This window comes from Hirundo rustica, chromosome 1, assembly GCF_015227805.2.
Source record: "Hirundo rustica isolate bHirRus1 chromosome 1, bHirRus1.pri.v3, whole genome shotgun sequence".
Classification (NCBI taxonomy): domain Eukaryota; kingdom Metazoa; phylum Chordata; class Aves; order Passeriformes; family Hirundinidae; genus Hirundo; species Hirundo rustica.
Genome location: NC_053450.1, coordinates 147820700 through 148109057, shown reverse-complemented (window position 1 = coordinate 148109057; position 288358 = coordinate 147820700). Strand labels below are relative to the sequence as shown.

Below are 288358 nucleotides of genomic sequence, written 5' to 3'. Positions count from 1 at the left end.
ATTAAAAAAATAAAAAAAATAAAAAATATATCTTTTTCTGGTTGCTGGGAACATTCAAGAACAGAAGATATGGGTAGTGCTGTGAAGGAAAGCATCAATGCTGAGCAGGGAACACATCTGGAGCCCACTGTGTACAGACTCTTCCTAGAGCTGTCCCTGGACCGCACCTCAGATAAGCCATTGATGGTATACATCAAAATCCACTTATGCTCTTGCAGGGAAGCTTCAGAGGGAGATAAAGCCAAAGACCAGTCCCCTCCTGACAAAGGGAAATAAGGGGTGAGAAGTAAAATTATAAGAGCTCCACATTTTATAAACTGATTAATAGCTTAAGTCTCAAAGTCCAGCTGAAGGGAAGGAGGGCAGGAGACACAGGTTCTCCTGGACATTGCATGAGGCTGCTGTATTCCCATCAGAGATGTCCTGAGCAAGTCCTGCACCTGGATAGACATCCCATGTAGTCCATTCCCAGTGCCACTATGTGAAAAATCCTTCCATGACCCTTTTCATAACCATTTCAAGGCCAAAAGAGGGAAAGTTTCTGAAGAAATCCTGATTATAGTGATCCCTACATGTAGGGATTTATGTTGTTGCGGTTTTTTGGGGTTTTTTTCCCTAATCAGTGTAAGTGAAATTTTCTGCCTTTGTCATAGAAAACAGAGTGGTCCCTCTGGGGCAGTTGATTTCTCTCCATCCTCATTGCCCCAGGCACTGATTAAGTGAAGTGCTTAAGCACCTGTCTGACTGTAAGCACATGAACCATTGCACTGAGTCTGTGAAACACAGCCAAGCCCAGAAAAAGATTTTGCTTCTGGAAGGTTGCTGTGCAGAGCTATCTATTAGCAGGAACACAAGCCAGAAATTGCAGTAGGTCACTTCTACACATTTTTTCACTATTTATGGGTATTTAAAAAGCTCTGTGAAACAGAGCCTGATCACAAATTTTAAACTATTAGGTGAGTTTTACAGAATCATTCTCTTTTGAGAGATCATGATTCAACCTCTGCCACATAAAGTTCCATCTTTTAATTTGAAAAGTGAGACATCATTCTTATGCACAAGGGGGAACACAAAGATCATTGCTAAATATTGTAAAAAGTCAGCTGAAAGAAACCTGGGTGAAGAGTTTTGAAAATTTGCATACAATTTAATGTCTCTCTGTACCATATATCTTATTTGGAACAGAGAGTGGGGAAAGTATCACAACAAAATGTCACAGAAGTTCCATCTTGCAGCAGCCATGCTTACCTGCAAATGAAATGATTATTCCATTAAAAAAAAAAAAAAACACTATTTCTTTAAAAAGATCTCATTAGACCATTATATTACCTGAATCTTCAGAAGTTACTTAGGAGGCTGCCTGTGCTGGAGGGAAAACTCTGTTTTTCCTCCCCCTGGCCCCTTATGCTTGTGAATGAATGGCAAAAGCCTCTTTTGTTGCTGCCAGAGGATTTGGCACTGAAGTTGTTATCCTAAATGATTTGTGCAGGGACAGACTGGGTCAGCGTTGTGCCTCTGTAACACAGACTCCTGTCCCACACACTTCTGCCTGCAGAGCAGACCTGGGCACTGTTGGGAACTGTGACCACATCCAGGCAAAGAACAGGTTTTCCATGATTTTGGAAGGTGTTTGTCAAATCAGAAGGATTGGTCTAGACCAAATCTGTGTTTACAGTGAAAGAAATGGAAGAAAGTGAGCAGTTTCCACTGAAGTGCCACCTCTGTTCCTCCATGCCCTGCTCATCACCTCTGGGTCCTGCAAGTCTCTGCAGTTGCATTTAGTGCAGTGGGACTCTACTGCTTCAGGAGGGTTATGCAGCAGAAACTCTGGGATTACCTGCTGTCCTAAGGCATCCTGATCCTAGAGGGAAGCAGGTCTCTTCCAGCTTGACTGAAATGGATGACAGGCAGCTTTATGGTGATACGACTTCAAGGAATTCACTCAAGAACACATAAAATAAAGGTATAAGTTTATGAAAGCATTTATATCCCCTGTGTTGCATGTACTAGTTCATCTTCCTTTTGCCTCCTATCCCACACTGAACAGACAATTCAGAATGTCTTTGGGTGGCTTCTGGAATAGACAAGGAAGATACAACAGCTGTCTACTAGAGCAGCAGACAGAGTGGCCTGAGGGACATACAAATCATGCATCCCTCTGAGGGCACACCAAAAGAGTACAGAAAAGCCTTCAAGCAACCTGTCCCTGGGAGTAGTAGCCAGAATGAATTTTAAGAAAAGTGTTAGGGAAACGAGATCTTTCCCCACCACATCTTGCAGCAGCTCTGTCTAACTCCCTTTCCCAAAGGTCTTTCTTTTCTCCACTATAGTTTGAGGTCACTGCTTGAGTCAGGTCTCCTATTTACCACTTCTTTTAAGAATTAGCTGGTCCATCTTTGTCCCAGCTTTGTATAGCTTTGGATCAATAGGTAAGATCTCAAACATTTTGTTAGCCACCATAGATTCCTCCAAATGTTACAAGACTGTGTCACCTAAGTACAAGATTGTGCATTATTTTACACCATGCAGAGATCTAAAAGTTCAGCTGTACTTTAACTTGATCTTCCTCTGCTTCTGTGGACTCCCAGAATTCCAGCCATACTTTTCTTCCAGCATCTGCATGTCCATCGTTTTCTGTTGATAGCTTGTTAGTATTCATACTCTTCTATCGTCTTGAAAATGAGACTTACCTTTTCCACTAGTTCCACTCTTCCAGGAAAGGTCCTAAGACCTTTCTTGGAATACGTAATATTCCAAGACAGCAATTCCTTCCTGTCAGTCCTTCAACAGGTGACCCAGAAAAGTTGTGGATGCCCCATTCCTGGAAGTGTTCAAGAACAGGCTGTGTGGGGCCCTGAGCAACCTGGTCTAGGGAGTGGCATCCCTGTCCATGGCAGAGGGATTGGAACCCGGTGATCTTTAGGGACCCTTCCAACTCAAACCATCCCATGATTCTATGATTCAAGCCTGTATAAAATGACACAGTTCTTGAGACATCAGTAGAGCTACCCTGAGAGATATGTGCTAGAGATTTGGTTCTAATATCCTTATAGGGAATGTTGATACTTTTGCCAAAAAATCCAGGCCATTTTTACTGTTTGTGTCTTTCTTGGGATGATCTGCATTAAAAAGTAAAGTGCATTTTCTGTTTATCAAACAGTGTAATGATACTAATTTTAAATTTTTAAATATTGAGTCTCCAACAACTGCACTTTGCATGCTCTGCCCTCAACAACATATGCCCTTTTGAAGGTTGTAGATGAGCAGATATCTCTTTTAAGTAAAAATCTATTAAGGATAAAATGAGTAAAAGTCCAGTTATAAGTTATCATTAAGGTCTATTGTATCTTCAGATCCATTACGCATTAGCAATCCCTCCAAACAGAACTGAAAGAGGGTGAATTTACATGTACATTGTATATCAATAACACTCACAGTAGATACTGAAATTATGACATGTCCTTCACAGTATCCTGTTGAATATTATAGCTTCTATGGGAATATAAAACAGATAATTTGTGTTCCCTAAGCAATTTAAACAGTATAATTTTTTTATGTCCCTGCTACTTTAAATGGAATTAGTGAAGGCAGTATGTTATCCTCAGTCACTATCCATCAGAAGTTATGTTAAAATTGATTAAAGTACTACTTATCCTAAGTACTGTTGACCTATTTTCTTTCAAACCTGTCACATACACATATAAGATTAAATGTACAGTATGAATGCAAGGATACAGGATGAAAAGTTTGGAATTCAGAAAAAAACATAGCAGTTGGTTGTTTCCAGAAGAGTAACTTTTTGAATGTTCAGGAGATATTAATAAGATGGAATTTTAACGCGAGCCCAGACAGTGAAGGTTTTCTTAGGGATTCACATATCTAAGTCCATCTTCCTTTTTTTCTCCCCCCCACATTCTTCTGTTTTCTATGATTTTCTGTTTTCTGCAATCTTTCTTTGTAGCTACAAGCCATATCTCTCCCTTCACTTTTTCCATGGATGCATGAAGAAACCCTGCTTCTCACACCCCTTTCACCAAGAGCCATGCTGTGGAGCAGGGTTCACAACCATAGTGGGCTGCCAAAACCAAGGAACAGCACAGCCAGACTTGACCATAAATATTTTTTTTATTTGTCTATTGATCCACTCATTGACCATTCACAGCCACTATCAAACACCAGGTAATTTCTGAATGGGGACACAGCATAAAATGCCATTCTCTTTTTTTTTTTTTTTTTTTCAAAACAGGGTCCTGAAAATGATCCAGAAGCACATTTACTGAAATCTTGCTGTGGGTAACAGGCATTTTGGAAGGAGACACTCACAAAACCTATTTTTTTTTTTTTTTTTTTTTAAATAAAAAGACCACCAAAGGTGAGCAGTATGACTGCTCTTACACATTTTGGATGAAACACTCTGCAAAAATATATTGATCTGTATCTTGGAATGTTATGTTTATGGAGCAGACATCTTGGTGAAACATGGTGTCCTGTTCTCTCAATATCTCAACTGCAAAAAGACAATCCTAAAAATGTGGATGTAGATATCAACAGTGTCTTCTAAATTGGGCTGAAAATTTTTAATATTGCCTACAAAATTCTTCCATATACATGTACTTTGATGTCTATATTTTCTTGTCACTGCCAAGTTTTGATGGCCTGCAGATCCCACAATGTCTGTTTTACCTAGACAGTCCATTACAAAGAATCCAGATGACTAGAATGAAATATTTTCTAGTGAGACAGTAATGTAAAATCAAATACCATTTCTCTTGTAAAGACATATATACATATTAAAAAAAAAAAATATTTTCCATACTGTCTTCAACTGTCAATTCAGTGAGACTTTGTTGATTTGACAGGCTACCCAAGCATTGCCAAACAGGCAAGAAAGTCTGCCTGGGTACCTGGCAGACATGACCATGTACAGGCTTTTTAGAGTAGGTTGGACAAACATCTGTCAGGAATGACGCAGGTAGACATGATCCTGCCTTAGGGCAGGGAGCTGGACGAAATTACTTCTTGTGGTCCTTCTCAGCCTTTTATTTAATGATTGTAATGCCTTGTGCCAAGGTGACACATTAGATCTGATCTTGAGCCTGGAATGTCCAAAAAATTTACATCAGTTACATGTGAGTACATAACATCATATTTTCTGTCCACCACTGCTTTATTCCTCTCTCTTTCTTTAATATAAGCACTATACACAGGTTCACACACTTCCTCAGACTTCTTATTAAAGTCTTTTTAATCTTCTCAAACTAAAAACATAATGAAAGCGTATGAATATCAGGGTCTGGAAATAACCTTTGCCATGCCACCTATTTCACAGTCTGTGCTTTCTCTACTGGGGTTTCCTGTCAGGGAGAGAGCATTTAGGATTTTGATATATTCCAAAATCTGCAGTGCTTTGTAAGGGTTGTGATGTTTGTGAGCATTCCTGGATGGTTCTTACCGTTTGTTTTGCAGAGCCAGAGGTTTATATTCTGAGACACAGGGAGGCAGAGGACTGCAGTTGGGTGAAAGGAACAGATTATTCAAGGGGACTCAGTAAATGCTGCTTCTGCCCTCTTTTGGAAGAATTCATGCATCTCTAATATCTGAGGTTTTTAGGTGCTCAGCATGGGAGTCGAACCCCAGGTTTGGTGCTGTGGGAGCACCACTCCTATCTCCTTATGTTCCCCGGGGATATAATCACTGACTTCAGGGACTGCACCAGGTTTCACTTACACTGATTTGTTAGGGACTTCAGCTACTGCCAACACAGAGATGTCATGAAATGTCACAACTTCACACGGAGCCACACTGCAAGCAAACAAAAGAATAAGATAAAATAATGAAATGAAATGAAATGAAATGAAATGAAATGAAATGAAATGAAATGAAATGAAATGAAATGAAATAAAATCAAGTAAAATAAAATATGATATTTCTTTTTACATAAGGCAAAATATATCCCATTTGTATCGTTATGAATTACCTGTTCATGAGTCTATCAGCAAGAAGGAAGCTGCATCACAAATGTTTCTGATCGGTGTTTTCTCTAACTGGTCTGCAGTCTGTTCACCTTCAAGCATGTGGTTATGAATATCCAGGTCTCAAATATATGGGCTTTCATTCTGGGACTGGATTACTCTGTTATCTCCTTTTCTTTAACCTTACTGTTAAAGGAGAAAACATATTTACCAGTCAAACTCAAAGACATTGCTCTACAATCAACTGCTTCAGATTAAGGTCATAAAAAGTCACCTTTACATCCTATTCTGAAAGGTAATACAGATTTCCTTTTTGAGGAAAAAATAAACTTAGATCATTTGCACAAGAAAGTGTTCTTTTGTTTTGATCCAAAAGTATGTAATTGTCATAGAGTTCAGCTATCCTTTACTTCAGTATAGACATTTTTTAATGTGTGTATGTAATCCTGTTCTTGAATCTTGAAATATGCACAGTTCATATCTGGTAAGTGTTAAAACAGAACTATGGCAGGACAAGAGGTCTTTAAGTGTAACTTAGCTGCCAATAGCAATAGTTTGATTCCTGTCTGTGTGAAACAATTACTGTATGTTATCCCTCTCCATTTTCCCTTTAGTTTGTTTTCTGATCACTAGAGAACTCACTTCTATTTTCTGGAATGATACTTGTAAGTGTTTGCAAAGTACTTTTTAAGAATAAATTAAAAGCTACAAGTTCTCCCTGATTTGCTCTCTGTGAGTATTCACCAGACATTCTCCAGGCTGAACTGGATCTAAATCTAAAATATATGGATTTATTTCTGCTCCCCAGCAAAACAATTTCCACTCTTTAAAATGTGGTAACAAAAAATTATTATCAAGTGATATGCTTTGCCACCACCTTTAAGTATTCATTCCTGGGTCATATCCACAAATTCTATAGAATACACAGTGATTTCATGATCATGTGAGCAACCATCTGAAGATTCTCTACAACCCTGGATCGCAAGGAGCAGAGGAGTGAAGTGATTACTTTTATGTGCTCCCCCCCCCCCCCCCCATTTATCAAAAAGGCCCTGCTTTTTAAAGTGTGATAAAAAGACACACAGATGCTTACTTTTTGTATTCCCTTACACTCTAAAGAGCACACTGGAAAGGCACCTGCATAAAACAATATCACAAAGAATGGTCAATAACGACTGAATATAGTGTTAGTACAGGTGTTGTATTAACATCTTTGATCTTGAAAGCTCTGCTTCTTTTAAAAGCTTTAGGAAGAATGAATGTGTTTAAGTCAAAGAAAGAGCCTACGAGTATTGTTTTCTAAAGCAGACAGGAAGAAAAATCACTGACTTTACTCAAATACCTGCTACACTGCAGTAAGAATAAAGGCTGAAAAGAAGCTAAGGCTTTTTATGTATATATAGAAATATGAGTGGATTAATTCAGCTATCACTGGCTCTCCAACAGTAAAAAGTGTCATACATTATTCATAAGCCTCTGATGAGCTACTTCTAGGCAGTCTCAGATATGTAATTTCTAATATAAACCTGATCTAGATACCCTTCTCTAAGTTCATATGTGTTAATTTTCTACTAGTTTGAATAGCAGGATAGCAAATAGGATTGAAATGGTGACTGTGTTCCTGAGGTTGTAGTGAGATTTGCAGAGGATCTGTACATTTGTGAAAATATTTAAGTTCACTAGGAGTGTTCATGGAGGCTCTGCCATAGCCAAGAACTGCATGTCTCCATTTCCTGGAAGCAGCAAGACAATACAGGCATGAAAATACCTGCCTGAGCTGCACCAAAAAGTCATATGATGATTTAAGAGCACAAAGCCTCAAAGGTTAGAAAGCTACTGGATGATCCAACCTGTGGACATCCATCCAGGAGGAGCCAAATTTTCCATAAGCTGAGACCTTGGTAAATGCCTAAGTCAGGCAGCCAAACACTCAGAGAAATCCAGCTGCCTTTTTCCCAATTTTGAGGTAATAACCTGGTGTTTAATGCATTATTTTTGCTGGTAACTCACCCATAAGGCCACTCAGGGCACACATAGGGCACAGCACAGTACAGTGGGCTTATGTATTTGTATCCTACTCCTGTGCAAACCCATACTGTTGCCTTATTTAAGACAGTTCACCCCTATGAGCAGAATAAAATATCAGGAGTTAAAAGAGAGAAATAGTGCAGCCAGTTCAGGGTTACACCTGAGGGGCTCAACAATAACCTGCAGCTCATTGTATCTGAAGGTTCATTTGCAGACGGAAGTTACAGTCTGCCTTGAAGAAAGAACCCGGTGTAACTCTTACATCTCTTGACAGCAGCCTTGGCCAGAGAATAAAGGCAGAGGCCTTCTCGTGAGATATTTGATCCTTGATTTCCGTAGCTGAGATCAGGACCAAACCCAAACCCCAGACCAGGGAGCTCAGAAGGTTTTTTTATTCTCTTCAGTCAGACAATACCACGATCTAACTCCCAAAATTCCAAGAAGTTGAAAATTAAGGACAGATATAATGGCCAGCTTTCTTGAGAATCTCCTGTAGTCCAACACTAGATAAGGACCTCATACATTAAGTTGCTGCTAAAAATGTGGGTATTTATGTTTTCTTCGGAAAGCAAAAAATGAACAACGTAATGACAACAGTTAAAGTCTAGCCCAAGTCCAGAATGATTGTAGTGGTGCAAGAGTTGTTTTATTAAGTTATTAAGTTATTTTTGTAAGATTTATAAGTTATTATTGTAATGGTTCAGTCCACTGTATCCCCCTGCGTTCTGTAATGGTTTTCCCCCCTATGAGTTAGTTATATAACCAGACATTTTATGTCAATCATTCCTCCCCTGCACCTGTCCCTGTCAATCCCCCCTCTCTCCTCTTGGTCACCCTTCAGTCACTTCGAGACCCTTCCCTGGATTCTGGAAAAATCCAGGAGAGGCATCGAGTGATAGGCTGGTGCCTGGGGAATCCCCTCCTCCCCTCTTGTGATTTGTTCATTGTTCAGAAATTGACACCCTCTGTTACACCCCCGTGTTCCCTGGTTGGCTGACCCGTTGTCACCACCCCTGGATCCTCCCCCGGTTATAAGTGGCCGCCAGGCTTTGATCTCTGCTCTCTCTGGGCAGCAGTGGTCTGAGGCGGAGCTCCTTGCCGGGCTCCCCTTAATAAACTACCTTCTACCCTGCTCAAAGAGAGTCGACCCTTTTTCCGTCACTGCAGTCGCAACTCCATCGGGTCCACTCGCTGGTGTGGGGAACCAAGAGCCCACCGGGAGGAGGTTACTCACCCTGCCTATAACCCCGACCGATCCTCGCTGCCGCAGTGCAGAACTGAGCTAGCTTGTGGTCAACGCCTGCTGGGCGTGAGGGACACTGCGACAAATGATGATCAGAGTTTCAGAAGAGAGGCGATGTTATCAACCAGGAATAAAGTTTACTAGAAAAAAAAGAACAAACTGGTTTGATGCAATGCTGTAATGGAGCACTGCAGTGTGCAGAATGCTCTGTGCTGAGATCTGCAGCAAAATACTCACTGATGTTAATGTAAAATGCAACCAAGCTGATAACCAGCTTTTCAGCTGAATTCAGACACTACTGAAGAAATTTTGGTCCACAGATAGAGGGAGAACCTAAGTGTTGAGGTGGCTACTAAAGATCCGCTTTCAACAAGCCAACCGTATGCTGACAATGGCATTTAAGTGAATGTATTTTTATGATTTTGTCAGCATTTCTTCTAAAGGGTGAAGGTCCAGTTTCAGTAAAGCTTAGAACAAACTTGTACATTTCTAACAGAGACAATAAACCAAAAGAAAAGAAGGAAGGACTCTATGACTGGCATTTGTTTGAGAAAGAAAGGCATGTTGGAAAGCAAGAAACCAATTAGTAAAAATTTAACATTAACTAGAACTTTCATCTAATTGTTTTTGTTGCTTTCAAAGCCAATATTTTGAACCTGCATCCTTCTCTGTAGTTCAAGGAACTCTGCTGTGAGTTTCCCTTAGAACTGATACTGCTTTTTAGGATCTTGAGAGTAACCCTGCTCCATTTTCACACTAATTCCCAGCAATGAGTTCCTCACCCTCAATAGCAAAAGGGTTTTACAATACCAGATTTTCACAAAACGAGGTGGCTAAAAGCTACTGTAACTCCACATTCCCTGAGGTGCCTTGTGAAAACATTCAGAAGCTTAGCACCATGCTTAGCTGGGAGTTTTATAAGTTTTGTCTACTCAGCCCTTGTCTGCATTAAAAAAAACATTCAGCATCTCAGGATTACAAGAGCAACAATTAAAGTAAAGCCTAAAAGCTGACCTCTCTTCAAAACCTTGAGCTATTGCTGTGCAGAAAACTATTTTATACTTAGGTGCCAATCTTTGCATAAGCCTTAAGCTTCCCATAAGCAAACAAAGGCTAAAGAAACATTCATCTCCACCAAACAGCAGTGGCAAACATAAACATAGGGGGGTTTTGTGTATCTGGTGAAAAGACGGTTTGGGAACAGAACCATAATTCATTCTAATTGCCAGATCTGACTTCTGCTCTTTCAGAACAAAAAGATAAATTTGAAGCCTCACAATCTCTTTGGTCAACTCACCTACAACAGACATCAGACACTCTCATTTTCACATAGTCTCGTGATGAGTTTAACTTGAAAGTGCCCTTTAATGTCCTGGAAGAGAAAAGCAAAGTGAAGAAATATCTCTGACACCTCAGTGCTAGGCCTCTTAAAGCAGATGGTGTAACAACTAAAGTTGAAAATAAAACCCGGGGATCAGCATTTCAAATCACATATTCATTCATGAAAGATTGATCAATTTCTATTTGAAAAGCCACTATAAAGCAATCTCCAAATGCTCTACTGAAATCACCTTCTACTAACAAGATGGACAGCTCACAGAAAAATATTTTCACTGAAGTATAATGATTAGGGATAGAATCTGCTGAGTAGTATATGTCAGAGTGGAGAGAAACTGGTCTGGTGACTGGGGTACCTCTGTCCCTCACTGGAGGAGGATATTGGGAAGGGAGGGGTAAACAAGAACGTGGTTTTAAGGTTAAAACGACTGTGGTCATCCACAGAATTTAGAGATCTGGAACCAATGGTAAAGTTAGGTTGAATTTGACAAGAAGAATGTAAGACCAAAGTTTTTCAACATCTTTAAATAAGACATTTCGCTCATTCATTTTGCAACATGTTCTGGTTTTGATAACTGAAGAGATAGACATTAACAAATATTGAATTGGGCAGTGTTAACTCAGAGAAGGAAGATCCCTTCATGGGATACAGAGACTGCTGCATGTCGAGAGGCTGTACAACGGCATACTGCAAAACAAAAGAGTTATGGAAACCACAGGTTACAAAAATCAAAGTAAAATTCACTGCATTCCAGCACAGTTCTAACTTAACCTGACTAGAGAAGGAAGAGGCATAGATCAGATAAGACAGGTGGCCCAGCTATAATATTTATCCTTCACCTACTTCACAGGGGGAAAAAAAAGGAAATTGAGAAGAATGAATTGGACTTATACCTGATTTCATTTTTCTGCTGTGAGTGGTCCAGGATTATAAGGCACATTCGCAGGCAATAAACTCTCTCTGATGGACTGCTTGAGGAAAGTCTGCTTTCCAAAGTCAGGGAACGAGAATAATTAACATTTAGAATCACTTCCAGTTAGAAAAGCATTTATAAGAGCAGTAAATCGATATTAAGTGAAAGAGGCAAAATGTTTTGAAAGATTATTTAAAAAGTGTAGTGGTATCATGTAATATTCCTATTCTTGTGACCCAGGTCCTGATCTGGGGGCGGTTGTTCCTGCCATGGGCAAGAGGATTGAAAGTAGATTATTTTTAAGTTCCTTCTCACCCCAAGCCATTCTATGATTCTTTGGTCACTTCATTCAAGGTAGTACTATACAAGAAGACTGTCAAAAGTCCTTTTATACAGAAAAATTAACATTTAGGATATCTGGCAAAATGTCCCATCTTGTTTCAGTTTTCTGACACTTGTCCCCTGAAGTTTTGTTGCAGGAGGTTTCCAGTCATATCAATAAAACTGCAAGCAAAGGAAGAAAATATTTTAAGTAACAACTTTCAGGTATGAAGTCACAGTGGCCAGTGAAGAAACAGCCCTCTAGCATGCAGTTTATGTCACATGTACATAGTACATTTAGTCTGGACACATGGTAGAGATTCTTCTGTGTATCACTTGTGTGAAATACCTGAGCTGGGAGATAAAGTGAACAAAGGCCACCCGCAGGAATTTCCCTCAAGGCTGTAAGTTATTGTATAAAACAACTGTTTAGCTGTCTTTCATAGCTAAGGGAAAGGAAACATCCCTAAAGGGCAGTTAAGCCCTTACTTGAAGTGGCCAAGGATCCTGAAAGTAAATGTCACCTGTCCCTCCCCTTTAGCCAAAGAGGGAACCAAATAATCCAGCTCACATACCTAATCTGTGGGCAGATAAAGTAACACTACTGAAATCTAGGGTTTTATTCTGAGCAATGCTCACATGCTGTCTCCAGGCAGCATGGAGGTCCTAGAAAAAGTATCACAAAAATACTTTTTCTTTTCTTCTTTCTTTAAAGTCTTATACCCAATTAGGGAAGACAGACTTTTTTGATGATGACAAGCTCTCACAGTTCTCATGAAAAAAAAAAAAAATTGAGGCTCTTTCTTCCCATAATCTCTTCTCTCCATCTCATTCATGATAAATACTTTTAGACCACCTTTGACACTAACTAAATGAGTTCATATCTTTCCTGATACTTTTAGTTTAAACCATCTCATACTGCTGTTCCAGCATGGCTTGATGTGACCATCTGCTGCACTCAAATTGATGAAGGACGAAAGAAGGGGGAAAGATGCTCCTAGTGCCTATGCTCACTCTAGAAAAATCATCACTAAGAGATTTCTTCTTTCTCTCCAAGGATTTTGCCCTGCTTCCTCTGTTCTTCTATAAATAAAAGAAGATAGAGCAGAAAGTAAAGCAGAAATGTTCATCAGCTTCCTAAAGTTCAGGAAAAAAGGTAAAATCTTCTATTTAGGCATTGAATTTCTTGCAGTGTTTGTGGCGTAAAAGCTTCAGTATGAAAAACGTTATGGAAACATCTTTAATTTTTTTTTTTTTTTTTTTTTTTTTTTTTTTTTTTTTTTTTTTTTTTTTTTTTTTTTTTTTTTTTTTTTTAAAGGCTGTCTTTCCCAGTCTTGCTGAAGCATATTGAAGTAGTCTGGCAAATCAAGCAAAAAGATAGCTAATGGGCCAACAGGATATCAACATCTTTGACAAGTGAACAAGTGTAAAGGTAGGCAGTAAATGTGAGAAAAGCTAGAGGAAGGAGGAGAAAACACTCAAATGAAAGAAACAACAAAGGATGCAAATAAGGACATTTCCTCCCACTCTCCCTTTCAGCAAAGCAGCCTCTCATTTTCAGTAGGAAATTACAAGAACTAGAAGCAATCCTTTGAAAACATAACAGGATGTTCTGTTGGTCTACTGCCCTCCAAACCTGACAATGGTTTTAGCACCAAAAAAATGTGGATATTTACATTTTATAGACAGTTGGCTGCAGCATTGTAGTGAACACATATGTAAGTAGATTCCAGACACACTGAATTTAATCCTGGGGGTGGCATCCCCAGACGAATTTGAAATCCATTAAAAAAAAAAATTGGCTAATGGCAAACAGTGCATTTGATACCTTCACAAAACCTGCAAAACAACATGAAATATCCAGACAAGGCAGGATCCACTCACATATTAACTCTGTGAGTTACCACCCGAGCACATTCCCATGCTGCTCCTAATGATGGAGCGTCCCAAGGTGGCACCAGCAAAGTGGTTGTTTTGGGGTTGCACAACACCTCAGCTCTAAAGTTCTGCTCTGAGTGGTGGTCTGTGAGCCTGAGCAGGAGACTGAGCTCATACAGTTTTGCTACACCTGGATACCACTCCTCAGCTACCTACCATGACCCAAATGTGCTTGTCATCACACCTGCTCACATGTACAGAAGCAGACACCCCATGCTCCGAGATCTGCCAGGTGAAAACACATCCTCCCATAACAAAGAAGAAAGGCAAGGCCTCCCACCCTGCATTACCAGCTTAAAGCCACCAGACCTGAAGTTGTGAAAACACCACTGTGACACTCAAAGAGCAACCAGCTCAGGAGAGATGCTCAGCTATACAACAGTACAAGGTCTGGGCCATTGACCTCCTCTGACCAAAGGACATATCAGTAGAACATCTACAGATGAACATGTCAGGATTTTAGAGGAACTAAGGTGTTTCTGAAATTGCCAAACTTCAGTCCTTAAGGATTTACTCCAATGCTTTTGAAGTACCCAGAAATCCAACAGTGAGTATACTCTTATTGAAAGACACATTTAACAGATCACCTGTAACACTTTTGTCTCAAATCCATACACCTTCTTCATTTGCACCCAAGTTTTAGAAGCTAGAGGATTTATGTAATCAATCACCTTTGCTATTTCTCTACTGTTGTACTCAGGATACATTCTGAACTATGAAACAACAAATAGGATGTAATTTGGAAACCAAATGCCTATCTGTATGTTTATATACAACTGTTTACAAACATCCCTTTTTTTAGGACAGCCACAGTTTCTGACTGTCTGATATTAGTATCTTCATTAAAAATGTCAGAAAGTTTCCTATTCTCTGCTTCACCCTTCTGTTGCTGGATTGCAAAATATATTGGCTCCAAATGTGCCCCTATATTGTATGGATTGCAGAGCTGGTTCAATACTGGTCAGCATGGAGTGGAGACGTAAAAACTGGTACCTGTCTACAGCCATCTTTGCCACTGTACCTTTGGAATGACCTTCAAGCCACATAATTATAGGTATCTAAAAATTAGGCATCTGGTTTAAGCCAGGCTGCTTCTATAGCAGAGAATGAACTTCTTGAGGTGTGAAGTTCCAACTGTGACTCATTCACTGACCACCAACTTAAAATGAAGGAATATTTTCATCCTGACATGGTTTTTATTTGGATGTCATTGTTAAGGGAGTCCATCAGAAAAAGATGATAATGCAACTTACTGTTGGCTCTTAGCTCAAATTTTGATGAGTTTGTTTGATTCTCTTCAATATTTATTTTACCAAATGGGTTTAGAAGTTAGAAACAAAACAAACAAACAAAAACAGGACCATCAGCTCCAGCTGTGTTTTCCTAACCATAAGACATACATTGCTTGTGCCATTCATTTGGGTGTGCAGATGACAGAACCTCAGACATCTCTGTAAAATTAACAGCAAAGACATTCAAAGGAAATTACTTAGTTACATGAGCATCAGAGGTCTGTGGGAATTCCAGAGACTGGACATTGGGAGTAGGAGACAAGGAGAATGCGGGCATACATTCAGAAAATAGGGTCCCACTCTTGACAATAGTGCAGCTGCACAGTGTGTGGAAGATTTCTTGCACAATGGTTCAGTTTTATTTTTTAATAATCAGTTAAAAGAGAACGAGTGTCTGTATGGAACAGGTAAGTAATTAAAATTCTTAACTGTGCAGTCAAACACATACAGCAGCACATTGCCAACTACAGACAAAAGTAGGGCTGTTACAAGTCTGAACATGCACCTATTTATTAAATCTTATTTAAAACACTGAACTAAGTGCAGTGTCTGATGAAATATTTAGGGTGTTTAAACGTGCCACAGCTGACAGAAAGCTTCTTTTTTTTTTTTTTTTCCCTTACTGGTGCAAGATTATTTTGTTTTGCTTTTTCTCTCTTTTTTTTCAAAAAAAAAAAAAAAAAAAAAGACAAAGTAAAAGATTTCAACAGCATCTAAGCACCAGGTAGGATTTACATGCCTCTAGTTTCATCATGGGGCTTTCTAGAAGTGCTTCTAATTGAATAACTTTTTAGTTTGCTGGATTTTAATCCATAGAATTTCCTTTGTATTTCTAAAGGCACAAACATTTGCATATAATATAAGATTGTGCTACTTAATATCACTGCATAGCTATGCAAGTGGCCCCATGTATAATTTAAACCCAGACAAAATATTCTTTTGAAGTGGGTGTCCTGATAGTGATTCTGGCAAAGTGCAAAAAAAGGACATTGTATTACAAATTCTTTGAAATACAGAGGTCTTACCATTCCCCCACGCCTCCGTCAAGCAATAATAATTGTTAGCACTACTGCTAACAGTCCTGAACCTGCACTCAGCCTGGCCCTGGCATAACAGGCTCACCAATTCCATTTTGGTAAGATTTCCACAACCTCCTTTGCAAAGCACATTATTCTCTTTGCATGGCGCAGCCTCCCAGCAGAGGCACACACCTCCACAAAGCTGTCCATTCATCACTGACCGATTGTGCACACCAAGAAGTGAACAGGCCACCAGAGAAATTGCTTTTTATTACCTTCACCTCTCAACAGCCTTCTGTCCCTTGGCCAGCCTGGACTTGGTGAGCTCCACCAGAATATCACTCCCTTTTTGACTTTGTGTGAAGCTCCAAGAACCCAAAGGTCAATATCACACAACAGATAACACCCTTTTTTCTGCTTTGGTACACACTGTTTCTTTCACCTTGCACACCAGGGCCTCCTGTCAATGGTAACGGTTGTCTTGGTGTCTATTGGTGCAAAATTAATAACCCTGAAAGCAATGAGAACTATTTGCATTCATGCACACAACCTTATATGTGCTCTTCCTTGCTGGCTTACAAATCTACTGCAAATTCTATTTGGTAAGGCTCTTAACACGTTGCATTTGAATTTAATAGTTCCAGTGACTCCATAATAATCACCCAAGTTCCCCCTTCAGCAGGTAAGACCTACTCTGCCTGTTTTGCAGGCCATTAAGCATGTGCGTAGTGCAAATTATCCAAGAAGTCACAGAGCGTTTCTAGGTCACTTTGAGTCCCTTTCCTTTTACTGAGATGTGAGTGGCCAGCTTTCTCACCCAAGCACATCTGAGCAGCACCTCCCAGCAACAGGAAAGGGCAGGGAAGGGGAAAAACCTCAGTGGGCTCCCTTAGGTCATGCCACAGCCACTGCTGTTGGGAGGTGGTCTTATTTTGAGAACTCAAAAACAAAGATGGGGAGAGGGCAAATCAAGGAGGAGAAGTAGGATGGGGGTCAGGAAAGAGACAGGAATTTAAGGAATAGTGGAAAGTAAGCCACAGTAGAGAAAACTGGGAGAAATAAAAAATGGGAAAAGAAAGTGGTAATGCCCGTTCAAACAGCACTGCCAGGCACTGATCCATAGCTTCTTCCCCCATGTCTGTCTTGGTTGGTTGCAGAGAAAAGCATCCACAGAGAACACACTGGGAAACCCTTAGAAGATAGGGCTGAGCTGAAGGATTCATTTCTACTTTGAGTGGCATCCATGGGAGCTGCAGACTCCAACACAAACCACCTGAAAGATGCTGAGGGCCCTGGGAGGCACCTTGGCACATCAGCAACTGAAGTGACATCCCAAGAAGGTGATCCTGCTTCACTCCTGGTACACAGAACCACCAGCAGACATTGCAAGTGCAGGAAGTCCTATCCATTGAATTTGCCTCCATTTTCCTTGTTAAATCTGTGTTTTTAAAGTCTCAGTGAGCTTCATAACAGCTTCGCTCCAATGCCTTCTGGATTAAACGGGAGCACCTACATTGACTGCAGCATGTGTTGAGGCAGATCTTAACAGAGCACTCCAAAGGCTTTCTCAATTACTTAGGAACAGCCTAAAAGGCTGCAAAAACTGAGCTTTTCTTTTTCTCTTTGGACACTTTGTAAATGTATTATCAATCTTATAGATGTCATCCTATGATGAGTAAGTGATTTATAAGTTATCCAGTTAATGTTTCCGGCCTCCAGTTGCTGTTTTCTCATGACTGTTCATCCTTCCAATTAAAAAATATCTATTTATTCTTGGATTGTTTGAATGGTTTTGTTGGGTTATTTTGTTCCTTTGTGGCTAGTCATAAAAGTCATACGATCTGTGCAGTTTCAAATTCCAGATTGGATAAGTGCGAAAGCACCCACATCTTTAATTTTAAAACAGCTTTTATAGTTGGCTCTCCACAAAAATTTCTACAAGACAATGATCCACTTTTGACAGCAAATAAACTTATTTCCAAATTGCTTAATTATAACTAGTTGCTGTAACAGCTGTTACCCAAAAAGTGCTAGATATATACTGGTTTTTGCTTCAGTAGCCTAATGAAAATTTCAGATTTTACAAATAAATTGCAGAAATGAGAAAATAAAAATGATATATCACTCTTCCGGTTTTCCAAGAAAAAGAGTACAATTAGATTGTCATATGAAATATGAAATGGGACAAAGATAACTCCGTTTTAACAAATATAGTAATAGCATGCTGTTTCTTCTATTTGCTGCCCTCTCTCAGAAGTGGAAGCTTCAAACCCTCCTCTGCAAAGAGGTGGACTAGGAAGTGCTTTTATGAACAACTGAGCGCTGAGAAGCCTCACATTATATTCGAATACCACTATGTAGAAATTTCAAAAACAAGTCAACATTGAAATGGTCCCTAAAATAAATATCTAATCTGCAGGAGGGTAGAAATTATTATTTAATGGGGGTTGACAAGACTTGAAGAGGAATCAGGTCTGTGTACAGGTTAGACCTTGGCAGCAGAGGGACTACCCAACCACGTCTCCTCCAGGCCACAAGGTGCCAACCGCAAATAAAACATTGCACACAACATGTGCCTCGATGCTGCTTCAAACTAAATCTGCTGTGGACCTTTTGGCAAAGACACCAGGCTTTGTGCTGGAGGAGCTGCTTTTGTGCCACTCATCCAAGTGCTGGGGAAGGGAGAGCCTTTGCCTCGGAGGGCACTTGCAGCTCCTGCCTTGCATCCAGGGAGGAAATGCATGGAGAGATGGGGGCAGAGGCAGGGAGTGAGGCTGGAGCCAAGGAAAAGAGAGAAGGGATCATGAAGGTGCCACTGATCCCAATTTTACAGCAATTGTCACTCTACCTCACCATAGACAAAGACAATATCCTGCTTTCCATCCAAAGACTCATATTTTCTGCCTTCTTGGCAGCTCTGCAATGATGCAAACGTAGCAGGAAGGAAAATGTATTGCAAACTTATTTGGAAGGAATAAGGGATGTCTTATTTGTGAAAGATTATAAAATTGCTTAGACAATATGTCTGTAATTTTTCATATTGTGGTAGTGAGGGGAGACACTACTCTGAGAACCCTGCCATGGTAGATGACACGTGTGTATTTATTAAAAAAGCTAACAATCTTTCCTCTAAAAATCTCACAGTTTTAGCATGGGATGAAAACAACAGGTGGATATAACGAAGAGGGAAATAAAGCAGTCGGGATAACAGCGTATTTATCTTCTTCAGTAGAATAAGTAGCAGCACACCAGCTGCTGGGCTATTGTCAGATGTTTTCCAGCCACCACAGAAAAAGTGAGTTTTGAGGAGGGGTTTGAAGGAGAATAGATTAGCAGCCTTTTGGCATTATTATGAGGATTTATGCATATGCATAAGGAGTAGCTCTGAGAAAGTAAGGAGGCTCTTGGACTAACAAGGGATGAAGAGAGGCATCATGGGGCTGCCACAATGTGGTGCATATTGAACCTGCTTTCATATGTAAACAGACAGCATGCTGCAGTCTCACAGGATCACTGCTGCCTTTTATTCAGCATCCCAGCGCTGCACATACTGGTGGCTGCTTTGCCAGTGATACATTAAATACAATCAGTTAGATAAATAAATATAATTTAAAAGGTCTCAGCATCTGAATACTGAACACAGCTATAATGTGAGGAAGAAAAAGGTAGGAAAGGGTAATTATGGTATTCTAGGACTACTGGAAATAATGACCATTTTGCCACTAACATCGCTGGAAGATAGATTTCACTTTAAGCATTTTAGAAGGGATAGAACCTTTAAGCTTCAGGGCTTTAACACTGAAGTGTGACTTAGGAAAGGGTTTCTTTATTGATAGGTTATCTTACAGATACATATTGCAGCATTTCCGCTTTTCTCTTGCACAGGAACATTCCAACCACAATGTTGATTCCTTGCAGGGAGGCTCATGCTTCTAAGTAATTTATTGACATAGCTGCCTCTTAGCATAGAAACATTTTGGAAAACATTTTGGAAAAACCTCCACAAGAATTAGGTGAAAATTTTTTCATTTTCCAGATAAATCTAAAATTTTTTTTTTCAGTTCTTCCCATTAATAATATTAGGAAAATGAGGTGCTTTTTTGATGACAACGTTTACTTTAGGACAGTGAATGTGCTTCCACACGAAGCACACAGGCCATGTCAGTACACGTCCATGTACTGCACATAACCTTTTCATTTCAATTGTACATGTGTTAGGAACACATTCACTGGGGCTACACTAGATGCTGAACACCAATATTTGCACAGGAGGTTCTGTCCCTGCATTTATTCCTTGGTGGGCAGGCTCCTGCCCTCCTTTGAAGGCATTTATAGGTGTGTGGCTCAAACAGAATGTGCTGCAGACTGAAATCACCTAGTGCAGAGTAATACATGGAGGTTATTTGCTTGGCTGCATGAGCCTGAGACTGGAGCGTATCACTGCAGGACGCCGTGGGGACTGAGGTGTATTTTCATTAGGTACTTAGGATTTAAATGATTTGAAAACTGCATTTCAAGTAGAGGGAAAATTTGCTGAATGGCCTCTTCACCTACCTTGGGAAATCTGTGAGCTTTCCAGTATTTCAGATATTTCCACAAGCAAATAGGCACTTCTAAAATATCTCTTACGATTTATCATCAGCAGGGCCCTGTATGGAAGGCCACTGGAGTGCCTCGGCATTCTGCAAACACCCTGAACAATTTAGAAATGTTATTTTGCCTCCTTATCAATAGATGGAATACATTACACAGCCCAGCCCTGATAGAGAGCTCCTGCTCACACAAATAGTGAACCTAGCATTAAAATGAGAAAGGTTTTTAACTCTTTCCACTCCCTCATCATGCAGCATACCAAGTTACCTCAGGGCTGCTATAGGCATGAAAAAACCATAACAAGAGACATCCAACATGGTGCAGGCATCCACTGACCCCATAAAAGATGTGGTGCTGAGCAGCCCACTCAAAGGCTGCAGTAGCACCCCAGAGGGGGCTGCACGGCAGGGAGGGTGGGCAGGAGCCTGACCCTGGCACCAACAGCACATGGACGTGAAACCAGAACTGCAAACCCATCAGGGATCTGCCTGCATCATTTTCTGGGAACAGTCTATGGGCTTCAGTATCATTGCAGCTGATTTGAGCCTTGCTGTGTTCCCTATCACTCAAAACACTTTTTCAAGCAGCCTGATTTAGTTTTGTGGACATCTTCCACTTTATTTTTACATCCAAAACAGCATAGGCTGCATTATGTCTCTGATACAACTTCCAGAGTGGTTATGTATTGAACAACAGGATAAGCTATGAAAGGCCAGGGGATTAGGCATTTTGCTTTATGTTTAGGAATGCTATTTAATTTCCCTTCAATACACTTGCAGGCAAAGTCCTATAAAAGGCTTGAGAAGGAAAACTGAATTTCAGTGTGGAGAAAAATGCTTCATTTTAATGTCTTTCACTGATTTGTGGTTTGGGTTTTCTTCCCTTTTTAAGCACTGATAGTGCCATGGGCAGTGTCATTGTGGTGGCATCATCAGTTTTTTGCATGTTAAAACAGAGGGTGCATTTTCAAAGGGTGGGTAGGAATCCAGAGACTGTTGACTTTCTGTGGACACATTACGTCTCCAAATAGCCTTCTAAAATATCCCCCTACAAGTGGAAAACCTGTTGGGCAGGCATGCACGTTTCGCAGTCTCCCACACACAGTTTTATGCCCCTTTTTTAAAGAGTTCCAGCCTGGCTGGGGACAGTGGCAGCCCTGTGTGAATGCTGCAGCCCAGTTGTGTGTCTGTGGTTGCAGGCATGGGCACCACTTCCAGGCAATTGAAGAGCAAAGTAGAATAAGGGAAAACAACATCCTTGAACCCCTTTATGAAATCCATACCAGCTACAGAAGGTGTCAGTTTGGACAGAAAAGTCCTTTTGTTTCTTCTCTGCCATGACCTCTCTCTGTTTGTCTGCCTGTCCCTCCAGAGGCTGAAAGCACCAGCTCTTCCTGAAAGCCTAGAAAGTGCCTGTAACATTGTGGGCACTGCCACAAACAAACATGAGGAAAGTCCTATAAGATGTTAATAGGAATGCAGAGTCAAATAGTCTTGCAAAAAGCAGGAGATCAAATTCAGTTATTCAAAGAGTATTTCCTGGACCTCATTGTTTATCATTCCATGATAAGGGATATATTTATCTTTTAAATTCCTCCTAGTCAAACAGAAGAGCTTTGCTTTCCCAGAGGAACGATTTCCCTCCATCCCACATAGAACACCTCCCTCCTGCCCTCCCCTCTTCCCGATACACACAGCTCCTGGTGCGTGGAAACAGCAGTGGGACATGTCAAGTACATTTTTTCTCCTTAAAGCACGTGTACCTGGGAGGTCACAATCTTTACAAAGTCAAAGTTTTGTGTATTTGAGAGCTTTGCCCTACTACCATGTAATTGAAATCAAGCTTTTAAAAGCTCACGACAATGTGTTTGTTCTTTAACCTCACCCAGCAAAAAGAGAGGGCTTTGCTGAGAGAACCCATTGTTAAGCTCCTGCACTTAACTGATAAGGCACTGATACAACTAGTAGCAAAGAAAGAAACTAATAATAATAATAAAAAAAAAGATTCACATGCCTTCCTTCCCCACTACATTCATGCCCTGCCCAGATTAATTTCCTGAGTTCCTAAGAAATGAGGTGCAACCTCTTTAATCATATTAAAATATTGTTATGGAACTTATTTAATAGCAGGGAGATATAATGAACTTTCATCAAAAAAATGGAGGGTTTCATGCATTTGAAGGTCTCCTCATTATCCATTCTTACATTTTAATGATAGATGTGTCTATTACTCAAAAAAGTAGAAGATCTATTCAGAAATGTTTGATACTAAAGGACTGGAACAATTCTTAAACCATCTTAAGTCATCTGCCACACATATGGGATACTTATGTGAAAACCTCCGAGCACAAGGGGATGTAACACAAAGATTGAAATGGGATAGAGTTGAGGTGCTGTTTCTCTGACCCCAAGGAGGTGAATGCAGGTTGTGTGAGTGTATCCAGCAATCAAAGCAATCACATCCTTTCCCGTCCAGGAACTAGGAGCTCGTGAGTGAACTTTGCAAGTGTTTGGATTCCGATTTTTTTTTATTCATGCCAAACATTATTCACAAAAGCATTTGTTTTCTCAGTAGGAGGTTTGCAGAGGCATAATCCAGCTTTACCAAGTTACACCTCTGTCGTGCCATGCAGATTAGAAATCCAGAGCTTTCCTTTGGCATGAAAATACCTTTCAAGGATTCAGTCATTTCCACTCTGACTGGCTTGTTGATCTGCAAGTTTTTTCTTTCCTCATCCCACAGTGCCTCTGTGAAAAAGGAACAGGATTTCAATAAATGGTTTCTACTGGCCTCAGCCTTCAATAACACAGAATTATGCCTGAGATCGAGCCGTGAAAACCCTGGAATGATGATATCTGTAAAGACAAGAAGTTTCCAAGGACACTAATTGAATTCAACCAGCAAACATTTCTAAATGGAAGGTTGTTAGTGGCCAAAAGGTTTTTCCTGGGAAACCACCCAGAGACAGAACTTTGAGCTGATTTCATCAAAGGAGATTCTCAACTGTGAAAAATGATAACACCCCCATGGCAAGTAGTGCATCAAAATCAAATAAGGCTTGGAACGGTAGTAACTAGAAGGGGAGTTGTTGTGATATAGCAAATATCCATGTGCTGCATCTGAAAAGAAACACTGTGAGATAGTCCTTAATGAGGCAAATTTCAACCACAGTGTAAAGTCCTTCCAAAGTAGAGAGCAGTACAAATCAGTAGGTTTTTACTGAATGGTAAGCCAAGCCATTTGGAATACGACAAAAATCTATTAAAGTATATGTTCCTCTTAGCAGAGATAATTAATGAAAAGGAAAGAGAAAACCTAAAAAACAAAGCTACTCCCAGGAGCTCTGCCCATTTTTAAAACTGAAAGCTGCCCATGTTCCTGTGTCATGGTTCATTATGATTTGCAGTGTTATGCTTTTACCTTCTCACCCAATGGGGAGGCATCCTCAGAGCTAGACCTCTTGCTCTAAGGAATCCAGGTTTGCCTGGTTCTTACAGGTAAAGAAGGATGCAAAGATGTCTTTTCAATTCATTGCTCTTTCTGCTGCTTTATCACAGCGGTCTTATAAAGGCAACACCAAATTATCTGGTTCCCACGAGGCTGCGATTGAATTCCCTAGCACAGAAAACAGGTGGGCATGGTGAGCATTGATGCAGTTTTGAGCTGTAATCTCTTTTAGGCAGCAATCACTTCACACCACCTGTCTCAGTGTTGTCAGGGAATTTTAGTTGCATCGTGGCCTAATGGTAAATAATTCAGCAGAAACTGAGAATCACATACAAACACAGACAAAGCCAGAAAAGTAAAATAAAAAAAAAATATCAGAGGGAAGATCCACCACTAGATTTAAAAGGTCATTACTAAAACCCTATTTATAGGCTTTTCTGACCAGCTGAAGTTCTGTCCCTGGAGGTAAAAGCTGTCTGAAATGTCCCAGTGTGGGCAGAGCAAACAGAGCCATTCTAAAGAGTGAGGAAAGGTTAGGCTCAGGGATGAGTATGAGTGAAAAATATTTGGCTAGACTCCTGGTACAAACTCCCACGCAACGCTTTGAAAATCTACCCCTCTCTGTCCTTAGCATTGGTTTTCAAAGTACAGCAGCCTAGAGACAGATGTGCCATTATTGTTTATGGTTCAAAGGCAGAGAACTCGTTTGGTGGGGAAATAAAATCCATACTAATAGAGCAAGGTACCAAAAAATGTTCTAAGAGGGAATAAGCATGTTCTAAGGTGTTTTAACAAACTTCTGGCTCCTAGCCCAGAACTCAGTTGGAACAGTTGTATTCGTCTCCAGGCCACCACTCTTTGAACTTATGGAAACCTATGGTTATATTTAGCGAGTTAAAAGATATATGGCCAGCACATTGTAACCCTTTTGTCAATGTCTCCCCATTACAACTTTTAATTTTATTGCTTTTTAACCACAGTTGCTTAATTCATGGGTTCAGCTAAGAGGGATGGAAGGCAGTTGATGGATGGTGTGACAATGGCACTCCTGGCTGCTGGTAAGGAGCTCATCACCTTAGGAGGAAAAGCCAGTTTGCACCACTCGATGGCTGATCCCAAAGTGACATGTGCTCTGAACCAGCCCTCTCTGTGCTTATTAGATCTACTGTTAATAGATCTGCTGTTAACAAGACAGTTTGCAGACAAAATATCCCTTTCGATAGGCGGTGTACACACTAAAGAAACAACAACAAAAAAGGAACGTTTTCAGAAGCTCACATCTAAAACTTTTTAGTTATAATAAGTTTCATATTCTTTTGGTTATATGGGGATCAATCAGGAGTAAGTCAAATCTTAATGGAGAGAGAATAAAGCAGAGTATTCAGAATATTCATGGGGCTGAAATTGCCTTCCTGTGTGATTGTAAAGATCACATCTACAGATAATGTGCCAAAAGGTCAAGCAATTAAAACCACTGAAGTTCCAGCCTACTAATAGGTCTGGTAAAAAGAAAAGTTTCAGTAAGTGAGAAGCTGTAAAATATCATAGCTGCCCTGGGGGTAGCCCAGGTTTCCAGCAGCCCCAAAATAGCACTCCAGATAATGAGTAAATGTGAGGGCTTAGAGGGTAAGTGGCAACTTTTCTCAGTTTAGCCTCCAGTTTCCAAGGCCAGTCATGAACAGGTGATTCCAGCCAGACCACTTGTGTTCTGTAGCCACCAACGTGGACTGGAATGGCATCAGAAAGGATGAAATGAAGATGTGAGGTTGAACACACCACAGAATTGAGTGGCCTGATTATTTCCACCCTCCCTATTTTGAGAGCAAACTGTTGGCAGTGCTGTACCAGACACAGGGTCGGCAAGTGCACAGGATCAGTGTGTCATGGTCCTTCCTTCCTTCCTTCCTTCCTTCCTTCCTTCCTTCCTTCCTTCCTTCCTTCCTTCCTTCCTTCCTTCCTTCCTTCCTTCCTTCCTTCCTTCCTTCCTTCCTTCCTTCCTTCCTTCCTTCCTTCCTTCCTTCCTTCCTTCCTTCCTTCCTTCCTTCCCCTCTCATCTCCCTCCTGCTGATTGCTGCCATAGCACCAGGACCATCATCCATGCATGGAAGTGATGAGATGGATGAGTTCCCTAAAATAAATTGGGGAAGTAGGGCAATTTTCAACCCTCATTAGGGTTTGAATGTGTATGGGTATAAAGGAGGCAGCAGAAATTCATATTTGGAGAAAGGAAAAGACAAAACGGCAGCTTTCAGCTGCTGCCTGCGCAGAGTTTTACTTAAAGGAGTCATGAAACTGCAGCTTCTCTTCATTAGACCTGCAGAGCCCAGAGGAGGAGATTGGTCTAGAGGGAACTTGTGCTGCAATTCTCTCTGTAATACTGCTCAGTGAGGGCAAACAACCACACACTGCCTGCCTTGAGAGCTGGCCCCTCAAAGCACTCATAGAAATGGTGATAAATAGGAGTTGGAAGCAGTCCTTCAGTTCAGTGCCTGGGTATCAAAGCAGTTGGGTGTGTGAGGGCTGTGTCTGAGTGCCAGCTTCGTGTTAAACTTCATATTCTCCATTTCACTCAAAACCAGGGGGATCATCAGCTGTGGGTTCAGCAGCTGCAACTGCAGCTGGATACAAGGGCTCCTGAACTATGACTTCCTTGAGGAAGCTTGGAGCATCTAGATTTTGTTTTCCTTAGGTTTTGGAGAAAGCTAGTGAGATGTGTGAACAAGCTCAACTCAGGTGGGGATATATACTAAAGAATATAGCAACATTAAATCACTTTGAAAGGATGTCAACACATTTACCACTTTCTATCATCATATGTTCATTAAGTTAACAAAAATTTTCCAATAACTGCTTGGAAATACTTTTGAGAATGTATTAAATGCTTGCTCACTGTCAGTTGTCTGCTGCACTCTCTAAAGCCTCTCAGCAGCAGGTGTTAGCAGCTATAACAGGGATTTCACATGCAACAACCTTGAGATTTAACCCCATGCATGACCCACAGTTCAGACTGTGCTCATCAGAAAGACAGTGTGGGGAAAAGTGGACAAGGAGGGCGCTGTAAATATTTTGTGTCTCTCCTACCCTCTGTTATTCATACTTACTGAAAATTAGATTCTGAAACTCATGACTGTTAATTAGTCTTTTCCTGCAATACAACACAGCCTATGCCCAGTGTATCCATCTCTCCACATCTGTGACAGGCAGGCAGCTGATACCTGTCCTTTGAAACTCAAATGTTTTTCTCTAATTCTTCTCCCATCCCTGTTCCCTTCTTCTTTCTCCCGTCTCAGCTTGTCTTCCTGACCTACCCTCTAAATGCTGAGACAAGGGTAAAGCCTGGTATAACAGCCAACACCACGTTACATGTTATCCCCATTCAGATTTTCTTTAGGTTATCATTAGAGAAAGTGAGCAGCAAGAGTTAAAAAAAGTTAATAGCATCACTTCCTAACTGTCTACTTATATGTTAATGCATCAGACTAGGAAATACGTAAATATTTTAGTCCCTGTCTCACCCTGAAAACCTGTATTATTTTCAGGAGCTGTCAGCACTGCACAATCACATTGGAAGACAGCCAGAACCTCCACATTCAGAGGTATGCAGTGAAAATATGCCCTACCTGGAAAACTTCCCTTTTCCAGTGTATTCTTTAAAATATTTCCACAGAAAGGCACAACATAATCCAAACGGGAGCAACATTTCCCTCCTCACACATCAGGCTGACACATACAAATAGTTCAGTTCCTCCTCTTCTTTACACTCAACATGATGTAAGCAGTTGCCAAATCTCTTCCTCACCAAATATCCCGGAAAAATGTAAAGGGATATTAAGATCTGTGCAGTTCAATTTAAAACCAGAATATTCCTACCAGCTCTAAGCTTCTTTTTAACTATCTGACACAACAACTGCAGCAGGGTTATCTTCTCTGTTATCATTCAGGATAAATCTGGCTATTTGACAACAGGCCCCTAATGGGGAGCTGTGATAGAATAGGTATTCAAAGGAGATGGGATATGGAGTAATCACATCAACAGCTTGTGGTGAGGAAAAACCTTTGGTCTCATCTGAACTACGCGCAGAGCCTATGAAAGCAGAAACCGCTCCATGATTTTGTAGCCTAAAAGCAATTTTAAAAATACATAACAAAGGGCTTTAACAACTCTGTCCAAGTTAAACCAATGAAATTCGCTGCTACCACACACGAGCCCTGGGGAAAGCACCTCAAGAACCTGGGATTTGAGTCCGAGACAATGAAAAAGAGGTTTATACATCAGAAGTCTGGAAGCACAGGGTGGGATTCAGCTGCCTAAACATATGTGTCTAGTGCCATTTTTGATGCCTTAGGGAGTCGCATCTGGCCCCCAGCTGCTGCTCCAGAAGGGAGCAGGTCTTTCATAGATCGTGTGTCAGATCTGCCACTCCTGTGTGGATGTCTCAGGTGGCCTCAGGCACAGAAAATGATGCTCTGTGCTTATATTTTGGCTCCTGAATTGCTCCCGTGCTGCCTATAAGCAATTTCCGGTTCTCTGTTTTAAGTGTTTTCCCTTTTTTGTTGTTGTTTTCCCCAGTTTGCATTAAATCATGGAGATTAATTGTCTCACTCTGAGCACCCTTTATTTCATGTGGGCCTGCACAGTCTGTCTCAGTGCACAGGGCTGGCAGGAGAGATGCTTTGCCCCTTTCTGAGCCCGGGAGGAGCTGAGCTCAGCCGCAGCTCCCACGGCTTTGGTGGGAGCTGGGGCAGTTCAGTGCATCCCTGCAGCCCTCTGCCTGCTCCAGAGAGATGCAGAGGAATAATTCCCACGTGAATAACACACAGGAACCATAGCACAACTCAGCATACAGTGCCATGGGGCTTTGGCAAGGGACAAAATTTTCTTTCCGTCTGTGCCAGCTGCAGTTGGGGGACGTGCTGAAGACAAAACTGGCTTTTCATTTGTAAAGGATGTTCATTTCTTACCTTTGTTATCAGACCCTCAGGCCTTTGAAAGAAGAATGATGATTACTAACCATATGAAGCCATTTCAGCCATCATCTCCATCTCCTAAAAATCTTACTTTTAGCTGCAGATACACACTGTGGTGACATGGCCACTATGGCAACATGGGTGCACGGGTGTCCTTTGTGCTCTCAGAAAGGTGAGCTACACCTTTTGCAATGGAAAATTGAGTAGGCTGGGAATACACAGGACAGTAAAAGGTATGGGGAGGACCTTCACTACTTCATTTAGCCTATTTATACAGCAGGAGTTGTTCTTCATCAGGGACTTTATTCCATTAGAGTACAATAAGTTATTGTGTCTGTGAAGCAGATGTAAGAATGGTGAAGGTGTTTGTTGTATGTAACAAGTCTTAAGAGCAGCTGAGGGAGCTGGGAGTGTTTAACCTGGAGAAGGGGAGGCTTCGGGGGACCTTATCATTCTCTACAACCACCTGAAAGGAGGCTGTAGCAAGATGGGGATTGGTTTCTTCTTCAAAGTAACAAGGATAAGAGGAAATTACTTCCAATTGCACCAGGGGAGATTTAGACTGGATATTAGGAAGTATTTCCCCACTGAAAGGGTGATCAGGCATTGGAACAAGTTGTCCAGGGCAGTAGTGGAGTCACCACCCCTGGAGGTATTTAAAAGATGTGTAGATGTGGCACCTAGGGACATGGTTTAGAGGTGGAGTTGGCAATCCTGGGTAAGTGGCTGGACTCAATGATCTTAGAGGATATTTCCATCTTAAAAAATTCTACTATTCTATGATTCTATGACTCCGAGTAGCTTTTCATAGACTATTGTCACTACAAATAGCTACAGGATAGTGTGTGCCTACTGTGATCTGTTAATCACAGAAACACATCAGTTTCTGCTGCAAATAGCACATCTTCAAAAGCCAACCCTAGCACATCAGTGAGTAAGTCTTCGTAACCTGTTTCAGTACAATGACATGAGAACAGCTTTGTAACACCTCCTACAAGTACCAGTGAAGGATCCTGATGCATTAATATGCCAAGAGTGAAACAGAGAAGTGTCCACAGGTGCTTATTTTGCCTTTTCATACTTCATCAGTGTCGCACAACTGTTGGCTCAGTCAGCAAATATGTCAGGTCTTGGAATAACATCTACTTGTGTAGCTTAGGTACCCTGCCAAAAGGTAAGTGTTTTAAAGAGTAAAATCATAAAGTATTATGAACATAAAGCCTGTGAAAGCAAAGGTGACTCCTCAGCATTATGCACCACAGCGACATATTTTACCAAGGGCAGGAAAAGTCAGCTTTATCATCACCAGTCATCACTCTTAAATATTGCATCCTAGGCAGTTTCATTTTTGATTTAGACAGATGCTTTCCCATGCTCGAATTTTTGCTCTTTTAATCTCTGGTAAAAACAAGGTTCTCACTTAACACTCATGAGTTGCCCTTACATGGCACACACCTGTGCAAAAAGCACACAATATCCCACAGCCATGTCCTGGGCAGCACTGTGTGCACTTTGCTATGGAAGCATGAGCACAGGGACAGCTCACAAGACAGCTGGAAAACCTGGAGAAAGCCAAGCAGAAGGCTGACAACATGGTCAAGGGCCAAGAGAGTATGACTCAGAGGGAGAGGCTAAAGGAGTTGGGTTTATTTAGTCTGGCAAAGAAGATAAGGGCCAGTATAATAGCAGTTGACATCTACTTGACAGGGAGTTACAAAAATGACTGAGCCAAACTCCACTCAGTGGTGCTAGACAACATGACAAGGAACAATGGACTTGGGCTGGAGCTTGGCGTGTTCCAGTCAGAAGTTATGGAAATTGTGCACTTGAAGGGAAGTGCAGCACGTGAACAGGTGTTTGGAGAGGTTATGAAAACTCTGTCCTTGGCAGCTTTAAGACTCTGTTAAGGCCATGGCTGAACTCATTCCCAGCTGGCAACAGTCCCACTTCTCGTGGGAGGCTGGATGAGAGACCCCCAGAGTTTCCGCCCAACTACCATTTCTGTTTCCTGTTTCAACTCATCACCTTTACGACTCTGCAGGGAGTCATGCTTTAAAAGTGCAATTTGCACTCCGTATTTTCTGGCACTCCAAGTGAGCCTCTGAGCCCCTGAGGTTTACAATAAGGTCAGTGCTACTTCTTCCTTTAGGTGGGCTGTGTCTTGCATGACTCTCTGTGAACTGAGCATGTTCAGAGCATGTTTTCCAGAGGTGAGCTTTGCTGTGAGGCTGGGCTTGTGATCATATATAAATAAGGTGTCCTGCTGGATGTCATTATTAACTCCAGAGTGCTTCTAATATTCCCAGGTGTGGAACTTTCGGTGGCTGCTGCTTTCAATCAGTTGCATCTTAGGCAGTAGCAGTGCAACGTTCTTGGGCTTCGGTTCTTGGATTTAAGCAACTGCTTTGTGTGAGTCAGAGCAAAGGAGCACAAGAACAGTGTTTGCCTAAAGTATTTATTTTATTTAATGTTATGTAACATGCAAAGCATTTTAGGGTGATGTGGTATTTTTTAGTAACAGTAGCACAGGAAGACACACTTCATTATTCATAATAACAAATCATTATGAGTTTTCTTTAGGTCACATGGGACATAAGAATAACTGCAGTATTAAATCAGTCTAGCCCAGTATCCTGTCTCTGATGGTGGTCAGTTGGTAAATATTGTATGGATAGATCAAATACAGAGTTCTTCCTTGGCATAATTCATCCTCCTAGTCATTCTGAGTTACGGGCTCCTTGAAATGATTTAATAATCACCAGTGCAACTGTTCCTCACAAACATATTAAATTCCCTTACAATTTATAATTTTGGCTTCCACAGATTTCACTGTCAAGGTGGACCAAAATTTAATCATGCTTCCTAAAATAAACACCTTTACATTTGTATATTTTAAGCTTGCTTCTTATACTTTCACTGCATTTCCCCTAATTCTTGCATTATGAGAAATTGTGAAGTAGTCACAGAGGAGTGCTGTGATGACTACACTGAAGCACTCAAGATGAGTAATTTTGAGTAATCTGTCCTTTGATTACATGATATTAAAGCAGAAGGAAAACCAGACCCTACAAATAATTTATATCATCTTGCTGGAAGCTTTGATTTTCTGAAGAAGATATTCTACAGCTGGACACAGGCTAACAGTGAAATTTCTTTCTGTGTGGAGCAGCACAAGCTAACAAAGCATGTCTGTGTAACACATACACAGGAATTTCTTAACCATTTCAGAGGGTTGCCTCAGCGCTGTAAGACAAAAAAGAGAGCAGAGTGTAGAGGAATGATGGGGAGGTTGGTACATTACAAACAAATCTCCAGAATGCTTCATTTCATTTCAGAGCTGACCCTTAAATCATGCTGTAAAGTCTCCTGGTGTCATTTAATGTGAGTAACACCAATCTTACTGACTATTATCCTGTACTTGTAACATGTGGAGGGGGGTGTATATACATATATATATAAATATATATGTGAGCTCAAGTTTTTTCAAGCATCCCTTTCAATTCCATACCAGAACCTGACCCAAGAGAAGACATGGCACTCTTGGAGAAATATTAATAAGTACCAAGTGTCATGGTGAAACCTCTCTTCTGAGGTATCACTCTATTTTCACGATTTGTTTCCTGCACTAGCTGAAAGCAAAGTGCGTCCACATGACAATTAAAGGCTAGAATGATTCATGGCTGCTCTTTAACAATAAATTACTGATGGATTTCTGAAGACCCCAATTCAATTCACATTATAATCTCACAATATGCACTGCCATTTATGCCCTTCAATGTTTGACATAAATTATTTGAGACAGTATGTATTTCATCTTCGTTGATACAAGAAATTGCAAAGTGGCCTAATGGTTAGTGACAGAAGCTGACATATCAAAGGATTCCAAGAAATATAAACAAAAAAATAAATCACCATCCCCCTGCCCCTCCCCAGTATTAAATTCCTCATTTTACAAAGACCATATAATCCTTTCTTTTTCAAACAAATACCACCATATCACTGTTATTCTAGCATAAGCTAGCATGAAGCTTACAATAAGGACCTGTTTAATGTGCTTTTTAATAGCCCTGTTTGAAGGACTTCTTACTGACATCACATCGCTGGGCAATCCAGAGGGGATTACACGTGTCAGCCCAATCAATTGCTGGTAATTGTATCATAAAAGACCTATCTGAGAGCTCACACAGGCACAGTAAACTGTGCTTCTATATTCTCCTACCTTGTTAAAAAAATAAAAAATGAAAAAGCCCAGCTATTAAATTAATTGGCACTAAAAGCATGTAATAGTTATCTAATCTATTAATTTTTAGTTTAATATTAACTAGGGTGTCTCCTATGACTAGTATTTGACCTGTAGAGAAAGAATGGAGTAAGATCGCCCATGCAGTCTTTCAAGTTAACAAAACAGTCGCTTGAAGGAAAGAGGTGAAGGCATTCTTTAGCCTCTGCCTTGTACTCTGATTTTATTTGTTTTCATCCAAGTATTGACTTTCTGTGGGGCCAGCCCGGTTGTGCCTGACGCAGCATGTTTCTCTGCAAACTTCAGACCTTTCAGCCCAGCCTGGAGGACAGCAGAGGCCACACTGCCACTCTGCTGAGCACGGAGGGAGCATTCAGAGCTCCCATCTGCTGCTGTTCAGTCGCAGAGGGGCACAAGGAGGTGACCATCCTGCTGGTCAAGATGCGTTGGGTGTCATCAGCTCTAGGAGCGGGCTCAGGAGCCCTTGTCCCCTCCAGTGCATTTGTCCATACACAGGGGCCAAGAGAACAGCCTGGGTGTCAGCATCCTCTTCTGTCTCTGTCACTTGGATTTGCTTGTCTAACCCAGGGCTCAGGGTAGAAAATCACAACCCTGCCACAGCGCCTGGCTGCTCCAAGGTGCTGAGAGCTCACACTCTGCTGCAGTCATGAGTTGGGTTTAACTCCTTCCAGTCTGCAGCACACCCATGGCACAGGTCAGAGCTGTTACCCTGGTTTTTCTGAGTTTTTTATAGCCTTTTGAATTTTCATAAAATGGAGTCAGATCTTTAGTTACTGTACAATATTATGAGCAGTTTCTACCTTTTCCCCACATATGTAACATAAACAAATCCTTTGTTTTTCATTCTCTGTCCTTTGTTTGCATATTTCTAACCTGAAAACTGACAGTTGGTCTAGCCAGTGAGGCTGAGGGGTGTTTAACCCCAGAAGCCAATCTTTAGCCAGACCCACAAATGTATAAGAAGTAAGAAATAAACAAGGAGGTCTCTCTCCGCCCTGACTCAGCCTTGAGCTGGCACAGAGGAACCTCTCTGCCCTGCGAAATTTCTTGTCTACGTGTGATTGCTTTGCATGTCTCGGTGACACAGAGCCAGCTCTCAAAACCAGCACACCTTCTCTAATTTATATTCATGTCACTGAGGTCAGGCTCAGTCTCACTAATTCTGAGTAATGCAGGATTAGACCTGACACAAGTCCAAAACCCCTTTAACAGTCTAATTAGCTCCAATTATGGCAAAAAAATCTTTTGCCACCTTCTACTCCCCTTCAAGGAATGGCTTTGGGAAAGTATCAGGAAGAGCTAGATAAGTATCCAGAACACAAATTGTGACTTCACCCTCTTGAAAACTGCATGATTTATTGATCTCAGTAAAAGCCATGTTTCTGGCTGGTGCTCTGCAGCTCCAGGGGAGTGGCTGCCACAAGCTGCAAGTGCACCTGAGGCATTATCCAGCACGACCCCAAAACCACAGGGATAACACACCCTGGGCAGTTCCTCTGGTGCCATAAAGCTGGCAGAGAGTTGCAGGTGAAATGCAGTAACACATAAGTGAAAAGTTTCAAAGAGTTTTAAATTCATTCCCTAAGAATACTCAGTCACCAACTAATTGCTCCTACTCCAAATAGTTATAAAAGGCCATGTTTTATTTATATGCAGCCTACCTGCCAAGGCTTTCTAAATACCTAATACAAGACAAATAAGTAGCATTAAAGGGAACCAAAGTGATCTCACAGAGCAGAACTTTCCAAAGAGCCAACATTGCCCTAGCAGTGAACATAACACCCATTTTTCCTTTGACATTCTAGGGGAGAAAAAGTCAACAAAGAAGGTTAGGAGCTATATCCTCTTTATAGGCCGTATTAAATTACCTTCTCAAAAATGATGCATTCTACACGTGCAAAAATAGATCCTCCTCTGCATTGGCATCAGCCTGGACTGAGCAGTCACTTGTGCTGAGTGTGACAACCAAGGATCTTCCCCTAGTGATGCCCAATCACAGTTACCATAAACTTATCTCCAGTGTTGAAAAACGGGAACAGAAAGGAGGTGTACACATATGTCTTCTGAAAACACATCTTCCACTGCTATCCTGGTAAGGTGGGCAGTAAAAACAATACCTTAATTTTCAAAAGAGCTACTTTGTGTCTCTGAGAGTCCTCAAACTGTCCAATGCCAAGGCAACCCTAGATCAGTAACCTAACACAAAAATAAATGGGTTTTTTGGTGACCCAATCATCTGCAAATTAACAAAGATACAAGAACTATGCTCACACTCTTGTCTGTGCACACCCAATGTAAAAGCCTTACCCTTTTTCTCCATCAGCTCACAAGGAAATGGGTTCACAACCACAGAGAGCAGCTGATCTGAATTGTACATTTTTTCCCTGAGGTTTGGTGTGGTGTTAAGCATCAAGCCACTCTCAGCCACCACAAGAAGCAATTTAATGTGGACCATGAACTAACCATTTCAGCATTGTGTTTGCAAGTCAGGCATCCTTTTATTCACACCTTGTGGACGAGGCTTCAATTTCTCTTCCCCATGTTCTTTTTGTGCCCATAATTCAGGCACCAGCTGCAGACCAGTGTCATTTATATATACTGGATATACTAGAGACAGTCAAGATATAGATTTAATAGTGCAAAATTCCTGCCATTTTCCAGCACCCAATGGTCACAACAATGAGGTGCAAAGGCAGAGATTAGTGTTATGTCTCAAAAATCAAACAGAGCTGGTTTTTTTTATCTAAATGACAAATAAAATATATTTTCTTTACACGAGGACTGTTAAGCATCTCTGCACTGCTTAGAATAATTTCATGTTAACTTCCTATGAACAAGGCCAAGATCTCAGCAGCAGAACTTTCTTACATTCTTCTCTATTGATTTGTTAGTGCTCTTGAGTGATAAAAATCATGATTTTCATAATAAGTGGAGCTAGCAAAGTATGTTTGGAATTTGAAAGAAGTGTTGAGCTCATGGTGTGCATCTCATTCCAGTTAAGCAGCCTTTTGCAAGCCAAAGAAAGGCTCAGATGCAAAGTACAAATTATTCCTTGTCCTTCACAAGTGCCTGACAGCACTGATCCCTTTGAGGCTGGGGCACATTAATTCCCTTGCAGTGCCAGTCCTGAGGAAGCTGCACAGTGGGCACTGAGGCACCAAGGCACATTGACATCAGCAGTGACATTAGCTGAGTTCACTAGAATTGCCAAAATGCAGAAAAGAAGTTACTGTTTTAACCCTGGCAGGATAAAAGGGCATGAAGGATTTGGTTTTGCCTCTTCTTTCGGTGTCTGAGCATTTCTGTGTGGCAGTGTTTCACCACATGACAGGTCAGTGTGCTGTGTGTTTGGGCAGAAATGGAGCATTATTTTACACAGTAAATGAGAGCAGGGTAGCACAGGGAATACTGTGGATGGTTCATCACAGGCTCAGGAGGTGTGTGTACAATCCTTGTTCTTCTGTGGATCAGCTTCTGGGTTCCTGTGCAGTTCCTTTATCTTTTCAAAGCCTGGCCTCACACTTGTGCTGGTGCTTTCTGCTCCTCTCTCCTAGTCTTTGCATGTCTGGCTGAGCCAATTTGTAGCTAAATGTGAAAGCGAGCTTCAGATATATATGGTTTTTTTCATGTACCTCATGCAAGGCATCCCTTCCTCTAGGCACTGCTGTAGTACAAATTATCACTAATAATAATATGTTCTTTGCAAAGAGACTTAATTCCATAATTATATGGTAATTATATAAGGAAAATTGAGTAGTCTGAATAGGTGTCGTTGTGTCCTGGCTAGAAAAGAATTTCTGAGACTGCAGAGCTTTCCTTTTCTGGCACAGGAGATGCTCAGGTAGGAATGATCCATAACCCACACCATACTGAAGTGGGAGAACTCATGTGGATATGCTCTGAATTAGGCGTATTTGCATTGCATCTCTCCCTCTTAGGAATAAATGCAAGGACCAGGAGCATCAAGAGCCATGGAGAGGTTCAGCAAATTGAGCAGGGAAGAGATTTTCACCCGCCAGTCAAGAAGAAAAAAATCCAGACCAGAAAAGATCACCAGCATCTCTCTGGGTTTGTGTCCCCTGCAGAGAAGTCACCAGGCATCAGTAGATCATAATTCAGAGGCTGAAACAGTTTCCAGTGTGAAGAGAGGGAACATTAACCCATAATACTGAATTGAAACATAATACTGTAAACGAGTAGCCTTGTGGTAGAATAAAACAATAAAATACAATAAAATAGACTTCTACCAGGCTTTTACTATTTCAAATAAACTTTGACTATCCACTGTGATACCTATTGTCACAAAACAGATGGTGTTTACACAGTATGAAATTACTGAGACGGGTTTTCTTGGCCAAGACAAATATTTTAGTTGAAGAGGAAATAAATGCAATTTTCATTTCTTTTTGAGATGCAGTTGTTCGAAATCCTGTGGGGAAAAATACTTATCTCATTAATGTGATTGCCTGTTTCTTTTCCAAAGTTGCAAAAAGGCATTCAAAAACCTGAAAAATCCAAGCAGAGCTAATATTCCCTCATGTTTCCTGTAATCCTGGATTGGAGAAGTGATGACAATCAGATATGGCATGAGAAGGGTGTGGAAAATGGAAACAGATCATACCCAGCCCTGCCTTCAAACACAAGGAGCTTCACCTGAGCTCAAAGGGAAGATCTAGGAAACCTGGCAGAGGAAGTTAACACATCTGGAGGGTTTTGGTTGTCATGCAAAATTTGAGAAATTAATAACCCTGTTGCAAAACTTGTGCATTGTAATGACAAACTTTCTAAAAATTCTACTTTCTTACATTCTATTATTTTCTGAAATTGTCTATAGACTTCTGCTAAATATTACTCTTGATACCTTTTTGTATTGAATCCTCCAGGGTTCTCTAGTCAAAGGAACATACACTCCTCAAAAAAAAAAAAAAAAAAAAAAAAAAGATGTGGGCCTGCAGCTCGTAATCCCCTTGGGTGTTCTGCTCTGATCCCAGAAAAAGCCTTTCAGAGTGTACCAAAAAAGGAATTTAGGGATGGTTTCCTCGTACTCAAACACAGGCTCACAGAGATGTCCTTGGTGAAGCCACGTAATCACGTGCATCAATTTATAGGTTTATAGTGCTATTATGAGGCTGTTATGCTCTTGCTGCCCTCTGAGGCTGTGCTGGGGAGAGGCACACTGAGTTGTCCCTGCTGCAGGGATTCCTGGAGCAGCAGCATCCCGCCACGTCCCGTCTAGCAGCACCTGACAGGATTCCAGTTGGAGCTTGCACTTGCAGTCAAAGGCTTTCAAGTTTGATCCCTTCAAATCTCTGAAGTTCACCCGTACAATTACCTCTGCTGTTCAAAGCAACCCAGGGCTTAGATCGAAATAAAGAGCACGAAAGGATTTCCCAGGGTGCTCTTGGAAACGTGGAGTAGGAAAAAAAATATATATTAAAAAAAAAAAAAAAGCAACACTAAACCTTGAAGTTCTTGCAGTGGTGGCAGTACATTTGACATTGAGAGGCCAAATTCTGCTCTCAGAGAGCGCAGACAGCTGGAGCTGTGCAGAGCCATGAGTCCTGATTGATCCATGCACCAGGCAAGGTCATCCTTCAGGTTCCCTGGTTACCTGGAGCGTGGCTTTGCCCTAAAGAGCCCTGAGGACCTTTGCTGTGGCCAGCAGACACCCCTCTCCCAAAGTGTCTGTCACATTTTCATCTGGAGACAGCACCCCCATGGAATGCAAGCTCTGACAGACTGGGGCTTCAAGCCAGGGTGTTATTAGAGACAGATCGGTACAAAAAAAGCTATTTATAGGACAAACATTATATTAAGCAATATACTCTGTAATAAGAAGCACCTTTTCCTTTAAAATTGCTAACAGTGTACTAGAGATTTTAAATATTGCCTACACCCTATGTCCTTCCTAGCTTTATCTGTCCTGCTTCCAGTTTTGACCTTACTTCCTGCATTTCTCTTTTTTTTTTTTTTTTTTTCCCTTGCTAATTAGAGATATTTGTATTTCTTAGGAGGTCATCTGATCTTGCTACTTATTTCCCACTTGGATCAAAACTCTTATAAAAAAAGTTTAAGCTTTTAAAACACATTTTACAAGATACCTATATATATAACTAACCTCTCAGGATCAGTCTTGACCTACATCTTTTTATTCTATCATAATAGGCTTATCTTTACCTGATGCTTAAAATATTCTTTTCACCTGAGTTATTCTGTCATTTACAATTTCTTTCTCTTTCTGCCTCTTAAAAAAACATTACAAGGAAAAGAAAAATCCTCTATTGGATACAGCCTGTTTGCACTGGGCACACATGTTTATGAAACAGATAAGACCTTTGTGTGTCAGGTAGGTGGTGGCACTAAAAGCTTTATATATCACGACATCAAAGCGGCGAGGAGATGAAAGAGCATATTTTTGCATCATAAACAATATTTACATATTGTGATATTCCAAGAATCTTTCATTTAAACAGGTGGAAAAACAGGGAAGCAAGCACACATGTAAAGCAAATTCTTACTTGTGGTTGATGATTAAATTTTATATGGCTTTGATATAACCACTGCAATTAAGTGCAGTGATGAGCAAGGACTTGTTTTGCTCTTTATAGGGTACACATTGTTTACTAATCCCTGGTTCATACAATAAATCCATCATCATCTGGGCACAGCTGCAGGTAAAATTTTAACATGACAATTTTTATCCTATGGAACAAATTTCAGAGTTTTTAACCCTCCTGTGCACCCTTTAACTCTTCTTCCCCTCCCTCCTTGAAATGTGCTATTCTTAATAAAAGGCAGCTTTTATACATTCAGACTTTCTGGAGGGTGGTGGCTATTTTATATGAGAAATACTACCGTTAGCTGAGCACCAGATTGCACATATGCAACATAAACAGAGGCTGGAGGTTCATTTACCATTTCAGTCAAAGGTGGCTGTTAAAAACTGGAACATTCTCAATCACTGCAAATCAACACACTGCAATTTTCACTTTTCCTGATTTTGAGCATTCATCACCACTTGCTCTTCACCCTTGAAAAGAAGGGCAAAAAGACAAATTACTTTAATTAGGAATTAGTTATGAGAGAATGAGGTGTTCTAATTATATCTAGAACCTCTTAAATAGTTTCACTCAGGCTTATTTGATTTCTTAATTACTGAAAAAGCTGCACACGAATTGCACCAGTTTTTGAAAACAGAAATGCTGTCTTTCATCTGATACTATGGATTAGTCTACAGTGAACAGTAGTAAGGCAATAACACCTCCAAGACAGCACATGCTTTAGCACAGGATAATTTTTTTTTGTTGAAACATTCTTCCATATCTCAAAATACATAATTTTATACACTATGGTGTGAAACCATAGATGTGACAGGCTGTAATGATTTATTTATGAGACATTATTCTTTGATGCAAGAATACATTAGGTTATGGATCCTATTTCCACAAATATAATGTGTCATGCACTACATCTGAGCTCCAGTAAGATATTGTAGGCTGTGAGGTTCACTTTGTATATATAAAACTGTATATAAATATATATTTTATGACTATATCAACAGCCAGAGTTGTGCAACAGTCTCCCTTTCATCAGATCCTTCAAAACATATTTTTCTCAGATCCATGTGAAAATATATATCAAACTGGAGAGAGGGTCTAGGACAGTGTGACAAGGACAGTGTTTGATTATGAATGGTTTGAGTACTGTTCTTTGTTGTGGGTGTTGAATGTATCTATTTTATCTACTTCAGGACTCCTTGGATTATTTTAAAAATAACTATTGTGATTGTTAGCATCATTTTTTTTAACTATACCTGCTCTTGTCTTAATAACATTACTACAACTGGACCAGAGAGCGCAGATGAAATTTTAAACTCCTCTGAAGGGGGCTTTCATTATTCTATTTTTTTCCTTCCTAAGTTCTCTTACTGATGGAAGAGTCCCCAAAAGTCCTGGTGTTTGTTGGACTCCTCATCCAGCAAAAGCACTGGGCAGCTTTTACCACATCTGCTCAGGACAGGTTAGGACTTGATGGCCAGTGCCTCTGAGATGGAGTGCGAGGAGAGGCTGCAAGGTCCTTGCATCTCCTCTCTCAAGGAATATTCCTGTTTGAGCAGCGTCTGCCTCTGGCAGATGTAAAATCTCATAGCAAAATGATTTGTGTGTGAGGAAGAAAAAAGGCGCTGGGAAAAGGTCAGGCACACCATGCATCTTGCAGAAATTCTTTAAAATCTTTTGAAAAGTTTTTTGGAAGGTGTGATGAATTCAGGATTCAGGGTCCAGCCCACACTTACTGAAAAAAATCTCTTAGCAATTAATTTTCTTTTTATATGTTTACAATGCTTCAGGGTCTTCCTGTGAAAGAGCAGCAGGATTCAAGGGGTGTCAAGATCAGCTGCTTATTTTCCTTACCACCAGTTGTGATGAGCAATTTGTGCAAAAAAAGGTATGTTTATTATCAACCTTAACACAAAATACTATTTACTCTTTTGACATATCAAAGATTGAATAATTACAGCCACCGAACCCAGTGGACTAAATGTGTGCAGAAAATGTCTAGCCTTTAGAAAAACAGGTATTCATATTAATAGAAGGGGAAGGCTTCAGGTTTCCCTGTTCTTTGAAGAAGCTCATGCAGTATAAAAAAGCTGATGAAACCAAAGTCTACAGCTGCACAGGAGAAAATGCTGCAAGGAAACACAGTCAGGAGAGGATGAGGAATTTGTAGCAGCCCTGAGAGGGAGACTGTCCCATAGGTAAAAACCTGGAACTGATTATAAAAAAGGACCAGAGTAGCAGAAAAAGGCAGATGAGTGTCAGGTATTTGGCACATGTGTGTGTGCTGGGTTTGCAGGTGGGTATAAGAAATGAAAATATGTTGCTTTATTTCATTCTTTGAAAAAAGGTATTCTTAAAACTGATTTTTTTCAGGAGAAATCGGTTTGGTTTTGTTTTGGGTTGTTTTTTTTTTGGGGGGGGTTGTTGTTTTGTTTTGGGGTTTTTTTGCTTTAATGATTCACTAATATCATTTTTTCATTTGCCTTCAAAATGCCTTGATTTTTAAACATTAGTGTATACGTAGGAAAATATCAGTAATAAAAAGAGCACTGAAATGTGCCGTAGATTTAAAAAAAATATTGCATTTATTCATTATTGACTCATAAATTTATTGCAACTTCTGGTTTTATTGCAGTTCATACAGGAACACTTTCAAAATGTAAAATATTTTCCAGATACAGGAAAATTAATTCACCTCACAGCTTTAAAAGCCAAAAAGTGATCCAACACCAATTTGTTGTCCCTGTTAAACTTCCTGTGACAAACATCCATTCAAATACCTCCTAGAAATGTGTATTGTCTCCAGTCCCTGTGGAGTTTATGCTATCCATTAACTTACTTTTGAGGTCAGAGTCTCCCTGTTACTGTTTACCTAAAGACCTCGTGCCTAAAGCTTGTCTACTTTCCCAACACATCAATCAGGATAGTAAAATCTATATCTTCCTCCTATATATATCTTGCCCTACTCATATCTTTAAACTTTTATGACTTCCTTAACACCACCATATTAAAAATTATGAACCTTTGTGGCACAGTTTTAATTTAAAAAAAAAAAAAAAAAAAAATAGTAATAATTCATTGCAAACTTTTTCCGGTCAACATTTTTGGCTCCTGAGGAAATTTCTGTGTTTCGTTGTTCATTTGATGGTCATCCAAACTTTCATGCTCATGACCCCTTCTCTTCCCACTCCGTGGAGGAGAGAGATGGGGAACAGGAAGATGCGGCTGTTGTAACTGATCCTTGTACATTTTGTGAAAAATGATCCTTCTGTGAACAAAGCTGTTTCTCCTACCTCATGTAACTAAGGGGTGACCCACTGCTTGCTCCAATCTACTTCTGCAGAAACTGCCTACATCGCTTGTGTTCAAAGCTGGGACTGTAACACTCAGTTACAGGGAGTTTCTCATTTAGTTAAACAGAGGGACACAAATGTGTATATTACATATCCTGTAAATACAATGTGCATTTGAGTCACCCCAGGCTGAAGGTATAGTCAGTGAGAACCTCACATGTAGGAACCTTGGGTGTGATTCATGTCATCCCAAGGTAAATGTCTATAACGAGCTGGGCAAATTGCACCTTAAAAGCACTGATTGCTCTTCCCTGACTATAAAGGGAACCCAGAGTGATTAGCACAGAGGTAGACATCTACTTTGTAGATGTTGAAAGATAAATGACACAAATCCCACCCTCTGCTGTACAAACATCTGAAGAATTTGCCGGGATGACGGTGGTTTAGCTGTAGCCTGCAAAGCACGCGACAGCGCTGTGTGAGGATGTTCCTGGCTGCTCTTTGCTCAGCAGCAGCAGTTTGCAGAGGTGTCTCAAGGAAACTGTGGCGATGCAGTCACAAGCAGCCTTCTGGTGGGAAGGGGCCCAAATCTCAGATCTTTAGAGATTCGTGGAAGGGATTCAATTCTTGGAACTACACAGGACCAAGATAGGACATTTCCAGGCAGACATCAGAAAACAAGCACTTTTCTTCTTGAGAAATCCAGGGCAATTTGTCAGGTAGAGGAACAAATTACTAATATCTTCAGGTACTCCAGAGGCTGACGAGAACAGTCTCAATCTTATCCTAAGAAATTACCTGAAGGTTCTGACCAGGAAGGCATCCTGTAGTTATAGTTGAGGAGGTGGGGTCTGTGTGGATACAGTGTGTCAATCTCACCAAATAAACAGCAGAAAAGAGAAACCTTCTCCTTGAGTTCCTAGCTTCTGGCTTTCAGGCATCTTTAGGTATTTTTCAATGACATTTTCCTTTTTCCTTTTTAGCCTACAGTCGCAAGAGGCTCTGGGACCTATTTATCTACACCTATCAATTTATTTCTAATTTTTCCAAGAGTTTGTACCTTGACAATCTTCCACCTAAACTAGAGCCCTGCCTGTGACTCCCTGTGGAGGCCCTGCAATGATGTCTCTTCATTTAGACGGGGCACTGGACAAAAAGAGACATAAGGCCCTCTCTCTGGGAATGGCAGGCATTCCTCTGGAGCACATCCCAGCTCTTGCCAGCACAATAAGTGAGAGATTTCCTCATAATAATTTTAATATCTTTCAAATGGCTGCGTGGATGGATAGCAGTCCTGGAAGAACATACACTAGAGGGTAGTCAGGGAGCATGATTAGTATTGGGAACAAGTATTTTTCTTGGCAGATTATGAGCATGCCATTTGATAGATAGTGAAACACAGCAAGAATGCTGCTCAGTAGCAGATACCAAACATTCTCTTGTGTGCACTGAAGAAAATTTGTTTGGTTTGGTTTGTTTGGTTTTGTTTTGTTTTGTTTTAAAGCAGAGAGGAGGGGAGGGGAGGGGTGGGAGCTTCCCACTGTCTGCAAGAGCACACATGGCAGTATCTGCCTCTGCTGTGACCACAGCACCTGGGACCGTTTTCCATCTGTGATGCTGCTTCTCCCAGCCCTGTTTATCAAGGTTAATAAACCATTTGAAAACAGTGACCTGGCTCAGATTTTGTTCTGCATCTCCTTCAGAGGTACAAACCTCCTTCATCCTCATCTTCCACATGTAAATATGCACAGCATCTTGTTTCCAGATTGGCATCTTTCAGATGGAAGCATTTGCACAGAAAAAAGGGAGGGTATTTCTGAGCAATTTGTGTTCTTTAAATTAAAACAAACCTCTATGTTGACAATGTTTTGATTTGTTACGTTTTAATCCATCACCATATACTTTGGAATAAAATATTCGGGTATTTAAAGCGGAGGAAAAAAATATTTATGTAATTTAAAAATAGTGTCTAGTGGACATCCAGAGCAATGAGTTTTTGAGAAATATTACATGAGGATTTTTAGTGGATGTGTATCATCCACATCACACTACAGACCCAGACAACTTCTTGTTCAAGGTGTTGATAACTTTACACCTAAGACATCTCAGAGCACACTTTGACATGATGCTTGCAAATGCTCCTTTGGAGTAATAGCAGCTTATGCCAAGAAGTTAATGGATTGGGTTAGCATTATAAAAGATACTAGATATGCAATAATGTATTATTGCTATATATTTACCAGCAGTATCCAATACACTTCTATTAAACTAGCCCAGGCTGTGGAGGATGGCTCCTTGAAATCACTGTGGAAAAAATATTAAGGAACCACATTACTTCCAAAACCATCACTGGGACTTTGCTATTGTATTAGCTTGCTGACAGTATTATACTTCTTCAAAAAGGATGAAAAAAAAGCAGCTCTTGGCCCAGAAGAGGGATTGACTGACTGCCTACGCTAGTGCAATGCAGCTGCTCTGAATCATCCAGGTGAAGCACTTCACTCTGTCCTGAGTTGGCTTTCTCAGATGTGGCCTTCTCCTTGTGCGGAGATGGATAGCTTTCCTCTGAAACAGAGATTAGTGGACAAATCTGGAAAGCTAAACAAATCCTTCCTTTTGAACTAAGCCCAAGAGAAACATCTGTGTGAAAGAAGAGCCATCACAAAGCTTTTCCCCCAATTTATACTCTTCTAAAGTTTGGAAACAACACTTAAATCTTCATTCTTTTCTTCAGGCTTGTGAAAGTAGAAGTGTTTTCTCCTCCTCACGATTTTACACGTTCAATCATGCTACCTGCTACACTTGCAACACTCTTCCACATCCTTTCATGAAATCTCCTCCCTGCTCTCCGCAAAAAGCCCTCTCAGCAGTGCTTCCCCTTCTCTTTCTCCAAGGTCACTGCTCTCCCGAGAATTTGCATCACCTGTGACCTGCTGTGGCATTCTTCATTTTCTCCATGTGAGCCTGTGTGTTCCTCAAGGATACCTCCCTTGCCACACATTTCATCACTGGAGAAGGAAGCCAAAGCCCAACTGAAATTAATGGCAAAATTCCCATCAACTTCAACAGAGCCAGGATTTTGCTCAAAGTATTCAAATGAGGCCTCAGTTGGATGTCTGTGATGCAGATATTTCTGTGTGCAAGGGCAAATCACATCTGCTGTCTGCATTTAAAGCACATTGAACAGCTAATATTTTCAGAGCTGTATTTCTTTCTAAAAGAAACCATTTCATCTGTAGAATTTTTTATATCGTGAAAAAAAAATTAAGAATCAAGCTAATTTATGTAAGGGGTTTGGGATTTTTCTCTTCAGTTGGCATATATATATATATTTGCAGATATCTTATCTACGTGATGCAGTTTCCTTGAGCGCCTCAAACAATAAATTGAAACATGCCTCATGATAACATGGTTGGGTATTTTTCTCTCACCCACGTACATATCTACAAAGGTTTAAAATACAGCTCTTGAAAAGATTCAAGATTGAAGGGGGAAAATAATCTTATTATGCAACAATTTATTGTCCTGCCAAATGTGGGTGCCTTGGAAGCTTGAACAACCCGCCAACACACCTGTGTACATTGGCATTAAGCTAAATCAATAACAAAAAACAGGCCTGAAGCCAATTACCTGTCACATGGAGATTCATTTTAAGTGGAGATTTTACAAGCATAACTTGAATCATATCTAAGTTATAAGATAGTTCACATAAGAGATTTACAAAGATGTTTGAATTTAGAGTAACGCTTACCAAAGAGCCATGTATAAAAGCACGTGATTAAAAAGCACTCAATAGCCATAACAACAATTGATTTTCAGTCACAGCATAGCAATTTGCAGTAATACAGATATGAGGGAAAAAATGAATTTTCTTTACATTACTGTTTCTTGTCATCAACTTCTTTTATCAGATACATCAGAAAAATGTCATTCTCTGCTTCCAAGGTTTCCTTGACTTGATGCACATCTATCGCACACTAAACATTTACTGCTTCATCATGATTTTTCAATTAGTTCTTTCAGCTCAGTTACTGTATGTTTTAAGCTGTTCTCTGTCGTCTTGTATGCTAAATATTAACGGCTTAAGGTATATTCATTTACTAGTATGAATCACGGTGGATTTAAAAAGCAATGGTTTTCACATTAAAGATGTTACTCATAAAAGCTATAACTGATATTTCACCATGCACCCATTTTCCTGGAATCCTGAAGGCTGGTATTAAACATGATGAATCAACAGCTCCTTTTGACAAACTGCTGTTTCTCCACAAGGTCACTGCCTGTGAGCAGAACTGGTTTGTGAATTTCAGGACATGCTGGGACTTGAAGCATAGAAAAGAGGACACCATATTCTCTCCCCTGAAACACTTTCCCAGCTATCCTCCCACTCTTCCAAAGTTAGTTAATTTGATAAAACTCCTATCTATGTCTTTTGGAAATTTATCTTGTAATGAAAACACTTTTCCACTAAAATTGTAGGAGTTTGGGGTTGACACAGTACCCATTAGATGTTGGCACTACTGCTTGCAAAGATGGGAAATCTTATTTTGCAGCTGTTTTAGGTGACATTTTACTTCAGTGAACTGGTAAAATTTTACTTTGCTTCATTAGGAATTTAGTCAAGTTAAATTGAGATTAGATATGAGGAAGAAGTTCTTCACTGTGAGGGTGGTGAGGCACTGGAACAGGTTACTTGGGGAAGTTGTGGATGCCCCATTCCTTGGAAGTGCTCATATTGGCTGGGGCTTGGAGCAACCTGGTCAAGTGGAAGCTGTCCCTGACCATGGCAGGGGAATTGGAAAAAGATGATCTTTAAGGCCTCTTCCAATCCTAACCATTCTATGATTTTGCAATTCACTAAGAAAAATAATGACAAGGCAATGTTGGAGATACATTAAACAGGTTCCCACTGCAGCAGGTGCTGTTTCTACTGAACTAAAAGATTGATTTACCTTCTTCTATGCATCATTTATCATTTGCATACAAGTAAGAATAAAAGCACCCAGAGAAAATGGAAATGTCAATCAGAAAGTCTCTGTACACCTTTGTCCTAACTTCCATTTTTACAAGCATCAGGCAAAAAGACATCCTGATTCTAAAGATGTTAAAAAATAAAAAATCTTTTCTGTAGGAAGTCATAAGATTTACTTCCAAGAATCAAAATTATCATAGGAAAATGGATCTTATTCAGAAAAGACAGGGAGTAGGAATATGCAAAAGAGAAGTTACATTGTCATTGTTTAAAGCTGAGTTTAGGAAAATTTTACCACAATATTTCTGATTAATATAAAAATAAGAGCTTGCATTTGTGGATGGGGGTGTGGAGAAGGAAAGAGGAAAAAAAGAAAATATATGAGGAAGAAATGGCCAGCCAGGACATGCATGGTCAGGGAACATGGGACAACAAGAGGATGTGCTGAGAAAGAGAAGTGCTGGAAAGGCCTCTGGGATATACAGGAACTGGAAAGAGAGCGTATGAACAAATTCCATACAACTTCACCGTTTTAACACTGGAAATACTGTTCCAGAGTTAAACTGGCCATGCGCAAAAGGCAATTCGTGGCTGAGGTGAGCAAGAGCAGTTCCAAGACATCACGGAGGAGTGAGGAGAGTGAAGTTTTAGACGAATATAAGGGGAAAAGAACAAGAAGAAATGGTAGAAATTGCAGAGGAATGAAAGTAGGAAAAGTAGGGAAAGACAGCAAAAGAAATCATTAAGAGCCAGAACAGTAGAGAAGAGGAGGATGAAGAATGCTCTATTATAAAATTTCACTTTTGTTCCAATGAGCAATTATTAAAAGTCTTGTTTTTACTTTATTATGTATTTTATCTTATTTTCTTGTAGGTGTAGAAATCCTCGGGAACTGTAGATTATCATAAAAAGTGACACTCAAGACAATACTTCTGACTGTTTGCAAACAACTGCCAAACCCAACTTTGTACACTCTGCTTTTTTTTACTAGAAAGGCCAGGTTTTTTACGACTGTCTGCATCTTTGGGGATCTGCCCCTGAATATTTTGTTGTACTTTAATCTTTAATCCCAATTTGGTGATAAAGGAAAACAAAAATATCTAGATCCTTCCTCTCATACTGGCTGATTCTTCAATAAACATTTAGAATAGCGTGAGCATTTTATAAATACATATATAATTTGCTGCTTGAAGTCACTGCCGATGAATAAATACATAGTTTAATTTTCTTGTGCTAATATACCTCAACTCCAATAGAGCACTTACCTGAATTTCTTTTCCTTTTATTACTATTTCAGATCTTAAGAGAACTAAGAGGTGGCTCTGCTTTGTTACCAGCCAAAGCATAAACCTAGAACACACAATAAAACTTTTTTTCCAAAGTTAAAGTTAAAGATTAAATAAAGATAAATATTTTAAAACGGATTATTACCCAAGGGAAGGAAAAAAATATAAGAAAACCCTTACAGCTTCCTTTCACAGCTTTAACACTGGAAATAATTAAAGAGCCCACACCTCACTACCACGTACATTCTTTGAAGCCTATATTTATTGAATGCAATAAATACTTAGGAGTTATCAGTATCTGTTGTAGCCTGGCAGTATTCTCAAAGAGAGGATTACTAATTAATTAATGGAGAACTACTGAGTCAGGACTACTTCAGAGAGTGTCCCAGTTACAGCATTAGTAATGGTCCAAGCCAAGCTGAGGGCAGGAATTTATCCTTGAGATCCAGCTCAAAGATGGCACCGAAATGCCAACGGCTCCTTCTGCCCTGCTCCGAGTTGAAAGGGCTGAGAGCTTCCGCCTTTGAAAAAAACGCCAACAGATAAAGATGCTTTCGTTCAAATATGCCAAGTGCATATGTAACCTCCCCCAAGCTAGAAAGTTTTCCTCATTGTTAAACCAGACCTTGACCTCAGATATACCATAACACACACCAGCCAGGCACAAAATGGGTTTTAACTCTTAACCGAGAGATGGCTGCTGGGCAAATGCACCCAAAATTATGGCCATCATAATGATTATGGACCATTCCACAATGCTATTTGAAATCCAAATATTCTAGTTGCTTTCTGGAAAACTTATCAAAATCATCTTCTTAGCCTTTTGTTTGATGTTCAAAAAGCATGTAGGACTTGAAGTGTGATATCAGCTGCAATTAAAGACATTTGTAAACAGCAAATGCTCTGTGTCTGATTCCTTCTCTGAGAAGCAGGTGGTGTGGCAAAATTTTTGAGGGCAAAAAACTGCATGTTGACAAACACAACTCTGCACCATAAGAGAGACTAAAAGAGGCAGAATATTTACAATGCTGTGTTTAAAAACTTGGAGCTGTTTTCCAAGTTCTTCATCTATCAAAGCATTCTATATTTTATTAATATGTATTTATGTGTTTGTATTTATATTCATGTGTGTGTATTGCACTGCACTATAAAAATACCTGTTTTTTCAAAGTGAAACTGGTATTTCATTATTTTTAGGCAGCTATGCTGGAGCATGGTTTCCAGTGTGAAATAGGTATCACTAAGGCATGTGGCACCCAGCAGTCAATGGTGAAAAAACAGGTATTTTCATATAAAATGCCATGGAGCAAAGTTATTTCATGCTTCAATATTCTTGTTTGAGGCCACTTCTGACTTTTATGATCACCCTAATTCTAACTTAAGTAATAGAGAATGTGTCAATACAACTTTCCCTTGAAGTATTGCTGCGGAGCATGCAGGAGCCCACATGTTTGCTTAACTGGCCTTGCAACCAACACTGCTAACAATAAAACCAGAAGTTCAAACTCAGTTCCTTGCTTTCAAGTGTGCCCTTCAAACAGCAAATACCAGTTTATCATGCCCCTAAAACAGGGTGCATGTTAACCAGGAGTAAATCCAACGTATCTACACCAAGGTGCTTAGCACACTAGATACCGATCATTTCACGGAACTTTTTAACACATAATTTCTTCCAACAGTAACAGCTACTCATGGCATATCCCTGTGAGCATGTGTGAATGTGTCTCAGAGACACACAACCTCCCCCACTCTGTGCTTTCAAGGACCATAATATACTGCCTGCTTCCTAGTCCTGCAAATACCCTTGAAGTGGAATAATGTTTAACAAAGGGCAATGCTGCGGGAAAACTGCCAAGGAAAGGGTGGGGGAAGTCAGTCAAAGCATTCTGATGAATATTTTTGTACCTCCAAAGACACAACTATTATACCAACATTGACCTATTTGTCAAGCAATCACAGTTTACTATTGCTTAAAGGTCACAGAAGTTTCCAAGATTATTAAATAATGCATGGAGCCAAGACCAAGGATATTATTTAAACACTGGAGGTAACTTTTATTAGTGAAGGACAAGATGATGACAGTGTCCCTTTATTTTCCCTTGAAATTTTGTAGAGTTTGCAGTGTGTTATAGTTATGGTCCATTTCAGCTGAAAGAGGGAACTCTGCTGCGGAAATGGGGCTCAACACTAGAATAAAACATTAACTTGATTTTTTTATGTCCTTTTGTCAGTAGATGATTTTTATTTTTACAGGCATTTCTGTCATATTAGGGGGTAGTAGTTTGTCCCATAAAAAAATTAATGCAATAATCTGTCTGTCTTTACGTTGAGGATTATGAGTTTGTGCAAAAAGTGCTTTGCCGGAATTTAGCATATGTATTGTGCACACACTGACAGGAATCAGTAGAAGTTTGTAAAACTCAGTATCTACTTAGGCTTCTGTTAGGAGATTCTGCAATAAATACTGCACCTACTGCTTCCCAGTGGCTGCAGTTCCTTTAGCTCTCAGTAGGTCTTCCAGATCACCTCTTCACTGACCTCCAGAGGTGTCCAGCTCTAGCTATTCCCTAGACCTAGGGATTCAAGGAGAATTACAGCTGCCCACATACAGTCAGTCCAGCATGGCTTTACTCCTCTGACTTACAATAAGTTTCTGCTAAGTGACAGCCATTATCCTGTTATCATTATCCTGGAGCAGAGCCACAGCTCAGGGATGAATATCTTCAGCAAAATCATATCCCAAATAGTTCATTATCAAATTATTGTTGTTCCCAGCCCAGAAACACCTCCCAGTGTATTGCCCCCATAGATGTGCCTTGTTGAAGGGCTGTGATACTCCACAACAGCCGTCGAAGGAGGTAATCACCCAACCTCCACCAGTACCTCCCAGCACTGTAAAACAAAACCTAGAAAGGCTCCCAGACCCTCGGTTCTTCACCAGTTACAAAACAGAATCAATGTGGTCTCCTAGAGGTGGATATTTGGAAAACTGTGCCTTTCCTAAATAATCCTGTCTTTCCTAAATAATCCTCTGCCTCCACACTGGAGAAAATGGATCAGAGCCATCTTCAAGAATAATACTGAGCAGTAGCAGAGTTAGTCTCTCTCACAAGAGCTGCCCCTCCTGAGGCAGAGGATTTCGCCCCATAAGCATCAAGCTCCAGGCAGCTGCCTTTTTTACTGAGATCAAGAAGGATGTGTTTCCCCACCTCACTAAGCAGCCACAAGATTGTTCTGAGATTTTCAGTGGGCTGGACCTGGGAAATTCACCAGAAACCACAAGCAAGATAACTTAAAAGGGGTTTTTATCCATTACTGAAATAATCAATATTTCTCTTTACATCTAAAATATGCAACAATGCAAAATTGGAATATTGTGGAAGTGAGTAAGTACTGACAGAATTTCTGATTTAAGCTGAATACCAAGAAGAGCAGAGTCATGAATTGGGATGGATTCTAGAATGCACTGCAATATTTCTGCTTGATGTTGCTTGGCTCCTGTTAGTTCATTTTTATGAATATTTGTTTTTGGAAGAGTCACCACTAATGTTCTGCCCAATTACAAAAGTGTTAGGGGTTTCAGTGATAGATTCAGTGACAAGAAGGGAAAGTAAAACAAGAAACTTCAGAGGACTAGTGAGAATTAGAAAAATTCTAGTGTTATTCTTCTGCAAATCATGACTGTGAGTCTGTTCTGTTATGAAAATGTCTATAGGTCACTTAAAATAAGATGAATGAAAATATGATCTCTTTTACATGAAAGACACCTTCCAAGTGTTTGGTCACATGACAGGGCAATTGTATTTATCATCAAAACCAAAAAATTATGTTACAAAAAACACCAATAGAAAGGCAGTGTCTTTGGACAATAATTTCACATTACACAGGTAACTAGATCATAGGATGACTCCCTCATTCCAAGAGACACAGTTTCAGTCATTATCTCAAGTGATCTGTGGAGCATGGAGGTACCTAATGAGATTGGTGAAAGTTTAGCTAGAACCAGAACCTCATGTCTGACCTTCAGGCTGAAGCAAGATGCTTCAGGGGCTGGAGAGGAAAGAATTCATTATCAATGGGGCTGACAGATAGAGAATTATGCCCAGTAAATCCTAAATACAGTACTGAGAGTCACTTTGCTGCTGAAAACTTAGTGGCATTTGAAAGAGTGTGCAGTAGCTTTACTATTCCTTATGCCAGTGTAACACAAGAGGCGTATTCATTTGTATACCCTGCAGACTCCTCAAGTAAGCCATTGCCCAGGGCACTGTCTGCCAGACCCACCCTTGCCTTCCCTATGATCTAGGGGAGAAAAGCATGAATGAAAGCCAAGACGTTCATCTCTCTGCATGCACCCTGATGGCACTGCAGTGGGCATGTCTATTCTGGCAGCACCATCCCTGCACCCACTCCCGTGCAGGGCAATGCCAGGAGGAGATTCCATATCAGGTCATGAAGGCAGGAGATCCAAATTCACAGGCTCTAGCACCCAAATCCTCTGTCAGTATCCAGCAGCAGCATATGACACTGGCCCCATGCAGAACTAAACTCCAGTGGGCCCTACAGCTGTGCATGGTACCTAACCCTAAACACCAGCTTCCCTCTCTGACTCATCTCAGCACCGACAGGAACATCTACGAATGTAAACTGATGCAGGGGAATTTAATAAACCTTGAACCTTCATGAAAATAAGACTAGGCTTCCCTCATTCTTTCTTATCCTAGGTGCTCAATAAAAAAATATTTTAAAAAAAATTAAAAACCCAAGCAATCTGTAGAGTATAAATCATGACTTGATAAATGTAGGTCCTTAGAAGCCAGTTGTGTAAATACAGATACACCTGCAGGCCCTGATAACCAGATTAGCAGCAACAGCTGCCAGACCACGCATCAACAACCAAGAGATATTGTTGTGTCCTGGCCAAAGAAGTTTCCAGATTGACTCTCAGGTGCTTCCCGTACATCACTGTTAGTGAGAACAATGCATCATGAAAGTAGATGATCTTCATTGATCTTGTAAACTTAACATTTTTCTCCTTGGATGTAGACAATGAGACTTGACACTAACATTAGTTCACAGCACCTCACGCTGTACAAAGGGATTGGACTTTGTCTGCTGGCAGCTGGGAAGGATTTCTGTGAAAACAAAAAGAAAGGGTGTCTGGATTCGGTATGACATCATATTAAAAAGCACATCCTTACTGGGTAAAAACCCAGATCAATTGATTCTTAGGTGTCCTGCCACACCTGTTCTTATTGATGATTAAAAACTAAAATTAACGTTTCTTCTTGGCAAAGCTCCACTTGAATCACACAACAAAATCTGATGAGCCTTAGAGCTCCTAGTAATACAAGCCAGACTCAAAAGTACACAAAGAAGGCACAGACCTGGGAGGGGCTGTGGGAAACATTGCTCTTTGTGTTTAGGAAAGAAGCTCTGTGTCCCTAAAAAGCTTGGAAAACTAATCTAATGTTACTTCAGCACTTCAGCAGTATTCTTGCTGTTCTTTCTAGAAAATACCACAAAACCTGGATTCTTCTGCACAGTTGGGGCTCTGGAGATAAGCAGGTCCTAACACAGTCCCATTCCTCCTCAGTGGTACCAGTCCCAGCAAGGTCCATTGGCATCCCCCAACACACCAAGGCACGGAACAGGGCCAGGGATCATCCAAAGGATCCATCCAGGAAGAGAAGGACACGGGGTCAGAGAAACAGTGGGAGATTTCATTCCTATGGCATTATTGGGAATAGGTCTGACAACCCCACGCTGAGCTGAAGTGGAGCTCCTGGGCCATGGGCAGGGGTGTGTGGAGGCTAGGCTGGACCAGTAAGTGCCCTCAGGCTCCTAACAGCTCCCTTTATTGGAAAATACTTCAAAAACTTTATAACCTGATACACCTGATACGTGTGATAGTTCTCCCCCAAAAGACCCAGGCATGAACTAATGATCTTTGAACTAGTCTTCCATAATGAATGTGAGGATATAGACAAAAAAAATGTGTTTCAGATCAGCTCTAGTGAGCCAGGTGACTGCTTTCTTGGCAAGAACATCTATTTCAACCTAAAACGACAAAAATAATGCAAGTTAAAATGATGATGGGGTAGAGAAAACAGAGTGGACATCTGTTCAAAACAAAATAAATGAAATAAGCCAGGATTGCTGGATGCCGAATGTCTGCTGTCTTTAACTACAAGTTCTGGAATGGTGATGCAAAAATATGGGCTCTCCTCTTTGGGTGAACTGTGAGGCAAATCCTGCTTCACTCACGTTCCCAGCCAAGTGTCACTGCATTGTAGATACAGTTGGAAAATACTAATTAATATTAATCAGAGAAATTGTTTTGTTATAAGATGCATTATGACATGCTTTAAAGACATGTAAAAAATAACTTTAAAATACTTAAAAGCTGGTGCTAGCTTGTTGCGGCCTGTTGTGAAGCATTTATAAATTGGAGCACTTACAATAGTTCATGCATGTCTCTGCATGTTGGAGCAACACATCAGAGAATTTATTTATCAGGGGAAAAAAAATAAAAAAAAATAAACTCTGCTAAGTCATTTTACTGCTTCTAAAGGTTACTGTCACTTACAATTTTGCCAGATTTCATAAGGCACAATACCAGATTGTCACATGGGAAAGGCTTGCAGATTCAAGTCCTTATTCTTCCCTCTAGCGAGTGCTGGAACCGGCACATTTGGGACACAGAGGTTACGTCAAAGCCTTCCAACTCTTTGAAGGATAATTACCATACCTGCATAATCACATGGTCTACCTTCTATGCATTCATATTAAGGAGAGGACATTAATCCAACAAACACCCAGCGGCTGACAATTTATATATATAAATATATCTCTAACAGTTCTATATAAGATGCAGTACTCCACCTAATAGCTGCAGAAAACACCTTGCCACACTCACAATCCTTCCATGGAGAGGGCTGTACAACCTGCCATACTGGGAAGGAATATTGTTGCAGGATATGATGCTGTTGATTGTCACTTTCTGCTGTTTCAGTAGACAATCTAGACCACTAGTTTAAGTTATATAAGAATTACAAAAGATAGCCAATAAATAATACCCTAATCTCATGACTTATACTCCAGAATGTTTGAAAGGACTTGTAAATATGCCTAGAGGTCATCTAAAACAGATGTCTGGTTCAGGAGGAGGGTGTGCAAGGACGTTTATGATCCCTACAAGACTCTCCTCAGCAAACAAGCCACAAAGACAACAGTGGATTGTAAGATTACCTGTATGTCTTAGTCTAGTAGACTTAGCAGAGCTGTCTCTCTCTTCACTGTCTGGTTCAGTATCCAGAGACTGTTGTGCCATATATCAGCAAGGTTCCCCTCTCTGGTAGCTGTAAAAAAGCAGGAAAATTATCGAACCCAATGGCACGTACCAGCTGGCCTTTTCCTGATAGTTGTCCCTCCTTTGTCAGTCCACGTTTTCAAAACTGGAAACATAACCAAATATCAGCAATACCAAAAAATTATGGATTTCCCAACAAACATGGTGGGCTCTGTGCTCTCTTTCTGTCCAGTACAGAGTGGACATGATGTTGGGGGTTAAGTTTTCCTATAGAATTCTTCCCTCCTCATAAGTTGCTAAGAAACTAAATACTGACGCTTAAAGGGTGCTTGACCCACACCAAAGTAGATCACTTAGTTTGTGGGGGAGGGAAAGGCTCTGGGGGTCCAAGAGCTGAGGGTTTTTGCTTCTGCTCTCAGTTTCGGAGAGGACAGTCTGGCGACTGCTGGCTGCATGAGGAGTCTACTGTTAACGGGGGGTCCAGTCCTGGGAACTCTACCACCATCCATCATCAGCCAGAGTACCCGGGAATTTGGAGCTCCTCACCTGCCCTGCTGGAGCTGGGTCAGCCCCCGCCCAGCTGTTGTGACTTCTTCAGCACTGCTCACTTTGCCGGGACACCCCCCCTTGCCTGCTGGGGACCCTCACCGTTCCAGCCACCAGCCCGGGAGTTTCCATCATTCCAGCTTGGTGCTCTCAGGGTCCCAAGGGATCAGATTTCCCCGGGCTTTGTGAAACAAAGCCCCTCAAGGTTCCTGGTTCTGTTTATCATTAATGCTGTAGTTGTTGTTGTTGTTCGTTTGCCTTGCCATACTTACTAGTAAAGAACTCTTATTCCTTTCCCCATAGCTCTGACTGAAAAGCCTTTTTATTCTTCTAAATTATAATAACTTGGAGGGAAGGGATTGGAATTCCCCATTCCTAGAGAGGCCCCACCTATCCCTAGCAGATAGCTGTCTTTTCAAACCAAGACACATGATTACAAGGCCTTTCACATGTGGCCTCTGCTGTCGGTGCCCTTGGCTCCCTCCATCTGAGTTACCAAGATCTGCTCTGATGCAGCCCTCAGGAGACTGCACCTGCTTTCAGTCTCTTTCTGCATGCAATTCCAAATATAAGCTTTTATCTCTAAACTCCTCACCTGCCATGTGTATGAGAGCCCTCACAGTGCTGTGCCGCCAGGCTCTGAGTCGTGGACACTGGAAGGAGGAGTCCAAAGGAACTGAGCGTTCCTGGGTACAACTCCAAGCATGTCCACATTCCCCAGATAATGGAGGGACAAGAGAAGAGTTTTGATGGAGGAATTAGGGAAGTTAGAGTGTAGTAGCACATAAATACAAGACACGATTCTTGGTCTGCAACTAAAATCAATAGCCATATATCCTGGATTGAGATCAACGTATGTTCCCATGTTTCAGAGACCTATTGACAAAGCCGGTGTTATTGTAGTACTGTGTTTTCTTAACCTGTGTCCAGAAGAGCTAAGACTTCATTAAAAAGCCATTGTCAAACAGATTCTATAGATGCATAATAGCCCTAATAATTTTAATTACTTATTGTAAAAACAGTAACATAAACAAAGCACACTAAGGAAGTCCTTTTACCTACAGAAAACGTATCAGAACGATTTTCCTCCAAGAGCTAGTGAGATTAAGATTTCATTTTCAAAACAGAAGAAAATAAGTATTTTACCTGGGGGAGATCTGACTGTAAGTCAGCAACATGTTTGTTGTGGGTTTTGTTTGCAAATTTTATTTATTTGTTTCTTGTTTTATCAAGTGGCAAATTTGCCCCAGTAATAAATAAATGGAGCACAGTATTTTTAGTATCTACTTAAAAGTAAAGTTCAACTACACACTAAAACATCAAAAGATCAATTGTTGCATTTTTAAAGCAATTAAACTATTTTCTTTAATCTTTCATACAGTAACATGCATATATTCATGCAAAATTTAAGAAGCCATAGATCCTAATGTCAGTATATTTCATATACTTATAAATATGACACCTAAATAAGTTCTAAACTCAGAACCATCCTATGCAATCCTTGAAAGAGCATTTTCATGTGAGGAAAGTGAGTTTTGGACTAGTGTTGCAACAGAGACCTGAAGTTACATAAGTTCTTTGAGATTCAGTTTGATATCTGTAAAATGGGAGGTTAATCCCCTCCAGCTGCTGAGCATATTACTGATGTAAGAGACCCTTGAAACCAAGGAAAGTTCCCACTGTGCTTGGCAGTGAGCCCCCAATGTTTAAGCAGGACAAGAAGTAGAATTTCCCTGGCCATAATTGTGCTGCCACTGCAGTAACAGACTGAGGTGGCGAGGTAAAGGATTTCACTGTGAGTCTGATCCAAAGGTGAACCTGCGTCCACTCTCTGGGTTCATGGTGATAGCACACACTGACTGTGTCACACCTGGGAGCCTGCCATGCCTGACCCCAGGCACTGAACTCTCAGGAGCCCGTGCTCCGCCTGTCCCTGCATTTCACCCTGGAAGGGTCTGTGAGGCTAAACTCGCCTCTTGCACATTTTTATGGATGGATCAATTGCAACATGCAACATTGCACCTTTGTGCATCTGAGTGGCTGCTTTAACCTTCCCTGTGAAGAGTAGAACACCCAAGCACCCTTGCCATGAGATGGCAGCAATAAGGGACTGTACTGGTTTTCTGGTGGAACCCATCTTTTTTGTCCACATATCCAGGCTTCAGCATACCTAGGAGTGCTGTAACTCATCACTGAGACTGCACTTACACGACTTGTGGAGACTCTTTATTAGTCAGAGTGCAGCTACTCCCTGCAGCTCCAGTCTCAAGCTACCCTGAATCCCAATAACCTGAATCATAGGAAGAGCCATGGTGAAGTACAACCTATAACAAATTCCTATCCAGTGTGCCCAGTTTATTTTTGTTGAGGTCTCCTCTAAGCTGTTTCACCAGCTTCTTTTATCACTATAGAGATAAAATCTGCTTAAAAGAAAGCAGTTCTTCAGCTCTGGGAGAAGAGTCTTGTCTTCCTAGCTGGGAATTGCTGTCTACCTAATCTCCTACAGACCCAGAAGTAGGGTGGTAAATGCACAATCCTCTCCAACAGCACAGGAGGGATTCATGCTTGGGACAGCAGTGAAGTACAGGCTGAGTTTACTCAGAGTCCAGACTTCCCCATAATTCCTGTGTTATTGTTAATATTCCAGATCTCCTCCAAGTCAAAACATCAGAACGTCTTTGTTCTAGTGACAAAACCCAATAGCCCAGTGAGGGGAATTCAGCATTTGGGAAGAAATCCAGACCTGAGGTCTTTAGCTGACAGTATGTTCCCCTTTCATTTTAATTTACACATCTTGTAATTGGAAGAAAATTATTGGTAAAGACAAAAGGACAAAGGGCAAATTCTGTATTCTGCTGACTGAAGGAAAGAATGGCATGAAGGGAGCAGAATTTCCCTGAACTACACCTGGTAAGGGAAAAAGAAGTGTTTCTTCCTAGATAATATTTAGAGAAGAAAAATTATTTTTTGACTTTCAGAAGTCAAAAGTATTTTGAAGTACAGATAAACAAAACTATTTGATTTTTGAACTCCAGATTTTAGACAAAGGCTGATAAGAGGAGGAAGTGAGGGAGTGAGGGAGATGGGAGAAATGCATGTTAATGTTCCAGACCTCATAAGAGTGAAAGAAGAACCTTGTTCTTATGAAAAGCCTAATGGGTGACAGTAGAGAACATTTCAGCACAAAACAAAACAGCCAACTGTAAGATCATATTGTTTGGGTATTAATTTTCCCCTCAGAATACTACACAGCCAAGAACTTAACTCTTACTTTTTTTTCTTGCTGGAGATGTGTTAAAGCAGAGGTCCAAACCTTAGCAAATAAAAGAAGAATTCTTTTAGACATCTCTGCTACTTCAGTTTCTGTCTTTATCTGATCCAATCTAGAATCCAAGCTTTGCAAAATCAGTGTCTTTATTCAGCTTTGATTTCAGAGTTCCAGAACAACTCCTCCATCCATTCCTGTGTCCACCAGACAGGCATTTCTCTAAAATGTACTACACAGCCACACTGCAATCTCGTCTTTCCCCCAGGACTGTACTTCAGGCTGTAAATCACATCCGCTATCAAACTCTCCATTAAAAGGGTTTTCAACCCAGAATGTGAACTGGTCTGTTGCTTTACTGAAACACAAGGAAAAAATTAACATTTGGAAATTGTCCACAACGTGCTTGCAGTATTGCAAGAGGTCTGCTCCTGCCTTTGCCCTTGCTTTGCATGAGCCCCCTCCAGACCCACACCCCTTATGGCCTCCCTTGAAGTTCCCTCTCTGAAGGAGAGGAGCCGGCATCACACAGTGGGGCTGGAAGGAGCCCTGCGACACCACCTGCCCTATCTCCCTTCCCCAAGGTATCACAAGAAGTAATTTAAGGGCACTCTGATAGATCAGAGATAGCCACCCAATTTGTTTGGAGAAAGTTATATGAAAGCTTTCCTACTTCAGAAGACCAAAGAGCCAGGCTAAACCTTTCAGGGTGATACTCCTCTTATTTCCTGGCACTTCATTTTTTGATTCAAACTTGAAAATACAAGACCCCCTTTTTACATAACTTTTTTGTCTCATGTTTATTGGGGAATTGTGTAAGAAGAGAGAGGCATTGAAATATTTCAAACTTACAGAAACCATCTGTGTGAGACTGAACTTCAGTGAACATGAAAAATCAAAAGCGGGCAGTTGTGTTCTTGTTTATCCCAATCTCACCCACCCACATGGTAGCAAAATAGGCACTATGCCGAAACTTTGTGGCAAGAGGCTACTGTGTGGGCTTAGAATAATTTAAGAATTTATTGTCAGCCTGTTTCTTGGCTTCCAGCTATGAAATAATGCTCTAACTAGAGTGCGGTACACTGAAGGACTCATTACAGACTTTAAAGCTCTCTCATTTTCAATTATGAATATTAAAAAGAAATGCTTTGAGTCACTCCTGTGTTATAATTAATACTCTAGGTTTGGGGTTGGTTTGTTGGTTTTTTGAGGTCTGTTTTAAAGACACTTTCATAGCTTATTCCTTAGTTAGTTCCCAAAAACCAAACACTGTTCCTGTTTATATCAGTGGGGAAATTCCCAGTGAAAAAACTAATCAGACCCAAGTTAATGAAAACAACACCCCCATGTAAAACAAAGCTCTAGCCTTAATCTTCCAGCATTGCCTACTTGTGTACATCCAAGACAAAATTTTATAGCCTGCATGTTCCAACCTTAAAAAAAAAAAAAACCCTCCTGATTATTTATTTATGCCCTTTTTGTTTAAGAAGTTAAATCCCCAGAGCATCTCAATTTAGATCAAAAGCAAGCTACCAAACTTCACCTGGCACACCTGTGCTGTGTGATTTCTTAATTACCTGCCGAACATTCCCAGAGCTCTGAGGCAGGGATGCAGGACTCGTTTAGCACACAGTCAGATCTCTGAATTGCACCTCGCGTAGCAGAGCCTTTCCAGAACGCCCGGGGTGGTAACCAGCGCGAAATGATCCCGCATCCCCACAGACACTTGCCTTTCAGCAAATTGCTTTCTCACAGGTTTCAGAAGTCAGGGACATACGGTGGGGTAAGGAACATGGGGGAAAATGAGGGGTTTATGAGCTTTTTGGGGAAGGTTTTCCCCTATCTAGCAAAAGACACGGAGTGGTTTTATGTCACTAGATTTGAGCTGTGTCCCATGAAGACGAGAGACCAGGACAAGGCCTGTTACAGGTTTTTATTACTGATGGGGAGTGTGGCCACCTATGTCAGATGCCAGGAAGCCTCTAGATGGAAGCCCTGGGTGTGGAAAGCATTAAATCTAAAGAGACAAAGCCAAAGCAGGAGAATGTAGCAGGACAAGGCTGATTTGAGGAAACACACACCAAGCTCTTGCTGAGACAACTCTATTTGGCCACAGGATGCTTCTGCATAAAGAAACCCTCTCTCATGTCAGCTGTGACTGTCACTTTGCTCTAATGCTGACTGGTTGTTGGCATATCCCTTGTCTAGAGAAGGAACATGCATACTTTGTCGCAGATGGGCTCAAATCACCCATAGTGTTGATTTTGCACAGGCACTGATGATTAGGTACATGCAAGAGAAGTTCAGTCATGCCTTCAGCCTCTCTAACACCATTGTACTGGTATGTCCTCAGAGTGTATGCCCTGTGTTAATATTTTTGTACTGTAATAGGGGATTCACGATAATTTCTCATTTACAGTGGCTTGGACAGTAATTAGGTATCAAACATTACAGTTTCTTTGGGCATTTCAATAGTGTAATTTTATTAATTAGCCAAAGCACTGACCCTGTTACCCTGAAGGTAATTTAAACTGCCAAGAGCTGATCGCATTTCTGTTGGTACAGTGAAAATATACAGCTCTGAAAGGAAGTTAAAGGTATTAGCATTTATAGTTTATACATCTCCATAACACAGAGAAGACCCAAAACCACCAGGATTCTTTACATGTAGGAGATGAGGCAGATGAGCAACACCCAAGTTAAATAAATGCAGTAACTGTGACAGCAGCCTTTCATCTATAAGCAGGACATTCATTGTGGCTCAACATTAATGGAGACAGAAAGAAAACATTAAATTTTATTACAAAAATGTTTGTCTTCTTATGGAAGATTTCAGGGGGAAACATTTTTAGTTCTCTTATTCAAAATTAAATTTTTGGTTAAGAAGCATTTTCATTACCAAGAAAATTGCCAAGAAAGCAAACACACTGAGAAGATTCTGTGCAGGACTTGTTTCAAGTAAAAAAAATCTCTAGTGGCAACACCCTCCTTCTATGATGCAGGAACACATGAGCCAGTAAATTTTATTTTGAAAAATCCTCCAGCATTAACATTTCAAATAATTTTAATCAAATTATAATTGATAATAAAATCAAGGAGGGGTTCAGACACATGAAGTTTTAGTTAATCAGAAAACTACTTAATATTCTACATTTAATTTTAGAACTTCCATATACTCTTGAAGACCCAACCAACAAGACTTATCATTGTGCTTTGAAATGACAATATTTTTCAAAAATTCTGTGAGAAATTCTAGGGCATGGAGATGTGTTTTAAAAGCAAAGCACTTCCCATCTTCCTACGTGCAATAAAAAAATAACCAGAGTTATCAACAAGAAATCTATCTGCTGAAAGTTAATGAGGAACATCTGTTGGTCTACTGGGAGAAACAGTGGAAAAATGGGTGGGAAATTCCAACTTTAACTATGCTGCCACTCCCACAATATTCAAGTCAACAGAAAAAAACTGTCAGCAAAAGGTCAAAGTCATTAGTAGACATTTTTTCATCTACAGAGAGATAGATAAGACACACATAATTTCAGAGAAATTATTTAGGATTTTCCAAAGTTCTCACGTTAATTTATTATATAAAGCAGCCTATCTTTTGGAGCAATGTTTTAAAGACTTGTGAGACTACCATGTACCCAGGGAGCAAAGGGCTCAGATTCACAAAGTGCTTTAAGCTTTAAGCTTCCAGTTTAAAAAGCCTCTTAACATCAGCCAAGTCAAAATAATTGGCAGTGCCCCATAGGTTCATGATCCCAAGCCAGTTGCAAGGCACATTATCTCAGGTAACAATCTTTCAGAGTGGGAAAAATCCTTATATTTGCCACTGGCTAAGGCCATTCACATGAGCCACTGTTGCTGCTCAACTGATGCACAGAAGTTTGTAAGATTATCGTAATTTGACTGTGACTATGAATCTCCAGATCATTCATGATCTAAGGTAAATAGATGAATGGTAATGCAAAATGCTCCCAGAATGCAGAGAATCAAGAGGTGGGTTTATGTGAAGCTCTTCAAATGCATTCAGCATGTTTGTCCTGAAGACACTGACACTGAGTGTGTTTTAATGAGTGAGGATGAGAAATGTTGATACGCTGTGCTCCATGATCTCAATAACTTTGATCAATTTAAAAGCTTTTTTTATCCACACCTTATACAAAATTTAGCTCTTCCAACCCGTAAATGAGGTTTCCATCTCAGTTTTAAGTAATATTGACTATAGTGTGATTGAGACTAAAAATGGAGAAAAATCCATTCCTTGGCTTATTGTTTTCTTTCTTACCAAGCTACTTATTCGGGAAACAAATAGCATCAGCAGATACTATTTGCAGGCATGACAAGAGATTTTCCTAGCTCTGGGACGACTGTTAAGTTTGTATCTGTAAAGGTTAATCTAAGTTTAAAACTCTTTTTAAAATTTTTTGTGGTATTCAAATAAATAACTTCAGGGATTTTTTTTAAGCAGTCAAACCATTCTTAATCATGAATATTTTTGCATAAATATCATCTGTCATCCTGGGCTGATATCCCTACCTATCAGATATAGTGGCTATTCCACAGTTCCCATCATCCCATTTTTCTGTTGATTTAGATTATTATAAATCTGGATAAATGTGAAACTGAATTATTGTGGAATCAATAGGATACGTTGAGTTGGAGTGTATTCATCAAGATCACTGAGCCCAACTCCTGGCCCTGAGCAGGACACCCCAAGAATGACCAATATGCCTGAACTCAGGCTTCTTGGGCTGAGAGAGGTTTGATGCTGTGACCACTTCCCTGAGGAATGCAGTTAGGCCCAATGCTTAGGAGCTCCACAGGCACTGCTGGAAACACCAACTATTACTGAGATTATTCAATTATTCCCATTTTAGGGTCCCAGTGTTGATGACTAGGCTGAACACTGGCACGTCAGATGCTTGTCTAAACTTGAAAAATCTTCCGAAAACTTCAGCCAAAAGACTTCACCTACTGCCAATAACAAGACCATGGAAAACTACCTGCTTTGTCCATGTTAAAGCCGTGTGGTAACCCCATTTTTTCATAACTTTAATGCTTTGGAAAATGTACTTGGATTTTGGCATTCAGATGTGGGTTATCCCTGAAACCCACCCTTTACTACCTCTGTACATATCTACAAAATCTACACAGAGGAATTATTGGAACCTTTAGAAAACAGTAGATCACACAAGAACTATGGACTTCTGGGACCCCAGTCATTCCCTGAAGGTCCATTCACAACATCAGCACTTTGGGTTGGAGATAAAGAGATCTGAAACTGTCTCACTGCTCCAAGTAACTACAAGCTATTTCCATCCATTTTGGGGTACTCTAAAGGACAGGGTTACCCATGCTTTCAACCTCCTCGGTGAAGAATATGGAAATAGTTCTCTGAGTTGGAAGTGGGGTGGAGGAATGGGGATAGGGAGAAGACAGAGGCAAATGAAGAAACTAAATTGAGGAACTGGCTGGAAATCTAAGGGCAGCCTGGTACGTGTTTCAGAAGACAGACCAGGGGATGCCAGATCTTAGTGCCAGTAGCGTGTGAGGAAGAATGCTGTGGGAGCCAGTGAGGAAGGGAACCTTGAATTGTGGCTGAGAGAGGCCATTAAAACTAGGAGATCTGAGGGACTAAAGATGACAGAGCAAGAAGGCTGGGACATCCCCAGCAACAGGGAAATCTGAAGGAAACTCTGTGGCAGGGCAAAGTTAGGAGTAGTTAAATGCTTCTGACCCAGTCTCATTTGGCACAGTAAAAGTGGAAAATCTAGAAAAATAGTACATCGAGTTTCCCTCCTGAACTTGGAGGGGAAAATGCAGTTTAGGAGCTTTGCACATCCACTGCTGCCCTGAAATACATGCAAGATCCATCAAAAATTGTCTAGCCTTCCTTATAGGAGACAAATTTCCCAGTGTTTTCAACAGGACACTGGTATCTGGTGATTATTAATGTTGCTCCTCTATTAACTGAAATACCAGAGCTTTCAGTGGCCAACACAGACTCCAGCCCTGCTGCCTCTCCTGGGACTCACTGCCACCCTGTATAATGAAATGCCTATTTTGGCAGTCTACTTTTTTTCCTACCCCCCCCCCTCTTCAAGTGCGTGAAATTACACACCTCAAACTGTGTGAAAAGGATCTTGCAGTTGCAATCAGATGTGAGGAAGTGCCAGAATCAAATTGCCTCTCCAGCCCTGATTCAATCCCTTTTTTGCATAGGCATTATCTTTAATAGCATGATCATATACTTCTCCCTCCTGCTGGGCACCAAATGGACGGCCCTGATGATGGATGGGAGGATGTAAAAAAGGGAGGCTGCTGCCCATGGGGTATGGATGTCTCATAATAACACAAAAAGAAAAGAGGATTCAGGCACAGTGATGATGCGCTGCAGCACGGCCGTTCCCCAGGAATGACCTGAACTGCAGGTATCCCATCAGGAAAGGTGATAGGAGATGGTCACAGCTCACAGCTTCTCCCACTAAATCTGCTCCTAGGCTTTACCAGAAGAGGGAGGATGGTTTCACCGCTGTCTGTGAGAGCTGGCTGTATTTCTGCTGCTCATCTCCTATGCAAAGCAAGGCAAGCAATTTCAACCAGCTCCTTCTCTCACTGTTATAAATTGTACATCTTCACTTGCTGGGTCCCTGGCTAGATTCTGTGGGGTCTCTGAGCTGCAGAAGTGCTGACCACTCACGGTCAACTACCACATAAAATATGGCTCCATACTGGGCAAAGTCAAACTCTAACTAGCAGAAACTCGTGCTCAAATGCAACAAATATTTCTGGCCTGCTATGTGCCTCACCAGTGGAGTCAGGTTAAGGCCGTATCTCATCTCTTGGACTGTTGTAGAAAAAAATCCACTCTTTTTTTGGGAAACTCACAGACAGCAGAGAACTGAAAGCTACAGGAAAGCCTCAAGAAAAATAATTCTGCTCAATTCAGTACAGGAACTGGTAGGAGGGAGCAAGAGAACACTTGAGATAGCATGATGAATGCCAAAAAGGAAATTAAATACCACTTGCTTTTTAACAGAACATGGCCCAGTCTGTAAGAGGAAGAGAAGAAGCAATGGGAGCAACACATTGATCTATGATTAAGAATTGTGATTCTTTGAATCCCGCCCTCAGGTGCAATTTTAGCTAAATTTTTTGTTAATTTATTTGTCCTATTAGCAGAGCTTGCATTGTCACATGGGACACCCAAGGAACAAGATTTAAGTGAAACAGAAATCAAGCTTTGATAAAATAACATTTGTACTTAGGAAGAATGTGTAAAACTCAAAAAAACATTTTATATGATTAAGAAAATCATTAGCAGTTAGAGAGAATTAGAACTACATGTCCTAAGTTAGTTTATAAAAGTTGAGTAGATTAACAGATTTATTGATTTTCCTGTTTTCTATTTCTACAGCAAAAAATGTGTATTATTATGTTCCTTGCAGCTACTTTTGGTATCTAGCTTGTTAGTACACGACTTTAACTGTTGATCCTTCTGAAAGAAATACTTTTTCAGCATTTTTTTGTCACATCATTAATATCTTCATTCAAAGATCATACATCTTTACTTCAAATAAACCATTCAACCATACAGTAAACATCTTGTTGACCTCACTTATAAACAGGCACTGCCAGCCAGTAAAAGACTGAAGGGTTGCACAGCACCTGCCCTAACCTTCAAGAACATTTAGTTATGTTTCATGTGCTATCAGTTATGGTGATCAGGAGAGGTGCCCCAGGACTGCCAGAAACCAGAAGTCACTCCAGTCTTCAAAAAGGGCAAGAAGGACCCAAGGAAGACTGGTCAGTCAGCCTCATCTCAATCCCTGATAAGGTGGTGGAGCACCTTTTTCTGGAGGCCATCTCTGTCCACACAGATGACAAGAAGGTGATCACAAGCACTCAGCATGGATTCACTAAAGGTAAATTATCCTGACCAACTTGATTGCTTTCTATGATGAAATGACCACCTGAGTGGATGAGGGAAGAGCAGGGGGTGTTGTCTGTTTCAGCTTCAGCCAGGTTTTGACACTGTCTCTCACAACATCCTCCTTCACAAACTCAGGAAACGTGGACAGGATGAGTGGACAGTGGGGTGGATTGAGAACTGGCTGAGGGTCATGATCAGTGACCCCAGAGGGTCATGACCAGTGGCACAGGGTCCAGTTGGAGGCCTCTCACTGGTGGAATCCCCAAAACTGGGTCCAGTGCTAACTTGTTCATCAATAACTGGGGTGAAGGGGCAGGTGCCTCCTCAGCTTGTTCGCTGTCGACACAAACCTGGGACACGACACCTGTGTGAGCCAGGCACTCTGCCACCTCTCTTCTTCCTCACCAGTCCATTGTGCCATCCTGGGGGGAGCCACCTGCGTGCTCAGGCCATGGCCTGGGGACATTGGTGCTGGCTGGGAGGAGCAGGTCAGCCATAGGCACCCTCTGCCTCGCCATCCCTGGCACAGTAGCTGGTGGTGGTGTGGCTGTTGTAGGTCAGGTAGCCTGAGGCCACTGTGCCCAGCAGCTTCAGCCGGTCTAGCATGTCCTCTGGTGCCACATCTGTCCGTGGGGTGGGGATGACAGAGACAAAAAAAACCTTTTATTTTAACTCCTCTCCTCCTTTCCTGTACATGGAGTGTTAATGCCCAAGCTTAGCAGAAGGGGTTTTCTCTCGACCTGTCAGATGTTATCACCCTTCACTACGCAGATTTGTTTTGGCTTTTAAGCATTTCTCTAATTCTTTTTACAAGGAAACAAAATCTGATCCTTCATAAAATGTCAGCTGTTAAGATGAAGCTGCATCTGCACAAAGAGGAAATTAATAGCAAATGTTTATCCAGGCCACTGGTGAGTGTGTGGTGGTTTGCCTGCTTGCAGCCAGCCCAGGATTTCAGTTTTTATGGCCTGTGGCTGTTAAAATTGGCTCTTCAGATGACATATACATTAGTATATATATTCTTTTAGCCCATTCCAGTTATTAGGATAAAAATGTACTTTAATCCTCTTTGACTGTGGCCAGGCCTTCTCTGAAGAAATGGTGCTGACAGCTGTTGCCAGCTCTGCAGCTCCTTGTGCCTACTTTGCTCACCCTTATCACCTCCTGAACAGGTCTGCAAGGCACAGTGAGGAAAGGCATCTTTCATAATTTTAGACAGATGTAAACTGCACATCAGGAGCACTTCAGGCTTCTCCAAGACTCCTCAGAGCAAGAGTTTGGTTAGATAAAGTCCATTCCTGACATCTCATAACAGACTATCACAACAAAAGCAAGTCACACAAACCCACTACTTCTTTAAACTGTAGATGTGGGTTTGTCAACCTGAATTAGGGTTTTATTCTTCTCAATGAAGTCAATACTGGTTTGGGGTTAAAATTGAAATGGTTTGCTAAAAAGGAGATACCCATTGGAGAGAGGGATTAGGTAATTCTGTATATTTTAAAAGCACAAGGATTAATTCAGGACCTTATTTTGGACACACGTAATGGCAATGAAAGGTAGCAAACCTAACAGAGAAATTACGTTTTATTCAGTTTTGTGTATGGTATAAAAGACTGTTGTCTCCATTTTCTTCTTCCCATCAAGCTGCTTCTCTGTAAACTGAGATACTTGAATCATTAGCTAGCACTCCTTTCTGCCACAATTTTTCACATCCATGAATATGTCTAGCATCAAAGCACCTTAAAAGCATCCACAGCAGAGAACAGACAGCCACCAGCAGGGTATCCTTTGAATAAGGCAATCAAACTGTATCCTCTCTTACCCCTGCTCAGCTGGCATGGTTGAAATATTAGAGCCAATCTCATCAAAACAATCTGAAAGGAAAGTCAGGATCCTTTCAAAGCCCAGAAATATTACTGGAAGCACAGAAAGCTCATCTTTACAAAAATTATTGGATCTCAAGTTTGCTTCCTGCAGAAAGGTTAAAGGGCCTACATCCAATTAATACTATGTATCTACTTCAGTCCAAGACATAATTTAGTTGTGACTATACTTTATTGTACCCCGGCCACTTCTAGACTATAACTACTGTGGCTATGTTTTTATTTTATCCTAAGTATGTCTTTGGTCAAAGTGTGATTATCTTTGGGTTTATTTTGGAGCTTTTAAAATAAACTCTGCAAAAGCAGTGTTTGTGTTGCCACCTATATGAACGTTTGTGGATTTTATTTTTATGTGATGTGGGTATTTAGAAACAGGAACAAAGTCAAACTTTTTAAAATTGATTTAAGAATAAATTTGAAAGGAGAAATGCTTTGAATAAGAGTTTCTCTCCCCTTTTAAAAATTAATTTTCTCTTTTATTGCAAACAATATAGTGATTGTAGCTACAGCTTCCACAAGTCCTTGGCTGCTTCGAAACAGAGGGCAGGCTTCTCTTGGTGGGAGTTTTACCATTAGCTTCATTAGGAGTAAGTACATATATATATGTATAATGAGCTGGAGTATAACACCTCACTTAAAAAAAAAAAGAGGATTAGATGCAGAGAAAATACAAGGCAGTTTGATCTTTGGCACTGGCAATCAACCTCTAGGACTGTAAAACACCCTCAGAGTCACAATTTCCCATTTCCATGCCTCTTCATTCCTGGGGGCTGAGCAGTGCCGTGGCCCATGCCAGCAGCAGTGAATCGTCTAAACCCTTTCTGAGGGATCAAATATTGACCAAATATTGACCAGGATGCTGGAGCTCAGCTGCTCCCAGCCTTCACTCATCCCTTAACCCAGTGGGAAGGAGTGAGTGGTGCTAACCTGGACCCTGAGTCAAGAAAGCATCAGTGAAGAGGAGTGAGTGTCTTGGCTTCGACTCCTCATCCAAAGGGACTCACACTAAGGAGCTTTGTGTCCCCAGGCCTCAGCTTCCACCCTATTCAAGTCTTACAGCTTTATCCTGAATCCTTTTCTTTCCAGAGGAACATTAACAGGCTGCAAACCATGGGACTGACTCTTGGAACATCTCGACAACCATTCAATTCCAGCAGTGAACCTGGTGACATTTGGCAAATCTTCAGAAAACAACTGAAAGTCTAAGCATCTCTATCTGTAGCCACTGGCAGCTCCATTTCCAGACCATAGGGTTATTGCTTATTCTGTGTCACCCTGGGCAGAGGGGAGGCCTGGCACAGCCTGTAACCCTCAGGGCCATCTTTCCAAGGCCATGAGGAGGGAGGCCAAGTTACTGCATTTGGGTGAATGTAGGAAGCTGGGGTGCTTTTCCTTTCCTAAAGGAGAATGATTGTTTGTATCTATCTATATACTGCTTGTATCTATCTATAAATTCCTATGCCCTTCTCCAGGCAAACTAGGGGAGAGGAAAAACCACAATTCCAAAAGCAAACCCTTGATACATTTCACTCTTCCCATCCAGCTCCACAAGCCACGCTGGATTTCAATGCAATGGCACAGCCCCATGGCTTGTGCATACCAATATTCTGAATCTATTTATGTATTCTCTGTGATGTCTCAATAACATAACGGGGTTTGTAAAACCTACACACACTGAAAAAAATACAGTATATACAGTTCATTCCTTTGACAGTTCCCCAGCTCCAACACTACAAGGAGAAATATAAAAAGCAGGTGTTCATGAGCCATGGCATTGAAAATGTTGTGTGGAAAAGGATATGCGTTAATCTCTAAATAAGGTGCCATAGGGATGAATATTTTTATAACCCAAGAAAATGTTAAAGTAAGTTTAAACTTTACCACAAAGTTCACCTTGCCTATTTACTGTGCAAGGTGATATATCACTTCTATGTGAGCCATAAAGATAAATTGTCTTTTAAGCAGGACTGTGAAAATTACAATGTGGATAGAACTGTTCCCTCCCCTTGAAGCATTCCCTTTTTTCTTATCATTACACATATAATCTAGAAATGGGAGTATTGAAAGCAATACAGACATCTAAGAGGTTGAGGCTGAAGAAAATAGAGCTCTTTTACTCTCCCATATTATACGTGTCTTGCTTGTATTTGAGCAAATTGTTTAACAGATCCCATTGTTCCCTGGAGACAGTACATAAATAATTATAAATCTTATTAGTACCTCCACAAAAGTGCACTTTGATCACCCCAAATTAACCGTGTCATTCCTGGGATTTATTAATATGTTCAGGTATTATATGTACTGTGTAGTTATGGTCAAGGAAAGGAAAAAAAAAAAAATCAAACTGGAATTTTTAGCATCGGTCTCCACGGCCAGAAATGGTGGTTGATTTAAAAAAAAAAAAAAAAAAGTAAATCTAGTATAATATAACAGAGTTTTCTATTTTCCAGATTGTTTTTTAATGCAGTCCTGGTGGGAAGGGAGCAGGGTCGGCAGCGGCGGCTGTCGCAGGAGTTAAAGGCGCAGCGCCATCTGCTGCGCGCTCCGGGACGCCGCTCCCGCCGGGAAAATAAAACTCCTCCATCTCCACAGCCATTTCCAGCGCTCGCTCTTCACCCCTCGGGAGATAAATCATCCCACGATACCCCTGTCTGACAGACAAGAATCAGCATCTCCCTTGGCGGAGGCGAGCCCAGGTAATCGGAGTTCCTGGGATGAGGGCAGGGATCAGAGGCGAAGCCAGGATCGCATCCAGGATCCTCGATTTGTAACGCTGCCCGAAAAGAGGCAGAAGCTCTGCTCCCGCTTGTTGGACAGAGATGCAGGAGCGGGACAAATTTATTATTGCTGCCAGAAACCCTAAGGAAGAGGGAGTGTCCAGTGAAATTAAGGCATGGCAAAATCAAAACTGGTAAGAGGGAAAGAATTTCTTACCTATGCTGCCTGCAGAACTGCCTGTGAAAGGACATCCCCAATGCTGACAACTTAGCAAAATTCATTAACTTTTCCGACAGTTCTGGGGTCAGAACTTTTCAGAGCAACCATTTTTTCTGATAAATTTGGAAAGGTCTAATAATCCCATGCTTTCAAGTTTAAAACATTCTCTGATGTGTAGAAAGTAAGATGTGCTGAAATGCTGTATGAAGTAGATTATCCTACATCCGTGAGGAACCATCCCTTTCCTTTATACCACCTAATCCTACCTGAGCAGCAGCAAGATCCTGCAATTTTGGGGTACGGCAATTTTCTTGCTGTTACAAGAGAGAGGGCCAGCTTTCCATTCTGCCACAGATTTCCCCTGTGATCTTGGGCAAGACCCTTGGGGTGCAGTTAGATGTTCTTGCTGATCTGGTGTTACACACTGCGACAAAGGACACCTCCTTCTCCCCCCTTCCCCCCTCCAACATGTTGTGTCAGAAGTTCTCACTTTCTGATGAGCAGTTACATTACTCCAAAATAGAAGAAATCTGCCCAGAATCCAGAGTGCAGAAGAAATCAGAAATGTCCTTTCCAGAAGAAATTAACTTGCACATTGGAGCTACAATTTAGTGGCACAGGATGAACCACTCTGACAGCTCATTGCCACCAAAATAGAGACGTTCCTTCTCTTTCTCAGCCAGTCCCTCATTTCCCTCAGTGCTGTTATTAATTTGGCTCCACTTCTGGTGTCACTGACCCCCTCGAGCCAGCTCAACTCACGGCAGAAAATAGACTCTACAAGAAAATCAAAAAAAAACTTCTGGTTAGTGGGTTAGTAAGTTTTAACTGGTATATAGCAAAATCCAACTGTCCCAATGCTGGAGTCAAAGCAGTGGGACTTTGCAGCTGGGAATGGGAAGGAAAGACAAGAAAGGGCAGTAGGGAAAAAAATAGTAAAGAAAGACAGTGTTAGGAAATTGTCTATCCTTTTGGTCAGTTCATCAGCTCTGCTCAGTTGCTCACAAATCCCAGCCCAAGATGTCATCTCACAGTTAACCATCATCAGATGGCCATGCACCATGAGAATAGGAGCATAAAAATCACTCATATTGGTTTCCTGATTTCTTCTCTCCTCTACTTTTGACTTGTCTCATTTGCTTTCTAATTATACCCTATTAGTTTTAAATATATCAGAAAAGTGTTCTGGAAGATGCAATTATTTTCCTCTCAGTAGGGTTTTTATGAGTATTAATAAGGTAAATGTAACCAAATTCACTTATAACTGAAGGATTAAGCCTTGTCACTGTGTTTACACATAACCAAATTCAGATTTATTCTAATGATCTGCTGATGGATCCTACATCTTCATCTTGATCAGACAGACAGGCAGCTGAGGTGAGTGTGGAACATATTGTAATGAACTTTTAAAAATGAGCAGAAGCGAATAGAGGTTACTCACCTTTATCTCTAGCAATATTAAATAGATATTTGGTAGGAGAAAGAGACATGAACAAAGGTGTAAGAAGTTGTAAGGAAAAAACCTCTCTGGCAACTTTCCTGTGTTATGGAAGCTACCTAATATATATCCATCTGTGCTTCTAAACCCCAGATATAATTTATATCTCTGTTTATACTGTGGCTGTCTTTGTCCTACAGTTTCATCAGGATTATTGCCCACTCTGACAAGGGTGTGGGGCAAACTCTAAGGAGAAGACATCAGTGGCAAAACTCCTGCTGACTTCAGTGAAATCAAGATGTCAGCCTGGACACTTGGATGCCCAAGCTCCTGTAGCTCCTCTGGGGGTAAGGTTCGACTGAATTAATGATTGGTCATGAACTGGGGAGAAAGATAATCATGTTTTACATGAACACAAATTCTCAGGTCTCAAAACTGAGCTTCCCCTACTCTAGAGCTTAATCTTTAACATCTCATGTAGTGGATCTCAACATTTTTCATGAAGAATGTTGTATTCCTGCCCATCATAATAAAAAATTTAAAAAAAAAAAAAAAAAAATGAAAGTCCAAAATAAAGAGTGTAACATTATGAGTTACATGCTGTTTTAGCCAGGATGTCCTACACATGGGCTGCCCCACTGAAATGTAAATTACAGCCATGGGCAAAGTCTTCACATGCTGCGACAGCTCTCGTGATGGACAAAAAAGACTGACCGGAGAAGACTGGCAGGTTGCAGGGTGTTAACATGTAGCTCTCTGGAGGTTATGTGGACATTGGGGTCTTTGAAATAACATGAGAAATCTCAAAGAAAATTTCCTTGGTGTTTTATATCTACTTCTTCTCCCAGTTTGTACCAGCATCAGCAGCTGAAGACCAAATCCTGGAGTTTTGGGGAAAAACGTTAGGTTGGTTTTTATTATGAGTAATAATATTTACAGTACAATAGAGCCTGGAGGCCAACAAGATTGAGATCCATTGTAGTAAATGGAAACCACTTGTCTCCAAGTAATTAAATAATTAAATTATTAAATCACGTTTAGATCTTCTGAAAAAGTCCTTATTTTTATCTACACATGACACAACCAAAACTCCTCCAGTATTGGGGCAAGTGAGAGGGAAACATTTTCTGCAGACAGCTCCATGGTTGCCCCCAGGGCCTTCACCACCATCACGTGGCTCCCTCGTGGCAACCTACTCATCCTCCCAGTCCCTTAGAAAAACACTTTCCTGGCCAAGCCAGTCATACTGATACAAACCCGGGGTGTAGACCAGACCAGAGATAGGGAAACTTTGCTAAGCAGGTGTGGCTCATTATTAGGCACTTCATGCTTTCTATTTTTACCTTAATCTCTTTGCTCTTCCCTCAGGGCTTGTGTAGTCTAGAAAAGATTTATTTTGAAACTTATTAGCTCAAGCATTTGAGCTAATATAATTTAAATCCCTGGTTTCTGATCCTGCCTCAAAGGGTGGCTACTTTAATCTTCCCAGGAAGGATGCAGGACTGTCCTTTTCACCACTTGGTCCTTTCAGAGGACCAGGGTGTCCTAACTCTTCCCTGGACTCCTCCACCTAATTAAGTGACTTTTCCATCAGCTGGTATAACAGAAAATACCTGGCGCTGCTTATTCCAGGGCTTAAACAGGTGTTAATTAAAACATTTTCGCTAGCACACTTTAAAAATACACCTTTTATCCTAGGCCTCAGATATGGGAGCAAGTTCCTGCAAGGCAGCTGAGCCTCACTGCAGCACAGGCATCTTCAGCTGTCTCTAACCTCTGCTTTCCTCTCTGGCCCTCATCTCTGCAATCTCCACACACACACCCTCCACAAACCAACAGCCAGACTCTATTTGCTAGGGAAAGCAATTATTTCAATGTCCCCCAATAAATTCTCAATCCCATTTCAATTAACATATGTAAAACTCGCTGTAATGCTCCCTGCGTAGCCCCTGTACTGCTCCAGCCCTGCGTAGCCCCAGTTTGAAGAATTAGTTATTTGCCACTGAGAGAATAACGGCACATCTGCCACCTTGATCACTGTGTTTGTATTATTATCAACTTCTGTCTGAGTGCCAAGTAATTTAATCAAACTTGAGAGAAGAAATAATAGTGTTTCAGTTGAACAATGGCGTGGTCCTTTGAAAAGGCAGAGATTTGCTCTAGGGTACACTAAGAGGAGAGAAGGTCTATAAACAAAGGGTAACACTGTGAAAAATTTATCTGTCAAATCTAGCTACTTTTTTTTTTCCCCTGCTTGCAAAAAAATTCTCCAGCAGATTGCAACTACTGTAAATGTATCAGCCTTCAGCAGATTTGCTGTGTAACACATTGCTTATTTAGAAATTGCTGGCAGTTTGTTCACTTAAGCATTCACAGTTTCCTTTTCATGCTCTGTGATAGGTTCACAGCATATTACTTTGTTTCTCTGCTCTAACTGGGCAGTCCAAAGGAAAATGCAGAGCTGTCTGGGATAAAGAAAAATAATAATCATAAGAAAAAAGAAATAGAAGGAAAGAAAAGCAAGCAAGGAAGCTGAGGACACATAATGTCTGAAATCTTTCCTTGTCATTCAGAGTGTCAGGAAAATCATTGTATCTCATTTTGCTCCCAGATTGTTTAAACTATTGATGGAGGAAGAGAAGGCATAAGTCATATTTACTGACTGCCTGGAAAACTGTTCAGCCGGTGTAAATTCTTTGCATGTGAGTGCATGTCCGTGTGCCGCGTTGTTTGCAAAGGGTGCAGTCCCTTATCCTTGGCCCTTTTGTTTGAGCAAATGCTTAAGTGCCAAGCCTTTGGCCAGAGACATCTGGAAACTGCTGCCTGTCCTCCTTGCAGCACACTTCTGTAGCTAAAGCCAGTTGTCTTTCCTTTGTCTGCCGCTATCAGTGGACAAGCATGGCTAAACCAGAGTGGTTTCTTCTTTTTTTTTTGGCTCCTTAGCCTCCTCTCTTTCTGCAATTTTCCGCTGCCAGCTGTGTGATACAGAACTCGAGCTCCCAGAAAATATTACCACAGGTTGTTGTTCCATGCAAGCGGAAGATGACAGTGTATTGATAATAATGGAGAGAGCACAGGCTGATAATCAATAAAGAGTAGTTACTAACATCCAGGCAGGATGTTATCTGTTCACAGCAGTTTCCTCTGAAAGAGAATGGAAACCCCAATAGCTCTAAACAATGAATTTATAGAAGCAATATTTGCAAAAACATTTCAGCCTTCACAGGATGTCATGGCTGCCTTGAGCAAGTGACCCAGCAATAATCAACTTGTGCATCCCTACTTTTTCCCTCTGCTCCTTTGATGGTGTGGGATATGATTTATGGGGGTAAGAAAGCCAAATCCTGATGTGAAAATGCTTTCATATCATCTGACGAGAGCAATATGAAGGTTAGAGTTTATATGACTGTTTACAAGAATGTTGTTATTACCATGCTATAAAACAGAAAGGAATGTGACCAGACTAGTACAGAACATCAAAAGAATTGTAGAGTCATTTTAATGAGTTACTAGAAACCAAGTCAGGTTCTGCTGTTTTTGAGGCTACGTGGTTCTCTTCTGTGCAGTGGATTTAAGTCACTTAGCAACCTTAGCACAACTTGCAGCGTGTTGGGGCATGCTCCCAGCTGGGGTTTAATGCTCCCAGAATCCCCAGGTGGACAACTTGTCCTGTCCCTTTTTACACTGTAGGAAAAAAATCAGAGCCAAGAGCTCTGCTGCCTCTGACCTTGTGTGGGCAGTGACAGTTGAGCAAGAAGGGTGAAAAGTGGCATTTATGGATGCTTGTTCAGATCAACAATTTTTAAAATTCACTGTTTACATGTGAAAATAGCAGCACAATCAAGGCAGGAAAATCAAGCCTATGTGGATTTCATATGGGTCACATATGAAGCTACAAGGAAAGGGAGGCTTAAGGAGGCCATGCATAACCCATATTTAGGGAGAAATTTAAAGACATTTTCAAAGTTAATACCAGATCATCTAACAGCTCTTTTTGCCTTAGAAAAAGCTCTGTCATATTTGAAGCATGTTATGTGCCAGTATTTTCTGATTCATTTTGTTCCTAAGGGTAATTATTTTTTATACCAAAATGTCACCTACATGCCTAGCACACAGTGCACCTCAGAAGCTCCAGAGTTTTTTTTTTATTTAATGTAAAATATCCACAATGGTATTTAATGCAAAATGCACAAGTTCAGAGAAGTCTTGGACTGGACCATCATACAGGCTGTTGAGCCCTTTAAACTACAAATACTGCTTTATAAGAGTCGACAGGGGAGCTGGAACTAGATGATCTTCAAGGTTCCTTCAACCCAAACTACTCTATGTTTGTAGGGTTCTCTGAAATGTGATATCAGTGAGATATTTATTGGCACTTGCTATAAAATAGAACATTCTGTTTCACTGAATATAAGGTTCTGCTACTTCAATGTACATTGTATAAATCTTAGATTGCAAAATTACTCTTTGGAAATTTAGGACTACTCTATTTGTACATAGCTATTGTACCCTTTTTAACCTCCAGGCAGCATCCACACTTACATCCATTATGTGCTGTTAAATTATCTGGAGAGATTTTAGTGCCTGTGGGGTTGAAGCTGATGGGCTTCTGAAGGAGATTACCTTCCCTGGGATGCAGAGCTTTACCAGCCCATGAGGGATCCCTCCTGGAGAAGGATTTGTGTGATTTGTAGAGAATTTGCATGAGCCAGCAAACTCACCTCCTGGGTCTTCTACAGGGGACATGAAAATCTCCTAGTCCAAGGGAAACAGAGAACTTGCAAACACAAGCCACCAACTCCTTCCACTTAGGCTGTCATGCCCTGAAGAAAATTTGTGGCAATTCAACTTGTTCAAGTTGCTTCACAGTAAGTAAAAAACAGTAAGGAAGTGAAGTCAGCTAGTGAAAGAAGAGGTGATCACATTACCATTGCTGCCTTTTGTCACCTACTTATACCAACATTTTAATTCCCCAGTAAAATTGCAAGAGAATCACATACCCATCTTCTGGCCTTTTTAAAAGGAAAAAATGAAGATGTTAGTCATTAAAAAAAAAAAAAAAAAAAAAAAAAAAAAAAAAAAAAAAAAAGGCCATATTTGTGAATGTGCAGTTTCTCCACCCCGTGGTTCCTGCAGATATAGGAACTTACCCACCCTTCCCTTTGAAGGCAGCTGGCTGGGTTATTGCTCAGATAAGCACACAGCTGCCCTCCTGAGGTGCTGCAACAAGAGAAAATACCAGTTAAGGTGTCTCTGAAAAAAAAAAAATAATTAAATATTCCCTGGTGCTACTTTAAGCTTTCTATTCTGCATTTTGTCACCAGCTATTTTCTAGCTGCTAATGTAGGGTGGGATGGGCTGTGATGGGGAGCAGGGGTACCCAAACAAGTCACCTGAGTGGAGATTGCTGGTACTGAAACATCTCAGTCTGCCTCTTGTTTATGAATCTGTTGCATTTGTTCTGAGATTTCAAGTTATAAACAACATCTTGTGGCAATTGTCACTATTTTTTCCATTTAAAAGTGTCTGAAACAATTCAAAAGTCTCCTGTCAGCTCTCTGGGATAGACCATCTGTGAACACCTCAAAAATACATAACAAATGCAGCACATCAGCTCCTTAAGCAGTTTATCAAATGGATACAGCTTTGTGTTTGCTGTGCTGTGGAATATATGTGCCACGTCATGACACACCTGGGTTACACAGCTTACAGAAAATTAAATTTAATATTGTGATAGATAAAGACTCATGTTATTAATAGTCATATTTAGGACATGACATTATCACAAATGTCAGACAGACATTTCAAATTTCCAGTCTTCTTCTTTTAAATAAGTATGTGTTTGGTCAGTGCCTGCTTTGGGTGTTCTTTTCATTAACACACCAAATATAACTGAAATGAAAAGATTCTTTGCACTCCCTTGCTCATATACTCTGAATTCATCCCCAAAATCAACTCAAACTCAAAATGATATCCAGGTTTCTCTTATTATGGTTTTCTAACAGTACACAAGAAATTAATGGTTCTGACTGTGAAAATCTGTCCTGGGAAGCTGCTGGAAAAGCAATTCTCCCTGACATTTGCAGCTGCCACCACTGGGAAAAGTTCCCACATTGATTTTGACCTTCTGAAGTCCAGAAGCAAAAATCTCATCTCCCTCTCAGCTTGATGTTACATCATGCTAGTGTTCACAGTCCTCCCCTTGCCTTGTTGCTTGAGAAATATCAGCTGAGTGGTTTAAAAAATCATGATTTAAATACATAAATTCTGTGCACATCAAGTGTATAATTTAAAATATTATATAAAGATTCATTTATACATTCATAAAGGCAAGGATTTAAGTAGTTCTAGCAAATGTTGCATGACTTAGTGCATATATGACTTTGTGCAGGAGGGTCTTCACAAAAATTGTCACCATATTGAAAATCCAAGATGCAGAGCAAAGTGACAGAATCCATGATTTCAGGTGTCCAGGAATCCTTGCTGTAATGGCAACAGATGAGACAGCACAGCAGCAAGTTATTTGGGTGGGATGTAGGATCTCACAGTAATCCCAGAAGGTGGTAACATGAAGCTCAGGAGACACCATTAAGTCCATTAAGAGTGAATTTCAAAGCCTGCAGGTTCTTCGACATGAACATCCAAACGGCAGAGTCCATTAGCAACAAGTAACAAGCACATGAAATCTCTCCTGAGAAGTCTACTATGGTAAATTTGGGTTAAATTCCTAGTGTCCTTAGGAGGCAACATCAAATCCTAGACATTATCTAACTTGAAGATATTATACCTGGTCTGTTCCCCCCAGAGAGCTGTGAGCACTACCCAGAGGAATACCTGGACAGATTTACTTTTTTTCCAGCTGACAGATGTCCAGGATCCACCTCTGTGCCTGGAAGCAGAGCTCAGGATGCTCAGTATGCAAGGAGCCACACAACTGAGGCTCCTGGAGAGTTTATCAGGTCACACAGACCTACACCACATCTCATGTTTGAACATCAGTCCCAAAGATCTTCATCTCAACCCATTCCATGCTTGAGTCTTGGGAACAGTGTAACAAAATGATGCCTAGAGTCCAAAATGAGAGAGAAGAAATGGGACCCCTGGGCAATGCAGGAGGCAGCTGGACTTCCAGGACAGGCTGGCCTGCAACAAACAACAAAAGACCAAACCAGCTCCAGGTTTCTGGAAGCTGCAAAGTTTGGCAAAAGGCTTCTCCATGCCTGAAACCAGCTCTTCTGCTGGTTCCCTGGGGTTTGCAGCAAAGGTTCCAGGTGAATAAAGAAGTCTCAGGCAAAGAAACTCATACATCTTTTCTTATTTACTACAGATATTTTTCTCAGCTCTGCGTGAAACCACCTGCCCCACACAACCACAAATATTGAAGCAGGAGGGCAATTTTTCTACCACCCACATAAGATAAGGAATCAGGAGACACAAAGCCTCATTATATCCAAACAAAAAACTTACAAGTAAAAACAAAAGTGTTAAGAGGAAGCTGAAAAAGTAGCTGAAGATATTAACCTATTGTGCAATCAAATACAAATTGAATTCCAGGGTGTATTTTGTTATTTAACACATCTGCTAAGTGAAATCCACGTTCAAGTTACATTTTGAAGCTCATAAAATCACCATCACCATCATAGCTATCATCTCAGTTCAATTCTACTATAGTTATCTTAAAGCAGCTTTCCAGCAGAGACTTGTGAGGTGAGAGGTGGAGGAGCAGATGCACACGGCTCTACATACATGCTTTTCAGGTATAATTCAGTGTGCCTCAAAAGCAAATCTCAGGGATGGATGTCCCGGGAGACAGCAGAGGTTTGCACAATCTGCAGGGCTGTGGGCCATAGTGCCTTCTTGCGGGGTTTTAACAAATTAATTTGGTACCAAATGTCCTTGGTTGGTCCTTGGCACCAACCAAGGATAACATCCTCTGCTTGCACTTTTGAGGATGGCTGATTCTGTCAGACTGGCACTGAGGTGAGATGCTATTGGACTGCACTTCTGTGCTTCCCAGCGAAGCAGATTTCAGGGGGAAAAAAGAGTTGACACCAAGGAAAAGTTGAGTGCAGGATTCTTTTGACATCTCACCCTTTTCCTACACTTGTCCTGTCACCATCAAAACCTCTGAGACAGAACTGAAATACTTTTTGACTTGAGGAAGACCAAACAACTGTTTTCCTAGCTCAAAACACTTCCAAAATATTCCAATGCCTCCTTCTTGAGGAGAAAAATGAGTCCTTGGATGCCTATTCATTGCTTAGACCCCAGTGTCATCGAGTATGCTGACAATCATGTCTCTTGCTCAGTAGTTCTTGCTCAAAAACAAAACTTGATCCATGTTTCAAATCCATCCATTTTTTTCTCAAATCAAAAAAACCCACTTCTATTTTTCACTTATTTTTATGCAGAATCATAGAAAACAAGTCTAGCCATGACTTTTAAAACCAACTAATGCACATAGCTCACCTGCTTTCCCAAGAAAAGCCAGAATCAAACACACTGAGCTGCTACCTGAAAACAGCAGCAGCCAGTAGAGCCAGTGGTGTGCTTAGAAAAGTCTGCCCCAGAAGAACATGGGTTTCTTCCTCTTGCCCTTTCTAATTTGTAGTTCACTCCCTTTTTGCTGTAAATTATGACCTTAAATTGCTGAATCATGCAAAATGTCACCTGAAGGCGCCATTTATTATGAGCTCCATAGGGTCTGACAGGGAAGCACCGCAGTGCCATTCCCAGGATTGTCAATGTGAGATGCTGAAATACAGGGGCGGTCAAAGGGGGACCTCAGCTCAGCATCTCTGCCTCTGGAGAATCCTCTCCACGGAGCCTTGAAAGGCAGCAGAGAGCTCTGTATCATGAGCTTGGGCCCATGATGAAAGGTGCTCTAAAAAAGTCAACTGCAAGGTCAATGTGCTTTACACCCACGTGTTGAAAAATAAGTAAGCATCAGTGTCCAATTTAGTTGTCATCACAGAGTGGGACTCCAAGGCAAAGGAATGCTGTAGGCTTGTAGGGACCACACTTCTCTCACTGGCTCTTTGATGTGAGCCAAGGTAATGGAGATTCTGCCAAGGTGTGACTAATTCCTTGTAACTATATTGCATAATTTTCAGATACTTTGGGGGAGAAAAAAAAAAAAAAAAAAAAAAAAAAAAAAAAAAAAAAAAAAAAAAAAAAGCCTTTAAGAATAGGAGGGAAAGAGAAACTCACCCCTGACACATTCCACAGAACACAACCAGCAGTACAAAGCAGGTTTTATTAACAGATGGTGAAAGCTCAATTTAAAAAGTACTGTGGGCATTAAAGGAGATTGTTTTATGTCTTTGACATGAATACTCAGGCTAGATGAACTATCAGGGGTTTGGCTTAAGTGAGATTAATGCTTAGTATTTGGAATCCATCCAAACTGATTAGATCTGATTGAGTAAGAGAGCACAACTTTCTATATCACTTTCAAAGTGATATGATTAGACTGTATATGTACATCTGAAAAATGTAAATATAAACAAAAGGGAAGGGAAAAATACCCTTCCCAAGTTTTAAATGCAAAAAAATAATTATGATCTAACTGTATATAAACACTTCAAATTTAGTTGACTATTAGAAGAGTTAGATAAGAAAAAGTGTGTTAATGACATATAGAAAGTGTTGCAGGAATAACAAGCCTGTATTCTGCCCCACTGAGAGACTCATTTATCTCCTTTGAAGTCAGTTGAAGGGTATAAATTTGGGTGAGGAGAACTTGACTCCAAATAATTTCGTCTAGGAAGGTCAGGGAGACATGGTATTTTTCATCTTGTTCATTGATTTGCAGCCACTAGTCCTAAACAGGAACAGTTTGTAACTATTTCAAAGTACACTTTTTATATCATAAAGAATTTACTGATTTATATATGTATTTGACATATTTGCCAAGCATGCATTTAAATATGAACCAGAGGGAGACTCAGCTCCAAGTTCAGGTACCTGTATGTTGGTCCCTAGCTGTAAACTTTGTGCCCCAGCTCCTGACCCCCATCAGCTGAGCTCTTCTGGGTGCTAGTTGGTCAAATTCAGTTTACTGACAGGTCCATCCACTTTCTTATATGCAGACCAAAAGTACCCTACCCTAGAAAATGCTAACTCTGACACAAAATTTAGGCAGACAATCTCTTGACTTTCCTCTTTCACTTGGTAGGTAAGGGGGTACTGAGAAAGACCACTGCTGAAACGGTGAAACAGCTTCTACAGTCCACACACAGACAGCTGGAGAAGGTTCAAAGCAGGCCTACAAAAATAATTTAAGCCATCAATTAGGAAGCCCAGAGGGCTTCATTTTGCAGAGAAGAAGTTAAGAAATGAATCAGGGTCTACAATTCTATAGCCTTTGAAGGAGGAAATTGTTTCAGAAAATAATAACATAATACAAATACACATCAATGCTTAATATAAAAAGCAATGTAATATCTGCCCTTACTATCTGGGTCTTAAGTTTAGGTAGCTGATAAGAAATAGTTTGGAAATTGGTGGAGACTGGAGCTCTACCCTAGTGGCCATGCCTAGAGGTAACCAGTGTCACCAGGTAGAAATCAGGTGGCCAGAATCTCTGTGGTAGCTCAGAGAAGAGGGACTTTTTCCTTCCTCCTGGAATGTTACACCTGTCCCAAACTGATGGCTGCATGGTGACACGAGGGGAGACAATGCCCCTGCTCTTGTCACCAGCAGAGATAACAAATTGTCTCTTCTTGCACCTACATCTTCCCTGATTTCCAGTTTGCTCCCTATTGAAAATACTGGTTTTCCTTTCATGTGTATATATGGATGAATCTCACCATCCTGCCCTTACTGCTGGAATGAAGAGAAAGTCGCTACTGGGTTACTGAAGTTTCACAAGTTTTCACCAATCAGCTAAAACACAAAAACTCTGTATGTATATACAAATATATGTGTATGAATGTATGTTTTTAACCACTAATGCATTAGCAGTATTAAATGACACATATTCTTTAAGCCTCTGCAAAACTAAACACACGTGGTAGCTCATTCTCTGAGTTTGTTTCACATTTGCTGTGGGTGAACAACTGGAATGCATTAAACTGCAATAACTTGTCCAACCATGTTTCACAAAAGCTTTCCTGGGCCTCGATATCAGAGAACTGCATGTGAAGATGTGGCAAAGGTTTGGAATGGGCACGTCACCCACAGCACACTGTGCAAGGCATCCAAAACCTTTGGGAATTCCCAGAGGAAATTTTATCTCAAATCTCATCTAAGACTATAAGTAAATTCTCCTCTGTAACATATACAAATGGCTGAGGAAAGAAGAAAAAAACCCAAAAAACTGAGAAAACCGTTTTACCAAGTTTTTCATCTTAGTTATAACTTTGCAAATTGTGCTGAATGTTTTTTCCTCTAAAGCCACTGCTCATTCCCTCTATCCAGGGGACAGCAATTTCCTTCCCAAGGCCAGTCCTTCCACCAGGGCTTGTTGGGTTGGGGTGAATCATTTTACAGCAGAAGCAGCCGAGTGCTGGGATCCCAGCCAGAATCCCAGGCACAACATTTTTCAAGAAGCAACAGCTTTCATCTTTAGCAGCAGTGGGCAGCTCTCAGTAAAGCTCCTCAGCAATAGTCAAGGTCGGGGCATTGCCTTCCACTCAGTCTTTGGTCAATTAATTCCTTAGACTAAAATAAGAGAACAAACAAACAAACAAAAAAGGGTATTTGTGCACTGCTTGTCCTGTGCTTTGGATTATTCATGGGACAGCTTTGAATTCCCAAATGCTGAGATCCATAAGCAAAAATACAGAACAGGAGTCAAAGTCCAGGCTCTGTGGTCAGAAGCTGAGGTATCTCCCAGCTCCACAGTGTACCAACACTTATTATCCAGAAGGAACAGCACAAATTAAATGGGGAGAGAAACAGATACCCTGATCTGGTGCAGAGGCATTCCTGGATATCTCAGATAAGTTGGAGACCTGGAGAGGATTGAAGGCAGTACAATGAATCACAAGTTTCATGCAAGTCAAAGAGGTCTCAATTTGACAGCGTTCTTTAATAGGCAAGAGGCAGTTGAGGAATGCAGTGTAGTCCCATGGTTTCTTAATGACAAAAAGAATAACAAATGCTGAAAAACGCTGCCGAACAACAAAGCTTACATTTTATACACGCTCATCAATTTAACCCTAAAACCTTAAAAGCCTCAGGGTGATCCCAACGCCTTTAATACCAAAGGCCCTAACTACGCCACAGATCAAGCACCAAGCCCAAGCCTGCTTTGTCTAGAAAGATGAAAGCACAGTCAAACAGGTGAAGGCTTCTTTGGAATCATCACCTGCAATTAAGCAAAGGAAAACTAAGAGGAGAAGAGGTAAGCTGAACTTGCTTTAAAAAGACACCACGGGAGCAGGTGGATGCTTGCTAAGGATAGCTGTGGTGTCTGCTGTCATTCTTTCACCAAATGATGTGCATTCATTGGGATTTCCTGCACATTAACAACAGATCACTTGGTGGGAAAGTTGGGTAGGTGCTGCAAAAGCAAAAAAAAAATCCTTTTTCTTTTTTTTCCCCCTTGTATATCATTCTGGGAAGATTGCTGTTGCCAAGCTGCTTCTGATAACAATACCAGATTTGTCTGAAAACAGCAGTGCCACAGAACATTTCACTTTGGGATGTGGATAATAATTCATCATTCTTTTTTACCTTAAATAATTTGTGAATAACTACACATTTAGTTTAGAACAGAGTGTGTAAAAATGTAATGTTCTTCTTCAAAACCCAGCTCCTAAAATAATACTCTCAATTATTATTTTTGGAAGACAGGAAGCTTTTAGCTATTGCTGCCAAGAAAAAAAATCTTGCAAATGTAAGTAAAGGAGTAAACACCAGAATGTAAATTTGAACAAGACTCTAGTTTTTTTTTACTACTCTTGCGTAAATATTCCAAGTCACAGTAAAATAAGAATTACATGTAACAAGGGAGAAAGAAAAGAGGAAGACTGACACACCAGCATGCAGATCTTTATGGCTGTAATATTCTTCATGTTCTGCATTTGGAAAGCACTTTACACAGTCCCTGAGGACAAATAAGGGTAAACTGATAATACTATTAATGCTGTTAATAATAGTATTAATTAGGTCCATAATGAGCATCGTAAAATCCATGATAACATTTTTGGTGTCGTTAATCGTTTTAAAGCTTTGCAGAATGACATTATCCATGTGACTTAATTAATTCCATGTATTTATGTAGAGTCTATCTAAAATTCCGAGAATCACTGGTTCCTCTTCTAAAAAACACCAAAAACTGCTATTCCTATCAACATCTTCTTCATACACACCTAGCTCAAAATCCATAAAATTAGCATATAAGACCGAACAGTGAGAAAGTTCTTCTTTTCAACTCATCATTTCACCAGCCTTAACATCTTCTCTCAGCCCTATTTGCCTCCATGTCTGTGCCCAAGGGGAGCTAGGGAAAAGTTTGGGAACAGTGAAAATCTAAGCAGCATCCCATGAAATTCACCATCTCCTCCCTTCCAGGAGAAAGTCTAACTGTAGCCAAGGTCCCCCCACTGAACACCAGCCCACCTGGGTTATTGAATTAGGTTGCTACGCTAATTCAGGCAGCCCATGATTATTCACAGCCCAAGACCTCTGCTCACTGTCAGGCCCTGGTAGAGGAGAAGGTACAGATAAAAAGTCCCATACCCAGGGTTCAGCCTGAAATGGAAATGTTCCCAAAAAATGATGATCAGCAGAAAGGAGAGAGTAATGGTAACAACTGGCCTAAAACTTTTATGTGCAGCTCTTTCTTCCTCTTGTGGGTTTGAGGAGAGTGGAAAAGAGACAAGAGGAAGAGAGGTTTTTAAATTACTTGTCATAAAGAACAAGGCTGATCTGCACAGTGACAGCACAAAACAAACAACCTGAATAAAACTTTCAGATAAGGATTATACAAGAAGAAAATCAATATGGTCAAAAAACATAAATAGACAATTATTGGAGAGGGATTTTATGGAGTCCTCAGCTGCAAACTCACAGCAGTAGGCAAAATATGAGAGGGCTTTATAATCTCTTTTTCTACTTCGGATTTTTCAGGTCACCCTGGCTTACAAAAATCAAGTTGCATTTCTTCTGCTTTGCTTCCTGTAAAATCAATAACAACAATCAATTAAAACTTGCTTTGTGCCAGCAGGCTATTGTTTGTGATAATAATGCAGGGAGCTGAAAGAAAATTGCTTTATTTCCTTGACCTCCTTGGTCCACAGATAAATACGGTGTCTGTTCCATCTACAGCTTGAAACCACAACCCTGTCCCTGGCTTGGTTTTTAAATTATATGAAAGAAGATTAGATACTCTCACACAAATAGTTTGAAGTATCTGTTTTTGGTATCACTGTAACTAGCTGGGAGATAACATCTAATTTATGCTTAATTCAGCAAAAATTCCCAGTATCAGGCTCAGCCCAGGTTTTATTTTGATTTGAAACCTCTGTGATCCCACTGACTTTGGTCAGTTTTCATCAAATGAAAGATGTGAAGAGCCAAGGAAAAGACCTGGCAATGAGAAATCTTTCACAATTCATATCAACATCAATCTGTGTTCGTGTCACAGCACCCAGGATCTCTATGGGTACCATATACTGCTATGCAGAACTACACACACATAAACAAATGTATATAGACAGATATAAGTGTGCTACAAATAAGATGTACTAGGAGGCAGAGAATGATCTGGCAGTGAAATTCTCTCACATCTCAAGTCAGCACAAACCCCAGTCCTGATTTTTTCATTTGCTTTCCCAAAAGCCCTGAACACCAGTCCAGCCACCCAAAGCCCAGGCCCAGGGCAAATGCTGAAGCAGCCCTTTTCTCAACAGCTGATATTTTAAAAATACATGGAAAGCAGGCAAAAAACTGGAGGAAAAACAAAAAAAAAAAGAGGATGAGGTTAACAACAAGATCGACTCCAGGCCAGCTAAGCACACAACTTGTCCGGGGGTGGGGTTGTATCAGATCTGAAAACAAAGTTAGAAGGGTTTGTCAACTGGAGATGGGCAAGTTGTGCAACTATTTGAACATGAGCATGCCTGCCTGCTCAGAAAGGAGATTAGGGACTTGAATACGCTTTTATACCTGCTAAATAATTAGTATCAAGTAACCACGTCCACTCTGCACTTTTCCTCTAAACAGCAAAATGTGAATTAACTGTTTGTTAATTTAGACACAAAGGCTGGGGTTTTTAAAGGGCCCTGAGCAATGTTAGACATGCAGCACCCAAAAACCTTACCCTGAGATTTAACTGTGTGTTACCAAAGTGGAGCCTCACAGGCTTATGTTACTTCTACACACTCTCCAGAGGCCTTGCACCTATCTTGCCTCAGAGACTTCTCCAACACTGGCCCTTGCAGCCTGGTGAAAAACATATAGCCCAGCCCTTGCCAGCTCCTGATACTTCTTGTATAATGCCTTGTTGTTTTTCTTTTCAGTCTTGAGTGTTTTTTTCAAATAAAGTCCCATCAGACCTTACTGATTATAATAGGGCAAGGAACAACCACTGTGCTCTACCAAGTCCTGATGCACAAAGGGTTAAACTTAGGACTGGAAAAACTGGGAGAAGATACATGTACCCTCAAAATGCCTTCTCCATATTTTTTTACTCTTTTAATAACTCCTATTATTTCTTGTTTCACTGCCATGGCCTCCCTGAGCTATTCAGTACTGCGGGTAGATTCTAGGACACATCACAGTGTCCAAACACAGATGTGATCCAAAACAATCGCATTGTCCTTTACCTGCATCACTCCATCCCTCCTCCCACCAGCACAAGTGAATTTCCAGGTGCTGGTTTCCATTTTCCAATTGTCCCAAAATTTTTTACCAAGTGTTGCTTTATTTCACGTCCTGAGCAGAGCAAAACTGTTCAGATCACAGATTTACCCTCTTTGCTTTCCCACTTCAGACTCCCTGAAGCTGATGCTAGGAGAAACACCAATCCCTTCTGTCATGTGACTGCAATTTTCTATTTATTGATTTTACATTGCACAATCCCTTTGATTTTACAAACTTACCAAATGTCACAAGAAAAATAATGAATAATCAACACCTCCATAAGCCCACTGCAATCAGCTGGCCTCTAACAGAGGCTGAGGACTCACCATGATCCATAGATGTAACAAACTGCAGAAAATGGACTGTTTATCACCATTTCCAGACACACTCTTAAACAGCCTGATTTTATTATACTTCCAGTGTTCATATGGTGAATCAAAGTGCTTTCAAAGAAACGAGAGTTACCCAATTAACCAGAATGAGACAGCAGGAAAAAAAACACTGTAGATAGGAAACCAGCCTTGCTTCCTGCTCCAGATCTATTGAAAAAGCCTGGGTGAACACATATTTTTCCCTGCTTTTAATGTCCAAACTGAGGAACCTAGGGTTAGTATAAATTCTTGGAGTCAAAACTATCCTTCTTTTATAAATCCTTGACATTATAGTCAAGCACCACCCTTGCCTTTCCACAAGGTTATTTTTATAGGTGTGAAATTTCCAGAGTCTCCCTGTGTGAGGTTCCCCCAAGCAGAGCAGAGACAAGGATAACCCAGAACGAAAGTTTATGAAACTTGGAAGTGGTGAACTTCAGCAGAAAGTGGTGGGCAAAAACTCAGGTGGCTCCTGGACACTGTGTTCCAAGGCTGGAATTTACCCAGCTGAGATTAGCAGAGCACAGGCCAGGATGCCTGCCACCCTTAGGGGAGTGTTTTTTACAAAGACCAAAAAATGCACATTTTTCCCGATCTTTTCAGACATCACAGACCTTGAAGAACTGGAAATCCAAAATTGCTATACTCAACATAATCATTCCTAAAATCCCCTTGACTATTTCATCTACCCTTTTTATCTCCCTAATTCCTCCTTTTCTTTCAATTTTGCTTTCAGTTTGTAAAGTTCTGATGGAAACACTTTCTGCACAGATGAATAACAAATATCCTCATCCCCACTTCACTCATATGTTCTCCTGGCAGAAGTCCCAGGCTTGGGAATATTAAGCCGTCAAGCAGGTAACAGTATTTGGCTTAGGACTCAGGGTCCTTGCAAGAACTTGTGCCGGTTGTATTTGAAATATTAACAGAAGAATCAGTGGGATAAAACTTCCTGTAACTGAAACCCCAGATGACTCTCAAAAATCCGTCAGAGCCAGGGACAAGACAGTGAGATTGGATGACAAGGGATTTTTTCACAATGTTTTTCTGTCTTCCTTTCCATGTCTTTAACTGGAATATGCAAATATCTTGCTAAACTCTTTCTTTTCTCACATTTTCTAACCTTGTACATAGCCTGGGCATACTTCAGGCTTTGGTTGTGTTAGGGTTATTGTATAACTCTATTTCACTGAATTTTATTAATGATAATCACATTTCTAAATCATCCCTTTTACATTTTTAAGAGTAAAGCTGCTCTGCAGGGATGTACAATTATAGTTCTGAGAGCTTGAGTGTGTTTATGTCTGTCAATATTTATTCCAGAAACATTTTCAAACATATGTCTCTTCCATGGAGTGAAAAATTCAGACCCACCACCCATAGCGTCTTCAATCACAGCTCCATATCATCTAAAAAGAGGCAAGGGGTGCTCTCAGTCTGACTGTGTTTGATAATAGCAGAGTTGCTAAAATAATACCCAATGACTTGGGATGCTTTGTATTTGTTTGCACAGCTCATCTCCTGAAAACTCTGATGTATAGACTCCAGCATGTATAACATTCACCTGCTATTTTAGGGCATTCATTGGTATTATTTCTCAGCACTTTGGAGGATATGCTTGTTTCCTGTGAAGAAGCCCAGCATGTGATGCATTCTTCCTTCCTCTGCCATTTCATAAATATGCTCCACTTGCACTTTTTTTCAGCTCAGAAATTTGTGTTCCTGTGTCTTGGGGTTTTCTTCTTCTTTTACTGTACTCCAGGGTACGAAGGAAACAACGTTTATCCAGTTCTTCATGACCACTAAAACTACTGGAAAATTTCAATCTTACCTGAAAGAGCAGCAGAACTTCAGCAAGGCCAGGTTCATAAATGCCTTCATGAAAGTGAGCAATTACCCTGAGGACAGGTTCTTGAATGAATCTTCAGCTCTCACTGTGAGAAAGGATTCAGCAGAATTACACTGGTGAAAAACCCAAAAAAGGACGTACTTTAAATGCCCACGTGAAGAAAAAGCCCCAGTTTTGATTGAGTGAGCTGAGAGATGGGACTGTTCATTGTACAAGATAAAAAAATAATATAAATTAGACCTTATAAATTCTGCTGTTGATGGAAGGACTTCTTTCCCATCACTGGCTCCTCATTAGACCAATTATATGTGATTGGCAGAGTCTTTTCTGGAATATTTTGGAGCTATATTCTCCAAGCATACTCAGACAATGAGAAATGAAATGCCCCTTTCTTGATCCACCTCAGAGGTTTTATACACTGTCTTGTTGCAGTAGAGCAGGATTTATAACTTTACTGAGAGAAACAGTATTTCTAACAAGTTGGGGTAATAGGCATGATGTATATATAAATTATAAAAGTCTAAAATAATACATGCATGTGTCTTTTTGGAGTTGAGATTTCTCTTGCTCTCACCCTCTCCTTTTCTTTTTGTTCTATAGATAGATCATACAGACCTGACACTCAGTATACAGAAAGCCATTAATTTATTTTAATTCCTGAGGAAATACCCAACCTACACTTGGCACATTGTAGTGGTGCAAGAATTATTTTATTGAGTTAAATTATTTTTGTAAGATTTATAAGTTATTTTTGTAATGGTTCAGTCCACTGTACCCCCCTATGTTCTGTAATAGTTTCCCCCTTATGAGTTAGTTATATAACCAGACATTTTATGCCAATCATTCCTTCCCTGCACCTGTCCCTGTCAATCCCCCCTCTCTCCTCTTGGTCGCCCTGTCAGTCACTTCGAGACCCTTCCCTGGATTCTGGAAAGATCCAGGAGAGGCATCGAGTGATGGGCTGGTGCCCGGGGAATCCCCTCCTCCCCTTCTGTGATTTGTTAATGGTTCAGAAGTTGACACCCCTGTTACACCCCTGTGTTCCCTGGTTGGCTGACCCGTTGTCAGCCCTCCCCCGGTTATAAGTGGCTGTCAAACTTTGATCTGGGCTCTCTCTGGGCAGCAGTGGTCTGAGGCGGAGCTCCTTGCCGGAGTCCTCTTAATAAACTACCTTCTACCCTGCTCAAAGAGAGTCGACCCTTTTTCCGTCACCGCAGTCGCAACTCCATCGGGTCCACTCGCTGGTGTGGGGAACCAAGAGCCCACCGGGAGGAGGTTACTCGCCCTGCCTATAACCCCGACCGATCCTCGCTGCCACAGTGCAGAACTGAGCTAGCCTGTGGTCAACGCCTGCTGGGCGTGAGGGACACAGCGACAGCACATTCAAACTGACAGTGGCATTAAACCCAGATCTCATTCATACAAAAGTCTTGAACTCTGAATTTAAGAATTCCCACTATGAGTTCCCTTTTAGGGAAGAGATAATTTGTTATTTACTCATGTCAGAATCTGCTCCAAATATAAGCATAGGAAAGTCTGCATTATCTCAAGCTTTCTCCGTGATATCAACATATATGAGTGTCCATATTTTTCAGACCTTTTGCCTATGAATTGAACATTTCAGTGCTGTCCAGAAATCTGGGACATTAATCCTGGATCAGAAGCGCCAACCCTCTGCTCTCTGAGAAAGACTTATTTATTTTTATCCCACAAGGCATCCCATGAAATAAAAGCATTAAAGGAAGGATGCAACATCACAGGACCAGTGGCTGGGCTCCACACCCAGTTTTCACCTACATCACACTTTCAACACAGGTATGGTGTCCCAAATACTCCTCTGTTTAGGTTTTGTGAAAGAAAATGGAATCACACCTCTAAGTTTACTGTTGCTTCTTTATATACATTTCTTTTTTATAATGTTTATAATTTTGTGGTATTTTTCCCTTGTCTTAACGTCCATAATTTTGATATATTACCTTTAGAATTTATTTTATTTGTTACCATGTTAATCCCGTTTCATCATTTCTTTGCCACCGTTTTCCTCTTTGGAAAAGGTTTGAAATTTCCAAACACACACACACACACATTTTAGTGCAGCGAAAGCAGTGGCAGACTTCTCCTTGATTACTTGCCTGAATGGTGTCAGCAAAGAAAAAACAGATGTCAGAGGCACAGCTTTTAAAGGCCAAACAGGCCAAATTAAAGGAAAATGAAAAGATGTTAGGTAAATTCACTCATTCTTCAAACAAACTCATATTCCCTACCTAGGTTTTTTTTAAAAATTGCCATTCCTCTAACTAAAATATTCCAGAGTGTTTATGGTCTGCCAGATGATTGGAGTGTAATAAATGTAATTTTGCAAGCTTGTAAAATATCCTGACATTGCCTTAAAGAAACCACAATAAACTCTCTGGTTGGGTTGCTTTATTTACATTTCTATGCCTTATTAAACCAGTATGCAGAAGATGTAACAGCAAAACAAGAAAAGATAATCTGTTGAAACACTAGAAATAACTGAAAATAACTTAAAAATCAATTTTGTTGTGGGCAACAGTCCATTAAAACCCAGTATATACCCCTTTAAGCCTTGCTACAAGCCAGATCCTTATCTCAGATGCAGGCAGAGCGCCCATTTACTTCAATGGGAGCCGCACATGCATATTCTGAAGCAGAATTTGGTCTGGTGTGTTCATTAAGGGCTTCTGAACTCAAGATGTTACTTTGGCGTTCCAGAAGAGGCCTGCAGTGCAGATAAGCTTCTGTCGATTCTCAGGGAAGCTCCCTCTGTAGCTGTTTTAGGGCAAGTCCCAACACTGAGCCTGCTGGTGTTCCCCTCCAGCGTGACATGCACCTACAGAATAATGAAGACATTGAACTCCTTGATTGACAGAGCTTTGCAGAAACGGTGCATGGTAAAGAACAATTATTGCAACATCGTGGCAAACCCCATCCTGGGCTGAAATTCCCTTTTCATCTGCAGGCTGAGGAGCACACCATGATTATAACTGAATTATGAATGGCTGTTGCAGGTACACAAGCACGCACGATGTTCTACGAAGTTGAGTGTTGCAGCTTCAGACTCAAGTGGCCCAGCGGTGCACACATGCTCCTGGCAGCTGCCCAGATGTTCAGGCAGTGGTTGGAACTGTGGCAAGAGCTGCCTGCACCCCTCACCCACCTCCACCCAGCCAGGGACAGGCTCTGTCATCCAGCAGATCACAGAAATTACTGCCAGGTCCTCTCCAGCTTGGGGCCAACCCACGGCCTTTTGGTGGCTCATAGAACTATTTGGCCTGAGGGACCTCATGAGCCACCTCTCCTCTTCTCCTGCCAAGCCTGCCTTAGATGACCCTCCTGAGATGAGAAGGGTTTAATCCCTAAGAGAGCACTTCCATAGAAACTGAGATACTGTCAAGGTTCAGGAGCAAATGAAAGGATGATGCAATTTTCCACGTTTGTCAGCTTTGGCACAATTTGTACTATTCTGATCAGCGCTGCTCTTACTCTCTAAAAAGAAGTGGGTTTTTGTCTCAGCAGAAGTACTAAACTTGTTCTCATGAGCTAATTAATGAAGGCTTTGCATTATCTATCTTACACCTTTATCTGGGTTATCACCTCTCTTCCTCTCTTCACCCTATTGCCCTGGATAAGGCAGAATTTTTGTACTTGGGAATTCTGCGCAGGTTACAAACCTCGGACCCCAGCACCAGCACAGCCCAAGCTGCCCACAGGGCTCCTCTGGCACTGACAGACTGCAGTGCTGCAGACAAAGGAGTGCCACTGTTCCACCCCAGAACATCCACTTCAGCTGAAATCCTGGGAGCACAACACCTGAGCTCCTGAGGAGCTGGCACACAGGCATCTTCCCCAGCCTCCATCCAAGGAGAGGGATCTTCAAAAGAAGGATGGCAGCAGGAACTGGGAACTTTCTAGTTTTGGAGCATTTCTAGGAACTTTCTGATTTAAATCACCTGTTTTTGGGGGGAGAGTTGAAGGTCTGGATCTCTCCTCCCATCCCCCTGTCCCTCAGGGAGGAGCAGAGCCAGTGGACATGTCCTTGCACTCTGGGCCGGCAGAGTCACTGCTCCCATCTAACACATCGCCTCCAACGCACCCTAGACCAAAAAGCACATATTTAGGAGGGAGAGCAAACACACCATTACAAGTGCTCAGAATCAGAGCAAGCAGATCACGTCTCCCTATCCATCCTCTTCTGCTCACCACCTCAGAAGGCACTGCAATGCAGATGACCCTGCTCATGCAGCACAAGATCCTACTCCAGTCCTCAACTGTGTGAGTGGACCAGCACAGCTCTCCAGGTTAAAAGAACAAACATTCATTCTAGCTCCAGTGAGTCCCATCTCTGTGAGATTATGTATCTATCTAGGAATTTACTTCATCCTTGTGCCAGAGATTCAACCTCTGCAGAATGCAAAACAGCAGCAGTAGGACTTTTCCAATGCTAAGTGCTGTATGACACAATAAAATAAAAACAATCTCTTTCATTTCCCATAGCACATTCTCTTGGGGGGCCGGACACAAGGAGAATATGCCTTATTGCTCCTCCATGGTTTGGAATCCTGGAGGCCAACTGTGCAGGGCCCAAATGATCTCACTAAGACTAAAAAGAAGCTTCTGATGGAGGCAAGAGGGAGACACGGCCCCTGTCTTCTAGACCTGAGCTTGCTCTTGTTCTACAATCCTGTGCTCCACAGATCCTGCTGCTCCTTGGCTGGAGAAAGGAAATAGCTGTTTACATTTTTACACCATTACCCAGGAAGAGGCAATGAAATCTGACACCAGACTAATATTTTAGCTGCTGTTCAACAATAGATTCATTAAAACAAAACGACCCTGCAGATTTAGATTATAAACAAAGCAATTAACAATGACAAAAAATTGCAACCTATTAAAACTATTTTGGGAGCCAGGCCCTCAGTGGTATCTCAGAAGGTCATACCAGCTGCTATCAGCCCAGCCGATGGCTCCTTGGCTCTGGTCAGCGTCAAATCCATCCCTCAGCGCTCACCCCAAAGCAGCCCTTGAGTCAATCCATGTATTTCCAGCTTCCAATTAATTAATTGGGCAGCTGGCTGACACCACACCCTCCTTCCCCGGCCACACTCATTATACTGGGCTCGGGGGAAAGAGGGGCTGCAGATGCTGTTGCGCTCTTATTTCTGGCACACGCCGGGAGTGCCGCGCTGGCTGATTTGTGCAGGGAATTGCTCCCATCCCGGGGCTGAGGATGGTTCATCCAGCCCTGGGAAAGGTCAGGAGATGAAGCCCTGACACATTCTGACCTGGCAGTCATCTCTGTCCCACCCTCCAAAACCAAAGTACAGGGGAATTCATTGGTTTTCCGCAGTTCTGTTGACTCTTTGTACCTCAGTCTTGGGTTTCGTGGGCTGACAGCATTTCCCCAGGACCCTTTGGAGTGGGGTGGGAGCAGCTCCTGCAGGTGACTCAGAAAGTCTACGATCACCCAGGTGCACCCAAACAAGAAGTTTCTCTTAGGCAGTGATAGCAATCAGAGCCAGCCCTGGGATTTTGTCCCCAATTGTTTCTAAGTGATTTAAAGCCAGGACTTTACAAAGTGATGCATGAACTGGGGCTCTGGCCAGTCCTCACCCGTCACCTGCAGTTCTGTTGCTGGGGGTCACAGGTTCATTGTAGTTTATTTATATTTTCCCTACAACATTTTGTCAAAATCTCACTCTTCCCAAGAGCTTTGGATACTCTGGATGTTCCACATATCACTTGGACTATGAAGTTATAGCTTATGATTCTTGCAAAACTCTGCAATAAATTCCTAAGTGCATATAATATACTTAAAAATATAACTTGTATCTTTTGCTCCACCTCTAATCCACTATTAAGGATTCTCTTGAAGAACACATTAACATGCCAGTGACTTTTGTTTCAATGTGTTTTCAAAGGATGACAGTAGTTCTTTGAGGCTGGAAGTAATGATGGAATGGCAGTATACTCCTTCCACAGAGGAGAGGCAAGTCAGCCCGTAATAAAATGTAGTGTAATAGTTAGATAATAGAGATAATACAGTACATGCTTTTGTTTTAAGAAGTTTTGAATTTCTAGATAGCTCTGTGTTGCCCAAAAGTTCCTTATGTTTTAATCACAGTACAAAAGTCTCTCTATTTACCTTAATTATTCATGTTGAGGTTTTCAAGGTTCTTTGTGTTCCCATCCTATGAACTCATCCAGCATCAAAGTTTGGAGGGGTTTTTTTTAGCTTGTGTTCTGAATATATTACAGTTGGCACCACACCATAAAACACTTTGGCAGACAAGCAAATAGCTTTACACGAAACCCAGCATAATCGTGGGTTACTGAAATATGTTTCCTGTACACGTCTGGAATTCCCCTAATTAGCAGAGTGTTTTCTAATCGGCCCAAAATGTGCCATGCCAAAACCATGAGGCATTTTCTTAGCTGTCCACCCAGGACAGACAACCATTTCACCTCATCGGTTTTTGAAAATCACGTGTAAGATGAAGGGAAATTAATCACTCATTGTCTCTGAATTAACACTTTTTTTGTCCCATTGACTTCATGTAGAGATTGGTTGGTTAAAGACATTCACAAGATAACCGAAAGCAATCACAATTGATAAATCAATCTGTAAAGGCACCCTTAGGTTGATGCAGAGCTGCTTTGACAGCCAATACTACAAATCCCAGTACGCACCTTCACAGCTCATGACAGGAGAAGGGGTTTGGGGGTTTTTTTTGTTGTTTTGGGGTGTGGGGTTTTTTGGTTTATTAATTGTATTTTTGGAAATGCAGTTCTGACCACTACATTCTTCCCATTGACAAGACCCTAGATGTGGGACAATTTGCCTATGCAGTCCTCTGCTGGCAAATGTGTGATAAATTCCTTTGTAATTTTTTTATTAAAAAAAAAAATACACTTTTCCTTTCTGGGTATCACTGAATATGCCTACTTTGGACACACCTCCATTATTGATACCAGAGAAGACTTCAGCTTTAATATTAGATTATTTATATATTATTGTTCAACTTAATAACGATTATTCCGTACTTCATTATCCACTGTGGACCTAAGTTCTCAGACAGAAGTGCTGCAGCTTAAAAGCTTTCTGTGGTTTTCAGCACAGAAACTGGAAGAAAAAAACCCAAACCACATGCCTTTGGTGGCCAATCATGCAGAATAAACAGCAGCAATGATAAACTCTGATTTCAAGGTAAGTGCAGTCCATAGGCTGGAATGTATTCAAATAAACCTTGCCATAAAATGAACAAATTTTGAAGGTCAAAAACTATGTGCAGATAACTCACAAACAGCAAAAGAGACTGAAGAGTACAATAAGGTGTTCATTAAAAATAAACCACCTCCTTTATTGATTTGATACAAATTTTTTAATAAAAACTTCTTAAGTCTTTAAAAAGAGAAACTGAAAATGAAGAGTTGAAAAAATTTTTGTTGTTGTGGTGAATGCTAGCAGGGTTCAAGACTGTAATCTGTTGTGCAAAAACAGATTTACCTTCCTACAGTAATTTCCAGATTTTATATCAGTGGACTGGTTTTTGAATGTGTTGACCTAGAGCATTAACTGAGATGATGCATAATCCAGTTGATTTTAGCACTGATTTATGATCTCAATTATGAAGTTCTACATCAATCTAGAAATTAATATTTCAGCCTAAACACCATTTCACATTCTCCACAATATAACTTGTCACCATTAATCTCCAGCCTTGATGTTAAACATTTCCTTGCTACTAAACTGTGAGTACAACATGGACTTTCTCTTCTGTGCTGCTCAAAAAAAAAAAAAAAAAAAAAAAAAAAAAAAAAAAAAAAAGATTGAAGACTAAATTGATCGAAAATCTTGATTTATTTATCTTGTCTACAGTTTTCAGCAGTGTGCAGTGATTTATATACCAGAGAAATTTCTTTGATTACCTCACTATAATCTAGAAAGGCTAAACATAATGGGCATTAAAATTTCAACAAAAATATTATCTCTGCAGCAAACACAATACTGACATCTCATGCCTATCAATTTGTGTATTAACTGAAGTTCTGACACTTCTCAGTAGAGATTTACCTCCAGAGCTTTGAGGTTTGAGCAATCAATATATAACCTACTTTGATGCATTCCACACACCAAACTACATTAAAAAACATTAGGGCTTGCTTTAAGCTGACAACAGCCAGGAAATGCACAGTTAAAAGGCAAAAACTCAACTTTTAACCCATCCTTGCGTAATTTCAGATTCTGTCAGCAACACGTGATTTTGTGCCACAGTAACCAGCTAGAGCCTGATTAGAATGCTCCAGTTTTCTAGGCTGTGTTTAACTGCGTTAAACTATCTTCAGCAACCCTTTTATAAAGCAGAAAGGAACATTATCCAGTGTCCTCCTGAACCGCAGAGACCTTCAACGGTTCTGTGTTTGCCTCCTTCCCTGGCACAAGGTTCTGGGACCCCTGGCCCTCCTCCTGCTGCAGGTTCCTGAGCTAAGGAATGACTCTGGATACTTTTCCTTACAGCCACCGAAGAAAGACTGAGAGTCAGGCATTTAAGGGTCCTAATAAACAGAGATGCAACCCTTGAAATTATCACAATGCATTGGAATGTCAGCATTAAAGAACATTTGATTAGAATATGCCAGTTTTAGCAAATACAGTCCAATTCTATTTGAAATATGAAGGGATTTTCTTTGTACAAAACTCTTCCAGTGTAAGTTCCACCAGTTCCACAGAATGGCATGAAAACCTCCACTTTGTCCTGAGAAACAATTACATGTGTAGGCTATTCATCCACAGTTCATCACACAGACATCACTCAGAGCTTTGCCATTTAATTCCTTCACATCAGGTGAACAAATTATCTGCTCTGTCATGGCTTTAGGATTGTTCATAACCTTGGAATTTCAGATCTGCAACCCGCTTAAACAAGAAAGGCAAAACTTACTGTGAGGGATGAAACCCTCCAATAGAACATTACCGACAGAGGTAGCACCTCTCCTGAACACCAAGTTGCTCTCCAAGCGGGATTCGTTACTCAGCCCAAAAGAACCTTTTGGACAACACTGAGAAAGGGTTCAGCAGAACAGTTATAGTTATTTCACCTAAACAGAGGGAAAGGAAGACAAATGTAGAAAATAAGACCGCAGGAGACTGTAATATCTGGCACGTTTGAAGTCAGTGATATTTTCCAACCTAAATGATTGTATGTTTCTAGTCAGTGAAAATGAATGCACTCAGAAAAGCTGGGTTTGTCTGTTGTGAAAATGTCTGGGGTGTCACATGTGTTTTCAACAGGTTGTTGAAAACTCTCAACTGGGCTCTGCTAGAAGGCACCCAATGCCAGCCTGAGACTACTTAAGAGCACTGGCTAGAAGTAAGATTAACTCAGGAGGCAAAAAGCAATAATGAACATATCCTCAGGCCTCAAAACCAACAGGGAAACAGTACTGTGGAAACAAAGAAGAAATCAAATTTGTAAGGCCAGTATACTCCATAAATGTTTTTACATTGCCCCCTAAATGTTAGATAGATAAAGTATTCTTTTTTATTCTACTACATTTTTGCTTCTTCTACTTAGATATTAATGAGGCCAGATGAATTCTATGTAATTTGGTGAGATTGCAGCCCATGCTCTTAAGGCTGAAAACCAGTCATTACAGTGCATGTTCACACAGCAGATGTTTTCACTGCTGTATGGAGTAAGTGCATGCATGATCACCTAATAAAACCTTGAATTTCTACAACAGGAAAAGAAAACTTAGATAATGGATAAGATTGGCATACAACAGTTAGATAAACAGAAATAGTAATAGAAACTTTTTTGAAGGCTACAAATTCAGGTTTATGTTCTTCTTACAATAACATACTTTCTGCTTTCATACTCCACCTGTGCTATCATTTGGGGAAGATAAATGAGATGATGGGTGCCTTTGGCCTGGGATTCTTTTGCTTGTGTAACTCAGACCTAATTGCAGGTCTACACTGCAGTCCTGAAACTCTTTTGTACAGAGCATGCATAATCAGCGGATTTGGATGATTCTGCTAATACCACAGCTAACTGCCTTGAGCAAACACACTATTATAATTTTGCACCAATTTGAAAATATCCATTTAAATGTTAAATGAAGAGGAACTAATCAATAAAAACATGCATAGAGTCTCTCGGGAAGTACACTGGAAAAGACAACAATAATCTGCCATTAACATGCAAATAAAGACACAGCAGGAAACAATAAGAGTATTGACTACCCTGAAATACTTTTGGAAGAATGTTTTACTAAAATTTGGGCTGAATTTAACTTTGATTTAAATCATTGTAAACACAGACCAGCTGAATTTAACATAGTGGAGAAAGGAAAAGAAGTTCCAAATTCTGGAGTTATGAGATAGCTACTGGTACTGCTGACTGTCCACGCTGACCTTGTGTGGCATTTGGGGTAAGGTGCTGTACAAATATTTTTAATTAGATTGCCTAAAGTGCTTAACATCTGAGGCAGCATGCAAACCAAGTATGGAGTGAAAGGAAGTAATATAATGCACAATCAAAGGCTTGAACTGGCAAGACTGGCCAGTCTACCTAATTATTTTTTATGCTAACATAAACACTGCTATGCATCTATAACCTTCTACTTAAAGCTTGTGAGCTAGCTCCCTGAAAGGTGTACATCAGAAATAGATATATAAAAAAGAGATTAAGTCACAAAGAACAGAGAGATATAGTCCAGAATTCTTTGTATCAGAGAAGAGAAAATAAAAATATGGACACATAGGGAAATGGACTTGACTGGCTTCAAAAGAAACTGAAGAAATCATAGGCAAGAATAGGCAGACTGGTACTGACAGAGGTGTGAAAAGGTTGAATGAAAAGCCTGATTTTGGTGGGGGGGTGGGGGGTTTTTTGTTTTTTTTGTTGTTTTTTTTTTGTTGTTGTTGTTGTTGTTGTTGTTGTTTGTTTGTTTGGGGTTTTTTTGTGGTTTTTTTTTTTTTTGGGTTTTTTTTGGTTTTTTTTTTTTTTGGTTTATTGGTTTTTTTGAAGCAGGAAAGAATGAGCTTTTTGAAGAATAAAAAAGCTGGAAAGATAAGCAAGGAAGGTTTTTGCAACGGCTACAACAAAGAAACAGGATGCACAAGAATAAAGCAAAACCTCATAATAAGTAGAAAAGCAAACAGAAAAGCTCACAGTAATGAATATGCAGGAATAAAAGGGGTTTATTTTGAGAACTAGGTTGCTAGATGATTTTATAACAGTTTATCCTCAAATGCACAATTCATGAACCCTCTGTGCCACTGGATAACACTTGGATTCCCTCTTACATAACTCCTCTGCAACTCAGCTACTGCCATCAAGGTGAAAACAAAAACTTCATGCAGGAGTCACTCACTATTAATCAATAGTCTCTTGCTCTGTGAAAATACTAGCCTGGACCAGCCAGATATTCCTGAAGAGCAAACATTTTTAATTTAAAACTATGAGCACTTTTTCTGTACTTTGTAGGGCATCATCTTAACTCTTGCTGGCAGTGACACAGTATTCCCACTGTAAATCATGCTGTCATTTGAAAAGTGAAAAAAAACCCTTCAGTGCTCTTCTCTGTGCTATCTCAAACATTGCTGCTTGCAGGTTGTCATCTGTAGGCTGTCAAGATCTTACTCCTTTGCTCCTCTTGCTGTGTTCCTTTGCTCTGCAAAGGAGGCAGCTGCAGTTCAGCCCTTAGCCACTGACTGTCCTTTCCTACAGTTCAGGACTTGCTCAGAGGAAGGTAAAATTTGACTGAATGCCTGGAAAACAGAAGGAATGTCCTAGCACTGCTGTCATGTTGGAGCAGACCAATCACCCCTGAAAGAGGCTGGATGCTCATTTAGCCAAGATGCTCCATCTGAAATGAGATGAACAACCTTTTGGAAAAAGGACATGAATTCAGCCACCTGCCTGGCTTCTTCTCCCCCCCTTGCAAGGGCACACAAAGATGGCAAGTTAGCACTTCTTTTCCAGAACCAGCAGCCTTTCTTTTCCAGAACTTCTTTGCCATCCTTTAGTGACAACTTCTTTTCTTAAAACACCAACAGTTACCCTTAGGATTATGCTCTCAAATATAGTAAATAGTAACGTGAGTAGTGTTAAAGAAAAAACACAGAGGGTCCTGAATAATCCATCCAGGGTAGTCCTTGCCTGACTTTGGATATTTGGCTTTTCTCTCTGCAGTCAGGTAACCCTGCCAGCAGATCTGGACGTTGGTTAGTGACCTGCCTGCTGTAGTTCACTAACAAAAAAACAGAGAAAATAGGTTGGCCCCTGCGTGAGAATGTAAAGCAAGGGAAGACTCCTTATTTCTTTACACATTTCTTTATAAAAGCTAGCACAGACTCCCTTATCATGCTCTTAAACAAAGCCTCTCTAGCCAAACAGTATTTTAGCACTGTCACCTCATTTATCTGCTTGACGAACCTTGCTTTAGGTACTCAGCCCATCTTATACACCTGGTCTCAGTGAAACCTTTAAATTTAGTTTGAGGATAAAATATTGAATACTGCTCCTATTTATACACTTCTGTGTCCAAACTAAGAAAAGGAGGAAAAAAAAAAAAAAGAAAAGAAAATCACCTGATGAATCAGAGGAAAGGAGCACTGGCATTGGCCCATGCTCTGATCTCACTCACAGCCAACCTGCTGCCTGATTGATGAGATGTGATATCATAGTCTGTGAGCAGGCATACATAAGTGGCAAGGAGAAGAATAGCACCAGACACCATCAGGCTGTTTCTGTCTAAATCTAGGAGGAGAAAAAAGTAAAAACAGAGGTTATAGTACTAGTTTCTTTAAAGGAAAAAGGATATCCCTCATATATCAAGGGATTTGGGGAGATTTGTTGTTGGGGTTTTTTCCCAATAAAGATATATAAAATTAGCCCTTTCCCTGAAGTGCGTCAGATTTTTATGAAAGTGCTTTGAAATATTAGTGGTTACTGAAAAACAAAGGGTATTTTTTAACCTGAAGAAGTCATTAAAAGCTGACAGCTTTTAAAATTGCTTTGTGTCTTGCTTACAAACTGGCAAAAAGAATAGCCACACTTCCTCGGAGAAAGATGCTTCACTGCTATTGAAAGCAAAAACTGATGCGTCAGGGGAGAAGGATATTTCAAGGTCAGAGCTGGTCAGAGGAGATTCATTTCTGTCTTTTATGATTAATTTCTTAATAATTTTCAAATATGGCAACCAGTACATATTGCTAAATTTTCACCTGGCCCTACTGGCCCTTGCAGTTTGCAAGAGACTAGAAAGACATTATATAGATATTTTCCAGTTAAGTTATGGGACAGGGATTCAGTACTGCATTTACCCCTGGGTCTTCCCACAGATTTCCTAGGGCTGCTCTCAGCCACTTGGGAAACAAAGCTTTTGGACATTGATGATAACTGGAAGGAACACACCAAATATCTGGAAAAGGAGAGTTTGGAGGCAGAATTTGGGGAAGCAATGCCCTGGGTGTATGCATCTCCCTTTTGTCTCCCATTAAACTAGAAGTGAGCAATAGGCAGGTTGGCAGGGTGACATCCATATATCCTCGGTATCAGGATGTGAGTGTAGGAATTGAGAGGAGGACAGGGCTGGTACAAAATGATCTCTTTCCAAAAACATACTCTCAAACATCTGACAACTCATGAGTTAGGAGCTTCCTCCAGGCATCCTGCAGGTTTTTCCACAGTCATTTTGGTGATGTCTCACTAGAAAAGGACCAAACCCTGCTAAAACAGACAAATTCAAGCTGGAGAGGATCCCCTTGTGCAGCAGGGAAGAGCAATAGTGCTCTTATCTCAGGATTTACTTCCTAGGATTTTCATTTTAGTAAATGCAATCACCTAGAATACATTACAGTCTCAATGTGAATAAGAAAGATCCCTTCTTGAAATCCAGAAAGCAGGAAAAAGTGCAAGTAATGTTGTGAGGATGTCCTTAAAATCTTGCAAACTATATCCAGTTATGCCGGTAAAGAAGACACAGATTTTCATGGAAGCATGTGGAAACAAAAGAAAAAATTTAGCATGAAGGCCATCACTGTAATTCAGATTAGAAAAAACAATGGACTTACACTCCATATGCAAATTTAATATAAACATAATAAAACTACATGTAAGTCTAACAGACAGGTAATATCTTTCCTTAAAACTAACCAGCTTCCAGGGATTGATTTTTACCATAGAGATTCCAGTTTATAGCACCATTTTTCTAAGTGATTCTCTGCACTGGAGTATAATTTAGATGATGGATCCCTCTCAATTACTGTCCATTAGAAGACAGGAAAACATTAAGTTCAAGTGAGTATTATGAGAATTATGGGTTACCCTTTAAGTGAAGAGATTGTAAGTGAAAATTAATTTTTAACATGTTCATTTCTGATGTTGTGTAGCATGTTTTGAGAAAAAAAAAAAAGCTTCTCAAGAAAATAATTGTTTTTCAAGTAAAAGCAGCTTTCATTAGAGAAGATAACACAGTGCAGCATAGAAAACCATGTAACTCAAACAGCAAATATTGCAAAGTGTTTCACATGACTTCCCTAACTGATTTTAAAGGGACCCTATGCAGTAAGGTAGAGGATATAAACTGGCACATGCTGCAGTTGTTCTGAGCATGCAGACAGCAAAGGGCTGTGAGAAAGCACGAGTGATGTCCACCACAAGAAACAAACTGGTGTTGCACATGCACTTTTTTGTTTAAGCCAAAGTAGGAGCTGAAAGCTCTTACCTCAAAGTATCATAAAGAGTAAAACTGTAAACCAACTCACCAAACTAGAAATTACACTCTTCCCTGGGCAAATTCCACGCTTTTCACATGGACATGCCATGTATTTGCAGCAGTTCACTTTAGTTACCCATTTATCAAATTTGCTTACTAATAGAATTCAGAAAATAGAATTCTTTTCATATAACCTTAATACTGAAACTAATTTAGAGACATAACATGACCACCCTGATTTTAGAAGGCATTTCTCTGATCTACTATTTCAAAATAAAGTTAAACCAACTTGAGCACTCTTTCAGACAGCTTTCTTTTTTCTTTTTTTTTTTTTTTTCCCTTTGACTATATCTGTAGAGACCCATGTGGAAACAAGACAAGATGAACACTTTGCATGACACAAAGAACAATTGCTCTGCAGCTGCTGCCACCACCCTCAGGCTACACTAGAGTCATGGCCCACTTCCTTTCCCTATAGAGATCTTGTGGTTAATGTATCCATTTAGTTTACAGCCCAAGTATAAATCCTATTTTATGCCAGCTTACTGATAATTTCATAGCAGGTTGATTTCTATCTGTGCATCCTGCACATTCCCATACAATAAAATGTCTGCATTTAAGTCCTTTCAGATCCTACATCCAAGGGATTTGTGTGGTGAAATCTTTGTCCTCATGGTGTGATTGACAAAACTGGTAGGGACAGAAAGACACCATAAGTACATTTCTTCACTCAGTGCCTCTGGAGAAGTGACCTGGTTTGCCCTTGGAGCAACCCTGTAAATTTAATATTCAATAGCTAACACTCAATAGCTTCCAGAACTAACAAAATACAAAGTGTTCCTAGGAATGCAATGAATGTCTAAATTCCTTCACAGATGTCCATGCATACTCGGTCAACAATATTGTCTATGATTTGCATTCTTATGGCACCTGCCATGTGAAGACCTTGACCAGGGTGAGTTAAGCCTCTCCAACAACACATCTGTGAGGATGGCAGAGCTCTCAGGGTCTAGCACTGCATATAAAAGCATGTTACAGAGAAGGGAGAAGTCCTCATGCAGCGTGGAATATTGGCCTTTTCAAGGTCAAAATATGTCTTTATTTCAACTTAAATAGAAACAGGAATTGAGCTCATCTGCTTTCTTATTTTTTTTCTTTTAACCTATGAAACTAAGGGACCGTTCTACTCCCCCTCTTCTTTTGGCTGTACTCCAGCTCCTACGCTTGCAACAGGGCTTGATAACAATAAAATAAGCTGGTATTGAAAATCTGCCTATTATTAATAAGGCAGATGACTCATTACTCCTCCAATATGATGTTAACTCAGAATAAAGCCAGCCTTTTATTGCTATGGGGGTTTTGTTTGTTTACTTCAGAGCTCTGTTGCTTTTGCCAATGGTTTAGATTCGTAGGAAAGTGAGATCATTACTAGTGCTGCCGCAGTGACACTTGTTTGACCCCTGTCCATTCCAGACAGTGACAGCTTTTCCATTCTTCTGAATTGGAGTAGGATCAACACCACTGTAAATCACTGGAAACTTCCACACCCTCCTGTTGCTGTTTTACAGCATCGGATTAGGACTCCTCTATAACTGTGTAACTCCTTAAGGTTTTAATACACACATATGATGGATGTAAATTTCCTTCGTGTCTTCAAGCAAATGCAAAGTCCAAAACGCTGCCACACAGCAGTGCAGGCTGAACACTTAGCAGTTACAAAGGCTTGTATTCCCCTCCTCCAGGAATCCCAATGTTCATTTGGGGTGAACAAAAAACTGGAGTATGAGGAGGGCAGAAAGTGAGACCCAGAATTCACTGGGATGGTGATGGCAAAGCCACAGGGCCCAAGTATTCATCAGTTGTTGACCATGAAATGATGACATTCTATCAAATTAGAACAGAAATACTAAGTTCTCAGATCTTGAGGTTGAAGCAGTTTCTTAGGATGTTTTCTGTTAGACTGACCTCTGTTTGCCAAGTCCTTTTACCTACCAGGGAATTTTGTATAACGTTATGCTCTTTGATTTTAGGATTGTCCAAGACCAAAGACATAAAGAAATTTTGAATCCCAGAATGCATTTTCACTCTTCAACAGAAAGAAGATGCAAACATACCAAGATTTCCATTTAATAGCTGAGCAGAGCAGGTGCTTCTCTGGGACATAGGAAATGTGCCTTCCCAAAGATAAACTGGTGAGCAAAAGGCAGTCTGTCTCTGCTTTATAATAAAGCTGATACTGCTTGTTATAGAAAAGCTTTGTCATTAAGTTAAAAATGAGAGAAAACTTCCCAGACTGTATCTGAAACGAAGCAGCTGAATATCTGGCAAGACCCATGCATCATAAACTGTGCTTCTAAAACAGATATTCACTTCTCTTCCTCATATGTCAGAAACCTAAAAATTCCTTCTTTTTACCAAATTGCAGGAAACACCTCACCTCATTAATGCCAATCTTTCTTAGAATCTTTTAAATATGTATTTTTCATTAAAATTCTAATTCTTGATAAACTGAAATCGAGATCTGGTGACAAAGAGGTTGTAATTAATCTAGCAAGAGCAGTCAAAGAAATCCATGTAATTGAAAGTGAATGTATGAATGAGGAGACTAATGCTACAGAACTTCCAAAGCCTTTTCTGTGGAATTAATACTACAGAGACCCATAAAAGATTAATCAAGATAAGCAATCGATAACTTCTCAAGTGCTAATAAGCACTGCCATGTTCCATGATATGTTGAGCAGTTTATCATGTTTAACCATATGAAGATTTATAGAAAATCCATTGTTAAAACCAAAGGATGAGGTAATGCACCACTTAGTAAATGAAGTGCAATTAAAATTTATGCTTGATATTACACATTCAAAAGATCTGTAAAAATCATTTTGATTTCCTCTTTTTAAAGGAACAAAATTAAGGTACTAGTTGTACCTTTCAGTCAGTAGTCCTGGGAGAACAGTGAAGACAGCAATGGCATTCTTCAAGTTAATATCTGCTTTCAAGTGAAAGGTGATGAAATAGCCTTTAAAAATTGTTAAGCTCTCGTCTCACTTCATTTTACTCGGGCATCAAATTTTGCTGGAAAATTTTGAAAGTTAAATAGAATACCTATTAGGAACATAAAGGTCTCTGCTATCCATCAATCTGATAGATTTGCAGGTCAGATGAGTGAATTACTTAATGGCTAATTAATAGTCCATAAACTACAGGTCTTGACCTTGGGGTCACCGTGACAGAACTCCACACTACAGCATATTATTAATTAAAACCATCAAATTATGTATTTAGTAATCAATTATTTAACATTATTAAGATCTCTCAAATGTATTGGCATGATTTGTTATTTATTTATATGTCATTGGGCAGCAATATATTCTGACAAGCACACCACAAGCATTCCTAGTGAGCTTTGAACAGAGTTATAGAACAGGATATATACTTGTCCTTTATAAATACCTATTGTTTGCCCACTTTTAGTTTTGTTTGGGGCAATACTTTGTAAGTGAGAATCTCCTCCAAAGCTTAGCAAAAAATTTAATTTAAAAATCTTTATTAAGTCATAGACATGTCATAGGAAAAAAAGATCCTGCCTGCTTCCTTCATAAATTGCTAACTCTTAAAGGCCTCATATTAAAACCAGTGACACTATGCATATCACTTTGTCTTTGCAGTGTCCTGGACCATATATTTAAACTTATACCTAGATGATCAGCTATATACGTAGAGATATTAACACACATATCAAACCATTGCTATGTTCCAGTTAAAGTCATTCCTAAAGCACAAATGATTCCTGTTCTCCTGTGGCATGTAGATAATGACACAGGAGAGAAAAATAAATAAATTAACCACTATCCCAAGAAGTACAAAATAGCAATCAAGTTTCAGCAAACAAGAATCAGATTTTCAAGATATGGATGACTGTCACCCTGTAGGGCAGAAGACAGTCACTTCACTACTACAAGCTGGAAGCACAAAGAAAGAATGAATTGAGGTTTTCCATGGACACATAAAAACCTAGGATGAGGACGAATTGTATCCAAGGCCCTGGAAACTCATGAGACAACTTAGTGATTAGTGCTCATCCTGTCTCATAACATAAAGTCTTTCATTTCATTGCTGCTGCTCACCAGAAGCACATTCATGTGTCCAGATGTGCTTGATTTGAATTGCCCTCAAAGGTACCTGCTCCTCTTCCCTAACATGGAAACTAAATTTCTTATCTTTTGGTGTGCAAAATCACATCCAGATTAGATGCCTTAAATAACCAGCATGGGTTACCTCCCTCCATGGACAATAAATTATCCAGACAAATGTATCACTATAAATTATATCATTATGATAGATACATACAATTGAGGGTGTATAGTTCCTAATTAATTAACTGGCATATTCATCTGCAATTTGCAAATAAGCTCTCAAATCTTGGCATGGGTTCTGTACATTGTATAAAGCATGGATTGTAATTACAATGAAGCATGATTCTTCTTCATGATAGTTTCTTCAGGAAAATATATTCACTCTAACCTATATTCACAAATTGCTCTGACTCACCCAAAATTACTTTTTTTTCAAAACAAGCCTAGTGTTTAGAAGGCACTGGAAGGATTATTAAAGTTATACTAGGGACATACTTCTCTGGGACATCAATTTTATTACTAATGTTGGCTGATTGGTTTTAACCAGCTTTGCTTCAGAGTGGTACAAATCATCTTGTACCAGCTACAACTGAAGATAGAACACTGACTTCAGGACAGAAAGTGTTCCAGAAACATTTACAGCCAAGAGAAGTCTGCTTGTGAAGTGGGACCATCTTCTGCCATTATATAAGTAGGATGAGTGAAATATTTTACAGTGCATCGCTCGTGTGACATAAAATTTCATGTCCATATCAGTAGACACTGACAGAGTTGGTCTCGGGTCTCCTAAAAGCTGACTGGCAAAAATAAGAAATAAGAAAAATTCCTGCTAAAAACTATTTGACTCTTCTATTGATGGGCACAGAGTTGGTTAAACTGCCTCTGAAGCAGATTTCTCAAGTCAAGCCTGTTATTTTTTGAAATATTCGTTCTTAGCAGAACTTTTCTACGCATCCACTACAGTTTAAGCAAGGAACCATGAAAAGTATTAGTGCCCAAACACAACACCAACACTTCTACTCTGAGCTTCAATTACTGCTGTTTAACGGCAAGTCCTGCGTGGCTGTGGGAGCCCATGACACACCACCCTGCCAAAATCACACTCGAATACCATGCACCAAGTGGCACTAAAAAGACACCCTGTGCCATTAACATGTGCTGCTGGATATAGGACCTGCAGAGCAAACACAGCATCCAGGGCAAGAAACATTGCCTATGGAAACCACGTTCCTTCCTGGCATCTGTAGGGCTTAGGGCTCACTGTGTTTATAGAGAATGTCTTAATGTATTACTATATTAAACATCTCAGGCACTTTCACTTACCTTTCAGAATTAAAGATTAATCAATTCCATGACTGGGGACATCTAAACAAAATGTATTGATCCCATTCATTTTTAAAAGGAAGACACTCTGTTGTATTTCAATATGTCATATTTTATGGCAACTGTATCGATCACATTTTGAGAACTCCTGATATTCAATTGGAATTTAAGATACAGAGTAAGAGTAAGATTTTCATTTTGATGATGTGTCCATGGAAGTCTACACTCTTTTGTATTGACATGCTTTTGTTTGTATTGGGATCCAGCCACTTCTCTTACTATAAGCAGAAGCTCAACCTGAGAACCATTATCCGTTTTAGTGTTCCTGTTGTTTTCCCTGGGATCACACATACACACTAAATGTACTCCAACATGCAAGAAGAAGATCCTAAAAACTGGGAGTAGACTTGCATGAGGTTCACATCACACAAAGTCTTATATTACAAGCCTGCAGAAACCAGCTACTCTTCTGAGAGCCATTTTACTAAACTGAGTTACAAGCTTTCACCTTTATAGCAGTTAAGCTCCTCAGAGCAAGACCAGAACCTTTGTTTTCCTCTGTGGTACTTAATGTTGGTCTAGTTGGCTAATAGAGGATAAATTCCATGGAGCACCAATGGCTTATGGATTCCAGATATGGCAGTGAGCGTCTCCTAACACAGAAAGGTTAAGCAAGAAGGGGCACTGATCACAGGTACACAATCAAATCAAATCAGGAAGCATTAAGCAATTAATCAACGATCATTGGTTCAATTTTTGGCATTTAGAGCTCTAAATGCTCAGCCTTGGAATGTTTATAAAGTAGTAAACAGAAAGAGAGTGTTCACAAACACCAGACACACTCTTACATGGTTCCATTTTTTGGGTGAGTATTTCCAGATGCATGCAGTGAAGTTGAGCCATGGAGTCCTATTGGTGTCCACAGAAGTCCAAATGCTACATACACAAGGAAAAGCATGCTGGAAACATGCTATTCATGTCAGAGTTCATTGAAATAGGAATACATTGGAAAAGAAGAATGGAATGAATCATTTCTAGATGCCACTCGGAACTGCCAGCTTCACAAGAGGATATCAAAGAAGGTGGCACATACCTAAAAACCACTCATCTATGCATGCATTCCATGTGTTACTCTTCAACATTACCACTGGAGCCTCTTCCATCAGTAATAAATATGTTGTGTAAATAAAAACAGAAATAAATCCTAGTGCTCCAGGCAAAAAAGAACGTATAATATTGTAAATTATGAAGACTGCAATTGCTACAGCCAATAACTTTTCAAAACAAAACCGTGCTGATAAATATGTGTGATAAGACTGAGTAAGACTTACTTAATTTCAGAGTGGAGTAAATCAGTTGATTTAAGTCAATGTAATTATGGAAGGGGGGCAATACAGTGAAGTCCTCAAAAAGTCATCAGCTTTCTCCCAACACTTTTTTTTTAATCTTGAGAAAGAAAAATGTAAATGAAACCTGTGTAAAAAGCATAGAACTCAGAAATTCTACTCTGTGAGTTAGAACCAAAGAATCATAGAATATACTGAGTTGGAAGAAACTCCCCAGGATCATTCAGCCCAACTCCTGGCTGTGTGCAGGATGGCCCAAGAATCTCAAAAGATACCAAACACCAACCCCACTTTAAGCATCTTTACTCTCTAGTTACTTTTAAGAAATAAATACTTTCTTTTCACGAGAAGTCAGTCAGCAATTTCATATTCATTAAATACAGAGAAGAATAAAAATTATGGGCTTTACTCTAGATCACTTCCTGAAATGTGATGGTTTAAAAGACTCATTATATATCTACCACAAACAAACACACACACTTTGTAAAGCAAAACTAAAATGCTATGAAAGTTTATCAAAATGCATGCTGCTTCAGAATGGAGTTGAGGCAAAATCAGGGGTTTTTTTTTTTGAAGATATCATAGTGTTGATAAAATGGGATTAGGATTCAACTTATTTCTGCAAACTGATTTAATTCATTTTTAAAAACAAAATTTAAATTCAAACTATCACCCATTTTTCTCCAGAAGCAATTTTGTTTGTTCTATAAGCCAATCTTTCTGTTCCTGTATCTGTGTTCCACCAGCAGCAACTGCTTGGTGCAATAAATGTCTTTCATAAATCTTTAGGAGAGGCAGAACTGATAAAAAACAGTGACAGTTCTCAGGTTGCATTCTGAAGCTTTTAATTTTATTTTTCTCTCAGACAATTTCCTCCACTCTAATTACCTCTCTCATTCTCTTGGGTGACCTCCTCTGCCATATTCTGAAAATTTGTCTCTCCAGATCCTTTAGTTTCTAAATTTTAATCCTAAAATGTCTATATTTTTATTAGATCATTAATCCTCAAGATCACTTCATAGTGCACCTGGTAGGTAAACTCTCTCTGGTGAGGTTCATTTAGTTCACAGAAAATAGGGCCCAATATGAATGACATCATATTTATTTTCCTTATTACATTATTGATCATCATTATTGATGAAACCCCCATCATTTTCCCTTGCAGAGCCCTCATACCCAGACCTTGAAGTTTCTCCACTTTCTACATCTCCATTTGTGTGCTCTATTGCCATCCTTGCTGCTAAGACTCAATTTCTTATTTTCCATAGCACATTCTCACTCTCCCTTCCAGCTCAGCTTCACTTGAAACTCAGCTCTCTATAGCCCCTCTCTCCCAGTGTATCTCCTCCAATCTCCCACATCCATGTTTCTTCTTTCTTTCAAAGCTTTCTTTCAAAGCCACATCTCTACTTTCATCTCCTCCTACACTCCTTAGCTCTGGCAAACCCATCCCCTTCACCACCTTTCATGTATAATCCTTACTTTGCACCACCCAATTTGTTTGGAACAAACTCAATTATTTATCAAATTTTCTCGCTCTCCTTCTTCATCTGTGGAATAAAAACTTCACCTTCACTAGACATGTGAGCCATTCAGGTTGGCATGAGTACGTAAATTCATGGACATCACATAACATGCAATTGATGTTAGGAAAGTATCTATGGCTGGTGTGTCCTTGAAGAAGGTAAACCACAAAAAATCTTGTTTCAAGAAATCTTGATCTTCATAATAAAACCATATCTAAGAAGTAATCCATCCTACCTCTAAGCACATGAATGGAGTCCCTCATAATCCCTGCAACTTTTAAAACCAGATACATTTAAAATTTGTTTCCATAGATAATCCTTTACCACAGCCAAGCATGGTACCAATTCGTATTTGTAAAAATGGACATCTAATTCTCCCCAGAAGTTTACTCTTGGGGATCCAAAAAAATGTTTCTGGTATGCCAAACTCATTGAACACACAATACTTGCTAGATTTCTTTAGCTTTCTGCAAGCATCATGATATGTGGTAATACCAAAGGTTGTCCTAAGGGTTTGACGTTCGTTCAGATCTCAAGGCTTTGATTGCCATCCAGATTAAAAGCATTTTGCAAGTATGCCAAATTAATAAAAATGCCTCCTTGATACAATTCACCTGGCCTTGCATTACCTGTCTATACCCATCTGCACCAGAAGAACAATGTAATTTCAATTCTGAGATTCCAGAGAGAGTTCAAAAGATCTTTCACTCCACTTAAGAATACTTATTTATCTCTAGTACATAAACGCCATAAAATCAGGGTAAGAAACAGCTCCTCTGCTGTAACCTAAGGCTGTCTGTGCAAGCAATGTTTTGTTTTCTACTAATCCTAATTGTAATCACATTGTAGGTTCAATCTCTCTGCAAAATATGGGTCTAAATTTGTTTTTCCTACAGTTATGCTTTAACATTTCATGATTACTCCGCCCAGGCTAAACTGTGGATTTTTTTCAAAAGAACTTTAATTTTTTTTTAATTAAATCAATAATGTATTCTAGAAGGCAAGTGCTTGAATTACAATCTTTTCCTCTTAAGACACATCCCAGTATTTACTCTAAGAAAGGAAAAAGAGCATATGAAAATATAAATACATCAAAACACATTAGAATGCTCTAACTACAAAAGGAAACAAAGGGGACTGCAAGTTAAGGAATAATAGGGTAACACCACTCAATCCTAAAACATACCTGCAGAGGAAATAAGACTAAAGCCAATGTGGTTCATTGCTGTATTTTAAAGGGGGGAAGGAGCACAGGAATGAAATGGATTTCAAAGGCACAGACAGTCAAAACAAAAAGGTTAGCTGAATCCAAATGTGCCACGAAAAATCAAAAATATCTTTAGTTCATGATTGGATTAAAGATCTAGACCACTAGTGTAGAACAGTGTAAACCCTGAAATTCTACAATGGCTCATCCCTGAAACTCCACAGAATGAATCCAAGCAATGGTAAAGCGTTGACAGAACTGGCACCAAATCTCTTCCAAAAACAAATGTTCTGATATTTTAGGGTACATCATCTGTATCTTGAACACTTTCTTGAAATATCGTAGGTACACATCATCATGCCATCTAGTCAAATTCTTTCTCCTTTTCCAGGAGCAGCTTACAAATGGAAATACCTGAGTTGTGGCACCATAATTTCCACAAAAAATCTTATCTAGAATCAAGCAACTTCCTTCTATTCAACAAAAATCCTCAATAAAATGCATAGCCAAAGATAATGCTTGCAACCTTGAGTGCTAGTAGTCTGGTATAAATCTTAGCCCATATAATGGAGAAACAGTGGTATGTTGTCAGGATACTGCTCACAATTGTAGATACAAATCTACTTCAACTTCCAGCTTATTCCAAACACTCATTATCATACCAAATTGCAAATGTTATGTAGCTCCATGCACACAGCAGATAATCTCCTAGTAATATTAATAATGTGTTGATATTAATAATATTGGCATATGGTCAGATACACCTGGTTGCAAAAATCACACGCTTTCCTCCTGATGGCAAAAGATAAAAGTCTACTTTTGAACAGGGAGTATGACAATGTGAATGGAATGCTGATCTCCTTTCATAGAGTGCCAAACTTATCTACTATCAGCTCCAGAGTTTCACTAAGTATCAGCCAGTCCCACTTCTAAGAGCACCACTACCTCTTCTTGGAGAATTTGCTCTGGTTATGTTGCAGTCAACAGAAATCTATTCATTCTATTTTCATATGCATAGCTTTTTCTAAGTCTCAGCAAAACAATATAATATTCAACTAATTTTGTTCATTCAGTAGGCTTTGGAATCATCATATATTTTATTTACTTTTAGGCAAATTCTCTGGTACCAAAGATCTAAAATAGGTTTATATCCTAAATAATTACTGCTACAAACTCTGTATAATGACATCTCAGGAAGCTGACACTTATACCTTAGATTGGAGATGTCATGGTTTACTCGTCAATTTAAAATGTGGGAGAACACTTGTTACTGAAGAAAGAGCTGCAGAAGACAAGGGGACAACATAGACTTCTGACTGTGATAAAAAATATTTATGTTGTATAGAATAATCTGTTGGCAGCTCCTAAATTGTCCTCTACAGCATGGTTTAGTAATCAGCAGCAATAGATATTTCTTTCACAACTCACAAACTATGCTTCATATAGTTTAAATTCCTTAATTTCTAATGGGTTCATAAAAAATCCCTTAAACATTTATCAAAGCTAATGATGGAGGAGCACAATATATCAGCATCATGTGCTCACGTTTCATCAGCCCTACAAACCAGAGATCAGCACAGCTGAGTTTAACTTTCCTAACTTCTCTGTTGACAGTCAGGGCTCCGCTCAGCTGCCCAGACACAAGGATCTAATGTCGTTTGAGATACTTCAGAGATGCTGTAGCATCCACCTGACACGCATCAGAAGTGACACAGCAGTGGCACCTGAAGGACAGCCAGGACATCCTAAGGTATCCCCAAAGGCACTAGATATCTATGTCTGGACAACTGAATGCCCCCTTGTGATTTTAGCAGTATGATGACCAGGAGAAAGCTCTTGGCACACAGTGTGAGCTGGCATAATCTACTGCATTACAATCTTCAACAGACTGAGCACACTCCACTCTTATTTCCTAACAGTTTCTAATGGGAGGTGGCTCCAGACCTTTACCTGCTCTTTCTGATACAGATATTGTTCATGTTGCCAGCCTTAGTCATGGATGGTTAAGCCTATTTGCTTTAAGGCCAACATCTTCCAGCTTCACCAGCACCAATGTTTTTCCTCCTTTGCTTGGTGTACAGAGAAGACATGTCCACTTACACCACAGAGTTTTCTATGCTAAACAATCCTAGGCTTTAACAGCGCTTTTGGGGATGACATCAATAGTCTTTATCACTACTGGAAACACTGTGTCTGAGACTTTGTATTTGCCTTTTCTGCAGTCACTTGGGTGAATCACAGTCATCCTGTTAGCCACCAGACTCCAGACTTACTACCCTCTTTGTCATTTTGTGTGGGTGAGCTTCCAGATTACAGCAATTTGTCTTTTTATTATCTGCTTTCATATCATTATGTTTTATTTCATTTTTTCTCTCTTCCTTCTTATATACTCAACTAAGATAGCTATATCACAATACAGTATACTCTTCTTTTATAAGACACGAGCTTTCACCTCCATTCTTAATCACTGGAAACTCTCCATTCTTTGGCATGACTGAGGAAGTCCATTATTAGCTCAGAATTTACATCCTGGGCCAAAAAGGGAACAGGATTTCTTTCTGCTGAGAGGACATGAGAAAGGGAGAAGAGGGAAAAAGCATACAAAAAAACTGATTATCTTCAGACAGACAACATAATTCTTGTATTTGGGGACTTAAATCTGGAGAAAGATACTGTGAACTGCATGTTGATTGGACAGGAAAGAATGCCTAAACAATGATGAGACTCAAAATTGGGTGGCTTTGCATGTACTACTGCTGAGATGGTATACACAAGGCAGTTCCAGACTCTTCTCAGTGGTATCCAAGAAAACAAAGAATACAAGCAAGGAATTACATTTATACAAAAGAAAAAGCTTTTACCTCATAGGGGTGACTGGACACTGCAATAGGTTGCCCAGAGAGGGTGTGGAGTCTCCATCCTTGGATGTATTCAAAACCCAACTTGACATGGTCCTAAGTAACTTGCTGTGGCTGACCTTGTTTTGAGCAGGAGGGGCTGGACTAGACAAATTCCAGAGGAGCCTTCCTACATCAGTCATTCTCTGATCCTCTAAAACTGAGAAAGTAAACTGAAAGCTACAATCAGGACTAAATTTTTGGCCAAATTTTGCTACGCAAGAGAAATCTCATGGCCAGAGTTCCTCGAGGTAGTGAAATCCCTACTTCTCAAAAGCCTGCATCTTTCACTTCCCCATCCCAAAAAACCTGTCTTTGGAAGGATCAAACCCATCTTGTCTCTTAAATGTGCTTTTATTCATGTGTGACGGACTCTGAAATGCAGATCTGAGAGACTGTAGCACGTAGCTGCAGCATTGGCGCACACACCTCACTCCTGAGCTGGGAATCACTCTCCCTGTCAGATTGGAGGTGACCCCTTCCCAGTGAACCCCTGCTGGTTTCCAGAGCTGTTTGCTCCTGCCCTGCATAACCCCTCCACTATTGCCACCCTAAGAAGTGTTTGATCAAAGTCACCTTTCCTTCACAGGAAGCATTTCATTTCCTTCCTTTCCACAGGGCACAGTCCAAAACCCACTAGAGAAGGGTCCAGATAAATCAAATGGCCACTTAAGTCTCTCACTAGTTGCAATCAAGCAATGAGACAAGTCACACCTATAGGAAAGAACCAATTTGGTATCCACCTCCTCTAGTTCCACATGAGGTATCTAGTCAAAAATGGGTCTTGGGTCTATAGGCTTCACCTGTGGTAAATGGAGCAGAGCAGGACTTCACAAGAGGATCCAATTCATCTCTAAGACAGGAGGCACAGTCACACACTGAAGAAGTGTCCTCTTCCCCCTTCACTCCATTACACCTGAACAAGAATTTCAGGCAGCAAGTCAGGTGTGCTGTACCCCATGGCATTCCCTCCACACTCCCTTTGTCCATTTCCACATTCATTCAACCACTATTCCCCTCTCCTCAGTCAAATACAAGTCCATTTGAATTTGCTTCCACTATGTCTCCCGACTTAGTAAATCAAATCCATTGTAAGGCACAAAAGCAACGGCTTTCTTCAAATCCAAATAAATTATGTTCAATGTTTCAGGATTGCCTCTCAATCTGCTAGTGTATATAATGCATTTAAATGAAACGTATGCATATGAATGGTGATTGCTCCTTATTGAAACGCACATCTCTAAACACCCTGTAATCTTGTTTCTTACCAGTGTCTCCCAGAAATTATTCCAGCATAAAAGGCTTTCTTCTTCATCCTCACACCAGCTTTAAAGCCATAAAACATGAACTGTTACTCAAGCTTTTATATTGTCATTGTATTTATTATTTATTCCCTTTTCTCACACATACATTTATCAGTGTTTTGCAAATATATTAAAGAAATTCTTGAGACTGGAATTTGGACAAAGACTAGGAAAACAAGCAATGTATGAAAGACAGAAAAGAAACTCTCTAATATTCTTGTCAAAATTTGGTAAATATTTAGAGACCTCATCTGATGCTTATTGCCAAGAGTAGGAGACTTTTTCTTTCTTCAGTAAATTTTGCAGCCTGAATTCCTTTCCCATCAGTCAGTCCCCCAGAACCATCTGATCTCTTAAATGAGCAAAGTAAACAAGTTCTCTTTTCTCTGCCTGTGTTTTATGTGTTCAGATTCCGTGTCCTGAATTACTCAGAGGCATTAAAATCTCAACACATTGTCTCAAAAAAATATAAAAATACTTCCCTAGAACATTTCTAGCATACCTGGGGATATATTTTTACCGAGTCTCAACTGCTGTCAAATTACAATTCTCCCAATTTTCCCATTAAGAGGTAAATTTCACATTTGAAATTACTTTAAAAACCTAAACTTCATTTCCCAGATGACCAAGGGACTTCAGATTCAAATCACATTGAAAACCTCCTACCTGCCTAAATCCCTTTTGAAAACTGATTTCTTCATGGTCTTTTCCCAAAGAAACCTATACTGCCCCTATTAATTTAAAGAACTGAATATTTCTTTTCATTCAAATAACAAGGTGACATTTTTTTCAAAAAACAGAGATTTCTTCACCAGGAAAATAAAATCATTTTCTAGAAGAGCAACATTTAAAATACTCTAGTTGCGGTATGATTCGTGCATGAACGGGTGATGAAAGAAATGCATTTCTTCCTGCCAAAATTAACAGCTGTATTATTAAAAGTATTGATAGGATGCTGCAAAAAAATCCAGTCAGATTACTATTGTGAAAAAGTACCTCATCTGCTGCTTCTTTTTAATACAGTAACAAATATACTGCCTGGTTTGGCTTCATGCCAAGATTAATTTTAAATTGGACCTCATGAAATATTTATGAGGTCCAATTTAATGGGATTGCTTTCTCTGGCATTAAGCCTGTGTGGATAGCATCTTAAACACTGATGTTTTTAACAGAACCTCAAGACACACAGACAAAAAAAATCCTTGGGTATTAATAGGCTTATTAATAAATTGTTTAACGCTGTGACAGTCTATGTTAGAAGTATTTTGGCAGGCCCTTTGTAGTGAATCTCTACCTGCTCTTCTCTGAGCCTGCACTTTGCATTCTGTCAAACAAACGCTGCTTAGCATTTGGCTAAATGGTAAATCATCATTAGTTAGAAACAAGCTGAAGTAAGCCTGGGTAAAGAGCTAATCACCCTTAGGTAGGCTTCCTGGGGAACTGACAATGCTCAGAAAGCTACAGACACCACTCAGCTCCTCTGTGGCTTTCTTGACTCACTGAGACACCATTTACCTTTGGTTTCTAATTACATTTAATAGTTCAATAAAAACACTATATTGAGACACACATGCTTACAAAAACCCTCAGTGTTTCATACAAAGAAAACATACTGAATAATTGATGAATCATTTTCCTTCCCTTTTTCAATTAAGAGCACGGGCCTAATCTCTAGAGCAAATTATTTCAACTGCATTTGAACCCATTTCTAAATAGCTGCTTCACTGCTTCTCCTCAGTGTCCACAGTGGACCTCCAGCCATCAAAGACCACAAATGGAGTGGAGTGGTAAAGCCGGTAGAGGCCACAGCCAAATTTGACCTCAGCCTGTTACTACTAGACAGCACCATTGATGTGTGACCCCTGTTAAATGTGAAAACCATGCGACTGAAACCAAATGAGCCCCTAACTCTATGGATCAGCTCTGCAAGCTGCAACATGGTTCCTTGAGTACAGAACCTCTCTCTTTCCTCCAGACAGCTTTGGGAGGCCTGACCAAACAGGAGCTTGTCTGGAGCGGAGGGCAGTGGTGTTCTGCACCACAAAACAGAAAATGTATTCCTGTGTTTCCCAGCACATCCCCTTTAGAAGGGCCACAGACAGCTCATGTCTTGGGAAAAAACAACTAACCTAAGATAGAAAAAAAAAAAGATTGCCCATCTGACCTGCTTGGTTCAACAAACCTCTGCAAAAGAATAAAGGCTGCCTTCCAGAAAGGTAGAAAGCACCAGGTAAGCAGGAGTGAGTAACGCACAATTCAAAAATTAAAGAGTGGGAGGAGAAATCAAATTATGTGTTTGGGTAGCTAGAAGTCTGTAGGTAAAAGACACACCTTTCCATATGGGTGCCCTCTGATTCTAGAACAACTGACAGTCACAGAGTGGGACATGATACCGTAAAACGTGCCTCAGTTTCTTTGTACTGGAGCTGGACATAGTCCCATTTTAATCCCAAATCCATATCACCAATACTGCAGTGAAGGTGGCAGGAAGCTGGCTTCACCTTTTGCCTTCCAAGGACCCAACATGCTCAAGAGTGAGAGCCCTTTAACAAGAACAGAGCCATGCTACCAGGAGTTTGGAACTAAATATAAAAAGATAATGATTTAAATAATGAAACTACAAGGGAGTTTTAGGGAGGCAGATTGTAATTAGCCAACTGGAATTTAGCCAGGACACCACAGCTAACACCTCTGTGACCTTCAATCAACACTCTTTTAATATGCATGAAGTTGAGTTTCTTTATCATTAATAAACTGAATGAAAATCCAATTGGAGCAAATACTCTGTTGGTAGATTTTCATCATTACAGAGCTGCTGGGATGATGAAATTCTTGGGGGGAATATTGGAGAAGAGTCAGTTTTAAGTGCATAGGAGCTAGCATTCTGTCCCCTCTCCAATACTTCCCATGCTTGACAGCTGTTGGATGTGCACAGAAAATATTTTCACACTCGTATCTGGGGTGTATAAGCAACATGCTTTGGATGTCTTCCTGGCAGAAACCCAACCACCCAAATTCCCACTGAAGTCAGTGGGATGGAAGAAGAATCTGTAAGATACCTTGAATTCTCCTTGACACTCCCGTGAGGCCACCTTAGGACTAGGTATATTTTCTGAATCATATGCTGCACCCTCTCACTTTATTAAGGCATAGAAGTGCCAGGTCAGAACAGCACAAAAGCTCCTCATTTTATTGTTCCCACACAGATCAACACCTCCAGCATTAAAGAAACCCTAATCACAGAAAAGTCACGATTCACAGGCAGCCGTTTCAAATGAAGGAATCCCACCCCACACAAAGCAGCTGTAGGGAATGAAAACTTTGAACCAACTACCCCTGTTTAGGAGTGTTGATAGCAAGATTAATTATACTTCTGTTGAGAGGCAGAAGCTGCCACAATGATGTGTCACCAGCACTTACCGAGCAAGGATGTATTCATCACAAGTGACAAGACTGCAGAGAAGTGAAATTCTTGTTTAATATGTGTCTGTATGCTAATGCAGTTTGAAAACAAAGTTCTCAAAAGCTGGATGAGAAGAAAAAAAAGAGAAAAGGAAGAAGAAATAATGCTTTAGCCAAAGTAAATGACAGGAAGAAGTAAAGCAATTTAATTTTTTTACTCATTTTACAGACCTTTTGAGATTTAATCTGCACAGCCATTAGGGATTTAAAGGGGACTGATGTTTAACTTGTTTGCCCATTTGACTTAAGACAAATCCATCTGACAACAACAAAGCACTTTCTTTGTCTTCACCACCACTTAATTTAAAGGGGACATGTTTACTAACAGCTTAATCTGTTTAATACAAATAAGTCTTTTACATTCTTTAATCTTGTCAAAAAAAATACCAAAAAAAAAAAAAAAAAAAAAAAAAACCAAAAAAACAAGCCTTCAGAAAATAATTGGTCCCTTCCAAAGCCCAAAGCTGGACCTTGTGGAACATGATATCTATAAAGTATCTTAGCTGCACAAACACACTGAACAATTTAAATCTTGCTTATAAAAGCAGGATAAATACATTATTTTTAAAGTGTCTGTTGAACCCTATATTTTTTTTTTTTTTTGTGAAATAAGCTATTAGTCTACAGGAATTCCATATTTATTTCACAGAGCTGCATGCAAAAAACTTTCATTATCATCCATGAGGATTAATGTCAAAGAACATAATCACCACAACGTCTCTCAATGACACAATATTTCTAAAAACAACTCAGGAGAGTTCAATGGTCTTTTTTTAATGCACATGTAGGCTTGAACTGCATATGGAACACCCCTTTTTCTAGTGTATTCTCTTCCATCACCACTGGTGTCACTTGGTTGTTTAATGCTAATAACGATAGAAAATGTCATATTCTGTAAAAATGTTAACCACCTGCTGGTCAGATTTATTCTTTTCTGATTGCATTTTCTTGTCTTTGCTGCTGATGCTAATCACAATCCAGTAGAAAAAAAAAGAGTAATAAGAATCTACAGATTCCAATAATTTCAATTCTGGAACTGTCTGCTGAACCACCTCAAATAAACAATTCAGCCCCAAGCCAGGACAACATATTTAAGAAAAATCCTTCATTATAACGATGCAATTTATTGTCTCATTGCATTGAAGCCTTGCCTTTCCTCTGCATTTCGATTTCTCCATCTGCAAAATGCACTAGGGAACAATCCCAGCAAAAAGGTATTGCAAATACAAAGTAATATTCTTGTCACTTTGCCTGAGAACTTTGTTCAGGTAGTGTCAAACTATCCTGTAAGGTGCCAAAGATTAAATTTTGGGGTTTGCATTTAAAATTATTAATTCACAGGGTTCAGAGCCTTGCAGAACCCTGTAGATGTACCATGTTACCATCAGCTCTCGTTGTATTTCAAAAATTCTAGCAGCATCCATTTTTCCTCTTCTTTAAATATGAAGGAGAAAATATATATTTGTAAAATGCACTCAGGGCTTAGCATTTTTAAAAGAAGGCAGTATAAAAATTGTGTACGGTTTTACTTAATAATGTCAGCATTGCTTCAGGAATTAGACAGTTATTAAAATAAAGCCTTTTATCTTCAGATTCAAAAAGGAATGTAACGTAAAGACACCTCTGTCAAAATACACATAGTGGCTACATTCATGAGTAAACACAGCCATACAAAAGCTAAGTGATTATTAGTCCTGGTTAAACAAGGAGCTCGTGGTAGAAATGGGAACAAGCCAATACTGAGCATTTACACAGGCCTTTTCACACAAGAATTTAAAACATTTCAAAAAGAAAACAACAACAAAAAAAGCAGCACTTGATTCCTGAAGCTCAGCCTTCTGCTGTATCTACTACACATGGATCTTCTCCAGAAAATGTTGGGTTTAACATTTTCTTTGTTACACGTATTTTCATTCTGCCTCTGCTTCGGGTGTGCTGAGTAAAGTGCAATTTTATACCAACATGAATGTTCTTGAAATCAGACAAATATTTAAATTTCACTGCTAAGGCTTCTATAAAACCCTATTACACCCTGTGTTATAAAAGCAATCTTTGATAGCAATAATAAAAATCATATGACAATAATTGTATTTTCATGTTAATGGTAAAATAAAGAGCTGCTAGAAGGTTGACTTTATCAGCTTAACAACTATGTCACATTTTAAAAAGACCATGGCCACAGAATAGATTTTCAGAAGTTTATCTGAAAATTTCCCCCCAAATTATTATTTAAGATTTTAAGTGGTTTGGATGAAGGCTGTTTTTTATTTCATGTTTTCTATAGCACTGTATCCTATCTGTCAAAATCCTAGAAATAATGAAAAAAATCTTGGCAATATTTTCATTAATATTGTGCTCACTAGTTGATGGACACCTCTAACTTGGTCTCAGAAATCTTACCATTTTAATCAGAGACACAACGTCTTTTAAAAACAAACTAAAACCTGCTGCCTCGAGGCATTTGTGAGAGCAACACTGAGGGATCTTCTTGGCTATAGGTGCAAAATGTACATCCCAACTTTACAGACCTCTTTTGAAAGCCTCGCTGGGCTATTTTTGAAAGCATGAAGATACTGAGAGGCTGCCCTTCTCTTTAGCTGCTAAAGTATACACGGGGGTAATTAAATTGCAATTAACTTCTAACCACCTTGTCTCTCAACAAAGTGCTTCTCTCCTGTGGGAAAGGAGAAAGTAAACGGGATTTGGAGGTGTGGTGTACTTCCCTCCCTGCTTTCCCAGAGCTGATGAATGCCTACTCCAGCTGGAAAAATATAAACAGCTCCAGGGAATCACAGAAGTTTGGACATCTTGCTTGCTTGCTTGATGCCAGATATCTGATAATGCAGACACTCACTAATCCCCCATGTACATGGCATTTTGGAGGAAGACAGAGTATGAATAGTCTGTTGGTGAAGACAGGGACTTTAATTAACCCTACTTTGTGGGGATTTACAGTTTTAGACCATGCAAGTGGTGGCTTTTAAATTTTCTGCCTTCTCTCTCTTCACACTTTGATGCATATAAACAGTAAGAAAAGCGGTGGGTGTCCTCCTTTTTCAGAGGAAGGCTAAAAACGTTCCTTGGATGCAAACGCAGTTAAGGAAAATAGATAATAAAATAAAGGGGAAAAAAAAAAAAAAAAGGAAGTTAAACATAAAGAATTCTACAGTGTGTAACTATCCCAAAGGCATGGGAGCAACCAGGCATTTTCCAAACATTGCTCCCAAACTTCTCCCAAAGCCAATGAAGCACTGGATGTCACACTGAGAAATGGGACATGTTTTATTGGGTTTTAATTAAGAATTATCACTTCAGCTGTGCAGGCAAAAGAACATGCCAGAAGCAAGTGCAGGTGAAAGAAAAGAGCTTTTTGCTATAAATATTTAGAGCAAGAATCTTCTATGCCCACACTCTCATTGTAATGTCGCACCATTACCCAAAATCAGTTCAAATTGGGCAGATTTTTGCATGGCAAGGGATGCCACTGTAAGGAAAACCTCCCTTACAGTAATGGTCTCCTAATCTGTGATGCATTTGTGCTGTTTCAATTTTATCTGAAATGATACAACCTGCAAGACAACCAGTAAATCTGTTGTGGGAATGAAAAATTCTGCTTCTTGGAGAACACCCATCTTCTTCAGCTGTTACAGCACCTGGAAATTTTATGGATGCATTTTTAGTTGTCTTTGGACTTTTTATTATTTCTTTATTTAGCATTGAGAGTGAATGTGGACAATTTATGCATCACAGACTCTCAATTTCTCTCTAATTCTCTCTCTAATGTGTCCATGTAAGAAAAATTAAAGCTGCCCAACCCAATGACATGTAAAAAGGATTTAGGCATTGTAGGATTGTCTGGGTTGGAATTAGAAAATTTCCACATTCAAGGCATACCTTCTTGTGTCTAAATCCACTTCACATTTAAAATATCCTCACAAAATGTGCCTCACAAATTATTCTTCTTTTTTAAGAAGCTTTTCATTACTTTCAAAATCACTGCCAGTGTAGTCAGAAATTATCAGTAGCAAGAGTTAGGTAAAGATTATTCATCTATTCATGCCCTCTGCATCATGAACCAGGTGTCCTCTTAATTTTCAGCAGCTGGCCTGAGCATCACCTGAAAACAGAATTTTCAGCACCTGGCCTGAGAACAATCAGGCAATGTAAGAACAAAGTTTCTTCACTGAAAAACAATGGAAAGTCAAAAATTCAGCTTGTTACTGCAGCAAATAAAAGACAAATTACTTAAGACTTTTTCTTGTACACCTCTCTTTTTGCTAAAGGAGTCTGGACATGGGAGGGTATTTACAAGTGCACTGAACAAAGACCATAAAAATGGATGACAAAGAAAATAAACTTTGAATGTATCAGGGCTCGCAGTCAGACATTCACTGTGAACCTGGGTGTGCAAGCCCAAAACCCTCACAGAAATGCTGAGGCATTTCAGCTCCTGATTCTGTCTCTAAAGGAATGGTTGCTTGAAGACTTGAAGAGGTTGTGTGCAGGAGCACATTTTAGTTAACTGTGCTCACTGTAACTATCTATTGATGCCAGAGAGAACTCCATTTTCACATGTTATTGAAGAATGTGATGCCAAGGCATTCCAGAATAAGATATGGAATCCTTTTACAATTTTATAAGTAAATAAACATTGATTTATGGTTAAGTTTTGTTCAATTGCAGTAAGAACAGAGAAGGTTTTGCAGAAAAGGTAAACTATTCACGTGAGTTCCTGGTTTTATTATAAAAATGCAGAGGAGGACCTGTAGAATCTAGCCATGCACAATCTTATTTCATTATCTCATTATCTTTTATTCATGTGAAGAGCTAATCTGATTTTGATGCAACTCTGTAAATCTGGCGCAGGAAAGAGATCCATTCTGTGGTTTTGTTTGCCATTTGTACACTTCCTACTCTGCTTCACAGCTCAATTTCTCCAACCAGCCTTCACCTCTAATGATGCACCAGCATGGTTCCATCTCACCTAACCCTTGACAATTCATGGCTCAGGGAAGATCAAGACTAACTGGAGGGTTTGTTTCATTGAGGAAACTGGGAGGAAGAAATGCAAAGATTGCAATCATTAAAGTCTGTATAAGCATCTATTTAGTTTTTTAAATCACATTTCTTTGTAGCAGAAGAGAGAATTTTAATAGGTTATATTAGTGACAAAATATGAGTATTTGATAAAGCACTAAAGTGAAATGCAAAAACTATAATCCAAAAGACATTTCTTTTATACAATGTGTACAGGAAAACAACTGTCAGCAAATAACATTAGTAGCTAATATGTAATTAATGTCTGATTAAGCCAGGTCGTGGCACTCAGTTTAGGGTCAAATAATGTTCTAAAGTATCAGAGGTGATGAAGAGATAGATGCAGATTAAAAGGGTAAAATGGTAGGACGTAGGGTACAAGAAAAATGCCAAAAAGAGGCACAGATATTAGGAATAGGAAAATACACCACCGGCCCGGTTCTCATTTGTATTATGGGCTCTTTATGCCTCTCTGTTTGTTTAATGTGGCTTTGAATGAAAGAAAATTAAAAATCCATAACCCCACTGGACTCACTAGCATGACTTCATCTGCTTCAGTGCTGACAAGAATTTAAATCTTATTCTTCAATAAAATTAAATTATTTAACACTAGGACTGGTTAAATATAGTAAAGAAAAGAAAAGAAAAAAAATAGTATTCATATTCCAAAATCTATTCAGACTATTTCTAATTTTTTATTCTTCATACATGCATATTTACCTGAAATTATTTTCAGTTGCATGAGTGGAGAATATTTCAAAGAGTCATTTGAACACCCTGGGATGTGCATCAACAATTCAATGTCATCTGTGCAGAGAGCAAAGCCATCATCAAGTAACCAACCCCAAAGTACAAATATATTCTACAAATACAGTCAACCCCTAGTTGGACAAATTCAGGTCGGGTTTTAGTTTGAGCTGCTTCAAACTGGAGTGATTTCAAATTTCTCACAGAGAATTGCATTGGTTCTGCCACAGGAATAGGTGTGTTTCAAAGCAGCTCTTAAAAAACTAAACCCAAGAGAAAGAATAACCCAGTCATTTAATTGGAAATATCAGGTGCAGACAAACCAGACTCACATCTTGCAGTGATAAATCTGAATACCAGGTTTGTTAATATATAAGTCAGAGAGCAGAAATTCTTTACACATACTACCCTAACCAAACCTCTCATAAAGAAGGGAAATGGAAAACAGTTTTCATCCCAACTTCCTCATATGAGTCTCACTGTCAACAGAGCATCAACTGCTAATGAAAGGTTCCTTCAGACTGCCTTGTACTTTACTCGGAATCAAAGTATCAGGACTGCTTTCACCTGCTCCTGCCAGGATAATCATCTGAAAGGTGATCAAACATATCTGAGTCTGTACAAGAGCAATAACTGATGGAGACGGATGCTGTTGGGTAGGAAGATGTCTTCACGCGCTGTTTGTTCAGCACTTGTCACCTCTGGATCACAGAACCTCTGTGTGCACCTTTCTTTTTTATTATGACAACACTGCAGTCCAGCAGCTTTCATTCCTGAAAGCTTGATGAAAATATGTGATGATTTTTTGAAACATGAGAAGAAGCTGCTTATCTTTGGAAAGATGTTTTCTTTGATGCTGGTGTAAAAATGCATGGAATGCATCTAAACTCAATTAAGGAATATTTGTAGTATCACTTAACCTCTTGCAAATGCTTCCTGGACAATTGTAAAGAGAGCTGACATTTTCTTTGAACAGAAGAAAAAAAAGGACCAGGGAGATACATATTAAAACTTACTTCTTGTGGGAATGTGGTGTGGGAAGTTTCTTCCCAGAAGAGCAAAGTCTTAGGGCTTCCAGTAAAATGCAATATTATGTAACATCATGACATTTCTTAAAGGTTGGATGTAGAAAATATTCATTACCTGAAAAAAAAATCCATCTAAAGGCGCTGGGCAGGTTACAAAGACAACAATTTTTTGTTTGTTTTGTTTTTTGGTTTTTGTATTTCATTAAAGAATGTAGCTACCATGAAGCACTGTACCCAAGTTCTTCTACTGCACAGATTTTTATCACTTCCTAATGACAACATAAAATACATTTTTCCACCCATGTAGTCTTAGATTTGGATACTGAAGAAAATTTGATAAGTTATTCAGAGTTGGCTTCCAGTTCATTTAAAAGTTCAATTACAGCACATAAAGAGGAACATAGTGGTAAAGATCTGATAAAGAGCAGACTGTTAGTAGGATATACTTGTAACATCCCCAAGTCTGAAGGAATACAGAGCTTTTCTTCTAAGGTGGCCATTCCAATCTAAAGTAAGTCACAAGATGCTGGCAAGTGCTGTTGCAATCTTACTCTTAAGTATTTTACATGCCTCAAGTTATTAACAAAAAAAACCACAACTTCTCTACTCCGGACTATTCACACCAACATCTCTAGGAAACACTCTGGTGGTCATTCTTCAGCTCCTAAGGTCTCATGGTCCAGATCCTTAACGCCCAAACTCCATCTGAAGTTGAACTGCTGTATGTTGCCTTTGGGCTTTCAAGAAATCTCAAGCAATAGAAAGCATCAAATAAGTGGAGATCAGACTGTGTGAATCAAGGTGTCCATGTCCAGATCCATACTATGTCTCTCCAAGGCTTTTTTAACACAAAGCCTTGGAGGCAGAGGGAAGGGATAGTGCAGTGCAACACACAGCATTTTCCTCCCCAACTCCTTCAGCTGAGACTGACACATCCAGAAAAGTAATTCCCAACATGTCTACAAGCATAAATAAAAAGTAACAGAAACTGGTTTGAGGTTTTAGATATAGTAAGGACAAGGAAAAGTGAGCAACAAAACACTCCATACTTTTGAACTTCAGATCCCAGCTGTGTTCTCTCACTTACAGGGATGATACAGCCATGACATCAACGGGCTCTTTAAAGAATGATAGTGGACAAAGGAAAATGGAAAGGAAGAAAATTCTTTGAGTGCTCCAAAAATGCTTCCTATGGAAGGGTGTGTATTTATTCTGCCAGCAGTAGGATAAAGCTGAAGGTGACAGATGAAGAATTTAGCAGCCACCGGATAACGTCAGCATTATGAAATACAATTCACAACGACAAGGTGTCAGCCGTCCTTGATTACAATTCAAGAATAGTAATGGACTTGCTAAGATACCATGGGAAATCTTCTCCACCACACTTCTGCACACTAGAGAAGCATGAGAAGCATGGTCAGTAACCAAAATGGGTTTATGCTGGCAAACTAATGGAGTTTGCTGCTCAAAATAATGTGCATTGCCACAGTATCTGCACACAGTCACTGCCATGCACAGAGCCATCCACAACCTGAATGAAGTTTGCTCAGATACTCTTCGTGCCAAATACCCAAGTATTTTCCAGACTTCCTGGAAGGGATTTACAGCCCATACTCCCAGAACCGTATCGTTAGTACTGGCCATTATCTACTTTTTGCACAAAGGGTACAAGCTGTTGAGCAAAGGCTATTGTATCATGAGATAAATGACTTCCTGGGATTCCCTGGATAAAGGCACTGAGGGATAATGCAATACTTGATGACCTCAGGTAGTTTTTAGACTAAGATTAAGCTTCCATAAGCAGGAGAAACTGAATTTCCTACACAGTTTACTGAATGGGGCGTATTTTAGTAGTTCCAAATCAGTCTGCCTTTAGCATCATAGAAACAGCAGGTTGGTGAGATTTGGAATTTTGAGTCCTGGTTCTTATAGGGCTTTATTGCAAATAAGGAACAATCACACTTGCACGTATCTCCTGGTTCCTCCTAACAGAACATGGCAAGGTGACTGATGAACACACTAAACCATATGAAGAAACACGAGTTTTTCCAATTTGTTTTCTCCAAAATATTTTTCCATTTTTTTTTTTTTTTTGTTTCATTTGAAAACTGTTTCTTCATGCAGATGTATCAGAAGGGGAAGGCTCACAATTCACACTGTAGGTGCTCTGCCCTCTGAACACCCAAATCTTTTGATTTTCTTGTGTTATCTAAGTAATTCAGACTCGGAAGATTTGCCCTCCTGCAAGTTTTGGATCATCATGAACAAAATATTTTAGGTCACTTTGATGCTTAACCCTGAATCCAAATGCATTATACCTGATAAGTACTTCACAGGTATACTTTATGTATAGTACCCTGCCTTGGAAAAAGGATATTACATTGCTTTTACTATGTTATGAAGGAATAAAGACTCCTTCCACACAGAGCTCTTACTCCTAGTTATAAATCACATTTCTGTGGAAGATCAATAGAGTTCTCTGCTTTCTCTTTTCTTCTTTCATTCTTCCGGTTCCTTCTCCCATATAAATCTTTCCTTCTGTAATGCCTCCTTTTTCCATCCCTCTTGGAAAGAATGCTCAAATGCTTTCAACACAAGAGTACAACATAAAAATAATGAAAATCTTTGAAAAGAGGGGATCTTCTTTGCTGGTGGGCTGAAGAAGGAACAAAATCAGTGGGACGCAATCAGAAATAATTAAGAAATGGAATGAAAAAATAAATGGTGCGGATTTGATAAACATCTATAGTAAACATACTTGCATGTAAATTGACTGAAATTTAAGGCCTTTGATAGTCTAATCTAAAAGTTAAACATCCCAGGAACTGGGAAGAGCTGTTGATTGGACAGGGAGGATATCAAAGAAAGAAGGCCCCTGCACATGGAGCAGTGTAGGCAAAGTGAAGTGACTGGCAGGTCACCACAAGAGTCAATACAAAGACAGTTTCGCTCAAACTGGATGTAACATAACATGAAACAAGAGCACACAGCATGGCAGGAGAGCTTAGCAGTAATTAAAATAAAGATAAGTTTGGCACCAATAATTTTACAAGTGGTCTGAACAAACGAGGAAAGCATTTCACTTCCTTATTTTAACCAGCATAAAAACAGGTTAAAGAGACTTTTACAACAGTAAAAACTAATGAAACAAAACACATTATGTGCTGGAAAACTTGGCAAGAAAGCTCCTTCCGATGAGCAAGTACAGTTTCATCTGTTTGGTCTCTCCTGGCCACTTAAGTCTCAGTGCTCAGCAACATTCCCTTTAAGAGAGTTTAAGCAGTAGTAAAAACACATACACATCCTAATATTCCCATACAAAGAAAAATCTCCAGCTACACTTAACCTTCTCAGTGGGCATAAGAGAAACGTTTTCTGAATCTGTTTTGTTCTAGTACAGAACACTCCTTAAAATACTCTTTCAATGACTGAATATAAGGAAATAAACAGCAAATCAAATGCTTTCTTCTAGCAATGGGTTTAAGAAGAGTACTATATCACTTCTCTTAAATAGCCACCTAAAACCAAAAAATTTTTCATTTTTACTTAAGAGACATACCACAGTAAAAATATCCTTAACAATGACATCCTTATTCCTTAGCAGTTAGAGAGCAAGACCAACCTCTAGAGATCAGTAAGAATGACATTAATTTGACTTACAAGAAAATTCTACTACTGGAAGTGCTAAGAGCACAACTGTGAAAATGAGGAATAAGCAAAATTTCCAGATAAACACATTTTGAAGTGAAGCACACTGGTTATAGTGTCAACCAAGAACAAAAGAAAAATGGGCAATCTTCAATTTAGAAATTCAATATTTGTTTATATTATTACAATCATTTTCAGGGAACTCATCAACTTACACCTGTTCTAGCAATAGCCTCAAACAATAAAGGCGTCACCTTTGGATTTCAAAGCACTGTTAAAAAATAAAATAAAATAAAATAAATGTTTTTTGATGATGCCAGAGGAAACAGAATTTACCTGTGCAAGGACTGGAGTTAATCAAATATTTCTAAGGTGGTTAAGAGGCACTCCAAAAGCAATGAACAAAACTTTCTCACCAGCAGAAGACTGGTTTATGGTACAGAAGGTACTGTCTACAGCGAGCAGTGCTCTTAGACAAGGCCATCTCAGACTTCCCACTAAAATACCATCTTTACAGGAGTTCACATCTTCCCCAAACTGCAATGATTTGGGCTGAGAGGCTTGAAAATCGCTAAGGCTGAAATTTTGGGGAGATGTTGACCTAAAAGTATTCTGCTCTTTCTCAGGGCCAGGAGGATGAATACATTTCTTTTTCTATTCCTTCCTCCTTACATTTTAAGTAAAAAAATACTTTTTACAGCTGCTTGGTGGAGACGCTACTGCTCCCTCCATGACTCAGATCAGGACTTGGAAACATGGCACAGCGGTTGCTATAGCATCAATATTCTGTTGTTCTTGTGAAAATGTCCACAAATTCAGCCAAGTTCTGAGTTTCTGCACATCTTCCCACTGAGACTGAGTGGAAAATTTGGCTGTAGAGAAAACAAGAAGCACAGCTGGACCCACTAAAGCCTGTTTGGGCAGAATGTGTGTACCTCGTCCTCCTGAGTCACAGGTTCTTCTCCTTGCAGGGCTTGGTGAGCCTTTCTGTCTGTGTGCACCAACCAGTCCACTAGCAATGAAAGCTGTACATTTTCTCCTTCTTGTGCTTTTTATTGCCTCTGTCAGCTATCCCCTCCCCTCCTCAGTCATGGTTAGAAAGGAATACTGCAAATTATCCCAGTGGAATGAGAAGCAGGCAGAAAAGTTTAAGCATGACTAGATAAAGAAGTTCAGAGTGGAAACTGGGACACATAATGAAGAACTAATGGCAGCAGATTGTCCAGTGCATCCAAGGATTTTGTCTTTCCCAGTGTCTCAAGCAATCAGCATGTGCAGCTTTAGTGTCACCTCCCAACAAATTCGAAGTCTCACTTCCTTCCACAGGATGGCATTATGAAAAATAAGTCTGGAAAAAACCCAGCACTCTGGAATCCCTCCACAATTTTGCTCCAGCACCTCAGTAGTTTTGGATCTTTTGACGTTTTTCTACATTAAGCCATTTCATTCTGTGTACAAAGAGGCCAGCAAGCTGGGAACCCATCACAGCTGGAAATGTACAGGAAATGAGAATGCCATCTTTAAGACTCTCTCTCACTTACAGCAGAAGTTGAAAGATGGGCAGTATATGAGGTCATAAATTAAAGAATATAATCCTCAAGTACTGCAGACAGGTCAGTTTTGGCCACAACCTATAAGACACTGAGAAGGTCACCGCAAACTTTGCACTGCTGAACTCTGACTGTCTGGCCCTGACTTTCTGAAAATCCAGAGTGCCTGAAATCACAGTTCTGATCTATGAAAGAGCTGAGAATCCAGAACTGCAGAAGCTGGCCACAGACTGGCTTTCCCTACAAGAAGTGTAAAATATTCTGAAATGCAAGAGGTTTAAGGCATCTCAGATTCATAAAATTGATCACTCTTACCTTGCATTTCACCATTTTTTCTTTCCCCGTGCATTAAATACCAAAAATACATTTAAACAGTGATTACCCTCTTATGGTAGCTCTATATAGAAAGATTCTTGAGGAAGCTGATAATCATGCATTCAGGGCTAGACAGAATGGTGTGCAGCAAATAACTCAGTGGTATACACTGAGCAATTCAGATAAAAAGAAATATTTCATAAAGCTCCTATTCATCAATCTCGTTTGTATATGTTGAAGGTACAGACATCTTATAGAAAAAACTAGCTATGCAATAATGTAATTCAATATCCCTGTCAGGATGATGGTGAACAATTGAAAAAATAACCAGAACTGAGATTTTCTATGTATTTTCTGTTTTCTCTACACTTGGCTTTACAACCTTAACACTCTTGTAACAAAGCTTATGATATACTGACTTACCAAAAACCATTTTCCCACTTTTGGGCAGTTCCTTATCAGGGCTTTGTAAACACTGGGGTTTTTGTATTGAAGTCGTCCTAACATTTAGAAAAAACATGAACTTTAAAAAGTCACAGAATATTCTATTCAAAAATATCAGTTTTTTATAAATTTCTAGTAATTTGGGATATTGAACCTGCCTTCCAGAAATGCAAACGCTATAATTTATCAAGCAAAGGTGTAAGACCATGTTCAGTGACCCATTTAGGAGGGTATGGGAGTAGAGGCCAGGAATCTGAAAATATCCACTTTAAAATGTCTCCCTTCTTTAACGTGGATCAATTAGGGAAATGGTTTGCCATTAAACTATGGCTCTCCCACACACCATTTAAATACACACTTGACTCCCATTGAAATGGTCAGTTCAACTTAAATTAGATTGAACTGTGCATAAACAAAAGGCTACTGGAGAGCACAAAACTCCCATAGCACCCTCTGCTGATAAAGAGGGAATGGGATTAACATTCATACAGAGCAATTCCACAGAACAGGCAAAGTAACAGAGGAAAGTGAAAATGGGTTTTCATTGCAGTTTAGAATTTAAGCTGCTGCTTTATAAAGGGACCCTTTCAAGACATTACACTCAAAGGTCCAATCCTGCAGTCCTTACTCTGGCAAAATTCCAGCTGAAGTCAATGGGAATATTGCCTGTGTAAGGACTATTCAAAATTAGTCAAACTGTCTGAATATCATTCAATCAGCTCTAATCACTGCATTGAGAATAAAGGCCATAATTTTAGCAGTTTTTGTCACTTTAAATTCTTCAACAAATACTTGCATTATTCTCTGTAAATCATCTTGCCAAGCAGTATTTGTCAAATAATTGGACAATTTTTTTCCATCAAGCATTGAATAAATTATGAATAACAAGCACTGATTTAACCATGTGACTCCCATCAGTCAATTCTTAAGTTTCCTATGAAGGGCTTAACTGAAGGTTTTATTGGTGGCTTAAACATTAGAGAAAATCTCATTCAGCGAGAACTGCTCAGCAACCTTTCCATCAGTATTGACAATGCTAAACCTGAATGGCAATTTACTTTTTTAATTGTATGGACTACCATAAAAGTTAGCATATTTTTGACAGAATGTCTGATTTTACTCATTCTTCCAAATCCAAAGTATAATTTTAGGGAAAAAAAAAAATGCTAAGCTCTACTTAGGAGAGATGATATATGTAAAGAGATTCAATAATATTTGTCAAATCAACATATATACTTGGAATAAATATTTATTTTCTCTCAGGCATATAAACCTCACACAGGCACAATAGCTACATCACATTAACAACAGCATTTGTGTTTCCTAGTCAACAAATATTATGCTGGTTCTTTCACCTCTGAGACAAATTTTAATTAGAAATATGAGGGTTATTAGGAAATTTTACTCTCTGTTAATAAAAATTAAACTAGGAAATAAATACACATTTAAACAGGCATTTCCTAGGCATTTAAAATAAAAAATAGGGATAAAAATTAATTTTAAATGAGAAATACTAGGGCATCAAAATGCACAAATAGCCCATTGATCAATATCTAAAATATTACATGACTTCTGGTTTAGAAGAAGAAATAGTCCCTTTAAAGACATGTTATTGTGCAGTACAGTGTTAAAAGAAAATCTTGGGTTTATCTGAAGTTGTATGGCAACTGTAGCACTATTGGAACAAATAATTTTGGATATTAATGATGTCATCTGAAATTGTTCTTCACTAACACCTACCCCTGAATTATAGAAGGTATTATGCCATGCAGTGGTTTGCCCTACAGAAGCAACGGGGATTCCCTCTCTCTCTCCCCCATGTGGATGTAACTATTTGCACAGGGTTTTGCCTCATTAACTTTCATTAACGTTGTGTTTCCCTCTCATTAATTCACCTTTTATTTCAGGTGGTATCAGGAAGTGCAATTAGCTGCATCAAGCACATCTTCACTACACAAATTATTTAGCCGGTAACTGTGTTTATAATTAAGTGGTTTAACACAACTTTATTACGTATTTTCAGTTGCTCAGAACCTTGCCAAACTTGAGTTGTTTTCCATGCCAGGTTTCTGTCTCGGGAAGAAACTTCTCTGGAAAATTTCTGTGAAAATCGTCTATGTGAGTGGAAAAACTGTTTTGTCTACATTCAAGACACGCCTTTCTCAGACACTGCTGGTGTGGTAATTGCAGAAAAAGAGATAAAATTGGAGCATGTCCTTCTATATGTGCTCAAGGGAGTCTTGTTGAGTTGGCAGATTTAAAGCCTCTTTCTTGGCTAATATGTTCCATCTTCCCAGGGCTCTGAAAATGGAACTACTTCAACCACATTTTACCCCCAGAAGTTGACCAGCCTCTATTCTTGTCCTAGTTGTCCACACGGAATGTTTTCTGCAGCAGTAGGAAAACACAGGCACCTAGATCTGAAAAACTGAGGCTTTTACACAGCCTGAGATCTGTGGACCCACAGCCTGGTGAACCTGGGCAGTTTATCCACATCACCAAGCCTGCCTTGAGCTCAGTGTGGGCCACCCACACAAGTATTAACTTGGTTTTCCAGAATGATTTTCTAGCTCCCACTACATCTGTGTGATGCAGAGAATTAGAGGCAGAAGGCAAGATCCCCATCTTGAAGCAAATTTGGGCAGATGGCAGTGGAGCAGAAACACCCTGACAGCTGTATGGACTTTTGAACTGCCTACTGCACTCTCAGTGCTCCCCTTTTGCTCTGTGTGCCTAGGTAAAATATTTAAAAACGCACCCTGATGCCAGAACTGGAACTCGTAAAAGGTAGGGGAAAGGAGCAGACTGGGATATGACAGAAGAAATCTGCATTCTACAGCAAAAAACTAGAAAACAACTTTGCATTGACTGGAAAAACTGATCCTAACCAGCACTCAAAACCCCTGCATCTCTAAATACACTCCCTCCAGCCTTTGCACAGCCTTCCTTTCATAATTATGTCAGTCTTTTGCTCTAGGTCTCTGTTATAATCACACTGGTTTTCATATTAAAAACATATTGGGGTAGGTTCTCCGCTGGTGTAAACTGGCAAAGTGCCCTGATTCTCATGGAACTGTGCCAATTTTCATCAGCTGCAAATCTGGACCATTCTTGCTAATTTACTTCTAAAGAAGCTCCCCACATGCCTCTAATCATTTCCATTTTCCCCCTTGACCCTTCCTGTGTTTGAGGTTGCGTTTTTATCCTAGAAACATGGTGAGAAAATGCTTTCTTTTGTTTCATCAGCAAATTGGGATGTCCTTAGTCACCACTTCTAGCCTCTCCTCCAAAGATTCACAATAGGGTACAGCACAGAAAGGTCTGTGACACCGCCGTGGTTTGGGAAGGTGCAGGATTGGACACACTCAGCGCTGTGTCAGAAAAAGAGGTGGAACGTGCTCTGTCTCTGTGGCAGTTTAAACACATCTACAATGATCCTTGGATAGCCCACTGATCTATTTTTCTAAGGAAATCTTTTGTTTTCTATCACCAACCTAGTTTTCCCCCTCATTGGCTTTGTCTCACCTTAACTATTAAGTTGAGGGGTTTTGTTGTTTTTTTTTTAATGCCGAGCTGGGCTACCAACTTCTCTAGAAAAACTTTCTCTACAACTTTTTGTGGAACTCCAGTCTTTTTGATAAAATGACATATGTACTCGTAAACTTCCCCATTAAACTGTTAATCTTTTAAATATACTATAAGGCGGGAGCAGCAAGATTTACTGCTGCAACAATCAGGGTTATTTTTCCTTAGAATTATACTCCATCCAGGCTCTTTTTAGATTTGGGTCTTTTATCTTTAATGACTTTATCAATTAAGTTTCCTGACACCAAAGAAGTTCACCATTGTAATTCCTGGAAGCATTCTCAGAACCACTTATCCCAACATGGTTTTGTATGAAGCTGGATACCTCCAGTTTTCCTCTATTGTATCACATTTTCCTGATTAATTGCCTAAGATTTAATAGGAATTCAGTTAGAAATTCTTTAGCTCCTTCAGATTCCTTGGACGAATGCCACATGTTCTGACTTTCACTGTCATTTAATTCCATGGGTTGTGCAAACCCTGTATATACATCACTGCTTTTGGCAACTCTTGCTCTTTGTAAACAGCAAATACTAAGGCAAGTGGTTCCTTATGATCTGCTCTGCTGAAGTTCTCAGCCACCAAAATACTTTGTTTCTGCATAAGCTCTTTGTCTTCTCCATATATTCCCTCTGTGCCTTGGTGACTCTTCATGTATTTTCAGCACGTTATCACTATAAACATTCTTCAAATTTCCTCTAAAGTATTTGAGGTTAACTACACTTGTATTACAAGCAAATGGCTTCAAAATAATAATAAGCTCCTATTTTTTAACAATACATACCAATGCTGTCATCTAGCTTTACTCATATTTGCCTTAAAACCCCGTCGGAGAAGAAAAGAGTCTTTGCTTTGTGCTCTTTACTGTCACTCATAACCTATTCAAGGTAGGATCTAGCCCATGGATTTTCTCCTGGTCCTATGAACTCTTCACTTTTCTCGTCTAAAAAAACCCTATGGGATTTATAGAACAGCCTCCCACTTCCACATCCCAATCTCTTTCCTACACGGTATAGAGGAATGAATTATCGTACCTCATTGATTTTTTAACTTAGCACCATATTTCACAGGAGATAAATTATACCTACATTATCCTGATGCCAGACATTAATCTCTACTCAGAGCTTCCTTTAAGCTCCTTATATCAGTATTTGCAAGTTTTATTATTTTACTGAAATATTCCTCTTTAGAGGTGTCTTTTCCCCCTTGCTGCACCACAGATGCAGTTGTTTATCGTGTCTTCTGCTCTTGGGTGTATTTTGCAAAGACAAGAGGTCTGAGCAGCCTTTAAGAAATGGAACATTTTCATCTGCAAATACAAGAGCAGAAAAGCAAAATTATAGGAAAATACCCTTTCTTGGAAAGATTTTTTTTTTCCTACAAGAAAAGTTGTAACACTAAGCAAGAATAAGAAATATTTTTTCTTTGTGTAAGTTGATAAAACAAAAGAACAGAATACTGTATTTTTCTAGCAACTTAATTTTTTTAAGTTGAAAATTTGTGCAATGCAAAGGGCAAAAAAGACAGGAAAATATTCTAGACCTAAACAAATGTCTTGAGAGTGATCTGACAAACCCAATCTATTCAGATTAACAACAGAAATTGAGGGATGACTTGATGACATCGTTAATGTATCTTTTCAAGGAGAAAATAATACCAGTTAATAAAGAGCTCTTCAGCCTAGATGAGAGAGACATAAAAAGAGCAAATGGTGAGAAGCTGATGCCAGACAAATTCAAATGAGATATAATAAAGAGTAACAGTCACGATGATTAATCACTTGAACAAACAACCTCCTCCAAGTTATGAAATTTTTAGATGAAAAGTGGATGGCTTTCTGAAATATATTATTTAAACAAATGGTTTAAGTTCTAAACAACTGCATAAAATTCCTTGCACAATCTTAGAAGTCCAAAGTGAGTGATCAAAGTGCATCAAACCTAAAAGTTTTAACATGTGGCAGCTTCCAGAACCACACAACCATTCATAACTACTGCTGTTTTTTATAATTTTCTTTTTTTTTTTTAAATTTTATTTTCTTAAAATGCTAAGTTTGTGAAACAGTTTTCTAGCCCTCATTCTTGGTACACAAAAGGTTAATTTCTCTTCAGACATATCAGGTAAAAAAGCAGGTGAAAGTTGTATTTAAAAAAACACTCCTGTTTCAAATAGCATTTAACATAAAGAGAGAGAGGGGGAAGAGGGAGAAAAAGACACAAACACCAGCTCTGGAAGTATTAAAAGCATGCTCTGAAAACCTCTGTGATGACAGTTTGAAGAAAGCAGCTTTTATGTGCTACTGAACCCATCTCCACAATGTCTTTTAAATGCAATTGTTTACCTAGAAAATATCAGCAAGGGCCAGAATCTGGACTAGATGAGGCACCTTTTGATTGCAGACACTGAACTGAATCCTTAACTAATAAATTGTTCCACACCTTTGTCTGAAACAAGAAAAGCAAAGGTCTTCATTTTCTCACAAGAATGCACAAGCCCCCTCAAAAGCAGTATGGTTTTCTACTTCTAAGTCTCAGTATTTGTTGACTTAAAGAGTTTGTATGAATGACAATGCACATCACTGGTTTGTTACTTCTGTCATCTGTGCTACTGAGTGTACCTTGGCTCAGATCAAAGTTGAAAGCTTCTTAAAAGATACACAAACCACAATGTGACAAATAGCATGCTTTGTTTGACACAGCAAACAAGAAATTACTTTCATCAACCCAGGGAAAGAATCCTGTGTTTTCAGTGCTAATTCTGAAGGCTGCAGTGATGGAACCAGAGCTTTACTTCATCCCCAAGGAATGAGGACCTCTCCAAAGACAAACAGAAAGGAAGAAACAATATCAGTGCATTAAATGCTGACAATGGTATGAATTCAGGGCTTGCACTCTACAGGACACATTTGCAGAAAATTCACCCTTTACACAATTAAATGGATTTCCCACAAAGGGAAAAATGTCTCCATTAAGCAAATATTAATCGGACCGGAAATTACAGATCAGAACATTCTCAGCACTTCATAAACAGGTCCAAAACTAAACATTCCTACGTCTACCACATTACACAGCCTCGTACCACACATGGCATCAGAAATATTGCAAACGAGAAGTTTTGTTCTTTTTACAGCAACATTACCTAAGCAATTGCCAATGCATTATTTTAAAACTATTTTAACTTATTCACAAATATAAAGCACATTAGATCTATAAATCCTTACTAAAAGTGCACTGTTGGAGTAACAAGATTTTCACTAAGACACATGCTCAATAAAAATCAATGGTTGTATGTGAAATCACATTTTGTTGGAATCTAATTTGATCCAACAATGTATATATACAAATTTACCCTTAAGTTAAGCTTTATCTCCCTGAGCAGAAAGTAGTATTTACTTAACAGAACAGATTTTTAATTCAACTGCAAACAAGTGACATCCCTTTCACTGACTTGTAAGGCCTTTAAATGAGACCTAATAACATCTCTACTACCCTTACAAACTAAAATTGCTCAGCTTTCCTACTGAGTTGGAAGCACATGCCTGAAAGTTAACAGAAATTCACAGAAAATACAAACAGGAAGCAAATAACACAACAGTGGCAAATGCATAACGCAAACAAGTATGTATTTAATATATGTGAACAAAGAGCAAATTAGGTAAAACATTTTCAAACTCCTGAGAAGAAAGGGCAGACACTGTATTTTTGTAATTAAGGATGTCTGACTCAGTTCTCTCAACACAACCTTTAACAGGGCAACTACAAAGGTCTGTGATACAGTGTTCTCTTGCTGAGTCAAAAGCAGGGCTCACATGTGCAGATTTGCCAAAACCTGCCCTCCTCAGCCAGCAGGAGCATTTCAAGCTGGAATTCCTCTTCAGCGCATTCAGACTCGGCTCTCATTGCTCATGACAGCAGCGCACTTGGTTCTCAGAAGGAATACTGCCTTGTAGGCTTCCAGTAGCATAAATGTCCTCATTTCCAGTGGGAGAGAGGATCTGTATGCTTACACATGGAAATGTTTACCCATCCTACTCAATGTCTACACCCTGGAGCCTGGTTGGGAGGCAGTGACACAGCCCAGCATCCCTGGGACGATCCTACCTAACAACCTTTTAAAGCATAAGCTCAGGGCAGGCAGAGCCCTCACCATGCCCACTGCTCTCCACAAGGGCTTTACTTATTGTGTCAGTAGCATCCTTTTAGAATCCATTCAGTTTGAGCCAACCTGCACAATAGGACTGCTTTCCTTTCACTTATATTCATATTTTTGTCACACTTTTTTATCACGACTACTTCACACGTGTAAAAACACATTACAGGCAGCAAGTTTCATGATGTAGAGATGCGGTATCAGTGAAGCTCACTGCAGTTGCTATACTAAATAGTTTGCTTCAAGCCTTTGCCCCAGCATTGCTGTTTCTGTATCAGATTTATTCAGCCCACACAATTTAATAGCTCTTCCTGACAAGTTGCTCTCTTGCCATTGATGACCACCTACCTCTGCTAATTAGCAGTTCCATGCCCAGGTGAAACTCTACAAGAAGAAAATAGATTGGCTCTTTGGCTGATACAGTTCATTCTAGAAGATCAGGAGTTGTTGAATCTGTGTCTCACTCCTACAAAAAGTTTTAAAATTTACTGCAATGTACAGTACCTCAGCTGAGTGCAGCTGACCTGTGGCTAAAAATCCTCATTTTTCCTAAGTTTTCTTAAAAAGGGTTCTGTAAAAGTCCATCATCCAAGACAGATCTGAGATTTCAGCATTATTTAAACATAAAATTAACATTTAAAAATTATACACAGGGATAAAACCAGGTATCATTAGTCACTTACTAGTTACCTTCAAAACAAGCAGCATGTTCATTATGTTAATGTCCTTGGAGTGTTTAAAGCAACCTTTTGCATTTGAAGTGGAGGCTCTTGGTAAAAGGTGGCACTTCATAAGAAATGACAATTACTACGGCATGTTACTCTTCAGAAGACTGCAGTATGAATTTTAATTTCTTCCTGGCCATGCATCAGCTAAGGCTAACACGGGCATTTTAGTTTAGAAGCAGTAGGAAGTACAGTAAAAGTGAAAACCAAAGTAAGAGACGACACTAATCTTCTCTGAGATTCAATTAAGGCCCAGCACCTCTGGATTAAAGGCTTATTTTAACGAAAAGCCTTAATTAAGCATACATGTGTATAGGATCACCTTAATGAGGGATGACAGAAATAGAAGAGATGGCAAGCATTATTTGAAAAGAGGCTTATTAGCAACTTTAGGAAAGTCAGTCATAGATTCTAAAAAAAAAAATGGAATACAACACTGAAAAGACACAAGAACGATGAATCATGTTCAAGCATAAAACTGAAACTGAAATAGGCATAAGAGAGGTAATTTTCAGTATCTTTATATCCATGTTGTTACATGTTAGTGATTTTTCTACGCATCAGTGGCTTGGGTTTTCAAAATATTTCAGCATTTGCCCTTTCATTTAAATTTTAGGCAGTAGAAAATGGAGTTTTGTACTTTATTTCCTAATTAAAATTTATTACTGAAAATATTTTAAAGTTTATACTGTAAAATGCCCCTTCATCATATTTGGTGTCAGGATAACTTGCGAATTCGCTTTAAAAACCCTTATTTTATCTTTTTATTCCTGCCTTAGGAAACAATCAGTGATTTAATGTCATTTTAAAGATGGCCACTTCAACTGCTTTTTACATCCTCCCCTACCGTAGAGAGAGGTATTCTAATTTGCAGATTTGACTTTAAGGTAATTACTTGTAATTACAGAGAAGTGCATCCAGTGGATTAATCACTCCATTTATATGCTGCTCAAAGGATTTCTCTCAGGACAGCCTCACTGCTTTTGCTCAGAAAATGTCACTTTCACAGGAAAACAAATCTCTCAAGTCAGCGGCAGCTGAGAAGGACTCTGACAAGTATTTAAACCCAAAAAATCAAAGAAATTGCACACCTGGATTTGAGGCACCATCTGTGCCTGTCCTCATGAATAATAAAGGGCCACCAAGTGAGAATAACCAGGAAAACGGCCAGAGGAAGCCTACACTCCTACTAGAAGGACTTTTGCACAATTCTGGATCTGAAAAAACCCATCAGTGCCAATCAAAGACATGGGCAGTGCTCCTGGCTCAGGAAGCCACACTTTAAAAGGTGGGAAGTCCCTGAAGAAGCTGATGCTGTACTAAACACGTTCTTACCACGTCCCTGAGCCATTTTCTTTCTTGCCTTGGACAAAAATGGGACACTAGGGGACAAAGATCTTTGTTTGATCCACATGGAAACTCTTCATCTGTCCTCTTTGTACAGATTTCTTTTTCTTCTAGTGGTGACTCTATTATGGAGGTGCCAAAGACACAGGTCACCCAAAATGGCAGTGAGGAAGCTGAGGAAGGCTCTGGAGCACAAGTCCTGTGAGGAGCAGCTAAGGGAGCTGGGGATGGAGAGCCTGGAGAAGAGGAGACCCAAGGGGACCTTACAGCTCTCAATTCCAAAAGGAGGTTGTAGCCAGGTGAGGGTCAGCCTCTTCTTCCAGGTAACAAGCACTATGGATGAGAGAAAACGCCCTCAAGTTGGGTCAAGGGAGGTTTAGATTGGAAATTAAGAGAAATGTCTTTGTAGAAAGGGTTGTCAAGCACTGGAACAGGCTACCCAGGGAAGTGGTGGAATCACCATCCCTGGAAGTGTTTAAAAAATGTGTAGATGTGGCAGTTAGAGGCACAGTTTGGTGGTGGATTGGCAGTGCTGGGTTAATGGCTGGACTTTTCAAGTCATTTCAAACCTTAACAATTCTATAAATCTATGATAATCACAGGGCCTGCCTCTCATCTTACAACCTGCCAGGTTAAAAATTGAAACATAGCATTAAAAATTGAAAAACACAGCAAAAAAAGTCTTTAAATCCAAATGCACATGGAAGGACACAACTGATGCTCACTAACCCCTGCAGTACCACGCAGACATGGAGCTAAAGGGGAAAACACTGCCCAGGGACAGTGGAATACCAGAAATTGTGGGGAAAATCAAAAAGGAATCATTCCCAGGGGCTTCCCTATAGGCAGTGACTGGTATCAAGCCAGGAGAGGCTCTGTTCCACCCTCTGAGGAGAAGGGAGCAACACCTCCCCCTGCCACCCTTCCCTCAGAGCCTGTGCAGGGCTGGGGCTGTGCAGGGAAAAGGGACAAGACCTTAAAAAGAATAATCATGGCTGGAAAAGACCTGTAAGAGCAATGAGCCCAGCCATTAACCCATTAAACACTGCCATGTCCACCATGAAACCATGTCCCCAAGTGCCACATCTACAGCTTCTTTGCAGCACAGCACAGCTCCTCTGGTGACCCCAACCTGAGCTGAGAGTGGGGAAGCGCAGGGTTGGCTGTGCTGGCAAAGCAGCAACCACACACTGAAACATCCAGATCTGGTGGATGGATCAGGTGTGGGAGGGACTTGGACCTGGAGGAGTGAGTCCAAGGATGCCACAGAGATGATCAGGAGGCTGAAGCACCCCTGCTATGGAGAGAGGATGAGAGCTGGAGCTGTTCAGCCCAGAGAAGGGGCGGCTTCAGGCAGACTTTAGAGCGGCTCCAAGTGCCTTAAGGGACAGCAGGAGAGGAAACAGAGTGATAGGACAAGGAGGAATGGCTTTAAAATTAAAAAGGGCAGATTTAGTTTTGATATTAGGAGGAAATTCTTTACTGAGAGGGTGGTGAGGCCCTGACACAGGTTGCTCAGAGAAGCTGGGGATGTCCCATCCCTTGAACTGTTCAAGACCAGGTTGGATGAGGCTCTGAGCAACCTGGTCTAATGGAAAGTGCCCCAGCCATGGCAGGAGGTAGAACAAGGTGATCTTTAAGGCCCCTTCCAACTTAAACCTTGCTGTGAGTGTGAGTCAGAACAGCCCTGTAAGCAGTGGCTCCTGTTTGTCACAGCTAAGGGGTGTCACCCCATCCCCTGCAGCCTCCTCTCTGGTACCCAGTCACGTCCTGTTGTACCGGGGGGGTGCTGGGACCACAGCAGAGCAGCTTCAGCCCCAAGGGGCTGCCAAACATCATCCCAGCTGTGTGTAACGCAGGCTTCCCTGTCTACAACAAGCTAATCTTGCAGAATCTGTGGGGTTTATTGCTACAGCCTTTTCCTCAGTTTCACCTGAAATTTGTGATTCCTGCCATTTGTTTTGAATCCATTCCCTGTACATTGCAGGCAGCCCACTGAGGGTGAAATGAGGTTGACAGGAAAGGAGCAGACTTGGTGATTTATGGACCCAAAGTTAACTTCTGGACATGGGTGTCACATTGTCCCTCACTCCTGGCAGGCGCTGGCCACAGGCTAGCTCAGATCCCACACACTGCGGCTAGCGCACTCAGGCCGGGGTTGCAGGCAGGGCAAGCAACCTCCTCCCTGTGGGGCCTTGGTTCCCCACACCAGCGACTGGACTCGATGGTGTCACGACTACGGCGGCGGACAAAGGGCCGACTCTTGAGCAGGGTTAACGGTGCTTTATTAAAGGGGAGTCCGGCAAGGAGCTCCGCCTCAGACAACTGCTGCCCAGAGAGAGCCCCGAACAAGGCTTTGCAGCGACTTATAAACAGGGGAGGGTCAAGGGGTGGCGACAACGGGTCAGCCAATAAGGGAACATGGGGGTGTAACAGGGGGGTGTCAACTCTTAAACAATGATCCAAACACAAGAGGGGGGAAGGGGATTTCCCAGGCACCAGCCTATCACTCAACACCCTCCCTGGAGTTTTCCAGAAGCCAGGGAAGGGCCCCAAAGTGACAGACAGGGCGCCCAAGAGGAGAGAGAGGGGATTGACAGGGACAGGTGCGGGAGTGGGATGATTGACAGAAAACGATCAGTTACATAACAAACTCTTAGGGGGAGAAATCATCACATAAAACGGGGGTACCGTGGAACTAACCATCACATACAACTTACTTAAAAAAATTTACAGAAACTGCTTAAAGATATAATAAAACAATCTTTCACACCACCACACATGGAAGAGATGATGTTAAGCTCTTTTCCATCAGATCCTGAGGAGAAAACAGCAGAAATTGTAGGTTTCTTATCTGCTATTGATGGGGCTGTTTCTCCTGAGAAATATTATTGAAGTCCTTGTGCATGTCTGCTTGTAAAGGAACTCTATTCTTGTCAAATCAGCTAAAGATTATCAGTGGAACATCCTGATTTTACATGGTACTATTTCACATCTCCTAAAATAAAGCATGGGGCAGAAATGAAGGAACAGGTAGATAAGCCCATTCCTTGTATAAAAATAATACATTCTTGTTTATATTCAGTGTTCTGGAAGGCAAAATTAGCCTTTGGGATTTTTTTTAATTATATGAAATTAAAATGTGTTTGGGCATGCCAAACTTTTATAGTTCATAATGAGTATATTGAATATAATAATTATGAGCTCAGTAATTAAAACTTTAAAATTACAGTTATTTTATTTAATATAAATGATAAATCAAAGATTTCATTTGACTTTTTATAAGTTAAAGCTAGCATGTGTCAGAAACATCAATCTTAAATTTCATATTACGGTAATTGCATGTTAGGTTTCAACTACTGGAGTTGTAGATGTATAAAAGCATTTAACAATTCAAAAATATTGGCTAAGTGCAAAGTTTCTTCTAATGTACTATAATATGTATGGTTTAAAATCATTTATAACAATAATTATTCAAGATTGGTTGGGGTATTTTCACTTTTTATGGCTGCTTCTCCAAACAAGAGACAAGAGCAGTTTCTGCAGTAGCTCTACAGGATGATATAATACAGAATCATCAGCTGCAGGATCTTTTATTAATAGATTCTTCTAAGTCAAGGACAAGGAATACCAAGAATTTTTACAAATCTCATTAATAAACGAAATAGGCAGAACAATAGTAGGTACTGGACTGAGAAAAAAGAGCACAAAAGCAAGGAAGACACAGAAAAGAAGCATCTTCTTGACCCCAGGGCTCCACAGCTGACATTAGGTAAATCACTCTGATTTGTCATTTTTGTTTTTATTTAAAATAAACTAAAATGTGGAAGCTAAGCTTTCTGTTTGGAAGATGATTTAATGCTAAACAGCATGGTGTCTTGGTTTAAAATTTATCAAAATTCAGCAGTTTAAGCCATTAGGTGAAAAATGGGATTGCCATCAGTGGCTTACCTGTGTCTTTTCATATCTGAAGTGCATTTAAAACATTATTCTTGTGACAATGAAGGTAAAAAGGTGAAACTAGTGCGTCTTCATGAAGACATATTCTTCATTAGAAGCAAGAAGTACTTTTAATGAATATTGAATATCAACTTTCTTTACATTTTACTACTTTTCTTTACATTTTTTTCTCAAAATAAATCAGTGATTTTCTTACTGTATTTAGTTGGGGAAAGGTTCTAGCATTAAGATTTTTTTTTTTAAGTCTATTTGAAATGGTCTGGTTTATTCCTTATTATGTAAAAAGACATTTAATAATGCTGCATGAAATGTATTCTTTGTTAATATATACCCAGTTTTACTCAAAGTTAAAAAGGTTTGTTTTTACAATGGTCCTGGGGCTAAACCAGGGAGGAATTAACACCTGTAGCTAAATACCTTTTTCAAATTTAGAAGCAAACATGCAGCAAGATAAAAGTCACAGATGTGAGGGCTTGGAATGATGCCTGGTGAGAAAAATCACTTTTAAATAGTGTTATAATAATACAGTGGTGGAGCAGTGACAGACGATATTGCTTAGAAAAACAAAGCCAGGGAGCATCTTAAGAGACCAGGAGACCAAATGTGCTTCTTGCCTCTCAGTTTCAGCCCTGTAATTCCGTTTTCTAAAGATTTCAACAGTGTTTTTGCCATGAACCTCTCCTTGTGTCCATCCTTTCTGTTGCCTTGATTAGGCACTACTTAAAGAACCTTCTGGCTCCAAAATCTGCAGTTTTGAGCATAATAAACTTTTATCATCATTAATAACTGTTTTATTTTTTCTTTTACATGGAAAGGCCCTTTAGCCTCCCTGAAGATCAGGCTGGCTTTGCCACAGGAACTGTCACAGTAATCACAGCTCCAGAGGGAACCCATTCATTCAGGGATGCTCCATCCAAGCACATCTGCCTTTGGAATCAGCTGAAGATTCAGAGGGAAACTTCAGACAGTGCACAACAAGTGCACTGTAATCAATGACGGGACAAAGGTAATAAGATGAGGTAATTAGCACTATATTTACATGGTTATAGTTCTAAAGATAGGAGGGTTTTTTCCTTTGGTTCAGTTTGAAGAGAGGATAGCAGGGGGAAGAACAGAAAAGAGGTATTGGGGTTAAAATGAACATCAATAATGAGTGATTAGGGAAGCTAAAGGCTGAGGTGAAAAAATGCAGCCCAGGTGTGAGCATGTTTTCTGCCATGATTAGAAAGACTAAGTATTTTCTCTTTAAATCACAGCACTGACTGGATTTTCCCACACAAGTGCAAGGGATTCAAAAGACTGTGCTGAAATATTTTTTGAAATTTCAATTGTTCGTGGGTTTTACTTTGTAGTATTTTCACCAATATTCTCATATTATTTCAAAATGCATCTGTTAAACTTTCTCCTCCTTAATAAGGATTGTGTGGTTTAAACATTAAATCTGAAAAAAACTTTGAACATGTAATTTAATGCAACATTTTCTTCTTGAATTTATGGGAAATCAAATAAATTTTTATAGGCCTGTGTCATTTATTTTTTTTCAATAGGGGTTTGATTCCTAAAATCCAGCAGTAATAGTTTAAAGGTCAATGGATGTTGATACTTTGATAAGGTTCATTTTAGGATAAATAACTTGGTTGTAAATGGGTGTGTCAGTAAATGGGTTGGGCATTTAAACTTGATGCGTAAGCATGAAAATTCTTGGATGTCTTGAGCTGTGATAAATGTAGATTTCACTGCTTTTAAAGTGTTGCTTAGAGGATATCTCTGCAGAGACTTTTGCTTTGACCACACATCCCTCCTTGTGCGTCCTGCTGCCAGTTTTCCTTCAGAAACTCTGTTGTATAAAAGTTTTCCTTCTAAACACCTGTACAACCTGTCTCACAAATGTCCCATCTGGTTTGTGTTATTTAGAAGTTCAGTTTTGATGCCAATCTCTTCTTGTTTGGCAGCCTAAATAATCAATTTGTGAAGGCTTTAAATAAGCATTTTCTCTTATCCCGGGGGTACACAGAAGGCTTTCCACAAAGCCACCTCATTTTCTCCCTTAAATCAGTCCAAGACCACAGTGCTTGGAAAGAAATCAAGAGCAGGCATTTTTAGGTTGTGATATTGTCTTTCATGCTGTCACTCCTTTGTTTTCTTGTTCACTCCCCCTGTACCCAGATTTTCTCCTCACAGAGGCCATCACTCCATATATTGGGCTATCAAAATGGATAAAAAAGTAACCAAGTGGGGTCTGGGTGAACCAAACCACATGCAGGGAAATCACTCCCCACATTGTTCCAAAAGCATAAACTGACCCAGTCAAAACCTCAAAGCTGTTGTTCAAAAACATGGATTCAAATTGATTTATGTTTGAAGAATGTCATGACCTCAGAAGGAAGTAGGTTAGGCAGATAGTTCAACTAAAGGGAAGACAGTATTCCTGATAGATCCCTTAGTACCTCTCAAAAGTTCTTTTAAAAGATCAAAGGCAGTTTGTGCAAATTTTAGATGATTAACGATATGCATCTGTAGATGGACAAGCTCAGAATGAGAATTTCTGCCTCAAAAATTAACAAATCCTGCCCTAGAATAATGAGATACTTGAGCAAGGGGATCACCAAAACCACATGATTTGCTAGGATTCCTTTTTTCTTCATGGGATTGGAAGCACAAGCTGCTTGATGGGGGTTTTGAAAGCTTACACAGAACGAATATGTGCTGCATAGTAATGTCAGATCTATGCAGAGATTCTGGAATGAATGAAAGGGTTTACCCTTTCCTTCCCTTCCAGGACTGGAACTCTCCTCTAGGTGCCATCAGCTTGCATTGTGATTATTGTGATTATTGTGATTATTGTGATTATTGTGATTATTGTATGCCACTCTTCCTTTCTTGTTTTGTCAAATACCTTTAAGGTCTCGTCATGGACTCAAGTTACTGGCTTGTAACACAAACCTTGGACATTTCTCCATGGATTCTGGTCAATCAACACAAGCAGCTTCTTCTGGTCTTCAAAGATGACAAATATCTATATTCTGCTGGCATATGGGTTTTACTGCTGGGGTACTGACACTGGACTTTTTCTGCCACTTGTGGAGGCGGGCAGGAGTACTGTAAGTATTTTCACTGATTTCTCCTTTAAGGAAGCAGAGATTTCACATGTACATGCAGCAAGGCACCTCACATTCATTGCTGGAGATGGACACAGCTGTAACAGTGACAGTATCACTGGCCTCTTGTGACCATCTCTTTGTCTCTTCATGCTCTTTATTTCTCTTTCTTATGTCATAGTCTCATTAAACTTCAGAATTTTGCAGCAGCAGCCACAGTTCTTTATTATACTACTTGATTATTTTTTATTTTTAAGAAGGAAAACTTCACAATTCTCAGATTTTATTTATATGGATTATTTGAAATTATGTTGTTACAATCTTTAGTTAATCCTATTTTAAAGGCTCTGAAAAGTATCAAAATAAATTCAAATTACTCAGCAAATAAAAATGTACATTAAAAAAAAAACCTGTATAAATCCTGTATGCAAAAGAGGTTCAGATAATTACTGAATAGCTAACCCATTAATGGTCTGGTTTGAAGGGACCTTAAAGATCATCCGGTTCCAACCCTCTGAAATGGGCAGGAACACCTTCTGCTATCCCAGGTTGCTCAGAGCCCCATCCAACCTGGCCTTGAGCACTTCTAGGGACGGGGCAGCCACAGCTTCTCTGGGCAACCTATGCCAGGGCCTCACCACCCTCCCAGGGAAGAATTCCTTCCCAATATCTAATCCAAACTACCCTCTTTGAGTTTGAAGCCATTCCCCCCTTGTCCCATTTCTCCATGCCCTTGTCAGAAGCCCCTCTCCAGGTCTCTTGTAGCCCTTTAGCTACTTAATAATAAGAAATACGTTGCCTGATGGTGCTTTGTCTGATGACAGATTTATATGAGATATCTGTATAAAGTATTTCTAAGCAAATGCATTATTTATGAATTTCATGTGAAGAAAATCTATTGTCTGTAAAGGCCAATGGGGTTTATTCAGTGCTCTGTTACTATTGTTGCTCAGAAATCAGGAGCAGCTGAGCATCCTTCCTTGTCACTTCCTGCTGAAGAATGAGATCCACAAAGCATGGAAAAGCCATACAGCAATATTCAGGAAGGAATTTGCAATTCAACCTAGGGTACAAATGTAACTGAAAAACTGGACTCACAATTGTACTCATGTTCCTGAGGTACTGGTGAAAATCATCGGCTGGAGGGAAAAATGAAGGGAAGATTCTACTTTTAGACACAATTTAGCTCTGAATAAGTGGACCAGCTCAGTGGCCAACTCTGATATTATTTTGAACATGACAGGGTAGAGGAAGATTGGTAATACTTGTGAATATTACCAAGAATTCTGAAGTTATGACTGTAGAGAAGCCTTTTTATCTGTTCTTGCAAAGTAGGTATAGGCTATTTTCTGCTTCAAATAAACTCCTGTTAGCTATGATTCTGGCCTTCGTTCATCAGGTAAATATTTGCTGCTTGTACAATTCAAGATAGTTTTTGTCTTCTCGAAAGTTTTGTTAATTTCAGTTTAGTTTTCTATCTGGAAAACAAAGTAGGTGTACACCCAACGCCAGAGAGTCACTTCCTCTGGTTATCTAATGAAGTGCCTGCATTTTACCTCGATGGCTTGCTCAATACACATGTGAAGCACAGGTATAAATGCATCCTGCTTTCTTACTTTCTCTAACTGATCACCTTGAAAATATTAAGCAAAAGAGACAAGTGACTGATGGAACGAGAGCTGCTTCTGAGGGGTGATAATGGTAATTAGAATTATCCCAACTGCTTACAAGTTTCTTTCCACAGTGCATTTTAGGGTAGTTCTTCTGCCTGTTCCCCTTTTAAATTTTTTTAGAAGACTTTTCACAGCCAAGTCTGTGTTGTGAATCAAAGTCTTTGAATGACCTTAGATACAGGGCTTTTGCTTTTTACATCAACATTAACTGGAGGTGAACAACTGTCCACAGACAGGTGGGAGAGGTCTGGAAAGATCTCCCAATTTCTGGCTACCCTGAAAGTCTGAAACTTCACAAGAGAGAGCAAAAGACAGCGCTCATTAAAAAGGTTACTTTAGATTTGGCACAAAAAGGCAAATGCCTCTGGAATTCTTTTTGTCCTCGGTGTTTCTCGTTAGCTTTCCTCGCTCAAGGGAAAAAGCCACTGTATCTGAAAGCTTTCCCTCCAGCTGGCTGCTGGCCATTAATCCTCTTGTGTTTGCCAGCTCAAGAGTGCTCGCTGCTTGTCCTGGGCTTCGCTCCTTTCCCAGTTTCTCCTTCCTCTAAGAGCCAACTGCTTTTTTTTGTCCAAACCACTATCTTTTGTCAGGACGGAGATCATCAGCATTTGGTGGGAATTTAGGTCAGATAAAGGTGAAGTTTTCTTGTAGCCTGTCAACTTACTTTCTCTTTTGTTTTATTGTACGTGAGAAATGCTGCATTTGATGTGTATCGCCCCTTGAAATGTAATGTCTGTGTTGGGAAAGGGGAGAAAAATTAATCAGACTTAATTTTAAATCTGTTTGGTTTATATTTTTTTCCTCCAGGCAGTAGCAGTTGCAATTTCTTGCTTTCCGCATCAACCCATGTGTTGGTAACACAAAATTCACGATTTCACAAACTAGTTTTATTTTCACTCCAAAGATTGCAGTAATCACAGAAGGAAACTGATGACCTTTCAGAATTCTTCTTGTCAGCATTTTTTTTCCTTTTCAGCTGTTAGAATGCTTTAAAGTCAGGTTTGGTTTTGGGGTTGTTTTTTTTTTCTTTGAAAAAACAGGTGCTGCATTCATGTTCCCATGTAGTACTCCATTAAGGGAGTACATTTTTATATACTATTCAAGCCCATAATACATGAGTCTTTTAATTAAACTACCTAAGTGAATATCTTAATGAATTAAATGTAATCATCTTGAAAAGTAATTTTGATTCCAGATTTTTATGGTAAGAAATATAATTTAGAGCTATTTTATGATGAAGCACTTTATTCTTTTTTATAACCTTTTTTAAAAGCATCTGGGAAAACATAGTTTGTAATTGAGCTATACAGGAGTATACTAACCTGGAATAATTTAATCCATGAAATTTCATGTGAATATGTGGAGACTTACAAAATTCTCTTGACACTTTAATTTTAAAAATATGAGTGTTGTAGAGTGTTCATGGATTGATTAATTAAATGTTTTTACATTCTACAATCTAGCCTGTTTCATCTGTACCAACAAGATGAAATATATGTTGCAATTATTTTTACAGTCATGCCTGAAAACCATTGAAAAATTTACAGGTAAAAATTTGTCCTGTGTGTAGAAAAGAACAGTATCAAACCAGAGTAATACATGATGGGGCATGCTTAGTTAAATTGAATGAATTAGGTAAGCCTTACTTCTGCTACAGGTGTGTCACCAGAAAATATTCATTTCTTAATAATGTTCCAAATGCGTTATACTTTTAGTAAGAAACTAGATAGAATTAATGCACTACAAAAGCTAAAGTTTAAAAAAACTCATTAAATGATTGTTTCATAAAAATAATGAAATTATACAAACTCAAGTTTCCTCTTCCTGAGCAGAACTGTATCTTAGAGAATTCAAGCTTCCTGGAGGGGATATATTGTTAGAAAAGAGTATAAAGACTTGAGAGAAACAGTGCCTCCTAGGGATAAAAAATTAAGAAAGCAATTATTTGACAAAAAGTTATGATGTATTTGCTTCCTTGGTCTGTTTCCCTGGGGCGATTCAGCTTCCTTAAACCAGAACTCCTGAATATCAGCTGCTTCCCTTTTCACTTTTTCCTTCTTATTCATACTAAACAGGCAGCACTGGAGCCACTCAGTTGTTTTGTCAGTCTGCTCATTCCATCCTCTTTAGAATCAATGCAGAATCCTTCCCTGTAGCAGAGAAAAAGAATATGAAGGTGACTGAAGAACGCTGGATGTCACACCCCAAAGCGCTCAAGCCCTTAAGTTTGGAATAAATTAACCTGTCAGCAGATTGTGGCTGTCCTCAAGAAGCATGACTGGAACAGACAACAGCAACACTTCGATTTTCCTGCTGTTTGAAAGTCTGGGGAAGCAGATGTAGAAGCAGATGTAGGCCTCTTTCCCAAGAAGGCCGCCAGCTTCCCATGAGCCCAAGATACCACACCAAGCCGTGAAAGGAAGGTCTCAACTACAGGAGGCTGAAGAAGGCTCCTAAATATGCTGAAAGCTGCAACTGAATGTCGTTGGTCAAAATTTCTCATTGAACTTCAGCTGGCTACAGCAGAACTCTCCAAGGCACCTCCCCTGGGCTGGCTTCAGGGTCCCTCTTTGGTAGCTGGCTGCCCACAGTTACAAAAGCCATGGGAAGGTCTTCATCCAACCCAGTGTCCACAGAGAGGTCTCAGCAGTAGGAACCCTTTCTCACATGTGACACTTCAGGATTTTACAGGGAACAAAAATGGGCACCACTTTTCCACCTTCTATTGAGAATAAAAAAAAAGCCTTCTCATTACAATTAGCCAGGTTTGAATAAATTCAGTGCAAGTCATGATTAAAGGACCTGCACTTATTTTTCTTAGTGGCTTTCAAGTGGGAACTGTAGATGAGTTTTCCTGCTGTTCACTCTCACACTTTTAAGTGTTGGTTAATGAAAACATTTTAAAAAGTTTTCACAAGGAGCTATCCGTTTCCAGACTCTAAAAAGCTTTTCTAAAATAATAATTGCTTCTCAAAATTGAACTGTGCTTTTAAAATGTCACTCCCTAAACATTAGCATAATCAAATGGCATCACAATAGCAAAAAAAAAAAAAAAAAAAAACAAAAAACCTGTTTTTTTAATATCCCTGCTGCCTCTGGAAGGATCACAAATGTTAAATGTCAAGTTTCATATCCTTAAATAAATATCACAAAATAAAAAACAAGGTCTGAAATATTAGTACTAGGAAGGACACATATTGCTTATTTCAGGGTGCTACAGTAGCCCTTATTACACCTGGCACTAAAATTTTTAATAATCTAGATCAAAGGAGATAAGTAAGGTCACTGAAACCAAAGTAGGCTACTTTTTAGCACTCCTATACACAGAGAGCAGGGTGTTGCTTCAGCATGTTAGGTAGTGAATTTCTTTGATCCTACCTATAAATGTCACTCTGCATGTCATTTAATTGTGGTATAGCCTTTTATTGGTGCAATTAAATCTTTTCTAATGCATTACATTATCTCCAGCTCCGCTAAAAATCCCGCCATTGTTTAGGAAGCGAGGTAAGTCATTGTGAAATGATGCAGTTGACTTCAGCTTCTTCCTCCCCCCTCGACATGATTTCTCCCAACGATTTTAATTTAAATCTCACCAAACAGTATAATGGTCCTGGAATTTGTTTAGTCGTTTGACTTCCTTTATCACACAGAGATGGTAAACATTCTGTTGCTAACCTGAAGTGGCTCCAAGCAGCAAAACTAGGAGGATATTAAACCAGTAAAAGCTTATCAACTGATTCATTGATACGCTGTAAATTCCAGCCTTTTCATTTTGCTTTTGAGGGCTGCCATAAGTCAACACATTAGTAAGCAATTTGCTGACATGGGATCACTTAAAAAGGCTTCCCCATGGACAAAGTTCACCTCGGCGCTTTGTTTCATCGTTTCGTTTTATCATAGTCTTGTGCTGCTGTACAGATGACTGATGCGGCTTTGCATACCGATGGGGGATTTCACAGTCACTTTATGCCACTCTGTCCAAGCTTTAGGAAGTCTCAGACATAAAATGTACAGGATATGGTGTTTTCAGAGATAAATTCAATTGTTCTGTTTCAGTAATTCTAGGATAAAAAAAAGAAAAAAAAAAAAAAGTTATTCAGTATCATGCATTAAAACAGAGCAGAATTTCATTTTTATATCCTAGAACACGACAATAACAAATTATTCAAAATGCTGATTTCCTGTCTGTTCGCATTGATACTTCATGCTGATTTATCAGTTAGCAAAAATTCTGGGTTAAATTTCAGTTACACTTCTTTTTCTTCCCAACCTTAGGCTTTATTTACTGATTGATGGATATGAGTTGGGTCAGGTCATACTACAAAAAATCCAGGAGTAGCTCAAAGAAGATAGTATCTTAGCAGCAGAGGAACTTCAGATCCCTGTCTCGTGCAGGAAAAGAGTTTTCCTCTTTTTTTTTTTTTTTTTTCTTTTTTTACAGTTCCAGCTCAAGTACACTCCCTTGCTTACAAAACCGCATCAGGTCTGGTCAAGTCTGACACCACTATAAACAAAGACCAAGCATAACTCAGGGCCAGAAGCATTTTCAAATTGATCAACCTTTACTCGATAGTGATCAGAAACCCCAAGTTATGTAAGAGTTGGGTGTAATCTTACCTTGTTCTTCCTGAAGCCAGATTTCAATACGAAATCAGTAAGGGCAGTTAAAATCGGAATGCAGAGATTCAGTTCTAGAACCCAGCTAACAAGAGTCAGGTACAACTTAGCAGGGTTGTTATTGATTAAATACATACCCACATCAAAATATTAAAGATACAAGCAGCATTTCACGAGTCATTCAGAGAGCACACGGCGTCACCGGTCGGGATTGTTTGGAGACCACAAAATGTAAACACTGGAGGAGGCCTGTGGTGGGACTGTTGTTTATTTGTTTTTGGTTTACACATACCACCGAAGGTCAGTGTGAATGTCTATGTGGGACAGACAGAGAGATTTCTTTCTTGACACGGAGCAGTCGTGAGGGGAAGCAGCAGGTTCCCTGTCTGCTCTTTGCTACGCGGAATTCTCTCACAGAGTACAGGTACAGGAGGGGCTGCTGCTTTTCCCTTCACTTTGGGATTTAAAGACAGCCACAATACAAAGGCTCTCAGGGAACTTCTTTCTTTTAGTTACACAGCTAAATCAGCATTTACTAACAAGGAAACTAATCCAATTCCTACTGACAAATGGATACATCCTTTCAATATCCTGTTGTGTTAGGGATCATTTGGGAACACAGTAACTCATAACAGTCCTCAGTTAGCAGTGAGTGAGACCATAGAATAAAAAGAATATGAGATCATGGTAGCAGAAAATGTAGGAAATTCGAAGTTTATATAAATTCTTAGTGAGCTTTCTACATCATTTCTGGGGGACTTTTGTGAGGTTTGGGCTCTTGATTTCTTTGGGTCTAGAAAAGTTAATTTTAAATACTCTGATACATGCTATAAGGGTCACTTTTGCAGCTGGAAGGGAGCAGATGTGCTGGTAGAGAAAAGCTACCAAAAGAAAGAAAAGTGAAATGAAACAACAGGAAAGTGTTGAGGTGCCATGAGGCTGTCTGACCTTGAGCTCAACCCTTCTGCCACCTAGCCTCCCACTTCCCATTCCACACTCCCTGAAAAAAATGGCTCCTTCTTTTCTTACCAGGTTTTCTCTCACAGGAAATGCATGGAAAGTTTCATGTTGTCTGGTCATGATACAGACGTCAAAATGTCCCTTAAAACTGCTGCACACATTTATGGGCAGAGATACACAGGCAAGACTAAGACTTCAGTGAGTCCTGCAGAGCTTTCAGATAGAGGGGTACATTAGGAGCAAGTGGCCACAGTGAGCTGGGATTGCACTCAAGATTATTAAATTCAAGAAAAGCAATCCTTTTAGGTATTTATTTTGTTGAGCCCCTGTGGGAGCATCCTCAGATATAAAGATGAGATTGCCCAGGCCTATAAGCAATATGCAGAAACATACTCAAGGCAGTAAAAAGGCGTAAAAATCTATACTGAGGACAACATCTGAGATGCTTCTTCTCCCACTGTCTGTCAAAAAAGCCAACCCAAACCAACCAACCACCCAAAAATACAAATAACTGAAGACACGATGTAGTGCCAGAGCTCAAGCTTGGAGGTTTCTATGTCCACTTGAGCTCTGCATTTCCAAAAATACATAAGCATCCCCACAGACAGCAAAAAGGATGATAAGAGGTCTCCATAAAACCATTGAGGGAATTGGGGGTCACTTCTCATACAGAAAATAAAGGGAAATGTAACCTTTCAGGTGTGGAAAAGGCTGCTGCAAGCAGAAGGGCTTGCTTTACTATGGATGTTTGAGAACAAAATTAAAGCTTAAAGCAAGGCAAGGGCCCTTCACATTTGACATTTATGAAATCTTGGACAATTAAAAACTGGAATATACTGCCTGGAGACAGCACAGCAATCCCATCTCAGATAGCCCCTGCCAGGCTGGTTAAATACCAGGAATAAGGCAGCTATGTTTGATCCTGTGCAGCAGGATGGATCAAACATCTCCAGGTCCCTTCCAGCCACGTGATTCTTGAACTTTAAAAACAGCCTAAACTCTCCTGTGAAATGGAATTTAAAGTCTGAAGCTGTTTAAGTTACAGACAGTTTAGGAAGCATGGTGGTCAGGCATTTAAGATGCAAAAACTGCCCTTCAGTCAAACTATTAAGCAACTGAAAATTACCTACAAATTACATAATGAGCACACTTTGCTATAAACAATCCCCACTGGCCTAAAGCAGAGGGCTCAAATTAATTGCACACCTGTCTTAAAGCACAGGGCTGTGATGCCTCTGAATGTAGAGGAATCTCTATCACATTTCCCACCTCAGCTGTTTTAGAAATGCAACCATTTGAGAATCTCAAAAGCAGGGTAAATTGGAAGGAGGAAGAAGATAGAGGAACAGAGCTATTCATACAAATTACTGACAAGATAATTTAGAACGACAGATTCTTATTTTTTCATTGCTTGTAACAAAAAAAGGCACAAAACTCTGCTATAAATCACACTTTACCTTTATTGAAAACACAGTAAAAAACAAAAATTCCTACAAAACATTCAGTGTAACATTTCAAACAAAGGAAAAAACCATATTACCACTACTTTCCACAAAACAGAACAAAAAAAATCAGCCTAGCTAAGGCAGCAGATATTTTCTTTTTTCCTTTTTTTTTTTTTTTTAACACAACAAAATACCCACAACAGAGAACATTATAAACCATAATTCTGGATGACCTCAAATGAACAAGGAAGGGGTTGGCAGGGAGAAGGTATCTACACCGAAAACTGCTGGGATTAAAGTAACACTCAAAGCACAAATTTTCAGCTGTGCTCTACCTTGGTCAGATACATCCACGTGAAAGGAAAGTCAGCTGCTCAAGACTGTGGAGTTTACAAAACCTAAAGCACAAATCAGACCAAGAGGGGACCGCCAGCTCCATTCAGCACCTCCTGGCCTCACTCAGTTTAGAGATTGTGCGTAATTTATTTATTTTGTAAACTGTGATATTAACCAGTAACACTGCAGTGACAAACCTGAATGTGCACAGTGAAGGTATCTGCTGCCATCACCACAGCCCAGGCAGCAGCACCAACAGCCATGGAAAAGCCATGAATTGTGTTTTTATGGCTAAGCCACCCAAGCACACATGAAGCCAATTTCATGTGACAAGGATCAGGGTGCCAGCAGCACCCTGAGAACATCCTCAGTCTCCTCACTGAGAATTTTAAAGACAAAATTTAGTGGAGACAAGAGCAACACGTGATTTCTATTTAGGTAATGCAGGGTTGGGTCCCAAATCCCACAGGAAAGGAAATGCACCCTTTTTTTGTGTGTATCCGTTCCATACCCACACACCCACCCCCAAGATTTCAAAACACATGACCCAAAGGTATCTTCTTTTTCTATCCTCTTTAAAGCAACAGAAAACACACCAAATAAGGCAAAAATACTTTGAAACCTACCTTTAAGAAATTAAAAGTGACTAAATTTTTTTGTTATATAAAGCCAAGGAGGAGAAAGTACTCACAGAGATTTTGTGACTCTTAAGAATTTTGGTCCAGACTGGAAAAAACTCATGGTTGGGGAAAAAGGGAAATCATGCACCAGCTAATTTTCTTAAGCATTTAAACACACCCACTGAATCCACTGCACAGGTTTCACCACCATGGACTTCTCTGAACAATTCACAGGGGGAGAAGGCCCAAAATATGCTCATTCACATGAAATCCAGAACAGGTGAAGAGCTGCATCTCGCAAAGCCTGACCCTGATGAGAACATGAGAGCTGACACAAAGCGTGTCCAGCTCCCACTGAGGAAGGCAGTGAGAGCTGAGGTCTCTCTGTACATCCCACAGCAGATGAGCTGCAGAGCAGGTTCACAACAGGAGCCACCCTGCAGTGAGAGCCACCCCAGGGGCACAACCAGCTCATTCCCCTCACTGAGAAGCGGGGCTGTGCACTCACACCACTGAAAGCTAAAAGCACAAATATATGTAATGACTAAAGCCTCTCACTCATGATTCAAACTGACTTGAGCTCTTGGTAACTTGTTAGAGGACCCTCTAGTGACAGGATTGCTGAAATGGAGTCTAATGGTAAAAAACAAATTAATAAAAGTGAACATTTCTGTAGCAGAAGAACAGTTCCAACTAGGGAATATCTCTGTACAGGCTATGTGGGAAAAGAAACACTTTAAAATCAAAGCAAGTGCCCCAGTACTTCAATAGCTGGTATCTATGGAAGCAGGGAATAGATGAGGAATGCAAAATAAAGCCCTGTTCACGAAAGGAGCTTCATCCAGTGATGCTGACTATAAAACTTAATGTACTGGGGGTAGGGAGAACAGCAACAGCAACACTTGGCGTTAGTGATCAACAAATATCTAGAAGCAGCATTCCAAAGTGCTCAAGTAGGTACATATCAACATTCAGGTACCTAAAAGCCTTTAAGAATTAGGATTTCCTAATTTCTATGTTGATATAAGGCCCTCATACAGATACAGTTTCTAAATAGCTTGGAATTCAGTATGACAAGAATATCAGCATTTACAGGATATCTCTCATATTATCTCTGACTGTTTGGAGTCACGTTCTATATTTGTTAATACATTTAATGATATCTATATTAAAGAAAATTATGAGCAATAAATAAACTAAAAGTTACTGATAAAATATGATAATTAACACAAAACTAACAAGCATCCTCAGGTTTCTGTTGCCAAGACAGAGATACCTTCAAAAGTTCACAGGCTTCTATAAAAGTCCAAGATACTGCTTCATTGTGAATCACAAATGAGACTTTAAGAAGTGATGATTTTTTTTTTCAGTATCAGTGAATTACTGGCTTATTTAGAGAACAATAACTGGCATTTGTATACTAATGACACACATATCACCTTCCTCTTAGAAAGAAGTTTTAGGTGCTTCAATTGTGAAATATTCCAAAAGCCTTCCATTAAAGTTGCCTTCTGGTATGTTTTCTTACAGTGCATAAATCAATTCTATGTGGATTCTTCTGCTATTTCGTGTTTTGTCTATCTCAAGGGGGCAAGGTAGAAAAGGGGGCAAAAGTTGCATCACCATGTGGCTGGTGGCTGTGGCCTTAGTTTGCTCTTGCTGAACGGGATAAATTCAAAAGGAGCATTTTTGTAAAGTTCAAATCCTGACAATGTGACTCAAATAACCTGCCAGCTTACCAACAAAAAATTCAGTGTTCATGGGTTGGGGAGGGAGGTCAGTGTAAGCAATATTGTCTCAATTCAGCACTAAAATAACAACAAAAATCCTAACACTAGGAGGTAGGGAATCGTATTCCATTAAAGCAATTAAAGCTTCACAGTTCACATCAACACTTTTTTTTAACAAAACTAAGTATATCTCTTTTTGAAGAGGTTATTCATGTGGCCTTAATGTCCTGTCTCTGTCTAGACTATTGCACCTTGCTTTTAAAAAATGCTATTTTCAACATCAGAGAATACGTTAAACAGGATTTAGCTGTTTTCCTGTATTTGTTATTTCAAAATTTCAGACCCCAGTCCACTAAGGGCAAGGCTCACCTGCTGTACATACACCACCACCCCACTTCTGGAAGAGGAAGAGATGGGAAATAACCTAGAGCATGCTTCAAGAACTCAAGGAAAGCCACATGCAGGAAAAGGCCAACCATTTTCTGTTTCTACCTTGTTCCTTTCTAATTTAGGCTGTAAATTCTTGAGGAAAAGGGCCATCATATCCTCACTACACAGCACTGGGCACAGGTGAGCACCTCAAGCAGCATCAGCTGCTGCACAGACTCAGGGGTGAGTGGCAGAGACACGATGGGATGGACAGGGGGTCACTCCTGGTGACACAGGGGAGGATGTGCCACTCCTGGTGACACACAGGAGGACGTGTCCCCAGGATCTGCTCCCATGCCCATCCTGCCAAGCACCTGCTGCAGGAGCTCCTGCCCGCACGGGCAGCCAGGCTCTCCCTCCACTGGTGCTCCAGGTGGTACTTGGGAACCAGACAAGGAAAACAACTTGTCAAATCTTTTAATTCCTACGACACTAAAACAGACAACAGGGTCAAAGGTATCGGAAGAACAGGGCCAAAGATAAACAGCACATTACAGACAGTAAACAAAGCTCCCTATGAATGCAAAACTGTCACTTATACAGTAACCAATACTATTATTTTGTAGCTTAAAGTGATGATAAGCATGTGTGCTTTATGCTTAGAAACCTGGCATATATTACAATTTCGCAATTGCATTTAATATTGTGCTACCAACACGGAAAAAAGCCAAAAAACAGCTAAATAAAACCGCTCAGTTTACATCTATTTTTTGGTCTTGTGTGGTATCTAGTTGAAGATGGAAGCATTGATGTGCTTTTTGCCTCGTAAGAAGGGAGGCAGATGTTAATGTTACTAAGATCAGCTGTATATACCTTGAAGGTATAGACCACCTGACTCTACATGAGTCAAAATACTAGGAATGTATTGTCAATATCCATTAATGAATTACCAGTTGCTTGTACTTAAGTGACCATATGCTTCTGTGAAAAGTGTACAGTGACCTGTATCTTGCATGCAGTGACAAAGCTTTGCATAAGCACGTCATTTTCAAGGCCAAAGGCTCGTTTTAGTGTAGACAGTGTCACAATATCAGCAGTCGATTTTAAAACAGAACACTGTCAGTAGTTGTACAGGGTAGTTCTGAATTTCTCACCCATCTTGGAAACCACACAGCACCTCAACCATCCCCCAGAGTCCAGTGTAAAGTCTTCCCTAACGTAGCCTTAACCCACACATCTGCCTGCAGAGCCCAGCAGAAGGGCTGGGGACAGTCGAGGCTCTAACATTTGTTTTGAAAAAGGGTTTTAAAGTCTTGCCTGAAGCTCGAGTGCTTCTTGGCAGGAACTGCCACTGCTCAGTTGAAGTAATTGCCCAACTCACTTGCAGAAGCCACACACACGTTATAATCCACCTTTTTCTGTGTTCTTGGGTCACCGATGCCACGATAAACATCTCTCCAAAGGCACAAAGAGCAAGACCTATGCAGGTTGATACTCCTAGGTTTATTCCTAATATTAATTTCTTCAGTGTGTATTAAATGTCTTAGCATTGTAACAGAAATATTTCTATAAAGCTAACTGGCCTCACACACCACAATTCCTCAGCCCCATTAAGACGTGAGGACAATTTTGATCATACAATGACTTGCATGAAAAAGTGGTTATATTTCAGTTTTTAACTATGATGCCAATACATAAGGCTACAAGGTCTGAGAATACCTGACTGATAACCCTAACAATATATCTCCCAATATTTTAAATACAAACTCATTTTAGAACAACTTTTAATTATAGCTCTGTTATTGGTTGCAGAACTTTGACTCAGATAAAGATTTCTCACTTAAAGTGTCAGAATTAAACAACAGAAAAGATACTTGTAAATCTTAGGGAAATCAAGTAATTTTACTTTTTCTTCCAAGACTTGATACAACACATCAATAGTTCAATAAACCTTGAATTTATACTAATTACACATACCAAAAAAAAAAAAAAAAAAAAGTAATTTTCTAGCATCATATTTACTACAGAAATATTTACATTATGCCCCAGTAAAGTCAGAAAAGGCAGCTGCAAAAAAGATAAATCCTCATGTATACTGGAGCTTGATTTTTGAAGCACTTCAGGGGGAAAAAAAACCAAGCAGACATTCACACACACAGCAATAAGGTCTACAGCCCAGAGCAGTCATCTCAGGAGAACAGCCAAAGAGCTTCTGACACAAGGTTTACCTTATTTTGGAACCACACTGGAAACCAAGTTGTCACCAACTAATATAAGACCTCAAACTACAGACAGACTTGTTTTACAGAAACAAGAAATGAACAGGAAAATTTTCTGGCTCCCTACATAATGGACACTCACTGAAGACACCCCCATTCCAGTCTGTTTGAAGATTACTTGTGGCCAAGCAGGACAAAAGTGCAACAAGATTTTGAATACTTGCTTGGTATTTTTCTTTACTATGAACTTCTTAAATCCTAAGGCTGCAAGGAAATTCTACAAGAAAGGACATTACCAACCACTGATGCCATCTTGAAACTAAGGCCTCTGAGCAGTTAAACTGTAACACTGCAGGAATTCAAACTACCAAGACTGAACACACGAGTTTCACTTACCAAACCACCTATTGTCATCTCTATAACCTTAGAATTTAATTTATGATATCTACACATATAGGCCTATATACATGTTCACGTGTACATTAAAAAACAGGCTAGTGACAGATAACTGGATTATGCCACTAAACAGAAATCCTGGTAACTGAAGTATAAATTCAGAGAGATTTACTTCAAATTAAAAGTCGTAGAAAACTGCAACTGCAGCCTCCTAGGCCTGTGCTCCTTGCATTGATTCCAGGTACTGCTTACACACAGTAGTTCATCAATAATTTCACGGGGTACTGGGTAGGGGAAGGGACCTCCATGGCACAACAGCTCACAGAACTGTGAGAGCTGTGACAGGGGGTCTACACAGCTTTTTACAAAGCATACTAGGCTCAGATTTAACACTGAAGTTAATCTTCATCTTGGACTTCCGTAAGACATCGTCTGACCACCAGTAAAGCAAGCTGGCTTCTAGAGATAAGGACAGGGAGCTGAAAACACTGGCCTTCCAAGAAAGCTCTGTGACACAGCCTACTGCATCCAGCACCGAGGGAACTGTGATGTCTCCTGTCCTTTTTAACTCACTCTCAGTAGAGCTGTTTATCTCCTGTCACAGATACCTACTCCAAGTACTTTACATTTCCAGTAAGGGTCATATTGGCCTTCAAGTGTATGTTTTTTCCTTTTCTTTTCTTTTTTTTAATCAAGTCCCGAAGTTATTCCTTATAGCTGTGTTTGTGTAACACAGGAGGTACTGTGCATTCAAATGGTAGCAAGTTTAAAAATAAAGATGTGAGACTTTCAACAACTAAAAAGGAATGCATTTTTCTCTTCAGCTTCCAGTCTTCAAGGCACCTCCTGCATTAACTTACTGGGAAATAAACAAGCAGACCAAAAGTTCACTGGAAAGAGAAGAATCTGACAGACCTAACTTCCTCAGAAGCAAACAGCATCAAAATGAGACAAGGCTCAAACCAAACTAACAGCTGAAAGCAGTATAAAAATGCTGATGAGATGACAGGAATGCCATGAGGTTGATTTTTTCAGCTCTGTTGATTGCAGGTGATTGTTATCACAGTGTTTTCTGATGCCCATTTGCAGAAGGCTTTGTCTCCGAGTCCCTTGGATTGTTTGATAGATGAAGTTTATCTAATCCTGCAAAACATTACAGAGTAAGGAAAAACTAAGAATCCCCCTTGCTTCATGCATACAGGTACCCAAAAAAACACAGACAATGCAAATTCTACTTTGTGACTCTGGATTTCACATTTGCTGAAGACCAGAGCTGATGTTCTACCTCCTGTAAGAATTGCTTCTGGGAAATTCCCTCAGTGTTGTTTAAGTGAGAAAATCCATTACAGTGGATAGGCATGGAAGACAGAGAATCCTAACTTTCCATTGCTTAAATCACAGACTCATGTGATGTGAAGAACCAAGAAAATCACCACCATAATATCCTTAATATTGTCTTATTTGTAGTCCTAATATGTGAATTTTTTGGTCCTAGGCCAATTTTGGGTCTCATTCTTTGAATTCCATGGGACAGTTTTTAACAGACACTGTTTGTAATGTACAGCACTGAAAATAAACCCAGTTTGTGTCAGAACCCTGCACATTACAGGCTTTGTGACTCCCTGATTGTGTCAAATCCAGTGACCATTACCCTACTATGCCTGTTACTTTTGTGTTTGTTAATCTGCCTTCAACTTCTATAATTTTTTATTAAACACTTTTTTTCTAATTATTTTACAACAATTTTAAACTAATCTTCCACCAGTACTCTGGGAAGTGCTTGGATTTTGTTTCAGCACCACAATTCTGAAAGCAGCGAAAACTAACACAAGAAACTTCTAGATGATGCAAACTCAGTTACAAAGAAACAGTAAAGTTCCGTCATTAATCCTCTCAATTTAAGGAAATACTGCTTTAAGGATCTAAAGAGGGAGGAGCTTTGTTAATTAGTAAAGAGAAGATGAGGCAATAATAAAAAAATAAGAAACATTTTATCCTCTTAGTATCAAATGTGTTTCAATCCTTTCTTCTACGGTCAAGAAATATCAATGCAAAATTTGATCAAGTTTTGGATTATATCAGGTAAAGGTTTTACTCAGCCAGTTACTAAGGTTCTGTACATTCCATACAGAGATTTTCTGAATAGATATTTTAAAAAAAAATTAAAAAAAAGTATAAAAACAAAGCAGTTAAGATCTCTGCTAACTGTTTTTAGGGAACTAATAAGTTGCTTTAAACAAAAAAAAAAAAAGCGCCAATTCATACACAAGCTGAAGTTTTAATTTGGAATAATTGCTCATAGCAATGAGAATGTTTCTGTGCTCTCCAAAGACTGAAAATTCAGCTGGAGATGAATAAGTACCACAGGCATATCATTAAAATCAACACTGTACCTTAGCTCTGGACTCTTCACAAAACACAATGTTATTCATCCTCACACATTAACTTAGAGAAATTGCCATCAAAAACAAAGTATTCTATGAGCTGTGACAGAACTCTACCAGGAGCACATCAAGGTGTCAATGGTGGAGAAAGGCAATGGTCAAGCACACAGTGAATTTTCAGGTCCGTGTTACCTAATGCCTTCAGGAGCTCTTCTCGCACAGCAGAAGTGAACTTTCTGACCAGACACAACGTTGTCATGATAGCAAAGAGCAAGTTGTAAGATAACACAATATAGAAGTTCCCCAGCCAGTTGAACCTTCCAAAGTCTCCAAGGAGATCGAATCTGGTGATTCCTGTTAAATTGCACACAAGATTTAGATCAAAACATCCGTAACTTTTTAGGAAATGCAAAAATTTCCTTCTATTACATTTACATTTGGATGCAGAATTCTTACAGATAGCACACCGGAAGACACAAGGTTAAACATACCAGATAATGTTTGTTGTTGACTATACAACTGTAAGACACCTTTATCAAAATGTTTTTTTAAAATTTCATAGTAAAATGCTTGAATAATGGGAGTCAAAATGAATTGTCCATTCTAGGTAAGAACTATTTTTTATAATTTCAAAGTAACAACAAAATATAACTAGGAAACGTCAGCTTTAGTATGAAAACTGCTTGAAACCTCAGTTTCTATAAAATCCTTAATGATTCCAGAAAAGAACAAAATGCACCTTGAGCTTTTTTTTTTTTTTAAAAATACAGGTAGCAAACAGACTTTCTATGAGAGCCACAACATCTTATTGTAAACACTAAGCCTTTTAAGTGTTCTTCCAGAGTGCTGCTTTTGAAACCAAAGTTTAAAAACATCTTTCCAACTGCAGTTTTTCTCCTGGATACACCCACCACTACACCCATGGAGCATTTGCACAGAAGGAAAAGAGGCTGAAAGACGGTGCTGACAGGTCTTCTTCACAGGGCACCTCCAGCCCTGACACTGGGGCTTTGTGCTGATCAAAGGCCTGTCAATCACTAATTAAGTGAACAACATTTTTCTGAAACATGGAAACACTGACAAGGTGCAGGGCCCAATGCAGAAGGCAGAAGAGGAAGAACCACAGGCTGTTCCTTTGTCAGGTGCCATGGAGTACTGCACTGAACACATGGCAGAACATTGAGGTGACAGCCACATGACCATTGACTAGGATTCAAAAGCCAGTGGACTCCCAAAAAACCTTTGGACATGACATCAGAGGGAAGTGTGCCCTCCAACAGTGCAAAAGCAGGAAGCTGACCCTGTCCCAGAACGAAAATGGCAGCAGCAAATGAGATGATTACAAAGTAGCCCTGGCTCTGAAACTCCAGAAAGATCCTGATTTTCAATCATCTTATTTTGAAAGTGTTTTGGGGCTCTTAAAAACTGACAATAAATGAAGAGACAGAATTAAGGGTCAGTCACACTTCTCCCAAGGGTAAACCTGACACTTAGGAATCTCACTGTACCTGGACAGCCAAGTCTTGCAAGCCAGCTATCAACGTGTTAAAAGATACACACACTTCTTTTATGCAGCACCAGACATTTAAATTAAAACATGAGAATTGAATTCGGTAGCTAAGAAGTTTCAAAGGATTAAACAAATCAATCACTGACCAAAACAGCAAAAGAGGCAGGGAGAAATACTAAAAAAGCACAGGTCTTCGCAGAGAAAGAAGAAACTGGCTGTCTGAATTAACTGGTAAAGAGATGAAGGACAATAAACACAGAGCTGCTTTCCCACTGGAAGGAAAACAGTGTCCTTAACATTGCCAAAACAGCAATGTTTTAGTCAGACTGTGGAACCACATGAAAATGAAGAAAGTTAAGTCAGTTTGAATGTAGAGGCTTTCCAAAACTTAAAAGGAACAAAACAGGCAGAGCACTGGAATTCTCTGGAAAACGAATAACATTCCTTGACACATAGAGGTCCAGAAGAACAGTGAGCCATGGAGCAGTGTTACAAGGACAAACAGAAATGAACCCTGACACTTCTGTTAGAGTAGGTGGGAAAATTATTGTCCATAAATTACACTCAATTTCTTCTTACAAACAGAAAATGTCACCGCTCATCAGAAAAGTGACACAGTAACAGTCTGTAAACACTTGGGAGAAAAAGGTTAAAAAGGTTTTGATTACTTTCTTACAGAAGCAGTATCTATTCAACTTATAGAGAAAAAAACCCAAGATTTTTAATAACTCTTCAGTAATTGAATAAAAACTTGCTTATCTAGTGGCACAAATACATACACACAAAAGCTGATGAAATTTTACCAAATAAACTATTAAAGAATTCTTCAGGTTAAAAATAGTACATTTTAGACAGCACATACAAATAAACTTAAAACCCCCACTTGCTTGCACATAATACTCAACTGTAGTATTCTAGGAAAACTTCCATATACTAGAAAGGTCAATTTTCTCTGGAATTCTTTGGTTTTGCATTCTTGACTATTAAGTGCCTTGTTCCCAATTTGTTTGTGATTAGCAATATGGTGCTGGTGGGGAACATTTCTAAAGGGCTACTAAAAGGCTGAAAAGTTCTGGGGAAATATGAGTAAACTTATTTAAGTAAAATAACTTATTTTAGATGAAAATTTTCCTGGAATTCTACAGAATGACAGATTAGACATATCCACCACCTACATATCTAATTAGAATGCTATGAAACATGTAAGAAACTATTTCCATTTTTAAAAGTTGAAAAAGGTCAGCGCATGCATTAGATAACTTTTGCTTTTTCACCTTTCCCATAAGGATAAAGTCTAGCCTTTTCTGTATAGTCTAGAATCTCGCTTTTTTAATAAAATGAAAAGACTATGAATCTGCTTAACATATTTATTTCTTTTCATCTATTCAGTGCCACAGGGCAGTGGCATGTAGTGCAACACACATTGATATTTCTGCAAAGCACCACATGACTCACTGTACTCTAATACACTCTATTAATCCTGTTTGGACAGCTGTGACTGTGCATTTGTTAGCTGTGTGTTAATTGTTCCATCTTTTTTCTTCTTTTATTTATCTCTATGGCAAACTATTCAGGAATTTCACTTGTTAGTCTGGTTTTTAAGTGAGTTTTACCATTAATCTGTTTCCTATGAGACAACAATGGACCCAGCGTGTATACTGACTGCCACAGAATCTGGTTATTATCAACTGGTAATCTCATGGATCATTAACAATTAATTTTATTTTCTTTTAAACAAATCTTGAATGCAGTAATTTAGTGGATACAAATTCATGTTACAATTCAATCCTAAAACAGTGATTTTTCTATGTAACATCTGGCTCCACATGCTAGAACCATTTCACTTCTTAGACCTTTATCATGCTGGTTATATTTTAAAACTGCATTGCTTTAAGTACTTGAATTACTCTTTCGCATTTTTGTGGAGTTCCACTACAGATTTTTTTTTTTTTTAAGTAAGTTCTAAAATGCCTATTTTAAGATCCAACAATCCAAAATGCATTACAAAGGGTTTTTCATTTGCTGTAGAAATTATTTATAATATATTAAAATGACTCATCTGTAGATATACACAGCATGAGAATATACAGTATAATTTACTGGAAAACTATAAAATACTCTTGATTCAAGAGAATTCTCCCTGAAAGGAAAACCAGCTACAGAACTACTGAGCACACACTGCTGGTCTGTGGGTCTGAGCTCAAACTTCTAAGCTTGTATTTAAGACTTGTACAGCCCGAGGTGACGATTTTTGTTTTGTTCTATGTAATGTTCCCAGTGAAATTCACATTAGCTACAAGGATTCTGCACTATTTAAAACATGTAACAGCCTTGCAATTTAACTACAAGAATTCAAGCTGAAGATTACCTAATTAAAGTGAAGATACAACACGTCTTTCCAACTGGTTAAAGCAGCTTAACTATTTCAAATGCTACTGCCAATCCTTAGCAATAAAATCAGGAGTTCTTCAAGTTCTGCTATTGGTAATCTCCAAAACATTAAATTTGAAAAATGAAATTCACAAAAAATACAAGCACATTATTGTAGGGAAAAAGAAAGTAGCCTGGTATCATTGCTGATTAAAAACCTTCATAAAGAGTCAATAGCTGTTTTTAAAAAGCCATTTGCACTCAGCATTACCTCAAATTTCAGACATCGAATCCCAAATGTATTTTTTGAGAGGAACTAAGCACTAACTTCACAGTGAACATGAAATTATTTCATACTGCTCTGGACAATCAGTTTTCCTATCTTTTCATCTCAGAATCTCCTGTTTTAAAAGGTTTAAAATCTGACCTTCTTAAAATAATATATGCTCGTAAAAATGCTTAGCATCTTTTTCTTTTTAAAAGTATGTTCTGCAGTTCATGTATATAGATGTATGTTCAACAGTTCATGTTTGTGTAGAAAGGAAGTGCATGCTCTTTCCACTGAAAGTGATAGCAAATTACATACAAACTATGGGAAATACAGCTACAGAGCCTTCCTTTTTCTTGTATTTTTTTTTAATTCAATTAAACATCCTTTATTATGATGTTATTTCCGTTTCACTTACCCAATGTCCTTGACATCACTGGCAAAGCAGAGCTCAGCACCAAGATTGAGACACAGTTTCCAATTATCTGTTTGAAAATGACAAACAGCATTTAAATGATAAATGATTGCTGAAGGGAACACAAAGAAAAACAGTGGTCAAGATGAAAAAGAAGAATTCTTAAGAGGCGCATTCTTCAAATTGAACCTAAAGCAATTTACAGTAACATATTGTTAGTCTTGCTGACTTCTGTCACTCCTCTCCACATGGTGTTAAACAAGACGAAGACGATCCAAGAAAAAAATCAAATATGTATTCATGTGCTTTCAATCAAAGTGTTATGTATGCTCAGATTCAAAGTTATTCAAAACAACCATTTTGCAAAGCATCAACTGTTTACTTACGTCCTGTGAATGTTTTATAAAAGAACAATTCCATGGGCTTAGAATGAATGACTGATATATCAGCTTAAGCCTTGGATGTAACTGCTTGCAGGATTAGCACTATTTAAAAAATTACAACAAAGAGCTTCCTTTCAATTCAATGCCTGTTGTCTACTTTAAATAATACAAAAAAATTCACAGCTGTTAGATTTCACTCTTGTTCTTGTAAAGCCTTTAAAAAGAGTAATTGAAACTTTTTTCACAAGGGATCATTTTCTTTAGGGCTAGCTCTATCGGAAGCCAAAAAGAAAACTTGAAAGTAGGTAGACATTTGTACATTCACTATTTATTTCCACACTATTCCTGGTGTACTGTAAACAATCAATAGGAAATATTAAGAACATTCCAGCTCTCTACTTAGTGCTCTAATCATTCCGTGTGCATTCCCAATTTCTCACTTCCAACAATCTGTAATAAAAGTATCTTAACCCATTACTAAAGAAAATATAGAAACAATGAAACATACTGAAAAAAACAATTAAATTCAACATCTGTTCCTTGGTTGCTGATCACTTACCCATGTCAGCTGGGGGAATATTTTGCCAAAAACCTAGGCATGTTCCTCCAAATTAGGTAACAGCATTGGTTATTCTAAAGCCAGTGCTGAATTATAGAAAGTCAAATTAGCTTCAGATTGCAAAATGTTGCTGAATAGCCGTCCTCAGTCTTAGTTTCATTATTCAAATTTGAATTACTTTGTCTGTATTACTTCTAGCAACCACGTTGTTCAGATCTCGAACAAGCTCCCTGAAGTACAGTTAACACAATCAAAGTTACTCATTAGCAATAAGTCCCCTTTGAAGGAAGTCCTTTCTCTTGCTTTTCTATAGCCAGTTAACAAGCTCTGCCATTCCTGGCTTTTTACAAGTGAATGGATGCCATCCAAACTAAACAGAGCACATCCTTTTTCCCACTCATTCAGCATTTTGACAACCTTCCAGTTTGTGTTTACGAAGCTTACAAACAAATAATCACTGCAAATGAGCCATTCAGGGCAATTACTGAGAGAGTCAGTTTGTCTTGGGTGGCAAGAAGGACAGGATGGGGCCATCCCCATCCCAGACTGTACCTTACCTTTGTCATAGTTGTGTCGTCCTTCCTGGGAGTGATATTCTCAAAAAAACGGAGACTGTAGAAGCCGACGACAGAAGATACCATAAGATAGCTGTGAGAATCAAGGAAAAAAAGGAACCTCCAAGGAATGCAAATTTCACTCAAGTTCGCAGCAGTCTCCTAAAGTCTTAAGAGCTAATGGAAAAAGAAACAAAAACACTTCAAGTGTTTGAGAAGGACTGACCAATCTTTCTTCTTTCCAGGCTAGTGTCTTAGTGTATTACCAGTGTCCCAGAAAACTAGACAGAATACTTGTTAACAGACAGAATTCTTTCAGAAAGGATACAAAATCAAAATGATTTCAAGTGCTGCGCCCACAAAGCCAAAGGTGGATAAGGAGGCATTTCCTATTCCAGGTCCCTACAAGGAAAAAGATACTTTGCATAATTAAATGACATTACAATGGTTCATAACGTTAACTTCTACCAAGAACAAAACATGTAACATCTTACATGAAATAAAGCCTTTTCTCAATTCATTGTTTCAGGGGTGTTCTGATGTCCCACCCTCCAAGTTCCCCCACCCCATGCAATGGCACCAGCAGGTTTCAAACTGCAGTGAAATGTATTGCAAAGACAGAACTGCAAACTCCAGAATACTGATCTGTTTTACTGCATCACTGTAGCTACATAAAGCTTCTGCACTATTTTTGTAAGAACTCACTACATGACATGTATTAAATGTTTGTGTGGGCACAGGAATGAAACCTAGAAGCAAAGTCAAGGTCAAAGCTCATTAGTTTCCATGTTATTAAAGCAAAAGCTCTCACTTGCACTTCTGCAAGGCCTCCAAAGCTTTACTAAAATTATAAAATTGTAAAAGAAGATTACTTTACCCCTGATCCCTTTGGCATTGCAGTCTCGTCAACCAACAGGTAAAGAATGTTGAGAGCGACTAAAAGAACTGAAAAGGACTATAAAAAAGTAGAAAAAGACTTGTTATCGAAAAATATTCCACATTTTTTAAATCTACACATTTATCGTCAGCAGACTCCATTATGTAACTTTTTTTAAAATGGTCAAGAAAAGGGTATCAAGATTGTTGCTCAAAACTCATTACTCAAAATATTTAAAACTATTCCCTCAAATATCCAAAGAACTCTTCATACTTTTTTGCTGGGGAAAAAAAGAAAATTCTTACTGTCTGAATCAGGAGCAATATCATGACAGCTGGATAAACTAAATTCCTTTCCCAAGCAGAAGCTTTTTTCCTCCGTTCTGTTCAGAAGAGAAAAAACATAAGCCTAATACCATAGATCACCTTCAAATAAAACAAGAATCATTCAGCTATCTATAAGCTCACTATAAGATACAAGAGTATCCTGATCTGGAACAAACATCAACCAGTTCATAAGAACATCCACCCTGTACAGCTGTACAAAGCAATGGCAAAAATATGAAACCTCTCTAGAGAAAGGCTGGGGAGACAGACAAGCAGATTTTTCTTAGAGGTACATTCCCCCCTAACTTTTTTCTTCCCCTAACACACAGCACTTCCACAAATACAAATTACACTAATTTACAAATACACTGTTTACATGTATATTTTAGCATGACCTAGAGAGACAGAACAGAATTTCAGATATTTAGTAGGAAAGATAGAACTAACTGCACATCATTAGCATGTGCAAGAAAAGGAAACACTGTTTGAATTTTACAGAAATAATTCAAACACAAAAAGGAAAGTAATGTCCCAGATTAGCCCAAATATTCATAAACATATTACATATGAAGAGCTCCATTCAAAGAAGCGTTACAATATCTCTAAAATAATGTTAAAAATAAGATCCAAATCAGACTCCTTACTTAATATTTTTTCTTGGAGGAGTGCAATGATTTCATGTAATGTATTTGCAAATGCACAAATTTGGTTAAGAACAAACTGGAATCAATTAAACAACAGCACTAAACACAGCACCTTAAGGTCATTTAGTAAACTATAATCTACATGAAACACTAGAAAGTTCATTACCTAGATTTGTTTTCTTGCTTTTCACTTTTTCAAGCTCACGTTCCAACTCTACAGTCTGGTATTCCACTGTGCAAGATACACCTTTTAAAACAAAAGACATGATTTTCTTTTGGATGTGACTGCAAGGCACACAGTGACAGTCTGGATTTAGGAAGCATCACATTAGCACTTGTGACTTTAAACTGCAGGGTGTTTCTTTGAGACTCTTCAAAATCTTTTCCGAAACAGCAGAGTCTACCCAGAAGAGCTCAGCACAGAGGTTTCAGTACCATCTCCTGTGATTCCAGCCTCTTCTGGAAGTCTCAAATGCTTCTTTCCTAAATCCCTATATGATTCTTGTACCAAGATTAAAGAATCCTCAGATGCCCTTCAGGTGTGTTGTTATTTAGCAAAAGTAGACCTTTGCCTTTAAAGTGGCCAGAGCTCCAGATTCAGCTTCTGCCTCTCCCTCGCTCCCTCTCCTCAGCAAGCTCAGTTTCCATGCTGCTGGCCTGCCTGCTGATGGATCTTCTGCTCATACCAGTTTTCCTGCTCCAACCCTCCATGCCACAATCAGATATTCCCACAGCCACACAAGGCCAACCTCTCCCACTTTCCAGTTTACAACATACACGTCAGTGTTGTGCAACTCCTCATACCTTCTCCTGTACATCAGCTTAGCCCTGACAACCATAAATATTAATTCCTTTCTTCCTAGCCAGTTTCTACCTAGAACTGCTCATCAACTTTTCTTCCTATCCCTACACAGCCTTGAGGAAACCCAGTCCATTTTCTCTCTCCATCCTTTTTCTCTTCAACCTTCCATCCTCTTCCAACTACTCCTCTTTCCCAGTGCAAGCACACTGGGGTTTGGGTTTCCTTCCTTCATGCCAGTTCCTTTACAAACCCTGCACAGTGTTCAGGCACTGACACAGCTCCATAATGCTGACTAGAGATCTGCTATTTCAGTTCCCTCCCTATTATTTCTGCTTTAGCTTTCACTCTCTGCAATCACAACCTGGAAATGTTCTGCCTGGGAGAAGTTAGAAACATTCTCCTCTTTGTTCAGAAATAAAAGGGATGAAAGTGGGGCAATCTCACCTGAAATTAAGGGCTCATATTTTCTATGTCTATTCTAGGCCAATTTCACTCTGCAGTTCAAGGTCTTAAAGCTCAAGGTCTTAAACCCAAAGTCCTTTCTGTTGTTGTCTTGTTGATTTACATTCACACCCTTCACCTGCTGGCCATTCCCTACCCTCAGGGCCACCTTTGGCCATGGGCTACCCTGTAAGAGCACCATGCCCCACATAGTTTTTTTAAACAGTCTCTAATAAATTTATATGAGATTAATATTCTTCTCCAGGCTTTTATCTCCTATCTTGATCACTTGCCTACAAAATCTAAAGAGCACTTAGGCTGCTGGCACAGCAACACTACTTTGTAGTCCAGTCTCATTATTTCCTTATTTTCTGTTGTCTCCTCATCCATCCAGCAACTTCAATACAAGAAAAAAAGTCTCTTTTTATTGCAGACTATTAAATACTGATTTGTTAAATGCAGTCAAATCACCAGTGAAACATCCAACTGCTTAAAATTTTAACTGTTTAATCAAATTAACTGAATGTTTCTTCCGTAAACATTTTTGCATATGACATGTAACTTCTGTGCTGTGTGTAAATTATCTTGTATATCAGTGACATAACGAGTATGGGGTAATATTTACAGGGCTTCAAATACATAAATATTTCTAATCTCAGGACTATCAAGTAAGACCTACAAACACTGTTCCATTACATCTTATCACTTGAAGTGCCTGTTTCATTTCTCAGTATTTTTTTAAAAATTAATCATAATACACAGGTTTTCAGAAAAAGTCTTTTTAAAAGCCCAAGCTAATTATCATTATTAAAAAAAAGCTTTTGTGATGATGTATTCTCACCAAAAAAAGTCTAAAACATCTGTTTTATGGAATGACTAATTACTGTTAGGTGGGGAAAAGGATAGCTAAAGAGCTCAGTGGGAAAAGAACTTTCATGCAAGCAGCTGAACAAGAAGGAAAACTCAGGTCACCATCTGACATTTTCTTCTTTTCTGTAACTGATTTAGGAGTCTCTGAGGAAAAGCTCAGTTAAAAAAAAATATATATATATTTTTTTTTTTTTCCTTCCCTTAATACAAAAATCCAGAGCTCAAAACACTGATTTCATGGGAGTCTATCCAACAATTTGTCATCACAGTAGGCCCCTAGGACACAGGTCAGTAGAAATTCTGAATCATATCTAAGTGCTGTTGTAGTTCCTCCTTAAAAATAGCTGCAAACAACAGGTTGCTATACAAAAGGGTATTTTACGAGAGAGGCAAAGTTTCAGATGAGTCAAAGAGTATTTGAAAAGGATGCAGCTAAATTCTTAAAAGCTCGCTAACATTAGCTTTATTTCAAACACGCACAAAGTTCAATGTCAGCGCTGTCTAGCCAATAAATCAAATTGGTAGACGAGACTTGTTTGGACTAGCAATGAAAAGTTAGAAGGGATTCTCCAAGAAAGCCACAAAGCAGCTCATTTAAGGTCAATTTAACGGTATTATTCTGTTTTTCTTCCAGCCCCGACATAAGATTTCAGTACCTCAAAGGAAATTGTAAGAGTATCTATTTGCATTCCCCCAAGGTGATTGGCAGTTCACCACCAATTAGTTCAAAATTACACTGTTACTAGTGTGCAATAAAAACAACACCTTTCATCTTTCTTACATAGGTAAGGATACCTTCAGAGCCAATAACTTTGATCAAGTAAGTATTTTTGATCCTACCCCACCCGTCTCTTTTCTGGATTCAGGAAAACTAATAGCTGAAGGCAACTTTTTTCTTTTAATATAAAAAAGTCCCAGCTTTATTCTTCGACTGTAGGAGTGATGTGGGTACTGAAATATAATACACTGGAAACAAACATTTTCCCAAAGCCCAGTATCTCTTCAATAGATAAAAAATACTAGGGTAGATAACACAATCAAACTTTCCCCTCCCTCCTCCTCCAATTTTCAGTTAGACACTGCAAACACCTGAGGAGAAAGAAAATCAGTTCCCACAAAGAAGATCTACAGTTTCACAGATAGATTTATTTTCAAATATCAAAAGCTTTACAATCATCAAGTATCACTTAAGCCTCTGCTCTGGTCCTCTTCATTTTAATAAAAAATTCAACTCTTTCATTATACATATAAATAAAGCACATGTCTCAGCGCACTTTACAGCAAACCTGCCCAGCAGGGTCACTTAAGCACCATGGATTTCCACCACCAGCACCATGGAAGAGTTGCTACAGCCCTGGCAGAGGATGTGTGTAGCTAAATATATCTGCTGTGATACAGCAACAAAGAGACACAATCTGTGTGCTGAAACACAGATAATGGCCTCTACCATCACAGCATGACATTTACTGATGTAATTAGCACCACCCCCATTTATACACACATTTGAAAATGCAATGCCATTCCCTCAGCATTGGAAACAGAGGGAATTCAGTTCCTCTCCAGTCTCAGGACATTTAAACCCCATGTCTTTCACTGCTCAAGAGCAGGCTGGTGAGTGCTCCATGGAATATGGGTGGGCTGCAGTTCCTCTTTTCACTGAATACCAAGCCATGTGCTGAAAGAGAATCCAATCTCTTGGCTGGTGTTAGGGGAGCTCCCAGCACACATCCATATCCAGTTAGTGGACACCTACTAACAGCTTAGGTCCACTCCACAAGTGTAATTAAACTGCAATCTAAGCCACTGTTGAGAGACTTTGCAAGAAAAAGAGCAGCCAAGCATCACCTAAATAATCAGATTCTCCCTCTCTGCACTATTTCCAATAGATTCCTGAATAACTATTGGGTTATTGCTCTCTGTTGTACACAAGCAGAATCACCATGACAACATAAAATATTCAGTAAGAAATATTTTACAGTCCCCAGCTAACATCAAACACACAGAATTATTATCATTACCCCATCACAGCTTCAAAGACTCTCACTGCAAGCACCTTTTTGTGTGCCTGTGTGTGAATGCACGTGTCACTATAAACACCTGAAAAGGTGAATGTTACTTTTAAACAGAAGTGATGGCTGATTTCAGTACGAAGTCTCTACTTCTCCACAAATTTTAAGCACTGGAATAAAGATGATCACCATCATCTCTGCTATCAAAGGTATTTCCCCTGACCAAACAACTTCAAAAGGAGACTGAGACCTCAGAGAAGGAAAGATTGAGATATATAAAAGAAGACTGAAAAACAGGAGAGAAAAAGCAGGAAATTAAAAAAATTAAGACTAAAATAAGACATCGCGACACATACATTGTTGTGCTGTCTTACATGAAAATTTCTTGGTTTTTGAAACTGCAGTAATTGTATAAATTATGGATGGATGCCATACCCATGAAGTAAAAAGCAAGTCAGAAGATTTGTACAACATGATTTCCAGGTTTATAGAACCCATACATTTTCCATAACTGGTGCCTGCCATGATGCAACACTCCCTTCTATTCTAAGCCAAGGCCTCATACTGGTTTTTAAACACTTCATAACAGAAACACCTTATCAAGAAATGTAAAATTGTAAGACTAAATACAGTAAGTCTAAAAACATTTTCGCAATTATTATTCTTAATTACTTATTAATAGAATGTTTTTAATTATTAAATTCACCAAATAACTCCTAGAATATAAAGTAGTGCTCTGATTTTTAATGGATTGCTACATAAGACTTTAAGTAACAGTCAACTGAAACACAAAAAATCCTCCAAGTTAAAAACAAAACTCATATTGCAGGAAATCAAGCCTCTTGCTAATGTAAGTTCACTGTCCTTCAAACAAGGCTGAAATAGAGTGATTTACCAATCCTATTTTGCAGTGAGTCTGGACAACTACTCAATTGTGCTCAGGCTCAGAACATTCCCCCATTAGAGAGGTGACAAATAATTCAAAAACAAAACCAAAGCAAACCACACATACACAAAAGCCAATCTGTAACATTTGTTACAGGCTAAGATGTTGAAATTTTCTGTTTTGAGAGAGCAACAGTGAGACCAATACTCCTGACCAGAACCACTCTAAATACTGTATGTGACTCAGTACCATTACAGGTATAGCATACATACCATTAAGCTTTCTCTGAATTGCTTCTTCCTCTAAAGTGATGATATACATCTGCTCATCTAGGTCTTCCAGGATCTGTATTTGGAAACAGAAACAAGAATTGAGTCTCAGAGACACTTGTTTTCCTGACTGCATTTACATAATCAGATTCACTTTGCTCCTGTAACCTGCACTTTAAATATACACACTACAGCTTTACAATAGGGACACAAATAAGAACTTCACAGAAGATTCAGAAGATTATTCCATTGTTAAATAGTTGTATCTTTACTGTAAGCAAAGTTACTTTAAAGTTTTTATTTCAAGTTAATGCTTTTATGTTCGGTTTCAATCTAAAGAGACAGAACAGCATGTCTGACCTACATTCAAATCATACCAACCTTCACACACAATTTAAACAAAAATTACTAAAGATTTTGAAAAAGTGTACTAAAAAGCAACTTTTCACATAAGCCAGTATTTCATGCAAATATAGATTGCTATTGGAAGCTAAAACGAAATAAATGAAGTCAGTCTGCCTCAGCTACCAGATGCTTTGAGACTAAGGAGAAAAATAGTAGATATTTTCTTTCTAGTTCCAGGGTTGAACTGACTAATGAGAAGGAATGCAAGATCTAAATGCACCCAAATTTTAGTAAATATAAACTAAGACATGTGACAATGAAGTCACTAGAACACTTGCATCTGGTACAAACTTCTCCCTTCCCTCACAGCATTCAGAACATGAACCAAAGAGCATCTGTGTGTAACAAGCTCTTAAAGATGACAACTACCCACATACTACCCATTTGTGGGTACCCCCAGGTACCCTTCTTGTTATCCAGACTTTGTTTGCTCTTGAACTCAGAAATGCTCACACTTTTCAGGCATTGGTAAAACACAGCAGGAAATACTGGCAATAAATAATACTAGCAGCACTGACATAAATTGAAAAATCAGAGGAAGTCTGTATTATTATAAAAACTTTGGGAAAAAACCAGGCTTTTGTGCTATATGAAAAAGACCAAACAAGTACATCATTAGTGGTTATAAAACCTCTGATAAACTGAAGAGTTCTGTAGAAGTGTAAGCATTCTAGAAGAAAGTACCAAATACCACTCTACCTTCTCACAGGTAGCACAGGAGAAGAGAATTGTGTAGCACTTACTGTCGGCTTCACCAGCAACTGACCCATTACTGTAAACATCCGCGAGAGCCCCACTGGCGTGCACACTGCAGGGGTGGGAAGAGCAAGCACAACAGTCATTTGTAAGTGCAAGACCAGTTTTTTATCTGGATGCTTAGTGTGCCATTCCACATATAATCATTTTTTGGTTTTGAAAAGAACTGCAAGTTCCAATATGAACTTTTAAGCACATTGCCATCACACGTATTCTGAACAAGACAAGTATCTCTCCCTCCAAGAGCTAAACTGTGATTTTTTTTGTTGTTGTTTTTGTCAACAAGGAGCACCATATAATCAGAGATCTTAAACTTGCTCAACTAATTAATTATTTATTCAAAGCATGTGGCACCAGAGGCTTCGTCTTCACTAGGAAATTCAGCAAAGCCAGGATGTATTCCTGGGTCTTAAGACTGGATTACCCACACCAGTAAAACTGCTAGAACTATTCCTGGCATGAATTGTTCTGGGCTAGTTAACACTTTCCCAAATGATTCTCAGTGCAGTTCTGGTGTTCAGGCAGCCCAGGGACCATCATCACAAGCCAAAGCTGCACAGACACCTGCCACCTGCAATATCCTGGATGGAGTGACTGGCTGGCCATAGCATTGGGTAACATCTCGGGCACGCTTCATCTTTTAGCACAGATGTAGCTTCAAGGCCAAGAGATCCTGAAGCTGCTTTGCTCTGAAAGTTATCCTTCAACTTCCACTGACAGTAGTCTCAGCTACCAGACTTTAGGTTGTTTTCTGTGAAATAACAGCAGGCCCTTTCTGATCTTAGCCTGTGAAGGTTTTCAGGAATGATTCATGTATGCTAAAAAATTATTAGTAGAAAACAACAGTTTAAGGAAAACAGCCTTCAAATACTGAAATGTGTCAGAGATGAAGGAATTTATAACAATATGGATGAGCACGTACATCTATAGTTTCCATTATAATAAAATATTGTTGCTAAAAAAATTGAGAGAAGATTTTACTGTGAGGCTTGCATTTATTTTTATTAACTGGTGTTTCACAGTAGCTACTGCGTATTACAGGAAAAATACAAGAGTATTCAAAAATCTAACTTAAGCTAGTCTGTCTTTAATCCAGAAGAATCCTGCAGGAAAAGCAGAAAAGAATAATGAAGTGTTGCTCCAAATCATCACTGCAATAGGCTTTACTCAAACACTGCTTCAGCAATTAAACCAGCTGAAGATCTAAAGCTCTACCCCAGCAGCTGCCCCACTGCTGTATCCTGTCCTTCCAGCTACACAGATCCAACAGCTTGGAGGGCCCTCACCTCAGTGATTTGCTTAAGTTACACATTTCCAAAACCTGGCATTTAGTCGCAATATTTTCAGTGGACTGGTTTATAACAGCTCCAGAACAGAGGCTGAGTTTTCAGCTCTGCTGAAGCAAACTGCAGGGCAGATTCGAAGTTTTGTAAACCAACTCCCCATTAAAGTGTTCAACATCTCTGTGAGTGCCACTCTGGAACAGCCTGCATAAGATGTTGAGAAGCACATTGACTAATCCTCCCACGTTCTTCCAAAGCAGATCTGAAAATCTGCAAATACAGAGAACCTGAGGAGACTCACCGAGGTCTCTTTCATAGATCTGTTTAAAGGGTATCACAAATGATCATTCCCCACCCTTTCTCCACAGTGACAGCCCCATGTACACTTTGAACCTGTCAAGCTTGGAGAAGAGATGAAACCACGGTAATCTAGAAAAGGAGATGTTCTGTCCCTCTCAGCAATTTTCTAGAAATTATTCAAGGAGGGGGCTGAGATTTTAAGTGGGATTTGGAGCCTTCCATCATGTTTCTTATTCCCCTAAAGATGGATGACTGACCTCTGGTTCAGAGTACTCGGTGTAAGGTTAGGTTTTTACTACATTTGATTCAAATGCAATTGTGTAACTGACCTGCAGACTGGCCAGAGAGCAGCAGTGTGATTATGAAAGCTGGCTGCACTGTCTTCCAACTCCTGCCTCTACAGCAACATTTTCAATTACAAAAGGAAGAGCGGCAGTTTACTGAATATAGGACAAAATGTTCCAAAATCATTTTCTCACCATACTTACTGGCCTCCTGCAGACATTTCATTTATAAAATTGTGCTTTTCTTTGCAGAATGGAGTCCCTATTTTTCAACTACCTGCTTTAACAAGTTAGAAGTTGAAATTGTTTTGGGTGAGGTGCAAAGTTTCTCAAAAATTGAAAATGAAAAGCACCATTTACTTGAACTTCAGAACCCAAACCTAACAAATTCATGCCTAAATTTAAATTTAATCAGAAAAAGAAAATCCCACTCAACTTTCACAATCAAAAAGTTTCCTTTAACCTTACAAAAAACCTGAACAGAATACACAAAAATAGCCCCACCATAACATCATTCATCTTTTGGAATAATGAGGAAAATACTTACACAGAAGTAACAAGCATCCCATCAGTGATATACAGGAATATAAATACGGGAGGTAGAATTCCCAGAGGTCTATAAAGAAAACATTGAGCACAGCTTTAGCTTATTACCAAGAAGCTACTTATATCACAGAATTTAACATCAAAATGGTGCCGACTGAATTAACACACCTTCTTCACAACCTGTGCAAAACTCACGTGGCACGTACTAGAAACACATTTAACTGGAAACCTGCATTTTCTATTTACAATGACACTGGGTGAAGGTTCTTTTGCATTCCATACCATATAAAGACTCCATACTGGCAGCATCATTGTCTATGAGTGCTGAAGCCACCCATACGATTCCAAGGATAAGCAGTGCAAGAAGAATGAGCATTACGAGGGTTTCCAAAATCCGTGCTCTGATGCCCTGTGGGCAGAAGAGGGGAGAGGGAGGGAAAAAACAGAGCCAAGAAGTTTGAATCAGGTATTTTCAAAGATTTTTAGAATTATAAATAAATAAATAGTAGATCCTTCTTCCTAAATATATACTCACATTTTATCATGTAGACAAAAGCATAACATGTAATGCACATTTAAAAGGTAGTGCATAAAAAAAGGAAGTACTTATGGTTTTATAGTGCCCAGATTGCATTTTTCCCCTTAAACCCATAGAAAAACGTTTTAAATTGCATACGCCTTACAGTTCTCATTAATCTCATTATTCCATAAAGTACTCTTTATACCACACGATTTTGTTCGAGCATTTTTAAAAGATGGATTACTCCTCTAATACTTTCAGCAAAGAAAGTGGATTAGCAAATTTTTATCTATGATTCCAATCAAGGGAATGGAAAGCCAATTATGGCAAATAGCCAAATGGCCCGGCAAGCACTAAACCCCGCGCAGGTACAACGCAGCAATTCCCTTAAAAAAAAAATCCCTCGGCAGGCGTCAGTCTGCGGAGCCCTCCAGCGCTGGGCTGCGGAACTGCTGCTCCCGTTCGGGGGGAGCTCAGCCCCGGCTCGGGGGGACGGGACACAGCTCCCGTTCGGGGGGAGCTCAGCCCCGGCTCTGGGGGGACGGGACACAGCTCCCGTTCGGGGGGGGACGGGACACAGCTCCCGTTCGGGGGGGGACGGGACACAGCTCCCGTTCGGGGGGGGGACGGGACACAGCTCCCGTTCGGGGGGGGACGGGACACAGCTCCCGTTCGGGGGGGGACGGGACACAGCTCCCGTTCGGGGGGGGACGGGACACAGCTCCCGTTCGGGGGGGGACGGGACACAGCTCCCGTTCGGGGGGGGGACGGGACACAGCTCCCGTTCGGGGGGGGACGGGACACAGCTCCCGTTCGGGGCTCAGCCCCGGCTCGGGGGGGACACAGCTCCCGTTCGGCTCAGCTCCTCCCGTTCGGGGCTCAGCCCCGGCTCGGGGGGGACACAGCTCCCTTTCGGGGGGGACACAGCTCCCACCCGGTCACGGAGCGCGACATCTGCTCCAGTCTGAACAAGGAACAACGCTCCGACGGGAGCTCAGTGCTGCGTTCGCAAATATATATGCGTTCGCAAATATATATGCGCCAAATAACACAAAAAAATCAGATTTGCTTTATAGTGGTATCACTTATTTAGCTAATTTTGAGCTTTCTTCAGGCATCCAGGCCATTAAGGAACCATCAGACTGATATTCAAATAACAATTTTAATTTTCTTTGTTTGCCAGTATACGTCTCCACAAGCGAACCCGACTTGTTTCTCGCTCAGGTTCACCCCAGCTTGGGGATATTTCATTGCAAAGACTGTATGATAATCAAAAGCAGAAAAATTGTCTTACTTTATTATATCTTCTATTTTTATCACATCCTCCCTTACTAGGGGATCACCTAAAGGTAATATTTATATGACATTTACCCTGAAAATGATGCTCTCTACATAATCACTGCATCCAACCATGAACAAGGACCCCAGGCATCCTAACCATGAGCACTGATCTCTTGTAGCACACCACTTCCTCTCCTCCACCAGTCCTCTGCAGAACAGACTACCACTGACATGTCACTCCATTCTGCTCAGGGCAGAAAAGTTTTGGGGGTTTTGTGTGTTACTGCACAGCACACACAGACTAGGATTCACACTCATTTAAATATAGTGAAATAATAATATTTTAAAGAACTTTGGTGAAGTGATAGAAATATTCTGTCATAGACACTAATGAATACTTGGTATTGGTCCAGGATAAAAAAGAAATTAAGACACTTAAAGCACATAGGTAAATACTTAATCTCAATTAGGCACCCATAAGACCGTGCCCTATGAAAACATTAATGTTCCAGGCACATTAGTTCATGCCTACACACATTAGAGTACCTGCCAAATAGCTGCTATTTGAAAGGAATGAAAGGTAAAGAATTCCCCCCCCCCACCCCGTGCACACGGAGAAAACCTCTGGAGAATCACGGAATGACTGAGGCAGACAAGAACCTCCAGAGGTCACCTGGTCCACCTCCTGCTCAAGCAGGAATACCTACAGCTGGTTGCCAAGGAATCTTTCGAGTATCTCCAAGCTTGGAGACTCCAAAACCCCTCTGGACAACCTCTGGCTTCATTTCCAGGAAAATGAGCTGCCCCCTGGAGCTCTTCTGGTTTAAGGCAGTCAAATTATCATTTGACATTTACTTTTCATTGGCCAAATAATGCTGGGATCCTTGATTAGGTTGGAGGAGAAAAAAAAACACACAAAATGTAATTAAGCTTGACATTATAAAATTAAGTGGACAAATGAAATGCATATTAAGGTGGTAGGCTTTCATTCACTCATTGCTATACACTACGAGTATTGCTATGACTTCAGGTTACATTTCTGTGCATGAGGAAAAAGGGGTGGGAAAGAAATAAGGGGAAGTAGGAAGACCTGGAAAAATATATTCCTTTTAAAGAAATCCTTGTCTAACACAAAGCCTATGATTAGAAAGACTATTTGCCATGCAAAGATCAGAAAATCTGAATCTGTAACCAGAATATTTTCATCCATGGAAACAAATGAAGCAATATAAAGCATGGCTGGTTCTTCAAATACTCCCTGAAGACACCAGAAAAAAAAAAAAACAAACCAAGAATGATATGAACAGAGAGAAGGGGCTCAGAAAGACCCTCTCATTTTTGTTCACACTGGGGTTATTCCTACTCTCCAGGGACACACAGAGGAGAGGAAAGGATGCGTACACCAAGGAAAAAGAGATGAATTGCAACACAAAGAGCAAAATGATAAAACTAATGCAAGCTAACAAGAAAGGCAGAAGTGTTAAAAAGAATCTGATCTTTGGTCTTCAATTCATACATAAATTTCTCTGCATGTCAGTAAATGAGAGGGACATTTTCCCAAAACGGACCCAGGACCAGTGTTTAGGACGCATGAACACCCGCCACTTTGGAGGAAGGCAGTACTTCTCTTTCTCAACAGTGATTTTGGTTTTAGTAGCTCTCCACTTTAGAGTATTTTTCCATGAAGGCATCTAGAATAAAACATCAACTGTCATTGCACTACAAGCCCATTAAAACATCTCTGCTAACTGCCGAACAGGAACACAAAACACACCCAACACCTTACAAATTCTTCCAGCAGAGTTTCAGATTATCCATAAAGCAAAAGCCACTCCTGAAAGTCAATGCTTTGTGTGGTACCCTACCGTCCCTAAGCAGAAGTCTGATGTCCTACAGGCTGAGACATTAAAGGAGTCTCTTGTGGAAGATTACAAAAAAAAAAATTATAAACAAAAATTTTTGGAAGCAAATTCCTATAATCCAATAGAAACTGTAATTTAACTTTATCAGGAAAATTTGGGAAAAGAACTTACAGATTATACTCTCAAACCCCCACCTTTTTTTTTTTTTAACTTCAAAGTTTTACAGCTTGTAGGTCCACAGCTCACCTACACTTTCACTCACAGCATATTTTCAAAATCCACCTAGCTCTTTAACACAAGCACTTAACCAAGTGAAGTATTTTATTAAAGGAAAGATATTTAACTCATCAATCCCAGCAGACTGCAACTTGCCAGAAGCTCAGTAATACCTGTCATCTTCTCTCTGCACTAATGGGGGATGTAGAAAAAAAAAGAGCATTTGAAGCTCTCAAGGCCTGCCTACAAATAAAACCTGTCCTACAAACACATTCTAGGGGTCCTGTGGTTTGTATAGCCTTAGAGATATCTGACTCTCAGACTTCTAATTCTTTCAAATTCAATTGTCAAGACATTCTGAAGTTTTTATAGCTTAATCCTGAGCTACTTATGCTGCATGGAGCACCAGGCCTAAGGGTTCATGTTTCCAGAAAAGCCTAATTTTAGCAGGAAAGGTTTTAATTATTTTTAGAAGTGTTCTGACAAATTTTTAATTGCTACTCTGGAAGGCATCATCAAAATCTTACCGTGTTTCTTCTCTATTATGATTAACACAGATAAATCATCCCAGATGACAAATAGCCAAAAGACATTAAAAAACAGCACATGGCCAAAAAAGGTAATTCTTCATCTGAAAAATTCAGTGAAGTCCAAATGGCAACAAGAGTCCTGAAAGGATACAAGCAACTCAGCATAATTACCAAGGAAACCACCTCTCCCCTGCAGTACATTTGTGTTGAGGGATGATTGTTAGGCCACTTAGAACCCATTAGCACTTCTCCTGCTATGTGTGTTCACATGTAACACCTAGAGACTGGTTTTATTTTAGAGGGTAACATGTGGTGATAGGTCCTTGCAGCTTTTCAATAAGGAGGACTTCCTGATAATGGACACAGAAGTCTCGGAGGTTTTTTTCCCCATTTAAAGCTCTCTAACTAGTTGGAATTATACAAATGCAACAACACAAAATGCTTTGCCATTAATCTGGCACCAGTAACAAGTGAAGAAGACCTTGCTCTGCACACCAGTTGTCCACCAGGTTTCAGACCCCTCACATAACCAGCAGTTGGCACAGGGATCTCTCCTGACTCACAAGGACAGTGCATAGGCAAGGAACCGCCTGCCTGCTCCTCTCTCCATCAAAAGCTGCATGTAAAATGTAAAGTTTAGAAGGAAATCCCTGACAACTGCCATTCCAGCAATGCTAGGGTAAGACATGCACCATATTCCAGGAAAGGCACTGTGGAAGATAATGTTATCTTCCCAGCAGTGGCACAACACTGGGCTAGAAAATCACAACTCATTCTTTTGGGGGGAAGAATTATTAAATAAATGAAAGCAATCGAGCCATTTGTTGCAGATTTTTTGCTCTGCCCATTGTGATTAGAAATGCAAATATTATTCTTCAGGAATTTAAGCATAGTTCTTAATGCCACCTAATGCTATGTGGATTTTAACATATATGTAGAGATGCTTACCAAGAGTTCTTTTGTTTTAATGCCAATGAATAAATAGAAAACCTTTCAGTATGTTATAATCTCTCTTTGCAAGAGGCAAAATTCCTGGTAAAGTAAAAGAACTACAGCCTCATCCTTAACTTCAGAAAAAGCATTTCTTTGTTGGAACATTACCTAGCTATAGAGATTTTGATGAAGATACTATTCATTTTAGATAAAAGGGACATTTTTGGAGCTACCTGCATTGCCAACGCAGGACATGGAACGACTTTTATTAATTCCACATTTTAACCTGGTTACAAATTGTTCAGGGAAAAAAGAAAATAACAAAATACCCTACCATCAACAAAATAAAAATTACATATTACAAACAAAACCAGAGTGCTAACTAAGTTTCTATGGTGCTGAATATGTGAACACAGTTCTGCTTGGACATCTTGACCTCTTGCAAGGTAGGTAAACATCACTTTTTACACCATGCCCTGACCCATGGGGAAAGCCTGGGAAACATTTCTGCAATCATGGCACATTTAAAGTACACATGACGCCCATTGTTCTCACGTGACAGAAAGGAGTCTTAGTAACCTCAAGATTTGTTCAGTGAGGGGCTGGCAGCAACAAACACACATGATAACATCTGCAGGAGAAGTGGAAGCACTAAAAAAGGGAGAATTGCACTGGTATGAGGTTGGGGGTGTTATATATTAACCCCAATTACATTTTTAGCAGGTGACAGCCCCTCTCTTTCTCAATTTGTCAGTATTAGTGAAGAAATGAGTGTCAAGCATTTCACCCATTTCTATGGTTTGGCACCAGACTTGGAGCAATCCTTGCTGTGACCTAGTCAAGGAAGTCCACAAACAAGTTTTTAATAAGTAAAGGAAAACAATTTTGCATCAGGCAACCTTAAACACATACTACATTTAGCACACTGATATTTAGTCAAGGGGTCATTACCTCCTGAGACTACAGAAAAAACTAAGTAAAAAACAGATGCTATAGCTTTAAAAAAACTCAATTCATTTTAAAAATGTAGTGCTAATGACTCAGAATCCTCATGAAGCAAGCTAAGAAAATTTTAATCAAGAAATAATATATTCAGGCATCAGATTCAAGTAAGTAGGAAAAAAAAAAAACCCAATATTTCCTTCATCATAGAAGAATCAAATACTTCACACTATAACTAGCATTGACTGTATCTTCTCCCACACCACCTCTTCCCTCACAATCTTCACAGCTTTTAGGGATTTTAAGATTAAAATGAGCACTTTTCATCACAAGTATATTTTAAAGTATTTATTTACTTTCCACGAATACAAACATGAAAAATTCAGTCATAAAACATTCCCAGCAACTTTCAGCTGATTTTTCTGTTGGTATCTTTTCTCAAATGGTTTCACAGTTGTTACCATGCTGTCAATGGAACAAGAGTGGGCAGCCAAAATACTGAATAGTATCAAACTTAACAGCCACACAGGATAAGTAACAAAACACAGAAAATTCTGTAAATCCAGAAAAATTAAAGTTTTGTTGGGAAAAAAAAAATTATATCTTTGGCAAAAGAATGTAATAAAAAGCATTAGCGTTATGCCTGTAAAGCTGGAAGTGAAGCACCAAAATCCCTCAAAGCAGAGCTCAAGAAAAATATGTCTTTATTCAATACATACCAATTTCTTAAAATGAGGAAAAGCTAGACAGAATAGCAGCCAAAATGCAAGCACACATTAACTGGAAGAAAATAATTACAGCCTACAGCTGTCGGATGCACACAACTACCCTGCTGCAGCTCACCCTAAAAGAGATGCATGCAGATCTGTGGACATCAAACCCAAACCCTCTGGGGAGAAGAGAAATGAAAGGATAATCACAGCAAAATGGCAACTGTCCCAGTGTTACCCCTTTCCCCCACAAGTTTGCTCTGTTGTTCCATTCGCTAGCCCAGCTCTCACTAATTAGCTCTCAGATGATGCACTCCCTCCACCTACCAAATTTCCCAGGCTTTCTAATGCCACCTGCAACAACAACATGGGAGCTGTGGGATTTCTGACACTGTGAGTCTCCCTCTCATCATTTACTTTTGGATCAGAAAGAATCTTTCCTGCTAGACTGGCCTGATAGGAAGATAAATAGATATTTTCCAACTTCTTTGTAGCTTGGCAGAGCATTAAGATAAGTAACGTCAAGTATAAAGGAAGATTGGGAATTTGTGATTGTGTTTCTGGCAGAATGAAACCCTGAAGACAGTTACTAAAAGCAAATGATGTATACAAGCACACAAGTCACTTTTAAAGTTCTAAAATAAGTAAAGAAAACAAAAGTATATCCCCTGAAGTCATGTCTATTACTAATGCCCTGATAGGGTGAATCAGCCCAAGAAGAAAGCACACTTTTAGGAACTGGTCAAAGCACCAGAATGCTGGAAGTTCCTATTAATAAGCTGGGAAACTCTTGAAAAAGCTACCAAAATAAAAAAATTGAAAGGGATGGGAGAAAGTCTTTGGTTCTCCCTCCTCCCTTCCTTTGTAAATAAAATTTTTGTCAGCCTCACAAATTTTCACTACAGATGTGTAAGCTCCTTCCTTGTCAGTTCAGAATAAGTGTTTTCTAATATAGAGCAATCCATAATGTGAAGTAATTCTAGTAATACTAAATAAGTGATATCAACTAAAGATCTAAATGTCACATGGTTATCGGTATCAAAAACCAACTATTTTCAGAGAAGGAATGAGAAGTGGTGTCTGCCTAGTAGAGTTTCATTTAATAAATGAAAACCCATTAGAAAAATGTTTACTGCCTTTCTATGATTAAGACAATTATATTAAACCTTTCCACTATTAATATAAAATTCTATTGAAGTTTTCTTCTCTTTGGACTGAAATTACAATTATAATAAATCTGTAAAGTATTTTTCAATTTTATTAAAAAGCAACAAAAGTGCCTAAGTAGACTTAAAATAGAGACAAAGTTTTGCTTGTTCTGAACAGTCACTACTTGATGTCAATGGGGACGCAAATGAAGACACTGACTAATGTGGAAATATTTAAATATTCAAATCTTAATAAGATATTCCTCATGCATAAACCAGCCATTTCTATAAAACAAATCACATCCTCCAAATAAAACTAATGGCAAATCAATTTCACATTTCTGACCATTTATTGAAATAAATCCAAACACATTGAGATGGGAAGATGCTCACATTGCCTCTTGAAGCCACTACCTCACACATGCCAAATTCTTAGAGGCATCTCCCTGTTTCCATTGACTAAGAAAGGGGTCTGAATCACAGCCATTTCAGGGATCTTGCATGTGTGAATACTGCCTTCCCAAAGGATGGCAAATTCTTCCATGAAAAATTTCAGTTTTAAATTAAATTGTTACATGAATTCTATTATAAACTGACAAGAAAAAAAAATACATCTCGGGATTTTTAGATACACAGCTGTCATCTACCACAAATGGAAGAGTTGATAGAGAGCATTAAGAATGCTCCATCCAAGCAAAATTTAAAAGCTACTTATTCCCCCTTAAAAATAAGTGTCTTAGGAAGAAAAAAATATTTTAGAAGCCAGTGCTTCAGTTTACATCAGTGATAAACTAAGAGACTCAAGCTTTGCATTGGTAGCTGTATCATCTGTACAATTTGTACAGTTTGTAAGTAGTAGAAGTATTTAATGTGTTTAAACATGTTTTAACACTTTTGCTCATGCAGAACTCTGTAGGCTATCCTAAAACAAACTAAAAAAAAAAAAAACCCTTAAAAAAAATACAAACAAAAACCCCCTAAATTTATCCTCTAAGAGAGAAGCAGAGGAAAATATTCTTCTGTTATTCCATTTGCAGGCTTCCAGCTACACGTTAAGGCTCTTAGCAGAAACTGTGGAAATTCTACAAAGCAGAAGCATGCTACATACAGCACAAACGTGCAAGTTCAGGGCAACGTAGGCGTGGGGAAAGCACAAAAGTTCAGCAATGCAGCCCATTCCTGCCTGGGGTGAGGTGGAATAACTAATGCTCCAGTGCTGGCTTCCAAAACTGAGATTTACAGATGCCTCTACCTACTCATAATGTGTCACCTAATGCAGTTTCTCACAGCATGCTAGAGAAGTCAGTCAGAAAACCACATTTCAAAATAACACCATGTTCTCTGTGCAGTATTTTTACCCCAGTATTTCTAATAGCACTCTGCTCATCTTGTTACTCTACAAATTTCCATAGCTCCAATACATTAAAACACTGCAAGAACACAAACTAACCTGACACGTTTTGATTTTCTATGGACATTACAGAATTAGTCACAAAAAATAATTATAACCCCAAGTCCATACACAGCAGCAGAAAAGCTGAACCCCTGCTCAGATAACAAAGTGCCAGTGAGGCAGCCAGTGCAGAAAAGCTGCACCCAATAAACTTTACCATCAGCTTATCTCCTGGTAGCCTACCTTTTTGTACCTTACACTGAGGCCTCTTTAAACGAAGTACCATCTAATTTATGGAAGCAACCAACTGACATTTAACTACTTCAATGAAACGGAGCACAGATCACATCTCATCACATCTTGATCCAATGTGTGCAACAACCAACATTCCCTTATTTCCCCCTCAGCTGTCCCCAGATACAGAACTGTTACTTATATTCAACAAACCACTGATATCCTTATGCTAATATAAAAAAGGCAGGTTTTTGTGTATGATGTCCCCAGCTGACTTAAGCAAGAAGTCTTATAAAAACCCGATAAAATGTTTTCTATATCTACAAAACGAAATTCACATTAAGCCGTTATTTCTCATCTGGTAAGTCTCTCTCTCCTGGCCACTGATTCTTGAATTTCTTTTTATCTCACTCTCAGTGAGACATGGTATGGCCTTAAGCTGACAAACAAATGGATATTATTTACCTGTCCTGCACAGCCTTTGATCCTAAGTGTCTAAATACAGACACCTAGGCCAAAAAACATTGTGTTTTGAAGTCAAGATTTTGAAATACAAAAAAAGAATAATACAACCAGGATTCCCAACTTCTTTTGACATACCTGTAGTAATTTTCATGCTCTCACAGGCACTGTGAAAGGACAGCAGACATCACTGCAAACATACATTATTTTCACAAAGGTATTTTCATTTTACACTAATCTACAGCAGAGCTACAGATTCCAGTCACAAATTCACAAAAGCAGGCCAAACACTCACCAAACTCCAATTTGTTAATAAATATATGCCTGCAAGGTAAGAATATTTTTTCCCCTCTGCAGAAGCGCAAGTGAAGTATTTGGTAGTATAAAGCTGTAATTTTAACATGTGCTCAGAGTTTAGTGTAACTTGTCAATGTTACATGTTAACAAGTTACATTAAACCTTCTCATCTTCCCTTTCTAGCTGTTTTATAAGCCCTTCTCATAGTATGAGATGGGGCTACCCTCTACATTACAAATTACAAACACATTCTATATTTAGCCATGTACAAGCTGTTTCTGAGACTTTGATGGAAGCAGCAACCACACAAAGGTTCAGGACAGTCACATCCTTAAAGATTTACAGTTAAATACAGTCCTCAACTCTGCACCTTACATCCTACAGATTATGTTATGGGTTTCTACAGCTGTCAGCTAAGTATACTTTTATTTTAACTAGGAGAAGGAAAAACCAATAACAATAATAATATTCTAATAAATTTATATAATAATTTATATAATATATAAATAACAAATTCCAATAAATTTTAGGCAGTGCCATTTTAAAGGACTCCAGTTTAAAAAATGGACTTCATATCTCAACTTAACATGTTAGTTTATGTCAAAAATACAAACCCAAACAGCTGCCTTTGATGTGACTGACTAAACAAATTTTGTCTCTGGTACTACTAATGGAAGGAATAAATGGGTTGTAATATAACATACAATAATTCAGTTGCATACTAGTAAATATTTCATAGAGATCAGAGCACTAAAGTCTCAGTTCATGCTAAATGATTTTATAGACAAATAAATATGAGTTTAAATGCCAAATAAACATCCACTGTTAACAGGGCACCTCAAGACTGGTGAGCCATACACACAGTGGCCTGTGGGTATTGCAGAATACCCACATTTCAGGGGCAGAAATAAGCAGAAAGCACAGCCAAATGCTGTTTGCAAACAATGTTCAAGATTCTTGAACTCTCCAAATCCATTTTACAGAAAAATCAAGGCAAATTTTAGAAAGTAATCCTAATTAGAGATCATTTCATATCTGAAAAGATTTCCAATCCGCTTATTTGCCAGTATTTTGCAAGATAGGAATTTCTTTCCATGGAAATCTGCCCAAGATATGTGAAAAAGTTTCTAAAAGTAAATACTTCAAAGCTAACTTTGAACATACTTCCGACATTGTCATCACACACTGTAAAATGTCTTTTACAGTAGTCTACACCTATAGTTGTACCAGAGTTCCACTGGTACAAACAGCAAAGCTGGGAGTACAGATTTTCTACAAGGAAAAATGTGGAAATTAGAATTTCCATACCCACCAAGAAATAAAAAAGCAGCAGGTTCACTTTTCACTGTACTTATTACTGTGTATAATTACTTGGAATTTGCAGATACAACGCACTGCAATACAATACATGAGAAACTTAAGCTTAGTTCAGTCCTGTTTCATAGTGCAACGACTAGGAAAAGTCATTGCTATTAAGAAAGTGGATGAAATAAAATACTGAGGAGACGGAAGACACTATGGTTGTTCCGCAAGCTAACAAGAGAGAACAGCAAAAAAGCCATTTCAAAATTGTTAATAATAGTATTTTTGCAAAGCTTCAACTTTCATCCTCCCCTTCAAATAAGTAAATTTACTTACAAAACGTATTTTTAAAAGTGATGAATGGAAGAAATCTGCCTTTAAAAGCAGAAACCCCTGTATTTCACTATCTTGTGAGGATACACCCCATGTTTTACTTGCATGGGTTAAGCTGCAGCTGCTAACACAGGCAGGGATTTGCAGCCACAACCACCAAATCTTTATACAGTAGCAAGCACAACACAACAAATGTTCTGATTGCTGGCCCAGCTCACCTGCCTTCAGCATATGAATAAACTGCTACATTTTTAAGTGGTGTTTTTATTAAAATAAACTGAGAATTTGGGAAGAGCCATCAAGGAAAGGCAAGCAGATGGAGAGACTGGCTGACACATAACAATAGCTGGTGAAATATTACTCTTATTTTCTGTAATAAACACCAAGATCAAAACATTACGCAAGTTAAATTTCCTTGAAAGGTTCCCAGCAGGAGTTTTCCTTTTTGTTTGTGCAGTACGCGATTTCCTCTCACCCACAAAAAACATACCAAGAATGTGCATGTGCCACTAACACTAAGCAGCACTTCCTTAATCACTCATTTCCAACAATTTATGGATGATCAGTGGCAAAAACGAGCAAAAATAATGAAAGCATGCAATGAAAGCTCATTGAGACAAACCGGCTTGGACTTCCTACTCATTTCTGTGTCTCTTTAAGATGGGGGTCTGATACAAATTAGCCACTGGGAAAAAAGTCATCTGGTCATAAAATACAGTACAGGGTCACTTTTATGTAAGTTTGCCAAAAGGGACATAAACCAGGACAATTTCAAACTGTGACACAGGATAGAAGTATATTAAAAAAATCTTTGTTCCTCCTCCATTGTGCTGTCATGTTGCTCAGCTTTATAGACATTCTGAGCACCAGCTCTGGCCTCTTCGCTTCCACCTGGTCTACCTAATTAATTAAGCAAGGAAGTTACCTCAAATTTTTGTACTATTTGTTTTTATTATCATGCACTTCTTTTGATGTTCCAGGAGTTAACCTCTTAATCCACAGACTCTGTGTGTTGTGTTCTGAACATTTTGGGATGTCTGGATAATTTGGATAATTGGTCAGGATGTTGCTGTCGCTCATGTTAAACTTTATGCTATGACTACAAGTTCAAAGATCAGTATTAAGGTAATATACTTCATAAAGCTTTTTTTAAAACTCTACATTTGTGATTATGCAATATCTAGTTTTTCCAGTTTCTTGCAGTAGTAAATTGCACTATTTGTATTTTCTTACAAGAAAATTACTCCAAAACGTCCTTCTCTTTGTCAACTTCAAATAAATACAAATTTCCATTGAAGTTACATGAAGGGAAAGGTCATATTTTAAAGGTCAAGAAAAGGTATAGCAATTATCTCCTCAAAAATGTTTGCCTCCTTTCACACAGCAGCACATATGTAATTTTCTGTGCAGTCTGTTACTACACATGGAAACATCAGCACTGTGACCTACTCAATTGCAAATAGCACAATCTTCCTTTTTTGGAGATAATGATAAAGAATGAGGCTAATTCTGACATTAAGAAACACTGTTGACAACTTTGTTTCATAACTACAGTCTGAGCACAGCAGTGTCAAAGAACTAAATGATTATCTGAACAAGAAACATAACTTTATGCACAGTATCTACAAAGGAAGATAAGAACAGAGAAAGATGTAAAACAGTTTTTAATACTGATGCAAGAGATTAAAGTGATATCAGGTACACCAACAGCTCAGTTAACAGCACTAAATTGCAATGTACTACAATTCAAAGTCTTGAAAAATTCAATTCACGTGTGCACACAAAAATACACGTGTGCATACATAAAGACAGCAGATACACAAAGAAACACACACACACATATATATATATATAGGTATATTAGACACCTCCATTATTGGCTAGATTATTATTATTGTCCTGACATCAGAATTGTTCAAGTGCCATCCAATGGAAACAAACAAGAGCAAAGAGCAGAATTTAAGTTCTTTAGAAAAAAGGCATGGTCACCCCTCAGGCCCAAAACGCCCCTTCTGAAATCACACACTGGATTTCATGAAAAACTAGCAGAGAACCAGTCAGAATTCCAGTGCAGCACTGCATCCATCCACGGCCACTGAGTCACTTCCCTGTTTCTCTCCTCTGCAAGCCCTTGGTTGTTTTAAACAGCTGCCCTGGAAAAGGCAAGTGAGTCTCCGAAAGGGGCCATGTGCCATTTAGGAAGGACACCAGCAGCCAGGGAAAAGGGCCATAGGAAGTTGGAAGATGGTTAATCAAACGCATTCTGATTCAGAACAGTTAAGGGAGCAATGCTACCATTCAGGAATATGGAATGAGAAGTTACACGAAGTTCGCAACAGCAATTTATGAGCTATCTGAAATATCAGAGCTTGCAAAAAAAACCAAAAATCACATTACAGTTAATACATAAAATCAACTTTTATAGCACAGTCTGTGATAAACAGATGGCTAAAATCTTCAGGAGTCAGGCCCATACATGATAATGACTAAAATTACTGTTGCTATTTAATCTGAACAAAGACATCCATTAAAAAAAGGAAAAAAATCGTTTCAATTTCAGGAATGAAATTCTTTTAATTATCTATTTTCAGAACTTCGATTAAAGTCCAACAAGTAATTAATATATTAAGACCTTCAAAAAGACATCTTCACTGCACACACCTATATCCCAAGTGACCTATTTAGTCATTATGATGAAGGTAATTCAATGTCAAAATGACCTGCATAAAAGCTTCCACTGGAACAGTCTTTTTAGCCAAATTTTGATCTGAGCTGCATATCTAGAACCAACTGCTTTCCCAACTCCCAACTGAAAGATTAAAGATCCATGCCAAACTTCTTTACTGAATGTCTTCACATTTACAGTAGATAGTTCTTCTCTTAAAAGCTACATTTCATACATTTGGCAAAATTTGTTCTTTTAAATTGAGATCGCTAAAATCTGAATTTTCAGTGAACGGTAATAGCATTTGAACAATGTTTTATCTCTCTGGTCCATTTGTTTAATGTGATGAATGAGAAAATATTACTTTCTAAAAAATTTACACAAAATAATTTGTTCAAATACCAAAATTCTACAAAGTAATCATGGTCTCAAAATCTTCTTGGAAAAGAGGTAAGGAACATGACAGAAATCTACAGAAAGTAAAAACTGATGGGAAATACCCTTTCTTTGCAGATGCTAGAACTGAAAGCCTTACATGTAATCATGAGCTTGATTAATCACGAGTTTTCCCAGATTCCAATCACCCAATTACGTGATGTAATTCTTTAAAACATATATAGCAACCATTACGAGTAGAATCCTTTATCTACATCAGCATCTGAAAAGAACAGCATGTTTAATTTTAACTATCACCTCAGTCCAGAAGTGCCAGCTGCCACTTACTTTCCAAGAAAAGCAATCAAAGACAAGGTATGTTCATATTACAACATCCAACAATTCCTGAATCTTGACCAGCAGCTTTAAGGCTCACTCCAAACCAGCAAAACAATTCCATCCATTTTGGATAATCTTAGACAGAGCAGTGAGGTAGAACAGACGTCGCATAAAGGCCTGGAGTGTTTGTACAATCACACTTGGCTTTCTGGGATGTTCCAAAAACATCCAAAACTCAAAGTAAAAAGAAAAAAAAAAAAAAAATCAAAATGGAATTTCCTCCCCTCCCACAGGTACGTTTTGATAATAAAATCTGATCTCTTCTGCTCCCATAAAGAAGCAAACTCTAAAGCACCAACAACCATCTTTTCCCTGGCATGTCCAGAGGATTATGGTTCTGTCTTATCCATCTCATCTCACAAATGCTTTCAAGCATAAATGTGCAATGGTGATCTATCTTGAACGTGATTTATTGATAGCCATCACCATAAGAAAGTTACACATTAACTATTAAAAGTTTCATGTAAAGTGCAAGTTTCGTGTAGCTGGGATACACAAAGCATCTGTTGGAGCCAACAGAACTCTACCAACAGAAGTACCTTACCCGATATGCTAATGAAGAGAACCCTTGGCGCTGCTGAAGGAAACACAAACCCCACTGAAATTAGGTAACATATTTTTTAGAACAGAAGATAAATATTAGCTGTGGCTAGATACTTAAGTGTCAAAGGGAAAATGGAGTGGCCTCCACATGAAAACTGGAAGGACAAATGGAGTTGCTAAAAGCTCTCAGCCCTTTAGATACCTGAAGTGAATGAAGAAGAATGGAAAGTGTTTTCCAGCCAAGATGGATGAGTTACACACAGTAGCCCATCACCAAACTCCCTGGAAGCTGAATGCATTTGTTTGGTCACCCAAACTCCCAACTGAAGTGACCTTGCTACTTTTGCAGTTTGGTCAGTGCACAGCAATGCTGCAGCAGCATCAACTCAGCACAGGTGTCAGCAGACAACATTTACACCCCAACTGGGCTGGGCCCTGCAGGTGTTTTCTAACAGAGCTGCATTGCTGTAATCCACCAGTACCTTCTGCTGTGGAATAAAGTCTCCATTTCTCCACATTATTCTCTCTGAATTAAAATTTTCCTTCATACAGTAGTTCCTAAGTTGTTTTTTGTTTGTTTGTTTTTCTGTCATCTGTTTTTTCCTCAAGTAAGCCCAAAAATCCCAACTTGAATGCAGCACTTGCGTTGAGTTTTCCCTAAAATCCCACCAAGAACCAACATGGCAACTTCACTGCCTTTATGCCAGCTCCTGTCAATGCAACCAGGAATGATGTTTTCCCTCCAAACACAATTATCCCCTTTTAGCTTTACATTACATGCCATGCTTCAATGACTCATAGTCTTTTGCATCCATCTTTAATTCATGTTCATTCTCCAGATTTCAAGATCACTTTCCAAGACCCTTTGCTTTCTGACAATCGTCATCCAAATGGAGCACAATTCCCTCAAGTGTAGTATCATTAAAAACAAAAGTGTAATCATTTGGATGATAAAGATTAATGGAAAAGTGCTACAACTGGTCCCCAGACAGTCATTCCAGTTTAATTTGCTTGATATTTATGATTTGAAATTAATTTTGATGTGCCTCCCATTATAGTAATGTTTTACTGTACTTCTTTATTTCATGTGTTTATACAATCATGATCAACTTATTGTTCAAAAATTGCTTTGCCAAATTCCCTGCTTCACTGAAATACCCCTCTCAACCTGAATATATTCAACTAAGTTGAATATTATAAGACAAGGTTTATTTAACACATTGGTAATATTTTTTGAGATGTCTGTAATTTTTAAAATTCACAAATCAAGCTTGTTTTCTCAGGTTCATCTGTCATTTAATCACCCTTCCCATTAGCAAGAAACTGGTCGTTTTCTTTGTTTCTTGTTCATTTCCACTTATTTCTAGTGCATTTCTTGAACCTTCTCCTTTTTTTTAACATCCCAACAGAATTATCTTCCAAAAATTAAAATCTTGATTGAATAATTTCATTTTTTTAAAAAAAGTAATTTTCTTTATTTCTTTACACATGGCTTTTATGGAGTCCTTTTTCCCCTGTATACCTGGCCTGTGCCAGAGTGTACATACACTGTATATACACCTTCATGTAGGCACACACATGCCAGCACCAAGTCCTCCCCAATCTTTAAATTCAGTTTCAACAGAAACAAGGGCTGAAAATGAAATGTACACTGCAATTACTCTGTATTTAACAGTGTTTTCCTACCTTTTTTAAGCCAGCAAATCCTTCTGATTCCAAGAAGAAAAACGCAAAGGGCATCAACACAAACAAACATAGATTTGAAAAAAGAGAGGCAAGATTCCACAAACCTGCAACAAACAAGAAGTTTACATTATAAGTGTCACAGTTAAATATGTAACATTTTCCTCCCTTATATATAGCAATATAATACATGTACAAGTGACAGGGGGTTATGGATATAGTTATTTACAGGTCATTGCTGAAAAATATCCATTTCTCTGCATAATGATCTCCAAACAGAATCTGGGTACAACTTACCTTTCAACAGCAAATGTCTGAAGCCTTGGGAGACAGACTGCAAGCTCAGGTGTACCACTTCCACAATCTCATTGAAGGTTCTTTAGAGAACCACTGTAGAAGTTCTCAGGACAAAAGTATTTTAATACTCTCAGTGAATCTCACAAAATCCTGTTCTGTATACTTCCTTCCTCCCATTTTTTTTTCAATCAAACCATGGATTTTAGCATGTGCAGTACATAAAGGCCATCATCACCTCCAAATCAGAAGAAAATATCATGGTACCATGGGATGACTGGCTGAGTAGGCAAAAGGAGAGCAGCAGATATTTTTATCTCCCATGAAGCCACTCATAGCTTAATTAAAGAGGTATGGGCAAGGTAAGTGGACTCTGAGGTGGACTGAACACTGGCTGAGCTTCTGAGCTCCAGGATTGTGCCACCAGTGGTATGGACACCTCAGGGGGCTGATGGTGGGTTTATTAGTGACTTCATTAGTGACCTGGGTGATGGGAGAGGGCACATCCCCAGCAAATCTGCTCAGGAGACAAAATGGGGAGCAGCAGTGTCCTGCAACACTGATGAACCTCAATAGGCCAGACAAATGGACAGAGAGCTGAGAAGAGAGGACTGAGGGAGATTTATCAATGTATATAATTATCTGATGAGGGAGGAAGAAAAGGAAACAGAGTCAGATCTTCACAATGGTATCCAATGAATTGAGGAGAGGCAATGACCATGAACTGAAAAACCAGAAAATCTACTCGTTTATAAAAGGAAAGGAAAAAAACCAAACAAACTAAAAATCCCAAACGTTTTCCACTGCAATTGTACTCAAGAAGTGCAACAGGCTGCCCACAGGTTTTGTAATCTCCATCCTTCAACATACTCAAACCTAAAAACTAAAAGGGGAATGCCTTGAGCAGCCTTCTCTGACTGACCCTGCCTGGAGCAGGTAATTTCCAGAGGTCTTGCCAACCTCAACCATTCTGGGATCTATGTGAAAAATCAACTGACTACAACACGGACATCTGTAAGACACATGTGACATCTGCAGGAAGAGAAAGGGCTCAGAAAACAACCTGAAATGATAACTAATCTCTATTAGAGTATCTGCTCTATGAAGATTTTCTAAGCTGAACACTTTCTCAACAGCCAGTTTCTGAGGCCTAAACACGAATCCATCACAAATCATCCTGTCAGAAGTTGTGCAGGATGCAGCATTTCTTCTTTATAAAAGCAGAAGCTTATCTGCAATTTAGTAGATAACAGGTCTAACTAATGTGACATGTTCTGCATCCTGAAAAAAAAAAAAAAGTCTGTAGCAATAAAGTTTTGTTCCCCACCTTCCCCAAGTACACACATTTCCATAATTCTACAGGACTGTGTTATATCACCTGAATATCACTTAAAAAGGGATTCCCCCATGATAAAAAAAATGAACTAATAACTTTGTTTCCTTCTTCCCATGTACAAGCTTGCTCTTTTTCCTCTTTGAAACTGATAATTGTCAAGGATAGGGAAGGAAAAAGACATTTACTGGATGTAAATGTATTCATTATCAAGTAAAATATCTGAATTATATAAAAATATAAAAAAGTTAGCAGTGATTTTTGCCTATACCCTCTCAAAAAATGGGTTAGCAATTGACAGCAGCAGGACACCAGCAACCAAACTCAGTCAAACAGGCTACAGAAAACAAAACAAGAAAATTCCAGAAGATGCGTGAAATATAACACTCCTTTGCTAAAGAAAACAGACTGCCTAAAGGTGGCTAAACTCCAGTTAACAAAGAGGGGGATTTTTCCTTTTGAATTTGCTTTGCCAGGAAGCTCCTGTTACCATTCGAGAAACATTCAGGCATAGCAACATCAGCAGGAATGTCATTAACAGCCCTTACAAGGGGACATTAACTTCAGCACTCTGCACTTAATTTTCTTTCTTTCCCCCCAAAAAAGACACCAGAGGAAGAGTAGAAACACAACTTGGTGGGAGGAGGAGTCTTATTTCAGCAGTCTTCTCTAACTGAAGACAGAGTGCATTCAGATACCTAATGCAAAGCTGAATACCTGCTTGTCCTAATTTCAGCAGCTCTATTACATGAGTAGCTTACAACATAAAACAGTGCTTAAGAGCTGCAGGGTACATTGAGCATTTTAAGGGAGGGGAGACTGGTGCACATCCCAGGTGATTTTCAGAAAGTTAAAATCTAGAAATTTACACATTTGTAGCATATAGGAACCACATTTACAAAATATTAAACTACAGAGCTACAATATGCACATAAAGTTAGGAGGCAAGGACAGTGCTGTTCTGCTGCTGACAGACACACAGACTTTCCTTAAAGTAAGGATCTTCTCTATTTACTGTCCTAATTTGATAGTTCAGAAATCAAATTAAAATAGACCCAGAAAAATATAATTTCTTTCTACGATACTGACTGCATCCTAAAATTGCATAAGACACTTGCACACATCAACATACAGAAAAGTTTTAAGCAGTCAATTAGATTTTTTTCCTTTGCATTTGTAGTGATCTAAGACTGTCCCCCATTAAAAAAAGTTAATAAAACATAAAAAATTCTCAATCTTTGGCAAACAGACTGGATCCTGAGCATTTTCCCGTTTTTCTTATTCACGGCAGTTTCATTACGTTTTACCCCCACCTGGTGGTTGTACCCAAAAGCAGCACAAGGGAACACCGCTGTCAGAACTAGTTCTGGGTTAGTTCAGCACGTATGAATTAGGTAAGAGTGTTTATACTGGATCCAGTCCTTTCTGCCTAGTTTCAAAAGTTTATATTTTCTGCTTTCTTATTTGCCAGACGTAACGCAACAATCTACAGAACAAAACCCCTCAGCGTCAGGTTCAAGCACATCAGATGACAGCCGCAAACCATCGATCTAGAAAAAACGAGGTGCTTTAAAGCAACGCAAGCGCTCCGATTTGACAACACTCGCAGAGCGGCACACACACCCCCAGTGAAGGCGGCGTAGGCAGAGCACCACGGGGACGCGAGCGTCCGTGCGCTGCGAGCTCCCGAAGCCGCGCGGGCTCCGGCGCTCCCCGAGCGGGGCGATCCCGGCGAGCGCCACGCGGGGGCGCGCTGGGCACGGGGAACGGCCCCGAGCCAAACCGCCGGACACAGACGCGGAGCCCGGGCAACGGCACCGCGACCGCGCCCCCTCCTACACACACCTGGAAACAGCAACCTGCTGAATTCCCCTCCTCCTTAGCCACCGCTGGGGGACTTACGAAATATAAATTATATTTATCCGCATATATCTATTACATGTATTCATAAAGCGGTATTTTCAAACAGCATCACATCAAAAGATGGTCAGCGGCAAATTCAAAGGCTTTCCTATTACGTGTATTCATAAAGTGGTATTTTCAAATAGCATCACATCAAAAGATGGTCACCGGCAAATTCAAAGGCTTTCCTATTTAACAGCAACTATTCTCAGCGGATTTGTTACTAATGCAAATTTTCTGAAGCAGTAAGTGACAGTAAAAATTTCTGAACTGGTTATTATATTATTTTCAGTCTCTGATGGATTTTATTGCCTTTTTTCCAAAGATGATTCAGACACAGAAGGAAGGATTATCTTCCAATAATTTTTTCCTAATGTTTGGGAGTAAACAACATACATGTCTAAGCAGCTGAAATTGATTTAGCTTGGGTTTTTCCCTCCCATGTAAGAGACATACCAGATTAGCAACTCCCCATGACATGTCACAAAACATCATGAAGCAACCCAACTAGCAAGTGCCTGTAAAGCCATGTAGTCTCATCTGCCCTTAGAAAGTCAAACTGCAGCTGCCATCGGGCTGCTCAGGGCTTCGGCCACCTGAGCTTCAGAAAACTTTCGAGATCTTAGTGTATTCAGACAACCTTTCTCATTGTTCAACCATCCCTGCTGTGAAGAATTATTTCTTTATGTCCTACAAGCATCACTTCTCACTTCCCCCCCCCCAAAAAAAAACCAAAAAAACAAGCAAACAAAACAAAATCCCAAACAAAATAAAGAACAAATCCCTCCAAGTCAGGGATCTGGAAATCCATGAATTTACTATGTGTGAACATTATTAGATAATTAGCAAAAAGCATGCACTTTTCAGAGAAAAATCCTCCAAAGCCAAATTGGTCTCTCTTCACAAGACTCAAGAGGACACCACGGTTAACCTGTAAATTATTTGTACTAGATTAAACAAATTGTTTCACACAGTGAACATATTTTCTGCACACAGACCTAGAAAAGAATGCCCTGTTTTCACCAGTTATTTTATTGCACATCATCATCATGATACTTATGTTCCACAATTTTCCTTGTTTGTACATAAATCACTAACAGCTGAATTTAACTATCTACTCCAAGCTGCCCACAGCTAGCAAGTTTCTTAAAACATGTTTTTATTTTGAGAATAAATTTATAGGTATCATCATAAAGAGAAAGGCATATGAATCTTGCATTAACATAAAGAAGTGTGAACAGCATGTTTCAAGTTAGCTTCTAGTAGCTCTTATTTATATTAATATTCAAAGCAGTGAATTTGGTTTAATTACATCAAGTCTGCATTATTCTTAAAAAGAAGATCAGAACAGTTAAGACAGACTTTTGTGACATATCACACAGCAGCAAAACCAACAGCACATTAACAATTAGCATATTAAATGAAAATGAGTTATCAGTTTGAAAATAAGACCATATATGTGCACGTATAATGAAGACATCCATTTTAATTACATTATGCTGAGTACTAACCATGAATTAGTGAGCCATTTAACCACTGAATATAGTAGTTGTGTGGAAAAGAAAGCAGGATCTCATTGCTGATTATTGAGAAAGGTAGAAGCAGGACTGCACCAGCTGAAACTGCTAGAGTGAAGGTGCTCAAGAATAGCCTGAAATTTAAAGAAATGTACCACTGTTACCACCAACATGCTCTGAACAGCAGGGAAAAAAGTAATTAAACCATCTGTTAATCAGTGTCTAAAGGCAACACATTCTTACACTGTAAATGGGCAGGAGAAACTGGAATTTCCAAAACATTTGATTTTCCAAAAGCAAATTCAAAATAGTTTATAGAACCCAGTGTAAATAATTATTTTTTACCAACTACCGTGATTACTCTCTTTGGCACATGCATGCATTCAATTCCATTGTAATACAAGGATTAAACTACTGGGGTTCATTAAATATCTTTTCACGAGTCTCCTCTGTCAGTTTTAATCTCCCACAGACAAGATTAAATTTCTATATTCTTAGTACAATTCTTAAAAGCAGAGCAACGTTCTAACAACCAAAGAGCACAATTACACAAATATTTGAACACCAAACAGAAAAAAAAGTTGGGTTTTTTTTTCACAAAGAAGTTATTCAAGTTATCATCTCACAGATGTAAAATCAATATACAGAAATTGACAGAAATACTTAAGCTTATTCTTTTTAGATCCCAAATACAACTTACACCAAATGCCATCTTGTGGCATTAAAAAGAACTGTGTCCGTAAAAAAAATAAGATCAACAAAGCATTCTTATACAACTAATCTAATGCTATAATAAAATTAGAAATAATTCTCAATCCAAAATTGTATAACAAAATAAATAAATAGAACATCCCTGTAACAGGAGCAGCTGTAAGCTGCTTACAGAAATCTTAGTTTTCCTAAATAGTCTACAAATCAATTTTTCATTTATACAATACTTAGAAAGTATGAGTGACTAATTTTAACTTTAACAATATTCTTACATTACTGTTGTTGGCTTCTGAGATTTTTTTATTTTATTTAAGGATGTTTAAGTATTCTAAGCCAGAACTGGGAAACCTAATAAACTACAGCAAAGCGCTAGAGCACTTTGGCTTTGTTTTCTCATCCCTCCACACCTCAAGTCCTGACAATTGTGCCATGTGAAGAAAAACCTATTTACGTATGTTTGAGAGTTATTGCTTTTAGGAAAATAGCACGCACGTTTAAAGAAACTTATGCTGAAAGAAAAAAGCACATTTTATATTTACAACACTTTTCTCCAAGCTCTCCTTCCAAGGGGATGACAGAACACTGTGACACAGGAGGAGCCAATTCACACGGTTCAGCCAATCGTGTCATGGAGAGGGCAGCAGCAGCCACGGAGGGTCTGTACATCCCAAGGCACATTCAAATAAGAAATATTCATAATAACTTTACACAGGATAAGGAGGGAGTTGCTGGCAGACCAGTAGGTCTGGCAAGTGCTCATCTTCCACTTGTTACCTTTCTGCAGCTTTTTTACAATGATCAAAGATATCTCCTTCAGAGAGAGGTAAGTTTCTTCGCAGGATGCACCGCCTCCCTTCACAGGCCTTCCACTGACTGCTGTGGCAACTTAAAACACCTCCCACTAAACACCTACGTTTCACAGACCTAAATGCAGGTCTTGCACTCAATTCCACCTCTTGCATCAGGTCTCCATGCAATATCCTGGCCAACTTCATACCTACCAGCTGAACCATGGGTGAAAAAAGGCCTAGACCAAACTTTCATAACCCTTTACGTAACTCAAGGTGCCACTAGACGATATTTTTTTTCCCTGACCCTCTAGCAATCTATTTAAAGTACATTTAAAAACTTCAAATAGAGTCTTATTTATCCGGAAACATGGAAGATTCCTATCCTAAGAATACATGCAGGAAAAGAAGTTCTGCCAAGAAGAGCTATACATACGATATTCTGTTAACGATGGCATCTTCATCCTCTTGCTCATCTGAAAATTAAATTACATCAGGTTATATTCAGTACTCACTTGTCTTTCTCCAGGCTAAAATGTATATAGATAGGAATAATTTTAATTTACAATTAAAATTCAGATGAACTGATACAATTTATGAGCATCAATATCTTCAGAAGGTTCCTTCCAAAAATGAATACTCTCACCCTGGTTTTTTGCTAGTCAAACACTTTTCAATCAATGTAACAAAGTTATTTCACTTCACTTAAATATGCTGATCAAAACTTCTTGGAAACCTCTTCCAGAGGGCTCTATGGCAAACATGCTTTCAGACTACTACAGCCACAGCTACTGCCAGAAACTGCCCCTTTGGGCATCTCTGGAACCACAGAGAGCAGGCAAGCTACAGGAAAGTCTAAGAGCCCAAACTAACTGCTGCTAGAAATCATTTGCAGTATAAATGTCTTTTTAAAACAAGAAAGCATACCCAGAACAACAGTGATGACTACTCAGTTGTTTCCCTTTACTTACCCCTCTTCTCAGCTCCTGGGGATTTGGGGGAGGGGAGGAAGGAGAGGTTGTTATTCTTGTTACTTGTTTTGGATTTAGGATATCATTGTTTCCTTCTGATACTTCACATTTTAGACTGTTTTTATTCACTTTTCATTTGACACTCCACTAAAACAATATTTTCAAAACAATATCAACGTTTAACCTAGATGAATCACTAACACATCCTTCATTCATTCTTTACATCCTTCCCTATGCACATCAATACACAAATGTAAGCATTTCTAAATTTTAATTAATGTAGGCATTTTGAATTAAAAATTTCTGAATTTGAAATTATTTTACACTCAGCGTTCTAAAGTTTTTCCTATTTTCCATAGGAGATAGAACACCTAACTTTATTTATTCTTAAATTTTAAAATAAATTTAAGTTCTTAAGAGTCATGCACACAATTGAAATAAATACACAGCCAATAACCTCATGCTATTTTGAAATTCTTCCGTGAAAGAACCTGGAGTTGTTGGGTTTTTGATGGATTCCTCATGCTGTTTTGAAAGACTACGTCAAGGTCTCTTACAAATCATTTTGGCTGAAAAGCTTCTTAGAAAAGCAGCGAACAATTTGTCCTGAAAGAGTTCCAGATGTGTTAACTCTTCAAATATTTCTCATCAGGAAGATCGCAGCAGGCTACAAAGTGTGCCTAAGTAAGTGCTCACAAAGCTTTCCCAAAGTCAGGACAGCTGCAGAGCAGTTCCTCTTCCTAGCTGAGGAGATCAACTGCCAACAGAAGGTAATAGGAGTGTCTTTGCATCCAACAGTGTTTGCCAAACCAGTTTCCCCTTCCTGTTCTTCTCCATCTCCAAATGGCAGCAGCTTTGTAATGTTCAAAATACATATCAAGGTCAGAAGATAGTATCTGTCTTACCTCCTACACTTACAGAGACGTACCTCTCTTCCAAGAAATTAAATTCCATGGAAAGTTTACTTTTAAGAACATGAATCCATCCATGAAAGCAGCTCTATCATAACACAGGTCACTCAATAAACAGCTTCCAATAAAGTTCAAAGCACCAAGATCACCATACACAAGAATGTTTCTACAGTCTATTATCAAGCACCAAGGTCCCAGAGTCAAAGATTCTGTGCTTTTATATCGATTTTTACACTATTTGTCAGTAGAAAAAATATTGTAGAAAATTACAGGGCTTCCTACAGACAGTTCTAGAATGGAAACTACACAATGTTTCTAAAGGGAAAAAAATAGAGTATTATCTCAAGGTATTTTCTAAACTTCAGCGGTGAAGTCATAAGAAACCGGTTAAGACAAGTGAAATAATAACTGTACCTGATCAGAGCAGGACTTTTTGAAGAAATAATGCTACTTCCCTTCTGTAGCACTGGCAAGCTTTCACTTTACTAGCAAAAGCTCAGAACCTGATTTTGCCGCTAAAACGCAGCTGAAGATACTCATTCTGGAAAAGCTGATGTGAAAAGAGAACAGGATCTCAAGGCAAGGGAGGCAGAAGCATTTACTTTGACATGAACCCCTTTCTTCCCTCTCACAACAGTTAACATTTAGGCTGCCATACACAATCAGGGGAATCCAGGCTGCCAGGGACCAGTAGCCTAACAAACAGTTTTGTTTCTTCCACTTTCCTTGTGGAGATGGACAGGAAAGGAATCCCCTATTTATTTGAAAAACAAGGTTTGGTTTTTTTTTTTGACATATTAAAAATTCTTTGCTTACCTGCTTTTCTTTTGTATCTTGTGATTATAAAGTAGGAAACTATGTAGAGAACAGCAAACAGGAGAAAACAGATCTGAAAAAAAAATTGTATTCATTAGGTCATGAAGAAATGCCTGGATTATAATAAGCAGTAAATTTAGTATCAACAATTTAAAATTGAATTCAGATCAACAGGAGCATATTTTACGTAAATTTCAAGACAGCTATGTCTTATATATTATTAACAGAAAGTTAGACCCACTAAAACAGCTTGATTAAAGTAATAGGTATTGCATCAATTATATGGCCAACAAGTTTTACTCTAAAATTAAGAGAAAAGCCTTATTCACAGAGTGATTTTTGTCTAAGGGAGGGGTGAGGGGTGGGATGGGCTGTTTTCTGAAGTTTGAATCCATTGATTTGTAAAAGTTAGCAGGCTTTGTATCCCCTTCACATGTACCCTAAGGGTAATTGTATTTTATTTAATAGGCTCTTGATCTATTTTGGACTATGCTGTCAGCACATGTGGAAAGAAACAAACATGTTTACTATCTGCATCCCGTCTTGAATCGAACAAATTCCAGGTGACAACACTCATGCCTACAGCGGATGTCCAAGCATGAGCTCATCAAAAACAATGTTTCCTTCACAATCAAAGCCAAGGTTACAACTTTCCATCTCGTAAGGTTGGTGGTTTATTTAGGTCAGATGCATCTTCAACCCACAGTGCCTTGGATCATGTTGTTTATAAGATTTAGCACTACAATTACAACCCAATAAGATAAGACCAAAACACCTACAAAAACGCTGGAAATCTTACAGGAAAGGAATTGAACAGCAGGAAAGTTTTAACCCTTCAAGCATTTGCAGGGTAAAACAAACAAAAAAACAAAAAACCCACACATTTGATTTGCTCCTGAATGAGGCATCAGTGTCTCAACTCTGCTTCCTTAGTCCTGGGTGCTTATGCCTATTAAAAACGTGAGCCAGTCAGAAATGCTACAAGAAGCAAGCATGCCACTCTGTTTTGGAAATTTACTTCACTGGACAATAGCTGACCTATTTCTTTAAGCCATCATTTGCAGATTTGTTGCCTTTAAAACTCACTGTCTTAAAAAAAATCAAGAGCAAAAAGGCCACCCTAAGAGAAAGGGGAAAGGGAAAGTGAAGGTAATGACGACAGGCCTGATAAATCTGCATCTAAATAACAATACTGTATCCAAATCAGCAAATCAAATGGAGAATAACGTATTATTCATGAAAGACAGACTTCCTAAGAAATACTGATAAATACAACCTGAAAGGGTTATTTTTCTGGTGTAGTCAGACATTTTAGATTTTAAAAAACCAAGTACAACCAAGTGCCTGAATATGGCATTTGGGTGACTTCCAGGTGCCTCCCAGAAGTTCCACAGTGCTCTAAGTCTGAAAGTGGCGACCCAGCTCATTCTCTGTGCAGGAAACACACAGCAGCAACACCCAAAATACAGGCACTGGAAATGAGATTTCATAACTAGATCTCTGAACTCCAGTCTTTAGTGTGAATAGAGCTCTACCACTCCAACTTTCTTAAGGACGCCTCAAAGAAGAAAAGGTTTTGATGAAGAATTCAGTCCTTTAAATAGGGAATTCTAAAGAATGTTCGTAAGATTTAATTAAAAAAAAAAAAGTTGGTGTATTTTTGACACAGGAAGAACAAAACAAACTGAGAACAGCCTTGGTTTTTCAGAGTACTCTGACACAGCTCATCCTGTCAGTATTGGAAAATGCAAGGCCAGTGCTGAAAGAGAATCCTTCTCTAAGCTTCCAGTTCCTCTGACAACTAGACCAAGGCTACAGCCAGAGACATCTAATTTTAGGCACCCACTTTTGAAAATCAGGTATCACATATACAGGGTAAGTGAATTCCTTAAAAAACTTTCAGATGCAAATAACATGGTGTAACCCATGTAAAAGAAAAACATAGATAAGCTCATTTTTTGTTTAATTTTATTTAAAATGAATAAAAATTACTGCAATCTTGTTTACACCTTCAGAATAGATGACCTTTATTCTCTCCATGATAGCAGAGCTACAATGAAAATGTGGGTCTGTACTTACAAGGTACCACTGAGATAACTGAGGATTTTGAGGGCAGAGCAAACAAAAGCTGTCCAGTAACACAAACTGTCAAAAGCTGGATTTCTAGGTTTAGATAACAGCTACTCAGCAACCCAGTAATAAGGTGTAACTCTACATCCTGGTGTAATTCTCCCTCATCTTCTGTCAGATTTGAGAACAACTTCATCAGTGTTTGAAAAAGCTGTTTATTACTGAAAATTCACAAAATTTTGAAATTATTGCCAAGAAAATAAATAAATTTTAAGTGAAAGCTTTATATTCTTAAAAAATAAGTCAAATTAAAAGTCCTCCATACTGACAAAAACAAGTTAAACAGCAAACTCAGAATTATTACTGCAGTCTCAACTTACACTCAGTGAAACTTCTGATCCTGAACTGTTTCTAACCATACATTCTGAAGAGCTTTCTAAAGGAAACAGTTTAAGTCAGCATCCCAACTATTTTTAGAGTGGAACTCAGTTAAGCTGGGAAAAAGGAATGTGTTGCCTATGATAGCTGAAGAATAGGCTCCGCTGTCCTGTCAACACTGCAACCCTGGGTTCTTATTCCTCATAGTGCTGTTTGTTTCAGGATATTTTTGTATTAGGAAAAAAAAAAAAAAATCCAGCCTTGTTTTTTTTTGCTGTAGTTTCAGTTCACATTTCTCAATTATGAGTGGCTGGACTTCTATGCAGCACTCCAGCTAAGATTTTACAGCTGTATCTAACAGCACTAAACCCTTCTTCATGCACTGAAAATGCTTCTCCACACTCATCTGAGAATCACGCTGGTAACTCAGCATTAACCTCCTGTCCCTGGATCCATCAGCACTGTCCTCCCCAATCATTTACAGCAGAGGACCCCTCAAGTTTCAGTAGAAACTCAGTTTTAGGATTCAAGTTTGTCACCACATCTTTTTTTTTTTTAACCACACCTTAATACCACACTACACACAATCATCCATCAATTCCATTTTTAATCACTTACTAAAAAGCACAGGTAGTCATACTGAAACAGGGCACTACTCACAAAAGAACACCATACACTAAACTACATTGATACCTTCAGTAAAAGCAAAAATTTAAGAGCCTATATTCTGTAAAAATCCCTCTTTCCTTCAGAAACTACTGCGTGTCAGTATTGGAGGCAACACTGGAATACAATGTTAAATCCACATTATATTTCAAGTTGTTTCCAACCAAAAAGCAGTGATTCATGCCATCACCTATCTCTACAATAACAGCTGACAAAAGGATGCTGCAAATACAGCAAATCTAGGACAAGCTGTATTCCTCAGATCCCCAAGTTCTCTGCAAGGAGTCTCTCACTGGAGCTCAAATGAAGCTTTTCTAGGTTTTACTTGGGGACACAGTCAAGACACTGTGCAGAGAATGTACCCAAGTGTGATGAATAAGGATTTCTGACATCCCCCACTTCACAAGAAATAATACCTTTCAATCTTAAAGTTTATTTCCTTAAATTCACTCCAAATTTGAGGGACAAAGTCGTTGAGAATGTGTTGCCATAATTAGACTGGGAAGCTACTTTGAACATAACTAGGGTCGTGTTCTGACCTGACAGGGGAAATACACTCAGTCCATGTTTGACCAGGTGGATCAAAACATTAAGGAAATTACAAGGAGCACACACGAGACTTGTCTATGGTTATAGCCAAACTATCAACCAAAGAAATTCTTTACAACTTTTAATGGTTTTGTGCGCACGTCCCCTCCACACCACTCAGTAACTGAAAACAAGACTCATGGATTCTGTGCCACATCCCAGGGCTCCTTTTTAACAGATAGCACATTAAGAAATCTTCAAACCTCAAGCATATAATTCATTTACATCTCTTCCCACGGACTAAATACAACCTCTGGTAGGACAAGCAAAAAGAAACCTGTCTTCCCCTGAAGCCCTTAATCTTTATTCAGGAAAGGAAATGTCTTCTGCTCCTGCTTAGATTACACACCAGACACGCCAGGAGAGGCTGCTTCTGCAGACACACTGCACTACATTCTTCTGTCTCTTGTTATCAGCTCTCCCACAGTGCCACATCTTTAGATCTGTCTTCCAAGTATGATCCACATCATACTTTTGGATCTGTACCACACAGCTCCCAGCTCCTGTGAGAATGGAACTGGAGATTACCTGCATACTATGTGCCTCTATGGGGCCAGCACTGCTGGGTCCAGCATTAAACATGAGCAGTAACAGTCTGAACTAGGTCAAATCACATTGTAATTATCCCACTGACAATTACTAAAGATCAGCTGACATTAATTTGTCCGTGTGGATTATCCTTAAAACTCTGGCACTGAAATTCATGCCTCAGATTGGGAAAGCATCACCTTTTGTTGCGAGTGTAAGAACTACACTTTCATGCTAAGAAAGACTATGCTCAAAATGTCGAAGATTCTCATCTTTCCCCCCTCACAAACAAGATTCAGCCATCTTTTACAACTGCAATTTGTGTGTGTGCACATTAAAAGCTGCATTTTTATGTAGAGGTTTCTGTTTATGAAGCATGGAATTATTCCCAACTGTTGTGAGGGAGCTGCATTTTACTCTAGGAAAAAAGCATATAGGTACCTTGTCCAGTAACTGTTCATTAGCTCTCAGTCAGTGTGCCCTGGCAGCACACACCTAAAAGAGCATTATTACCTGAAGCAAAGCCAATAATCATGGGAAGTAATTCTCTCTCTCCAAGCAGCAGTTACCCTGCCACATGTGGTTGCTGTGTTTTGAGCTATCAGTATAGGAGAGATGTTGGTAATTGCAGAAAGGATGATCACTAATGGTCAGGAGGCTGGAACACTGGCCTGGTGCAGACAGGCTGAAGGAGCTCAGCATGCTCAGCCTGAGGACAACAAGGCTTCAGGAGGACCTGACAGCAGCTTGCCAGTACCTGTGAGGAGGGTGTTAAAACGACAGAGCTGAGCTCTTGACTGTGGTGTCAGTGGGAGGATGAGACTGGAGCTAAGAAGAAATTCCCTTCATGAGGAGAGCCAAGCAGTGGAACCTGCTGCCCAGCAAGGCTACACAATCCCCAACCCTGGAGGTTTTTAAGCCCTGAGTAGCCTGATACCATAGGAGAGCCTCCCCTGAGCAGGAGCCTGGAGTCCACCCAGCCTTATTTTCTACTTCCCTGACTAAATAAGCAGCATTATAAACTGAGTCACATCATAACTTATACCTTTCTCCAGGTCATTTATGAATGTGTTTATTAAGTGTAAGCACAGGACTGTGCCAGGGATGTCCTGCCCCCATGAAAGAGCCAGACATTGTGCCAAACCACAACTTTTAACAGCAAGGAACCCCCACAGAACTCCTTCATAGAGAGAAGTCCCACACCTTAGTAAGGTTCTTTAACCTAACACACTTCCAAGCAGGAAATACAGATTCAACACAGGTTCATTTCCACTTGAAAAGCATCAAAGCAAAGAAGTGATTGTTTCCTCCAACTTGATTGCATACTAGCACATAGAACACGGAAAATCTGTTGGCTCTAGAGGAGCAGAAGACAAGCAGCAGTGTTTTACCATGCCACGTGTGAAATGAAAGAACAAGAAGCTCCAAAAAGTAGCCCCAAAGAGTAAGGGAAGAAAGGAAATAACTTTTAAATGAAGCAGTTGTGTCACTATTAAAAAAAAAAAAAAAAGTTACTGCTATTACATCCACAAGCATTTCTATGTAAATGAGACACAAAACAAAGCTACAGACGTAACAAAGAACATCTCCACTTCTAGCTGTTACTTTACAGAATGTGTCCTTTTCCCTAAACAGAAAAAAACAGCATAGAGAAAAGAGAAGGCAGAGATCACTCTGGGTAATATCACCATGTAGAATATGTCTATTTACATGTTTAAGTGCTGAAAATGAAAGTCAGTATTTTGCATGTGATTACTATCTACAGAAAATAATAGTGTTGCACTTCTTGCTTTTAACTTCTGTAACAGAAAACAACAAACACAGCATTATACTTCCATCTCTTACTGCTCTAATGCTGCTGAAGTATTTTAATGTGCATTAAAATACCACAAGGCAACTAAAAAGCTTCCTCCTACTGTCCCATTTGGCAACTGCTTTTGTTTACTCATAGAAAAGATGGCAGGAATAAACAGTAAGAAAATACAGGTGGAGACAAGCCGCTCTGCTTGCTCTATTTCTAATAACTCAATTATCCCACTGACATCTAAAAAGCAAACCAGGCATTCCACCTGTTTTGGATGTGTCAACAGTAAGTGACCTACAACCAACCAAGCACACTAAAGAAAACTGAAATTTTTATCTATGGTCTCAGTTTGACCTTGGCATTCATTGTAACATCTGCTCTGGAAATCTCATTTTTCTCAAATGAGGCATTAACTCTGCTGTGGTTAGATTAAGTTCACTCTAAACCAGCCAGCCTTATATACTTGGCATGACACGCTAAATTTAATCTTAGGAGAAAATATCAAATATGTCCTATGACTGTCTACGACTACAGATTAATTTTGCTCATTAACACTGCCCTCCATATACAGGCCTACATTCCTAGAGAATCCTATGATTCCCCCCATATACAGTCTCCTCTCAGGACTCCTCCCTGGCTTAAAACATTTGCAATTGGTTGACCCACTTTTTTTTGATTGCTAAGTCATGAAGAAATTATAAATGGTTCAGAGGCAGGTGCCTAGACTTGCTCATCTAGAAAAAACATCCAGGATCCAACAGAAAGTAAGAAACACTCAAAAATATATTCTGTGTGCTAGAAATTCCGCTGAAGATAAAAACCAGCTTCTACAGCCCTTCAGTCAAAAACGTTTCTCAGTATAGGTGCAGTATTTAAAAACACTCCCTAGAATTAACACAATAGCACCAACGTGGACCATTCTAACATTCTATCCCTGAATGAGGCATTATTCAACACTGGAAAGTCAGGCTGTAATAATCAGTTATATTAAAACTCCAGAGTCATAACATTAAAAATTCATTTCTAAAAAAATACCCTCAAAAGTCTCATTAATACAGATTTGGTAAACTATTTATCAGGGCAAGATGCAGAAGATCTCAGAAGACAGAGCTAATAAACTTTCTCATCCTAACACATAAAAATACTCTTCCTTGCCTTCTCACACATATATCCTGGAGCATTTTTAAGTGGCACCCCACTCCCAAAACAAACATATTTAAACTTCAATAGCTGTATGTTTTCGTAATTCTCACCAATTATGCAGACCCTCTATTGGATATAAGTAAACACAGTCTGAAACTCAGCAAATATTTCAGATTTGCTCCTACTGTCAAACTCAACTAAAATTCATCAGCATCAATTTTTCCCAAAAATACATTAAAAATAGAAATTACAGACAGATAATGGGAAAAATGGATAATCAAGGCCTAAGCAGGCATTTAAAATCAATGGTAAAACTGAAGCACCATGTTTCAATGACAATTGTGAAGCTTATCCTGGAAACCCCACAGGAAAGTTAAGGGGGAAAAAATATCACACACATACACTGCTTCTATGCTCTGTACACTAACCCAGCCACATGCAGACTTCAGTGCCATCAATACACATACTACCTGCTGTAGGAGCACACATGATTTGAAAATAGAGAAACTGAAACATAGTTCTGTAGAGTATTTTCCAGTTAATCAAATATATCAAAAATTATCCAAGTGTTCAAATATTAAAACAGTTCAAAGCACAGGGCTCTCTCTTGAAATCATGTTGATGGTGCCTAGAAACAACTTTTAACATATCCAGCTAATCAAAGAACTAGAAACCTCTGTGTGGGGAGCAACACTATTATATATAAATATTCAACACCTAGCTGATCAAACAGCAGCATGAGTTTTGAAACCATCTTTCTAAGAGTCAACTGGGTCCCAAAGAGCACAGGTCAAAGCTGCTGGAAGCGTGAAGCAATCTCACCTGTCACATGGATGCCTAATCAGAGCAGCAGCTTGTTCCAGGTCATCCCTACCCGGCTCTACGCTCACCCTCCAGAGTGACACAACAACCGAGGCTGTTTGTCATTAGATGCATGAAAACAAACTCTAGTCACGACTTTCCAAGCCTCTCCTCTTCCTGTGCTAGAAGTTGTATGAGTTCCTGAATATGACTGCTCCTAAGAAGGCAGTGCCCCGAGTCACTTGACAGCACACGGGTACGTGAACGAGTCAGTGGTTTTCTAGGTAAGAGAGCGAGCATGGGAGTAGAGAGTGGTGCAGAAGACTCTCTCAACAAAAGTTATCACTGCCCTCCTAAAGGAGGATAAATACCAAATTAAATAGGAAAGGCCGAAAGACAGGAAAGGAGAAAGCACTTCCATTTAGAAGAAAGAAAAGGAAGGGAAAAAAAAAAAAAAAAACAACCTGCATAATCTTCAAATACAACCAGTAAACTTATACTGAATGCTGAATGGAATGTTTTCTTTAGTCTTCCTTAACCCAAATTTCCATCTATGTCTACAGAGCTCTGAATTTCTTATCATGTCACTGGTAACATGCTTCAGATTCTCTCTCCACTCTGACTTTACCACCTCTGCTACTCTGGTCACCTGCTCACCCATCTCACAACCCTCTTTAACCTCTCTGAAAACACCTATTTCCAGAGGGTCTTGTGCCAATAAACTCAGGAACACTCAGCAACCTCCTCACAGTGAAGACTGAGCTGTTATTACAACCCTCCCATCTCCCATTTCCACCCTGCCATGTTATCTCTCTGTCCCTCTCCTTTTTGCCCAGCCACTCAAACAAATTCCAAGACAGATATGCTTGGTTTTGGTCATATTATGAAAATCTGCTTTTGTTTGCTGCCAGTTCTTCTGCTTTTCATTAGATCTGCTCAAGACCAATTACACCTTATTATAAAATTTTCTTAAACATATACCCTCCATGAAGCGTGCTGCCCTTCCAGTCAACTGCTCCTGCAAAGAAACACACCAGTAACTCAAAAGGAATTATTCTGAACTATAACTAATTGCAAATTTTTACACTTCAGCTTTTCAATGTTTATTTTACATAAACAGAAATAGCGGAACTCTCCAAAAGCTGTTTCTATTTGGGGAATAAGCATCTCTCTCCACTTGTCTATGCCAAGTATTTTGAGATGCCTATTGATTCCAGATGGATCCACAGCGCTGATCCCCAGGACCAACAGCCAGAAGATGATTCATCACTTCTCAAAGTTCAGTACAGCACCCATGTTTACAAGTAAAGGTATACTTTTAACATGACAGAATTATGCCAACATCTTATATATTTAATTATGTTAAATGTGCACCAATCTTTCAGTTTTATGCCTTGCATCACTGCTAGAATCCTTTATTCAGTCACAAATCTTTACCAAAATATTTAAGGGGAAAAAGAAAGAACAAGCAATACTGAGAAATCTAGGCAAAGTTAATTTCTGAAATACAAGAAGTCATTTAAGACATAAAGTAGTCCTCAAGTTTTCAGTGTACAGGTAAAAAAAATTGAAAAGCATCTTTTTTTTAATAAAATATGAACTTGCATAAGCATTCAAACAAGAACATTTCAGTATTTGTAATAAGTTTGTTCTTACAAATCACCCACGCTTCTAATCAGCACTTTCTTCCTGGCCCACTATCAGAATATCATCACTGCTGGCAGAAAAAAGGGTCTGTGAAAATCTCAATTTTTTAAGGGAGCACATCTGGTCACAATACCAACAGAAGTTAAGTGCTCAAACCAGCTCGCTCATTTTACAGCCTTACAGAGGACAAATGCCAGCAGTAGCCACACTGAATTAGTAGAAGAAGCAAAGAAACTAAGTTTCTCAAAATATTTAGCATCTGAAGCCTGCACCCTTGTAAACATATGCTTCAAATGGAAGCATATCACACATTTAACATAAAACTCCATATCACACCAGTTTCAATATCTGCCTGAACTTGCATGAAACACCTAACAGTTATAATAGCACTTTTGTATTTCAATTTATTTTACCAGGACTGATTTTTTTTCATTATATATTTAATATAATAAACTTATTTCCAAATATACTATGTTTATTCTTAAGCTTCCAAACTAACAGTTCTATGGTGCTAATAATAGAACCTAGTAGGTCTGTTGTGTTATTTCACAGTTTTCCTCACACTACAAATGCAAGCACAGTGTATTTATTTTGCCAAGGAATCCTCATAACCAGGTGTACATGTATATTTTTGCACACTCGAAATCCTATGTTTTTTAAGTAGAAAAAGAACAAAAAATTTGGCTTGTATTTTTAAAAATACAAACTAATACTGCAGAATAGAAGACTCAAATTTGAAAAAAAAAAAGGAAGTTAATATTCTAAAAAGTAAACCCAGGGGAGAACAAAGAGGCTCAACCATTGCACTTGCTCCATTTACATTTGAAATAAACAGATCACAACAATACCAGCGGAACACGGAACACTTTATAAACAGGCATAATAACAGGACCCAAGGGAAAAGCAGTTCCCTAGAAGTTCAAATATTTTCCACAGATGTGCAAGATCTCAGCAAATTATAAATGAATCCAAAGGACAGAGAAGGGCAAACTAACAGAATACTATCCTGCCTTTACAACTCTTTCATACGAATACTGACCAAGTACAGAATACAAACCCTTTTCTGTACTTTGCAATCAATTAAAGCTGCTTTTCAAAAAGTTGTTCCTTTTAGCCAGAACTGAGGATGACTCCGGCTTTGTTGAAGTCAAGGATCTCACTGACTCTAAGAAAACTCCTGGCTGTGCCACATCTCTTACACTGAGTCACCAGTTCACAGTCTCCACAATTACTTCATTGCATCTGAATTTTAAAGTTCAGACTCAGTCTAAGTCTTGGTGTTTTCAACAACTGTTTGAAACAACAGATCCTCTACAGGGCAGATTCATGTTTGAAGAGCCATGCCTGACTAGGGAGTTAACCACCTTCCAGCAGCACAGATCATCCTCATGAAGCAACAAAATCCAAGACAGATTATTTTGTTGTAAACAGGCACCCTCTTGAAAAACAGGTGCCATACAGAGACTCCAAATGAGGTCAAGAGCAAACAGGCCTGAGTTAAATTAAGCATTAAACCACTGAGTCGCCTCAAAAGCAGATGAAGGATGTATTTTTTAAAAAATAAGCTTTTACTACCCTTGCTGAGTCTATAAACATGTGCCAGAAATATTTGTTTTTTGAAGGTGGAATTAGCAGAAGTTGGCACCTGCAGAAAGAGTCAGGCAACAGCAGCAAAAGGATAACAAGTCTTGAATTTTTTTTATGTTACACAACTTTATGGAAAACTTTGTAGCTTGCCAGTTCAGAGAATACATGAAACAGAAATAAAGCATTACACTGATGCTAAACTTAGTGTGCCCTTAAGATTCCATCAGAAAGCAAAATATAGAAATTCTGTATGTATTCAAAGAAAATTTGTAAGAGAAAAGTGAAAAGGATTTTCTTTTAACTACATCAGCTTACTTTGATTTCTCTTCTCACATGAATGTATCATTATAGATTCCAGTAAAGACTGTGCCACACAACCAGCTATTCTAACAGACAACATAAATGTCTCTCACTCCTACCAGGCATAGAGAGGTCTCCTCGGCTAGAATATTCCAACAAACTGGAATGGAATGGTTTGGGTTGGAAGGCACCTTAAATATAATCTGTTTCCAAACCCCCAGCCATGGGCAGGGACACCTTTCACTAGACCAGGTACCTCAAAGCCCCATCCAAACTGGCCTGGAACACTGCCAGGGAATGGGGCATCCACAACTTCTCCAGGCAACCTGTGCCAGTGCCCCACCGCCCTCACAGTAGAAAATTTCCTCCCAGTATCTAATCTAAACCTATCCTATCCCAATTTAAAGCCACAACATCTTGTAATGTCAAATGCTTCTTTTTAACTGCTCTGCTGCCCCCAGCCCACCTGCAGCTAGAATCGAGGTTTCATGCATGTGTCAGAATGGAATACGTTCCCTGCTCCAGCTGAGGGGCTGATGACTACACCCACTACCCACACAACAACTGTCTATTTGCATATTTTAAGAAATTCTATTCACCATAAAACTTCATGAGCAGCAAGGGCAGGAATGGTAAGGAGAGGATGTTAACAAAATTGCACATGTGAGCAACATACTCAGTGTGCTCCAGCATGCTCTGACTAACCACAAATTCACTCATATTTGCAATATTCTCCTGCAGCCGTGTGGGAGCCACAGGAGGCTGCACACTCAGCTGGGGGTGGCAGCACTTTATACACTCATAAAACCTTGTGGTGTTCCAACATAAATTAAAGAGAAGATCACAACTGTAGCAATGTATGATTTAAAAAGCAAAATTGTTATTATTATTCCCGCTGATTAAACAATAACAAAGGTGGCCTGTGATCAACATTAAGATCAAAGTTTCAAGAGCAAGAATATTCTGAGTCTACTGTCCAAACAAAACAACGCTGCACCTCTAAAATATGAGTTACTGAGGTCCTGTGTGATTTCCCACAGGACTACACCAGTAGAAAGACTTACCAATTGCTCTGGAGGGGCTGAAAAAGACCCTCGAACTTTGGAGGAGTACCTGCAGTATAGATGAACTAGCTCTCTAAGAATTCAACAGACTTCACTATTTCTAATGGTACCCAGAGAGGCTGCACACAGCTGTTCCTTCAGACTCCAAAACCCGTGTTTCCTACTGACTGAAAACATAATATGTAGCATCCAATTTATCCAATTTATCTGGTGAAAGTAAGGAGATAATTAGCACACCATGGAATACAAATGGAAAAACAGACATGAGGGAAAAGAAAGAAGATTTGTACATACATTCCTGTTTCCATACCACAAATGTGATAAAGATAATACTTAGAGCCTTCTTTACAAAGAAGTATTTTACTTTTTGTGGCCCTTCACTAGTCATGGCTTCCAGGATATACACTACATCCATGCCCAGAGAAGAGACATTCCAAAAAATCCCATGAAGTAGCTGTTCTCCTCATACAGATTTATTTTATTACACTCTTCAGAAAAAAACATACCAGAAATAGAATATTTCACAGAAAGGCCTTAACATGGATTCATATACTATAGAAGAGTAATTAACACATTCCAAGCAAGTATGCTATCAAGTGACCCAGCCATAGTACTACATAAATCAGTTAACCATGGTCTTTTAGAGTCTCCCAACAAGGCTAAAAACCACTTAAAGCTAAATTATAAAATCTTATTTTAATTCAAAAAATCCATTTTCTCCCCCAGACAACAGGGACGGCAAAGAAAACACGATTCCCTTGCTGAGCCAGGACAGCACGTTCACAGGACACAGCACCGCACGTCTCCCTTGTGCAGCCTGTATTTCCTTCCTGGAATTGAAGCAGGAGAGATGTGAGCCCCATCAAAAACACCTCCATCAGCTTGGAATAGTCCTGAGGACAATTACGAGGCTGTCAGAGAGGAAACTGCAACTGCTGTGTCTGCACGCAGGGTGTAATGCTGCACCTGCCCCCGGAGGGCTGAGGGAGATGGGACAGCACAGGCACTGCCGTGTGCTCCACTGGGAGAGCACAGGGCATGAGGCGCCAGGGAAAACACGAAAGTTACACACAGCACTGCAAACAGCCCAGCAAGGCAGGAGAATCCCAGCATGACAACAGATACCGAGGAATCCCACGCACACCTGACGGAAACAAGGCTGCACATGAGGGCTGAGGTGTTCACAGAATCCCAGAAGGGGTGACAGTTGGAAGGGACCACAGTGGGTCATCTGGTCCAACCTCCCTGATCAGTCATCCCAAAGCACACGACACTGGATTTCATCCAGACGTTCTCCAGGACGGGAGATGCCGCAGCTTCTCTGGGCAATCTGTTCCACTGCACGGTCACTTGCACAGTAAACTTCTTCCTCATGTTCAGGTTGAGCTTCCTGTGCATCAGTTTCTGCCCACTGCCTCATCTCTTGGTGGCTGGCACCACCGAGAAGAGCCTGCTCCATCCTCTTGGCACCTCCCCTTTAGATACTTGTACACATAAATGATGAACACCCGCAGTCATCTCTAATCGAAGCTGAGCACTGCTGACCAGGTCGCTGCACCGGTACCTGCTCCGAGAGCACTCTTATGGAGCACACCAATGTCCTGCGTGCACACACAGCATCTCCATCTTTCGCTGAAGGCACAAGGAGATGAAAACCCTCCGGGGGATCAGCGCTGGGATCCTCCAGCTCTCACAGCACCTCAGAGAAGGTGCACTCACCTCTCTGCCCACCCGAGACAGGCCCTCGAGTCCCTCCGAACACTGGGGCGAGGGTCAGGCAAGGACAGAGGGAGAGAGCGGGACAACCCGCCGGTGCCCGGGGATAGGGCTGGGGCACAGAGCAGTGACAGGTCAGGGAGGGTCCGCGGGGCACGGCGGCACCTACCGTGTACTCCCGCACTTGGCTGTGGAAGTTCTGCTCCCGGATCGTCACCTCGTCCGCTTCCATCCTTCATAGTACCGCGGCCCTCGCGAGCAATGGCGGCCGCCGCCGCCGCGCCTGCTCCTGCTCCTGCCCCGCCGGCGACGAACGGGCCACCATGGCCGGAGGCAGCCCGGCGGCTCCCCCGGGCCCCGGCAGCGGCTGAGGGACCCCGGCTCCGCCGCTCTGTCCCCGTCCGGCGGGCGCGGAGGAGGAGGAGGAGGAGGAGGAAGGGCGGGAAGCGCCGCCTCAGCTCCTCCTGCTGCGTCACCGCGCAGCGACCCCAGCAGGGGCGGGAGAATGGGGGGCGGGGCCAGATGGGGGCGTGGCCTAGAGCTAAGGGGGGGGAGGGCGGGGTCACGCCCAGGGGCGGGGCTAAAGGGAGAGGAGGGGCGGGGCCTGGGCTGCCTTGGGTGCGAGGGGCCCGGCGGGGGCGGGGCCTGGGGCGGAGAGGAGCGGGGCTGGTTTTACCGGGAAGGCCGGGGAATTGTTCAGGCAGGAAAGCCCCCCGAGATCATCGAGTCCGGCCTACGACCGAGCACCACCGCGTCAACTAGACCGTGGCACTAAGTACCACGTCGTCTTTCCTTAAACACTACCAGGAACGGTGACTCCCCCCACTTCCCTGGGCAGCCCATTCAAAAGTCCGATCGCTCTTTTCAGTGAAGAATTTCCTCCTAATGTCCAACCTGAGCTTCCCGTGGCACACCTTAAGACTATGTCCTCTCATCCCGTCGGAAGCAGGCCCGCTGTTTGTGCCCGTGTGAGGACTGGCAGGGACAGAGAGCCCCTGTGTGTCCCGGGGGGCATGGGAGAAGGGACACGGAGCGGCGGGGCAGGAGGCAGTGGTGGGCATGGGGAGAGCCGCAGACCAGGGCCCTACAGGGAGCTCCCCAGTGAGGGGAGTCAGCAGGGCAGTCTGGAGCCTGGGGATCACTTGCAAGAGTCACCCGGAGCAGCCCACGGACCCCTCAGAGACGGGTGTGGACAGGGGCTCAGCTCCCCCCTCGGGGGGCAGGACAGCCGCCGCTGCCACTGAACCCCTCTGGGCAACGTGGGGGCGCCGGGGGCGTCCATCCTCCTCAAACTCAACAATGTAAACGCATCAGAATGTCTAGTTTATAAGAGTGCACTTAAAACTTCAGTCACGACTTGTATTCCACTTCCCTGGAGAAGGTTTTTGTCATTGAGTGATTTCTGCTTTTTCTGGGTTTTGCCCAAATGCTGGGGTGAGAAAGCACAATCTCCCCATTATTCCCTGTTCCCTTTACATGCACGGGCAATCTTCTTTTTTTCTGAGTTTGCAAGAAGATCAATTGTCTAAATACAGAAGACTATTAATCTAGAATACACTATAAATTATAGATTGTGGTTTAGCAAATGAAACTTTTATTTCAATCCAAGTATGTATCATTAGTCTAAAGAACTTTCAAAAATAAGGATCATCAGTTTTTTGCTTATTTAAAATTATTGATGCATTATACATGTTTCAATGCCAGATATAATTCCATTTATATTAATTCATCAGCCTCTGGCACATTTTTTTGGTTAAAAGGAGATGTTAACGTATTTATGAAATTTTGGAGTTAGAAAAAGTAATCTTTGACTGATGTATTTCTTGTAGTCCTGAATGGATGCAGCAGGTCCTGCAGCTTCAGTTCCACCCTTGTTCTTTTGATACCTGTGAAGATACAGACAAGGTATTTGCAGGCACAATCATACCCTGGGTGTGACAGGCCATGTGAAATGTTCCCATGCTCCCTCCTCTTGAAGCCCACTGCTCAAGGAGGGAGACTTTAGGTGTTCACTGAGGCTGTAGGAACAGGTTACCATTAAAAGCGGAGTTGAAGGAGCAGGGAGCACAGTCTTTGAGCTGCTTCTTGGGAAAAGCTGTCCTACTTTACAGCTGTTTTCTGCACAGCACTTGCTTCTGTCTGATATTATTACTTGTCTGGCGCTTTTTTCTTCGCCTATTCCCATTTATCTTCAATCCCCTTTTCTTCTTCTGATGCTGAAAGTGATGAAAGCATCCCTAGTTTCCAAGGTGAATTTCACAAAGAATTAGGCTTCTAGTTCAAGCCTACTTCTAATTTTAACTAGAATTAGGTTAGTGCTGTTATCTGCTCAGGAGCTGGTCCAGACTGAACAATGTAATTGAAGGCAAGTTTATAGGTAGACAAAATATCCTTTATTATAACAAACACAGCTGGCAGGGACAGACAACTGTCTGGCATGTGCAAACCTGACCCCAGGGAAACCAAATTCTCTTAGAGCTGCCTATAGACATATTGGAATAGAACAGACAGAATCCCAACTTTCATCATCTTATATAAAAGACCCACAAAATAAATGGCAATGGTATTGGAGCCAGGCTGTTAGGAACTGAGTGTTAGGCCTTCACTGGATTTGTGATAAAGAGAGAAATGGTGTCACCAGAGCAAACCCGCTCTAAGAACTAGAGAGACCAGATGGCCCAGTCAAAGAGGAAAAACGGGAACAACCAGAGATTCAGCCAGCAGTCCAAGCCTGAGGTGAGGGTTAGTTCCTGAGCTACCTGAGAAATGACTCACCCACTGTCAAGAAAGAGCATTTCAAGCATTTCTAACTTTATCTGCAGACATATCAAACATTGGAAGATTGTAAGGAAAGTTAACTGTATTTTTGTAGCTTATAGAAAATAAGATTTAGAAGACCTGAAGCTTCTACTCCCACTTGGGCAATATGTGTTCTTCTTAATGTACTGAATTTGAAGTAAACCTAAGGAGGAGATATAGTACATAATTTGTCTCATACTGTGGACTGTCAAGTTCTTCCTTCCAGTTCTAGCAGATGAATCATCAGAAACAACATACATATTTATGTTTGCTGAAAAGGCAGGGGAGGGTTGGAAATAGCTTTGATCCCTTCTTGGGCAGAAATTACTGCACAGTTCCGAGGTATCTGCATCACAGAGGAAGGTCAGAGTAGCCACCACAGCAAAATCTATTTATACCAAAGGAAATTCAGTCTAAAGTAGGCAGCTCTTGCAAACTCATGAGAAGGCTGACAGATGCATGCATTGATTTGATGGGAGTACAAAAGTAATAGTTTGAGGCATAGTAGATGTAAAACTACCAAAGCAAGTCTGTGGTACTTTGCAGCAGAGAGTGGTTAAAAGACCTCTAGGTGTTTTTCATCCATATCCCAGACAAAATGAGACACTGCTGGTGGGACTGTCCTCAGCCATTCTTAGGACCCCCGCAGTAACCCTAGGGACCTGGTCTAAGTGTAAGCTATATGTGATTTAGGTGTAAATAGGAAACTTTCTCATACTGGTAATGGACAGATACACACATACAAAAGTAGTCATAAAAACCAGACTTCCTTCAAACTTACATTTGGTGGTGCCTAACCCCTCAGCACAAAAATTGAGAAGATTTATGGGATTTTGCTCAGTTTATTGCTTTTCAGCATTTTTTTAACACCATTTTTCAGCTCCAGGATGACCCAATAAGTATGTGGTACCCTGAATGCTCAAGGAGGGTTTTATGTGCACACTGTTACCTCTGAGATTTTCCAGATAAAAATGTTGGGATAACCAAGCTAATAAAAGTCATTTGAATTGTCAAAGATGGAAGTTTCTAAGGTTTGAATTGTTTCTCTAGGAAAGTTCTCTCAGAATTTTCCAATGGATTTTAAAACACTCTTTAACTGTAAATGTGAAATTGGCACCATGCCTTTAAGTCTAAATTTATCTTACAGCATTTGAATAGGTGATACTTTCTTTTCAAATCATCCTTCAGCCAAATGAAGCTTGGACTAAACAGGAAACAGAAATTATTCTCTCAGTTAATATGACTACTTACACACTTAAATTCAAATTCAAATTCAAGATATCACCAAAGAATTGGTCGGATTGGAGCCCAAAGCCCACTTTATTATGGTTCCAAGAATGACCACTGGCTTTTAAAGGAACTTTAGGTACACACATGCCACAGGTGAGATCCAACAATATGTACTCAAAAGCCAATCATGGAAGATGAAAAGAAAGATTCAAAAGTTAAAATATCTTGATTATGGTATAAAAGAAACATAATGCTATCATAATTATCTACATTTAATTTATTTATTTATTAGGTGATTTTTTTCAGTGTCTTATATTTGGTGAGCTAAAGCATAGCAAGAATTACAGCATAACTTTAGAAATCCAGCTCAATTAGTCTTGGATCTGGATTCAGCTTAAAATACTGTTGACTGACATTTAATTTCTATTCATAACTTATACTTTTTACTTCTTTGCTTTTTTTTAGAACAAAAAAAAGTGGTGGTTTTTTTTTTATTTATTTCAAATACTTCCAACCCGTATTTTCATTGGATCAACCCAATAGCAACAAATCCCCAGCTAAATGCCATATTGTAGCACTATATATATATATATATATATATATATATATATATATATATATATATAAATTTTTTGAAACAACCAAGGGAACGAAATTTAAATTAAAAATTACAATGCCAGCATTGTAAAAAAGAGGATATAAACTATTTTAATATAGACTCACAGATGTTATATGTTGGATTTTTATATATATATAGTAATAAATGTATTGACGAATATATACTTCCCCCAAAAAAGAAGAAAAAAATATAATCAAAGTATTACCATTTTTGAACAAGCTTTTAAAATTAACATTTTTGTAAAAATCTGCACTATTTCTGACTTAAAGCTTGGTCCACTTGTAAAAAATTAAGTGAGATTGCTTTCAATAGCCAGGAACTGGATTTAGTAATGAATAAAACCCCTTCTAATCCTTAAGTTTCCTTCACTGATAGGAGCCTAGAGTCAGAATCCTGCAGTTCATTACAGTCAGAGGCATAAACTCTGCAGGAGTTCAGTGCTGCCAGGTAAAGGAAGCATAAGTCATGTCATGAAGCTAGAATAGCTTCTCTTCCATACCTAGGCAGCATGAAGTGGCTGAAAGCTCATTTTGCCTCCATTCACCCTTAATGGGTCTTTCATGTCCCACTGGGAGCATTCAAAGCACTCCTGAAATCAAAACAAAGCAAAATTCACACTACATTGCAGCTTAAATTTGATTAGAAATAAAATGGAAGGTAATAGTCAAGGATATGCAGCTGCATCTGTAAATCAAAGTTCACCTGCTATGTAGATATGAGTGAGGCCAGGGTCATTTGTTCCATGCTGCCTATCCATGGCTGTTTGGGCTGATTCTTCAAATAGGTATCCATTAGTAAAATTCTGAAGCTGCTGTCTGGGTCAATATTGTAACAGAAAAACCAAAGAACTAAATCAACTCACAAAAAAAAAAAAAAAAAAAAAAAAAAAAAAAAAAAAAAAAAAAAAAGTGTCTCTTTCACCAGTCTATGTCTGTTTTTAGCCTAGAAATTAATGTTAGACTCAATCAGCCTCTGAAAGGGGTTCAGCTAGAGTGAATGGATGAAAAAATGGAAAATTCATTACTTCTCCTTATGGTGTGCTCAATATTTAATTCCTGCTAATCACAATTCTCCTCAAAATCTCCTTTTCAGTCAGTTAAAAAGATTTACTCTAAGTAAATTTACCCTTTGAAGATTTTTCTCAACCGTGAACCTTTTTTTTTCACCTCTGAATTGTCTCCAAACTTTTTTTAACCTACTTAGTATTTTTTTAACCTACTTATTATTTTTTTAACCTACTTATTAAAATGCAGACACAAAAACTGAAAGCAGTGCTCTAGGCTCAGTTTCAGCAATTCTTCTTGTTTTGTGCTCTTTGTTACAGACCATTTAATCATTACAGAGGAAAACAGCACACAGATTCAGAGGTGAAAAACATGATTATTTCCCAGAAGTAAATGGATGTGCAGTTGAAGACATTTGTATCTACTCCTGTCTTCTTGCTGTCAGAGGTCTGGCTATAGGTAAAAGGCTGCCTTGTGGTTTTGATTGCCATGTCCATTTACTTCCTTGCGGAGAGTAAAGCCAATTTTAGGGACCTTTTAATCCAAATGCTATAGCAATCATTTCCTTGACACAGAAAATACCTCTGAACTTCACTCCTACCAACCAGCAGCAATTTATAATTTCTATTCTGAATCACTGCCCTGCAGATACAGCCCTGGTTCTGTAGAAAGGACCTCAGCCCCTTGTTCCTGGTGCATTCATGGGCTTCTAACTGAATTCAAGCCTCTTTTTTTTCTGCTTCCCAAACATTTCAGACTGCTCTGTATGATTAGCTCATCTTTGTAATTTACCACTCCTATTTCCAGTATTTGCCAGCATTTCTGTGTTATCTGCCAGGAGCATTAGCAGTGATTTGTCGACCACAATAAATACATCCTTTAAAAAAATGCCATTACCATCTCTGTGTGGTTTTGTAAAGTTTTTCTCACTTTTTTTTTCTCATCTTTGGAAATTTCCTGATGTACTAAGTACATAAAATAATTTATTTTTTTAATTTTACTGGTTGCAAGTGTTATGTTTACCCATATGTAATAGGAGCTTGCCAATATCAGGGGTTGGTTCCATGGCAACATCATAAGGGGATTAAAAGAGTTATCCGAGAGTGAAGTCAATATTATTTGTGTTAGCAAATAATCATTAGAAGCTTTAATGCTGTTTTCCCACTGGCTGAATAATAGCACCAAATGTGTCTCTGAAACCCACGTGTCACAGACAATTCTTCTGTTCTTCCAGAAGAGATGCTCTCTTCACTCCTGTGCTTTCTCTTCAGCCTCTGTTTAGTTCCCACTCTTGAAGTGCCCCCATGGTCCCATTTTAGATGCCCCCGGGCCCTGCTGCACTTTGGTTTGTTGTGTACACTACATCTACGCAGCACAGAGCACGAGCTGCAGAGTCTGCCCCTGTGCTTGCCCCACGAGCTTTGCTGATCATTTTCCTTGTTACTTCACAGTGTTTCTCTGTCCTTTCAAAATAGTCTCCCTTGATTTGTGGGCCAGTCAACATCTTGCATTAGATATCTGAGTCTGCCAATCTACTATTGATTTGAAAAGATGTGATCATGCATTAGCTGTATTATAAATGATGAAATTGCAAATATCCACCCATATGATCAGTTCCTGACTACTTAACATGGCTGTAATCATCGTCCTTTAAAAAAAATTAAATCATTAATCTGCTGGGCCATCTGTGCTAACTCTGAACTATCCTCAAGCTATTTTTTGTTAGTTACATAGTTTTGAGAAATGGAATTTTACCATTTCAGGATAAGAGAGGTTTCACTGTGGAATCCCTAAACAATAATAATAATAAAAAAAAAGATTTGGTATTAGTTAAATAATTTTATTTTTTCTCTCTAAATTCAGCATCTGACTCATCATGACTAAGATGCTTGTACTGTTAAATACCACATGGAAGGCATTTCAAAAATCTATCCAGTATTAACTACAACCGTTTTTCAGTCTGGGTGACAAAAATTACATCGTATAAATTTAGTCTTTGAAAGTAAGCCATGCACCTTTTATGAAGGACTTTTATCCAAAATGCTAGGAATTTTAAAGGAAATTAATCATCTTAATTTCTTAAATTAATAGGTGCAAGATTTATTCTTAAATCATGGATACTCCTTTCTAATTAAATTCAAATGTGTTTAATGCATCTCAGGAGTGTTAAGATAATAAGTAGTCCTTTTCTGGAACTTAACATCCTCGATCCCTGTCAATAATTATATTGGGTGACTAATAAAATATGATGCCAGGCATTTTTTAAATCTTTATCTTCCTCCTCTGTCTCATTAGCAAAATGAATAGGTTTGCTCCACAGGCACCGCCTAATCTGGAGAATTCAATGTTGTTCAAGGACACAGCAAATAAATTTCTGTAGGTATTCCTTCCTGCAACAGTCATATATAAAATGCACTTTTACAACATCTGCCAGTTGCTTGTTGCTGTATAAGATTATTGCCATTATAAAAGCCACCAAAGGCTGGAAAACCAAAAAGGTCTGTCAGCTGTCATCTCCTGACAAGGAGAACTTTCTGCGGTTATCCCATCAAAGACTACACTCCTCATAGAGCTCCAGTGTCCAGTAATTGATCCACAGAAGACATGGCATTCATCCATTCCACCAGTGGTCTATCAGAAAATGCTGACATCAAGAGAGCAAGTTATTTTATAACATAAGACAATACTTATTTTCAGAAACTGGACTCAGCTCTGGCAGGCCTTTTAACAAAAATCATGCCATTAATGTGAAATTAGCTAATTTGTTCTTGAGAGTTTAATTTCCTTTCTCAAGTAGACACTACATTACAGTAATTACACCTGCAGGCAAAAAAAAAAAAAAAAAAAAAAAAAAAAAAAAAAAAAAGGCAGGATCCTCAGGCCCTGGGATGATATATCATCCTCTGGCCCTCATATAAAAGCAAAAGCCTCTCTAGTCACTTGGGTATATATCTAAGTGTTTGAATGGAGGACTCCAGAGATTTCATTTCACTTCAAGGTGGGAGGACAGAACAAGGAATAGGTTGTGATTCATCTGACTCTTGAAAATATTTTCATCTTTCTAATTTTAGGTCCTGTACACCATACATTAAACTCAAATGATACCCACCCTGCCATGACTGCAAGTGCAGAGATACTGTATGCTGATACTCTATCTCTGTCTATGCTACAAGGCACATATGTGTCATTTGACTGCATCTTAAATTTGCTGTGTTACACAGAATGCCAGAATCTTTTGAGTTGAAAGGCACCCATAAGAATTGTCAAGCCCAGCTCCTTGCTCCTTGCAGGACTACCTGGAACTAAACCAAGTGACTGAAAGCAATGTCTAGGCATTCTCAGCTCTGACAAGCTTAGTGCCATGACCACTTCTCTGGGAAGCCTGTTCCAGTGACCAACCACCCTCTCAGTGGAGAACCTTTTCCTAACTGAAGTCCAATCTGAACTTCCCCTGACAAAGCCTCATTCCATTCCACCCCTTTGAAAAATCACTATTGCACAGTGACCTTTTTTTATTCTTTTTTTCTTTTTCTTTTTCTTTTTTTTTTCTCTTTTCCCATTCTATTGTTGTAGCCCTTGGCCTGGGCAAGAGGAAAGGTCAATCTACACAATATACAGAAGAACATGTGGCTGTCCTACAAAAATCTCAGAGTCCAAGTTCTGTGTAAAAACTACTGTCCACGTACTTCATCTTACTCTGTGAGTAATCACCTATTTAAATTGTAGAGATAGTACAAAGTCAACAAAGTTTCATAGGATGTATTCCTACTGTTTTCCATCATGTGTGTTGATAATTCAAAACTTACTTGCTTTTACAGAAGCAATATTTTTTGCATTGTTTTTAATTTGCCAATGGCTAAACATAAATTAAGGGTACATTAAAAGTCATTATAAGGCACATGGGAAAACCTGAAGGGTCTCTTCATCCTGAGTATTAAGAACAACAAACCATGGGAAACAACTCTGCAGTTTTTAGTCACTGGTAAAGTATGGCAGAGGATGTAGTTTTCTCTGTGGAATGCTGCATAGCATATGACAGCTTTGCTATTTATGCAGTCATATCTGCGCTGTTTCTGTAGCCTGACAGCCCATCTCCCTACCCCACACTCTGCCCTGTTATCCTCACTGGGGGTAGCCAAGTGCCAGTACTCTGGGCATATGCTAACCTGATATCATCCCCACCTTTAAATCCTAGCCTACAGCACCCTTTGGTCCAGTTATAGTCACCTGCCTCCAAATTAGCATATAATTTCAGACTTATTTGCTGTCTCATTGTGTATTAACACCCTGGGTATCATCAACAAAGAAAGAAAACAACCCGCCTCTCTTAGACAGATCTGCTCCCTACTTTATTACCAAAGTGATATTTAGTCCGGAATGCATTCAGGCTGCTAGCAAACCTGTTAGGGAATTAATTAATGAACATTGCTCTTGTCCTAAATAACACTATGGGCTATGACATACATTTGGATTGTCTGTTGTAGTGACAGAGATGGCATGCCAGTGAGCTCATGATCTTTCCAGGTTCTCTTCACCCCACAGCCAAACACCAGCAGCACTCTGGTGAGATGGAATTCCAGCCGTACTCCTTTGCCTTCCTCTGTCTTGCAGCCCCACCACTGACTCCCATGTTTAACACCATCACCAAGCAGCAGGATCTGCTGATGCACCCCTTCACATTTTCTCGTTAGACCTTGAGTCGTGCCAGGCTTGAGGGAACATTAGCTTTCCTGTCAAACAGCTCTGCAGAAGTTTCAGATTCCTTCTCTGAGGCTTAAAGCACCTTATAGAATATCTGAATAAAAAACTCTTTTGCTCTTTTGTCTATTCAAGTTCTAAAATTTTCACATAATTTGACACTTGCAAATTAATCCTGTAGCAGACACTGTACAACTCCAAGCTTCCTACATCTAATTGATTTTTATATTACTGCAGGCTAATAATCTCCATAGAGCCTCTGAAAAACCCAAGTTAGGATTTCATTTAATCACTTTGTAAAAGTACTCAAGCAAGAACTTTTTGGGCTGCAGTGATGATCCAGTCCAGCTCTGTTCTTGTTCAATTTATTCCCACTACTCCTTAGCAGCACCGACACAGTCATGTGTGGCTGGTCAGACCTGGGGAAAATAATTGAGAAAAAATTAAAAAATTAATCAGAATGAATTCTCTGAGCCAGTTATTCTGTGTTCACACATCAGAAGGAGTGATGTAAACAGCACAGTGAGCTACTCCAGCCATCACTGCTGCAGAGAGAAATGCTTGTGAGCCACAGCGTACATAGAAAACAATCACAAATATGTTTTTCTGTTTGGCCAATGCTATTTGTAGTACTGAGTGTAATAGAAAATGTGAGAAACTATATTGTTCTTTTGCTCTATAATCACAATCTTCATAAAGGATTTATGAATCAAGATATAACTACGGACCAATCATTTTCAGACACTTCTTCCTGCCCTGGGCTATGGAATAAGAATTATGTATGCGGAATGCCAGCAGGACAAATATGTTGCATTTTTTAATAGTTTGTTCATAGATTCACCCATGCAGTAGATTTTAAAGTGTACATTTTCAAATAATTGAATGAATTTATATATTGTATGCATACTTACACAGTGTGAGTCTATGTACTTATGTATCTATATGTGGTGCTTGTGCTTATTTTAATTTAAAATTCTCCAAAATATATTTACTCTGCTATAGTACTAAAATAAGCTTGTACAGAAGAGATCATTGGGGAGTGTCATGTCCTCTAGAGAATTTCTTGACAAGAGCCAAATTGCAAAATTTGTGCTGAGTTAATTTTAAGCAAGTTAGGTGTATGAGCTTTTTTTTTTTTTTTTTAAACAAGATCATGGTCTAGTGACTTTTCTGAAAACGATATTTTTGCCTTCACAATGAAGCAGCTGCTTATATGGTTCATTCATGTGAGTTTGTGTGAGTATATATATGAAAGAAAAATATGGGCTCATTACCACTGGAGAGCCTCTTTAGCTTATCATTTTATTGTGCGGCGCCTCTTTAGCTTATCATTTTTTTCTGCAGTTTATAATGTCCTTAAGAGAAGCATTGAAGTTTTTGCACCAAATAAATTCTTCATTTAAAAATGGACAAAATATTTAAATGGCTGATTAATATAGTACAAGAATGAACAAGCTAAAGTGTTATGAACTGAAAAAAAATATTATAGACAAATGTGAAATATACACAAACTAAGGAATTACCTTAGTTATCTTCCCCTGTTAAATGCATCACTGCATGCACAAAGTCATGCAGCTCAAATCAATCTCTTCACTCAAACTATATACTGGTAAAAAATGGGAGTTTTGACTATATAGAAATATAATAAGAATTCCACAATGTGACCTATAGTTTTTACTGAAATAAATTAATGGATGGCATGCAGATGCCAAGATTAAACAGAGTAATAACAAAACATTAGTAAGCACTTTTAGTGTAATTAAATTTTTGATGTATTACAATTTTTAGTGCTTAATTATTTTTGAAGGAACTGGAGAGCAATACTGGATCACACCCTATCTAGTTACTAAAGAATAAAGTGTGGTGATGCTTTTAAATTCTATTGCAGAATAATGGTGTATTGTCCATCACAGATAATGATGGCAAGGTTTCTCTCATCTGATAATCACTCATTGTGATTACCTAATAAAAGGACAATCCCTGGTACTGCAAGAACCTCTGGTCAGTCCAGAATGTAAGCAAGCATTAAGATGTGCTATATAAAGCATCTCAGCTTGCAAGTGACCTTGAATCTGCTTCCTTATTGCTGGAGGTTGGGATTGTTCCATGGCTACGTTCCCAGTCTGCATCAAGAGGCTCCTGATAATATCAATCTTATACACGAGTCTTTAAAACTATTTTTGATGTTGGCCTTGAACACGTATAATAATTTCACTTAATCACTTCTGTTTCTACACAAAAACTGGAATCTAGGCTGACTTCTAATTTTTCATTCCTGTGAAATCCTGCCACGGGTTTTCTGTCTGCCATCAAATATCTGGAATCACAATTAACTAAAATATGTCAGATGCCCTGTGACTCCCAGCCATCTTTATTCTATAGAAGTTCACTTTCAGCTAAGAGTAGAATAAATTCTGTTTGACTGAGAGGCCAGTCCTTGGGAAGAAAAATGGGAAGTGTGTTCATTCGCATATTCAAACATGCAAATTGGATGCATCCAATTTGTGTTATTTGTCTCTTAATGAGAATGACCTTTCCTGCTGATGGGAAAAAGCAATTGAAATTAGGCATGTGAAAGGTATGGAAAACAAGAAACTCCAACTCTTGAACAAAACAGGTCAACTGCTTGATCCTGTGAATTAAAAAATAGTCAATGTCATATTGTACCCCAAATCCTGGGGCTCTCTCATCTTTAGGACATCCAGATTAGGTTCAGTATCTGAATTTTGCTCCTCACATGTATCTCTAATAACACTTCTTGCCTAGCACAACTTCCTCTTCACCATATTGTATGTAGCATATAACATCTAAACAGTTCTCCCGCCACTAATGTGGCTCAGGTTAACACCACAACATCTTTATATTTTGCATATATTTGTATTTGCATATGCAATTAATTTGCATAACAAAATACGAAACTGTAAAATTCAAAGATCAAGTGACCTGCCCAAGGCTACAAAGAGGATGTTATTACATCAAGACTGAATCTCAGTTATGTCTGGTCTTTGGTCCTGTGTAGATCAAGTTTCTTTCAATATCCAAGTTGAAACAGAAAGAAGCCATGATCAATTTACCAAGAGAAGGAACATTAAGATCACATAGCTGGTGTTGTTCTCCTGTGAATAACAGAGAGGAAAACAAGTCCTGCATATGGACAGCACATCCATAGACAGATATCATCATCACTACTAGTGCCAAGCATTAATATGCATTGACTATCTTCTCTACTAGGAAAAGAAAAGGGAAAAATATATATATGGTCAAATTGCTGATATCCTTCTCTTCTTTTCAAGCTTCATTCATCTGCAGAGCTCAAAACCAGGCAGAAGTGTCACCGCAAAGGTATCAGATCTTAGAACTGGAACAACTCATGTGCAGGATTCAGGATTAATTAAAGAGCTCAGAATTCAAACCAACACCTTGACATGCCTTAGAAGCAAGGGCACAGTTATTCTTGGTATCATTGTTTCTGCTTCATTACAGGGTAACAGGAGTCTCCCATCATGGATCAGGGCCCCACATTGTGAGGATTTATTTAAACACTTAATGAAAATATCACACCTGCAGTTAAGAATTTACAACTGTAATTATGAGAGTAAGAATAAAACTGTCTCTTCAGTTGATTTCTGTAAGCATAAAATTCTAAATGATGCTAACATGTGCCTCATTTTATGTGTTTTTTCCCATGATTACTTAGAGGAATAGGATGCAGTAAGCTTAACACTGCCATTCTGGTTGTGCATCCAGACAAATGTAGGTTGTCCTAAAAAGTTGTCCTAAAAATAGATTTCTTACCTTTGCCACCAGTAAACAAGGAGGAAATTTCCACTGAGAAAACAAAAATTCAAGCTGTACAGACTCAGACAACTCCCTAGGCACACACATATAGTTGTGTAGGCTTTACTCTTAACGTTACTTGTTAGTGTGCTTTGCTTTTTAGAAAATTATTCATGAGAGCAAACAAGACAAATCCTTTCATGACAACGTAATTGCACAAAAAAGGGTTTTGTAATTGTTCCTGTTTTCACCTGTGTTTCAAAACCTGTTTCAGACTGGGCAACAGAAGGGCCAGCTGTAGCTTTTGAACAATGAATTCTCCCTTAAAGCAGCCTGGCAAATAACTCTGACACTGTAATTTCTATAATCTGCTAACAGTGTATTTTCATAACAGATTTTGGGTGATCTTGCTCTGCACTGCTACTAGAAGAAGTTCTCTTCCCTTTCCCACAGCTAGCTACCTCGTTGTGTAGCTGAATTACAAAATTAAGCCAGTCCAGTTTAAAAACTTTTAAACTTTATTCTGATCAAATCGTGAATTTGGTGCATTATGCTATGATTCGTGGTGTTAACATGGGGAAATGCATTACCTGGACAAATTCCTGGCAGATCGATGTTGCCCTAAAGTAGCTGCAAAACTGCAGGTTTGAAAGATGGCAATCACTTGAAAGGGAAGTCATCAAGTGAAGGAATAGATTGGGGTGGTATCTAGTTTTAGCTACTGCCAGACACAAACTGTAGACATGGGGTTACTTAAGGTCATGTGGGTATGGTTTTGTTCTGCTGCCATGACCTTTGCATGAGTCACCTAATGAGGTATCTCCAAGGCCACTGGAGATGTCATGGAAGGCAGCCTTTTCACCTTGGCCTAAGGGAGTCTAAGGCACTGATCTTCTCATCCTGATGCAGAAGCCTAAGATGAATTAGATGAGTTTTTTTTTTCTCTAAAAGTCATTATTTCTCTCTGTTTGACTACAAACAGAGAGCAAGGAGACTTGTTCAGCTGTAGGTGTCTGTCTAAACTGAGGGAGAAGAACTCTGTTGTCTGTCAGATCAGTGTGGCTGTTTCAAAGCACTTGGAGAGAAGGGTCTGTAACTAGAGATGTGGCAGGCACAGTCCACTGCTGCACTCCACTTATGGTCATGTAAGTAGAGCTCGTAATTAGGAACTGTACCTTAAATCAATACTATATAATACATTATAACATCATGCTTTATAAGAACTGGGATTAAAATATAGAATGGAAGCCAAAATAGATAAATTGATATCAGTGTTTCAGTACAAGGTTGCTGACACACTGGAGAGACCTCCAAATGCTTTGTTGTATTTGGCTCAGACACACATTATCATTTGTATGTTTAGCAAAGCCTCAGGAAAAGTGCAGTAAGACTTTTGTTAAAGGCTAGGAGCACCTCACTGAGCTGAAAAAGCTGCTGGAGATTGTCTCTGGAAATGATCACCCTACACTGTGTACCAGAGACAGGGGATGAACAGTTGCACTGCACACTGCTACTGCTGCCCCTGCTTCTGTGTCAGTGGCACAGCACGTGCTCTTGTCACTGTTTTCAGTCTTACAAGTAAATAAACAAACAAACAAACAGGTAAAAGGTGACTTTAACAAAGTAACTGTACCTGTTAAGTTCAGGGAATTTCTTAGCTGAATTCAAGCCTTTCCAGGTAGTTATTCTGGAGTGTCATTCCTAAGTATTCTTTTTCTAAAGTTGCCTTGTCAGAATTAAAGAAATAGCTAATAAAGACCGATCTTCAGGGAACAGAATTCCAACTGGGAGGTTAAAGCTAAGTAATTAACAACAAAGGAAAAAGAACGGAGGGAAAAGGATCCCTTGGTATGTATTTACAGGTTTTTGATAAAAACTGCCTTCTAAATGGCAATACAAGTGTTCATTAGATAAGGCTGGTGTTTAGTACTAAGTCTCCCACAGAGACAATTCCTGGCACAGAAACTTTGATTATATAAATTTTGTATGCAAAATGCAAAGTGCCATAATGTGGGGCTCTGATCAATGGTGTTATTCTGATTTACAGTTGTTTTGTTTTGGTTTTTTTTTTAAAAAAAAAAACTATGATGGGCACAAAACTTTAATCTAAAAGCTCATTTTATTTGAAATTTACCGCTTCCTTTTAATAGCAAGAAAGTAATCTGATTGCACTTTTTCAGTCATCCTTGTGCAACATATTAGATAATCTCTTTATAGTTTAAAACTAAAAATGCTAATGGATTGGGGAAATGGGTTTCTGCTTTCACTCAGAATATCTGTCTTTTTTATGCTTGTCTTTTGGATCATTTATCTAAATAATAACCTTTAGTACTCACTCCTTCCTTCCAATGAACTAAATGATACTAATGATTAAAATCAGTGAATGTGCGTCTTCTCCCTACTTGAGTTTTGCCAGCTGTTTCCACTTTCATCTTCTGCTTTTTTGGAGGGGAGGGGGAAAGCTGCAGACATCTTCATGTGAAATGGTTACTTTCTAATTTGTCCCAATCAAACAGCCTAAATGAGCTTAAACTAATGGTAGATTTCTTTTAAGGAGTATCACCAGCGAGCACTGACTCAAATAACATTGATTTCAGGGAATAAAAGAGAGAAATTACATTAAAAAACTCAGCAAACAGCTCTTGGTCTGCAAATCTGTTGGGGCAGCCTCAGAGAAGAGGCAGGAATTACGCCTCAAAGGGAGGTGCTGTGGGTGGAACTTCCTCAGCTGCCAAACCTGGAGATACAGAAGGATACATTTGGGTGGCTTTAGTCTCAGAATGACGGAAGGAAGCCCATTTTGTACAAAGGCAGCAGAGAGAAGATAAATGACCAGCCCAAGGTCAGGTACAAAGATGATGGAAATGTGGGAGAAAATGCCAGAACAAATATTTTTCTAGACTCTTTGTGTAGTTAGATTTCAGCATGCCTGGCTAAGCAGCCTACACACCAAGACTTCAGGAATTGCTTAGCACATACACCCTGGGGAGAAAAATAAACCAAAAAGAAAAATAAAAATCTAAAAAAAAAAAAAAATAAACCAACCACCCACCAAGATTCTGAGCAACAGGGTCGTATCTTTAAAACACTATGGAAACCACTTTCTTCACCTGCCAATACCTTCTGCAATAGATGGGACTGAAACACCAGCAACTTTGTACTGCCCCGAGACTCTGAAAAATATTTTCCAGAAAAAAAGTGTCCTTCCACAGACAATCTTTGCCAGCAGACCAAATTTCAGTTCTGTGCTCCCAGTGGTGGCAGTATGGCATGGGGAGAGGCAGTACCTCCAGTAGAAGGATGCTGTGCTGGGTACTCATAGCAGAGTCTCTTGCACTGTTCAGAGGCTCTCAGTGCTTGGAATAAATTCATTCTGGCAAGGAGCTTTTATTCTGTAGAGTCAAAAAAAGGCTTCGTATTAAAGCCATGTTCTTACATTAATCAGGCTGTTTTCTCCATTGATGAGAACAAAGAGCCACCCTTATGAGCTCAGTCTAAAAGTCTTTCTGGTGCTGCTTTGATATTTCCTGTGGTGATAAATATTCTCAATAGCTGCAAATTACAAAAGAGCCAGAATCTACCTTTGTGCATTATGTAGTCACTAAGGCACATTTTCATGGCATGTGGGAGGTGATCAGGAGACAATAGCAGACAGACAGCTAAAGGAATTTTATTCTGCTCATTCTGCTGAGGGCTGGGAAATAATAATCCATGAATATAAAGTAATATAAAGGAAAGGAAATCTGTTAACAAAGATTATCTCAGCAGGAAGCAACAATTCTATATGAACTTTCATTTCCAGTGAATCATGCTGTTATGCTCAATTTCATTGCAAATGTGAAGCCTGCCCTCGTGGCTTCTTCTCTGATGTGGGATCACTGTCTAAACAAAGAACAATTACAAAATGTTCCCTTAAGTCCAAATTTCTGTTTGGTAAGTGATGCTCACATGATGCAGAGATCTAAAAGTGAAATTTGTGGAATGGAAACTGGATTTCCTCCCTCTTCTGGTATTTAGGCAATACAGGAATGTTAGAAGAGTCCTTGGCAGGAGTTTCTAATTTACTCACATTTTAGACTTTAAGAGACTGTATTTACCAGGTACTTGAAGCCAAATTCATAAATGTAACATAATAAACCACAATATTCTGGCATAGGATCTGAAATATTTGTTGAAGTGTATTTCTTTTGATTTGGCATCACTAGGTTTGAATGCTGGATTAGTCTATTAAGCAGACTGGTATTTCTTTAAATATTACATTGTATTTGATATTTATATCATGTCTGAAATATTGTTTTAATTCTTTGAAAGTATTTTTACTTCAAAAATAGGTAACAATAATTCTACCCATATATCTTTTGCAAAAGAGACATGCCCATTTTCATGCAAATTTGGGATTATGGGGTTCAGCAAAATACATGCTCTTCACATTTTGCTTTGTGACATGAATTATTGAAGAAGGCAAATATTGGCATTTTCTCTCTTTGAAGATACATGAAATTTCCCATTATTGGAAAGCTCTCTTGCCCTGAATAACAAATTACATGATGAGACACAAGGAAGATGCAAATCTTAGGGTTCTAAAAGCACCTAATATTTTCTCAAATTATATTCAGCTGTATTTATCTTGAATTCTGGCATGCTGCTGGATTACTGTTATCAATAAATCTATAAATAGGATGCAAAATGCATGTGAGCTGTCTGTGCATGAATAAAGAGTGGCCCGGCAATAAATTACAACATAATATATAGTTTAAAATGTAGCAAAAGGAATGCCTTGACAAATCAATGCAACATATTTTGTCAGTGAGGATGAAAGATTCATTATGCATCAGCCTTGAGAAAGCTGAATTTCTGAGGCACAGGTCATCTAGGACATATGATGTAATCAGAGAGTATGGAAGCATGCATAGAAAGACAAAAATAATCCTCTAAGCAATAAAGCCATATTAAATTGTCAGGTAAAATGTAAGTCCTGTGCAGTAGTTCATTGTCCAAAAGAGGTCAGGAGTACCATGACAAACAAAATGAAACCTGTCTTCCTCTGGATTTGGTCCCCACAGCAGATTCAAGAACAATCCTTTTTCTGAAACTGGGTCATGTGTACTGGTTTTCATTTGTGTTTTTCTCATGTCTGCTAAGGTCTAAGCTCATCTTAAGGCTCTTTGTACAGCCAAGAAATTCTTTCCTCTGCCCAGTTTTCAATGAAATTTGGGAAAATTCAGTGTTTTGGGGAACTCCAGGCACCTGCCAGACATGACTGGCACACACCCAGCAGGCTCCATAAGCCTGGAGCACAGCAGAGACTAAAAATAAGACTGACCAATTGGTTTTCCTGCTGACAGCAGCAAACTGCCATGGGACATTTAATTTTCTCTGATCACATGGATGACAGACAAGCTGTCACCAGCTGTGCAGAGACAGGAGGAGGCATGCCTATGACAGGGACAGAGGCCCCAGCAGTGGTATCACCTTGTCCTGAATGCTGGTGAGGGTGCAAATGCCCCAAGAGAGGTTGGCATCAGTCACAGAATCCCAGAATGGGTCAGGTTGGAAGGTCAGTGGGTCATCTGGTCCAACCCCCTGCTCAAGGTGGGTCACCCCAGAGCACACGGCACAGGATTGCATCCAGATGGTTCTGGAATTTCTGCTGTAAGGGATTCCACATCCTGTCTGGGCAATCTGTTCCAGTGCATGGTCACCCACACAACAGTTCTTTATCATGTACAAGTGGAAATTCTGTGCATCAGTTCCTGCCCATCGTCCCTTGTGCTATTGCTTGGTACCACTGAGAAGAGCCTGGTCCATCTTCTTGTTACCTTCCCATAGATATTTATATACATTAATGAGGCCCCCTCTCAGTCATCTCTTTCAGAGGCTAAACAGGCCCTGCTCCCTCAGCCTTTTCTCATAAGAGAGATGCTCCAGTCTCTTAATCCTCTTTGTACCTTCTACTGCACTTGCTCCAGGAGCTCCATGTCGCTCTTGTCCTGAGGAGCCCTGAACTGCACACAGCATTCCAGATGTGCCTCACAAGAGCTTAGCAGAGAGGCAGCATCACCTCCCTGACCTGCTGGCAATGCTCTTCTGAATGCATTTGATGATCCAATGGCTTTCTTGGCCACAAGGACACACTGCTGATTCATTGACAGCTTGTCATCCATCAGCACCCCCACGTTCCTCTACAGAAGGCCATGGACACAGATGGTGGCTCTGGCACACTCAGGAAAAGACACCTGAGTTCGGCAATGTTGGAAGGGGCTTAAAATGTCAGTCTTGGCAGATGGAGGAGAGGCTGGGGGCTGGTGTCCCTCAGCTCCTCGAGAAGCATCAGTGAGAGCTTTGTGTCCTATGGGAGCCTTGTGATCACAGCCAGGACTGTGAAGGACAAATTACTTCAGCCCCTGGTGTAAAAAGAAGGACAAGCATTTTATTCCTGGATCGGGTCTAAAAACTGGCAACAAAGCTGGTGAAGGGTCTGTAGCATAAATCCTACAAGCAGCGGCTGAGGGAGCGGAGATTGTTTAGCCCGGAGAAAAGGAGGCTCAGGAGGGATCTTATCATTCTCTACAATCACCTGAAAGGAGGCTGTAGCCAGGTGGGGGTCGGGCCCTTCTCCCAGGTAACAAGTGATAGGACGAGGGGACACAACCTCAGACTGCACCAGGGGACGTTCAGGTCGAACATTAGGAGAAATTTCTTCACAGAAAGGGTGACTGGAATGCATTGCCCAGTGAGGTGGTGGAGTCACGGTCCCTATAAGTGTTCTCTTAAACATTGTACCTAATGCCACAATCTAGTTGCCGTGGTGTTCGGCCATAGGTTGGACTCGATGATCCCAGAGGTCTTTTCCAAGCTAATTTATTTTGTGATTCTTAAATACATACACACGAACGAGGGGATGGATCTCTTACAGACCGAGCGCTTTTGATGCGGCACTCCAGGCTGCCGTCCCCTCAGAGCTGCAGCCGCCCGCGCCCAGCAGGGGGCGCTGTGCCCGGCATGGCGGCCGCGCGGCGGAAGCGGCAGCCCGGCCCCTCTCCAAGATGGCGGCGCCCAGGCGCGGTGTGGCTGCGGGAGGGATGAAGCGGAGGGCGGCTGCCCGCGCCCGCCGGGGCGGGAAACTGGACCGGCTGCGGCAAGCGGTGCAGGACTACGTGCAGGCGGCCGGCGGCCAGCCGCCGCTGGCCCTGCTCAAAGACTCGGAGAGGTACAACCGCAGGAGCCGCCGGGACGCCCGGAAGGAGAAGCGCAGACTAAAGCGGAGCCGCCGCCGCCGACTCCAGCGTGGGGAGTTGGTGGAGGCTTCCACCTCCCCGGCCAAGCCCGCTTCGGCCAAGCCGGCCACGGCCAAGCCCTCTCCGGTCAAGCCGGCTCAGGCGAAGCTGGCTCAGGTGAAGCCGGCCCAGGCCAAGCCGGCTCCTGCCGCCCGCCCCGGAACCCCGGTTTCGCCCGCCGCTGGGAAGCAGCGGCCCAGGCCAGTGTCAGCACCGGCATCGAGAGCCCTTGAGGCTCCCTCGGCCGCCGCAGCCACCTCGGCGCGGAAACGGGCCCTGCTGGAAGCTAACGAGGAGGAGGAGAAGGAGATCCGGCGGCTGGAGCGACAGCTGGGGATCGGGAAGCGGCGCAAGAAGCAGGAGGGGCCCGCGGCCGAGCGGCTGCCGCAGAGCTTCCTGCGGGACGGGCTGGGATACGTGCTGGAAGCGCTGGGCACACGGGCCGGGCTCAGCGAGCTGTGCGAGAGCAGCGACGAGGAGGAGCAGGAGGAGACCGCGCCGCGGCCGCTGGACCGCCCGCCGGGGAAGGAGGAGGCTGGTGAGGACGAGGAGGATGGTGAGGACGAGGAGGCTCAGGAAGATGCCTCAGACCCCTCCGAGGCGGATGACGTGGAAGGACATTGGGAAAGCGAGAGCTCGTCCCCCGAGGACAGCGGAGTGCCAGAGGCCGGTGAGCCCTCGAGCGAGGAGGAGGAGGAGGCAGAGGTAGGATGTTCGCCGCAGATAGCGCGGACCTGCTTCCCAAAGCACATCCTGCAACCTGAACATAGAGCTGAGTTGCATCACCGCTGTTAAGCCCGGGTTCTTGCTGTCCAGTCGGGCCACCTGGAGTGTTGTCCTGGTTCAAAACAGGCGGGCCCAGGGACAGCGTTGACTTGAGGGGTCTGCCAGGTCCTAGGGACGCTTGTTACACGTGGAGGGGAGAGTTCCCGAGTCAGGCTGGTGGCAGATAATATCCTACAGCACAAGGCGCGTGGGAGCTGTGTGTGAAATTCGCAAATAAAAGAAGCTGCCGTGGCATTAGAGTGTAAGAATATGATCGTGCCCTTCTGCAAAGACAGCTTGTGTTGAAATTAGCAGCGGTTACACACTGAAATGTTACTTTGGGAGAGATCTCAGAGGTTCTGCCAGTATTAGGTCTTATCGAATGAGTGGTGGAGAGGAAGTCACACAGATCATTTAGCCCTCATGGGCCTAAACTTAAACTGTCGCTGATAAAACTTGAGCAAAACCAAGACTAAAGATGTTTTAATGACCATAACTTAAAGGGAAGAGGGGCTTTGCTGTCGTCAAGTTTGTCATAAAAGATCATTTTTTGCCTGCTTCTTTTCTTGTTGTTCCTTTGGCATTGATTATTAGATGGTAAAATATATCCTTAACTAAAAGTTTGGTACTTTAATCTTAAATTGAAATGTGTATTTGTATTCAAGTGTTTAAGATGGTCTCATCTGATACCTTGTTTTCTTGTTTTCCTGGTAAGAGTGATAATCATGGTGCTACAAAGTATATTCCTCCTCAAATAAGGAAAGCACAGGAGACACTAGATGACAAGAAAAGAGAAGAATTGGGAAGACTGAAGAAAATGGTGAATGGCCTCATTAATAGGTAGTGTAATAAGGAAAGTCATTAATCTTTCTGGATCAATGTGACAATGCTCATCATTCAAGCCCAAGTGGCAGGGATGTGACTTATCTCTTCACAAACTGATTTTAAGTTGGCAATCATGTCTGCTATTGTTAAGAATAATTATCTTTATTGGTATAAATTCTTCAAAGTTAGTCATTATATATGTTGAAGAATCTAGAAAATAAATTTAAGATTGGGCTGCATTCCACACAGTAGTTGCCTGCGAGTGCTAGGTATAATTCACGACGTGTCAGTTGGAGTATGCTTATTCAAAAAAAAAAACCAAAAAAAACCCCCAGACTCAGAGGGAAATAGATTTGGGTTTGCTTTGTTTTTTTTAATAAATTAAATTTCTCCAGCACTACAACTGAGGAAGAGCAACCCTTCCTGCAGAATAGAAAAAGTAATTAACATTCCTTTCCGTTTCAAGTATTTTTAAAATCAGAAGTCTATTGGCAATTTCATCTGTTACCTGTAAAACATAGACTAGAGTTTGTTCAGTCATTTGAAATTTGATATACCATATATGTTGAAGTATAAATTATTTTCATACTTAATTTCTTCAAAAACTGTGAAGTGCCACAGTAAAAACTGCTAAAACCAGTCTCTTTTTGTAATAAATCTGTTCGGTGTGGCAATAAGCAGATTGACAGTGCTTCATAAATGCTGTTGCTAACATGTTTTTACATGTAATTTTTCTTTAACTACACTAGAATTAAATGTTTGTGTTTTTTGGTTTAGTAAACACAGAAGAATACAAAAGGTCTGTTCCAGTCATCCTATCAATCTTCTTAAGTCAAACCAGTTTCTCTAAAAAGAATGGTTGTTCGTTGGGTGAACTCAAAATTGTGGAACTATGTAAGGAGGAGAAAGAGTGAACATTGGATTTTGTTTCTCCATAGGTTAAGTGAACCAAATTTGTCCTCCATCAGTGGACAGATGGAAGAGCTCTACATGGCCAACAGCAGAAAGGACATGAATGACACTCTGACGGACATTCTCCTGAATGCCTGTGTTACTGCCGTCGCCATGCCTGCGAGACTCGTGATGGAGCACGTCCTTCTGGTCAGCATCCTTCATCATAATGTAGGAATTGAGGTAATTCTTGTGTCATTTTTAACTATGTGGCACTAACAAGCATCTTTAGTTGAGTTGCATCAGTATTTTGTGGCTTATTTGCAAGGCTTCCACAACTGAAAGGGTCTAAGTACGTTGCTTTATCTGATTTTATTTCTTCCATGAGTTACCGCTGGTCAGTTACAAAATCATCATTTTTTCATAAAAATCTTTCTGCACCCAGTAATCAAAAATTTCTAACCTTCAGCTTCTCTTCCCTTTATTTACACTAATCCATTTCTGTTCTCATGGATACATGAGGGTATTGTTTTTGAGCTGTGTATATCCAGATAAGAAAAGTGTTACAACTACAGGAATCCATTTATAATGGTGGATAAACTTGTTTTCTAAGCAAATCATGCAAATCATCAGTGGAATTAAGCAGTTATAGCATGGACTATTAAAAACTTCAAAAAGCATGGCAATTTTTTGAGGGGATTTTGGTTTGTGTTTTTAAGCCTGATGAATGAGGTAAAATCCCCCCTGCACAAGCTGATGCTGAAGCTCCTGATGTTAAAGGAAAGATTTTAACTAATTTCTGTGAAATGTCTGTCAGGAAATAGAGTTGTTTCAGCAGTATGTTCCTATTAGATTACTCTTTTTTCTTCCCCCCACATCTCAGTGCGAAAGATGTATTAATGCAAGTTTTTCAGTTTGTCATACAGCGGCCTGAATGCTGGCTCTGAAACCACATTAAATATCAGATGGATGCAATTACAGCAGCTTTCTCCATGTAGACTTTGCATTAAACTTTTTTTTTTTTTGTCCTCCTTTGCTGCTTGAAGGGCGCTTCTGACTGCAGATGCAATCTTTCTGTAGAATACATGATGCATTACATGAAAGTGTGATAGTACAGCTGCACTGAGGATTAGGGTGAGCACTGCAGAAGTTGGCCTGTCTTTATAAATTTCTGCAGCCATTGGGTAGTTAACACCTAAGCTGGTCAAGGCTTGTAATGCAAGTCAGTACTGCTGCTGGGACTTCTGATTTTCTTAAGGTCAACAGATTTTAGCTCAATGATAAGAGGTGAGGGTCTTATTTAGCAGGAGTGTGTTCATTATCTCCCTGTGTTTCAGAGCCTATAGGTTTTCTAATCCCAGCCTTTACCATCAGTTCTCTCTCCAGAAATAAATTTCTTTTCCCAGCTGTGCCATTGAGAAAAGTCTAAGAACTATCCCCACTTCAAAAGCAGCTTCACCTTATCCTCAGCAACTGTGAAAACTTGATATTTTGGGGATTTTTTTCACGATATTTTTTGTCCTCTTGTTAAGGATTTTGTTCTGGAATGCTGAACTCAGGAATACGTTTGCTTTTTGACATGCAGGTTTTCCTGGATGAATGACTAACAGTAGCAGCGTGCTAGCCTGACAGCTGGAAAGATGCTAATATGTGTCCATGAATGTTATGTAAATAAATGCTGATGTATGTGTACTGTAGGTTCATAATACTTGTTTTTCCTGCACAGGCTTTAAAAGGCAATTGGATGTCAAATATGAGGTGTAAATAAAACAGACTTCTACAAAAATGTCGCACCACTTAAATATTTGCATATGTAAATGTAGAACATCATATTGGTTGAGGGGAGCAATAATATTTCTTTAAAATTAATAGTGGCAATGACCCAAAAGTGAATTTTACAGATGTCTGTAAAATCTACTTACAGTTAACTGCTGGATTTTTTTTTTTTCTCCTTAATGGAATTGTTGCCAGGTCGGTGCTCACTTTTTGGAAGCTGTGGTGAAGAAATTTGATGAATTCTGTAAAAGTGATGCTGAAGGGAAAGAATGTGAAAATCTGCTTGCCTTGATTGCTCATCTGTACAACTTCCATGTGGTTCATTGCCTACTGATCTTTGATATTCTGAAGAAGCTTGTTAGCACTTTCACTGAAAAAGAGATTGAGTTGATTTTGTTTCTTCTGAAAAATGTGGGCTTTTCCTTAAGAAAAGATGATGCATTGGCTTTGAAAGAACTGATCACTGAAGCCCAGAGGAAAGCAAGCACAGCAGAGAAGAAATTTCAGGATCAGACTAGGGTATGTGTTTATTCTAAAGATTTTATATTCTCAACAGCCTGTTATGAGTACTTGGATACATAGTTTAATTTACAGAAATGTTTTCTGCTACTTTCTATTCAGATGGTAATTCCTAAAATGGTAATTTCTAAATTACCATTCAGTTATTTGCATTCTTCTTGTCTGTTTTTCTGCATTAGTTCTTAGGACACCGATGCCAAAATGCTCCTGATGCATGTGACAGGACTGGTTTGTGTCTTATGCAGTGGACAGTTTTTCTGTTTCATGATATTTTGTACTCTTCAAAAAATGGTCACTGAGGCAGGGTGTTTAGCAGATGAAGCTTGTACAAAAATTAATATAAGAGGGGTTAAAGTAAACATGTTGTATTTAGATTTTGGTGTATATTGCCAGCTGAGCTGCTTATTCTCACAGAATAGTAATTTCAAAGTACACTCTTCTACTTTATGTAATAAACCCACAGCTCAGAGTCCACAGAACTGTTTCTTTTCCCAATAGGTTCGGTTTATGCTGGAGACTATGCTGGCACTTAGGAACAATGACATGCGTAAGATTCCTGGTTACGATCCTGAACCCGTTGAAAGACTCCGCAAATTGCAGAGAGCACTGGTGAGAACTTTCTTGGCTGGTGTAGCCTTGTTATTCTTAATCCAGGAATAAATATTTGCATTGGACGTCAGCTTTCTCGGGGGTTTTTTGTTGATGGTTTTTTGGTTTTGTTTTTTTGATAGAATGGGAAGTTTGTCTAGAACAACCCAGTATAAAAGGGGTGAAAGTAATTTATCAGTGCAGGATGTGCATATCAGGATAAGAGGCCAGGCAAAACCAAAAAGCTAGGTAACCTAGTTCTGTAGGATTTCCTCTCTTAAATTTTTGCATTCCTTCTGGTATGCTTCTAGACTCTGTTGTTGAAAATTCTTATTTCGTTCAGAGTTTAAAATTTTTGTTGTTTGAACTGTACAACACATAAGGCACTTTGTTTTGTCATTTTATGTAGTCACAAGTGTTCAAAAGGAAAATCATGACCAGATTCTAAGATGCTGCAATGTCAGCATCCTCTGAATTCTAATCAAAGTTTGTGATTGGAAGATGTCTGCTTTTTAGATTAGTATCTTTTTTTTCAAATAAAAAACCCAAGAACTTCTATATGTAGATTTATGCAACTTCATGCATTTAAAAAATTACAGCATATGGGAAACTTGTAAATTCTTTTCAGGTTGCTGATTGAAACAAAGGTTGGAGAGGAAAGACCTTGGGGAAGACATTTATGGGGATATGAACTTACATGTTTAAATTTTTGTTTAAAAATAATTTTAAGTAATTAAAGAATTTGTTGTTTTCTTACAGAAAAGAGGAAAAAAAGTTTCAAATGAAAGCTTTTGTGTTGTTTGTTGTTTTTGTTTTGTTATTCAAGGTTCACAGCAGTGGTTCAGGAAAAGACACTCAGCTCCGTGTGTCCCTGGAGTCTCTCCTCAGTGCTGACCAGGTCGGTCGCTGGTGGATCGTGGGGTCATCCTGGAGTGGAGCACCAATGATCAGTGATACAAAAAGCCAGGCTCAGCAGAAGCTGCACGTAGGAAAGGTAAATCCAAATTATATTTTTCATACATCTCAGTAAGTTCATTTCTAAGCCTGCCAAAAAAACCTTGTCGTGCTCTTGTAAGACAAAGCTTTTGGACTGTAAATTCTGCTCTCAGGTTTTTTAAAACATTATACTCATGTGCTTCATGAGAGCTGTTACTACAAATATGGTATAGCTTGTTTTTTCTTATCCTGTGGAATTGCTGAGGTGAAAGAAGAGACTTGATTCAACAGTGGGATTTGCTAGTAGGAATTCTGACAGGTTGTGGTGTGTCTGCGGCACATATCCAAGCTGATTCCAAAAGTAAAGGGATGAGATGGTCATGGTGAATTACTTATGCTAAGGAAGCACATCTTAAAATTAATTGGCACAATTAAAGTAGATTAAAATGTATTTCTGTAGTTGAAAAAGCTCCTGATGGTGCCTGTGCCTCTGAACAAAAGCTCAGGACCTTTAGGTTGGTGATTCATGGTTTACTGGAGAGCTTCATTGATGCTGTTATTTAAAGCTGTACAGAAATAGCTTTTTTTTAAGGCAAACATAAATAAAATAGCATATAACTTTACTTCCAGGTGAGTTCAAAAATAATGGAGCTTGCTCGTAAGCTGAGAATGAACACTGATATCAGGAGAAGTATTTTTTGTGTCTTGATGACCAGTGAAGACTTCATGGATGCCTTTGAAAAACTTCTGAAGTAAGTACATCCCAGTACAGAAATCAGCCCAGAACTAAAAATAGGTTGTAAATGCAGCACCCCTGCTCTGGGCTTAAGAACATTCAGTTAATAATGCAATTAAAAGAGGTGCATAGCTAGGGATCCACATAGGATGAAGGGGTAGAGAGAAGAGACCAGAGTCCTGGGGTAAGGATTAATGGGGGCGGGCAGAGCTGCCTGGCAGACAGAGAAAAGGAATAGCCTCTGTTTTTGTGACTCCTGGCTGTGACTGTGATTTGCAGCATCCTTTGGTGTAAGGAACCTGTTTCTTTTTGAGCTGTGTATCCCAGTAGAGTGGATGGAAGGCTGCTGCAGCCTTGTTTCCTTACAGAGGCAGAGCAGAAGCCCCTGCAGATCATCTCTTGGGTTTTTTGCTGGATTGCTGTGATTTCTGTACTTCTGCCACTTCTTTGACTTCTTGCCACCTTGTTAAGCCATTCTCTGCCCATACTTGCATGACCTGGTAATGTTCTAGCACCTTCTCTTCCCTCTTGAAGAATTTATTAGCTCTGGGTTTGCTTCACATTGAGACCAGTTCCCTTACACCTTGACAGGCAGCTCTTCAGAAGAAGATGTGATCAGGGAAGAGCTCGAACTAAGCTATTCCTTGTGTTTGTCAGAGTATTAATTGTAAGTCTGTAGGAACTGGGAGGGGAGAGATCAGGTCCGAACTTCTCTGTCTCAGCCTTGTAACTCAAGGGTATTGTCTTACCAGGATGGCATGCAATTATTTAATTTGCTTACTGAACCAAAACGGACTTTGTAATAAAGTCAACTAATATTTGATTAAATGCCACTTCTGCAAAACACAGCTTGGACTTAAAACTGTGATGGAGTCATTCCAATATCTTAATATGGCCTGTTCAATTAAAAGAAATTAGCTGCTGCTGCAGCTCTTGCCAAGACCTGGCAGCTCAATTTGCAAATTGGACTTGACTCTCATCTCTGCTATTTAAGCTAGTACACAAATCTGAATACATACAGGCTTGGCAGAAGATCTCTCTGCAGGCTGCCTGGTGCGTGTTGGTGCTGATGTTTAAACAGCAAACTCAAAGAGAGGAATTCTTAAATCTGCCCACATCTGACAGAGTATGATGAAAAGTACACATAATTATCAGTGAAGGAATTACCTTCAGTGTGAACATGTGTTCCAGAGAGTCTGGGAATTTGTATTTGTATGTTTGATGTCAGTCTCGTGAGGAGGAGCATATAAAGAAATATTTTAATTGCTCTTGTTGATTCATCTGCTACTAGTTCTGTGGCAGAGTTGAGGTGTGGTTAAAGGACAATTTAATCAATTTGAAATCCAGGCTGCTATAGTTTTTCTAGTCCCTTTCCTCCTTACTGCAAATGAGAATAGTTTGAAGCCAGAACAGCTCCCTGAAGTGGCTCAGTGATTGCAGAGGTGTCAGTGAAGAGAAAGGGCTGGGAGCATCACTGGTGACAAAGAGCTGAGAGTGGGACTGGATCCTCTTCATCAGCTGAAAGGCCACACCTTCTTCACAAAGCACAGTTTCATTTAGGAGAGAGAATGAATGCTGCTTAAATTTGATAGAGAGGCAATTTTTGAAGTTATTTTATAGATATAAAGAATTTGAGAAACTTCACATCTCAGAAAACACTGAGCCACTTGTGAAAGGCTCAGCTATCCTACTGGAGTTAGATGTGTAATTCAGGATAGCAAGTATCTACCAAAGGGAGTGTATCTACTAATATACTTTGAACTGACTTTTTAAAAGGGATTTAAGAGTTGCTAGTTTTGATCTGAAGGCAGTGATAGTCTTGGGTTTCAGCTGATAACTTACCTACTTGGAAGCAGGCTTCTGCTGGTGACAAATAACCTACTTCAGAGGCAGTTATCCCATTTACAGCAGGATCAAGATAGACAACTTCATGGGAATAGTGTAACTCATGAATCATTGAATCAGTGAGGTGGTACCACATTTTTTATCAAAGAATATCAGGCTTATGAAATCTATACAGGTTTATGGTGAAGCTCAGCAGTGAAAGACAGTCCAGACTCTTGAATTTTAGATGTTTAGGAATTCTAGTTCTGTGAAGAGGTGAAGGTAGGCATATCCAAGTGTTGTCATTTGGTTACAACTCTGGCAACATGAGTATTTCCTAAATAAGCAAGTCATGATAGGAGTGATGATGAACAAGTAAAAGGAGAGTGTGCCAAACTTATTATTGCAGTGTAACTTCCCATGTCATCTGTTAAACGCAAATCTGATGGCTGAAAATTTGTATACTTGTAAAAAACCCTTCTGTTGCTCTGAAATCAGATGGCTGATGGGGGAACAGGTAGGTTATGACACAGATACAGCACTTCCAGTACTGGCCCCTTTTGCAAGAGCAGACTTCTAAATTTTTACTGCTCATTAGCCTAGAAATCATCCCAGATTTTCCTACTGTCAAACTTTCAATTCTAGGGAGTTTGGGCTTAATAGCAGTGTTTTATTTGTTAATCTGGTGTGTCTGTGGTGACGTGGAATGCGGGTGTCTAAAGTTGTATACAAAGGAGGAATATTGGCATCAAGTAATGACCAAGTACTCTACAGACAATAGGGCAAGTTCCAGTGGAGTCAAACTTGGTTAGAAAGTACTCTTGTGTTGTACTAATGCACTGTGAAACTTGAAATTGAAGCAATGAGAAGAATTTTTTTTTTCTTTTTCAGATTCTAATATGACACATTTTTCATTCTAATTGGTTTTAATGCTACCAAGCATTTGGCAGCATTTGGAAGTTCAATCATATTATTCACAGACCAGGTGCATTGTGAGTTAGTCACCATTCCATGCCAGAGTGCCTCAGCCCTCTTTTACACTGGTCAGCTGTTGGAGTGGGAAGGCTGCTCAGTCCTTGGTCTTCGTACTGAGGCAGCTGACACAGACAGATAGATAGATAGATACTTTTTTCTCCAGGCTTTTTTTTTTTTTTTTTAATGGTGCTTTGCAATCACTGACTGTATCCTCTTAGGATAAACAAAAGCGAAATTCAAGTATCACAGAGCATGGATTTGACCCAGAGACTAAAAAATTTGTATCACCAGGTTAAAAAAAAAAATATTTAAAAATAAATAAATAAATAAATCTAAGAGTATTTTCTTATCCTTACTAAGTACCACAGCAGTGAAGGGCCCTGGCAATGTTTCTCCAAACTGGCTTACACTGATCTAAAGGCTGGTTTTCCTCCTGTGACCATAAGTACAAGCAGGGTCAAGATATCACATATGAGATATCATATGAGATTATCACAATGGGACCCTACAGTTCTTGTTTCCCTATTTAGCCTTTGTTTCACTGTTAAACCCTTGTAGTGGTATCTGTAGGTGCAGTGCTACTGCTGGTACCTCTGTGCCCTCTCTTCTGTTCATGGAGAGCCTGCAAACATGGAGTGGGATACCTTTCCTTCCCTGGGCAATGATAATACTTTTATCATTCCAGTTCTGTTTCTTTCTTACTTTTACATCTCCTTCTTTAACACCCATCATGCTTCAGCATTTCCACAATACCATACCAGGATACTTGTTTAGCCGACACTCTTAAAGGTTCCAGTCCATTAGGAGTTTTAAAGGCTTCATTGGTACTTTGTAACAAGTAAAATTTATTGTGATGTTTAGAGAGATTTTAAAGTATTACTCTCAGATGTTGACTGTAACTCTTACTTTGTGTCAGCAAGTTTTTCCTTACAAAATGATTCTCAATTTTTTGCTAAATTTTAGGCTTGGATTGAAAGACCAGCAGGAGAGAGAAATAGTTCATGTCATCCTTTACTGCTGCTTACAGGAGAAGACATTCAACCCCTTCTATGCATTTTTGGCTAGCAAGTTTTGTGGATATGAAAGACGATTTCAGGTAAGGGCAAATCCCTTGCTTCATTGGTTTTGTGCCATGATTGTTGTTAGGAAGACAGTTACTGAATACCTGAGAATGGATGCATGCCTGATAGGATCTTGATCCCAAGGAAAAATGCTGCTGGTATGGCTAAGCGTTCAGTAAGGCATACTCATGGTCAGATCTGAACAGGAAATCAAATGCTGAATGTTTTCTTCCTTCTGTTTTATGCATTTTAAAATAATTGGAACAGTCTGATCAAGCATTTCTGTTAATTAAAGGAGGGCTTATAAAGAATAGAAGGTCAAAAGGTTTGTTATGTTGTTACTCATTTAAACAGCCAGTTGATTTGTAGGATTATTTTTTTTACCTTTGACCCCTAGGTGACATTTCAGTTTAGTATTTGGGACAAAATCAGAGATATAGAAAACCTGTCAGCTGCTGCCATCTCCAATTTGGTTTCACTGCTGGCTCATTTAATAAGGACAAAATCACTGCCACTTTCAGTTCTCAAGGTTGGTGTATTTTCTTTTCAATTCCTTCTGTATTTTCCCTGCATTTGCTAGTTCTATGGAAGGCATATTTTCTCTGTTACCTGTCTGGTACTTTAGCTGCTTATGCTAAGACAAACTTGTTTTAAAATTACCAAATTGTTCCAATTGATTGATTATGGTAATTGATTGATTATGGTTATTTGGGGAAGGGAACCTGTGGTGACCGAGGCATAGAGAAAGTCTACATTTCTTTATCTAGAGCGGTTGTGAGGTCATTTCCTTCAGTGTATCCAGAGTTGGAACTGAGGCTTCTTCATTAGCAGGCTTTGCCAGTGGTTTTTGTGCTATGGTTTTTAGCTGATGTTGTTTTGATTAGACAAGAAAGTGCTGAGTAGATTTCTTGGATTTCAGAATGGGGAGTCCATAGAAATCTATTAGAAAAGTAACTGGAATGTATTAAACAGGCAATTAAATGGATTGTCCTAGGTACTTACAAAGTATTTATCTAATTGAGAAAGGACATCTGGTATTCTGGTACCACTAGACTTCTAATCCTTAGAAGGTTTTTTGCTTTCATTATTGATTGGCTTTTGGAGGCAGCCTTCTCAGGTAATTATTCTGTGCTAAACCCAAGGCTCAGTATATGCAGAGGCCAATTGGTATGCTGAAAGTTCTTCATTTAGGAGAGAAGACCAGCTCTTTGAAATACTTGAATTAATCTAATTCTCCCTCTCTGTCTGCCAGGTAATTGAATTTGGTGAACTGGACAAACCCAAAGTCCGTTTCTTACGACAGGTATTAAGCACACTGTTAACCAAAGCAGATGAGGAAGAAATTACTGACATTTTTATGAGGTGAGTGATCACTGGCACCTCCAGAGAACCCTTGTTGAGTAGTAATTAAGAAGATAAGATGTTTGCCTGTTTTGTTTGGAATTACAGTGTACCTTTTCCACACCTCAGCCCTCCATTCCTTAAAATGTGAGCTCTTCCTGGCTGAGTGGGGCAAGAGTGTCATATGTGTGTTGGTGCAGGCTCTGATAGAGATGCAACTGTGTTTTACAAAATAAGGCTTCCAGATATTCAATGTATCATTTTGGTCATAGGATTGTCATGAGCAGAGCTCTGTAATTCCTTGTTTCCCTTATTGCTGTACCACCTGTGTGCAGTGGGATTCACTCTGCCACCAGTCATTGCTGGGATGTATCTTAAGAAGGAAAAAGAAAGTGATACTAATGAGGCAAAGGTTTGGGGTATTTTTAATGGGTTTTTTAATCAATGTTCTCTGAAAAATCTTATTTTTGTTATGGGACAGAGTTACCTGGAAAGGCTGGGAAATTTCCATCCTTGGAGGTGCTTAGGACTTGAAGGGATAAGACTTGCAATGTCACATAAAGTTAGAAAAAATTAGGTGGTGATGTTTCAGCTGCCATGCAGCAACACAAGGCAGCTTGAACACGGTGTTTGCTTTATTTTTTTCTGTAATGTAATTGTTTACATAAAGCAAGCCTGAGGCTGCAATATTCCATTTTAGTGTTGAGGCCAGTTGTATGTCGAGTGTTTGGGCTGTTTGCCAAACCAAGGAAGACTTGGTAATTTGAAAGCTTCTTCAATAAAACTTCTTTTATAGGTTGGATTTTTTTTCTACGGATCTATTTGAACAGGATGGTAAAATTAAGAAACCTCTGAAATGGGGGAAGACTAAATAATATTTTTGATCTGTATCTTTACAGGGTATCTGACAACCCCAAACTGGGAATGCTGCGGGAAGGCTTGAAACTCTTCCTTACCCACTTCTTACTAAAACATGCACAAGCCCAAAAGAGTGCTGAAGAAGCTAGCTTGTTAAAAGAGAGAGTGGAACTAGCAACCAAGGCTTTAGAGGCAAAAGAACCTAAATTGAAGCTATAGTTATGTTTTCTCTAATAAAACATACAGAAAAACTGAGCTGGGGTCTTTCAGACCTAAATAATTGAGAATGAGGAGAGCTGTGTTACTCCAAAGTTCCATTTTTTAATGTAAACAGTTACTTTGCTCTATGTGCTAATTAGTTTAATTGAGGGGGATAGAAGGCCTTTTTGAAGAAAGGGAAAACGTCGTTTTGTCATGTCCCTTTTTGGTACAAGTGCTTCATGTCGACCGTTGGTATCTGGAGAAGAGGGTGAATTTCTCTTCTGTGATACTTTGTCAGCAGTGGTGTTCTGCATTGCATATTCTAGCCTTTCATTTATAGTAATAAAAGAAGCAGCCTTAACTAAAGGCTTTTAATGAGGAACCTTGGTACTCACCTGAGGAAAGGGGCCACTAGATGGCACAAGCGCTGGTGAGTCGGTTGGGGAAGAAACTTTTTTCTTAAAAGTGTCAGCAGTTACTCGCTAATTCTGTGAATTGATTCCCTGACCGTGGGTCAGGAAGAGATCTTCAGTTGGCTTCAAAGCTGTAGCAAAGCAACTTGAAGATCTGTCTTTGCCCAATTTTATTGGGTTTAGAGATCACAGCATAGTTTTATGGCTTTTTAACCTGTTTTTCACAGCTTTAGAATTGGAGTTGCCAAATCACTTGTGTTAATCCGATTTTTCTAGACATAAACAATATCATCAATATGAGTCTTAAGAAGAGAAAACCTCCCTTAAGAGTTTGCTCACATTTTTCATTTGATTATTAAAAAAAAAAGGCACATTTCTTTCTGTAACACTCTTAATGGTTTGTTTCTATTGTTACCTTACCACTACACATTAAACTGCCATTTTTCTAAATGCTTTGGTGTTTGTGTTAGCTTTACTCTGGCTGGCCTGGCAGGGAGGGAATGACCTTAAATTGAGTGGAGAAGGGAAGTGCTTTCTTTTCTGGAATGTGCATCAGTGATCTACCTGTGTTGGAGCTGTCAACCCTGTTTCTGTAGCCAGTCTTGCTTCTGATGTCCAATGGGCCATTTACTTATGGTGCCTCCCAATTGCCTTTGATACCAATTCGTCTGTCTCTGTTGGGAAAATTTATTTTTTAATCAAATTGTTAAATGTAGTATATTCTGCTTGCTCAGGTGTACTGTTTACAGGTGGAGAAGTGCTTCCCCCAACAGCCAGGGGGAACCTCAGGGGGTTTTTTTCTCACCTTTCTTCGTAGAGGATAGGGCAAGCTTTAGGTTAAAAAGGTGTCCTGGGAGCAGAGAAGCCAGCTTTCAAAATCCTGGATTACACTAGCAAAGCAACAGCAGAAGAGATTATTATGGAAAGAACAAAGCAAGATGCTTTTTTTTCAGCCTGTTTCATACCACTGGCAGCTTTTAAGTGTACAAAACTTAAAAGTTAATAATACAATTTATTATGATATTTTCTAGAATTCATACCAATTAACAAAGTGTGGGCAGCAGCACAATTTATGCTATTTTGGTGTTTACGAAAGTCACAACTTTAGGGGGTGTGTGTGTAAACATCTCCCCTTACAGCCAACCATGCCAAACCTTGTACTTAAAGTTTAAAGTATGGACTCAGGAGAAAATCTGTGCAAGCCCCTAGAAATAGCTGCTGTGGAACACATGGGACTCTGTGAGTAAAAATTGCTCCCCCTAAACTACAGCAGCCACATAATTAATTGCCCTTTTTGCTGAAGTTAACTTACCAACATGTTGGTGGTTTAATAACACACAAATGGAAACATGTTGCTCTAGCAGGAAGGATGAGGCAACTTGGCTGCTGGAGATAAATTCTGAATCATCTTCCTTAGGCCAAAGGTGCCCAGCTGCCTGTCCCTGCCTGGCGCAGGGGCTTTGCTTGCTGATGGGAGCTGAGCAGCTTTGCTGCCGTGGCAGCATTGCCAGGGCTTTTATGGGTGTGAGCATTCCCTTTCTGCAGCTGCCTGAGGTGGTGCGACGCAGGTGTTGCTGTGCAATTAGAGGAATTAGAGAAGATGGTTTTAACCTTACAATTGAGAATTACAATTGCCTCTTTTTTTTTTTTTTTCCCACAGTGAGACTTGCGTTAATTATTATTTCTCCCAAAGAGCTCATATGTTTTGTTCAACATCAGTGTTATCAGAGCCATTGTTTAGTTTCTGAAGAAAACAGATTTTACCTGCCTGGGGTTTTACATTCAGCAGATTTATGCATAAACATAATTTAAAATAAAAACATGTTTCAAGGAAAGCAGCAGAAATACATTGCCAGCCCACTGTGCTGTAGTCATGAAAATTATGGGGTTTGTGGGTGATTGTGCGCAAGTCCCATCCTCTCACTGTGGTTCAGCGAGGGAATAACTGTCTGAGAGAAATTTGACAATTCCAAGATAAATGTGAATTCCTGAGTCTTGGATCTTGTCATATTTAACAACTTTTTCCATGGTCCTACTGGCCTGACCGCCACCGCTCGACAGAGGTGGAAGGCCTGGCAGACTCTGCTGTTGATGTACAAAAGCATCTGCAAGCTGCTGCTTCAGTGGTCATTACATTCCAAGGATATAAAGCATGTGTGAAAAGGAAAGCAGAGAGGATCTTGTACTTATTTATATGTCTATTTATATTAAAAATATAATGTATTTTATAGGTATTCTGCATGTATGCTTCTGTGTCTAAACATGTATTTTATACAATGTATAATTTTTTTGCATGCATGATACTTGTAACCCTGGAGAAAAAACTTGTCCCAGCAGAGCTGACACTGCCACAGTCTCTCCTCTGTAAGGTCTGTGTAATAGCAGCAAGACCAAATGCTGGCAGCTGCCTTCCTGCAGGACTGCACACTAAGCACTGCCTGCCAGCAGAGGCTGCTGGGAAAGTTACACCTGGCTGGGATGGATTTTGCTTTGTCTGCCACGGAATAAGTGTTCAATAACATACACAAAATCGAGCCCGTTGAGATTTCTTCCTGTTGAGTATTAGTCTGGCAGCCCACGTCAAACCCCTTGAGAAATGCTCCCTGGTCATTCCAATAATGGAGATGCCACTTAAAATGTCCCGAATTCTTCCACACAGCAGGTTTGGGAGAGTTGCTACTTAACAAGAGGAAAGGGGTTTTGGATTTGTAAAAATACAATATGCTGGGAAGCCAAGCAGCTACGGTTGCAACACTAATCCTTACTCCCACCAGACCAATTGGAAAACACAGTGTGATTTGCTGTAGATGCATTTAACAAAAAGCCGGATGTTTGATTTTTTTAGCTGTGTAGCAGAAAGTTTCAATTCTCCCTTTAAACAGCACGATCCACTCATAGCTGTTATGGCAGCTTCGATTTTTGTTTTTCTTTTAAGCTGGACAGCCGTGTTTGAAACTTTCTCTGTTTTCTGTATCAGAATTAACGGGGCAGTGAAGTCTGGTTTTCAGCTTTGGCCGGAGTGTTACGCTGATAAATCACACACAAGTCCTCTTGGCAGGGTTTTAACGCCGCACCTGAACGAGCCAAGTATCTGCAGGGCTTTTCTTCGCTCGACATTTTTCCATTGTCCTGCACGCCGGGGATGAGGGGCTGATGTCAGTCGTGCTCCGAAGGCGCAGCCGCAGCGGGGCTGCCCTGCCTGGTGCTAGCGAAGGTGTGCAACCCAAAACCGTGCTCAGAGCACATCTGGGATCGTTTCATTCCCATTGTTCTGCGGCTGAACTTTGCACGTGAAAAGTTCCAGCCCGGCAGCAGCCGGTGCGCGACGGTGATTTCAGCTTAATAAATATGTGAGTGGCAACTCTAATACTCCAATTTTTGTTGCGCTGATCGTAATTGCAGCTTAGTGCCCGGCTACATCCTGTGTGTGTGAGTCAATATGTGATTTTTTTTTTTTTTCCTGCAGTTGATAAAGCAATTTTGTTTTCAGGAGACAATTTGATCCGTAGGTTCGCTTTTAAAAGGCTGAGCGTACGTTTTTCCCAAGACTTTTTGGGCTGGACTGATTTCAGGGATTGTAGGTAGAGATAAAACTCTTTTACTATATGACACTTTTTATGATTTCATCTCCTGGAGGAACTTTCCTTCACCCTCCAGTAAAGCATAGTTTAGCACGAGGCTTGCAGGCATGGACATCACAGCTGCCTGTATGAAACAGCTGTGCTACCCCCAAATTCTGGTGTGACCTGCAGCCTTGCTTTAAAGCTAATTAATGTAGCCTTCCCCTAATTAAGATGCATGCACAATTCCAAACTGGCTACCACGTGGTTTCCTAATAATGCTTTAAGGAAATGAGTGAGCATCTATCAAGGATAAGCTTAGGAAGAGCCAGCTGGCACCAAAAATTCCTTAAAACTTGTGTCCTAGGACAAAACTGTTAGCACACCAAAAGCAGCTCACCTTCTTTGAATTGAGTGGAATTCATTTCAAAGTGAATTAAAAATGACTGAGTAATGTAACTAGAATGAGAGGTAGAGAGCAAAATTAAAACGGAGACCATTTTTGAATTGTTCCTTAATAGTCTTTTATCAGTTACAGTGAAATGGTTGCTTCATTTTCGTAAGTGAAAGATTTCCAAGCATTACACATTTTTTCATTAAAAACTCCATTAGGGACCTTTTACAGTTCAGATGATGAGTACCCTCAAATCTCTCCTGAGAGCACAGGTCCTCATGGCTCTGGTGTGGAATAGCAGGGAATACTGTTGGAGGCACTGAAGTTCACTGGGGAGCAGCCATAGGTTACAGCCAGGGAACAGAACAATGTTTTTCTAATATAGAGACATTAAACCAATATATTCTTGGTGTCACCTTGAGGAAAAATAAGTCACCTTGATTGCATTTTCTAGGCTTGCATCTTCAAAAACATGTTTTCCTCCTCAGCCAAAGCCGTAGATTCTTAATGGATTTCTTTTTTCCATGTTCTGTAGTTCAAATCACCCTTAAAATATTGGCTAGATGGTATTTACCTTCAAAATTTCCTTACCTAAATGGCTTGAAACTGTGTCTTGGTCCCTTGGGGATATTTATTATGCCAGGGATTATGCAGGTACTGTGTGTCAGGGATGAGGAAGCAGTGCAGAAAGGCAGGGACAGCACCTGAGAATCCTGAACTGTTCCTGGAATGATAAAAGCTGTGGAGGGAGGCTCTAGGGTGCTCTTCACCAGCACTTCAGAGCTTGAGCAGAAAGCAATAGATCAGCTTGAAAGCTGCTGTGGGTTTTGAATCCGTTCAAATCTCTTATCTCTGGTCTGAAACCTGTGTGAGAATCAGATCTGGAGAGACCCTAGACCCATCCATTCTTCTGGATTGCCCGGTTCTTGGGAAGCCTCACACCAGGTTTGTGACTTTAGGGAGCCTTCAGACAGCTAAGGACTGGAGAAGCAAAAACCTTTATTGCTGGCCAGGTTTTTGATACCCTCACAGAAGCTGAGTAACACTCTCCCCGAAATGGCCTCCTCCAGGGGGGAGCCAGGGCTACCCAAGGCTGACAGGGAGATGTCAGAGGCGCAGGAGTAACAGGTTTTGCAGAAGAGCACATTTATGACTTTTCAACATTATCCCATTTTCATCTGCTAACCAAAATCGACCCTCAAATCTAACCTGTAAATGTAATTATCAGTCCTAGTGATGAAGATAATGATGAAGATGGAGGAATAACGGAGTGGGGAGTTCAGGTGTCTTGCCATCTGTAGCTGATGTAAGAGATTTCTTCCTCCCACCCCAAAGCCAGAGGCACCCACAAGGTTTTGGGTTACTGCAGGAGTGGCGCATTTCAAAGGCACAGACAGGGCATCTCACCTCTGCTAAAACCTCCACCGTGGGCTTTCCATCGCCTGAAACCTGTGTTACACTGAGTGGAATCTGATCACAGGCTGAAGAGTGAAAATGTGGATAGAATTCACAGGTTTTATTACAGCAAACCTTACACTTGGATGGTTGTTATTCCATCTCCTCCACAGTCATTGACTGAGATTTCCAAGACACACAAAAAGGCAAAACAAGGTGTGAAGACCAGCTGCTTCCTGAGGTGGAGGCTCAAGAAAGGTGAAGCAGCTTGCACACATTGTCTAAGGAGGTTACCTGCAGAATAGAGCTCAGTGCCCTGAAGCTCTGAGCATAGGGGCAGCAGATCCCTGCCTCACATCACCCAGATCTGCTTCTCCCAACACTCCCAGCTCACCCTCACAACACCATCTGAAATGCTATTAAACAGCTTAAAAATCCTCAGGCTGTGGTGAACTGGGCCCTTCAGAAAAGCTGGGGGGCCAAGAGCATGGGAGGAATGAGGGAGTGAAGAGATCCCTGAAGGAGGGCGAGAGCTGAGCAAGAGCTGGGCGGGAAGAAGGAGACAGCACAGACAGCAGGAACCACTGGCTGATGCTGCTGAAGTGTCATCTTAATTATCCCTGGCAAAAGAACAGTGATTAACATCAACGACTGTGGACAACCTTTATGTAATTACTCATTAACATTTCTAAAATTGCACCTAGCCGCTGCAGCAATACATGCTTTATAGATTTATCATTTTGAAGTCCAGAAAGAATCATTAGATGGTCTAGGCAGACCCCAGCACTGTGCCAGCCACTATTACACTGCAGAAATCAGCACCGGGGGCGGCTCAGCAGCTTCTGCTCGGCTTCCACGTCCTTTCCAGAAAGGCCATCCAGGGATAGCAAGCAATGGACAATCTGCCCCATCCCCTCAGGTGTTCTAAATTGAGATCACTCCCCTGCCCCAGCCTTACATCAAAATCCACGCTGGTTGCCCTTTTTTTTACCATTATTATTGATGGCAATGGTACACACAGCCAAGCAGGGCTGGATGGGGACAGGAATTCTCCGTCCCCATCTCCTCTGTGCGGGAAGAGAGGAGGCAGCTGAATCAGGAACTTCTGCATTGTGCATCCAAACTCCCTCTCCAGACACGAGGCCCACCTGCCAAAAGGTACCATTGGCCAAGAACATTAACAGAAGTCCTATGAATAATAATTTAAAATAGTGGATTAATTAGAGGAAATTGTGATCTGCTTGCAAATATCCTGCAGGTAGTAAAATGGAGCTAAGCCTTGCAGCTACGAAATTCATTGCAAGCCACTGCCTCTGCTGAGTTTTACTAGAGGAAAACAACGTTGTTCTTTACTCAATTTAAAGACCAGTCCCTGTTAGACTAACTCAGCAAAATGTGGGGTTTTTTTTCCAAAATGGGGCAGAAAATCAAATTTTATAGTAGCTTGTGGACAGAGAAAAACCACTCTGAATCCTTACATGGTGCAGATGATCCTATTTTCATGCAGGCACTTCCATTTCTGCCTAGGACTTAGTTAAAGTTCTTCTGTCTTCAAAGTAGGGAGAAGACAGTAAATATCTCCTGTCATAGAGAACTGTTTGGAAGAGATATTGCACAACCCTCAAGGCAAGAAAAATTAAGAAAAAAAGTCCCAGAAAAGACAAAAACACCTCTTCTTCATGTGGGACAACCTCAAAACACTGTTGCTTTGATTCTGGTTGCATGAGTATTGGTGAAAAATAAAAAAATCCGTGTCAGAGTTGCTGAGTAATTCTCAGAGTAATGTGCAGTCGCTATTTAGCTCTGGCCAGACCAGACCTGCCCACTTTTGAGGGGCAGAAAGATCGCGATTTGGTCACTGCACAACACCCAGGGGAGACTAAGGAGCTTGGGAGCTTCATCCCTTCCGCTGTTTGTCCCGTGCGTTGTTCCTGGGATTCAAACAGCCGGCCAAGGAGCTCCCTGCACACCACAGGAGCGATGCATGGCTCGGGGATGAACAAATGATGTTCCTGCTTTCACGGCTGAAGCACGGTGTGGTTATCTCGGCACCCTCGGCGCTCAAGGGGAAATTTGGGAAAGGAAGAAAGGCATCTACGCTAAGATTCAGTGTCCTGGGGCACCCTGGTGTCAGCAGGCTCTGTGTAGCTGCCCGGCAGAGGAAGCAGCGCTGTGGCAGGAGCCAGGCTGGGAGCGAGGTGGGTGCCGGCGCTCAGTGGCAGCCCTCCCACGCGTGTCCACGAAGGGAAGCAGCGTGAGAGGAGGAGGGAGAACCGTGGGACGGGCTCTTCCTGAGAGCTAGAGGAATCACTGAGAAATAGAACATCGATCTCTTCGGTTTGGATGGATGTAACAGTTAGGACTTTCGAAATAATCAATAGTCGTTCTGCCGGTGGAGTACTTCATTCGCAGCAGTTTCACGGAGAGTTTGAGAGGGATTATGTATTTATGGTTTCCCATTTGAAGGACTTTTAGCGGGTTTACCTCGAACATATGGATCCTGTTTTGGTTCTTTTGTTTTAGCACTTAATGCTTGTGAAATTGCCAGTTAATGACATCCATGCCTAAACCGTGTTGCTTTTTTAAAGTAAAATGTCTACCAAAGGTCCGTGTTCATACTTACCACTTCTCAAGTACAGCAATGAAAATTTTAAGAGGTCTGTTACCTACTGCGCCTGGGGAGGGACCCGGCCGAATAATGAAATTACAAACAGGGGTTTAGATTAAAGCCCTGCCTATGCTGGGTCTTGAGGCGACGCAACCCCAGCGGGGCTCCGGGGGCTGGGTGTTGGGGGCACCCTGGAAACGGGTGCAGGGAGGCCCCACACGGGCAGGAAGGTTGGTGTGGGGGGAGGCAAGCTGGGAACATGAGGCTCCCGGGGCAGGGTGAGGGGTGCCGGGGGATGAGGCTGGAGGTGGGGATCCCCCGGAGCTGCTGCGGGCTCAGCCAGAGAGAGCCCCCCCTCCGCCCCAGCCGCTGGCTGGGCTGGCTTGTGGGGGATAACGGGGCCCCTTCCAAACCTCCGGGCCGGGCCCCCCCGGCAGAGCCTGCCCCGCCCGGGGCGCTCCGGGAGCGGGCGCGGAGCCTCCGCGGGCCGGGCGCTCCGGGAGCGCGGAGCGTGTCGCACACGTTACCGGCTCCGCTAATCACCCTGAGCCTTTGATTGCCCTGCACGTGGGGAAGAACCTCCGCACTTCAAAAGAGCGTGGGAAATCCTGATTAAAAGGCTTTTCTCCCCCGTCGGGACCGACACCTTCTTTGAAGCCCTTCCAAGCGACAATGCAAAGGCACCCAGCGCCAAAGGACCGTATCTATATTTTAAGTGACTTTAATTTCTCTTCCCCCCTCTTGCTCTCTTTCCCCCTCCTCTCCTTTCAGTTTTGGAAACACCTGGTAAGTTGTAAAATGATTTACGAAGTGAAAGTGTTAAATGAGGCCACCAGCTGTAAGACTGACAGAGCTTTATGAGTTTTATTAGGTGCCCTATTATGGAAAATAAACTTTAATCCCTCCATAAAAACAGAATCTGAAAAACATATTTGCCCTTGTAGTCTGGAACACTGAAGGTATTCTTGTGAGACGCTGGGCTTTAAAGAGATTAATTTTATTGAGACAGACACAATACACCGGTAGGACTTTGATACCGAGTCCGTGAATAGCTGCATGTGCCCTCAAGGCTGGTTTTCGTGGGGCTGAGACGAGTTGGGACACACACCACTTGGACATACATTCTGACCTGGTGGGGCACGTCTGCCAGCTTAATTAGTGGGTGTTTAATTGGTAATTAATGACTGATCTTTATTGTTGGGAGGCGTGATCTCAGGTACCATTATTGTTGTTGTAATTATTACTGTTGTTTTGTTGGTGCTGTTATATACGCTATGCGTGATATTTAATTTAATGATAAATTTTTGGGGGGATAATAAGGTGTTGTCCAGACTGATAGGGGTCAGACGTTTTAAGGTATAAGCAAGAGGTAAATCCTGCTGACAGTCACTCGGACGTGTCGCCGGGATTAGGGCGGCGGAGCCACCGCTGCCCTACGCGGGTCTTACGCGCTCCTGCCCGGCCGCTCACCCACGAAGATTCAGCCTCAGCCAGAGGCATGAAAAACCACAGAGACACCACCGCCTTTATTCTTCTACCTCCTTGAAGTCTCCACAGCCTGTGGCCAAAAGAAAATCGTTCACAAATTTAAATCAGAGCCTCCGTGGCGATAGTTTCCGTGCGAGGGGGTAGGTATCGGTCAAACCCAAATCGACATTATCCCGATCAAGATTTTGACACGTGGGATCTGTTCAGATTTACTATTTACAGTGATTTTTGGCGTTGTCGCCCCGAGGCACTGGGTGAGCGGGGCGGTGAGCTGGTGACTACCCGCGTCAAGCCTGGATGCCGCCTCCAGCCGACCCACCTGAAGCTCTCCGGGAAGGATAACACTTTTCCTTCACGAATCAGCCGGCCTGTGTGTTCACGGGGTGGATTTTTACAGAAGCCGATAGGAGGGCCACGCTGTGGCCTCACAGGACAGGTTAACGCGACTTTGTAGAAAACACTTTTATTAAAATGATTATATTTTTATTTTTAAAGTGCACGGGAGTGGGAAAGCTCTGTGTTTCAGAGCTCCTCATTCTCATCCGCCGGGGCTAGAAGGGGGAGCGGTGCCCCACGAGCAGTGGGATGCGGGAGCCGGCTCCCTCCGCCCCCCTGCGCGGCCCTACGCGGGAGCGGAGCGGAGCCGCCCCGTAATTCATTGGCCGGGATGAATTGCCAGACGTGGCCCCGAGCTGGTGGGGATGAGCCAGTGATTATATTTAAATTCGCAATAATTGATTTCGGGAAGAGCTGCGGTGACAGGGATTAATTGATCCGCAAATTTATTGGCGAGATAAATCGCGCAGTTCTCCAACACCCCGCGCTCCGGGGGTCCCGTCCTCGGCGGAGCGGGGAGAGCACGCCTCGCTCCTTGGGAAGTCAAGGCTCCCCTGGAAAGCAGCGCTGCTCCCTCCTTTCCTTTTCCTAGCCCCCGCCAGACCCCGAGCTCCCAAGGGCATCGCCCGGCCGGGATCTCCACCGCCGGCTTCACCGCTGCTCTGAGGCGCAGCTCTCGGGAATATCAGGAACAGCCTCTCACTATCAGACAGTACACGGCCGTCGTGACTCTGGGCTAATTTTGGGTTAGGAAGCGGTCCCCCAAAGCACCGGGATGCCCTGGCCCCGGAGCGGCGAGCATCCTCCCCTCACACAGCGCTCACACACCTCCAGTAAAAAACGCCGTTTATTTACCTCCCGTCTCACGGGTGGGAGGACATGGGGAATAATTTAGCATGCATAAGTAGAGGTAATTTTTTTTTTTTTTTATAAATACGATATACAAAAATAAAGACAGTATTGAGATTTCCAGCAGTTTTAACGTTCATGACATAAACAGATTTCCCGATATATAGTAAGAACAAAACATTTCCAATACTCAGCGAAAGGAACGCGCTTCCAGGGGGCAGGGATGGGGGATAAGGGAGCTCAAGTTTTGTCTGGTTTTCAGTCAATAATAACACTGTATTCACGATAAATCCTTTTCCCCGCCCGGCATCCGGAGGATCCTCTTCTCCATCGCTCTCCAAGCAGGGAGAAATCAGAACAAGGGGGGAGAGGGACCGGTGCCAACCAGGAGCAGGGGCACCCCCGCTGCGGGACGGCTGGAGGGAGCTGGACGTGCGGGGGGCTCACTGGGGCTGCGCCGGGGCTCCGTGCCGGCCCCGGGGCTGCGTGTCCTCCTCGTCCGCCTCGGAACAGTCGGAGGAGTGGTACGGGCAGCATCTCCCGGCCGCTGCCGCCTCCTCTTCCTCCTCCTCCTCTTCCTCGTCCTCAGGCTCGCTGTCGGGCAGCTCCCGCATCCTCCTCCCGGCGCTCTTCTCGGGGGCTGGCAGCAGCAGATCCTCATCCCCCTTGTCCTCGCCGCCGCCCCCCTTCTGCTTCTCGGCCTCCTGCGCCGCCTGCTCCTTCGCCTTCTTGCTGCGCTTCCACTTCATGCGCCGGTTCTGGAACCAGATCTTCACCTGGGGGAGACGGGACGCAAAACACATCCCCTCATCCACCGCCCGCCAGGGCAGCCGCGCCCGCCCACGCCCCGCGGGGCCGGGGACACTCACCTGTGTCTCGGTCAGCATGAGCGACGTGGCCACCTCGAAGCGCTTGGGCCGGGAGAGGTACTTGTTGAGCTTGAACTGGTGCTCCAGCTCCAGCAGCTGCTGGCTGGTGAAGGCCGTGCGGGGCCGGCGGCACTTCCCCAGGAGGTTGGACTGCGCCTGGGCTGGGAAAGGAGAAGGGGGAGCGCGGAGGTGAGCGCGGAGCCGCGCATCCCCCGGGGGGCGGTGGGCAATGGGGAGGCAGCAAAGGCTCTGCGGGCGACACTGAAGCAGGGCTGGATCTCATCCACCGGAGCGCGGACCGAGGCGAGAATCGCCTCCGGCCCCTCTGACTCCGGGGTTTCTCGGCTTCCGCAGTGTCAGGGGATCGCCCACAGGGACCAGGGAAAAAAAAAAAAAAAAAAAAAAAAAGGAATTAAATTAAATCTTTTAAATAAAGGAAAATATGTCTCTTGATTTCCCAAGAGCCTCACAAACGCGAGACAATAAACCGAAGCCAGGGATCGCGGCGAAGGGGCACGGGGCTCTCCGGGGAGCGGCAATTTGCTCCATTTAATGTTTTAGTTAAACCTGCCGCACTCCCTGCCCGCCCATATCCGTTTAATTAGCGGGATTGCAGGCGGGCACACCTCCGGCGTGCCGGGACCGGGACTGCGAGCGCCGGGCACCGGCTGCCCCTGGAGCCGAAAGCAGCAACGAGGACTAGAAAACTGTCTTGGAAAAGGGGAGAAAAATAATTTTAAAAGCGTGTTTTCCGAGTTCAAAAATTAATTAAAACCAAGGATTTATTAGAGAAGGGAAACAAAACACCAAAACAACAACAACAAAAAAATTCAACCACGAGACAGCGGGAACTGAGCCTCTTCGAAGGCCTCGACACCTCTGGGCATGCGACCCGGCAGCGCTACTGCCCATTTCTCAAAGTATTTAGACACTTTGGCTTATTTAGTTCAGAAAAATAAATTATAAAGCAAACAAACACAACAACAACAACAACCTGGGGAAAGGCGGCTCTGCTCCCCGGCCGCGGTTGGAGACAGCTCGCCAAATCGGCAGAAAGAAAAGGACAGTGTCCGCTCTCGGCCTCAGCGCCCGGGAGATTTTCTCAGCGCGGTGCGATTTTCCGCGACTCGTTTTGCTCGGTTATTTATTCCCCTACGCCCCTTGTTTGAGAGGCAGGGCTCTAACAGCTCTCCTAATTATTTTTTCTTCTTGAATGTTCCAGTCCAAACAATCCCATTTCGAGAGAAAACAATGGACTTTTTTGTCTGCGAATGTGTGTGCGGAGTAGGAGAAGGGGGAGAAAAAAAAAAAAAAAAAAAAAAAATCGCAATTCTTTTCCTGGCATGATTTTCGTAAAACTACACCTCCGGTATTGTTAAACCGGCCATTCCCACCGAGAGCTCACACCTCCGAAAATGATCTTTGCTTAAACCAGATGCACGCAAGTTCCCCATCGCCGCGAGGCCTAGAGCTCGGCACGGCGCTTTGCTGGGACTCCGGGCTTGCCTGGTTCCATCCAGCACTCCCAGCCTTTCCTGGGCCCAAACCTAAACCCTTCCGACTGTACTTCTTTCCTTTTCGTTATCTCGGGAAAATCGGAACCCCAAGTTTTTGGCCGATCCCTGATCCTACCTACATCCCCTTGCCTAGAAGGCCTGATATCATTATTATGTACCCACTTCCAATATAGGAGAAATAAAATTAAGAATGGAGAGCCATGCGACCTCCTGCCACCTCGTTTTTGGGGGTTACACAGAGACTGGGCTTTTGGGGGCACCATAAAAGACCCTTGCCCCTGCCCTGTCCCCACCGCTCCCCACCTCCCCTCCTCGGCGGCTTTTACCCTCAGGAAACGGCGGAAAAGGGCATTTGCACAGGCAGGGAGCAATTTGTCACCTTCCCGTTTAACGTGCCGTGGGAGGCCGGGTTGTCCGGGGCTCCCCAAGGGCAGGGAATGGCGATGTGACCGCACATCCCCGTTTCCCGTCGCGGAGAGCTATTTCTTTCTTCTAACATAATTTTTTCAAAAAAATAAAAGCATCTCTTCCAGTTTAAGTCTGCAGCTTGTTTAGGCGGGGGTTTCTACCCTCTCGGAAGGAGGCGGCTCCCGGCAGGCTGGCGCAGCGGCCCGGGGATGGACGCGGCTGCGGTGCGGAGGGAGGCAAATACTCACAGTTGAAGTCGGGCATCTTGGGCAGGATCATGCCCGCGGTGGAGGCCCGCAGCCACTGGTCCAGCTGGAAGGTGCCGGCGCTGAGCTTGATGGGGTCGGCGGCGGGGTGGGAGGGGTGCGCTCCCTGCACCTGCGAGTAGGGGTAGGAGAGCGCCGGGTGCTGCCCGCCCAGCGCCGAGTACCCGTACACCGGGTGCCCGTAGAGAGCCGCCTGCGCCGGCACGCCCGGCCCGCCGGGCGCCGCGGGGTGCAGTCCCAGGGCCATGCCGGCCGCCGAGGCGTGGTGGTGCGGGTGGGAGCCGGTGCCCGCCCCGGGCAGGAAGCCGGGCTTGGGGACCAGGGCGCAGTGGGCGGCCAGGAGGCGCGGCGGAGAGGGGCTGTCGGTGCGCAGGCAGTCGGCGGGGCCGCCGGCGGGGTGCTCGGAGGAGGATGAAGAGGACGAGGAAGAGGAGGACGAGGACGGAGGGCTGCCGCTCCCGCTGCTGCTGCTACCGCTGCCGCCCAGCGAGGCGACCAGGGCCAGCGGCGCGCTCTGCCCCGCCGCCGCCTTGGGGGGGTCGACAGCCAGCAGCGCGTCGATGCGGAAATTTTTGGATTTTTCCATGGGAGCGCCGGCGGGAGGCGGCTGGGGACCGTGCGGCTGCCCCGGGCCGGCCGCGTCTCCCGGCGGCGGCGGGCGGCAGTGCGGCCGCGCTCCGCGGCGCGCCCCTTCAAGGGCCGCAGGCGGCTCCCATTGGCCCCGCGCCGCTGCGGCTTCGCTCGCCATTGGCCAGGCCGCACACCCGTCACCGCCGAGCGCCCGCCCCCTCCGCACACCGCGCTGCGGGCGGCGGCACCGGGAGCGGCCCGGGACACCCACGGGAACGACCCGGGACACCCAGGAGAAACGGTCCGGAAAACCCATGGGAACGACCCGGGATACCCGGGAGAAACGGCCCGGGACACCCAGGGGAAACCGGCTGCTCCCCGCGGAGAGCGCTCTCCCAGCAGCGGCAGTGTGCAGCTCTCCGCGCTGACAGCGCCCTATGACAGTTTTCCACCCTTCCCGCACCGGGCAAATATTTGTCGTAAACGCGCCGCCGGCCGCTTTTTAACGAGTCGGAAAGAATAAACACCTGCGGGTCAGGGAGTCACCCTGCCACCAAATCCCGGGTCTGTCAACAGCCTTATTACACCTGCTTATCTAAGGCAAACAGCCTCGGACAGAAAAGGGAAAGAGCGGGGCGAGGGGTCTCTCCTTACCAGAGTCCCGTTTCCCCGGGGGGGCACGGGGACCCCGGCCCCGGCCGTGTGAGCGAAAGGTCAGGCTGCGGCACGAAGCGCTGCCAAGGCAAACACCTCCTCCTTTCAAAAGTTCTCCCCGGTGGAGAAGGGTCTCGGCTGCGGGAAATGCCCAAACTGCGGCTCCATCGCCGTGAGCCCCCCGGGAGGAGCCGCTCCGTACCCGGGGGGCGGCGGGACCGTGCCCCGGGGCCACCACAACAAGGGTGCGCTGTCCCTCCCGGCCCCTGCCCCTGGGGTGGGAAAAGTAAAAGCAACGAAAAGAGGAGAGGAAAAGCGGAAAAGAAAGGGAAGAAATAGAGAAAAACGGGAGATCAGCACAAGCAACAAAGTATCTGACGACTTCGGCCCTGTCTCCTTGCCACTGCTCCTTGGGAGGGAGGCCCGGAGCACCTCTGCGGGGTGTGCACACACGCACACCTACAGACAGCGCACCCTTGCTCAGTGCCCTCGTATTCCCCTTTTCCCGTGCACTTTTTCCCCCCGCCCTTGACCTCACTAGAGCCTCCAGACACACAGACACAAGCAGGACAGACATGTGGACACCATTCCAGCAGGCGCACGGACGCACCCGTGCCCAGGCCTGGCAGGATGCACACGCGGAGCCACAGGGACGCACACGGTACCCGCACACGGGCACCGCAGAGCAGATGCTCCCCAACAGCCGCTGCCGTCCGGGAAGCCCCAACACGCCCCGAGCACAGCCCGCACACGCCGCGGAGCCGCGGTCGAGCCACGCAGCCGCGCAAAACCCCAGTGCCCCCAACTCCCCGGGATGAAGAGGGGGACACCGAACGGCAGGATCGTTTTAATGAGCCGCTTCGGTTTTGTCGGGGCTCTGAGGGCCTGGGGAGGTCCCAGCGAATGGACCCGAGATCGCGGGGATACCCGCAGCGCCGGGCATCCCACATTTCCCATTGACAGTCACTTTGCGCCCCACGCGCGGGCAGTTCCAGAGCAGCGAGGGGCAGGACCGGGGGCTCGTCGTTGTGACAGATTCCTCTGTGACAGGACCCGAACTCGCCTCCTTCCTCGCGTCCCGGCCCCGGCAGGGATGGGGCCACCCCCCTTCAATGCCTGGTGTCCGGCGGGCTGGACACGGGGACGCGGCTGTCACCGGCCCGGCGCCCCGGGCAGAGCCGGTGCCGGTTCCCGGTGCCGGGGCGGCTGTGGAGCGTCCCACACGCAGGGACGCTGCCTTGGGCACAGCTTGCGGCCCCTTCTCGGGGCAGTTTTGGGGACGAGGGACGGAGCTGCAGGGGAAATCACGGGTGCCGGGATGCCCTCAGGACACAGGTGGGGACGCGTGTCCGCCGCAGGAGGGATGCGCGGCTGGCACCGGCCGGCGGTGAAGGATGGGCGGTGCCGTGAACGCTTCTCCAGGAGGCGATGGGGCAGAAGGCGCGGCCGGCTGGTGGGGGACGAGGACTGGGGGCGGGGGACCGTGCGACCCCGGCCCATCACCGCCCCGGGGGCGGGCTCAGGCCGGCCGCCCCGTCTGGACACCCCGCACCTTCGGTCCGCGTGTCGCATCTTTTGGCTGATGGATATTCAGTGCTTGGAGAAGGATTTCGATTTTCAGATTCCTTTCCTTTCCTTTCCTTTCCTTTCCTTTCCTTTCCTTTCCTTTCCTTTCCTTTCCTTTCCTTTCCTTTCCTTTCCTTTCCTTTCCTTTCCTTTTTAAAAATACCTTTCCTTTCCCTTTCTATTTTTTTCCCTCTTTTTTGTTGCAATATTTAAAGCCTTTTTTTCCTTCCCCCGCACCGCTCCGTTCCGTGTGTTTGTCCCCACAGGTGCCGCAGGGCATCCGGGCCTGCTGAACTCCCCACGGCTCCCGCACCTGTGTTGATCCAGTATATTGCCCGGGAGCCAACAATGCGCGGTTATCTCGGCGGAGATAGCGCCAGGAGCGCGCTCCCCCGACACCTCCGGGTGGTCCCTTTCAGCGGAGCCCCCGCTGCCCCGGCCGTGGGCAAACACATTCCGATCTCGCCTTTTGAAAGGCCGGGGCGGTGCACGCAGGGGGCGGCGTGGGGCGCTGGGGTAAATCCCGGTGGGAACGGCGGAGCGCCCGGAGCCCCGCCATGGGGGTGTCTCTCGTTTTTCCGAATTAACTCCCCCGATATCCCCCAAGCCGTTACGAACCGCGGGCGCGGGGCCAGCCTTATTGCCAAAAACACATATTACACCGCGACATTCTGTAAATGAGATAATGATGCATAAACCTCCCTGATAAATGTGACATCCTCGGGATGTCTCCTCTAAATTAGCCGCTTGCATTGACTGCTAATAATGGTGAGTTTATGAAAGCAATTTCGGTGCAAAAAGCACAGGGTCTTCTCGGTCTAATCAGCTGCCTCTCCTAATGGATGAGGGGGTCAGGCGGAGAATTATTGACACTCTGCTGCCCTTAACCTGTTTCCCAATAAAGCTGATTAGTTTTTGTCAATTCATCAGCTAACCACTCTCTCCGAGACTGCATCAAAGCCTTATTTGCTCAGGGGAAATCAACAAGTCACAGATCAGATCCATTACGGAGCGGCCCCGGAGCGGGAGCCGCCGGCAGCCGGGGCCGCTCCTGGGCCGGGGGCTGCCCTGGCCCTTTTTTGGGGGAAATGAACCCCTCCGTGTGCTTGGGCTGGGACAGACACCCTCAGGCACTTGGAAAACGCCTCTGCCTTATCAAAACTTTTCGTTTCTCCAGGCAAAGAATTTGGGGTTGGCGGGAGGGCTCTGGGCAGTTCCAAAGGGGCTGGGTCTCCAGCAGCACCTTGCTCCTCCTGGGGTCTCGGGGGGTGATCGCCTCCGCCCGTCCCTCTCCGGGAAAAGGGCATTTCATGCACCCCGAAATCTCCGAGCTGCAGAGAGAGGCCGGTCTGCCAAAATCCCACCTTCGCCTCAGACCTCACATCTGGACAAAAAGCTGGCCGTGCCTTAGGAGGCCGGAATACTTTTTCTAGATTTTTGTTGTTGTTGTTTTCTTTTCCTTCCAATTTTCTAAAGTTTTGCCTGGATTGGTTAAGACTTGCTCCTCAGATAAAGTCAAACAAAAATTTTAAATTTATTCTTGCTGCCGCTGCGATTCCCGCATCAGTCGCGGTTCGTCCTGAATAACGGGCTCTGGGCAGTTTTTGCTCATCCACAAGAAAACAACAAAAAGCCCACCCAGTGTGCTCTGCCCCTTTAAGCCCGACCGACATCCTCTCAGTCCACCCCCCTTCAATTTAATTTCATTAAAACAGAGCATGAATATTTCTATTAAACCTAAAATGAAATATGAAGCCATTTAGACTCTGCCTGCACCAATCACCCAGATTTATGACTTTTATTCATCACATCAAGAGCTGGGAAAAATGAATTTTCTTCACCCAGGAAGGAAATAAAAACCCTGCCTTGGTCATTTCCAGAAAGCTGTTAATTTGCCCGTGTGGTAATTACTTTCACAATTAACTAAAATACAAATCAACCTGACAAATCGGGTTAGTTTATATATTAATTAGCCCGTTTAAATTTATTCATTATAAAAAGACAATTTAAGAGGACCCCGGGTGTCTGTTTTATCGCAATAAATTATCGTTAGGAAATGGGGGCTAATAAAACATCGCCGCATTTTGAGGGCGCCGCGCGGGGCTTCCGCGGGCCGGAGCGCGGCTCTGCGCGGGGGCGGCGATGGGAGCGGCGGCCCTGGGGGGAGCGAGAGGGGCCGCGCCCCGCCTCCGCCTGCGCTGATTTAACACCCCGTCGATAGGATCATTCCATGCCTTTTAGCTTGTGATCTTTATAAATGTCCCGCTATTAAATTAGAAAATGATTCTCTCCTCGTTTAATTGTATTCTTTCGTTTCTTATTTCCAATTAATTAGTCCTATCGACGTTGCAATATTTTAAGTGACTGGAGTCCGTTTACGGTTTAAAATATATGGGTCAGCGCGTGCAATTTTAGACTAGGCAGAACTATATAATGTGGGTTTTAACTACTCTTCTCTCATACGTCTTAAACATCGGGATAAATGCATCACTGGGAAACACCGCGCGGATTTTACGCGCTGGGGAGCGGCCGCGGGGGCTGCGCGCACCGCCGGCCTCCGAAAATCGCTTGCGCTGCTCCTCCCGCCGCCGCTCCGCGCAAACCGGGCTGGCTGGGGGGAAAGCGGAGGGTGTGCTTCGTTTTGCTTTGTTTTCCAGTGCGGTTCCGGGGGCTGCAAACGCCTTTGGGGCTCCCCCGCTGCGCCTTCCCCTGGCAGCCCCCCGGTGCCGAGGGGCTGTGCAGGGACACCGCCCTCCCCTGCTGCCTGTCCCGCGCAGGAGCCTGGGCTGGGAGCTAAAGAGGCAATTAAATACACATCAAATGTACATAATGGGGCATTAAATAACCAGCCGTCGCCTGGCTGGGGTGATCTGCAGTCATCCCCCCGAAGCACTGCCCGAGGGCCGGGCTGGGGATGGAGGGGGATGTGTCCCTCCTGCGGCAGAAGCAGCTGGGGTTGGCCTGGTGCTCCTTCACCTTCTCTGCTCCCCTCTCCCCGAGGGGAACGAGCCCTAAGAGCTGTCCTAAAACACAGGCTGGGCAATATGGGGGATCATGTTTAACTCCTTTCCAGGGTCACCCTACCCTCTGTGCAGGTCCCCTCCCTGAGCAGCCACAGACTCTATGCAGTCTCACCTTCTCCATGAGCTGGGTTGGCTCTGTCCCCATGCTGTGAGACTTGGGGGGACCCCACGAGCCCATGGGGGCACCTGAATATACACGAGGCCAAGGGAGCAGCCCCCCAGGAGCAGGATGGGTGCAGGGAGTTGGCTGCCAGAAACACTGCACGGGCGGGTGAACACGGCTGGGCTGTGACAAGGTGGGACTGTGCAGGACACGCTTTGTTCCCTGCTCCCCTGTCCTCCTGGGGCTCGCCCTTGGTGCCCATGGACATGAACATCTCTGGTCTCCTATTGCTACACCCCTCAGCCGATGCCGCCTCCCTGGTCCAGCCCATCCCGTTCTGCCCTGCAGCACCTGAAGGCTCAGGGGCTGTTGTGGGGCTTGAGTGTCTCAGACACCTCGTCTGCACACAGTTACTGGGACATCCTGGGGCTTTCTGGGTGGTCCTTCACCGATTTGTGCTTAAGCACCATCATGGAGAAGTTGCCCCGCACCCACACCTGGGGTGATGCCCGAGCTCTCCGTGATGGCTTGGGCAAAGAAAACCTGTGCAGAGTCACTCCTGCAGCAGGCAGAGTTGTGCTTTGTCCACTGGTGTCACTAACTCTCCAAACAGGAATGTGCCAGGATCCATGGATCTTGGAGGCTGCCTTCAGCTTCCATATTCAGGTGGTTCCCACCTCCATCTCCAGCCCGACCTCCGTGGGACCCTCTCTCCAACCAGGCAAAACTTCTTGTAATTATTTTAGAGGAATGATTTGGAGAAATAAGAGATCCCTGTGGACGGAGAGTGAGACACCTGCCACCTCTCCAGGATACACACGAAGCCTCTCCTCACCTTCAGGCTGTTCAGCTCTGGGACTCTTTGGGCCTCTGCTGTGCATGTCAGAGGAACAACATAAACGCCAGGGAGGATAAAAGATGAATCATAAGGACAGATTAATAATGTGACAAATACTATTGTTTCCTGGCCAGGGCTCCAAAGGTCCCTCCCATCCACGGTGGGCTCAAGAAAGCATCTAATGTGGTAAAACCTGAACGTGAGCTGCTCTCTATTGATTGTATCAGATGTCACTGTAGTGACATCAATCACAGCAAGTTCCTCCTGCGATTTAGGAGATTGTAATATGTGATTCCATAAGACTCTCATTGTGATTTAGCATTGATTAATGTCCGTTCATAAAATGATATAAAACTTGCTTCTCTTCCATTGTAGAGCCCCAAACCGCATTCCAGCCAATAATTCAAAACCTTGTTAATGTAACTGCTAATTTCAGAGGGTGATGGGGATGGTTATGGTGTACATGGGCTTGTGCTGAGGGGTCTGCAGTGGGGGCAGGAAGAGGTTACAGGAATTATTTCCCAAGCAGAAAATTGCTGTCCGGTTTAAATTATTTTAGGTGTTACACGGTCATTCTGCCGTGCCTTCAGATTCACATCAGAGTTCCTGAGGATTTAATCGGTACTTTAAAATGCCTGACTCTAGATGCTGAAAGAATCAAACTGTTTTGGTGATAAGCCCCACAGCATTTTTAACCGTGGCTTCTTGATTTCTGCATAGAATTTGGCCACCTTCCACTCCCAGTGAACTGGCTGCTCTGAAGATATTCATAGATACAGTTTGCTTTCACTGTATTTTCTGGAGGTGTGAGGCTCTGCTTGGCACAGGGCCTAGTATAAAATAGCTCATGCTTTTTATTTCCTTTTCTCTTCTCTTCTAAGACACATACCAGGGATTGCGATGTGCATACATGATGGTATGTGAGCCAGGAATCATGCTTACACAAAAAAAGTCAGATTAGTGGAGAGGGGAGGAGACTGAGTGACCAGAAAAATATTTAGAGAATTAGAAAAAAAAAAAGGTTGAAAATTGACATCTGGATGAAAAACAATATGTAGTAGGAAGCTGAACAATTGGTGCTTTAATATAAATAATTTAGTTATAGATAATAGACAATAGAGAGTTCACAGGGTTACTTGATGGGAAATATATTGATAATACAATCTTTCTTAGCAAAATGTATGCAATGATCACAGTTTTGGTTTAATAAGTGTAACTTTAAAGAATAATTTGATTCAAACCTCTGCTTTTCTAATGGCATTCAGAATTATTAATATCTGTCTAGCCAGCTAAAGAGGTTTTTAAAAGAGTATGCTGGGTGTTCTGCAATTAGAGTAGCCATCTGCCCTTTATTAAAACCCCATTAACCTTTACATTAAAATACATTTAAAATGCAGACACACTGAAAATATTAAACACAAATAAAATAGATAAATCTATGTGGCTTCTTTGCTTAAGTGGCTTATTTGTGCAGAACCTGGCAACTTGTTGTGGCACCTAAAATTTTCTGGGGACAGATAACAGCCTAGAATAAATTTTCCCATGTTAAGAATAGGAAATAATTTCAAGGAGGTAATAGAATTAATAACATCTCAGATGAAAATTTCTAGACCATGATCTTGTTTATAGAAGGCTAGAAGATCATTTAAAGTTCAAAATATTAATTTCAGAATGAAATGCTTAATTTTAAGAGCAGAATTAAATTGCTTTGCTTATGCAGCTGATTACAGTGGAGTTATTTTTATAGTAGAATGACTCATGCAGACAAAATGATAGAAAATTTTCTGAAAATATTCATATACGTTGTCAATATAAAATCCAACAGAGCTCACGTAGATGCTGCTGCATTGTTCATTGAGCCTCATACTGGTGACTCTAAGGAGCGAGAGCAATGCTGTATTTTCCCTGCCTGAATTATTCTCGCTATTAGCAGAGCTGCTGACTTTGTCCATTAAAAAATAAGCCTAAAATACCCTTTCTAAGACCTGTTTTTACCTGCTTCCGTTTTCACAAATTTGATCAGTGTGGACTGAAATTCCTGAATGTCTGAGATATGTTTTAATATATATATATATTTTTACAAAATTGGCTCAGCCGTTTCAAAGACCCAGGTTAGGAAATAATCTCGTCGTCTGGGCCGGTTTAAAGCCTTCCCGGTGAGGGTGTTTGCACACACACGGAGCCCTGATTTACAGCCACGGCTGGCCGGGATCAGCCCCCCATGGCACAGGGCGCACCTCCCGTCCCCGATCCCGCAAACCCCAAATCGTAAAACTTTCCGAAGCGGCTCCTCCGTGAGCTGCGCATCCCGCTTAGCCGCGTTTCCCAGGGGCTGCCTTCCTTCCCGCTCGGGTCTGAGCAGGATTTCCACCCTCTGTCGCTGTTTTTTTCTGCCTCTCGCGGGCCGCGGCAGCCGGTGCGAAGGGAATGAGGGCTCAGCGAGGGAAGGAGCCGGGAACAGCGGGAGCAGCGAGAGGGATGCGGGAGGGATGGGACCGAGCACTGCGGTACCGCACCTGCTGCGAAAGTCAGAGCTGGGGGCGCTGGGGGGGCACCGGAGGCAGGGATGCTGGGGCTGGGGGAAGGGACAGGGGCTGGGAGGTGAGCAGGGACAGGGACAGGGACAGGGGATGGGAGGTGAGCAGGGACAGGGACAGGGACAGGGACAGAGACAGGGACAGGGACAGAGACAGGGACAGGGACAGGGACAGGGACAGGGACAGAGACAGGGACAGGGATAGGGACAGGGACAGGGACAGGGACAGGGACAGAGACAGGGACAGGGACAGGGATAGGGACAGGGACAGGGACAGGGACAGGGATAGGGACAGGGGCTGGGAGGTGAGCAGGGACAGGGACAGGGACAGAAACAGGGACAGGGACAGGGACAGGGATAGGGATAGGGACAGGGACAGGGACAGGGACAGGGATAGGGATAGGGATAGGGATAGGGACAGGGACAGGGACAGGGACAGGGATAGGGACAGGGGTTGGGAGGTGAGCAGGGACAGGGACAGGGACAGAAACAGGGACAGGGACAGGGACAGGGACAGGGATAGGGATAGGGACAGGGACAGGGACAGGGACAGGGATAGGGACAGGGACAGGGACAGGGATAGGGACAGGGACAGAGACAGAGACAGGGACAGGGACAGGGACAGGGATAGGGACAGGGACAGGGACAGGGACAGGGACAGGGATAGGGACAGGGACAGGGACAGAGACAGGGACAGGGACAGGGACAGGGACAGGGACAGGGATAGGGACAGGGACAGGGACAGGGATGGGCGGCGGGGTGGTGAGAGGGTGCGCGGAGCGCCGGCAGAGAGGATGGCAGAGAGAGGGAGAGGCCAGCAGTGGTGCTGGTCAGTGGTGGCCAGTGGTGGTCAGTGACGGCCGGCAGTGGTCAGTGATGGTCAGCGGTGGTCACTGATGGTCACTGGTGGTCAGTGGTGGTCAGTGATGGTCAGTAGTGGTCAGTGATATCAGTGGTGGTCAGTGATGGTCAGCGCCCTCCACAATCAGCTGCCCCTGTGCTCAGCAACTGCTCACAGAGGA

The 288358-nt window shown here is 40.6% G+C and overlaps 4 protein-coding genes and 1 long non-coding RNA gene across 5 annotated transcripts; 2 read left to right on the top strand and 3 right to left on the bottom strand.

The window, feature by feature from the left end:
- Positions 1-142334: 142334 nt before the first annotated feature.
- LOC120763613 (uncharacterized) lies at positions 142335-146197 on the bottom strand. Its single transcript, XR_005704112.1, has 3 exons — positions 145935-146197; positions 143437-143539; positions 142335-142404 (listed from the first exon to the last, which is right to left on the bottom strand). It is a non-coding gene; the product is annotated as an uncharacterized LOC120763613 (long non-coding RNA).
- A 1346-nt stretch (positions 146198-147543) lies between these two features.
- On the top strand, positions 147544-158009 carry RNF32 (ring finger protein 32). The gene is given in 11 exon segments (XM_040062889.1): positions 147544-147615; positions 150796-150963; positions 150966-151020; positions 151023-151088; positions 154180-154327; positions 155374-155405; positions 155408-155442; positions 157088-157111; positions 157564-157601; positions 157603-157686; positions 157895-158009. Coding segments are annotated over 11 exon segments (837 nt in total).
- Positions 158010-163073: 5064 nt separating this feature from the next.
- On the bottom strand, positions 163074-229669 carry LMBR1 (limb development membrane protein 1). The gene is made up of 17 exons (XM_040056253.2): positions 229413-229669; positions 214952-215024; positions 212690-212729; positions 210749-210888; positions 205712-205815; positions 188163-188289; positions 187882-187950; positions 185455-185519; positions 184310-184382; positions 179196-179276; positions 178365-178441; positions 178060-178137; positions 177511-177584; positions 177186-177276; positions 175690-175756; positions 171316-171477; positions 163074-169882 (listed from the first exon to the last, which is right to left on the bottom strand). The coding sequence occupies exons 1-17, from the start codon at positions 229473-229475 to the stop codon at positions 169800-169802; spliced, it is 1467 nt and encodes a 488-aa protein (XP_039912187.1). The 5' UTR covers positions 229476-229669; the 3' UTR covers positions 163074-169799.
- Positions 229670-250416: 20747 nt separating this feature from the next.
- NOM1 (nucleolar protein with MIF4G domain 1) lies at positions 250417-265139 on the top strand. Its single transcript, XM_040087113.2, has 11 exons — positions 250417-251352; positions 252128-252252; positions 253176-253371; positions 255100-255423; positions 255922-256032; positions 256838-257005; positions 257578-257699; positions 261446-261578; positions 261941-262072; positions 262796-262905; positions 263784-265139. The coding sequence occupies exons 1-11, from the start codon at positions 250417-250419 to the stop codon at positions 263959-263961; spliced, it is 2535 nt and encodes an 844-aa protein (XP_039943047.1). The 3' UTR covers positions 263962-265139.
- Positions 265140-274759: 9620 nt separating this feature from the next.
- On the bottom strand, positions 274760-278693 carry MNX1 (motor neuron and pancreas homeobox 1). The gene is made up of 3 exons (XM_040073814.2): positions 278029-278693; positions 275856-276016; positions 274760-275762 (listed from the first exon to the last, which is right to left on the bottom strand). The coding sequence occupies exons 1-3, from the start codon at positions 278630-278632 to the stop codon at positions 275430-275432; spliced, it is 1098 nt and encodes a 365-aa protein (XP_039929748.1). The 5' UTR covers positions 278633-278693; the 3' UTR covers positions 274760-275429.
- Positions 278694-288358: the final 9665 nt, after the last annotated feature.

Excerpts from the sequence above, each read along its gene's own strand:
- MNX1 (XM_040073814.2), bottom strand. The coding sequence starts at position 278,632 with ATGGAAAAATCCAAAAATTTCCGCATCGACGCGCTGCTGGCTGTCGAC. Across the intron at positions 276,017-278,028 it reads CAAGATGCCCGACTTCAACT|CCCAGGCGCAGTCCAACCTC; the intron begins GTGAGTATTTGC and ends CTCCTTTCCCAG. Across the intron at positions 275,763-275,855 it reads TCATGCTGACCGAGACACAG|GTGAAGATCTGGTTCCAGAA; the intron begins GTGAGTGTCCCC and ends CGTCTCCCCCAG.
- NOM1 (XM_040087113.2), top strand. The coding sequence starts at position 250,417 with ATGGCGGCGCCCAGGCGCGGTGTGGCTGCGGGAGGGATGAAGCGGAGG. Across the intron at positions 251,353-252,127 it reads AGGAGGAGGAGGAGGCAGAG|AGTGATAATCATGGTGCTAC; the intron begins GTAGGATGTTCG and ends TTTCCTGGTAAG. Across the intron at positions 262,073-262,795 it reads TGCCACTTTCAGTTCTCAAG|GTAATTGAATTTGGTGAACT; the intron begins GTTGGTGTATTT and ends TCTGTCTGCCAG.
- LMBR1 (XM_040056253.2), bottom strand. The coding sequence starts at position 229,475 with ATGGAAGCGGACGAGGTGACGATCCGGGAGCAGAACTTCCACAGCCAA. Across the intron at positions 215,025-229,412 it reads GCCAAGTGCGGGAGTACACG|ATCTGTTTTCTCCTGTTTGC; the intron begins GTAGGTGCCGCC and ends TTTTTTTTTCAG. Across the intron at positions 169,883-171,315 it reads AGAGCTCCTGAAGGCATTAG|GATTAGATAAACTTCATCTA; the intron begins GTAACACGGACC and ends AATGTTTTGCAG.